The following is a 288,358-nucleotide window of genomic DNA, read 5'->3' as shown; positions in this document are numbered from 1 at the left end:
TGTGATGAGCTATCTCTTCAGTCCTTTATTCCAGTTCTCCCTGTATCATTTAGAATCCAAGTGATCTCGGGAAACTTAATGTACTCCTTTATTTATTTATTTATTTGCTTATTTATTGATTTATAAAAAGGAAACGGACAAAACCATAGGATAAGAGGGGTACAACTCCACATAATTCCCAACACCAGAACTCCATATCCCATCCCCTCCCCTGATAGCTTCCCTGTTCTTTAACCCTCTGGGAGTATGGACCCAAAGTCATTGTGGGAAGCAGAAGGTGGAAGGTCTGGCTTCTGTAACTGCTTCCCCGATGGCTAAACATGAGCATTGACAGGTCAATCCATACTCCCAGCCAGTGTCTCTCTCTTTCCCTAGTAGGGTGGGGCTCTGGGGAATCTGAGCACCAGGATATATTGGTGGGGTTGTCTGTCCAGGGAAGTCTGGTTGGCATCATGCTGGCATCTGGAACCTGGTGGCTGAAAAGAGAGTTAACATACAAAACCAAACAAATTGTTGAATAATCATGAACTTAAATGCTGGAATAGTGCAGATGAAGAGTTGGGGGGTACTCCATTTTGTAGATAGCTAGTAGGCATATTTTAGTTATATTCCATTCCAGGTGGTTCAGTTTCTCACAAAGTCCCAAAACCTAGATATAGAACAGGTCTTGTGAGACAGAGGATATGTCCACATGTATCCGTAAGTTAGGGCAAAATATATATCTGAAAGCAAAAGTACACGATAGTCTGCAGTGAGTCAGTATAAAGTTTCTAATGAAATAATATCTAACTAGACTTAGATACCCTCCTCACCTCACCTACTTCCTATTACAGTTCTTTCACTTACTCCAAAGCTAACCTTATCAAAGCAAGGACTGCAAAAGCTGAATAAGGGCAAGAGACTGGCATCCTTTTAAATAAATAAATATATATATATATATATATATATATACCCTTTTGTTGTCCTTGTTGTTTTTTATTGTTGTAGTTATTATTGTCATCATTGTTGGATAGGACAAAGAGAAATGGAGAGAGGAAGGGAAGACAGAGGGGGGAGACTTGAAAGATAGATACCTGCAGACCTGCTTCACATCCTGTGAAGTGACTCCCCTGCAGGTGGGGGATCAGGGCTTTGGAACCAGGATCCTTATGCCAGTCTTTGTACTTTGCACCACTTGTGCTTAACCTGTTGCGCTACAGCCCGACTCCCAGAGACTGGCATACTTTAATGATGACTCTTTATTCACTATCAGGCCACCCCATCAGCTGGGGCCCTATTCAGAGAGTCCTGAGATTCCCAAACAGACATGATGGGCCTAGACCTCAAACAAATCCCTCTCTCCATTGTTACAGGTCATCTCTATCAGGAACAACAAAATAGACCCCTTGTGGGCCCCCATAGGACCTTGCCCTCAACTTCGATCAACAATAGTAGAGAATGTTCCATCCTCCGAAGGGAAGATGGACAACATACTCTATGCTACACCTGAGGAAGATGGGTCCTGATATTGGGGCAGTTTGGAATGTTCCTACTCATAACCACAGAACATGAGCTCAGATCTACAGGGATGCAGAGGTCACATAGGTTCCTAAGCTGAATATGGGCCCCAGACCAGATCAAGTCGATGGGGTTTACAGTCAACAATATTTATACACCTTATTTTGATAAATATAGACAATATTTATGCCCCTTTTACAGTCAACAACTTTTATACCCTTTCCATATTAGGGAGCTTCTCTCTTCCCTGATCCAGCTTTCTGATCCTTTTCCAGCCATGACATCATCTCCCCAGACAATAACTTGGATCCACCTGTATATCAGATTTCAGGCTTAAGGAAAAACAAAAACAAAACAAACAACAACAACAAAAAAAAACTAGAATAGCCACAGGCCCTTTGGAATAAAACTAAACTATGCCTGATAGCTAATACACTTCTTCTAACATCAACTTCTCCAGAAAAAAAGAGAATTAGGAAATCTAGTTTGTAGCAGTGTTGTGACAATTATGAGAGATACAGCTTGAAAAAAAAAGTATTGCTTACAGAATCTAGTATAGCAAAAGCTTAATACAAACCATATACCAGTAGCTTCCTTTCAGATGAGGAAGGGATGAAGTTTCACCAACAAAACAGCCCTAGGGAAAAGGATGAAGTATGACTAACCCGCACCATTTCCCTTCTCATCACTGTTCAAAGTCCAGGGTTTTTTCTCTCTTTTCATCATGTAAATCAGCTCTCAGGAGAGGATGTGACTTCAGTCGTTGGCCTCCCATTGTTTGTGAGTTTACATCATCCATTCCCTCCTCTGGGGAGACTTCACATTCCAAGCTCTTTAAGTAACAATAGAATGCATGGCTTTATTTCTGGTCCAGTTTTCTGTTTGCTAGTAAGGAAAGAAGCTGGCAAGGCAGGACTCCTGCAATCCTACCCATGAATATAGCTAATCCTCCACTTCCTGTCTCTGAGTTAGCAATTTAAAGCCAAAAAGAAGTCCTGTTCACCCTCTCTTCATACAGATTAGCTCATAGCAATTTCATTCTTCACCTTCCCCATTGCCTAATTGCCTCCCTGGCTATGGAGTTTTATTTTGGTTTCATTTCTTATACTACTAGTAGTAATTCTCCATAAGAGATAAATGGGGGGGGGGGCTATTTGGCTCTTATTTATTATTCTTAAGCTTAATGTCCACAGGTTAATTAAATTGAAATGTATGCCCCCCCTGGGATGTACCAGTTCCCCAGTGGTCCAATAAGGTAATAAAACCATGGCAAAAGTGAACGCTTTATTGCATGGTACTCTATTCTCATCAGCAGGGGCATCCAAATACAAATGTAGTCAATTATTGGGTGATTCAGAACAGGTTTGCTGGGAATTTAATTATCAGAATGGTCTGTGTGGGCACTGTGTCTGCTCTGGGCAAATGAGTTGGAGCTGTGCAAGGGCCAGTGGGCTCATGTCCTGACTAAGCACATTCACCTAGAAATGACTGTTGAACAAAGAATTTTGCTCTGATTTCATCAAAGTGTCTGCCATGGCAGCAACCCCTGTCAGGGCTGTGTTTGTGTAAATCACTTCATTTTCTTTGTTTCTCCAATCTCCCTCTATTAATTCAGTCATCTAGTCAGCTTTTGGAAGAATCCTAAATCCCTTCAAATAATAAGAAAGATGTTATCAGAACCAAGCAATAATGAAGTAAATAAAGATTTGGAAGGGGAGCAAGAAGAAAGGTACAAGGTAAAAATGAGTATTCACTGAAAGCAGTCTCACACACTTTTAATTCAATTTGGAATGCCATTAATTCGGGATTCCAAATGTTCAGGCTTTTTAAATGATGCAGACCCAATGTCTTATTGAGTTGTGGCACAGAATTATTTTCAGTGTGTGTGTGTGTGTGTGTCCCTGAGTTAGCAAGGACATGCTGGGCAAATAGACAAGGTGTTATGAAGTCAATAATAATAGTAATCTATACCCGAAGTTAGCATGATGGCTATTAGCCATTGGCTGTCCTGATAGAAGTGTCACCTCTTAGGACCCTATAGCTTTTTGACTTAGCACTTCCTTTAGTAAATGAGAAATGTCATAAAAAAAATCTATCTTTCTTGCATGGGAGGATAGAAGGCATAAAGCAGAGACTAAAGGGAAAAGCTATGCAGTGACTAAGCTTATAATGAAAGCGCAGGTATAAGAGTGGAGAGGGATTTGAGGGGGAAAAAATGGAGAGATAGACCCTGCAGAGGAGGGCACAAATCTCCCTTTCCTGGAGGATGCCTGATGAACCAGTTTTGCTTTTAGCAAAGGAAAAATAACTCAGTCCACTTCCTGGGAAAAAAAGTAAATAGGTTTTAAATCCCAAGCTATTTTAGTCTGCATGAAAGATTTGTATTTCCTTTTTTCAGCAGGTATCATTTATTGAATTTATATTGCAAATTTAGTTGTAGCATTTATCTTGTAAATTTATTGGAAAAGCTCCCTGGGGAGTTCACAAGTTGTTGCATACATTAGCCTAATTTAATTTTCACCATGAAATCCACACTATATATTTTCATCATTTTTTTTAAAAAATTATTTTATTTATAAAAAGGAAATACTGACAGAACCATATGATAGGAAGGGTACAACTCCACACAATTCCCACCACCAGAACTCCATATCCCATTCCCACCCTTGATAGCTTCCCTATTCTTTAACCCTCTGGGAGTATGAACCCAAGGTCATTGTGGGATGCAGAAGGTGGAAGGTCTGGCTTCTATAATTGCTTCCCCGATGGCTAAACATGAGCATTGACAGGTCAATCCATACTCCCAGCCAGTGTCTCTCTCTTTTCCTAGTAGGGTGGGGCTCTGGGGAATCTGAGCTCCAGGATATATTGGTGGGGTTGTCTGTCCAGGGAAGTTTGGCTGGCATCATGCTAGCATCTGGAACCTGGTGGCTGAAAAGAGATTTAACATACAAAGCCAAACAAATTGTTGAATAATCATGAACCTAAATGCTGGAATAGTGCAGATGAAGAGCTGGGGTGGGGGAGGGTGTCTCTGTTTTGTAGATAGCTAGTAGGCATATTTTAGTTTTATTCCAAAGGGGCTGTGCCTATACTAGTTTTTTTTTTCTTTCTTTCTTTTTTTTTTTTTCATTTTTATAGGTGAGGAAACATATACTTTACAGAGAAATAATTTGCCCACCACTAGTAAGAGGCAGAGCTACAATTTTTGTTTGGAATACCAGGCCTTACTCTGTGTTCTGCAGCAACATCCTATTTTTACGAATAATATCTAAAAGTAGTTTTGTTGTTGTTGCTGTTTGTTTTAAGAAAGAGTTCAAGTACATAGGCTCTTTAAGAAAAGCACTATAATGTCTACTCAATTATCCTTGCCTCCTCAAAGCTCTCCAAATATTGCAGTTTGATTTGAAAGGTACAGTTTACTAAAAAATGAGCTTCACAAGACCAGCATGTGATCCATTTGGAAGACAATCTCTCTCCCAAGGTCTTGGAAATCAGCTAACAGAAGAATGAGGAAGTTGATTTAGTGGACATTTTATGTGCTCTATGTCAGGCCAGTCTGTGCTAGAAAATTCTTTGGCTATTCTGAAAATAACTCTGAGAAAGTGATCTTTCTTAGGCCTCATTTACAGGAGGAGAGTACTGGAGATGTTAGCCACAATCTCAGTTTGCAAAATTATCAAATCCTGATACAATAATGCTAGTAAAATACTAATTGTGGGAAAAAAAATATATATATATATACATATTATCTGCATCTCACACATTCACCCTTCAGTTTACCTTCTAAGAAATAAAGGCACAAAAGACAGTAAATAATTCACATTTCCCAGTAAAGTGGACAAGTATGATTGACCCCAAAGAGCACAGCGGTTAATGTGTTTTCAAAAATCACCCCTGCCACGTGCTCTGGGTGGAAAAGAAATAATGTTAAACCTCATGAGAAAACTATCACCTTCCTCCTCCACACTTCCTCCTTGCCCCCAAGAATATACCAAAGCTTAGGTGCTAACTTATCTAAAAGAGATGCCATAGAAATCAAGAGAGAGATTGGCACTACGGATGACAGCCAAGCACATTTCACAGGTCAGGCAGAATTTCTGCAGACGATTTGTTTGTTTGTTTGTTTGTTTGTTTACTTGCTTATTTATTTATTTAATGATTTGCAAGCCTGGGTAAATTGAATCACTCAGTGCTGATTATAAAGTAGGTTAGTAGGCAAACCCAGATGGTTGGCCTGTTCACCACTATAACCACTGTCTTATCTATACCCAAATATATTCATTAGGGAAATTACTCCCATTTTTTGTTTGTTTTTCTTTATTGGGGAGATTAGTGATTTACAGTCAACAGTAAAATACAGTAGTTGGTACATGTGTAACATTTTTCAGTTTTCCACATAACACTCTTAACCGCTGCCTGGATCCTCCTCCACCATCATGTCCCAGGACCTGAATGCGACCCCAGTTGGCCCTGGAATCCTTTACTTTGGTGCAATACACCAAATCCAGTCCAACTTCTGCTTTGTGTTTTCCCTTCTGTTGTTTGTTTTCAACTTCTGTAATCCAACCTAGAAGACACTGGCATTTCCTCAAATTATTCACAATTATTTAAATAAGAGAATACTAAATTTAAGTCATCACTTGTTTATGTCTGAATCTTAAATTCTTTTAAAGATTTCTGTATTAAAGAAGGAAAGAGCCTGCTCTAGCATAAACAATGCTGGAGGTTAAACTAGATATCGCATGCATGCATCCAACACTCTACCTAGTGTGCCACATTCCGGATCATGAATTTTAAACTAATTAGTGGACTCATTAAGTCTATTCTGACTTAAAAAATTTTTAAGTTGAATTTAAGAATGCTATAAGAGTGTGCAATTAAGTTATTTTATTTATTTTTTTAAATATTTATTTATTTTCCCTTTTGTTGCCCTTGTTGTTTAACATTGTTATGGTTATTGATGCTGTTGTTGTTGGATAGGACAGAGAGAAATGGAGAGATGATGGGGAAGACAGAGAAGGGGAGACCTGCAGACCTGCTTCATTGCTTATGAAGCAATTCCCCTACAGGTGAGGAAGGGGGAGGGCTGGAACCCGGATCCTCATGCCCAGTCCTTGAGCTTTGTGTCATGTGGGCTTAATCTGCTGCACCACTGCCCGACTCCCTTAAATCATTTTATTATCCAGATTCAGTTCCCCCTTTTTCTTTTATTAAGACTTATTTATAGGAGTTGGGCGGTAGCTCAGTGGGTTAAGCGCAGGTGGCGCAAAGCGCAGGGACCGGCGTAAGGATCCCGTTTCTCCCCACCTGCAGGGGAGTCGCTTCACGGGCGGTGAAGCAGGTCTGCAGGTGTCTATCTTTCTCTCCCCTCTCTCTCTGTCTTCCCCTCCTCTCTCCATTTCTCTCTGTCCTATCCAACAACAAAGCAACGTCAACAATGGCAATAATAACCGCAACGAGGCTGCAACAACTAGGGCAACAAAAAGGGGGGGAAATGGCCTCCAGGAGCGGTGGATTCATGGTGCAGGCACCAAGCCCAGCAATAACCCTGGAGGAAAAAGAAAAAAAAAATTTTAAAGACTTATTTATGTTTATGAGCTGGGATGTGGTAAGGAGAGAGAATAATCAGAGTACCACTCTGCCACTCAGCCCTAGCATATGCAATGCCAGGGATCGAACCTGGGACTACATAGATGCAAATCCTATTCCCTACTTACTAAGCCACACCCTCTTAGCACTTTATCCTCCTTCTTTTTAATTCTAGTTCCATTCAAGAATAGTGTTGATGCCTCTATCGAATCTGGGTGATAGTGTGAGTATGCCACATCACCCTCCCCTGGGTAAGTGATGGTCTTTCAAGTCATGTCAGTCCCATTCAGCCTCCTAAATAACTTGAGAGTGACCCTTACTTATCCTGCCACAGAGTCTGGTGAAATGACTAAGTAAATCTTGAAACAGAATTCAAAAGCAATCTGCTTCCTTCCTTTCCCATAACTTAGCTAGTTCCTCGGTTTTGCCTTCATATAGTGAGAATCCCTATATGTATGTACTCTCTCCTTTCAATTGTAAATGTCTCCTTTGGTGTAGGTTAAGCAGAAGCCAACCTTCTACTACATGATCTCAAGTTAACTATAATCAACTGAAAAGCAATGTTAAGACCAAGTTCTACTTTGGCTAAGGTTATTATAGATGTCTTCTTTCAAATAGCTCAGACTTTGATATCATTTCTCCCTTATATTGTTTTAGAGACTGGTGGGAGGGGTGTCACAACCGAATCACTTAATTAGCTAACAAATCTCTTAAAGATAGCCTTTTCTAACATTTGCCTTTTTGCATCCTGCATCCAAATCAATTCTGATACAAAAGCTAATAAAATGTCATGTGCAATAATAACACCAGGTTAGAGTTCCAGCTAACATTTATCATCGACCATGCTGGGAATTATGAATGAAATAAATTTTGAAATCTGTACTAGACCATGCCAATTCCTTAGTTTTATAGATTCCAAAAACTGTTTCCAAATTAGGTATTCAATTAGATTTAATGTATCTTCTAACCTGATTCAGACTCTAAGGTGCATTTTTGTAATTGGCTTCATTCATAATTTACCCTTTAGGAAATTATTGTATGAATATCAGCTGTCATAAGAATTAATGTAATAACAAGTTAGTACTATTTCTTTCAGTTTTAGGATAAAGCTACTGGCTTCCATTGGATACCAGAGGAGGGGCAGGTAGAAAGGGAACTAGTATGGTATGTACTGAATCTGCACTCTTTATCAAGCATTATGTTAGGAATTGATTAGCCTCAAAAAGACTAAGGCTTAGATGTGCTAAATATTAATATATTTCATTTAGTATACATTTCTTAAAGATTTACAGTGAACTAGGAACTGTGATAGACCACAGAGATACAAAGACTATTATGTAGTAGCAAATGGCAGATTCACGAATTACACCTAGGTCATCTATCCTTGAAGTCTAAGCCATAGCTAATTTATCAGTGGGACAACCACCAGGTCAGGATTACTTCTTCCAGCAAGAAAATGAGACCGGTTGGGGGTCGGGTGGTGGCGCAGTGGGTTAAGCGCATGTGGCACAAAGCACAGGGACTGGCGTAAGTATCCCGGTTCTATCCCCCAGCTCCCCACCTGCAGGGAAGTCGCTTCACAGGCGGTGAAGCAGGTCTACAGGTGTCTATCTTTCTCTCCCCCTCTCTATCTTCCCCTCCTCTCTCCATTTCTCCCTGTCCTATCCAACAACGAACAACATCAACAATGGCAATAATAATAACCACAACAAGGCTACAACAACAAGGGCAACAAAAAAAGGGGGGAAAATGACCTCCAGGAGCGGTGGATTCATGGTGCAGGCACCAAGCCCAGCAATAACCCTGGGGGAAAAAAAAATGGAACCGGTATAAAGACTTTTCCCATTATTTTACTTCTATTATTTTTAAATGTGATATCCCATTATGTCCAGCAGGGCAAAAGATTCTTTGAAATCTTTATAATTAGAACCATTTTAAAGATATCCTGAAGATATTTTACAATTATCAATCTTATTATTTTAATTTTCATAAAATTCTATAAATATGGAACAAATACTATCTCTTGATTTAAAAATAGAAATCTGAATGAGATTTCTTCTTCTTCCTCTCCTACTTCTTCTTCTCCTTATTCTTCCTCATTGTCTTCTTCTCTTTCTCCTCCTTCTTCTTTTTCTCCTCCTCCTCCTCCCCCTCCTCCTCTTCCACTTCCAGGGTTATTGCTGGGGCTGGTGCCAACACTACAAATCCACTGCTCCTTGTAGCCATTTTTTTTTCATTTTACTGGACAATTGAGAGAGGAGGGAGAGACAGAGAGGGAAAGAGAAAGAATTTAGTGATGTGGGCATCATAGAGCTACGACTTTCACATACTTCTTAAGTGAGAGTAGGCCAGAGAGCAATTTTTTTAATAAGCCAACAATTCCACTCCTGGGTTTTATTGCAAGGAAGTGATCCTTCAGATCTATTCGGCAACATAAGAGTTACTTGGAATTAACTGGGTTATTTAATTCTGTGATCACACATAGAAAAAATATGGTTGGTATACACTCAGGATGGTGCACAGCAGCTATAATCAAAGGATTAGATACATATATATTTGGTAAAAAAAAAAGTTGGAGAAAGAATGAGATACATAATACAATATCATTTATTAAAATTAAATTTTATGAACCACACAAAATACAAATATTTTAAGAACATACTGAATTAAAATGTATCCATAAAAATATTAACCAAGTTGAGGTTGTAGGATAAAGTCAAATACATAAATATAAATAAACATATGTAAATGTCTATATATATGGAAGAAGAAAGGTAAGGAAAGGCAGGAGCAAAAATATATTAGTTAACTAGTATTTTGATAATGTTCTATAACAAATGTTATAATTTCTGTGACATTTATATATTTTAAAGTAACATTTTATCAAGTAACATTAGTTAATAAGTTTAAGGTATACATCATTGTAATTCTTCACTTGTAAATCCAACATATGAAAACAATAAAAACTCTAGTTTCTATCACCCCCTTTATACACTACACCCATTCCTTAACTTCCTTCCCAGACTGTTTTCTGCATTTAAAAATAGCAATTATTTCTCATGCATTTGTAAGTTAACTGGAAGTTGACTGGCTCAGAGACTTAACTGCAAGTTGTACTATGGGGCCAGGTCTGTCCCATAAGTTTCTCATCCTTTTAGACAAGTTGCTACCCAGTCATGATAGACAAGAGCTCAAATGGATCAAATGAATAAGCTTAAACTTAATTATGCTAGTGCAATGGGACTGATATGTCCCATTGGCCATCTTCCCTATGAGGCTCTGTGGCATGGACCATCTTGACTCTGGGGCTCTGTAGTGTGGCCATCTTGCCTCTGGGGCCTCATCCCTTTAGACATCTAGACTATGGGTTCTGTAGCATCAGCCATCTTGTCTCTGGGTCTCCATGGCGTCAGCTATCTTGCCTCTGAGGCTCGGTGAGGTCAACCATCTTGCCTATGGGGCTGCATGGAATCAGCCATCTTGTCTTTTGGTTCCATGGTGTTGACTATCTTGCCTCTGGGGCTCCACAGTATGGTCATCTTGCATTTGTGTTCCGTGGCATGAGCCATCTTGCCTTTGGGGTTCGGTGGGGTTGGCCATCTTGCCTCTGGGTCTCTGATGCATCAGCCATCTTGCTTTTGGGCCTCCATAGCATTGACCATCTTGCCTCTTGATTCCATGGAGTCGGCCATCTTGCCTCTGGGGCTCAGTTGGGTGGGTCGTCTTGCCTTTGGGGTTCATTGGATAATTAAGTGAAATAAGTCAGAAATAAAAGGATGAATATGGGATGATCTCACTCATAGACAGAAGTAGGAAAACAAGATCAGAAGGGAAAACTCTAAGCAGAACTTGAACTAGAGTTGGCATATTATACCAAAGTAAAAGACTCTAGGGTGGGTGGATGGATAGGTGGGGTTTCAGGTCCTGGAACATGATGGCAGAGGATGACCTAGTGGAAGTTGAATTGTTATGTGGAAATCTGGAAAATGTTATGCATGTACAACTATTGTGTTTTGCTGTCAACTGTAAAGCATTAATCCCCCAATAAAGAAATTTTAAAAAAATCTATTCCCGAAGACAAATCAGAAAAATATTGAGGAAAAGATATTTGTAAAAGAAAAGTAGAATTGGTGTCTAAAATATCAAAGGAATTTTACAAACAAGCAAAAAGAGAGAGACCATTTAAGCTATATATAGTACTATATATTTTGTACATAATATGTACACTCACTAGCAATCTGACAAATGCAAACAAACTTTTAAAAATTAGGTACCCATTTACACCCACCAGGTAGTCAAAAATTAGAAAGTGCAAACAAGGATGAGAGAAAATTTCACCCCCACTGGTGATGAAATTATAAGTTGGTGCAGACATTCCTGATAGTGTTCTCTAAGTGTTTAGTGAAATAACGTATTATACACTCTCACAACTCAAAAATTCCACTCCTGGAAATATATTATAAAGAATCTGTTGAAATAGCTCAATTGAATAGTGCACTGCTTTGTCTTGTGCTTGACCTGGCTTCAAGCCCAGGCCCAACCTCAGTGAAGGAAGCTTTGGTGCTATGGTGTTTTTGATTAGACAGACAGACAGACAGACAGACAGACAGACAGACAGATAGGGATAGATTCATTGAACCACAAGGAAGCATGGTCATGGAAAATTGCTCTAAGTTTTTTTGTGGTATTAAAGCACTAGAAGAAATATGGACATCTGTGTGAGACAGTTTAGATATCCTCTAGCGTGGAAATCAATGAGTAAGATATATGTCAGATGGGGTCCAGCCAGTACCACACCTGGTTCAGTGCTCATACTACAGTGCTCAAGGACCCAGGTTCAAGCCCCTGGTCCCCACCAGCAGGAGGAAAGCTTCACAAGTGGTAAAGTAGAGCTTCAAGTATCTCTCTCTCTCCTCCCTTCTCCTCTCAATAGATTTCTCTCTGTCTCTATCCAATAATAAATAAAATTTTAAAATAAAATAAAATGTATACCAGGTAAGAAATGGAATATTTGAGTATTGGACTCTGAGCAAGAACTAGATTTATGTAGGAAAAAAACAGAGATCTCAGAAACACTCTGTTAAGTGAGAAGGAAAGAACAAGATCTGCAGCACATTACCATCTACATAATTTTGAAAAGCAAACACAAATGACAGAATCTTCTGAATAAACATTAATAAAACTAAATAAGTAGCTAGAAGATGGACTAGAAAACTCAAAAAGATTCTTGACAACATGCTAATGGGGATAAGAAACAAGGTGGAAACAAGATAAAAGGAAATAAAAAAAATAAGAATCTTGCAAGGAATATAGTGTTGGATGAATTGTCATATTGTTTACATCTAAGATAACAAACAAGCAGTAATTGGAACCAGGTGATGGTACAACTGGTTGAATGCATATGTTATAATGTTCAAGGACTGGGATTCATGCCCCTGGTCTTCGCTTTCATGAGAAAAGCAGTGTTACAGGTATCTTTCTCTCTTTCCTTCTCTACCTCCTTCTCATCTCTCTCAATTTCTCTCTGGCCCTGTTGTTCCTCTAATAGTGCTATTTCGTCAAAGAGTGCTATTATCTGAATGTATGCTTTCAAATTCTTGAAATCCAGCAGCAAAATAAGCAAACTACACTTGAAGACAATGACACTTACAGATTCCCTTAGTTAATCATTCATTTATATGCTGCCGTGGGGTAGTACTAATCTAGAGAGATGTTCTATTGGTTCTGAAACAAGTTGGCTGCAGATGAATGATTGCATGATGGCATTTGCATGGCTTAAATTGTTTTTCCTTTGTTCAGATGCAGTGACCATCATTTGAAGACTGAACTTTCTATCAAATAACTGTTTCTGACCATATAGCTAATTGCCAGAAAATATACCTGTTGAAAAATACTCCAATGCAAGTCAGGCAGTTTCAAATCTGTCTTTTTTAAAAATATGTAATTATTTTATGGGGTGGGGAGAGATAATGGTTTACTGTACAGTTGTTGACATGTGGGTATGATTTCTCATCTCCCTATGATAGGTGTCTGCAAAACACTCTTATCTCCAACTTCAGTCCTTTCCCACTAGCCTAAATAAAGACACCAAGAAGGTGAACCCTAAACAAGTAGAAAGTTCAAATTTAACATCAAGATGACATACCAAAATAATTTTGTCATCCTCTTACTCATCATAGAGAATAATTAGTGTAATGGGATCACATGGCTGTCTTTATTTAGGACATATATATGCACTACTTATTAATGAAAACAAATGGAACTGAACTGAGACTGCAGAATAGAGCTGCAATGTGCTTCTGTTTCCAAGCATGGGCAAGAGTAACTAAAGAGCCAGAGTTCTGATATGAAGTGAAGTGAGAGCCTTTTGCATCTGGTTCCACTCTATTCTGCGCTGCTTAATGTACCGGTTCCAGCTCTTTGCCACTAGACGTATATTTAGCATACTGGAAGGAAAACCAAAAGCAAGGATTTTACATAGGCGCTAATCTGATAATTACATGGGTACCCAAAAGCCAGACAGCAAGGGATAGTGAAAACAATGTAATTAAATCACTGGAGTGAGGCAAAGAAGATGGGAGAAGAGGAATCTCCCTCTAAGGACTGGATGCTGAATACATTTTATCAAAGGGGGGGGGCAGGAAAGAGAAACATGTGTTGAGGCACATTTACTTTCACAAGATGAATGGCCATTAATAATCCTTCCCCTTGACTTGGCATTCAGTTTTCATCAAGAACTCAGATTGTGATTCTAACTGAAACTGGAAGAGCAAGGGAAATGGGGTGGGGGTGTTTGGTTTTCACAGCACTTTCTAGGTTCATTTCTCCAGTTCCTGAGACTTGGGAATGGGGAGCAGAAGAGAAATATTTTAGAATGACTAAGAATGACATTCTATAAATGTCAATAGTTTCCTGCTAACTTTTATTTTATTTTATTTTTACTGTCAGTGTAGCATTCATATTCACCAAAGTCTTCCAGGGTTAAGTGATAAAGCTGCCCAAATGATGCCCCCAAGGAGTTGGCCATCATTCCCTCTCTGTCCCAGGTGGTGAGGCTAAGAGGTTAAGTGAGTTGCCCCAGGCCACATACTTCATTTCCAGGCATCAGGTGCCAAATGCGGGGATTATCTCCGCAAGTTTCTTACTCTACATAAGAAATCAATCCTTCTAGGGTAAAATGCTTCATATGGCATCTGCTGTTTATACAGCATGAGGACCACTCCTAAGGAGCATAGACCACTTGGGATGTAACACCTACCTTTACAGACACCCAACATGTGTTTACCTATGACTCACCCCCAATACACAGGACACGTGACATTTATACCACAACAAATACAGGAGGCTTTTTCAAAGAACTCACATTGGGTAGCTACTACAACTTCCAGATAACAATATAATGAACAATTTCAAGTTTCTTACTTCAAAGAAAAAGGTTCCTACATGGGAATGCAGACAAATGCTGCTCATTTTTCTCTCAAATTCTCTATTGTCTGACCATATGGTAGATGGATCTTTGAGTCTGCTCTAGCAGACTTAAATTCTATAGATCAGTGCCAAGAATGATCTGGTTTCCTGGGGGAATCTCTGGATTAGAAAAGCCTGAGGACTGAGTTGAATTCCTAGGTCTAAATCTGGCTGGAATAGAGAAAACTCCTGACTGGAACACAGACTGCTATTTAGTGAGAAAGCTGAAGTCCTTTTTTTACCCTCAAGGTACATAGTGTCACCCCTAGCCTAACTCCCACACTCCTGGCTACCACTTCCCTTAGAGCTGGGGCTGGTCAACACTCACCCACTCAAGGATCTAGGAATCTGTAATCCTTAAAGAAGTCTCTGCGTCTCATAACATCTGCAAACAGATGTAATTTTTGATTAGAGATTCTAGAGCCAGATTCTCTGAGGTTGATGCTAACTCTCCTGCTTGTTGTGTGTCCATGGGCAAGCTACCCTCAGAACTTACTTCCTCCTCTGAAAAATAAACCTCATGGTCATAGTGCCGAAATCATCAACTCACCATGAGAATCAGTTCTGTTAACACAATAGAATTGTATGAATGTTTGTCAGATACATCATCGGTACAAGTTAATGTCCTAACACTGCTGCTTTTGTTTGTCAGAGATGTAGTCCCTGCCTGCTCTCCATTACTGGAAGTTGGTTCCTTGTAGGAACCAAGAGGCTTGATCCTGACAGTTTGCCTATATTCAGCTTTTCTAGATCTACAGCTTGGAGTAGTGTCTCTCTACACTGTCATTCCATTCTTGTGGGAAGTCAGAGCCTATAGCCCCACGGTGTCCCCAAGGACAACCCTGATGTTTGCCACCTCCCAGAATGAGCACATACTTTGGATATTCTATCCCTGGGCTCCACCCTCTCATGGTGTCTGTCATCTAATGACCCTCCACGTTATCCCGTCCAGTGATGGCAAATAGGTAGCATGTTCCTGCTACATACTTCGTATCTCAGCAGCTGGACAGTTCCTGCAAAATCTTTCCAGATACCCACCCACAAGCTGGCTGGATACCTGTCTTCTCTAACTCCTTGCAGGAATTGGTGCCATACCTAAATGGGGAGTCTCCATACCCCATCAAAGAACCAGCTGCTCAATTTGACCATAAAACTTTCAAATATTTAAATATCTGTGGGGACTACATGGCTACTCGGCAATGTCTATCTAATAGTGACAACCTCAACACTCACAAGATGCTATGCTTGATTGTATCGGATCATAAGATTTAGCAGAATTGTAAAGTCAATGCCCAAGTGACTTCATAAGTTCTTCTCTTTTTCAAAGTATTCCAATGGGTGAAAAACAACAACAGATGTCAAGAATTAAATCCTTTTCTGTTCATTATTTCTTCAGGATGTCTCTACCTATGAGATAGTAGTTAAGTTCCATAAGCTGAAGAGCTTGATGAGCAAGTGAGACTTAGGGTAGCTGTAGGGAGAAAGCCTGTTAAATGAACATTTGTTTGAGAGGTGGGTGGTTTGAGCCCCTGCTCCCCACCTGCAATGGGGAGGCTTCACAAACAGTGGAGCAGATCTGCAAGTGTCTTTCTCTCCCCCTCCCTGACTCTCCCTCCTTTCTCAATTTCTCCCTGTCCCATCCAATAAAATTGGAAAAAAAAAAAAAAAAAAAGGGTCTCCAGGAGCAGTGGACTCACTGAGCCCCAGCAATAATCCTGGAGGCAAAATAAATAAATAAATAAATAAATAAATAAATAAATAAATAGTCAAGTACTCATTATGTTTCAAATCCTATAACTGCTTCACACAAATAATACAACTGAATCTTTTTGAGAAACGTATCAGCTAGATATTTACATTATATTTGCTTGTTTACAAACAAGGAAGCTGAGGCACAAAATAGGTAAATGATATAACCAAGGTTTAAAAATCTGCTTTACCTGAGATTTGAAGTTAGGTCCAAGACCAGACCTGTGTACTAAAATTTAAGAGCTAAAACTCTTCTGTGTGCTTTTTTCCTTTACCAATTGGTTTTGGTTCTTATGGCTTGAAAGTGTCTGATGATGGATGCTCCTTCTAAACATATTCAGTGACATTTACTTATAAAAACCACATGCAGGGCCGGGCAGGTAGTGCACTGGGATAAGCGCACATAGCTTGAAGCACAAGGACCAGCCTAAGGATCCTAGTTCGAGCCCCCCGGTTCCCCACATGTGGGGGGGGGGGCACTTCACAAGAGGTGAAGCAGGTCTGCATATGTCTATCTTTCTTTCCTCCTCACTGTCTTCCCCTCCTTCCTCTCAATTTCTCTCTGTCCTATCCAACAGTAACAATATCAATAATGATGATGACAACAACAACAACAAAATGGAAAAAAAAATGGCCTCCAGGAGCAGTGGCTTCATAGTGCAAGCACCAAACCCCAGCAATAACCTTGGAGGGAGAGGAAAAAAAAAAACAGCCAGCAAACACTAGGCTCACTGTCCCCAGCATACAGCAAAGTCACTGCAACCCTGGGCAGCAGAGACAGTGAGTTCCTTTCTGAGTTTAGCGATCAACCTTGGGGAAGACTGGACTTGGCCAAGCACTAGAACCCCAGTTCTTCCAGGGCACAGCAAGCCTGACCCACAAACAGAGGTGGAATGTATTTGAAATTAGTCTCAGCTGATGGTTCACTTTTGGATAAGGTAGGCTCTGAAAGGCAGTACTTGGATATTTTGAGTATACTGATGAAAATGTGAGTGAGGAGAGACCTTGGTAAAATTTCTTGGGACTGTAGGCAGGATATTAGGGGCAAAGGCTGCCCTTTCCCCACCCCGGTATCAAAGAAAACAGGCTTTAGGAAGTTGATTCTACACCTGTTCCTGTTTCCGCCTCATAAATTTGCCCCTAAGTAATCTTCAGGGAATTGGAGCAGTTGCTTTCTCTCTGGCAATAACGGGAATTCCAACTGCAGACCAATTAGAATACACCCAGAACTGCCAGTAAAATATTTCACTGACTTGACTTTATTGGTTCCATAAAGCAAGTGAAAGAAATCAGAGACCATCCAGAGCCTTGCCAAGAGGCAAGTCTTCCTATGAAGCAGACAGAACAGGAGACTCTTGAAATCAGGGTCTGCTATTTTGCCTCTAGCTATTGACATCTGTGCAGAGGGGTGTCAGGAACAACAGCTCACTTCCAGACTCCCTCATTGCTTTCCTAAATATCGGATCTGTGTTTTTGGAGGTTTCCCTGTGTTTCTGAGCCTCTGTCTCCCCATTAGAGTGTCGGGTGCTATCACTCTTTAAGCCTATCCTTGGGCTAGGTATAGTTTAATATATTGGAGAATAGGAAGACATTTTTAGAAATGTAAGGGGTTGTCTGATGTCTCCACATTGCCCCCCTTTTTTCCCTTTATTGGGGGATTAATGTTTTAATCTGACAGTGAGTAGAACAGTTTGTACATGAATAACATTTCTCAGTTTTCCACATAACAATACAACCCCCACTAGGTCCTCTATCATCCTTTGCCAGGACCTGTACTCCCCCACCCCCATCCACCCCAGAGTCTTTTACTTTGGTGTGGTTTTGTCTTTTACCAGAGTACTGCTCTGTTTATGATGTGCGTGTGAGTGTGTGGAGGGGGACTGAATCTGGGACTTTGGAGCCTCAGGCATGAGAGTCTCTTTACATAACCATTATACTATCTACCCCACCCCTTCTTGGTTGCCTTTTATCTCAGTGTTAAACAGAAGCATAAATTATCCCTGTCTCTATTGACTCCCCATTGTTGATGCGTGCATGCGTGAGCATGCGTGTGCATGTGCGTGTGTGTGTGTGTATACATGAGGATGAAAATATCCAGCTGTCTGTATCTTGTCATTCTTTCTTTGTTCTCTCTCAAGGTTTGTGTGAGAATGGAGAATGAGTAGCAAATGGAGTGCAATGTCCTTGACCAGCCCCCTCCACCTTCACCAAATGGAAGAAGGAATGTCTACCACCATCGCCTTCCCCACCCTCACTTAGGAGGAGTGATTCCATCTTTATTTGCCTGATCTTTGTCAGTGCTGAAAAGTGAAGGTCCATGTGCTTTCCTCCAATGCCCCTTTGGGGCTTTTTTGAGCCCATCCCCCATGAACCCTCTTGTGATTCCATAGAATCAGCCTAAGAGGACTGGATGTGGTTCAAAGTCAAACAGATCCTTCTCTCACCTCACTCCTACCCCTACCCCCACCCTACCACCTGTCTTTGTGCTGAATCCTATTCATTACAAACAACAATTACTGATAGTAATTAACTGCCTAGGATAACAAGGACTTTGTCTTTGCTCAACTTTACTCTAAAGGTGCTTGAGCAAATCTTACTGCATTTAAATTGAAGATTCCACTTTAGAATCCTGGAAAAGCCTTGCTACTTCCTTATCATCTGTAGAATGAATCCCCCCTCTTTATTGTGTTGGATTTTCCTCTTGGGTAGAACACAGCAGCGTGGGGAGAAAACTTGTGTTTCAGAAGACTGCCACTCTCTATAAGTTTTGACAATCCTATCCCTAGATTGCTATTATTTTATCATTTCCCTTTATAGGCTTGTCTTGGATTATAAGGCTTCTAGTGGCCTTGAAGTTGTTAATATCTAAGCAATGTAATTATCAAATGGCAAGCAGAGTGTGTAAGACGTTAGACTTTCTATTTCGACTGCTAGAGAGATTGGAATGCCATCTTACCAAAATAGTAATACCAAAAAAATCTGAAAAAACAAATTCACCACCAAACAGTTTCTACTGCTCCATTTATTTCAACTAGTGTGGTATTAATAGAACTCCTAGCAGCAGGGAGTTGGAAAATAAATGTATTCTCACTCACAAGGGAATGACTAAATGACTCACAAATGCAAAAATAAATAAACGGCTCCCTATGAAAATCTGAAACTATATTACCCTGACTGAAACAACTTAGCTTTTTAACTGTAACCTAACATATTAAATTTAATGAATTTTATTTGAGGCTATAGATAGATCGAGTGATCAATCTTCATTATCTCATTTTTTTTTTTTTACATTTCATAATACTATTTTTCTTTCTAGGAGACATTTCAGTTCATTTCCTTGAGCTTTCTTCAGTTTAATGGCTGAATATATATATATATATATATATATATATATATATATATATATATATATTCAGCCATTAAATATATATATATATATATATACATATATATATATATCCCCTTCCTCTAGAGAGAACAAGAAAAAAGTAGAGCAAAGAAAAAAGTAAGAGGGATATGTCTTTATATTATGTAGTAAAAAGAGAGAAGGAAGACACAGGGAGTGTGAGGAAGATAACAGGTAGATAAATAATGTGTGTTATAATTTGCTCTGAATGCTGTGTAAATTGTTAACAGGTGCTGCCTCCTGACACTATAAAAAGATCAACTTTTTGTCTCCTTTGTAATTTGTGAACAGGTAGGCCCCGAGGACTTGAATGAGGTCATGCCAATTAACTCACGATTTCTGCAATCAAAGTGATAATGACATCCTTAGCAACCTTCTTATCACTATGGCACCAGCCCGCTGCTATAAAAACCCTTTTCATCTACCCTGGTTCTGGGTTTGGTGGCCAAAGCTGTGATCCCAAATTTCATACACACTCAGAACTTGCACTCACCCCTGTTCCGTCTCACCCAGGGACGTAACGTTGACATCTTGCCTTAGAAGCAATCAGAGCACAATTATCACCAGTTCCAAAAGCTAAGGGTGAGAAGCTTTTCTTAAACATCACACAGATAACTCGTTGGCTGATTCTCTGGAATCATCTCCTACTAAAGGAAGCTAATCAACTTTTCTCTTTCAACTAGATCCAGTCTGATTACACTGTACATGGGTATCTCTTGTACAAACACTGCTTGTTACTGCCCTGCACCTCTGTCAGCATAGTTTTCAGGTACTTTAAAGGATGAAATTGACAGCCCAGAGGCAGCGAAACAAAACTGATCAATAGTATCTAAGAGTTCCTTCCCCAGAGTACATTTAAAACTTTTAGTTCCCCAGAGATAAACTGAAAAGGGACTGCGTAGTGGTGAACCTGGTTGAGTGCACACATGATAATGCACAAGGACCAGTGTTCGAACCCCCAGTCCCTATCTGCAGGGGGAAAGCTTCATGAGTGGTGAAGCAGGTCTGCAGGTGTCTCCCTATCTCTCTTCCTCTCTGTCTCCCTTTCCCCTCTCTATTTCTGACTGTGTCTATCCAATAAATAAATAAATATAATAATTTTTAAAAATGTTTAAAAAAAGAGATAAACTGAAAACATATAACAAACAGGAGTAAGATCACATATATTTGACAAATAACTTAGGTGGGTATTTCTATTTCAACAAAACTCTCTTAACTATAAGCATTTTATTTTGAGCCAACATTGTATTGAACCTCTCCTAATATGCCCCTTGTTAAGCTGGGCAAGTGGTGAAGGGATAGAGAAGAAAAAACTAAGATCTAAGCATATTTTTGTTTCAAGGAATGTAATATCTACCTGGGGAGATAGGCAGGGAGATATTGCAGAGACAGTGCACCAGAACTGCACATCTAAGTCCTCAGAGGACCCAGGTTCAATCCCCTAAACTACCATCTACCAGAGTTGAGCAGTACTTTCCTCTCTCTCTCTCTCTCTCCTCACCCCACTTATGTCTCTTTCTCTAATGAAAATATATAAATGTATATTTTTAAAAAATGTTTGGTTAATATAAAGGCATGGTCCAGAATGAATTGATTGATCAAAATCTATCTAGAGAGAGAATGAGAGAGGCAGATGAATAACAGTAGCAAAAATCTCTTTGGGAAGAGAAGTCTTTATAGTAGAAGATTCTTAGCGCCATAGACTTCCTTAAAAAGTATAAATGCGGCCTTGCAGACGCCTTCACCTACTTGCTGCTAGCATCCTACAGCCATGGTCAACCCCATCGTGTTCTTAGACATCGCCGTTGACTGCGAGCCCCTGGCCGCGTCTCCTTTGAGCTGTCTGCAGAAAAAGTTCCCAAGACTGCAGAAAACTTTTGCACTCTGAGCACTGGAGAGAAAGGGTTTGGTTATAAGGGTTCCTGCTGTCACAGAGTTATCCTTGGATTTATGTGCCAGGGTGGTGACTTCACATGCCATAATGGCACCGGAGGCAAGTCTATCTATGGGGAGAAATTTGAAGATGAGAATTTCATCCTGAAGCATACAGGCCCAGGCATCTTGTCAATGGCAAATGCTGGACCCAACACAAACGGTTCCCAGTTCTTCATCTGCACTGTTAAGACCGACTGGTTGGATGGCAAGCATGTAGTCTTCGGCAGAGTGAAGGAGGGCATGAACGTTGTGCAGGCCATGGAGGGTTTTGGCTCCAAGAATGGCAAGACCAGCAAGAAGATCACCATTGCTGACTGTGGACAAATCTAATTGAGTTGTTTTATTATATAAAAAAGTATAAATGGAGACAAATAACAAGAATGAATATAAGGAAAGACAAAAAAGTGGCGACAGAAGAAGGAGGAGAAGGAGAAGAAGAAGAAGAATGAAGGAACAATGAAGATAAGAAGTAACCAGAGGGGAGTTGGGCTGTAGCACAGCGGGTTAAGCGCAGGTGGCGCAAAGCACAAGGACAGGTGTGAGGATCCCAGTTTGAGCCCCCAGTTCCCCACCTGCAGAGGAATCGCTTCACAAGCGGTGAAGCAGGTCTGCAGGTGTCTATCTTTCTCTCCCCTTCTCTGTCTTCCCTCTCTTCTCTCCATTTCTCTCTGTCCTATCCAACAATGATGACAACAATAATAACTACAACAGTAAAACAACAAGGGCAACAAAAGGTAATAAATATTAAAAAATATTAAAAAAAAAAAAAAAAGAAAGAACCAGAGGCTCAAATCAGCTCAGAGGTACAAATCAGCTCACCAGGATAATAGAGAGAAGGCAATTGACTATAACTCAAGGCTTCTGCACTTATTTATCTCCTAGATAGAATATTCTTCATACCTATCTTCATAGGACTCATTTATTTTCATTTTTGTGTGAAAACTCCTATCTTGTACATGTCAGTTATTTCAGTCCCTCAACCCAGCTCCCCCCCCCCCCCACCACCCCAATTCTCACTTTATCCTTTCTTCAGCAGTGCTAACACAAGGCTGGTCCTGAACAATTTTTTTCAATAAATAGACAACATTAGTTGCAAGAGATAGAAAGCAACCATACATTGTAGCAGTCGGTGGGTGGTAGGAGAAATGGGCAACAAAGCTGTGTTCTCAGTTCGATTCCCTTAGCACCGGTGACAGTGTCAGGGAGGACTGTGACATCAGAGATGATCTGCAGAGCTGACATTATCTGTTATGTCAGCAGTTACCATATATTTCTCATTGGAGGATATCAAGTCTCCATTTTCCTAATTGATTCCAGTAACATAGACACCTGAGTGCTGTATACAGCTCACCAATTGCTGGGCAAACATTATTGAAGTGTCAATATTTGCTCTTTTTCATAGGACATCATTTTCAAAAGACTACAATTCATTCGGGAACACATCTCTTACATGTAATGCATGTAGAGTGCTGATACAAACTAAGTCTTCATTTTATTTTTCTTTATCTTTGCTCTAGTCACAGGGACAGCCTGACTTATCTGCCCCCAAGTCTGTCCATGGCACCTCCAGAAATGTTCCCATGCATCAGAGACTACTGCAGAATACCATTTCTACCTCTTCTGATGAGTCCTACAGTTCAGAAAAATAAAATCTAGACATGGTCCACTAACGGTTATAATTCTGGATCTTTTCCCTCTGGACTACATTAGATATGGGAGTTGACTTTCCTGTCTGGCCATTTGGTCTTCATTATCTTGAATTATCTTAATCTGAGCTTTACTGAGAGCTCAGACTTGGAACAGAACAAGCAGTCATTACACTGTCATGCGACTGTATTATTACAAGGCTAAGCACATACAACCCTCTTGGAACATTTCTTCCATCATGGTAAACAAATACATAATCCTTTCTTTTGTTTGTTATGTTGCCTTAGAAAGGAGGAACAGTGAATCTGGAGGCTAAGTGCTCATGAGAAGGTAATTTTTCCTATCTTTATTTCCAGATGCAAAACCAGTTGTACTCTTGCCCTTTCTCACTTGGTGAAAATTTCTATAACTTGCTTTTCCTGGAACTTGTGCCAGGAATATTACTTCTTTAAATTAGTGTGTGCAGTGGCTGGCTGTTGGCACACTTAGCTGAGTGCATACACATTTCCATGTACAAGAACCCAGGTTTGAGACCCTGCTCTGAACCTACAGGGAGGAACCTTCATAAGTAGTGAGGCAGTGCTGCAGGTATCTCTCTTTCTCTCTCTTTCTCTATCTTCTCCTCCCTTCTCAATTTCTCTTTATTATATCTAACAAAAAGAAAGAAAGAGAAAGTAAAAAAAGAAAAATAAATAGAAAAGAGAAAAGAACAAAAGATATATATAAATATATATATATATTTGCTACCAAAATAGGCAGATTTGTTGTGCAAGCACAAGCCCCAACAAATACTGATGGCAATATCTTTAAAAAAAAAAATTTAAAAGAAAAAAAATAGTTCATGCTGCCCTAGCCTTAAAAAGTCATACTGGGGGCCAAGTGCTGGCACACTTGGTTGAGCACACATACTATCATGAGAAGTCATATTTTTCAGGGTTACTTTCTTCCTACTCCAACTGGGTAAAAATTCCAGACTTGGAATGACATCAGTTGAAATCATTTTTAAATACCTAGGAGTTTAGACAATGTTTCTACCAAGATATTTGATTCTGGTGTCTCAGGCCTTTGTGTACTTCAATTCCTTGATACCTGAATTGAAGATATTAACAACTACTCCATTCCTTACAGTCACATTAGTGGTGATTAAGGTGCTTCTGAAAATGAAAATAACCTGTGATGACCCTAAAATATGATCTGGTGTGCTATGCTAGGCATTAATATTTCTGATGAGTCATCACCAGGCCGGGCCACCTAGACTTTCAGTTTACTTATAATTGTGTTTCGGATAATGCTATTCCCAGTTAGGCAGATGCTCATTGTAATTTCTGGTAATGAAATGGCTAGGGAGCCCATTCTGTGCTGGGAAGAGAGCCAGTGCCCAGCACTTTATAAGAAACAAGTGTTATGGGCTAGGACAGAGATGAAGCCAAGGTGCTCGTTGAACATTTATAGCATGTATCAGATTGAGTCTTTATCTAGTGCCCTCTCATATTTAAGACCGGTACACTTTCAAAGGGACATCCATCAGCTGGAAAGCAATTCTGCAGAAAGCAAAGACACTAACATTTTTCTTTCCCCTTTGCACCCTCTAATGTGCCAAAGAATCACTGTTGGCCTTCCATGATAGCGAAGTCATTTTCTCACCATGGTCAATAGGAGTCCGATCAATAACTTACACAACCAGCACTAATAAATAATAATGGTGCTTTTTGTTGTGTGTGTGAAAGTTATTGCAATGACTGCAGATAAGAGCTCTCTAGAGGAAAAGCAAAAAGAAACTTTCCAAAGGGTGTTGGATGATCAGATTCATCTTCTTCCAGTTTCTCTAATTTCACGGCACAAATGTGTTCATAGAAGAATGATCATGGGAATTCGGGGCAGCGCAAAGGGTTTAGCGCACGTGGTGCAAAGCGCAAGGATCAGCATAAGGATCCTGGTTCGAGCCCCCGGATCCCCACCTGCAGGGGAGTCGCTTCACAGGAGGTGAAGCAGGTCTGCAGGTGTCTATCTTTCTCTCCCCCTCCTCTCTCCATTTCTCTCTGTCCTATCCAACAACAATGACATCAATAACAACAACAACAATAACTACAATAAAAAAACAACAAGGGCAACAAAAAGGGACAATAAATAAATAAATATTTAAAAAAGAAGAAGAAGAATCACAAGACTTCAGACTTCTGGATCTTGAGGCATTCCAGCCACAACTTAAAATCCAGAGTCTCTTCAATATCTAAAGCAATTCCTCATCCAACCTTATAAATACGATGAGTTCATTTTCCTTCAAGGTTGGAATCCATCTCTGTTGAGTCTGTAGCACATCCCATTTTCCAGACTGCTTGTCAACAGGCCTTTACCCAGGTTCAGTCCATGGGAGGCACAAGAGGGCAGGAGAATGGAGGACCTGGGCTATTTCTCCCTATTTCACTAAGTGTTGAACTCAAGGATGCATACTACCCTTCTGACAACCCCTTCTTTTGTTGCCCCAGCTCCTCCCAGGTAGTTCTTGGCATCTTGTATCTGTAACCTTTCCCCTGTATTTCTTTAATCCTAAAACTGGCAGTACCTCCCTGCTACTGCTCATCTCTAAACTGTTATTCCACCATTTCCTGTTTGAGCTTCTTGACCCTTCTACCACTTGGCCTGCATAATTAGTTCCTGTATTAAATTCCTTTCATTTGAAATTCTCAAAATGATTTCTGTTTCCCTGATGGGGCCCTGGCTGTCACATCCTATCACTCTGTTCTTTTCTGAGCCTTAGCTTTGGCTTCAGCTATAGATTACATCTTTATTCCAATCTCAGATCATCTTGCTTACAGATATCATTAATAAAATAATCACAACAGCAATAATAGCATCTTTGGACATGAAGAGAACCTTGAGGACCTGTTACATGATGATGGAAAAGGACCTAAGTTGTGGGTGAGAGTATTCTGCAGAGAACTCTCATGGGGAGATGAGGGATTGTGCCCTCAACAACTGCGTTGTAAACCATTGCCTCACCAATAAAATCGATAAAAATAATAATGCATAGCTGTAGCATGTGGGATCCTTGCCAACAATACCCCAAGCCTGTTACTTATATTAGCTCATCAAATTCTCTCAAAGCATTCTGAGGCAAATCTTAGTGTCACCACCCCCATTTTATAGATGCAGAGAGTGAGGCTAAGAGAACTAAGTTACTTATGGCTGCATCTGGGATCCTTTGCAGGTCCTTGCATTTAACCCACTGTGCTACTGCCTGGCCTTGCTAAAACTCCTGGGGTTTTGTTTGTTTGTTTTTTAATAACTGCCCACAACCTGCTTCACTCAGCCTTTTTGGGTTGTTCTTTCTGCTTGGAAGCATTAGAAGGGGTACTGTCTAGCTGTGTAGGGGACAGAGAGAACAGATATCCAAAGCTGAGGGTAATTATTCATCTCCTCTGGCCACTTGCTAGGGAAGATAAGAGAGCCAACTTTTTGCTCAAGCAGGATGGGCAGCCTGGGAGCCTGCTGGTCTCTCCCTAGTGCTAGTGCGTTCCTTGTGTTCCCTGTGGGTTCCGCAGACTGTCCAAAGGGCTGGTCTTTCCTTACCTAAGGGCTAGGAGATAAGCTGCAGAGATTTCATAAAAATGAAAGAAGAAACAGGCAAACAAAAGGAGGAGGGGAATATCCTGAAAATAAAGGGGGACTGTCTGGGCTCATGATACAATCTTTCTGTGAGCTTTTTCCTCCTTCTCCTTCTCCTCCTCCTCCTCCTTCTCCTCTCTCTCTCTCCTTTTTACCTCTCAGCTTTCACAGTGATAAGCATAAGCATTTCTTTATGTCTTTCCCTTTCCATGTCTAAATATGTGGGCTGGGGTGGGGGGAGGGGATTGAAAATAAAAATCGAATCAGCCAAACATTTTACTTACCTTTGGGACTGAATGGTAAAAACAGCAGCTCACTCTCCTCTCTCTGAATCATTTCAATAGCATGTGAAATAGCCCCCCAAGAGAGGAGCTGGAGAGAGAGGGGTTAAGATTCTTGCCCCACTTTAGAACATGATTTATGGCATGGATCAAGTTCATGTTCCTCACAGAGTCTGGCTTTGAGCAAAAGCAATGACTACCTGCCAAGTATGAAGCCCGACACAGTCACACAGCATTGAAACACACCTCCTTGGCCTCTGGGAAGCAGGCTTCAGCGAGAACTTGCAAGCCACAACTGACTTTGAAGTATACAAAATGTCCCCTGTCCTTCAGCCTCAGGGTGTGTCAAAAAATCAGAAAGAGCAACCTTCTGTTTTCTAGAAGCAGCATACCCAGTGTGCGACTGACAAAATTCCATGATGTTTCCGTTTCCTCCTGCTAGATATTTACCTTTGACAGACATCCCTTTCAAGGAGGTGAGCAAGGGAGAAGAATGGGAAGCACCAGCACCGGCGGGATGGGCAACTGTGAATATCTGCTTCCCATTAAAACCAGTGCTGCCTGTTTAGCTGCCCTCTTACCTGGATTTTATTTGTTTGCTTATTTTGTTTTAAATATCAATAACAAAAAAAGGAAATATAAATGATCCTTCAAAAAAAAAAGCAACAGAATCCTGTTTGCATGTCTGTGTGGTATTCATTAAGACACCATGTTTGCAATTGACTGTGTGGAGAGGGAAGGGGGGGAAGACAGTCTTGTTTAACTTCTTGCACAAACTGGTGCGTGGAATAGGAGTCAAGCGGCCACATGGACTCAACATCTTTTCACACAGAGAGCCAACCAAAGTCTCAGTTATTTAACACTGCAGTCATAGGAGCTATGGAGAAGGCTGTTAGGCTGTTCTTACAAAAAGGGAGTGGCAGGGGGGGATTTTTAATATAACTGTGAGGATGCTGTGAAGTAAAAAAAAATGAAAAAGCAAAAACATATCCAAAGACAAAACCTACAAAACATAAGTGCTTGGTACTTTAATGGTTCTTAAAAAGACAAATAGTAGATGAAAATAGAAAACAAACAAAAATCCTGCAGAAACGCGCATGTGGGTGAAAGGATAAAGGAGAGGTGAATAAATGATGCCTTACCATGGAGGTGTTTCCTCAGCAGCAATTAGCACTTGACAGGGGAAAGCATGGGTTGACATGAAAGGACTTCTTTTTTTTTTTTTAATTTTTACTTCCTGAAGTTTGTGAATTACTAGCTTCACAGGTGACAATTATTCTGCCACCTGCAAACATGCTTCCTTACCTACTTTGACCCCTGTCAACATCAGCACTTGAAAAATACACTTCTCCCATATCCCCACTCCCAACCCCAACCCCACCCCCACCCCGACCCCCGTCCTCTGATGATCCTCTTTCTCTAAATTGCCAAGTGCAGCTTGGATGGAACTAGAGTTCTTAAGATGGGAATAGGAAGCACAAAACTGCCTTTATACCTTTGGGTTCCTGATTATTAAACCATTTTTTTCTGCTTCGTGTTTTAATGCTTTTCAGCCACCAAGTTGGAGATGCTACCATGACACCAACCTGACTTCCCTGGGCAGATGACCTCACCAATATGCCCTGGAACCCTACCTCTCCAGAGTCCTATCACACTAGGGAAAGATAGAAACAGGCTGAGGGTATGGATCCATCTGCCAATGCCCATGTCTAGCAGTGAAACAATTACAGAAACCAGACCTCTGACCTTCTGCACCCCAGAGAGCTTTGGTCCATAATCCCAGAGGGATAAAGAATAGGGAAGCTTCCAATGGAGGGGATGGGATGTGGAACTCTGGTGGTGGGAATTATGTAGAATTGTACCTCTCTTATCCCATAGTCTTGTCAGTCATTATTAAATCACTAATAAAAGAAGAAGTAGTCTTTTCAGAAATAGGTTCCCCTCTAACACCACCTGAAATGAAAATCATATCCCTCTACACTGTGACAGAAGACCCAGACAGAGGTCCAAGCCACTTGAGACCAGCAGGAATGTTCAGTCAGTTGCAAACGTCCTCAAAGTAAGCAGGACCTACAGGTCTCTGGGAAAGTGCTGGTGCTCTGGCCACAGCTCCCCACAAAGCCATAGTCTGTAGGCTACCTTCACCTCAGCATCCCTCTCCAGGGTACTTAGAATTCCTTGATGGTAGATCTATAACATTGGGTAGAACAATTTGGTGATAGTTTCACTTTGGAAATTTCTAAGAAGATGTGATTTCTCCTTAGGCTAAACATTTTTTATTAGTGACTTAGTAGCAGTTTACAAAATTATAATCTTTATGGAAGTTAGGCAGTGGTGCACCTAGCTAAGTGCACATAGTAAGTACAGGGACTGGTAAATGATCCGGGGTTTGAATCCCAGGTCCCCACCTGCAGTGGGGATGCTTCACTAGTGATGAAGCTGGTCTGATGATGTCTGTCTCTCTCTATCCCTCTCTCTATCTCCCCATCCTCTTTCAATTTCTTTCTGTCCTATCTAATAAAATGGAAAAAATGGCCGCCAGGAGCAGTGGATTCATAGTGCAGGCAACAAGCTCCAGCAGTAACCCTGGGGGAGAAAATATTATAAGCTTTCAGGAGAGTAGTTCCAAGTGTGTGTAGTATGACTTTGTAACTATTTCAGGAAAAATGTCAAGGCCAGGCATACAAAGTTCATAAGGTCATGCTTATACTCCCCTCTCATCTCTTTTCTTTCCCTAAAATGAATGTCAGCCATGCTCTCTATCTTTCAACCTTAGAAAAATAAGCCCTTCCTCCCCCCACTTCTCTCCCTCTCACCTCTCCTATGCATCTTCAAACCACAAACTATAGATCATTTCTTCCAGAAGCCCAGTGTGACCCTGCTAGACGAGGCTCCTGCATACTCTATGCCAGCAGTTTTCTGGGCCTTTAGGACACGTTACTGATGAAATCCTAGTTCCTGTTCTGGATGGAGCCCATTTTCTTGTGAGAGAAAGCAAGACCCCAGCAAACAAACACACCATTAAACATGATCATTTCAGATGTCCTTAGACTACAAGGAAAATCAAGCAGGCCCAATGAAAAAAGACAGTAGCAGGCAATGGTGCACTGGGTTAAATACACACAAAGACCATTATAAGTATGAAGTACAGGACTCCCACAAGGATCCCAGTTCAAGCCCCCAGCTCCCCAACTGTAGGGGAGTCGCTTCACAAGGGGTGAAGCAGGTCTGCAGGTGTCTAACTTTCTCTCTCTTTCTCTATCTTCCCCTCCCCTCTCAACTTCTCTCTGTATTATCCAAAAAATAAAAATAAATTTAAAAAAAGCTGCAGGAGCAGTGGATTCCTAGTGTCCTAGTGCAGGTACCAAGCCCTAGAGATAACCCAGAGGCAAAAAAAAAAAAAAAAAACCTGAATTGGAAAGTACATACTGTGGTGTCCTGAGTGGATGAAGAAGTCAAGAGACAGTGTTTGAGGTGCCCCCTCACATGTTTCTTTTGTACCTTGAACTTCCTCATCAATGGTAATATACATCTTTTTCTTAATTTCTACTTTTTAAATATTTCATTTATTTTATTTTAATGAAAGAGAGAGAGAGAGACAGAGAAAGACTCAAAGAGAGATGTCAGAGCACTGTTCAGCTCTGGTTTATGATGGTACCTAGGATTGAACTCAGGATTTTAGAGCCTCAGGCATGAAAGTCTTCCACATAACCATATGCAGTCTCCTCAACCCTGATAGTCGAAACCTAATGTGCTAAAGTCATTTCTTAATCAATATTCCCCCTGAGATTATAAATATAGGAGCGGGGTCCATCCATTGCCTAGTTTTCCTTTATTTGTTTATCACAGCACCTTGAATCCAGTGATTAATATTTGTTGGATAAATGAGCAATCAGGAGGAGATGGATTTGTGTTAGAAAGTCATTAGAGTCACCCTCAACTCACTCTATTGTCACTCTATTGTCTTTTCCAGAGCTTCTGGAAAAGGAGGCAAAGGCTGGATATTATCAAGTATCAGCAAGACCTGTGACTGATTACAGCAGGGAAGGAGATCAGAAGAAGGAAGGGGAATCTCTTTCCAGACTTTGAATGCAAGTTACAGGGCAAACAGAAAACAGCTAATTACTCACTAAAATGCATTTCCTTCTGGGTACAAAGCTAGATAACATTACCCAACTTCCTTTGTAGGGAGGTCATGGGACCAAGTTCTAGTCAATGGAATGTGAACAAAATAACACGTGCCTCTTAGGATCTGTTCTGTATAAACCTCCCACATGGAATTCCCGGCCTATTTTCCTCTTGCTATTAGTGTCAGCACCTGAGACCTATTTGGAAGGCATACATTAAAGATGGCAGAACATCTGTCTGCTTGTACCCTGAATGACAGAGGAGCCTGCCCATCCTCCATCTCTGCACTTTCTGGGGAGAGAAGTGATGTCTCTACCTTGAGCTAGTGCTTGAAATGAAAAGTCTGAGAGAAGCGATAGCTTATGTTTGGGGAGAGGAAACCCATAAACTTTATTTTCAAAGATAGAAGATGTTAAGTTTGTTATTCTCTCTTTCTTTTTATAGAACAGAGAGAAAGTGAGAGGGGGGAAGACAGAGAGGGAGAGAGAAAGATAGACACCTGCAGACCTGTTTCACTGCCTGTGAAGTGACTCCCCTACAGGTAGGGAGCCGGGGGCTCAAACCAGGATCTTTACGCCGGTCCGGTCCTTGCACTTTGTACCACATATGCATAACCCTCTGCGCTACCATCTGACTCCTTCCCTTGGAGATATCTTGAAAGAAGGTGGAAAAAGGTAAACAAACCCAAGTTTAGGACCAGGCTGGGGTGGGACGTGTAGAAAGAGGGGTCACTTGTTTACCATACTTGGTTAAAGTTGTGGGAGTAGATAAAATTGACAAAAGAGAATAAATAGAGAATAAATTATTGGGGCTGGGAAACACTAGTTATGCCCAGTAGAAAGCAAACATTACCAAGAGCAAGAACTTGAGTTCAAGCCCTGGGTCCCCTCCTAAAGAGGGGAGACTTCAGAGAAATGAAATATTTCTCTCTTCTTTCTCCATATCTATCTCCCTTCTCAATCTCTCCTTGTCTTATTAAATGAAAAAAAAAAGTGACCACCAAGAGTGATGGATTCAGTATACAGGTACCAAGCCCCAGCAATAACCCTGGTGTCAATAAAGAAAAAGATTTAATTTCAGTAAATATGAGAATAAAGGATAAATGGTCAGGATCTTTTGAAATCATTGCATTCAGTAGAGCAGGAAATATATACGACTGTAAGAGGCATTCAAGACCCAAGATTTGAGTGTCTCAGATCCTCTGAGAGACCAGGAAGCAGAGGGCTTGAGCCAGGCCTGGGAATCTCCCAGCACTTAGGCATGTGGTGCCTAATGGGGGACGGGGAGGGACAACCAGCTTGCTCACTGGTGGCATGTTAAGTACGTGAAGTCACATAATACAGGACTGTAGGAACTATAGAACTCTGGGAAAAATGTCATGGTGAAAAGGTGAAAGCTATGCCACTGATTAGATAGAATCACAAAAGAAAGATGAATCTATCTTGACTTTAAGTTTTGAGGCTATGTGGAAGCAGAGAGAACCCTCCTGAAGCTGTAAGACAAAGGAGGAAGAAAGAATGTGCAAAGTCTCTGGAGAATCTGTGAGGTATGAAGAATATGGGTTATATATGCAGTTCCGTCAACAGAGGGATATTGATGAAGAACATAACACTGTTTCAACTCCAAGAAGGACAGGAGATGTGGGGAAGGGGGGCTTCCAAGCCTAGGAGCAGGCAGCAGAAATGTGGCCCATGATGGCCAGATTCATCCTTTACAGTGCACGCATGCAAACACTACCATTACCAAAGTCTTCTCACTTCATCTGGACTCTCTTCTTGATTTATTTAGTCTGAATTGACCAACTCCATAGATTTCTCAGTCAACAAGTCATCAAACTATGTTTGGTGCCAAGGATTTTGGGGCCTGAATGGTGCTTGGGGGTCTTAAAAAGAGATAAGTTATGGGGTGGGGTAGATAGCATAATGGTTATGCAAAAAGACTCTCATGCCTGAGGCTCTGAAATCCCAGGTTCAATCCCCTGTACCACCATAAGCCAGAGCTGAACAGTGCTCTGGTAAGAAGAAAGGAAGGAAGGAAGGAAGGAGGGAGGGAGGGAGGAGAGAGAGAGAGAGAGAGAGAGAGAGAGGAAACCAGTACACTAGCTAACAGAATAGAAAAGAGCTATATTTCACACTCAGGATTGTAGGATTGTAGTACAATTAATATGGCAGCTGTTCCAGAAAACACACTGCCTTTCTTTCATTACAAACAACCAGAGATCTGGCTTTCTGGAATAGTTTATTTATTTATTTATTTATTTATCCCTAGTATAGAGCCTAAAGCACAGTAAGAACCAGCAAATGTTAGCTGCTGTCATTAACATCATTATTAACAAGTCTTCCCCCAGGGTAGTCAATGTAGATCTGTCCAACATTGGACCAAGAGGGTCACTGATTTTTTTTTTATTTAGATGTATGCAGAGAAGCATGCATACATATAGACAGCCAGACCATAGCACTGCAGCTTCCTTTAATGTGGTGAGGACCAGGCTCACTCCTGGGCTGTGCACATGGGCAAAGCAGCTTATCCAAGTGAGCTATTCCACCGGTGCTCAGTGACCATTACAGCTAAAACTCAGGATTTGCACTGAGGAGTGGGAAAATGGGAATCAGATTTCCATACACCTGTGTGCCCTGTTGATGAAGAAGTTCAAAGTCAAACTCCAACCAATTCACCAAAATAAGGTAGTGTCTGAGTGACCTTGGATGGGCAGAAGGAAACTGTTTATTACACAACCTTAAATTTGTGTTCTGTTTTTGGATTTGACTGTCTTTGGTTCCCAAGAATATATACTCTTTATAAAACTTTATCTTGTGAGAATAAATTGTAAAACTATATGTTTTAGATTAGGTGTTATTAGGCTAAATATCAGCACAAGTTCTGTGACTCAAAATGTACTATTCAAACAATTTTAAGTCCCATTTTGATATTTATTTTCTTCCTCCCTTCCTTCGTCCCTTTCTTTCTCTTTCTTACTTTCTTTCTTTCTTTCTCTTTCCCCTCTCTTTCTTTCTTTCTCTTTCTTTCTTTCTTTCTTCCTTCCTTTCTATATAGATGTCTCCAAACACCAGAAAGGATTCTGAGAGCTTTTGGCTAAAGATTACCTAGTTTCATGATTTCTCACCAGAGGAATATCCGTATCTGAGTCACTAGGGAAATATCTTATAAAACTGTGTCTGCTCACCCTGAGTCTGAATTAGGTCTGGATGTGTCCAAGTCTGCATCAGATCTGAAACACTCCAACTCCCCACTATTCCAACCCACAGACTGGGGACTGGGGGTAGGGTGGTGATACACCCAGTAAAGTGCACATGTCACCATGTATGAGGACTTGGGTTCAAGCCCCTTGTCTCCACCTGTAGGCTTTGCTTCATGATTGATGGAGCAACACTGCAGGCATCTGTCTCTTTCCTTCTCTCCCTCCTCTATTTATCTCTGTCTCTGTCTAAACAGATAGTAAATGGCCACCAGGAGCAGTGGATTCTCCATTCAGACACAAAGCACCAATGATAATCCTGGTGGCAATAAATCAAATAAAATTCCACTAATCTGGGTTCCTCATACCTGCTTACAGGCTGTATGCATTTACAGTCATATGCCCTGACCTGGAGAGCCCCAGGCAGGTGAATTTGCATGTTCTCAATATTAACAAGTGTGTCTTTTGTTTCTTCCAATCTTTATTATATCAATACCCTAAAGCAAGACTCTCACCCTATGTGGCACTTCTCACTGCATGTGCCATAGTGGTGATCTGGTTCTACCTCTCTCTTTCTTGTGAATGTATATATATATACACATATATATGTATGTATGTATTTTTTATCCATGTGCATCTAACTTCAGAAGCAATACAAGGAAAGAGAATCACACTCTGTTTCTTTCACTTCTCCCTTTCCCTCCTATCTCCTTCACAATTCCTTCTCCTTTTCCCTCTACCCCTTCTCCCTTTCCTTCTCCCTCCCCCCTCTCCTTTTTTAAAATTGCCACCAGGATTATCTCTGGGGTTTGTTGACTGCACTATGCATCCAGCACTCCTGGAAGCCACTTTTCCTGTTGTTTGTTTTCCTGTGTTTTTTTATTTGACTGGACAGAGAGAAATTGAGAGAGGAGAAGATACAGAAAGGGAGAGAGAGAAAGACACCCACAGACCTGTTTTACTGCTTGTGAAGCAACCCCCCTGCGGGTGAGGAGCTTGGGCTGGAACCCAGATCCTTAGGCATGATGGTAAGTGTGCTTGACTGGGTGCATCACTGCTTGTTTCCTTCTCCCCTCCCCTCCCTCCCTCTCCTCTCCCCTCTCCTCTCCTCTCCTCTCCTCTTCATTCTCTCTCTTTCTTTGATTTTATAAGTGCTGATTAACTAGGAAGCAAGCTTTATGAATTGAACTTTAGATCATATACCACTGGATGTGGAAACACAATCAGGGTGTTCACTGTTATTGTAGCAGCCCCTAAGTCCTATGCTTTCAGGATCCTGGAGTTCTTGCCCTCAGGTACGCCTCCTGAAATAGGGCTGGAGTCAAATGGTCAGGTTCCACACACCTCCCCACCCGGCCCCCCGCCCTGCTCCAGGCCACATAGGACACTGGGACAGCTGGCCTCTGGTGCTCCAGGAAAAAATTGAGCATTTGCTGATGTCCCTTAAACTCCTGAGGGAGAGGACAGGACACAGATGCTACCGAGAAAAAGATCGACCATGTGTCATCTTTCTGCTTCCAGAGGGTCACGGCACATTAGCATTGGTCTTGGTGCCTCTCAGAGGGACGAGGCACTCTGTCTCCAGATTTCATTCAAATTCTGGACATAATGTCTGCACATTTGACACTAAATCATAGCCTGTCTCATGAAATCAATGGTCTTGTCTTCTGTTGTTGTATAAATTTATATGCATGTATATCATCTCCCCTATCCGATTTCATTAGATTCTTAGGGCAGGAACTGTAAGCTGTCTTTGCATCCTTACCATATAGTGTATATTCACTGATTTCAAACCCAGTGAACCCCAAGTTCATGGCCCCAAATCTGATCCCTAGCTGCTAGTGCTATTAATAGGAAGTCGTGTCCAATGATGTGATTCTTCGGTTTTGTGCTTTGCTCCTAATTGTAAGAAAGATGAAGAGCACAAAAACAAACGATTGAATATGTCTCTGGTTAAGGGTGGCTCTCTGCAAATGAACATCTGGGCTTCATCCGATACTGAGGAATCTTTTATGGATATCACTGCTTCAAACTCCTACTAAAGTTTCGCTAAAATTAGAAGCACCAAGAAGAAAAACAAAAATGATAATGGAGAGCAAATGAGTTGTGTGACTTTGAATGTTTCGTATTTGAAATCCATGCTAATTTTAAACAGATAAATTAATTACTGAGGGCCTGAGGGAATAATCATCCTCGTATACAACTGTTAAAGTATAAATCGATATTGCCTGGTATAAACTGAATTAATCTACTTAAATATTATATAAGTATTTTTTTCTGGTAAATAAATCTGAGGAAGCAATACAACAGATGGGCAAAGATGTCTCTTTTTTTTCTAGCCTCCTGGGTTATCCCTGGGGCTCAGTTCTGGCACTACGAATCTACTATTCTTGGCGGCCATTATTTCCATTTTATTGGATAGGACAGAGAGAAATTGAGAGAGGAGGAAGAGACAGAGAGGGACAGAGAATGATAGATACCTGCAGACCTGTGAAGCGTCCCTCCTGCAGGTGGGGAGAGGGGTGCTCGAACCTAGGTCCTTGTGCTTCTTACTATGTGAGCTTAACCCGGTGTGTCACTGCCGGGCCCCCAGCAAAGATGTTCATGAAGGATTTTTATAAATACTAGAGAGAGTAAAAATGTCTACTAAGGAGAGATTTATTTTGGCCAATGTAACATTATGCAGCTGTCAAAAAGGCTCAGAGAAAATGAATGTTCTATTTCATCATTTATAACACACCTTTGAATAGTTTAACATCTCTAAATTTAGAATGTGCTTTAAAGTCTGCAGAGTAAGTCTGCAGCATTTTTTCCTCTGTGTAATTAGTAATCATATAACAATTTTACAATCACAGTGTGTTTCACTGAGTGAATACTGCACCTTGACATGGAAATACGGCCATCACACAATAGAGAGAAAATAAGCCTCAATTTCAATATAGTGTTTGCCTACGTAGTATTGTAAGAGTGTTGACTTTTTTCTGTGGAGGATACTTTACAATTCATGTATTACTGGGAAAAATAGATATTCTAAAAAATATATATTTTGTCTCTGTCTTTGCTTGTACTCTGAGGTCATAGCTCTGAGAAGGAGAGTTTTAGAATAGACCACAAACAAAGGCATCAGATAAACAACATGATGCCTCCCTTTCCTTAAACCACAGTCAGTAAGTAACATAGTAACAGTCTATGGTTTTTGGCTCTTGGTTATGCAGTCTTGGCATTGACTAAACTTCTATATGGCTCACATTACATTTAATTTAACAGGACTAATGGTATCTTTTGTGTGGTGAGACTAGGAGATACTATTAGGGAAATTTGCTTGGTGAGGAGAGAAAGGAGAAAGACCATGGTTATTTGAGGAGAGATGATTGCATAGTGTGTGATTCTATTCTTACAGTGGAAAATTAAAAAATAAAAATTAAAAGAGGAGAAGAAAAAAAAGAAAGAACTTAGTTTTATTATTCTTTAAAATTTATTTATTATCTTTTTTTTTATTATTGGATAGAGACAGTCAGAAGTTGAGAGTAAAGGGGGTGACAGAGAAACAGACACATGCAACACTGCTTCACCACTCGCAAAGCTTTCCCCCTGCAGGTGGGAAGCTGGGGGACTTGAACCTGGGTCCTTGTGCATTGTACCATATGCGTACAACTAAATGCAGCACCACCTGGCCCCAGAAAGAAAGGGAAAAAGGAAGGGAGGGAGGGAGGAAGGAAAGAAGGAAGGAAGGAAGGAAGGAAGGAAGGAAGGAAGGAAGGGAGGGAGGGAGGGAAGGAGAAGCCAGGCACTTAAAAGTTAATTTTGCCTTCTTCTAAGCCAACAAATACCAACATTTGGTAAAGATGTGGCCATCAGACTCCTTGTACTCTACTATACCTGCAGGATTGAACTGTGGAAACTGCTTACAAGAATTCAGAACACGAGAGCAATCAGACCAAATTATTAGGGCATTTTATTTTTTAAATATTTAATTATACTACATTATTGAAACAATCATAATTTAATGATAGCCAAGAATGATTGAAATTTATTTAATGTGTGATTTTTAAATTCCTGAGCATTGTGCTAAGTATAATGTCATTATCAATTAAATTAGCATTCCTACCACTTTTGCTTTCAATAACTTCTCAGCTGCTATTATCTGGAATTTCAGTAGCAGCTCACCAGCAAACGCTCATTGTGGCCGGCCCGTCTGTTCCCACGATTTCTTAATTAAATGAGATGACAGCTGTCCCTCCTGGTCCTCACTACCTTGCCACTCTCTTTCTTTCCAAAGTAATTTTTTTCCTAGTCTTCCTCCCCCACCCCCAGCCCCATTCCTCCCTCTCTACAGACAGGCTTAGCTCCTGGTGTGGGTCACAAATGAATCTGGAATGTCTTCTCTGATCCTCACCACGCCCACCCCAATCTGTTCCCCCTCTGTCTTCTTGATTTCAGTTCCATTTTCATTTCTCCCCTTCAAAAGCTTTTCTCACTTCTTGCCGTTTCCTATCTCTAGTCATTTCAGTTGTCTGGGGTTTCATTTCTGCTGAGATCTCATTTCTTCCTCAAATAATTCAATTATCTCTCTCTTTTTCTCCCCTTCTACCTGAAATATCAAGTATTGAAGCACAGTTCTTACATGCTATACACACACACACACACACACACACACACACACACACACACACATATATATACATATATATATTCAGCTTCATCCTGAAAACCCCATATAAACATTTCCCACACAAACATCCCTTTACTTACTTCCAAATATCTCTTCCCTAGCATATTGTCTTAATCAGAAATAGAGCCTGTTAACTTCGGAACAACTATTCTACTTTATACTAAAATACAACTCACTGGAGAATGTGTTTCTTAAGCATCATCATCTTGCAGGTATGCTTTCTACTTGGAACTTTTGAGACTCTGTTACCAATGTTTTGAAGGCTTTCCTTTTGGTGAAGGAAAAAAAAAAAATGAAGGTGGACTTTGACAAGAGAGTTAGAAAAAGAATTCAGCCCTTATTTTAGCCAGAAATGGTATATGTATCTCTGAGCTGTGTATGTAGAAGCATAAAGTGAACTGGAAAAGGCTTTAATTTCATTTCATTAATGAAAGCCTGGATAAACTAAACTTTTTGTACATCTACTGCCCAACAGGGTAGTAACTAATTACACGTGGGCTATTTAAACTCCAATACATTAAAATAAACTGAAGTCAGTAAACACGGCAGTGCTTTATCTCATTACTCACATTTCAAGTCCTCAGTAGTCTCATTGGTGAGCAGTGACTACAGTGGACTACACAAACAGACATTTTCATGTCAGCCGTAAGATCTCTTGGTAGCACTGGAATGGACTAGACAAGACTGATATTCAAAAAAAATGTTGAATTCTCTTCTAGGCATATGTCCAAAGGAAATGAAAAGAGTAATTTGAAAGTAGATACGCACTCCTATGTTTATAGCTGAATTAGTCACAGTAGCCAAAATATGAAGGCAGCCTAAGTGCTCATTAGCAGATAACTGGATACATATATTATGGGATGTACATTCAATGGAATTCTGTTCTGCAGTCCCAAAAGCAAAATTTTATCATTTAAGGCAAAAATGAATGGAAATGGAGATGATTACACTAAGTGAAATAAGTTAAGAGAGGTAAAACACAACTGCAGAATGGTTTCACTCATATGTGGGATATAGGTAACTAAAAAAAAAAAAAGTACCAAACTCTTAGATACTGTAAGAACTATGGTGGTTATGGGGACAGGACGGGGGGGGGGGGGGTGTGACTTGGTGACTCACATACACTGTTTATACGTGTGAAACTAGACCTCTGCCATCTTATAATTTTCAAAGTAATGTCAAATCATTAATAATGAAAATTACTTTTTAAAAAAAGTGTGAGGCTCAATATTCTTGTAAACTGAAAACCCCAGTGGCCTATAATTAAATTTATGTTGTCATGTTGCATTACACTATAGGAACCTGAGAGGCCACATAAAAAGGGAAACTGAATTAAATATGATTTTATATAGTTGATTGTTCATGAAAAGATGCCTTTCAGCTTACAAAGTATTTTCACATCTGTCATCATATTTGAAACTCACAACAACCCTGTATGAACATCTCTGTGTGATAGAAAAGACAGGTGTTCATATCTTCAGTTCACAGAGATGGAAACAGCAGCTCAGAGAAATCAAAACTTGTCCAAAACCACTTCTTCTTCTTCTTCTTTTTTTTTTTTTTCTAATAATAGCACTCAAGTCTCCAGTTCCAAATCCTTTGATCTTTTCATCATGCTGGAAAATACCAAGAAGATGGGCATTATTTTTCTTAATGGAAAAGGTCATGTGTTCAAAAAACATTCTAGAAGCCAGGTGTTGTGCTAAGTGCCTATGTATGTTATTTCATGTGACTTCCAAACTAAAGTCCAATCTTAAATGTACAATTGCTTTTTTATTTTTAAATTTATTTACAAAATAAAAATATCGACAAAGCCATAGGATAAGAGGGGTACAATTCCACACTATTTTCACTACCAGAATTCCATATCCTACTCCCTCCCTTGAAAGATTCTCTATTCTTTATCCCTCTGGGAGTAAGAACCCAGGATCATTATGGGGTGCAGAAGGTGGAAGGTCTGGCTTCTATAATTGCTTCTCAGCTGGACATGGGTATCGGCAGACTGATCCATACTTCCAGCCTGTCTCTCTCTTTCCCTAGTGGAGTAGGGATCTGGGGAGGTGGGGCTCCAAGACACATTGGTGGGGCTGTCTGCACAGGGAAATCAGGTTGGCATCATGGTAGCACCTACAACTTGGTGGCTAAAAAGCATTAAGATATAAAGCAAAACAATTTATTCAATAATGGAATCTAAGGATGAGAACATAGCAGATGAGATTTAGGGTCTCCATTTTGGAAAAAGCTAGTAGGGTCTATTTTAGGCATATTCAAAGGGACCCATGACTTTACTAATTTTTGCTTGAATGTGACAGCTAACATGCATGTGCGCCAATGAATGGTATTATCTAGGGAGATAATGTCAGAGCTGAAAACAGGACTAAAGAGCTGGATCAGGGAAGAGAGTAGCTTTCTTGTCCTTTTGGAAAATCTAACACCCTCTCAAATTTAGAGAGTCTAGAGCATACCGTAAGAAGAGGTAGTTGCTTTAAAATGCTTTAGTAGAGGAAGAGAGAAAATTATTTATTTACGTATAAATATTTTTTTGGTGGGGTGAAGAAGATAGTATGATGGTTATGCAAAAAGACTCTCATGCCTGAGGCTTTAGAGTCTTGGGGTCGACCTGGGACTGCAACAAGAAAGGACTAGAACAACTTCAGGAACCCACCAAATCACCAGTGAGTGCAAACACGTGTGGCTAGTGGACAGAAAGGAGCCTAGGGAGAGATTAAGTGGCTGGTAACAGTCTGGCAGTTTACCAGTTGAGACACCAGCCCCGCTCTGTTTCACCAACAAAAAGACAGCTGAAGGGAGGAGAGGACTCCCCTAAGACTTACCAAATGAAACAGCGAGTCTCCATTGCTGCTTCCCTCAGAATCTGGAGGGGGGTGGAGGGCCCTGTACTGACACCAGGGAACAGAGAACTAACCAAGAAACTCAGGAGAAGGTCTACACCTCCATGGTTTAGCAGTGGGGCTGTGAGAGTCTCTTTGCATAACCACTGGATTATCTCTGCCCCACCCTGCTTTATCTCTTGATCAGGAGTCAGTGATTAAGCTAAGAAGCTTACTTTTAGTTTAAAAGCCCTCAGGCTCCCATAACCTTCAGGGAAGAAAAAGAACAAAAGAGGCTTTTAAGCCACTGTGTTCCAACTCAGGGATTAAAATAATATTGAAACAATCGTCAATTTCCACAACTGTGAACCCTTTAATTACCTTACTTAGACACAAGTCAATCCAGGCAAGAGTGATCAGTAATTTGAAAAGTACTGAGAGAGGGACCTCATCACACACTATATAAAGTGGTTAAACCAACAAGAAGAAATACTGGAGAAATGAACCAGTACAAGAGTCCAGCTAAAAGCCCCCCCAAAGGCTGAAGCACAAAATAATGAGGTCAACATCCAAATACTAGTTAAGGAAATAGTCACAGGAGTGAGTAAAGAGTTTGAAAGAATTGTCATCAGAAAAGCAGAAACAACAAATGAGACTCTGGAAGAAAACACTAATTATCTCAAGGTTATTAGAGAGATGAAAGTTGAAATAGCTGAGCTGAGCTGAGAACAAGCTAAAACAGTATCAGAACAGGGTAACAAAATAGATGAACTCCAGAAAACGGTATAGGGGAGAGAGGATAGAATAAATGAGGCCGAAGACAGAATTGGCAAGATCAAGGACAAATTAGAGACAACTGAAAAAGAAGTAAGACATCTAGAATCTCAGGTTCAATGCCCCATACTACCATAAACTCGAGCTGAGCCATGCTCTGGCCTCTCTCTCTCTCTTTCTTTATGTCTCTTTCTCATTAAAATAAAATAATAAAATTCACTAGAAATATTTATTTATAGGGTTATGCGATGACAAACCACTTGAGCACACAGGTTACCATGCTCAAGAACCTGGGTTTGAGTCCCTGCTCCACCCTTGCAGAAGGACACTTCATGAATCATGAAGTAGGTCTGCATCTGCCCACCTGTCTATCTGTCTGTCTGTCTGTCTGTCTGTCTATCTATCTATCTATCTCTTCTTCCCCTGTCAATTTCAATCTGTCCTGTTAAACAGAATAGGAAGAAAAAAGGGGGAGTATAAAATAAAAGGAAAAAAACTAGACCCAGCGACAACTATGATGGCAATTAAAATATATATATTTATTTATTTGTTTATTATTTTATTTTATGAGTGGGAGAGATAAATCAAAGCATTGCTCTACCCTGGCATGTAAATTCTGGAAATTGAATCCAGGACCTCATCCATTCAAATCCTGTGCTCTGTCAAGTTAATCCTCTGGTCACCATAGAGAGGAATTTAGATGGTAGGTACATATTTTTATATTTTATTAAGGTAGTGTTGGTTTATAAGACAGAATATGTAAAAGGGGCACAGTTTTTCATTTCTTTTTTAAAATATTTATTTATTCCCTTTTGTTGCTCTTGTTGTAGTTATTGTTGTTATTGATGTCACTGTTGTTGATGTCGTTGTTGTTGGGTAGGACAGAGAGAAATGGAGAGAGGAGGGGAAGACAGAGAGGAAGAGAGAAAAACAGACACCTGCAGACCTGCTTCACTACCTGTGAAGCGACTTCCCTGCAGGTAGGGAACCCGGGGCTTGAACTGGGATCCTTATGCTGGTCTTTGTGCTTTGAGTCACATGCGCTTAACCCACTGCGCTACTACCTGACTCCCCGGTTTTAGATTTCTTCAAAGCATGTGTTCTTGTCCCTGATACACCACTAAAGTACAAAAATCTCTCCACCACAATTCACTGGACGACCTTCACCCATTTACCAGCCCCTGCCCCTTTCTGCATTGGTAACCTCACTTTTGCAGTCTTATTCTAGGGGAGGGATGGATGGCTACTTTGATTTTGTTGGTTTTCTTTTCTTTCTTTCTTTCTTTCTTTCTTTCTTTCTTTCTTTCTCTTTCTTTCTTTCTTTTTTTCTTTCTTTCTTTCTATTATCTTTATTTATTGGATAGAGACAGCCATAAATCGAGAGTGATGGGGAAGATAGGGAGAGAGACAGAGAGACACCTGCAGCCCTGCTTCACCACTTGTGAAGCTTTCCCTCTGCAGGTGGGAACCGGGGGCTCGAACCTGGGTCCTTGCACACTTTAATATGAGTACTTAACTAGGTGTGCCACCACCGGGCCTGGCTAGTTTTGCTTCTTTATTTCCCACATATCAGTGAGACCACCTGATACTTGTTTCTCTTTTTCTGATTTATCTCATTTAGCATGACCCACTCCATTTATGAGGAAATTCATGAGCAAGATTTTCCCATAACTTTCTTAGAGTTGCAAAGCATGTGTGTGTGTGTGTGAGAGAGAGAGAGAGAGAGAGAGAGAGAAAGAGAGAGTAACTGAATTGTTTCTTCATCTTGACTTCTGTAAATAACACTGCAATCAACATAGACATGCATGTATCTTTTTTTTATTAGTGATTTAATATTGATTTACAAAATTATGAGACAACAGGGGTATATAATTCCACACTGTTCTACCACCAGAGTTCCCTCCATTGGAAGCTGCAAGTTCTCACAGGGTCACAGATACATGTATTTATCTTTTAGGATTAGTCTTCTTGCCTTCTTTGGGTACTTTTGACAGAAATCTAGCAGAGGAATTGCTGGATCAGTTTTTAATATTTTGAGAACACTCCATGCTGTTTTTCATAAGGGACTGGGCCACTTTGAGATGTATTTTAGAATTCAAGTTCATTGGATTCATTCATGGAGAGGAAGAAAGAAACTGAAGAGCCAAGAAAGACCAATTTCCCCCTTAAGCAATGAGATGAACAGCAGTGCTCTTTGTTAAGGCAGAGTGCTTGTTGTTTAAAATGTAAGTCAGGGTATGTATGGGCAGTGGAGCACCAAGTGGAGAAGTGGTCATGTACCAAGAGCAAGGACCTGGGTTCAAGCCCCCAGTCCCCACCTGCTGGAGTAGAGGGGAAACTTCAGGTGCAATGAAGCTTTAGAGCTGGTGTCTGTCTGTCTGTCTCTCTCCTTCATCTCCCCCTCTCCTTTCAATTTCTTTTACTGTCCTTTCAAATAAAATAGAAAGAAAGCACCAATGAAAATGAAAAAAGTAAACAAATAAACACTGTAAGTCGGATAAGGGTAACCTCCATTGGAAGTTGGAAAAGTCAGGACCAATTTTTGCATAGGAAAGCATAGTAAAATGTGTCATGACTTTTCAGACAGCTTGATATTTCAGTACATCGGTGATAGCTATCTGCTGGTCTTCGAACAAAACCTGGTTCCTCACGGTGTCATGAAGGCAAGGCTGACGAGCTTTCCACCTCATAGTCCTTGCTTGTTGTGCTTTTGTCCCTGGAACTCCTTGCTCCTCTGCAGTTCTGCTGTCCTGTTCACTCTCTGTGATCCTCTCTTGTTTTCTCTCCAGAAAGTTCTCACTTAGGTTGACACAATTACATACTCTTCTTCTCTCATAGTGGCAGGTCTTAAATGATACCTCCTTAGCAAAACTTTTTCATTTTTTAAAAAAATATATTTTATTTATTATTGTGTAGAGACAGAGAGGAATTAGACAGGAGGAAGAGGTAGAGAGGGAAAGAGGCAGAGAGAAACCTGCAGCCCTGCTTTACCACTCGTGAAGCTTCCCCCCTGCAGGTGGGAACCAGGAGCTTGAACCTAGGTCATTGTGCACTGTAGTGTGTGCACTTAGCTAGGTGCACCACCTCCTGGCCCCTGAGAAACCTTTTCTTAACAATCTCTCTAAAGTATCCTACATGAACACAACTGTGCCTGTATCTACATGCCCCCTGTTAGTTTGGGGGTATTTGAAGTGCTTGTCTTGAAGCACCACATCACAATTTCAATCCACTTATTTACTTATTTGTTTATTTTCTCAAGATCCTGCCACATTTGTTTTCTGTGATCTCTTCCTGAATCTTGAATCTTACATAGTTAAGTGTTCATCAAATTTTTCTGCAATGAACAAACAACTTTAGGACTAAGTACTATTATCATCTTCACTTTGCAGCTTAGAAGATGGAGGTCTAAGTGATGACTTGCTAATAGATTACTTTTTAAATATTTATTTATTCCCTTTTGTTGCCCTTGATTTTTATTGTTGTAGCTATCATTGATGTGGTTGTTGTTGGATAGGACAGAGAGAAAAGGAGACAGGAGGGGAAAACAGAGAGGGGGAGAGAAAGATAGACACCTGCAGACCTTCTTCACCTCCTGTGAAGCAACTCCTCTGCAGTGGGGGAGCCGGGGGCTCAAACTGGGATCTTTTCTCAGACTCTAGAGATTTGTGCCACCTGCGCTTAACTAGCTACGCTACCACCTGACTCCGGACAGATAACTTATTAGCTACTAGAGCTAGAGAGTGATTTCCTCTCCCCAGCCTCACCTTTTCACTTCTCCATGTCATGGGTCTTTGCCTCTGATTTTTTGGAATTTCAGTTTGCTTTTTGAACCTCTGGCATTGGACAGTCTTTGCTTTATTCCAGTCATTAGATAAATCAAGGGGGCTGGGCGGTAGTGCAGTGGGTTAAATGCACATGGTGTGAAGCACAAGGACTGGCACAAGGATCCTAGTTTGAGCCCCCGGCTCCCCACCTACAGGGGATGTTGCTTCACAAGTGGTGAAGCAGGTCTGCAGGTGTCTATCTTTCTCTCCCTTCTCTGTCTTCCCTTCCTCTCTCCATCTCTCTCTGTCCCGTCCAACAACAATGACAGCAGCAACAACAAAAGGGGGAAAATAGCCTCCAGAAGCAGTGGATTTGTAGTGTAGGCCTGGAGCCCCAGCAATAAACCTGGAGGCAAAAAAAAAAGATAAATCAGTAAATCTTGAACGCTTTCATTCCCTTTCCACAAAACTAAAGAAAAGTCCTGAACTTGTAAATGGCCAAATACAATAATATAACTACGTTTTTACCTTTTAGATATAAACTGATGACTTTAGGAAAAAAAAAAGAAACACCTTGTGAACAACCTTCTAGAGTATTATTCAACTATGAACAGGAACAACTATTAAGTGAAGCAAATCTTCGGCATCTTATCACAGCCGGGTAGCATTTCCTTCCTAAAGTGAGGCCCAGTACACTGTGTATGGAAGAGGGAAGTCCTCTTGAAAACATGTTGCCATCTCAGCTCCATTTCTTCAGCACTTTTATGACTTTAGACGAATCACTAAGCCTTAGTAAGGTTTCAGCTTCCTCCTTCAAAGTACAAAGAAAAAAAAAAGGAAGTAGGGGTTTGGGCTTAGATACTATCTACCCTTTTGACCTCACAAGTTTATTATGAGTATTAAATGAGGTAGCATATTCAAGTTATTGGCAAACTAGTAAAACAGTAACTAAAAGGAGTATGACTATTGCCCTCATCCTATTATCACTAGTGATTACTTGGGGAGTTTTCTCTTTGTTTTGTTCCTGCAGAGCGCTAGTACTAACCATTTATGTAATCAAAATCAATCAAGTTTTATAATCCTGTAAGCAGTGTACTATTATAAGCACTACAATCTGAGCCTGATTGGTGAAAATCACTATAAAAGTGTCTCTCATAGGGAAGTGGGTGAAGGAGGAGGGAGACAATGATGCAACTGGTTAAGTACTCACATTACAGTGTGTAAGGACCCAGGTTCAAGCCATGACCCCCAACTGCAGGGGGAAAGCTTCACTAGTGGTGAAGCAGTGCCGCAGGTGTCCCCCTGTCTCTCTCCCTCTCCCCTCCCTCTCAATTTCTCTTTATCTCTATCCAATAATAAATACATAAATAAATAAAAATTTAAAAGAGTGATATGAGGTAAGTACTAAAAAGAAAAAAAGAGAGAAGTGGGGGCAGGCGAGAGTAGGCATCTGCAAATATTTTTCTGTAACACTCCTGCTTTTCCCTTTTCAAGCTTCCCCCTCTTTTCTTCACCTCTCACTGAGTGCTACTTCCCAAGATAGAAACCTTTTATAATAATAGGACGTTAGACTTGCCTAGCATTTTATTTTGAAGGAAATCCAAGTCCTTTAACAAGGAAGTATTGTTTCTTTTTTTAAGGACTGAAGAAGCTGCCCAATGAGAGGATGCTCACAGAAAGCCACATGGCAACTGAGGGACAGACCAAAGGAAAAATGCTGAATCTTCTGCTCATATCAACAAGGATCCATCAACAAAGACACTGTTCTCTCTAAACGAAAATAACCAGCACAGAACATCTAAAACCCCTTTCCTGCAGTTGTGAAGGAAAAGGAAGGAAATGAGTGGGCGCTTAATCACTGCTCCCCTCTGTGCTGAGCTTCCTGACCCTTCTTCCTCCCGGTACTCTCCAAGAATTGCAGGAAATCAGATCTCTAGTATGGAAAAAATAACACTTAGCAAAGAACATGGCAAACATTTCCACCGGGGCTCTGTTTTCTGAGAATACACTGATTTACTTTTTGGGAAGAAGTCTCTGGAGAAAGGGCATGGTTTAACCTGGCAAATAGTCCCCTTCAGGCTCACTATGGCTTCCACAATTCCGTGGGAAGGGTGTTTTCTGCATTTGCTGATGGGAGTATTGCAGGAGAGGAGAGAAAAGAATGAGGGTGTGAGGCGTGAAAGAGACTCTACTACATTGTGTTTCCTTCCCTAAACCCAAAGCAAAGGCCGTGGGTTTGAGACTTGTGATGCCTGTGAGTGTCGTGTATTTTTTTTTCCCCCTCAAGTACTGTGATTAGATTGAAATCTAGAGAACTCTTCGCAGAAATGTATAAACTCTGTTTGTGAAGATAATGACCACCACCACTGGAAGGGTATATGGCATGTGCTTTCATGTACTAACTTCATTATTTGTTAAAATGATTCTCAAGGAACTATCAGAGGTTCAGAGTCAACATGTGGACAATTCATAATTAATGTTAGGCTGGATTTCACCAAGATTTCATGCTGATCTTTAAAGATAAAAGGGTTTTGGATGTTTGGGGAAAGCTACTCCAAACTGTGTTAGAAAGATCTGACACCAGAAGATGGGAAAGTGTATCAACTTCTCTATTCAGACAAATCCGTGTTTTTCTGTAGCAGCAAAGCATTAGGGTTTCAAACTGTTTCACCAAGAGAATAAAGACCATAATCCCAATGAGGCGAGAGAGGAAGCTACATAGTATCATTATATACAGAGCTCTATAGAAAAAAAAAAAAACATTAAACAGAAAAGAAAGGTTACTTCAGAGATATTGCACTGTAGATGATACAGATTTTTCCTGAAGGTGCTTCTTGGCAAAGTAAGATTACACTTGCTCTCTGTCATTTGTTTGTCCAGAGTTACTGTTGAGCTCAGAGATGGAGGAGTATAAACACAAAACATTCTCTATGTTTGTTCTGTTTTGCTTTTTTTTTTTTTAATGTCAAAGTGAAGAGTTCTCTGAGGTCATTTGAGTTCTTTTGCTGCTTTATAATTTTGTGTCAAGCATTTCTTGAAATTATCACAGAATTTAAGAATAGGAAAATATTTATTTAATCCCAGAAGGAAAAAAAAAGTAATGTATAGCCCACCAGTTATGGGTGTGGGGAGTATAAATTAGTCCAATCTCTATTTAAGAAAATATATTGGGGTACAGCGGTAGCACAGCGGGTTAAGCACACATGGCTTGAAACACAAGGACTGGAGTAAGGATCCCGGTTAAAGCCCCCGGCTCCCCACCTGCAGGTGGGGTCGCTTTACAGGTAGTGAAGTAGGTCTTCAGGTGTCTATCTTTCTCTCCCCCTCTCTCTCTGTCTTCCCCTCTTCTCTCCATTTCTATCTGTCCTATCCAACAACAAAGCAACGTCAACAATGGCAATAATAACCGCAATGAGGCTGCAACAAAAAGGGGGAAAAATGGCCTCCAGGAGCGGTGGATTCATGGTGCAGGCACCGAGCCCAGCAATAACCCTGGAGGGAAAAAAAAAAAAGAAACCAGGGCTGGGTGGTGATGCACCTTGTTGAGCTGACATGTTACTATGCACAAGGACCCAGGTTCAGGCCCTCAGACCCCACCTGCAGGTGGAAAGCTTCACAGGTGGTGAAACAGTGCTGCACTGCTTTCTCAACCCCCACAGGCTACTCCTTCCCTATCAGTTTCTATTTCTCTCTATCCATAGCAAGCAAACAAACAAATAAATATTAGGAAAATGAACTAAAGCCTAGGGGCACAAGAGAGCTCACTATACATGTGGCCTGGGTTTGAGACCTGGCACCAAGAGCACGTGCCATGACTCTAGGGGAAGATCCAGTGTTTTGGTATCCCTTCCTATTTGTCTCTGTCTCTATCTCTTTCCAAAATAAAATGGATAAAAATGTCCCTCCAAGATTGGTGAAATCAAACATATGCAGGCCCTGGTCTCTCTCTCTCTCTCCCATACCACACACACACACACACACACACACACACACACACACACACACACAAAGCTAAGAATAGAAATACCATACTAGTAGTAATAGCACTATTTAAATAGATATTTATTATTAATATCTATTTAAATAGATATTTATCCAAAGAATATGAAAACACTAATTTGAAAAATGATATATGCACCTCTGCTCTTATAACTGCTCTATGCAATAGCCAAGACTCAGAAACAATCTAATGTCCGTTGACAAGTGAAAAGATACTGCACACATGCTTAGTAGAATACTGCTCAGTTTTATCTTGTGCAACATACTTGAAATTTGAGATGAATCAGAAATTGAAGCTAGTGGATGGTTTTTCTGATATGTTGACTATCAAATAATCAAAATGAACAAAGAACACACACCAAAAATAACCCTTTCAGTCTGTGGAAATACGATGGCTACCAGAGGTGGGGAGAAAGGAGGACAAAAAAAAAGTGGGGGGAGGTGAGTGAGTGAAGATTAGGCAAGCGTAGAGAGGTGACACCTTTCTGGAATATATATAATATCATAAACCACTGGTAAATAAATTATATGGGAAAGTGGAGCCAAGCAGTGGCTCAGCCCTTGTTGGATGCACAAGCTAAAACATTCAAGGACCTAGGTTCAAGCCGCCAGTTCACACCTGCAGGGAGGAAGCTTCATGAGCAATGAAGCAGTGCTGCATGTAGGAGTTTGTCTCTCTCCATCTCTAAGTGTTTTTTCTTTTTGTTTTATTTGACAGGACAGAGAGAAATTGAGAGGGGAAAGAAGATACAAAGGGAGAGAGACAGAGAACCTGCAGATCTGCTTCACTACTTGTGAAGCTTTCCCCCGTAGGTGAAAAGCAGGACTCAAACCCAGGTTCTTGACTGGTGAGCCACTGCATGTCTGTCTGTCTGTCTGTTTCTCTATCTATCAATCTATCCATCTATCTATATTTATTTATCTATATCTATCTATCTATCTATCTATCTACCTCTATCTCTTACTTCCCTCTAATTTCTTTGTCTCTATCAAGCAATTCTTAAAAAAAAATTTATGAGATAGAAAAAGCGAGATCCAAAAAGTCTAAGTGTCCGAGTCTAGGTCACATAGCTCACCAAAGGCAGCGTTAGAAGTAGGAAGAATGCGTCTTGGTTCACCGTCTCCTGTTGTTTGCCTATCCTCAGGCTGCCTCACACATGAATTTCTGAGGAAATGCATCTCCCAGTAATGGAAAGATGTGCTTTGTGCTCCCTCCTCCATCCCCTGGCCCTGTTGTGGCAACCTTCTTGGTTCTCCTGGGACTGTACTGAAAGATGCTCTGATCTTTTTCCCTGCCCTATTACTCTAAAAGGAAATGCAGTGCGAATGCAGATATGGATAAATGGGAGGTTTGGATTAAGTGAGTGAGCCAGCCCAAGTGGTGGAGCATTTTATAATGTATAAACACAAAACATAGAATTCTCAGCAAAATTGAAGTGTTTATTCTGAAGTGCTTGATGCCAAGATGAAGAATCACAATTCTGTGACTCTTGGGAAGGGCACCTGAATGGATTGCTTTTCCTCCATTTTTGTGGCTCACTCTCAGCTCTTTAAGGATGGATTCGGAGAGCACTGACTCTGCTCTGTCCACCTTCAACAGCAGTGGAGTCAGTCAGTGAAGAGCACTAGACCCAAGCTTGGCCGATTAAATTCTTTCCCATAAGAAACTGGAATCAGGATCCAGAGACTAAATCAGTTCCTTTGGTGAGCCAGGTGATAAGCCCTGCAGAGGCTGGAGCAAAGGAGTTATTTGAGAGCAGCTAAAGAAGATGCTATATTTTCATCTGTTCTGTCTCTACTTTTTGGTTCCTGTTCATTAATCATTTTGTCCTGCTTTATATCTTGCCACCCTTCAACCACTAAGTTGCAGACACTGTCATGAAGTCATCCTGACTTCCCTGGGCAGAAGACCTCACCAATGTGCCCTGAAACCTTACCTCTCCAGAGCCCTGCCTCACTAGGGAAAGATAGAAGCAGGCTAGGAGTATGGATTGCCCTGCCAATGCCCATGTCCAGCAGAGAAGTAATTATAGAAGCCAGAATTCCCACCTTCTGCACCCCCAAAATAGTTTTGGTCCATACTCCTGGTGGGAGGAGAAATAAGAGGGGAAGATGACCAGAGGGCTCAGAGCTCCAACTCCAATCAGTATCCAGAGAAATAATAGGAAAAAGGAAAGGATATTTGGATGTAGTAATAGGTGTATGTTTGACTTGGAAAGGATGAGAAGGTTGAACTCGCCACCAAAAAAAAAAAAAAAAAAAGCCAAGTATATACAAATATAGACAGATAGTTGTAGAAATAATAGTTAACCCATATCTGCAGCCTTAGGAGAACTACTGTAGCTTATAATGGAGAGAAAGGGAATTCAGAACTCTAGTGGTGGGAATGGTGTGAAGTTGTACCCCATACGAATAATGATGAGAAAGCAGAGAAACTGGTTTGTGGAAGGAAACAGTAGAGCAAACAGTCAAGGAACTGCAGAAATGGAACATGAGAAAGAGAACAAGACCCCCAATGACCTCTGGATTCCCTTTTTTTTTTTTTTTGCCTCCAGTGTTATTGCTGGTGCTCAGTACCTGCACTACAAATCTACTGCTTCTGGAGGCCTTTTTCCCATTTTGTTGCCCTTGTAGCTGTTATTGCTGTTGTTGTTGGATAGGACAGAGAGAAATGGAGGGAGGAGAGGAAGATAGAGAGGAAGAGAGAAAGACAGACACCTGCAGACGTGCCTCACCACTTATGAAGCGATTCCCCTGCAGGTGGGAGAGTGGGGGGGGGAGGGGGCGGGGGGGTTGAACCAGGATCCCTAAACCAGTCCTTTTTGCTTGGCGCAATGTGTGATTAACCTGCTGTGCCCAGCCCCCGGATTCCATTCTTAAGGACTGTTTTTCCCACAGCTGGTTTACATACCATCACCTTGCATCTTTATGCTAATCCCTTTGCCATCATATAGTTACAGTAACCTTTTGTTCTTTCCAAAGAGAGGTCGACTTCTGAGTTGAAGAAGCCAACAAAGCAGGGGACCAGTGGTGGGGGACCAGGGGTGGTGCACCCGATTAAGTTGAGACACTACTGTGTGGAAGGGCCAGCATAAGGACCCAGGTTTGAGCTCCCACTCCCGACCTTCAGCAGGGACATATAATGATGATGATGATGATGATGAATAAAAAATAAGCCAACAAAACAAAAGCTACATTTTGCTTTTGAAGGGGCAGGTGGATCAGCAACGGAAAAGGAGTTCAGCTTTAAGAAAGAAGGGGACCCTGCAGCACAGAATCAGGGGAGGGAAGCAGAAAGACCAAGACCTTGAGAAAGCCAGACTCAAGAGAAGCCAGGAGAGCAGAGGGGAGCTGGATGACAGGGCTTCCTTCCAGATACCCCGTTGACTGGGTGCCCAGTCAGCATTAGTTTCCACCCCCAAAAGCCAATCAGCTGCTTATGGAGGCTGCACAGGGAAGGCATCAAAGGGATTTAATAATGGCTGGCAAATGTCAAATTACACTGAATCTAGACCAAATCCCAGACATTTAAGGCTGCCTAGTCATTAACAATCAATTAGTGCGCTCGCACTGCAGTCAAAGCGTTTTGAACACCCTCTTCTTTCTGTCACAAGGAAACACTTGCTTGGCTTCTCTTTCCCCCTCAGCAGCTCAGTCAGTGAAGGAGCCTCCTAGCCCCTCTCCCTTCCCCCACCCCACCCCCACCTGCTTCCCTTTCCTCACCTGCTCCCCCAGCAGCACTTCCGAGTGTGGAAGGAAGGATAAGTAGCCTATGTGCACTAGATCCTGGAGGAAGGGGAGAGAAATCAGTCATTTTTGTCTCTCTCTTGGGAATCATGAAATCAACACGGGATAAAGCGGACGTAGAAAATCACCTCAAACATTTTCTGGTGGTGGAGGATGTGAGGGCCTTTGGATTCCTGCATATTTGAGGAGGGATGCATAGCAGTGACACCAGCAGGGCAGGCGATGCAGGCAATGGACTCACTTCACCTCTGATGCAGCAGGATCAAAACGTTTACCAGGAAACAAGACATCTCTCTGTTGACTGCTTGTATCTGCTTCATCCTTCCCTTTCCAGATTAGCTCAGACTTATGGCAAGTCCCTTCCTGTTTTCTGAGACAATCACCTCATCTCAGGGATGCTGCTGGTCAGTGAACAGCTACTCTCTGTATCCCAACACTGTCAGGAAGCATTCTCACTGTCATTTTGCAAATTACTTTTTTGCTTCTGTTTTCCCGTGCAAGGTCTTCCATGGGCCTATTTTCTGTAACTGCTTTCTCAGAATATAGGAAAACTTATACTCTGCAGCCGTGACACGGATTCCTTCCTCTCTCTGATAAAATTGGCATTGGAAGCTGTGCTTAGCCCAAAGTGCTCTGCTGACAGATAGCAGACGCTGCGGGGTGCTCCATGCTCTTACTACCATGGAATTTCTGTGGAAGTGATGGCCTTCAGTGGTGAAAAGGTGACAGTGACAAGAGAAGCAGTTTCAAAAACAAGTAGGACTGAGGCTGTGAAGGGCATCTTTGGTATTTCACATGCCAGGAACAAGGTCCAGAATGTGATTCGATATCTAAAGCAGGTGAGCCCCCGAGTTCTCTTAAGAGGCTGGTGCTGTTAGGCCCAGATTAGGGTCTTGGTTAGAAACCATCTCTACCAGGACCAGGAATTGTGAAATAAGAGCACTGGAGTCCTGGTATATGATGGTGGAAGAAGACGTTTGAGTTGCGGGGTGAGAAAACTCTATAGCCATCTGTCAAGAGAAGATGAGAAATTGCACCCACGTGTCAGCAATGGTACTTTACGTAAGTCATCAGCCCCTCAATAAAACATTTAGAGAGAAATAAAAATCCACTAGCCCCTGAGAATCTCCAACGGCTAAAGAGCTTTTCTAAGAAAAGGCCCAGGGAAGTCCCTTCCAGTACACTTTTAGGTACCGAAAGTCTCATTTTCCTGAGATATGACCTGATCAGCTGCCACCTTGAAGGGCCCCAGTGGTAACATGTGCGCTCAACCAGGTGCGCCACCACCCGGCCCCTGAGTGAATCTTTTATATAAATTTTGGAGCCTAAAGAGCACGTGGCATGAAGCATAAGGACTGGCATAAGGATCTTGGTTCGAGCCCCCGGCTCCCCACCTGCAGGGGGTCACTTCACAGGTGGTGAAGTAGGTTTGCAGGTGTCTATTTTTCTCTCCCCCTCTTTGTCTTCCCTTCCCCTCTCCATTTCTCTCTGTCCTATCTAACAATGATGACATCAGTAACAACAACAATAATAACTACAACAATAAAAAAGGGCAACAAAAGGGAATAAATAAATAAATATTAAAAAAAAAAACTCCTTCTGTTGGGAGATAATGACACTGTAAAGACACCGAAGAGGAGAGACAGGGAAGAAGGAATAGCAGGTATATTGGACCAGCTCCTGGGGACCACTCCAGAAAGAGAAGTTCAATATGGGATTGGGAGTCAGTTCCACACACTGGCATTTGCAGATACCAGGAGAGCAGAGAGACAGGAGAAGAGAAAAATACAAGACGGTAATTAGTATAAGGAATGACAACAAAAAAATAAAGATTGAGAACATAAAAGGCATTAACACTTTCTAAAACTGGTCTAAATTCAAGTCCAAAGTATTCATTGTCATCCTAAAGTGTGTATGTGTATGTGTGTGTGTGTGTGTGTGTGTGTGTGTGTGTGTGTGTGTGTGTATGTAATATTTCTTAGAAAGCATGAAGTATTCTTTTGTAACAAACTTGATACCCAGTCAACTACTTTAAGATTTCAAGTAGACATGTGTCATAGAGCCCTGCCTCCCCACATCTCTGCCCCATTAAGGAAAGAGAGAGGCAGGCTGGGAGTATGGATTGACCTGCGAACACCCATGTTCAGCGGAGAAGCAATTACAGAAGCCAGGCCTTCCAACTTCTGCACCCCATAATGACCCTGGGTCCATACTCCCAGAGGGATAAAGAATAGGAAAGCTATTAAGGGAAGGGATTGGACATGGAGCTCTGTGTGTGGGCATTGTATAGAAATGTACCCCTCCAATCCTATAGTCTCCTCAATATTTCCCTTTTATAAATAAAAATAAAAATGTATTTCAAGTAGAAATTCGTTTTTAAAAGTATTTTATTTATTTTATTTTTGAGAGAGATTCAGAGAGAAAGATACAGAGAGAGACACCAGAGCACTGCTCATCTCAGACTTATGGTGGTGTGGGGGATTGAATTTAGGAGCCTCAGGCATGACAGTCTCTTTGTATAACCATTTTGCTGTCTACCCCCACCTCAAGTAGGAATTCTTTCTCCCTTTAACTCCAGGAGCTCATTAGAGCAGGTACATAGAATTGAGCAACCCCATAACCTCAAATCATATGCTTAGAGGAATTTATACCTTACCTTTCAGAACATAATATAGGACAGGGGAAGTAGCATAGTAGTTATGGAAGACTTATGCCTGAGGCTGTGAAGTCCAAGTTCAGTTCCCTGCACTACCTTCTGCCCTAGCTGGTTAAAATCAATAAAATAAAGTTTGTTTGCTCAAGAGTAGAATATACTGTAGAGCTCCAGAAAAGACATCATGATTCCTTTGGCTCTCATGTGTTCAGAGTCCACCCTTTATTCCCCCAAGTGACTCAAGTGTATGTTCATCTTTATGAAGGTACCTTGACTTTCTACTCACAAAACCAAAACCTCAGAAGTTGTGGCTTATAAGAACTGGATAAAGCTTAGTAACCAGGGCTCTGCCATTGCTATTATAATCCCATCAGAGGCTACCCATTGACTGGTGAAGACAAATCCTGCAGGTCCAGGTTTTAGTTGTCATCCAGTAGTAACTGGGAAGTTCTCACTGGGACACATCACATAAAAGACTTTTCCAGTAACACCATCTTGCTAGCTGTGACATTTGCTATCTTATGATTCCCAATGATAGGCACACAACTTCCTTCCTCTCTGTTTATGCCTCTGGCCTCCTAAAGCCCCAACTTGGCCATGCTTTCTTCCCAATATCACCCATGTTTTTTGCACTTGAAACTTTCTCCTGCGGAACGATGAATTAAACTCACATTGAAGCACATGGGGTGAATAAAGGATAGAGAGTTACATCTTCCTTGCTGGTAATGGTTTAAAAATAGAAGGGGTTTTTAGGAAAGAAAATTAATAACAGAATGGCCAGTGCCTGGAATCTATGGAATCTAGCTGAGAAGATCTTTGGGAGATGAACTGTGTGCATCTTCTCTCTCTCTCTCTCTCTCTCTCTCTCTCTCTCTCTCTCTCTCTCTCCTCTCTTATGGGTTCCAGGAAACATAAGGGTTAGTGCAGAATTGTCCAAGTCATGCCTCACAACATGCTTGGTTTCTAGGTACTGACTATTGATTGGGGTAGGAGGGGGCCCACCTATTCAACACCTAATATTCAGAGCTCTATTTCCAGAGTAATGGTGTGGCCTGGTCGGGAGCCCATCGATCCCTGAGGGAAGCTGGTATTCCAAAGGGAGGGAAACAAATCAGAGAAGGCACACCCACCTCTCTTATGGCTGCATTATCTTCCTGTGAGACCTCCCTGTCCTTAAGTAACTTCTCAGTCATCAAAATCAGTCTTTATTACATTGTCACATGCACTTAGCTTTAGATTAAATTTGAAATCTGCTCCAAGAATCATCATATGGATTGAATAAATGAGCTATACTGAAATGGTCCTGCATGAATTTAAGAGACTCTCTAGCACTTTCTGCAGTAGTTGAAAGTAGTTTCAGTGTCACAGAAAAGTGAGCATTTTTATTAATTTTCTATTTAAATGATACTTACCTAAAGAAGTGGTTTTAAGGACTCTGGGCAAAACTAAAAACAGATATTGATGGTTATTAAAAATGGGTCTATTTAAGGAGAAATATTTAGGAAGTAATAATGCAAGAGAACTTGAGAGTTATACTTAAGTGATAAAGTTTTGGAAATACTCATTACTTACCAACAATCCTTGGTTGATTTGGGGTCAAGTGATAGACAGTAAGTATCATGATAGGCAGGTGGCAACTTCTCTGAGCCTCAGTTTACTGCAGTACAATGGTGATATTGAAGGGGATTGCCACAATGCCTTCCAATTCAAGTCGATTATAGGTTACCTTCTACTATTAATGGAGAAGAACTGGGGAAATCAAGTTAGTGCTGCCACTGGTAATAGCATGGCTAAATACACACACCTCTCTCTCTCTCTCTCTCTCTCTCTCTCTCTCTCTCATTAGTTCCTAGTTACCCAGGAGCAGTGGGGTAGATAGAAAATGTCTCAGCATTGGGAGACTTGAGGGGCCTAAGCAACGTTTTCCATTTACAGTGTCCCTTGGACGTTCACAAAGTCATATGCCCTTTTAAGCCCAGTTTCTCTATTTGTGAGGGCAAAGTGTCACGGTAGTGATGATACTCATTATTATGCAGTCTTGTTGAAGAGGTCAGATGTGACTGGCAAAAAACAATTCTACACAAACCTAAGTCTAGTTCTCCCATAAATTGGTCATAATTTTATTATTTTAAAATAGAGTATAGTGATACATTTAACTGTATTTAATAATCAGGCAGACTTTCTTAAAGGCTAGTAAGTCGAAGTCAAAGTTGAGAGTTTCTAACGGCTGAGATAACATGTTTTTAAATTTTATAATTATATTTATTATTGGATAGAGATCGAAATCGAGTGAAGAAAGTGGGAGGTAGAGAGAGAGAGAGAGAAAGAGAGACCCTTGCAGCCCTGCTTCACCACTCTTGAACTGCCCCCACCACCACAGGTGGAGACCAGTCTTTGAATCCAGGTCCTTGCACATTGTAACATGTGGGCTCAACCAGGTGCACCATCACCGGCCCACTGAGATAACATATTTAACAATGGAGGAGAGATTATGAATTGGGTCCTTGTGGATACCCCAGAAAACCATCACCTATCAGTTACTTCAGAATCTTATTACAATTAAAAGTTCTATCTCCTCTTCCAAGACTAAAATCACAAACGAAAGATGAACTAGATGTGCTAAATTATTTGCCAACTTCCCGGAGTTCTGCTTTTTCTAAAGTTCCTCTCCATTAGCCCACAATCCCCAACTGGCTATACCACCTTAGATTATTAGTCATAAGCTTTATGCACTTCACCCCCTTAGGTTATACTTTGAGCTTGAATTAGAATCATGTCTTTTCTCTTGCTCAGCTACCAAGCTCCCTTTTGTAAAATGTAGATGACAAGGAGGTGAATATAGCTGGAAGATGACACAAAAACCCTGCAACTTCCAAACAGGGAGAACTCAGCAGGGAAAGAGGAGTTCACCAAGTATTAAGTCTAGAATCATCTAGTGAAGAGTCAAGCAAACCTTGAGACAAAAGTCAGTCTTGAATTTGTTATAAAAAACAAGTGCTCAAAGGTCTGTGAAATGGGCAGTGCATTTCTAGATATACCTTCAGCAAAATCACACCTCTAAATCCAAAACTCTTATATGACCTATAATATTCACTTATGCAAACCATCTTATTTTCTCATCCTGACTACTGGACTTACTACCTTGTCCACTCGACATCTCAGCACAGTTCAGACTCTTCCCCACCTAACACATCGAATGTGATAGATACCCTTTTATCAGACTTGCTCCAGAATAATACGCTTCATTCTACAAAGGTATAGTTTTTTAAACACCAATTACTTTGATTATGAGATCTTAAATTCCTCCTCTGGCCATAGTGTTAGGGTATGATCATGTATTGAAAAGTTTTTCATCAGCTGATTTATTTGATGAGGGATCAAAGCTATTCATTATTATATTGGTTTCCTAAAGGTTAAAGCATGAAAAGAAACCTACAGTAATACAATGTCACATATGTGACAAATATGTTTATTGTTGTTTCCCGTTAGAGACCTCACTTTTCTTGGAGTAAGGGGTGCTGGGATAGTAAACAGCAGTTTGCTGCTCTGCCTTACCCCTTATTTTGATGTTCTTTCCTGGAAGTCATGTACAGCCAGTGTTCCTTTCAGTTCTGAGAAGATTCACTAGGACTTTCCTCAATCTCCTGGTGGGGTTGGAAGCTTCCTGAATTTGCCTCTCCTCCACTGTGCAGTCACCCAGTTTCTCTGCCCCTGTTCCACTCTTGTCACCCGTCGCCTCCTGTGAATGGATACTGCTTATTCTAAATGATTCCCTCTTGAATGGGGATATAAAACTCTAGTGGTGGGGACGGAGTTGCACCTGTCATCTTACACTTTTGTAAATCATCATTACATCACTAATCACAAATATTCCCTCTTACCTGTATCCTTTGCCCCTACTCCACAAACTACTTCAAGCTTGTTTCGATATGCTTCTAGTGAATACTATCCCAGAGCCGTTTTTTTCCTTCCTCTCATCAAATAAACTGCTTTCAATAAGACTCTCTTAGCCTCCCAAACAAAAGAACACCCCATAATCCACTTCCTTCTAAAATATTGCTTTTCATAACCTCCAACCATTGAAAGAAATAAACTATCTTCAGTGTTCCTTATTTGGACATTGACCTGCCTCCCTGAATCCATAAAACCCCCTGCCACCCCCCCCCCCCCACGTGCACTCACACACATACCCACCCATCAACTTCCCAAAGAAAAATGACCTAATACAATCATTCACCTTCTCTTTCTGGGGGAAAAAAAAACATCTTTCACATACAGGGACTTATTTGTGTCTGTTAAGAGTTTTTCCTTCCTGGTGAAAGAAGCTAAGGAGAAATGTAGTAAGGCATTCCAAGGCCAAACACATTCTACTGTTTATTACACATATTACATTCTTAAATAAAAATGCGTCACATAACATTTTTTGCATAGATATCTTACAATATACCAATTTAAAAAAGAATTATGAAACAGACCAGTAACAAAAATAAATTTTTCTTCATTAATAATTTTGTAACATTAACATACCACCATCATATAATACAAATAATAGTTTTAAATCTTAAGACTTTTGTACAGCAAAAAAACTTGACAAAGTAATATATTTATATATATATATATAAAAAGCTTAAAAAAAATAAAATGTCAAAAAAAGGCATAACCAAGGGCTATAAGACTGGGTACTTCTGTGATATATTATAAATACCAGAGAAGGCCTGAGAAAATGTGACGGGGGAAGTGGGGGGGGGGGAGAGAAGGGACTGGGAGTAGGTCTCTCCAAACACACTTGTTAGACACATCTGGCAAAAAGAAAATGTATAGTGCAAAAATAAATTTCTTCAAGCCAACTGTTAACGAGGATAATTGAGATTGGAAAGAAAAGTGGTGATGAGAGTCTGTGCATATGAGGAGAGGGTGGGGAGATGAGAAAGAGAGAGAAGCAAACAGGAGGGAATTTGTGGAAAGGAAGGGGAGGCTTCCAAAACATTAAACATTTATTTTTTTGCCTCTGTGTTAGCAAGGAGATCTGAGCCCTAACAGGTGTAATTTTGCTCCCTGGAATGAAGTAGAAGTGAAAGATAAGGGAATTAAACTAAGTCTGGATATCCACAGGAAATGCATGCTAGGGGACCAGAAAAAAAAAATGTTGAGAACCAGCCAATGAGCCCATAGCCATTCTGGACCTAGATCTGCAGAAATCAATCTGTCTCTGGTCCAAAAGCCTAGGGTTAAAATGTTCCCATTCCCCACCCTTTGCCCCTCCCCTCTATATGGAACTCCCAGTGTGGTTTCAATATACTGGCAATTAGAAGCATCCATTCCCCCAAAATGATATTAGGCACTGGTGGCTACTCCTCTTAAACGTCAGTAGCCTGTTTTCCTTCTGCGAAGGTACAATAGGTACAGGTGCACACACGCCCAGGCGTGTGCACACACACCACCCTCATTACTCTGACGTGGGGTCCGTTTTATGGCAGTAGACAGAAGCTGGAGTCAAAACAATTTACGATTCCAAAGCTCACAGTTGAAAAAAATCATATAAACAGTCCCCAACTGTTTGAAAAGAGCATCTTGTTTGGGATTTTTGTGAAATGATGGCCTAGGATTTCTCTCTCCATTTCTGTTATCTGTTTCCTGGAGCACTTGCACAGAAATGTGAAACACCCGGAGAATACAGTACTATATTGGAAGGATATGTGTCAGAAAGTTAATTGCAGCTTTATATTTCCCACTTCGGGGGCGGGGGCAGGGGCGGGAGGATCTATTAGGAAAACCAACAGATTTTAAGTGTGTGGAAGGCAAGAGAAAACCCTGAGGCTTCAGGCAGCTCATCAGGGGGGAATCTCACGTTTTCCAAGCACTTTCTTTCCTCTGCTACATTTTTTGATGTTCCATCACAAGTATTCCCAACAGTCCTCATTGAGGGAAGGATGCCATCAAAGAGGAGGCATTGACACCCAGACCCATCCCTCTAGTTTTTAAACTGAGATTATCACCGTGTTTACCGAAATTCAATCCAGACCAAGAATTCTAATTCTTTCCTCCTGCCCCTCCTGCAGGCCTGGCAGGTGGTCACTTCAGGGAAAGCTTCTACAGGTACATTTCAGCCAGGTCCTAGTTAATGAATTTTCTTTCACTTTGGCAAAGATCTGGGTGCAAAATTATGGCCAAGACATATTGGCCCCCACAGGATTTAAAAAAAAAAAAAAGAAAAAAGGAGTTTTTTTTTTGTAGTAAAAATGTGTTCGATCTCTTGAACTTGCTCGACCTTCTTCCTTCTCCTAAAACCAACTCATGCAAAAGAGAAGACAAGAGTACATTTGCACCATATTTCCTATTTTTCTGAGGTGAGTTCCATAAGGGAAAGCACTTTGAACTTGAACCAAGTGAAGCTAACCAAGAAGTCGTATTCTTGCCATCTGTGTTTTCTTTTAGCTTTGCCATAGAATTAAGGAGTGGGCAGAATGTTCTAAAAGTAGTGGAAGAACCACCCTTTTAAGGCCCATGTATTTCCCCTTTGATGCAGAAAGGGACATGGCTATTTCGAAAGCTTATCCCAAACTAAAGTCCTTTAACAAAATCTTCTCTGACTTTGCAAGTCAAAGAAGATTTTGAAAAGAAATAAAAGTCCTGCTAATCACACGTGAGGTTGACGGTCTTTTTACCCTGTTACAATTAGGCAAAGATGTAAAAAGGGCACAAGAGGTGCAGGAAAGGAGGAAGTGGGGTAGTTGAAGAGCTCTGCAAGGGCAGTTACACAGAGAGGAGAAGAAAATGGTCAGCATGAAGTTCATCTTGGGGTCTCCCATATTTTTATAAAACGCAGCTTTGTCATGGAATCCAAACACCTTTTTTTTTCTAGATATAACACTCATCACCACCAGACCTTAAACTGGGCCAATTAGCCCCGAGTGGGATAACAGTGGGGCAGGAAGCCAGTCAGCCACTGGGAGCAGCAAGGTTATCATTACAGGTTTCCACATCTTTGCCTTACAGCCACGTGGTAGGAGAAAGACACACAACTTGAAATGAAAGGATATTGTCAATGGCTTAGAAACATTCTTTTTCTATACATCAAACTCTGAACCCTGGATAAAGCGTGCTTGCAAGGACAACCATAAGAAATTCCATGCCAGGGTTTTCCTTTTCAATTTGGGATGCCCTGGAATGATAGGAGGTAAAAATTTAAATGAAAAAAAAAAAGTGGTTCAAAGGCCCATTCAAGCACTGTGTTAAATAACCTGTCCTCTCAAGAAGGAATTCTTTTCAGGATTTTGGGGTTTATTTCTTGGAAAGCCTGTTCACGTCAGTAGACTCATACCAACTATCTCTGCCACTTAGGAGAGGATGGGTATTTCATTACACATCTGTTTTCTCCAGTAGTTCTGACACACCACATACTCCCATTGACAGGCCAGGCCATCCTTCACAGGTACCAACTGGGCCAGAGAAGAACTGTTTCAAAGCAATACATTTAGCACCCACAAAATTTTCAGGCCAAATCAACCAGTCAACAAAATGACTCTGAAGCAAGCAAGCCCCACCATGGAGTTCACACACCTTGCTCTGAAAAAGGCCAGGGGCTTATTACAAAGGACCTCACTGATACAAAAGAGAATTACCAAACATTTCAGACACTGATGCGGACCAAAGATCCTTTGTTCTGCCACATTCAAATGAGATCTTTTTTTTTTCCTTCAAGACCACAGATGACAATAGGGAGCAAACAAGTAATGATTACTTTCTGCATTATTATTATTTTTTTTAAAACTTTCTTTTCAATAGAGTCTTGCATTGGTCAGTTCAAAAACTTAAAGTAAGGACAATAAACCCTTAAGAACAGCATTTTGAGAGGCAAGAGCAGCTCCGGTTGGGGAGAGAACAATTGCCAATCATGGCAGCCACGGCTAGGGCCATCGCTGGTGTGCGTGCGTGTGTGTATTCATACTGGAGGCCGTTATATGAAGAGAAATCAAGGAACCAAGGGAATCTGGGGTGTTTAAGGTTTTATCTAGTGCACTGACTGGAGGCGCCACAGTTTAATACAGCTGAGGTTCAAGGTCCCTCACACACCCTTCGTTCAGAAAGGATGCACCACACATTCAAATATCACCCCATGGGACACCCTGATGGACTGGCCATAAAATGCACTCAAATGCAGTTGAGGGCTACGAGATTGTCAGCAAGCAGTGCTCCAGAAATTGTTTCTAAGTCATGTCTAATTTTAAATCTTTGGAATAAAATGGATTTTTTTAAAATACCCTCCAACTAACATATACGTAATTGCCTCTGGCAAATGGGCAAATTCTGTGTGTGTGTGTGTGTGTGTGTTTGTGTGTGTGTTTGTGTGTGTATGTGTGTGTGTTAGGGTGGTTTTCTTTTGTTGCTGTTTTGGTGTAGACTGAGGAAAAAGAAAAAAAAAAAAAAACACAAAGAAAATTCTAAGGGCCAGACCTCAGAATGCCTTAAGTGTCCAACTGGCAGCTACAGCATTTGTGATAAAGAGACTCCTTTACCCTCAGATGAATAGTTTCAACATTTCAGTGAAAACAGAGGTTGCAGAAAAGCTGAAAAGAACCAAATGCCAAGAATCCTGAAGGTTACTGTCATAAATGTATTTGTGTTTCTTACATGATTATTCCCTTTAAAACATCTCAGCTTTGCATCTCAAATCGGTCTGGGTGGCATTTTTAACAGTCAAACAGTCAGAGGAGGCAGCTGGTATGAAGGAGCAGCAACCATGTGCGGACCAAATGCCATTTTTTTTTTTAGACGTTTCTTGAAGGGATGGTCCCAGAATATACAAAATATACAATCTGTCCTATTAACCACCCCGCTTGCTTGCATAGGCCATTTAATGGTCCTAAAGGCAGTCTTTGGAGTTGAGGCCAGTGGCAGCTAGCTAAGAATGCAGACAGAGACCAGGTACTGCATGTGTATGGGAGAGAAAGTAAGGAATGTCACCCCCCCCCCCTTGGAGTCAGCTTGCAGAGTTAAGGTGATACCTCTTTTGATCCTGGGTGTTTTAGGTCATGAGTCATGGTGGGCCTAGCCAAAACATTTTTTTTAATATAAAAAAGATTAAAAAAAAAGAATATGTCTCTCTCTAGAGAGACCATGAAAGAAACACTTCAATCCTTTACTTAGATGTCAACCACCCATTCCCACAATGGCAATGCAAATTGTGTGATTTAAGGAGTGAGGCAATAGCAGCTCGGTGGTATGAGAGAGGAAGATAGGAGGTTTTTGTTTTTGAAACTACTAGACTTGGGAGGCATCCTCAGTTTTCCCCACTCCTGGAACGAGTGATATTTTTGGCTTTTTTTTTTTTGTCAGGTCAGAACCCAGAGTTAGGTTAAATATGCAGCTGCCCTTTGAGACTAGCAACATCTATGATGAGACTGGTTATGGGGTAGCAGTGACACACAGCACAGGTTCGAGCACTACGAGCTGAGGTCAGAGGCCTCAAGGAGGATGAGTGAACTGTGATGTCCCATCTGATTGGCTGTTTCGAGAGCTGGACATCCAGGTGCGGAGAGAGTCCTGGAGAGGTTTAGTCCATGGAGAAAAGATAAAACATTTAAGCTTCCAAATAAGCTTTTCAAGTTTTCATTAGCAAAAAACCAAGATTAAAAAGAAAAAATCTAGCACTGGCAATAGAGTGAGGCTCAAGGGATATACTGTGATTTATCATCAAAGGACTTTATTCTCTTGGCCACTTTGCAGTCATGCTAGAAGTTTCCAGAATCCCTAGTGCATATGGTGTGCAAGAGTCAAAAAATTTAAGAAAAGAAAACTCTTCCCTTGGGGGTGAAGTCTAGAGAAATGCAGGCCAGAAAGGTGTAAGGTATTATTCCAGAGTCTGCTGCCACTAAGGCCGTTGGTATCGACTGGAAAGATCTCAAAAGTACTAAGAAGAACCAAAACCCATCAACAGTTCTGTGAGGAAGTCGGACGCACAGGAATAGTAGGACTTTTCACACACAAAGGACAGATAAACTGAGTTAATTTTGGCTACCAAACTGCAATTTGGTTTTCTAGGTCATTTTCCCCCAACTATTTAAAAAGAAACATTAGTGCTACACATATGCAACTTTTAAAATGTTGTATTCTCCTATCAAGTTGCACTGAGAAGCGAATTAAGTGAGCCCCTCGTACTGCCGTCCACCTGCAGAGACGTCACATCCATTTTCTCTGATTTCCATTGGCAACAGCGGGAAATAATTCCAATAGTGCTGAAGTAAGCAGCCAGTCTGCCTTGCTGAGTTCACCTGGTTTCCTTCTTTGTCTTCTACCATCTGGCTAGGGCAAGGCATATAGAATAGACGTATATATTTTTTAAATATAGCTGAGTGCATGACAGTATGTGTGTGTGAGTCAGTGTGTGAGTGCATGTGTGTGGGTGTACATGTGTGTGCATGTGTGTGTGTGTGTGTGTATAGAGGTCTATAAGTGAGAACTTTCTTCTGCGAGGCAATGGGCCCCCGCCTGAAGTCCAGCCCCTTGCCTCACAGCATTTCCTTCAGACAACGGGCGATGCCATGGCAACTCTGGGCTTTAGCTTTTCAGATATGTCTCTTCATATGGAGGGCAAGGTGGTCAGACCTGGAAAAACACCTAGGGGATATAAGAAAGTACATGCATGTTAGTGAGATCCTGGTAAGGAGATCCACTTTTATCACCTCTTAGAAAATAATTCAGGTGACGCACGCAGCTAAAAATGATTTCAGATTTCAGTGCTGAGCTTCACAAAGGAAGCCCAGAAAACTGATATTTTAGAGGCCTACACAGATACCCTAATACTCAAGTCAAGATTAAAAAAAAAAAGGAGAAAAGAAATACCTTTGTTTGTTAAGCCCCTTTTGTTTGAAAAGCCTGTGCTAGGCTTTTCCTCAGTATTTTTCTAGCAACCACCTCAGCAACCTACCACGATCAGTTCCCACACCCTTTTCTGCATATGTGGTAAGGAAATTGTGGTTAGGGTCATAAAGCTGGAGAGTGGCAGACACAGACTAGAACCCAGGCAGACCTGCCCATCCCCTCTTCAGAACTGTTTCTTAGTTCCCAGGATCCACCACTGTCTTCTGCAGATTGGTTGCAGGGATCATCTTCATCCCCCCGACCCCGCCACCCCTTTCCCCTCAGCAACCAGTATTCCACTGAGTGGAAACTCCTCTGTGCTCTCATATGTGTGAGACAGAACCCTACTTAGCCTGAAGACAAGACATACATGTGTATGTCTGCCAAGTGACGTACATATGCCCTGCAAAGGTCAATGAGAGTCAGTCTTGGAATAGTTGCTGAAATGTCTATTGATAGAAAAGTTTTCCTTGTATTGGGGGCTGCTAAGTTACTAAGGTTGATGCCTAGAGTTGCTGTCCTCACCTGGTTTGAAGGAGCCTATGTGAGAAACACTGGATCATAGTGTAGAAAGAGAGGGGAGAGGGCAAAGGGCAGGGGAGAGGGAGGGGAAGGGAAGAGGGAGAGGAAGGAGAAGGAGAGGGAGGGGAAGGGAAGAGGGAGAGACAGACAGACAGACAGACAGACAGAGAGAGAGACTGAATATGCTTGATGACATCTGAGAATCGGGATCCAGGCAAGCTACAGACAAATCCAATTTGAATCTGTTTAGTTACCCCAGTTAATGAATACCTGTGAAGCTTGTACTAGCCTGAATCCGGTTTCTGAGACTTATATCTAAGAAGAGTGGGGATATATATATCCCTACAACTTATAGCCTAAGGTCCTGGGCTGAACTCTCTGTGAAAGACGCACACAGAGCAGTCATTCTTAAACTCTTAGCATTTCCCTTCTATAGCTTTCTTAGGAAATTGTCCACTCTCCTACCTGAGATAAGGGTCCTGGACTCCCCTGAGGTCTAAGACACTGTCACAGTCCAGCATTCTTGTTAGGATGTTAGCAAGCTTCCCTGTTCAATGCAGGATCTTCCTGTGCTTGCTCATCCCTAAACAAACAAAAAACCCCACCCTATCCCCATCTGCCATTTGTGTTCTTTCTTTAACCAGGCAATGTTTAGGGCAGACCGAGTGGCAATGAAGCAAACCAGAACAAGGTGAAATGAGAAGCAGGGAAGGTAGGAAGAGTAGGACAGGCTGAAGAATAATAACTCTAATCAAGTCCACTTATTTCAAGTTTTGATGTGATGTGAATACTTTATTTGGATAATTCCTTAAGAGTTCCCTTTAAAGAAGACACACTTTCCTATAAAACAGTAACAAGTTTCCTTTAAAAGCAAGTATGGGGGGGCCACCGTGTTAAGTGCATATAGTGTGAAGCACAAGGATACCAGTTTACCAGTTTGAGCGCCTGGTTCCCAATCTGTGTGTGTGTGGGGGGGGGGTGTCACTTCACAAGAGGTGAAACAGGTCTGCAGGTGTCTTTCTCTCTCCTCTCTGTCTTTCCCTCCTCTCTCAATTTCTCTCTGTCCTATACAACAACAATGAGAACACCACAATGAAAAAAAAAAAAAAAAGAAAGAAAGAAAAGGCCGCCAGGCCAGGTGTAATGGATTCTGAGCAGGCACTGAGCCCCAGTGATAACCCTGGAGGAGGGGAAAAAGAAAAAGAAAAAACAACAAACAAACAAGTATTTGTTGTCAAAAGTCCACACACAGAGAAATACAGTCTTAGGAAATCTGGCATTTAACTCGCCGAAGACACACTCATAACTGACCAACCCTTATTCTCAATCCTTTTTGTTCTTCTTTCAGTCATCACAGCCTAGAAAAAAAATCCAAGCTAGGAAGTTCTGTTCACATTTGCTTTTAAAAGTCAACATCCTTACAACCCTGTGATCAAAGTATCGTTCTTTTCCCCACCACCAGATAAGCTTATTCATCAAAAAAAAAAAAAAAAAAAAAAGGTCAAAGTCAAGTAGTGGATCTCCACAGTCCATGCTCTTTGCCACATCTGCTTCCTAGAGAGCAAAAGCTGAATTTAAAGAGTTTGTGGTGGGCAGAATCTGCATTCCCCCCATCCCAATATCTTTATCTAATCATCCAAATCTGAATAAGTAGGCAAAGACGACTAAGGAGTAGATAGGACTGATTTACTTGTCATATGACTTTAGAGGAAAGACACTGTTCTGGGCTACCTGGGTTGGCCAGTGTATTCAAAGGGCCCTGAAAAATGAAGCAGGGATGCTGATGAAGTAACTCACCTGGAAGGATGCCTGCTTTTACCATAATTTTAACCTGGGTCCAAACCCAGACCCCACTGCACTGGAGGAAGCATCAGTGCTGTGGTGTTTTCCCTCTCTCCCTTTCTATTACTATCTAAAAAACAACAACAACAACAAAAAAAACCAAGGTGGGGGGAGGGGGCTGGGTGGTTGAGCACACATGTCACAATGCACAAGGGCCTGGGTTCAAGTCTCCGTTCCCCACCTGCAGGGGGGAAAATTTGTGAGTGGTGAAGCAGGGCTGTTGGTGTCTCTCTGTTTCTCTCCTTCCCTTCCCTTCCCTTCTTGATTTCTGGCTATCTATCCAATAAATAAAGTTTTTATTTTTTTTAAAAGGAACAAGAAATTGTGAGAGCTCAGCAACGAGATGGCAGGTCTCAATAACTTTAATGACAGAGAAATGAGCTCTGGAGTCAAGGACAGCGGGCAACCTCTAGAAGTTGGAGAAATAAGGAATCAGATTCCCTGAGAGTCCTCCAAAAGATTTAAATTTTCAGGTGCACCCGATTGAGTGCACATGCTTACCATGTATAAGGACCCAGGTTCAAGATCTCAGTCCCCACCTACAGGCAGAAAGCTTCACAAGCAATGAAGCAGTGCTTCTGAGCAATCTCTCTCTATATATATTTACTTCCCTTCTCACTCAATTTTCATCTCTATTCATTGATTTTTTTTTCTAAAAATAAATATTTTAATTTCTCCCCAGTGAGACTTGTTTTTGACTTCTAACCTAAAGAACTGTTAGAAAATAAATTTACAAAGATGTTACATTTGTGGCAACTGGCAATAGCAGTTACTAGAAAACTAATTCAGAAGTTTGCCTGGTCAGATTTCTAAGAAACAACATAGAAAGACAGACAGACAGGTGTACATACACACACACACACACACACACACACACACACACACACACACACACACACACACACAGAGAGAGTTCTGCCTGTCCAAAAGCAAAACACAGGAATTTGAGTTGATATAAAGTAAAGCAGAGATCTTGGCAGTGAATAAACCTCACTTTCTTTTTCCTTTCCATAGCCTACATGGAATAAATAATGAGTTAATAATGTATATGTTCCAGGCATTGAGTCTGTCTTTGCCAACTGTTTGCTCTCTGATATCTAAAAATATATTTATAAGCATCTAACTTTTAACTTTTTCAGGAAAAAGTGAAAAAAAATTAACATGGTATGAAATATAACTGTGTCACTCCTGAATCAAATCAGCATCATTTGTCCAAATTCTAGGACGTACATAATGCTGCGAATTAATCCAAGTCCCTCACCACTGGGACCTTTATTTAAATTCAATATGCTAGCAAGATATTTAGTCATAATTAATTGATACTTATTAATTCATACTGAGCTCAACACAGAAATAGTAAAAGGTAATAGATAAACTCAGCATCTAGAAATGCAGAATCAAGTGATTCTAAGGATAATATACCCCTAGAGGGTATTTATGACTATACAGCAGGCAAATGACCTTAAGTAAGAAGGCTTTTTAATGATTGAAATTTGTTAATTACAGAGAATTAGACAGACCCCTACTGTCATTTCTCTTGCTTATGAGAGAGACCTACTAAGATCAAATGAGCACTAAAGCCAACAGCAATCCTCTAAGGCAGCGAAGGGCTTGCTTGATACTGGCTAGCATTCCTGACCACCTTTCAATGGGTTGACTCAAGAGCAAAATGTCTCCTCTACACTGCCCAAGATATTGAAGGCACTCCCCTGACAGCACCCGCCTTGGTCCAGTTGAGTTGTGTAGGTGTAACAGTGGCCTGCATGTCACCTCTAGTGGAAATAAGACTTCTTTTTGCTACCACCAGCATACCTCATGCTCTCTGGGCTGGAAAACAAGACTCGTCTCTCTAGCCCTGGGCCACTCTGTGGGCTGTTCTACTTGGTGCGAATGTCAGGGAATAGCACAGCTCTCTCACTGTTTCTCCCCACCCCACACCCCTAGCCCAAACCTTGAGTCAGAGGTTGTGAAGTCCCATGACTTCAGGTCCCAGGCAGGTAAAATAAGAGGATCATGGGCTGAGTACAAGAAGCTCACAGGATTCTCGGTCTGCATGATTCCACTTTCAAGAATGTATGGGTGCAAGGCTGGCACATGGGAACTGATGGTGTGCTTCATGTTGAGAAAACCCTAGGGAACAGTGGCAACTGGGAGGGAGGTGATCACAAGACTATCCTAAAGAGGTATTGATAAGTACTCAGTAACAGGGAAGACAGTCACTTGGAAACACAAGCTTGGTGTTACCAGATCTTCGGTCTTTTTCAAAGTAAAAAAGATAGACATTTCATGGCTTCTAACAATTTCAAATGCTAGAAAGATAGCAGCAACCCTGGGCCTGGGTGGTGGTGCACCTGGTTGAGTACACATGCTACAGTTTATAAGGACCCAGGTTTAAGCTCCTGGCCCCAACCTGCAGGGGGGAAGCTTTGCAAGCAGTGAAGCAGTGCTACAGGTATCTTTCTGTTTCCCTCACTCTCAATCTTTTTATTCCCTCTCAATTTCTTCCTGTCTCTATCTAATAAATAACGTATTTTTGAAAAGAAAAATAAGCCAGCAGCAATCTATGCATATAAATCTACCTTAAAGACAAACGCATGGGCTGAACTTAGTATTGTATTAAAGAAAGACTTCAATCCGAGCTTAATTTAATCCTAAATTAAGTAGTCTGCTCACTCAAATTGCAAGTGGAAAGTTTCTCCATTCTTTCCCTTCTTCCTTCCTTCCTCCTTCCTTCCTTCCTTCCCTTCCCTTTCCTTCCTTCCTTCCTTCCTTCCTTCCTTCCTTCCTTCCTTCCTTCCTTCCTTCCTTCCTTCCTTCCTTCCTTCCTTCCTTCCTTTTTCCCCTTCAAGGTTATTGCTGGGGCTTGGTGCCTGCACCACTAATCCACTGCTCCTGGAGGCTATTTTTCCCTTTTGTTGCCCTTTTTATCATTGTTGTGATTATTATTGTTGTTGTTATTAATGTCATTGTTGTTGGACAGGACAGAGAGAAATGGAGAGAGGAGGGGAACACAGAGAGGAGGAAAGACAGACACCTGCAGACCTGCTTCACTGCTTGTGAAGCAACACCCCTTGCAGGTGGGGAGCTGGGGGCTCGAGTCGGGATCCTTACGCTGGTCCTTGGGCTTCGCACCCCGTGCACTTAACCTGCTGCACTACCGCCTGACCCCCAGCAGGTGTTAAGTTTCTTAAACGGATACACATCCTGGTACCAGTAGGATTCAGTATTCTGCTGGGGACTATAGATACCCACTGTTTGTGAAGGTAAAAGTCTTCCACGGAATGCCAACTGCTCAATCACTCCAGGCATTCCTTTCATCTGCTTTGGGGCCATTCTAATTCCCCAAGTCACTTCCAAGACTTGCTGCATTCTTAGTACAATCCTTGGAACTGAACTGCAAGGTGCTGCCTGACATGAAACACTAGTGACAGTTCAACCCTTCATTTCTGACATCATGGAAAATGCCCTGACTACTGGCTAAATAACACCCCCCCAGACTCTAGGCCACAGAATTTGCACCATCTATCTGTCCAGAAAATATCTAACTCCAGAAAGCAGTGCATTTTCACAAAGACTAACGAAATTACCCATCTCTGACATCTAACTAAGGCAAAAGACTAACGAAATTACCCATCTCTGACATCTCCCCCACTTCAATAGCTAATTTGCCCGAAGTTGTTCTCCATGTCAATCACAGAAGTGGTCAGATTTAATTCTAATATATCAGGTGTCAAGAAGCTGTAAATTCCTCCATGTATCAGCTGGTAGGAAGAAAGACTCTGTCTCGCATTTTCCCTGCCAGAACTCTTGACCCATTTCCAAACTAGAAGGTGGTACACACTATACAAGTTCAATAGCAGTCTCACCATCCTCCCAGGGCAGGTGACCTCTTTTTTTTTTCCTCCAGAGTTATTGCTGGGGCTCAGTGCCTACACTACAAATCCTCTGCTCCTGGAGGCCATTTTCCCCTTTTGTTGCCCTTGTTGTTTACTATTTTTAAAATTATTGTTATTGTTGTCATCGCTGTCATTATTGTTGGATAAGACAGAGAGAAATCCAGAGACGAAGGGAAGACAGAGAGGGGGAGAGAAAGATAGGCACCTGGAGACCTGCTTCACCACTTGTGAAGTGACCCTCCTGCAGGTGGAGAGCTGGGGGCTCAAACTGGGATCCTTAAGCCGGTCCTTGTGCTTTGCACCATGTGTATTTAACCCACTGCGCTACCTCCCGACCCTGGGGCAGGTGTCTTCTATTTGTACCTATTACCACCATACTTCAACAAGTCCCAAAGAATTCACATATGTATCTTTTCTTTCCTTCCAATGGCTTTACTGTGGATATAGTCCCCAACTCTGTAGCTTCCTTATTAGCAGTCAGGGCTGGGAAAGAAATGAACCAGGGGAACCTGAGATGAGAGGGTAGATGCCCAGTAGGAAGGATCACAATTGAAGTATCATTTGTAGAAAAGTTGTGGATTCATAAAAATTCAGGGGCACTTTGAGGTATTGGGAAAGTTAAAAACAGCTCAAGCTCTGAAAGTGGCAAAGCACTCCAAAAAAATAAGGGACAATAGCTCCATCATGTCTATTTCCTCTATCCTGGGGTGGGAGGCTATCTCTGGGTGCCAGGAGGCCTAGGGTCTTTATTTAGTTCTTCAAGAATGAAGATAAGAGGAAAATAGCCTCTTCAGGAAGAAGGAAGAAAAGCAGGAATGCTCCTATACAAGCATCTTAAAGGAGCACTAAGCCAACTGGTCAACCAAGAGACTAGGGAATGCCTTGCCCTGCTCTGCAAACAAACAAGCACAACTGCAGAGGAAGGCTGGTCCAGGGACTGAGTGAGGGAGGCAGGATGTGAAAGCCATTGCATTTCCTCCCATGGAGAGCCAGGCCTCTGTGGATATCCTGCACACCCCTCCTGCCATCCTGTGAGTGGCTGGCCCAGCTGGGGTACCCTGAGGCTTTCAGGCCTTTTATCATATTAGGAGCATTTTTCTCATCATAACTGAGACCTTTAGTATTGCATTAAAAAGATGGTTAATTTTCTTAAGCTTCCTTTTAAACACATAAATAGGCTTAGAAGGAGAACATGCTCAGATGCAAGCCCATTATTTGATTAGGTCTAAACCTAATCCTGGCTTCACCTTGGCCTGCGGAGTCTCCATTTTGGGGTTTATTGGTTGATAATGCCAGGGCTGTCAAATACTATTACTTGGGTACTATCTGTTGCTATGTGTTCTTTCTTCCACTATCAAATGCGGAAGGTTTGCGATTGAATTACAGGATGAGTTATTTATTAAAGCCATGACTTCTTTTAGACCTCTGTACTATTTTCAAATAAAAAAAATGACTCAGCCCCCCCCCAAAGAATGGGTACTTTCTTCTGTTAATTCATTTCTAGTAACGCATCAGAGGAAAGTCTTATTTTACATATTTTATATCTTCTTCTTTTCGTCAATCAGCCTTTCTATTCTCTCACCTTAATAAGGACCCTGGAAAATGGTATTGATGCTAATGGATAGATCAGAAGAAGACGCTACAGGTATCCATTCTCTAAACTATGAACTTCCACATCTACTAAGGTGATCTGTTACACCATCTTCTTGAAGGCAGAACTGTGTCTCATTGACACCCAATGACTAATATGGTTTATGGCACTAAAATGCTGTTGCACACACACTTGTATAACCGAACCAAGAATCCATATCATCTCTCGACTATATGTAAGACCACTCTTACCGCACTTTTTTTTTCTCTCAAAATCAGTATGTAAAAGGCACTCCCAGGTCCCAACCTCTGTGAGAGAGACTTATTATAAATTGGAGAGCATAGGTCAACCCAACCTCCAACCCACTTCCCCATCTCCCAGTCCCATCCCGACAGCTTCTAAATCTCTTTACCTGTCGCAGTGGTTGCATTTAAAGGGCTTTGCACCTGTGTGTTTCCTGTAGTGCCTCGTGAGCTCATCGCTTCGTGCAAAACGCCACTCACACCCTTCCCATGAGCACTTATAAGGCTTCTCACCTGCAAGAAGAGATGAAATGAGCATAGTCAGCAAGAGAATAAAATGGCCACGCACTTGAACAGGCTGTGCTACCCGTCTGGCAGTTAGGCTTGCTAAAGAGCTCTAGGAACCATCCTCTTTGACTTGGTATTTGTTTATCTATTGGGTATATATGTTCTCCCTAACTGCTGTCCCAGAGTCACAGTTTCACATTTCCCCAAGATAGGTATCAGCACACCAATGCCAAAATGCCATGTCTTCTCCACTGTAGGGCACTGGGTGTCAATCCTCTTATAATTTTCTTCTTCAGACCCACTTGAGAATCTATATTTTTCTTTCATGGTATGTCATGAGTTTTTTTTTTTTAGTTCCCTTGTCTCTTTATTTGGACTTTTTTCTTTTTTTTTTTTTTTGTAACCTTCAAAAGTGGTTTCACCAGCTCCTCAAATCAGGAGCTGTATTTTTCAGTTCCCAAAGCCAAAGTGTTTCCTTCGGCTAGTGACAGATCAATTTTTATTTATTCTCTCTTCCCTGGAGCACTATGACCCCCACAACCCAAGCAGAAAGGAAACATGCTATTTTCATCCGAACCACAAATGCTTCTATTTTTCTCCAGAACCTACAGTAATTTACCATTTCAGCCTTTTAAAGTCTTCTCCCTCCCTTCCCCTCGTACTACAAATCATAGGTAGCTGACTGACAGGGCAAGCAGCGAATGTCTCTCAGAATCACTGCTCCTTCGAGTGAGTGAGTGAGTGAGTGAGTGAGAGTGGATGGACAACCAAGAGAAGAGGCAACAAACTTGAGAGTCAGGCAACACCGACTCGCTAGTTACTGGCATTTAGGTAAAATACAGGCCCCAAAGTCCTTTTTTGGAAGCCCACACCTAACTTCCTAACTCCACAAGCATTCCTATGAGAGAGTTGCACACGTTATTGCAAAAAATATTTTTAGAGTCGATTTGTAAAGCAAGGTTTTAGCCACAGTGAAGCTGCCTATAAGCACGAAATCTGAGATCTTGTGCTCGTGACCTTTTCACACAGTAAATACAGATGGAGGGATACGGAAGAGAAAGTACATGACTTTTCCTTAGACTTTTTCTTTTTTTGTAGCCCATCAACGTCTGCCACCAAACATGACAAATATTGACTGTTCCAAGCGTAGGGTGGACTGCTTCTAATTGAGAAGAAAATTAATCTCCAAAACCCAATGAAATCATGAGAGTTGCCGAGACCATAACTGAGAGGCAGATTAACACAATGGTGATGAATTCTGGGGCCAGCATTGCTGGGGTTGGCCTTGTCTCTATCTAACCTTGAGCGACTTAATAAACTTCTCTGTGTCTCTGATTTCTTCGACATAGTAACAGTTATGCATTCTAAAGAGTTTGAAGAGGATAAATAAATATGTCCATATTCTATATTCATTAGAATAGTGGTTGCACATATATAAAACTCATGAGATTGGTAAACAGAAACTACCAACTCCCAAATTTTAGAAAATGCAGGTGCCAATGTACTATGGATGCTCCATTATTAGCCTTCCTCTTCCTCCCCCTCCTCCTCCTCTTTCTTCTCCTTCTTCGCTTCCTTCTCCTTTTTCTTCTCTTCCTTCTCTTTCCCCTATCCCTTCCCCTTCTTCTTTTTTACAGATAAACCATCATCAGGCAGAGCTTAGGAGACCCACTTACCACCTTTATCCTTCCCTTTAAACCTGACTACAAAGAGCCCACTGCCCTTTATTTGTATCACCTAGAATCGAACTAAACATGATTGAACATTTTACTTCATTAAATCGGAGCCCCAGTGAGCCACTGCTCTGTAAGACCCATAGAGAAGAGACATGAGAGGCACAGGCATTTCTCTTCAAGGGAACCAGTGGCCATGAAGGAAGGCTGGAAGCACAGGAGGGAATTTACTCAGTTTTGGAAACTGGGGGGAAAATATCACTGAGAAATGTTAAAAGTTCACCCTTTCAGTTCGTAAAGCCAACATTTTAGAAATGTGCGCCCACTGAGAGAAGCCACTGCAGTGGAAGTGGCAGGCCACCTTTGGAGACAGGGCACCTGGGATAGTTCTGCATTCATTACAGATACCAGATCTCAAGAGCTGTTTTGTTTTGTTTCTTTCTTCTGTCTAGTGTGTGTGGGGTTGTGGGGGGGGGTGTGAGGAGCTTCTCCTGTTACTGGCATTATAAACAAACTGGTGTGTATAAAGCACATTTGCTGAGCCTAGCACCAATACAAACTCTTTTTCTTCATCCCTTGTTACTACCTGTGTGCTCAAAAGCAACTGAGAAGACAGTTTTCCTGGCTGTCAGTAAAAGTTCTCAGAGTTCAGTATCAAAGAAAGAACTCACCAGGTAGGGTACAGCCCAGGGTTGAACCCTGGGACCACACGGGGTGTATTATGATGGCAGTCTGGTGCTGTGGTGTTTCTGTCTCTATCACTCTCTACCTATCTGATGGAAAATGAAGGCTTGAAGAGACAAAACAGCGCATGGGAAAGACCCTGAATGACTACAACAACAAAAACAGCAACAGAAATTAAGAGCTTAGCTTTCAGACAGTTACATCGGGGCTCATTCTGCGCAACCTCGCTACTGGGGAAAAAGAGGTTATTTGAGCTTTAAATATTTCCTCAGTATACTGAAAGAGGCAGGACCAGAAAAATGGCATGGTCTTTCATTTTGCTCTGAGTGAGCATGACATTGAGGGAGAAATAAAGAGACCCCAGTCTTAAAACAGTGTGTGGGCATCATTAACACAGTGCTATTGATTACCCATAAGGCTCTAGTATGTCAGGAAAATCTGGTACCAACAAAATGGAGAATGGCATACCAAAGGCTTCAGAAATTCAAAATTCGCTCCACCCACCCCCCCAGGCCTTTCATGCAAGTAAAACTGGGAGTGGGGGTGGGGTTGTGGAACCTTGGGGGCAGACCCCAGATGCACCAAGACATATGAAAGTCCCATCAATTCTACAGCAATGAGCAGAGACATCCAGTTCCCAAAATCAATCCCACAATCGAACTGACCCGTCCATCATAAAACAACCACATTCTGAAGGACACAGGAAGGACAGAGACAAAATGAAAGAGATTAAAGTGGAAGATGTTTTTATTTTACCCTTTTACACTGTTTGCTTTTTCCTTGTTGAACTGTTTACTTGCTTGATTTTATTTTGACAAATAATTTCAAGGATTTAGTTACTTCCCAGCAAGATATTTAATTCGTTAAATATCTTGGAGATATTTAACTCGTTTCTAGCACAAAGCAACTATCCTATTCAGTAGCTATTTCTGTAAAATTCTTGTGTCTGGGTCCCTTTTGCCACTGCACAGAGTTACAAAGGCATTCTACCCGGCTGTTTGCTGATGGCAGGGAGAGGCCTCACAAAATAAGCCTGTGTACCACATCAGCTTACAGTCATTAATCAACTTATTTCTCCAGCATCTGATGATTTGACCTATACAATGCTATTGCTGCAAATACTCACGTGTGAGAAATTTAATAGAACCAAGAAAGAATTCAAGTGAAGAAGCAGGACCTAGGGGTCAGATCTGGTGGCTCACTGGGTAGAGGGCACAGGTGTGAGGAACCAAGTTCAAGTCCCTGGTCCCCACCTACAGGAGAGAAGTTTCACTAACATTGTTACAGGTTTTTCCCTTCTTTGTTTCGTCCTCCATCTCTTTTTAACACTAACTCTCACAAAGAAAGGAAAAGGAGGCCACTGGGAACAGTGGGGCCATGGAACCTGGTGGCAAAATAATTAAATAAAGGAGGAGGAGAAGAGGAAGAAGAAGGAGAGGGATAGAAGAAGCAATAGTAGCAGCAGCACCTAAAACGAGCAGAATTAGGAAGTTAGAGGAACGGGAAAAATGTAACAAATTTAAGAATACGTCTTCTTGCACATGTGCCATTTTATCTCTTCAGGCCTTTTCAGGATACGTCTACCTTATAGGCTCAGGGATAAGTGATGCCAGGCTGGCCTCCCATCAACTTTCATAAAGCAATTTCTCCTCATGAGGCAGGTCAGTAGAATTCTTCCAACCGTATGTTACACAGTCAAGGTCACATCCCTCCATACACCAGCACTCATTGCTGTGATCTTGGGGGTGGGAACCATCTATTTCCACAATGTGTTCCTTGTCATCCTAACAGCCTGCTTGAAGATTTCTGCTCATTTTAGAAAAGATTTGGGTCTCTTTCTCTCTTTTTTTTTTTTTAGTTTGAGATATTCAATCAATTTTCCCCTCTCATATTAATTAAATAGTGATTTATATGGCTACAGATTGATAGGAGTGTACATAACGCCATTCCCACCACCAAAAGACTGTGTCCCATCCCCTCCTTCCCCCACCCCTCATGCTTTTATATAAGAAAAGAGAGGTTTTTTTTCTTTCTGAGAGAAAGGAGAAAGAAAAAGAGAAAGAGAAAGGAAGGAAGGAAAGAGATAAAAGAAGAAAGAAAGAAAGAAAGAAAGAAAGAGAAAAAGGCAGCTTACTTGTTGCTGGAGCAGGCTTAAGGCAAAACCAGCTCATGTTCCTCATTGTGCCCTCTCTTTCACCATCCCTGTTCTCCTTCTTCCACACCAGGTAACTATTTCTGGGTATAAGAGAGAAGACGGTATTCCCTTGCACAGCACCACACTATGTGGTATCTAGAATAGTGCCCGCAATTCAGCCCTGTGCATCTCAAGAATGAGCCGACATGTTCAGAAGAGGTGCAGCAGAGACTGGCAGAGAAGGGGGCGTAAGGCACGGGGACTGAGGTGTACGCATGTGGGAATGAAGGCAGGCAAATCGCAAAGAGGAGGGACAAAGACGCACTACAGGAAGACTCTTCAGGAAAATGATCAAAAATGATTTTCCATCTTGAAATTATGCCCAGGTGAGTGGTTTCTCTAATCGGGTGTCCACAGATGTATTGTCATATGAAAATTCTTGAGGAGTTAAGGATGCTTAAAAAACAGACTGGTGGAGCCAGACAGTGGCGCACCTGGTTGACACACATGTTGCAATGTTCAAGGACCCTGGTTCAAGCCCTGAGTCCTCACCTGCTGAGGGAACCTTCCTGAGTCGTGAAGCAATGCTGCAGGTGTCTCCCTATCTCCTCTCCCCTCTAAATTTCTCTGTCTTTATCCAGTAAAAGTAGATAAATAAATAAATATAAATTTCAAAAAAAAAAAAAAAGAAGAAGACAAGAAGAAAGAAACAGGGCTGGCTTTTAACATAGTTGAACCACAGCAAAAATTCCCATTCTCCCACAGAATGGCCTCTGGCATGGAATGCTGTCTAAACCACTGTGACCTTTTTCTCATTTTCCTAATGGAATTTCTACATCACGATCATCAAATCTGACTGCACAGAAAACACTATCATGATTTTTTAACACATACCTCCAATACTGGTAGATTTTTTCACGTATCAGATAAATGTATTAATAAATAAATAGAACAGATGAATGTTCTATGTTGAAATTTAAAATAATAAGTCTCAATTAAAGATAACTGGAAGTTACAAATAGTTATTCCTGTACTCAAATAGGCTGGGGAAGCCCTCTCCTTTAGAGACTGTTGCCCTGGCTCTGACCTCACTGGATCTCATTGCTTTCACCCATAGCTTCTAGAACAATTAAAGCAATTCTTTGAAAATATCAATCAGACCAAGTCTGTCCCCAAGAGGAGACTTTAATCTCTATATTTCCATACAATTAGGTTGACAGCCCCTGGATTCTATTTTATACAGCTGAAAATACTACTTGGAAAGGGTGCTACTGGCTTCATCAGACAGCCAAAGAAGTTCATGACTCCGAAATAGTTACAGAGAAACAAAAGTGGAAATGCTTCAATGGATATATGTGTGTGTGTGTGTGTGTGTGTGTATGTGTGTGTGTGTATATATATATCCAAAGACCTCTTATATATTATATATACATATATAATATGTATATATGTGTACATACATATACACATATACTTATTATTGACAACAGGGTTTCACTGGGACTCATACCAGCACTATGAATCCACCACTCCCAGCGACACTTTTCCCTTTTCTTTTTTTTACTTTCTAATCTATTTGATAGGATAGAGAAATTAAGAGGGGAGAAGGAGACAGAAAGGGAGAGAGAAACATAGAAACCTGAAGACATGCTTCACTACTCATGAACTTATCCTCCCTGCAAGTGGGGAATGGAGGCTCGAACCAGGGTGTTTGCACATGGTAATGTGTGCCCTCAACTGGGTGTGTGACACAGCCCAACCCCTTCAGTGACTTATTACTTAGAATAAAACTCAAAAACCTGGGGCCAGGTGGTGGCACACCTGGTAGAGTGCATGCATTACAGTAGTGCATAAGGACCTGGGTTCAAGCCCTTAGTCCCCATACCTGAAGGGGAAGTTTCACAAGTAGTGAAACAGTTCTGCAGATGTCTTTATTCCTCTCTGTTTCTCTCCCTTCGCTCTCAATTTCTCTCTGTCCCTATTCAAAATAAATAAAAATAAATTTTATCCTTTTTTTAAAAAGCCTCTAACACAAATATTACTGAGTCTGCGTGGTCTAGCCCTGGATTACCTTTCTGATGTTGGGTCCTGCTTCTCCTCACACCCATGCCCTGCCTCATGTGCTCCCACCTGCAGCCTTTGCACTTGCTGTACCATCTATCTGAACTCTCTGGGCCAGGCAGTGGTGCACCTGGTTAAGCGCACACATTACAGTGCACAAGGACCCGGGTTCAAACCTTTGGTCCCCACCTGCAGGAGGAAAGCTTCACAAGTGGTGCAGCAGAGCTACAGGTGTCTCTCTGTCTCTCTCCCTCTCTATCTCCCCTCCCTTCTCAGTTTCTCTCTGGCTCTATCCAATAATAAGTAAATAAATAGGGAGTCGGGTGGTAGTGCAGCAGGTTAAGCGCAGGTGGCACAAAGTGCAAGGACCGTCGTAAGGACCCCGGTTCGAGCCTCTGGCTCCCCACCTGCACAGGAGTCGCTTCACAAGCGGTGGAGCAGGTCTGCAGGTGTCTGTCTTTCTCTCCCCCTCTCTGTCTTCCCCTCCTTTTTCCATTTCTCTCTGTCCTATCCAACAACGATGACATCAATCACAACAATAATAGTAGCTACAACAAGGGCAACAAAAGGGAATAAATAAACATTTTTAAAAAATAAGTAAATAAACATATTAAAATAAAACTCTGGCTCTCTGATTTCCTTCTACCCCTGCTCAAATGTCTCCTGCTCCTTGGAAAAGACTATCCTTTCCAAAATAGATTCTGTCATCTTCTCCACATTACTTAACTCCTTGGAATTATACTGTGTCTTATTGGTGTGAATTATCATTTGTTCCCCTAGTAAGGCCTAAGCTTCATGCTGGTAGCAGGGCCTGGCTCAGTCCTATGCAACACCTATGATGAAGAAAACAGGCGAATTTGTAACAAAGACTCAAGTGCACACAAAGGGGCAGGACAGCCCATTTGATTCCAGTCCCTCCCTATCCATCAGACTAGCTTTTTGCTTGCATACTGAAACATCTGGCTCCTCCTCCGGGACAGGAAGTAAAATGTAGACTTCCATAATGGATTAAGTATTCCTTCATCAACAAAGATCACTTCCACTGTTTTCTATTTCCCTATGTACCAGAGCCTTAAAAAAAGGACTTTCCTGAAAATCTTCCTGTAATCTTAATCTTACACTGGGGACCCTACAGTCTCCAGAGCAACATCCTCCCTGGGAAACCAGGTGCGTCATTTTAAGGAACTTGTTTGTAAAGGTTCTCACTCTAGATGTGTTTGTGGGAACATAAGTGATATGTCAAAGGTATTGCACTAGACTATAAATGTGCCTTGAAGCTAGAGATAGAAGTACGAAATATGAGTCTGTATCTGACTCTCACATACAGAATTTAAAAGTCCTCTGAAAATAAAGACTGCTTGATGCATTTTTCCCCATTTATCTCCAGATTTAAAATTCTTAATCCAATTTGTAAGGGAACAAGAACTCTGACATACCTGAATTTCTGCTAAAACCAATTTTATTATTATTATTATTATTAAATATTATTATTATTATAATCATCATCATTTTAACGTGGCTACGGATTTCTATTACCTGGGAATGTCCCAGTCCTAGACCTGGATTGGGAACTTGAAATTTTACAGACTAGGCAATGGAAAGGCACAATGGAGAGAAGGAACAATAGTTGCTAATGGTTCCCACGTCCAAAGAGTATATCTTGAAGAGAACAGCAAAAAGCCACCAATTGTTCTCACATTACACTAAGCATCACTAAAGAATTTCAGCCACCTGGGATATAAAGACACTGAGAGAGAGAAAATGTCACTATACTTTTTTAACACTGGAAAAAGAGTAACCAGTAAACATCACTTAAGAGCTGGCAATCCTTTCTCAAAGCATATGTGGCAGAAATAAAAAAAAAATACCCACTATTAGCTCTGCTTTGGGAAATACATTCAGTTCCTCTTAGGTTTCACTTGAGGCCTCAAAATGCTTTCTTTTTCCAAGAATGTTCAATTAGGCGATTCATGGAAAAGGAGACAATCCCAAAATTTCTAAAGGCATGTGTAACTACTCCATAAAGCAAAATGTGTACTCAAACATTTTGATCCATGTTGACTGTTTCATCCGTTCACTACATGTTCACTCCAAAGGTCCGTTCAGTGCTAGAACCTGAGTTACTAAATTAACATGAAACCAGTCACTTTACAGAAACTGAAACTCTTAACTATTATTTTCATCCTTAAAGTAGTAACCTAGGTTAGGTTAAATTAATTGGTTATTTAAATAATCCAAACCATAAATTTTTTTTTCTTCCACACTGCTCAGCTCTTGGTGCTCAGCTTATGGTGGTGCGGGGTAACTTGGGACCTCGGGGCCTAAGGCATAAGTCCTTTATATTACCATTATGCAGTTTCCCAGCCCTTACTTATTTTTAAATTTTTATTTATAAAATGGAAATGTTGACAAGACCATAGGATGAGAGGGGTACAATTCCACGCAATTCCTCCCACCAGAACTCCATATTCAATCCCCTCCCCAGATAGCTTTCCTCTTCTTTATCCCTCTGGGAGTATGGACCCAAGATCATTATGGGTACAGAAGGTGGGAGGTCCAGCTTCTGTAATGGCTTCCCCATTGACCATGGGCATTGGCAGCTCCTCAATCCATACTCCCAGCTTATTTCTCTCCTTCAAACCTTAAATCTTACCCTCAGTGAGGGCTATCTCCTATTTCAGAAAATGGAGAGAAGAAAGGACTTTGACATAACTATACAACTTCTGGAAAATTACTGTCCAATAAAGTAGCCATATGATTACAAGCACTTACAGTGTCATCAGGGTGTTTTAGAACTAAACTTCTTATCTAATTTTAATAAGCACAAAGCATTACAGAGAATTACATACTCTTGATAGGGCTTCATCTAATTTTAACCATCAAAAGACTTAGATGTGCCTTAAGTTTATAATAAATATTGGTTTTCAGCTATAGCATAAAAGAATGTAACATGCATGTTAAAATGATTTTATATTAATTTTATCTTAAATTATATTATGGGTATGACTAAGGTAAAATACAATACTAAAATCAACTTACCTGCTTCTAGTACTACTACTATTTTAGTCAAAACCTTGAGTATGTCTAATTTCACTACTCTAGTGGTCATTTTTTTTCATTCAGAGAGAAACAGAGAAAGAAAGAAGAGAGACACCACAGCCCTCCCAGTGGTGACACCCTGAGACTCAAACCTGGACTGTTCGCATGGGAAGACACACGCCCTACCTATGGAGACCTCTCTCCTTGGCCTACTTATTTTATTTTACCGTGGTTATTAGAAAATTTAAATTAGACATATAGCTTGCAGACCTTTCTATTTTCAATAGCACTGGTTTAAAACATATGTGGATGGGGCAAAGAGACAGCATACCCGGTAGAGAACACCTTCTGTCATGTGCAAGGACCCTCTCTGGATTTGTTTCTGTTTGAAATGAAAATGAAAAAGTCTACCAAGTACAGTGGAATCATGCAGGCATGATATCCTTGTGGCCAGATAGATAGATAAATAAATAGGAATAAAATGTATGTGGATATAGAGATGTGGAATTGTTCCCTTGCAATTTTTCAGTATTATAAATCAGTGACAAATAATATCATTACTGAAAAATAAATTTAAAAACATTAAAAGTCAGAAAATATGTGGAAACCCCATCACTCATGGTTTATCTTTCCTACAGTTTTTCCTATGTCCAGACAAAAACAAACTTTGCTACAACCTTGCCTTGCAAATTTATAAACTAATGTGCCTAACTTCCAAAAACACTTTGCCTGTGTCCACAGAGTAGGTAAAATCAAATACTGAGACTTCTTTCTAAGTCCATTTCACTGATGGCAAAAATATAGGCTCTTTGATATGACCAATCAACACTAATTGAAATGCTTCTTGATAAACAGAAAAGCCAACTATTGATGTAGACTCCTAAGGAGTCTCTAGAACCTTCAGGATGGGCATTCTAAGGGAACTAAGTGTCAACGAAACTAAATCAGAGCTCAAAGAGAAAGAAGTGGATGAATCAATAGTCATCAAAAAGTCTGGTTTTCTAGTTTTTCTTTCTCACGTAATAGCAATGTGACCTTGCAGAGTTAGTTCACTTCACTGTCAGAACTTGTTCTGTGTAGGAAGGTACTGAAAGAAGAAACCTGTCCTGCTTCCTTTGGAATTATGAAAACCTACTATGTGAAAGTGACTGGGTAGCTACAAAGTCTAAAGTGAATGGGAGGTGTTAAGTGACGGTGACATCGAAGGGGAGTTTGCAGACTTTGAGGATTCCTGAAAAGGCTGTGGGAACAAAACCTTTCTGAAAACTTTTCAAAGCAATGAAATAAGGGCTTACACATCACAATGAATCCCTTCCTGAGCCACTTTGCATTGGTAAGCATGGCCAGAAAATAGAGATTTTGGGGGCCATAGTCCTACTTTGATGGGGGTCAGGGAGCCAAGACATACATAATTAATTGCACAGTTTCTGAGCCATTTTGTTTCACTCAGAATGAGTGACAGAGAGGGAGATCAAGAAAACTACACTATGGGAGTTGGGCGGTAGTGTAGCGGGTTAAGCGCACATGCACAAAGCACAAGGACCGGCTCAAAGATCCCGGTTCAAGCCCCCAGTTCCCCACCTGCAGGGGAGTCGCTTCACAGGCAGTGAAGCAGGTCTGCAGGTTTCTATCTTCTCTCCCCCTCTCTGTCTCCCCTCCTCTCTCCATTTTGCTCTGTCCTATCCAACAAGGAGGACATCAATAACAACAATAATAATTACAGCAATAAAACAAGGGCAACAAAAGGGAAAATAAATATTAAAAAAAAAGAAAACTACATTATGCAAATTTATTTAAAATTCACTTGTAGGACAGTTTTTCCACTTCCTAGTAAATACATTACTCTAGAAGATAAGTTCCTAGAGTCAATTTGATGTATTTGGGGATGGATCTAATTATTAAAATATGAATTTAAGTCTAATGGCCAATGTTTGGTTTTCACCTTGAAATGAAAAGATTCTGTAGTGACCACACATAGGGACATGTTATACCTATTGCAAAGGCCACACATACAAACAGCCAACAACTTACAACAATGACAAGAACTATTAATTTTTAAATCACTTTAAAAGGTTTTTTTTAATTGTTTTATAATTATCTTTATTGTATAGAGACAGTCAGAAATCAAGAGGATGGGGGTAGACAGAGAGGGAGAAAGAGAGGCAGAAACCTGCAGTACTGTTTCATCATTCGCAAAGCTTTATGCCTACAGGTGAGGACAGGGAGCTTGGACCTGGGTCCTTGCACGTTGTAATGTGTGCTCAAGCAGGTGTGGTATCACCCACCCTCACGTTAAAAGTGTTTTTAAGAAAGGAAAGACGCCCAGACACCCGGAAGTAGTAATAGGTGTAGGTGTGACTTAGAATGGAAGGCAGGACCATTAAAACATTGAAAAATAGAGAGAGACAGACAGATATTTATAGAATCAGCCTGTATCGGTGACCTTGGAAAATGACTGCAGTTTCCAATGGAGGGAATGCAACACAGAACCCTGGTGGCGGGAAATGCATGGAATTATATCCCTATCAGCTTACAATTTTGTAAATTAGTATTAAGTCACTAACAAAAAAGTTTTTTAAGAATGAAATAAAGTCATTTCAGCTCTAAACAACATATGTTAAGCTTATTTAACATGAAAAGAATCAACAAGTACTCCTCAAAGTGTTGCTATTTTTAATGCAAAAGTATGCCCTTTAGAAGTAAAAAAAAAAAAAAGAAAAAAGAAAAAAAAAGCACAGGAACTGAGCTCTTTTTGTTTCCTAAAATTTTGCCAAATATAAGCCTGAATTGTTTAGTTCTAGCATGCAAAAGTTAGTTTTCTAGGGACTTGGGTGGTAGCGCAGCCGGTTAAGCGCACGTGGCACAAATCACAAGGGGCGTAAGGAGCCGGGTTAGAGCCCCCGGCTCCCCATCTGCAGGGGAGTCGCTTCACAGGCGGTGAAGCAGGTCTGCAGGTGTCTATTTCTCTCCCTCTCTCTGTCTTCCCCTCCTCTCTCCATTTCTCTCTGTCCTATCCAACAACGACAACAACAACTACCACAGTAAAGCAACAAGGGCAACAAAAGGAAATAAATAAATAAAATTGAAAAAAACACAAAAACTTTTTTAAAAAGTTAGTTTTCTGCTACAGTCAGGATACATATGAGATAGACCAATGGTATAGATACATCACAGGAACAAACAAAAGAAATACTCAGATCTGATGCCCTGGCATCCTGAATGTATCCTGGTTAAGTATATCAATATTTTATATGGAAATCTTTCCCCAAATTAAAAAAAAAGCAAGAATATAACTTCATCCTTCAAGAAGCCCCAACGGGGCAATTTACATGCGAGTAGGTAATAGAGTGCAGTGCCCTCCTCTGGACCAGCTGCTATCAATACTATGTTGAATAGATATGGATCCAGTTCTTTTGAGACTTTTATTTTGAGAGCAAATATTAAACCAGTCAAGACTTATAACATCAATTTGTCTACATAATTCTTTTACAAGATGATCAAACATTTCTTTTTCAGAAATTCAATTTCACCATCACCTACAATCACCCAAATATGTATCTTAACTAAGTAGGATATAAAAAAAAAAAGAGGAATTCAAAGGAAACTTTTAGCTTCTTATTTTGACAGACAATACCTAAGGCAGACGTTCTTCACCTGTCATTTGCTAGCTACTTGGAAAAGATGTTCACAGTGTTATCTTACTTATTTCTCTACCCTTTACATCCCTCCATTCCTTTAATGATAGTTTCTAATCTTCCTACATACCTCGGCAATCCTTCTCAGTCTGTTTACTGGAATGTCTTCTACTCAGAATGTATCTAAGGGCCAGGTAGTGGCACACTGGGTAGAATGCATGGTACAATGTGCAAGGACCCAGTTCAAGCCCTCAGCTCCGTGTGTGTGTGTGTGTGTGTGTGTGTGTGTGTGTGTGTGTGTGTGTGTGTGTGTGTGTGTGTGTGTGTGTTTGTGTGTGTGTGTAAGCTCCATGAGTGGTGAAGCTCCATGAGTGGTGAAGCAGTGCTACAAGTGGCTCTCTTTCTTCCTCCTTCTCTGTCTCCTCCTTTCCTCTCAGTTTCTGTCTGTATGTAAAATAAATAAACGAAATGTTGAAAAAAATGGGTATCTTCTGCTTGTCACCCCACCTCCTCCACAGGTTAGATTCCAATCTGAATTTTCACTCTGTGACCATTTCCTGTAGACGTTATGCCATGATCCACTGTCCTGCCTTTCCCCATAGAAAAGACAATAAGTACTACACAGACGTGCTTTTCAGTCCATTTTAGTTATATAATTCAATAAGTACTAAGCTTCTGATGTGTGTCCAAACGTGGGGCTAGATGTGTTCTTACTTGCCCCTGGGTCCTCACCTCCCATGTCCGGCACAGATATGAGCACATTATGTACATTAAGTATGTTGCTTGCTTAATTAATAGGCGAGTGATCAATCAAAACGGAGCAGTACAAAAAGCTCTGTTGCCTCTTTCCCTTCCAGGTTCATAAACTCTAACATGCATTATCTCTGAACTACCTCATCTTTGTCCACGGGTGAGCAGGCAAAGTCAAATCATCAGACTTCTGATCTAATTCACTGATGGGGAAAATACAGCCACTTCATTGTGATAGACTGGATTCAGCCAACATTAATTACTGGTTCTAATACGTACAGTACTGAGCAATACCACAGCTAAAAGGCAAGGATCTAGGCACTCAAGCCTGCAGGTGAGGAAGCCCTGAGCATGTATCTGGACAACACCTGGCCAGATGTGATTGATAAAAGTGTGCAGAATCCCTAAAGGTTATTAGGGTATGCTTCCCACAGCAGATAAGCCCTAACTTAAAAAGCCATCCAGGGCAAAGACAGTGGGCATTTCAGAGGGGACGGATGGCACGTGCAAAGAAAGGCCCAGAGATAAGAGGCGGTGGTCTGCTGTAGCTCAGGGAAGAGTAAGTACATGACCTCTCAGGAATGGACTGAAGAGATGGTAATAGTCAAATCGTGAGAGGCCTTGGGAACAAACCCTTCTCTCAGGAGACTGCCTGCCTGCAGGTCAGAGCCTTCACGTGTGCCTGTCAGTATCCCCAGAGCCTAGTCCAACATGTATGGCAACAGTGCTTTAAAAAGCATGTTCTCAAGGAAGTTGATTCTATTTCAGCTCTGGCAGAGCTGTATACTCTCTTTCCCCCTCTGTTCCTCTCTTATAAATTCGTTTAGAAGAGTCTTATGAAACATTGTTTACTTGCTGTATTACACCTCATAAGGCCAACCATTCCTTTAAACGATAGAGACTAGGTTTATTCATCACAGAATTTCTAAGCTTAAGAGCACTGGAAATATGTCAAGGACCCTCAATTAATTTTAAAACATACATATACATTCCCAGTCATTCTTTAAGCCCTCCTCTAAACACTGTAACCTAGATCCCCTTACACCTTCTTTCTGCTATTCTATAAAAGAAAAACTGGAAAAGCACAATGATTAAAGACACCCAGAGAAGCTGCATAAGCATACACACACACAGACCTTCCCCCCAAATCTTCAAATAGCAGTACACACATATTGGAACCACATATGTGAAGATAGCCCCATATAATCTGTCAGCCTGTGGACCTCAAACCTCAAACAGAATCAATTGTGTCTATGCTGAGCCTATAGCTACAATATACCTTCTCTTCATCCCCCTAAATTTTCATTATGAGATAAACATAGCAATACAATTTGAATTCACATTGAGGAAGAGGGACACATGCAAGAGTATTAAGATGTGTCTGATCTGACACTATTCCCACATTACAATAATCTCATAAAATGCAAAGTGCACATTCAGTATCCAGTCAGCACTTTCACTGTCCCACAAGAAACTAGTTCTCAGACATGTATTTTGATTTTTTGCAACATTCCCAAAACTGGAATGCACCAAGATTTTTCCTTGCTGTACTACACATTTAGAATTTCAAAACTTAAATACTTCATGTTAAAATGTCTGCATTGCAGGAATAAAAACAACAACTATGATTAAGATGAATGACAGCAGCAAGGGCTATCTGTCCTCTTAAGAGTCATTCTCCCCGTTTTTATCATAAAATGTCCTCTGCTGGGGTTGGGTGGTTAGCGCACATGATGCAAAGCGCAAGGACCCGCGTAAGGATCCCGGTTCGAGCCCCCGGCCCCCCGCCTGCAGGGGAGTCGCTTCACAGGTGGTGAAGCAGGTCTGCAGGTATCTTATCTTTCTCTCCCCTCTCTCTGTCTTCCCCTCCTCTCTCCATTTCTCTCTGTCCTATCCAACAACAACGACATCATCAACAACACTACTACAACTATATATATAAAAAAGGGCAACATAAGGGAAAATAAATAAATTTAAAAAACAAATGTCCCCTGCACGTTTAGTTAGGCTCCTTACTACACTGAATACAGACTATTTCTCAGCTCTTCTGCAGCTGTGTGTCGACATATGACTAAGTTCTGACTGATGAGATGTGAAGGGAAGTGACAAGTGCAACTTCAAGCTGTACTTTTAAAGGTTGATACAGCCCCTCTTCTTCTCACTTCCACAACAGCCACATGGAAACGAAGCTTTCTAGAAAGCAGGCCTCCTGATAGTTATTGTGGATTGTGTGGATCTGGACAATTCCTTAAGGGTTAGGACTCCAACAACAGAGAACCTACTAAAAAAAAGAAGAGGAATCAGAGGATGGGATGATGTCTCAGAGCCCAGCTGCCTGAATTTCCCAATTTCTGTTTTTTTTTTTTTTTAATTTTACAAGGAAAAATAATCTTACATTATCTTTAAGCCACTGTGAATATGGGTCTCTGCCACAGACAGTTCAATTTCTGTTCTGATTAATTCAGAGCACAGCAAGAATGAGTGAATTAGCCCAAACATGTAACATAAACATTATTCCACATTGCAATCTCATCTGTTTTATTGGGAAAGACTGTCAGAGCTCCTGGAAAAAGAGTGTTAGACATCACATGTGCAAGTACAGTTTAATGGGAAATACAGACAACTCAAAATCAGAAGGCCTGGGTCCTGGGCCCAGTTTTTACAACTTATTATGTGGTTATCAGGATAAATAAATGCATTTGAAATTCACTTCCCTCTGATGCAAGATGGGACTAATTGCCATCTACAGCGATGATCTCACAGAATAACTGTGAAGTAGGAAGAGAGATGACATCTTATATGTAAGCAAAAGAGCTAAAATTTTCTTAGTAAACTTCCTTCTTTTAGCTTATCAACATCTAGTAATGAGATACACACCTTCCTGATGAATGAAGAGTTTACATCCTATTTCTAGTTAAAATGGTTAGAAATTAACACAGTGGGGCCACGAACCAACTACCTTAAGGGTTCATCTTTCATTTAAAGATCATAGATAACATCCCAACCCTGATTTGCTAAATATTCCATCTATTGTAAAACAAAAGAGATTAGATTAAACAGTAGAACCCAATAAATACCACTACAGAAAAATAAGGCCCACACACCATTAAAATATAGTGCAGATTTCATTCAGTCTCAGTCAGTCCATCCATTAAAGTCGGGTTCTTTCTGCCATGGATGGCAGGTTCAAACCCTATTAAGATGTCTATATTTTCCTTCCTTACATCACAGAAAATTATGAGACAAAATGTCATATACAAACAAACTGGACAATAGATTATCATTGTTCCAGGGAATACATCATGACAGCTGACCCTGAGCCAAAACTTGTGGCCTAAATTCACCCATCTTCAACTGATAGTCCAGTTTTACAACTCTTGGGAATACAGACTATTGGCTAATATTCCTTGAACTCTTCTTATGTGCTGGGCAGTACAGGATACTAAGTGCTATTTTTCATATACCTCTCCTAAGATCTTCTCAATAGTACAGGCTATTCCATAGATGAGCAAACTGGTGGTCAGAGTAATGAAGCCATTTATCAAATTTTCTGGCTTTTAAGTGGTACAGTCAAGATTAAAACCAGGTAGTCACATCTTGACATGCTTGATCATTGCAGTGATCACTGTTTCTCACACTGCTGCTTAGTTAAATATCAACAGTTAGAATAAATGTTTCCTTTCCATTTGGAAATGCTTCATGATAAATCTGTCAACTGGAAAGATCAGACCTACTAACATCTGGATGCACATAGATAAGAGTTGTTCTTTTTATTATTATTTCAATGACTAAACAAAAGATATCATCTTCTGAGACTAGAAGTAAAGGATGTGAGTTAAAAACTCTCGTCGCTCTCCAGGGTCTCACGTCTGGTTCATAGAACAGTACTACTCGCTCACTATACAATCTCTCTGTAGTACGGGAAGTTATCTTCCCAGAAGAGAATAATACTGCATACCAAATTCAAGTTTTCACATAGCATTCCATCAAGTTCCTTGGAAAACATCTGTGTCATCTGACACAGTTCTAGATAAACCAAATATGGAAACTGGCAAGGCAGATAGGAAAGTAGACTTCATTCCTAACCTATAACTCTGGCTGTCTACAAGTCCTGCAGGCAAAGGGAAGAAGGAAGATGGCTTAGTGTCAGATTATTTCCTCAATTTTCTGAGCAAGTATGAAGTCCTTGCTCACGTAATGTCCCACCTTTGGCCCTGAATCTTGACAAGGACAAACTGTGCTGTGTGTCCCAAAGAGAATCAGGCAGGGGCCAGACTGTAAGAGCTTAATGCCCTGCTTAGTCCAACCCAGTAGCCAGTAGGTACATGTGGCTCTGAAACCCTTGAATCCATGCCAGATTTCAAAACCCAGAAGGGAAATAATAAAAATGTGAAGTAGTTTGTTAGCAATGGTTTTTATGGGTAGCTGGTTGAAAAAAGTTTGACTAAGTTAAATAAAACGTGATATGTAAATAAACTGAGCAGTAGCAATAAGTATTTCACAAATAAATCGGTGGGACTGGGTGGTGGTACAAACCTAGTTGAACGCCTATGTCACAATGTGCAAGGACCTGGGCTTAAGCCCCTAGTCCCCTTGGTGCAGATGTATATTTTTTTAAATTATTATTTTTATTTATTGGATAGAGACAACCAGAAGTCAAGAGGGTAAGAGGAGAAAGGGAGAGGAAAAGTGAGGCACCTGCAGCCCTGTTTCACATCTCACAAAGCTTTCCCCCTTCAGGTAGAGACTGGGGGGCTTGAACCCGGGGTCCTTGATATTGTAACATGTGCGCTCAACCAGGTCAACCAGATGTCTTTTTCTCTCCCTCTCTATCGCCCCCTTTCCATTTGATTCTTCCCTGACTCTACCCAATAAACAAACAAGTAAATAAAATGTCAAATATGTAAAGCTTCTAGAACATTTAAAATGATACACGTATCTCACATCCTATTCCCAAATGGACAACATTCTTAGACACTTTGAATTTTGGCCCAAGAATAATGGCAACTATTGTGAGATTTTAAGAAGAGGTCTAACATGATAAAATGCAATTTTTCAAAAATATCACAAAATGAAAACTAGGCTACAGAGAGGGAGGAAAGAGTTAGCTGATATGAAGAGACCCACCTGTAAGTTCTCTAAGAGTCTGGGAGAGAGAAGACAGTGGCTGGAACATGGATGGCATTGCTTTTAGCAGTGGAGATGATGTGACATGAACAAATACAAAATATGGCTAGGAAGTAGTGCCAACAAGATAAAGAAATCGACCAGATCAAGGAAAGAAAGACCAATGTGTGTCTATCAGGGATATCTCTCATGGTCCAGCACACCCATCCCTTCTAGCAATTATGCATCAAGGTAACAATGGTCCATCAAATTATCCCGAGTCACAGTAATCAGCTGGCATGAAGTTTCCCCGCAAGAGGTACAAATCAGGGATGCTCTGGGTGCTTAGGAGCTAGTGCATGCTGCTCCAAAGTGCTCTCCTTCTGAAGAGCTCCCAGAACAAGTAATGACATTCTGCCCAGACAAAAACACTCTGGAAAGCTGTAGGAAACGTTGATGGTAACTGCTATTATGACCAGGAAATAGGCTGAGAATGGAGCAAAAGGAACGTGCTACAGTGGCAGCAGGATGGGATATTTGCTCCTTTGCCCCCTTCCGGGCTTCTGTCCTAGCAAGTCCCAGCAGCAGACAGCAGAGGCTTGGGAGGCAGGTCTGGACTTCCAGAGCAGCTGGATCACGTATTAGCAGGGTAGCCCTGGGTGCCTCTAGGCCACTCTTTTCTCCTCCTGGAGGGGGGAACCCACTACCTACCCGGGGATGATGTAGGGCAAAGACAAAGATTTGACACCAGCACACTGCAAAGGGGATGTCAAAGACCAGCCTACCCCACCTGTTTTTCTCTTCTGCACCAGCTCAGTATCCAGCCCCAAGAGAGGGAGGTCGTTGTGCAGAAACTGTCGAACCGGTCAAAAGCACCACAGGTTTCAAGGAAGGTTTGGGTGCTAACCATAGAGAGGACCGAAGGGCCAGCCAAGGCTGCTGGGACACAGGCGGAGAGTACACTGCTTGCAGGGCAAGCATTATCATGAATAATGATAGCAATAATTAAAGCTTATCAGAATCAATGAACAAAGGATGCCTTTGACATAGCAGTCATTTTGGGGGGTGGGGAGGTGGTGGAAGAGGTTAGAAGTTCCTTCTCCGCCCCCCTTTTTCTCTCAGTCACTGCTTCTTCCAATGAGCTCATCTTCAAAGGCCTCCTTGTCAATCGGGGTAAATTAGCTAGCGTCTCCTCTGTGCCGAGCAGGAGCCGTAAATCACAAATACGAGTGTGCGTAAAATTATATAGCATGGGCCCAGTGTAATAATAAACACATTTATATTTTATAACTGCTGTTTGCTCCACATTCATGCTTCCTCACTGCCTGAGCCCTGGGGACTCCCTAAAAGACCCCCTGCCCCCCACACCCAGCACCCGTGCTCAACAGACTAGCTTTGTGTGTAGCTTCCGCACCTCACACTGCTCTCTGCCAAATGCCGGCCAGGCGGCTCCTCTTTGTGCTGCTGTGGGCAAGAGATCCTGGCCACTCAGGACTTTCTGTGCAGCACAGCGCCGACACAAATGAGCAGGTGACCTTTCAAACCACATCCAAACGGGCTGTTGACCCAGAGACCTCAAAACTTCAGCGGTTTCACTGTCTAAATCACCCAAGTGAAAAGACCCATGTTTGCACAATGTGATTGTGTTTACACAAAGATTTAACGCCTCAACAGAGCAAAAGCTGTTCAGTTCATTTTAATTATTGCTTCATTTTCACAACAGATTAAAAAAAAAAAAACATGTTTTAACAGTGAACTCCTGGTAATGGATCCCATAAGCTTTGCGCCTGCAGTCCCTGAAATGACAGTATGAAGCATGTATGAAAGGGCTTAGCTGAGAGGACTCTTCCCATTCCCTGCCTCTGCTGACTAGACATTCTCTAAGGAAAAGATGGGTACCAAGGAAACTCCAAGATCTCATTGTGTGTGAGAGAAAAAGACACGGGGGGTGGGGGGAGTAATAGATGGCGTTCTAAAAGCTGAGTGGAAAATTCTTAGCAAGCCAAAGGCGAATGTGAAATGGGGGTGGGAGTCCTGACAATTAACAATTTATTAAGATTATTTCTTTGGCAGGGAGAATGAATAAAGGCTGGGAGTGAACCTGAAAATACAAAGACGTGCAGGAGCACAGAATCAACAAAGAAAAACCAACTGGCAAACAATCCTTCAAAAGACCCTCAGGGGTCATGGGTGCTATTCCTTCTACCTTCCAGAAAGGTGTCACGTGGCGTTAAAATCTGTCCTTTCTTCAGATCTCAGGAGACAATGCAAGTGCACATGGCTCAGAGGCTCCTGTAGATCCTTTGGCAGACTGCTAGAAAGCATCTATTCTTCTCCACCATGTGCTCCTGTGAATACAGAGGAGACACGCCGCACGCAGCAGCAGAATCTTAACTTGACTTTGGGACTTTTGCCCATGAGAAGATTCATAATTCCAGAAGTGACTATATTTTGTTTTTTTTTTAAAAAATATTTAACACATTCATAAAAACTCCAAAAAGGGGGGGGGTTAAAAGTATTATCTTTAACTCCACATGTTAACAAATAAAAATAAGACCACAAAAATTATTTGTTCAAAATCACATAGAAATGGCCTGCACAACCAAGACAGATGCTTGCAATTTATACACAAGACCTAGTGATTTGTCCCATCCTCCCTCCCTTTCTCTGAGGCAACTCCATTTTTCCAGGTTAATAATAAAAGAGGACCCCTAGAAGTGTGTTTTCTTTTAAGGAGTCAGGGAAAAGTTTGGTCCACAAATTTCTAGGATATGTTAGTGAACTAGGACTGAGATATTTCAAGGATCAGTGTCCTGCATCTTCAAACTCAGGATTACTTTCTTAAGACAGGGAAAAAGAAGCCAAGATCAATGATTCTTGGTTCTCATAAAATAGACTACAGGAATAATACAAATCATTCAGTGCTCTTACCTATTCTGGATTTGTGTGGACTGTATAATAATTTACATGTCACCCAGGACATATGTGAGATACGCAGGGCAACAATTACTCTTATTTGCCAAATCATAACATGACTAAATTCATCTACAGCCTGTTTTAACTTAGATACCCACCCACACACCACTCCCCCACCACCACCCCCCACAAAGGAAAGAATCTCTAAAGGAAAAATAGAGTGTGTTAAATAGTCTGTGCTCTCCAGTTCAGCAGAAGACTGAAAAAAAGATAATCTCTAAGCCTCGGTTTTCTCGTCTGAAAAATAGAAATCAAAGGAATATCTACGCCACAGGTGAGAGTTAATGAAACGGGGTATGAGAAAACACTTGGTAAGCTACCGAGATCAATACAAATGAGATTATTATTGCTTACTTACTTGGAGAAAGCAATAATGCGGGGGGGGGGGGGGGGGGCGTCACTCCCAGGCTTGGTAATAACCAAGCGCCTGCTCATTTCTATGTGTGATCTGAGTTGGAATGCCTCAGCCTACCCTTTCCTTAGCCCATCTGCTCTGGGGAGCCATCTAAATCACCACTGCATCTTCAGGTCATCAAGATCAATATCACTAATCCCCCACTGACCTAAAACTAAGGTCCTATGACACTGTGATCCAAAACATGACACTTACCGTGACCCCAGGAGGCCAGCTCACCAATCGCCATCTCTCCAAGTGGCAAAGGATAAGCTAATCTGTGTGAAAGACACAGATGTCACATCCTCCCTGCAGCCCCATTCACGTGGATGAGGGGATAATGTCAGCAGTATTATCTCTAAACAGCAAGGACAATGCCACACAATTATAATAGCATATTGTCCATTGTATTTGGGGATGATACGCCTGATGATGTTATTCTCTGTGCATGTGAATGTAGCTGAAAGGGCCAATGCATAATTCACATCTCCTGACAAAATGCAGGTAGAAAGAACAAATCCATTAGATGATGCCATTTAAATCCTTTTACCTGGGATAGCACCTTTCCCCCTGAAACATCAAAATGCTTCCTAGCACTTTTCTCATGGTGCTGGCATGAATGGGAAGAGTGGATGACAGGACAGGAAATGTATCCAACCAACACATTCCGGTGCCATATGGTTTTTCCAATAAAGGTTCTGCCTCCTCCTGCAAACATCTAGTCTTATTTTTATATTAACTGTTGACCTTCTTTTCGATAACAACGGAAGAGCTCTTGGAATTCAGTGAGAGAACAGGTAGAGAATGATCCTTAGTGCCCAGTCAGCTCAGCCCATTCCCTGGCTAACAGCCTCCCTCCCGCACACTCGTTTGGCAGTGCATGTGCTTCAAACTCCAGTCTCAGCAAAATCTCAAATTATTCCAGGTCAGGAGTCCTCCGCAAGATGGGAGGTAGTGCTGCTTATGAAGGGCTGTGATCATGAATGTTAAATCTAGAAAGCTAAGCGTGGAACAGAGGAGGAAAAGATTTCCCTCACAGGGAGGGTGGCAGACGAGGATGGGGACAAGGTGGTATGTGTATATGCGGACAGAAATAACATCTCATGCAATATTTATATTCAATCCATTTTTAAAGTTCATATTAAAAGAAGAAGGAGGAGGAGGAGGAGGCGGGGAGGAGAAGGAAGAGGGTAGCATGACCTGGCCAACAATCTTGAGAGTGTAAGGAAATAATCTGCAAGTAGTTCAGAAGGGCCCAAAGGGAAGCTACATTCGGCAGCTAAGGTGAAGTTAGAACAGGGTTTCTCAACATGAGCACTGTTGATCTCTGGGGCCTGAGGATTCTCATTATGAGAATGTCCTGTGCATTACAGCAATTTTAGCAGCAACCCTGCCCTCCACTTACCAGATGCCAGTAGAAACCCACAGACAAGATGTGACAACTTCCAATCTCTCCAGATATTGCTACATGTTCCCCCGCGGGGGCAAAATCAGCCCAAGATGGGAATCACTACATTAGGCAACAAATGATCTCACATTTGGGGAGAACAGGTTAGGCTAAAAGGTTTGCTCTCATACATAATGGTCTCTTTAGCCACTGAGAGGAGGCCCCAACACCCCTCCGGAACAGACGGGTGATTTTCATGTTCTTGTCGGAACCTCATTATCCTCTCAAGTTCTTGAAGGGTCAGGGGAGGCCTGCTGGAGTGGACCAGCTCCTGCGGTGAGCGAGCGGGCAGCCATGTGAGAGTGTGAGTACAAGGTATCCAACAGAAGGGTTGGGGGTGCCAAATCTAGCTATGCCCCTCAAGCACAGAACTGGATCCGGCTCACAAAAGGGGCACCTTTTTCCAATTCACACAAAGACACGATCTAGGTCAACAGCAGCCCTGCTTGATAGCTTGCAGTCACCAGGTTCCTCTTCTCCTGGTGCGCACACTAATTTGCCTCATGTAAGAGGAAGTAGCTTTGTGTGGGCAAGAGAATTCTCAAAGCAGGTGTCTGTAACGAAAGAGAATCAAAAGGCAGGAGCAGCTGGCTAGAGTATCTCCTTTCCTCAACCCCCAAAGCACGTCTGTGCTCCCACTATTGCTTTAAACATGGAGTCATCCAGAGAAGAACGACCTGCCCTCACAGAAGAGCATTACACTTCATCAATGGGGAATGGATTTCTTTTCCCCCTGGGCTGAGCCATACCTATTCTCGCCATCAAAGACCCTGCTTTTCCTAAGGTCTTGCCAGAGACAACATGCAGGAATATAACCATAACACCTAGTAGATGGGTGGAGAGGAGTAGGCAAGCACCAGGAACTTGTGTTCCATCGGGTTACACTTGCTAGTCTAACAGTCAAATGCACACCCTTCCAAAGTCAGAGTAGAAAACACGTCAATTGATGAAGAAATATCCTGAATTCTGACAACTTCTTAGACTGAAGTGACTAAGTTCTTTTTTTTTTTAAATCTTATATTTATTTGCCTCCAGGTTATCGCTGGGGCTCAGTGCCTGCACTACTGAATCCACTGCTCCTGGAGGCCATCTTTTTTTTTTTCCCATTGTTGTTGTTGCTGTTATTGTTGCTGTTGGATAGGACAGAGAGAAACTGAGAGAGGAGGGCTGAACTGGGGGCTCAAACCAGGATCCTTGAGTTTCATTCATACCATGTTCACTTAATCTGGTGCACTACCTCCTGGTCCCCTATTACGTTTATGTATTTATTTATTTGATAGAGACAGCCAAGAATTGAGAAGAAGGGGTGATAGAGAAGGAGAGACACAGAGAGACATCTGCAACACTGCTTCACCACTCCTGAAGCTGTCTTCCTACAGGTGGGGACTGGGGGCTTAAACCTGGGCCAGTGTGCATTGTAACATGTGCGCTCAACCAGGTACACCACCATTCGGCCTGATGACTAAGTTTTTTAATGGACTTCTGGGGGGCTGGCAGTAGTGCAGCAGGTTAAGTGGTGCGAGGTGCAGGGACCAGCATTAATGATCCTGGTTCGAGCCCCTGTCTCTCCACCTTCAGGGGAGTTGCTTCACAAGCGGTGAAGCAGGTCTGCAGGTGTCTCTCTTTCTCTTCCCCTGTCTTCCCTCTTGTCTCCACTTCTCTCTGTCCTATCCAACAACAACAGCAGCAATGGAAAAAATGATAAAAACAACAACAAAAAAGCAACAACAAGGGCAACGAAATGGGGAAAATGGCCTCCAGGAGCAGTGGATTCGTAGTGAAGGCACCAAGCCCCAGCAATAACCTCAGAGGCATAAAAGAAAGGAAGGAAGGAAGGGAAGGAGGGAGGGAGGAAGGAAGGAAGGAAGGAGAAAGAGAGAAAGAAAGAAAAAAGAAAAGAAAAGAACAAGACTTCTAAGTGATGGGGATCAGGTGGTGAAGCACCTGGTCGAGTGCACATGTTACAATGCGCATGGACCCAGGTTTCAACTTCTGGTCCCACCTGAAGGGGGAAAGCTTCATGAGTGGTGAAGCAGGGCTGCAGGTGTCTTTCTGTCTCTCTGCCTCTCCACTCCCGATTTCTGACAGTCTCTATCCAATAAATAAAGACGAGAAATTATTTTAAAATTAAAAAAATAGACTTCTGAGTGATTAGCGACTGAGTCTCTTAACAGAAATATAGAAATAATACTATGTCTGCTCTGTAGCTCTCCTCTGATGGTGTTTCTTTTGTAGTTTGAATGTTACTTTTATCTGGTTTCCAGTGATCTGAGGAACAGTGCAATATCTTGTTCATCATCCTAGGCTAGTTCGAAGTTTTCCACCTATTCTAAGGATGCCTGAAGCAGAAATGATTCCAAGGAACTTGTTCTGCTCCTAGTAAGGCAGGGCTTACTGCTCAGAATAGAGCTCCTCCTGCTTCACTTGCAGCAGAGGATGCTAGAGCTCATTAGTATGGGAAACCAGTAGCAGCCATTAGCGTCAAGTAAGAGTTGCCATTGCTAACTATTTCTGTGCACAGTCACACAACATGCTCCGAGTTTTCTCAATAAAACAGCTCCTTCCCAGGGGGATGTGGTTGCCTCTTCAAGGGGCCCCGATTTACATCCGCTTTCTCAGCCATTTAAAGTGAATCCTCCTTAAAGCATCACTTCACTTCTGAAGAATCTTCCTCCCCACACTTGCAGTGAGACTTTTTAAAGCAATGAAATGGAAACCTCTACTTAGATAGAAGATGACAACTATATGGAATGTAATTACATATTTTTTTAAGTTACAGACATGATTTCTGGTTTACTTTGCACCACATTTGTTTGCCATAAGAAGCTAAAGTGTGCAAAACACGCGTGTTTCCATGTAAATGCAATGTCTCGTCGAAAAGTACTTGAGATATGTACTGTGCACATCAAAGGCGTAAAACCACAGTGAGAATGTTAAGGGTCTAGAAGCGTCCCTTGACTTCTTAATGAATAAGACAGGAGGGAAAACCCCACAATTGCTTTGTAGTTCCTTTTATTTCTTGCTTTATATTTTGTGTGATATCAGGAAACATGGCTGCAAAAAGAGTTTGGCTCATTTAAGAGCTAACGTAGCACTATCTTTAGGATGTTAAAGATGCTGCCTTGTTATTAGCATAGTGATCTTAATGTTTGCACTGCCTTGTTATTAGCATAGTGATCTTAATGTTTGCACAAATTCTATCAGTACCTATATCAAATATATATGTAATAATCTAACAGTTTCTTCTTAAGAAGACCAAATCCATCATTTAAATGATGTCTCCAAATGTCTTCTTTTAAACTCCATTCATAAAGCATGCAGAGAAAAGAAAGTCTTCAGGATTCTAATGTGTTTTCATAGCTAAAGGATTTAGTCGAGAAAGCAGGAAGAGGGGACGCAGGTGCTAGACATTGTGTAGAATTTGCACTTACGCTCCATTAATTGCCAGCCTATCTCCCTTTCGCTTTTTCCTTCCCTCCCCCCCCCCCCACTAAATCCCTCTGGAAAACAGCAGAGCAGCAGGCCCAGACTGGTACCCAGCAGCAACACCAGGAGCAGAAGTAGCCAATTAGCCTCCAGAATACAAAGAGGGGAGAAAAATGATGCAGTTACCTAGCAACCGTAAAGAGCAGAAACAGCTGTGTAGCAGGCCCAGGCTGGTACCCAGGCAGAGACAGGACAGCCAATTAGCACACTGTATTTAATGCTGATGTGGTTTCCTAGTAACAGGCTGTACAAGTCTGTCTGTTGCATTTCCCCTATCCTCGCATTTTCCTCAACCATGCACAGTATTACTATTTGCCCTAATTACTGTTTCTCCACTGCTTCAAGCAGCCATTATTTTGTCCCCAGAGAAACTGGAAGAACTCAGAAAAATATCTTCTGTAATGACAGTATTTAGTTTCAAATTCAGATTAGCTGTAAGTCTTGAGACACTAAACAACAACAAAGAATAAAAAAAAACAACAACAGCAAATTGCCTCCTCGTCTAGATTTATCAATGGTCTACAGTATCTACCTTTCCTACATGCTACTATTTACATGTAGATGAAGCAAAATACATTTAATAATGCACACAGTCATTTTGCCATACACTGTCTTTTCAAAGAGGCTGAATCCTCTCGGTACTTGAATTTATTCCTATTGATTTTCTGACATTCTCTCCTGAACACTAGGAACATAAAATGTCTTATTGCCTATATCAGAGAAGGGAGATGTATCTTTTGTTACTCTTTTTAAAATACCAATACTGGCTTCAACAGGCTATGACCAATTGAGAATTCAATATGAAGAATCATTACTTTCTTTCTACAGCAGGACTTGAGGTGTGGCTTATTGTAAGAGGATTCAAACACCATGCTAAAAGTTTATAATCACAGCAATGAATTCTAGTAAGGTGACATTAAACCACATGAATACATAAAAGTGAAGACAGAATGTCTGAACATGGCCACTCCAAAGAATTCCCAAATGCATCCTGTTGCTCTGATATGCCAGAATATGTACCAAAGTCAACCTTTTCCTTGGGTCCTGATTCACTAGGGCACAGGCTACATAATTCAATATGTTCCGTGAACATACAATTTTTCTGGCCTTTCATTTAGCACTGGCCTCAGTATTAGAACAACCCATGATCCTTCTTGCAACACATTCCTGATAAAACATCATGGCTCTAGGGGAAGACATTAAACACCATAACACCCCTAACTATGCAACAGTCTCCCCAGTTAGTTTCCTAATATGAATAGAAAGGTCTTTCTCAGCTGAGGCTTCTTTCCTGGAACAAAAAGTCTAGTAGCATTTATAGTCTGGAGTTCACCTCCTGGAATGGCTGAGACGATACTATTCCAGCAAACTTGAGAATTTTTAAAATTTTACATTGTCCTCCTGAAAAAACAGTATGCACAATACTGTTTTATTACCCTGGATTCCAGAAATCAAATGCCAATAATATTAATTGAAAGAGAATATATTCTGAAATATAACCTAAATCTTATGATACAAGATAAATAGTATATAATGTAGCAGTTTTGAACTTTAAATTCATTTTACTTCACAAATAAAATAAAAGGAATCTAACCTGAATGCAGGTAACTCTTAAAGGGAAGAAAGGCTGAGACAGAGGGCAAAACAAAAATAAAAATTGATGGGCATCAACCAAGTAGTCCTGGTTTAGGACAAAGCTAGACATAGGGATTAGTAATGTCCAAGCGTCCTACCCCTGAAAGTTCCATATACCACTCCTAGTACAATTTTCCATCCTCCAACTTCCATAAGCACAGACAATGAAGGAGAAGGTAAGGTGAACAGAAATAATGTGACAGATCACAAGAAGCTTTTTTCTAACTAAATTCTTAAATAATTTAAGTGGTTTGACCTCCATTACATAAGCTAGCCAAGTCTAATGCAGGTGACTGAACATGGAAACTGCCAAAATGGGGGGAGGGAGATCCATCTACCACTGTTTGATCAAAAAAGCAGCACACTAAAAAGTCACTTATTTTTTATTACCTTGATTATCTTGTCTCTATCAACAATTAATGAGTGTCATATCAACATACCAGTTTCAAAAGTGTTCAAAAGAAATTACTTGGGAAACCGGGTACCAGGAGAGGGAACTGGAAATGCTGCTTCAGTTTCCAAAGTTTGTCGGTAGCGCAGAGGGTTAAGTGCACGTGGTGCAAAGAGCTAGGACTGGTGTAAGGATCCCTGTTGGAGCCCCCAGCTCCCCACCTGCAGGGGAGTCACTTCACAAGTGGCGAAGCAGGTCTGCAGGTGTCTATCTTTCTCTCCCCCTCTCTGTCTTCCCCTGCCATTTCTGTCCTATGCAACAATGACAACAATAATAACTACAACAATGAAACAACAAGGGCAACAAAAGGGAATAAATAAATATTTAAAAAATACTAACAATCTCTCATAATTGAAGATCAAATTAAATTTTTAAAAAGCCAGTGAAAGATTACAGTGTTTGACGCTTTAATGGATGTGTAATTCACCAGAGCATATTGCTACCAGATCCTTTCTGATGTAAGAGAGATAAATGGAGAACTCTGAAGGCAGGAAGTGATTCAGTACAGAAGAGCACTAGGTATTAATAAGGCTCACAGGTGGGGCATGAAGGAACTGAGGTTTCTGGAAACAGGTTTTCCCAGGGTCATCCAGTTCATCTCCTTTAAGGTGAGACCAGAGAAACGTCCTGGTCTGCTTCACTGTGTACCTGAGGAGTCTAGCATTCCCGCTGAATCTCATTTCCTCATCAGACCCTAACTTCCTTAATATGAAAAGTTTCCTCCATCGTTTTCTAAGATTTCAGTTATAATTTCTATGAATTTCAAACTGAATGTCTTTTCCATGAAAGAATTAACATTGAACAAATATTTCCTCTCTATCCCTACATTTTAACTAAAGCTAAAAAAAAAAAAGAGTGACGTTTTGATGCTGTTGTTACACATAACTATTTCTTCCCCTCAAGCAGTCTCTCCATTGTTGATTATCATTTCAAGTTCAAGGGACATGAGATCTTTGCCTACCACCAATTAATTCTTAACAGCATCATCTTAGCCTGAAACTTTACAAGGTTTCATATAACTTGCCTCAAACTTCCAAATATATACAGAATAATAATTACTTGTCATTAGGGCCATTAACGTTCTTATAACAGAAACAGATTCTGCTTATTATTTATTTAGTAGAGGGACATTTTTTTTTAATGCACACCTGGCCTTTCCAATAGCATCCCTTCATCTGCAAACTTCACATGCTCTTCCTTTTCTCTATCAGAGAGAACAGACTTACTCTTCAAATCTCAGAATTTATTTATTTATTTATTTTTTATTGTTGTAGTGATTATTACTGTTGTCGTTGTTGGATAGGACAGAGAGAAATGGAGAGAGGAGGGGAAGACAGAGAGGAGGAGAGAAAGATAGACACCTGCAGACTTGCTTCACCACCTGTGAAGCGACTCCCCTGCAGGTGGGGAGCCGGGGTTCGAACCGGGATCCTTATGCCGGTCCTTGTGCTTTGCGCCACCTGCGCTTAACCCGCTGCGCTACAGCCCGACTCCCAAATCTCAGAATTTATAAGACTTCAGTACTTCGGACACAGGTGATGGCACAGCTGGTTAAGTGCTCACACTGCAGTGCACAAGGACCCAGGTTCAAGCCCCTGGTCCCTACCTGTAAAGAGAAAGCTTCACAAATGGTGAAGCAGGGCTGCAGGTGTCACTCTGTCTCTCTCACCCCCTCCCCCTCAATTTTTCCCTTTTAGAAACCACACTTGCTCATTTTTCCTTTCCTCCTGCCTCTCATACCCTCCACCCTCAATACATTCTATATTCTTTTGAGATCAGGCTGTTAACATAATCAATTTTATCACGAAACCACATTTCAAATTTTTTTGCATGAAAAGCAGGTCCTCAGAAATGGGGGAAACATCAGTTTCTAGTACAGTGGATGTTCAATAAGTATTGTTTAGGATACAAAAAACACTTATCGATTTTATGGTTTGTTTTTTTTTTTGCCTTTCCCCTTCATTCTTATTTTAACATGTTTATTTACTTTGTAACTGCCAATTATCCATTAAGAGGATATCTGGAATAGGCACCCCACAAAGCCTACATCTATCATTATAATACAATGATAAAATAAGTGTGCTTGCTGTGTGTAAGCTGAGTTTAAGCTTTTCTGCCCAATATATGTCTACAGAAATGCATCTTCATAAACGTTCAGCCTGAGCAGACTGCTAAATTGTCCTGTGGAGAAGCCTGAAGATTCTCCTGAATCATAAAATGCTTCCATCACTTGGTTATTTCCCATCACTCTATTGTACACCCCTTCTTTTCAAACTCCTTCTCTTCATCCCCTAGAATCTGCTAAATCCAAACTATCAAACCATCCTATTAAACTCTCCCCACCTTGTGCAATGAACAGTTAACCCTTGTTCGCGTTCCCACCCCATAATCGGGCTTTGATGAGTTTCTGCTTCAATACATGGGTAAACTTCATTAGAGGCCATGTGTCTCGGCATATTAAAGGCCCTTTAATGTCTTAAAATTGCTCCCATTTCAGTTTCCATTGTGTAAATTCAAAGAACTCTTATCTGTGGCACAGAGGAGGTTGAAAGTGGTGGATGGGCCCCCCTACAGTTCCAAACTAAGGTATTTAATTTTATCCTGCTGGTATGCCTGACCTTGAATTAGGGCTTCTATTTATACAAATTAGTGTATTATCACATTGGCATCATTTAAAGAGATAATTATTGCAAACTGCTTCAATAAACATCCTGTCCAGAGATAGAAAAGCCACTTTTTTTTTTTTTTAATCTCTGAATTCTGCTGCTTCTGACCACTGACAGGAGCTCCTATTCTAAGGCTCATCTAAGGCTCAGTTTTCCTTCCTTCTCCTGACAACCCTTCCTTTCTCTCTGTCAGTCACCACACTTGGAATCTACACACACTCACTTACCCACTTGGACAAAGTCAGTAAGAAACAAGATGGTCTATAACATAAGATACAAGCCTAAAGGACAAGAGACGTGGGTCAAATTTAAATTCTGTCAATGGAAATGGAACTAAGGCACACATATATCAGCCCTCACTTCCTCTATGTATGACAAGGCTTGTCTTTTTTTTCTTTTTACTGTGACTTTTACAATAAATCCTCTCTTAAAGCTTAAAAAAAAGGCTTAATGGCCATAATAACTACAATAATAATGGTCATACAAATAGAAGACAATTCCATTGTCATTTCCTTATTCTGGTTCTTAGTTCCTTGATGAGGCAATATGCTTAAGGACCATCTCAACTATCATCTAGCTAGAAGTCTCTGAAAGTAGTTTTGACTGTCAATTTGCACTTAGGAAAAATAAGTTTCTCATTTCCTCTTAATGGGTTATTAGGAAACATATCTACTTGGCTGTTTTTCCCTCCCATCAGCACAGAAGAGTTCCCATTAGAGCAATACTGCTTGGATGAGATCTTGCCCCAGTCACCTAGGAGCTGTGTGATACTGTAAAAGTTGTTTGACTTCTCTGAGGATCATATTTCTCTGTCAGATAAAATAACACCCATGTCTACTATAATATTAGTTGACTAGACTAATGCCAGGTTTAAATATTCTTAAAAGACTTTGAGTAATGCATAGGAACATGGGAAATGCTGTTTAAATACTGACTGAATAAAAAAATATATATGTATTTCAACCTTTATTAAAATGTGCTCCTACAGAGTAAACTGCATACGTGTACTGACTTTCACCTAAAGAGCATCACTTTTTGTCTTTTTTTTTTTTTTAATTGTCTTTATTTATCTATTGGATAGAGACAGTCAGAAATTGAGAGGGAAGGGGGTGATAGAGGGGAGAGAGGCAGAGAGAAACCTGCCACACTGCTTCACCACTTGCAAAGCTTTCCCCCTGCAGGTGGAGACTGGAGGCTTGAACCTGGGTCCTTGTGCACTGTAACATGTGCCCTCAACCAGTTGCGCCACCATCCGCTCCCCCCGCCCCCATGTGTCCTTTAGAGCAAAGTCTAAATAAAGTTTTCATCACCACCATGAACCAGGTGCAAGCAACCCACTCATAGACAAACCTTTTTAAGCAGCACACCAGTGAACATGGCTTCCCTTCTCCCTCCACTGTAACCAACAGCCAAAGATTTCATTGTTGGCCTTTGTCCTGACGCTACCAACATGACTCATTCTTAATGGCATAAATATGGGCATGCTTTTATATGGATTTGCACAGCAGAAGAGTCTCCCCCACTTAACACAAAGTACCATCTCAATCACAAGACTGTCTTCTCAGAAGTGATCAAGAAAAAAAAAAAAACCAAAAAAACGTAGACAACAGTTTTTCTCTTTTGCTAGAAACTACAAACATTCTAACACTGAAAAGAAGCAAAATAAAGCAATCTTTTAAAAACCAAAAGGGAAGTTATCCCTCCCATCAAACAGAAGCATTATTTAGCTGAGTTCAAGAAAATAAGTAAAGTTATGATCATAATCTTTAATTTATTGAGAAAGAGAAATGTACTATACAAAGACCAGAAAACAGTAGAAAGGGCTGTCATGACTTGGCTGCTAAAGGACATCTTAACACTCATGCCAGTACTAAGTGCTCTTCCCAATGAATCAACCATATGTCCATCTTATCTGCTTCCTTTCACCAAGATCTTTTCACCAGATACTTCCACAGTCCTCCCTTTGTCCCAGTTCCTGCCTCATCTTCTTCTCCCCGCAGTCTGGTTCATCCATCCCGAAATTTACCTTAAGCAACCGATAATTTTGCCCTAGCTACCAACATGAACATCTGCTATCTTAAAAAAAAAAAAAAATCACCTCATTGCCTAACATCCTCCAGGGCAGAAAGTTTGAAAGATTCAGCATCCTAAAAACAAATCCACAGAAGGGTGGTGGTGGTGTCTCTTTTCCAGCTCAGTAAATTCTAGCTATATAAAGACTGAATGAAAAAACACTTAAAAAAATTTTCTATGGGGGCTGGGTGGTGGCGCACATGTCACAATGCTCAAGGACCTGCGTTCAAGTCCCTAGTCCCCACCTGCGAGTGGTGAAGCATGTGGCAGGTGTCTGTCTCTTTCCCTTCTCTATTTCCCCCTACCCTCTCGATTTCTGGCTGTCTCTATCCAATAAAAAAATAGATATAAAAAAATTAAAATTCTTCAATGCAAGTAAATTCATGCCACTAACAATGTATCATTGTCTTTGCTAAGCACAGACAGAAGTCCACACGTTTATTTCTGTAACAGTGTCTCCTTTATAATATACTACCATATAGAAGAGATAGACTATGTATATAAAATTGGAGAAAACAAAATGTCAACATTCTTCTTTCACTAGGACGATTCTTCTATTTTTTTTTCTGTCCACAAATATTTTTCCATCTGAAAGATAATAAAGTACTACCACTGAAATAATATGAACCATGTTTTAATGTAACAGCTTCCTTGAATCCAAGCAGAGCTGATGTTTGTAAACTTCATTTTGGTGCCTGGAGAGCAGCTCTGCCCATGCCACTCACAGGATAGCTGTCTCTTCTCCAACCTGCATTTCCACTGCCATATACCTTTGCCCTCAGCTTTTACTAGTCCATTTACTTCGTATGTTTGCACTTAATTTGATTCCATCCTTCATACTTTTTTCATTTTACTTAGTTCATCCACACCACATAAATTATCACTTTTGTTTTCAATTCCCCATGTGCCCCATTCACACCAATTCCAAATAAATACGTATGATTCTTATGCACTTAGTCCAAATTAATTCACATTCCCCCTCCCCATCCTCCATTCCCATCCCCCCTGACCCCTGCTCTTTTTTCTCTTTCTGGGAACACTTTTCCTTCCGGCTTGTCTCTGTGGAGGATCTGATAGGCTTCTGGAGGATACGGGGTGACTGCTTTCTATGTAACATGGACAATGCTTGTATGTCCAGCTTCACTCTCTACAATGGACACTTATAATCATATCCACACTGAAAGTATAGAAATGAGAAAGAGGAAAAAAGCTTCTTGATTTTGAGTGGCACTTAACTTTTACTAACTGGCTTGTTTCTACCTTTATTTTGCGTTTTTTTTTTTTTTTTGTTGTTGTTGTTGTTTGTTTTCCTCCAGGGTTCTCCCTGGGGCTCTGTGCCTGCACTATGAATCCACTGCCATTTTTCCCATTTTGTTGCCCTTTTTTGTTGTTATTATTGTTGTCACTGCTGCTGTTGTTGTTGGATAGGACAGACAGAAATGGAGAGAGGAGGGGAAGACAGAGAGGGGTAGAGAAAGACAGACACCTGCAGACCTGCTTCATCGCCTGTGAAGTGACCACTTTGTAGGTGGGGAGCCAGAGGCTGGAACCAAGATCCTTACACTGGTCCTTGCACTTCTCACCACATGCACTTAACCCACTGCGCTATGGCCCAACCCACCGTTTTAGTTTTTCATTACCAATCAGTAGCAGCAAAAGTACTAATTACAACCTCCCCCACTACTGCCCTTAATGAACTCTTAGGTTCTGCCAAGTATTTTGCATATACTTGCTCAACCTTCAAAACAATCTAGAAGGTAGACACAATTACCCCTATTTTTCAGGTGCAGAAACTGACACTTGGGGAAGATAAGAGGCTTATCTAGGAAGTGGTATAGCCAGCTTCAAACTGTGTCTACCATACTACAAAGAACTGCTCTTAAGCACTCTATAATATTGCCTTTTCCAATAGTGTACGGTATCTCGCCAAGCAAATTCCCTTGAGGAGAAGTCTTTCCATTTCAAGTCGCCATAAGGCAAGCAGTTGCATGAAGCTCCTGGAGAACATAATGAGCTAGCCAGTGATAATCACTCTGAGTTCAAGATGCCCCCAAACAATGCACCCCATAATGTATCAACCCTGACTTATCTTTCGGACATCTCTGTGGGGAAGAGGGGGAAGGGAAAGGAGGATTCTGTGCTTAAGCAGAGCCGTCCAGCTTCCATTCTAACCTCTCTCAGTATCAATGATAGAGAAACGTGTCCATAGTCAGGACTCCACAGTCCCAACAAAACTCCATATTCTTCTCCCATTCTGTTCTTTCTAGTTTCAGGGCAGGAGATTGGGGGTGGAGGCTGTGGTGTGGTAGGTGAAGATAAGACAGAAGTCTGCAGCACTGTAATGTCTTACCAGTCACTGATTTTAGAAAGAAAGATTTCTGAATAAAATTAATTCCCAAGACAGTATCAGAGAGAAAAAGAGTTGACAATAGCAGCGCACATTAGCCTCGGTATATGTGGAGTAGAAACCCTAAACCCTAACTCTGAGAGGATACTGTAACCAGGACTCTGTACCTGAGTTATGTTAGGAGACCTTCCCATGAACCAAGCAAAAGCCACATGGGAAATTAAGTTCAAAATTAGAGCAGCACATGCCTAAGACCTGTGCTGTACAGAAGCAATATCAGTACTCATATTCCCATGGGAATCACTTTTGAGGCTTGAAATGGTTTTTTTTTTTTAAGTCATATATCATGCATCTTATGTCAGGAAAGTTCTTCTGAAACACACAAAGTCATTTCATGGACACCCCTCACACATACCACCACCACCATCAAAATACCACAGTCAAGATGAAGTATAAGAGCCAGTTAGTGCGCTGGGAAGATAGACTGGTGGTTATGAAAAAAAAAAATTGTTATGCCTGGGGCTTTATGGTCCCAAGTTCAATCCACAACACCAACATAAGCCATAGCTGAGCAGCATTCCGGTGCTTGCCTGCCTCTCTCTCCTTCCTCCATATGTGTGTGTATGTGTAATGTATACATTTTGATTTGTGTCTGTACATTTGTACATATATGAATAGATAGGTATATATCTTATCTCTCACTTAAATAAATTTTTATTTATTTTTTATTCCCTTTTGTCGCCCTTGTTGTTTTATTGTTGTAGTTATTATTGTTATTGTTGTTGGACAGACGGAGAGAAATGGAGAGAGGAGGGGAAGACAGAGAGGAGAAGAGAAAGACAGACACCTGCAGACCTGCTTCACCGCCTGTGAAGCGACTCCCCTGCAGGTGGGGAGCCTGGGGCTCGAATCAGGATCCTTATGCTGGGGTCCTAGTGCTTTGTGCCACGTGCGCTTAACCTGCTGCGCGGTACCCCAAACTGCGGCACCAAACATCAAGAAGGCAAGCAGTGAGTCTTAAAAGAACTCTTGCCAGATGGTTCTCCTAGCTCAGATATCCATCCACCCATTTCTCTCTGACAACACTCTGGGTGTTTTTTGTTTGTTTGTTTGTGTTTGGTTTTGTTTTTGTTAGGTGGGAGTTATCACCAGGGCTTCACCGCTTCAGGATGGCTGTTTTAAATAGAAAGGAAAAGAGAAAATGTGGTAGGGACCAGGTTCTAACCTGGGTCATGCATATGGCAAAGCATCACACTAGCTCTAGGAGCTATTTTGTCGGCAGCCCTCTGACAACTCTCACTCTGCGTTCTCCTTGCTTGGCTTGCCTGTGCAAGCAGTATGCAAAAACCACAGAGCAAACACTCTGCTGGGGACTCATGTAGAAACTGCCAGTGACAGTAATTGCTCCTAGGATACAACACCAAGAAGAGACACCAACCCCCAGCTTCCACCTCAAAGCAGAGAACCAAGACCAGTTCTGAGGGCAATGCCAGTTTCATTCTTCTCTTCTGGAAAGCCTATTCCTCCCAGCTAGCCCTCGGCTTCCAAGAGTATGATTGCTAGGCATCACCACAGCAATCTTGAGTGAAATATACAGTCCCCATCAGTGCCCACCCGCCTTTACCACACACATAGCAATGTAGTCACTTTAGCAACTTCTCAGTAACAAGCTCATTAAAAAGCAATTCTGCCATCTCTCCATAAAGCACGCGCCAGAGAACAATGCAAAAGAGGAGATGCCAATTAATTATAGAATGATCACATCTAATGAACTCTGAAACCCTCCTGCTGTTGGTGACTTTGATGAAAAATCAGGGATGCTGGGAAAAGAGTGAATGGGGACACTCGGGCTACCTTGTTTAACCGGGAATCCTTTCAACTATACCTCCACATACTAGCATTGATCCAAACTGCAGAGCTACACTCATGAAACAATGAGAAGTGTCAGGAAAGAGGCATGTCTCACATACGGCTGTGATCACACTCCCAGAATCCCTGTTTAGTGATCTCCAGCAAGGTTTGGGTCTATGCCGTGGTTGCCATTGAGTCAGAAAGGATGTCACAGGCAGCTAGCGGCAAACTTATGTCCCTTGATCTGGCATCTGGAGCTTCTAAAGTTAACAAGTGAGTCACTCTGCATCCCCATCCCTGGCACCCTTCCTGCCCCTCCATCACCTCCTCATCAACACAGATGCAGCTCTGGGGGAGCAGGGAGAAGAAGCCTGTCCCGCTTCAAGGCTAAAGGGGGAAAAGGAAAAAGAAGCCACGTGCGGCCAACTTGTACCACTACCTGTGTGAGTTCTCTGGTGGGCCTTTAAGTGGGAGCTTTTTGTATAAACTTTCCGGCACCCGTTAAACTGGCAGCGGTGAACCCTCTTCTTGTTTTCGGGGCATGTGTCACCCCCTCCTTGTTCACTGTCGCTCTGTCCACTCTTAACTGCCCCAGCTGTCGCCACGGCTGCTGCTGCGGTTGCCACCCCTCCCACCTTTACTGAGCTGAGTGTAGCCTTCTTGGCCACCAGTTTCAACGTCACTGTGCCATCCACAGCTGAGAGAGTCTGGGAGGTTTTGACCAGATGGCGGCTGAGCTCAGGGGATGATGGGGGTGTTAATGAGGTCACTGCGTTGAGCTGGGCCTGGTTGACGGCTGTGTAGCTGTCTAGAGAAGAGCTGGTTGGCTGGAGGCTGAGGCAGGTCTCAGATAGCAACTTGTCCCGAGAGAGCAAAATGTCCACTGCTGAGCTCTTCTCGCAGATGGCTGCTTCCACAGGGAGCAGCAGGGGGTCTAGGCGCCGGAAGCTTTCCTCAATGCACGGGGGAGGAGAGGCGTGGAGAAAACAGTCCAAATCCTCACCAAAGGTCTCCGAGATCCTCCTGGGCTCTGTCTGTAGGTAGCGTTCCAATTCAAGGCATGTCTGTAGAGGGCAAGGAGGGAGGGAAAGAAACAGCCATCAGAGGCAAAGAACACAGTAAGGTCATAAATTGACAGGCAGCGGAGGAAGTTACTGAAAAGTACAGAAAATGGTTTCATGTCTGGTGTCTGAAATGCTTTTGCTGAAAGTCCTGACCTTGTTATTTACCCAGGATACTTCTGAAGGGGTCTTAGAGGTTGCATCATCTAAGTTCAGTTACTGTGGTTGAGGGGGAACTAGAAGTCCAGAAGGACAATCTGACATTAACAGGCTCCCAGAGAATATTCAGTGTCAGAAAGACTAGCCCCACAATCTAATGCAGCGAGATGCCCCCAACTACACCTAGGAGCTCCCATGTAAGCCACAAATAAATAGAATCAGGCAAGGTCTTCATGCGGAGTATGTAGTGTACATGACTCTCCACAGGCTGATCTGATTTTCCAAAATACACATGAGGAAAATCACAAAATGGCTCAATCTGACAATATACTCTGCAGAAAAAACAATTTCAACCCAGACTAAGAGATGATCTCAACTACAATGAACTTAAGAGTAAACCCTGCCATGAGCAGAGATTCCTTAACCAGCAGCAGTACCTACTGCCCTAAGGAATACTTATTATATTTACTGATGCGCAAGACAAAAGTTCTGGTGCTTACAGCAAATTATCCCAAATAGATTTACTACTACAGGCTTTGTGGCAAGGAGGGTACACCCACTATAATGGGTTTGAGTCTCTGACTATATATATGATCAAAATACACTTAAACACAGTTACTGGACTAGTAAAAGATAATCTATTTCAGTGCAAAGTTTTTACCTGGTGTAGAAATAGAGAAAAAGAAATGAAAAATTCAGTTTAAAAATTCTTCACTCATGTTCTTCATACATCTTTGTAGATAGTAGAAAAAGATTTCATGACAAAAAAAAAGTGCAGTTATTTGGGATTATATTCTACAAGTGCTCCTTATTTAAAATTTTTAACTTTTCTAGAAACTTGTATAACTTGCTCTAACTTCTGAGCTTCAGTCAAGAAACACTGATGGCAAATATAAATTGTTACTAGCTTCTAATTTACTGCCTTCATAGAGCTTCTATATTTTCAGTCAATGTTCTCATGTGAGGCTTTTATTCTGCTAAGAATATATTTTAATGAGGTGTCTAGTCTTGTATCTGTCAAGAGTTTTATTTTGATGACATTTCAGAACATTTTTTAAAAATCATTCTCTGGTCCTTTTTGCAGCCATGGCATCATCTCCCCAGACAATAACTTGGGTCCACCTGCATATCTGATGTCAGGCTCAGGAAAAAAAACCACTACTAGTATAATCATGGACCCTTTGGAATATACCTAAAATAGGCCTACGAACTATCTAAAAAACAGAGATCTCCATCTGCACTAATCCAGTCTTTAGGTTCATCATTAGTCAATAACTTGTTTGGCTTTATATGTTAACTCTTCTTTCAGCCACCAGGTTCCAGATGCTAGCATAATGCCAACCGGACTTCCCTGGGCAGACGACCCCACCAATGTGTCCTGGAGCCCTGCTTCTCCAGAACCCTGCCCCACTAGGGCAAGAGAGAGACAGGCTGGGAGTATAGATCGACCTGCCACACCCATGTTCAGTGGGGATGCAATTACAGAAGCCAGACCTTCCACCTTCTGCACCCCATAATGACCCTGGGTCCATACTCCCAGAGGGATAAGAATAGGAAAGCTATCAGGGGAGGGGATGGGATACGGAGTTCTGGTGGTGGGAATTCTGTGGAGTTGTATCCCTCTTAACCTATGGTTCTTGTCAATGTTTCATTTTTATAAATAAAAATTATAAAAAAGAAACATTGATAGCAAATATAAACTGTTACTAGCTTCTAATTTACTGCCTTCATAGAACTTCTATACTTTCAGTCAATGTTCTCATCTGAGGCTTTTATTCTGCTAAGAATATATTTTAATGAGGTATCTAGTCTTGTTGTATCTGTCAAGGGCTTTATTTTGGTGACATTTCAGAACATTTTTTAAAAATCATTCCTGGGTAAAATGGCACTACTGAATAAGAAAACCAAATTTTAAAATTATGAATCACTTTTGAATTTCACTGTTGATTTTTAGTATAAACTAATAAATGGTTCCAATCTTCATTCAGTATTCATGTAACAAGTGTTCATTCAACTATGGTGTTCACAGCAAGGTGCAAGCCTTTCTATGTGTTAGCAGGGAAGGTAGAGTAATAGAGCCAAGTGACATGCAGATTTGGAAAGCAATATAACATTAAGTAAATAGTACAGAGGAAATATATTCTTAGGAAAAGAGAAGACAATAGATTCTTACTCAGAAATGTAACAGTAAAAATCAAAGATTACTTATTGGAAAAATAAGCTTTAGTTCTATTTTACTTATTGATTAAATAGTAGCATTAGCTAAGTAGACTCCCATCATGTTATATTAGGAAAAAATACTATCATCTTCTGAGGCCTAGAAATCTGTATTATTCTTACTTGCCTCTTTCTGATTTTGTTAAATTTTTCCCCTTTCCCCATCTCACTGGTAGAAATTATTAGTTGCTTATCGCCAATACTGAAATTTTCTATATTGGCTTCAATAAACTCATATTTGAGTTACAATATCTTACCCATTTAAGCCTCCTCTTTCCTTTTTAGACCTTACGCTACCAAGTACCACACCTGACACTAAGTAAATAAGGTCTATGAGGCAAAGATAAAATGAATTTTGTGCTATCACTTTAATCATTCAATCTCCTCCACTCTTCAAAAGCCATCTGCTGACATCTGGTCCTGGACCATGCTGAGAGCAGCGATCTTAGAAATGATCACCAACACACGTCTTCAGACATACAACTGCAATGCTTCTTTAGCTTTGTCCAAAGGGCAGAATGAGATCTTTGAGACTCAGATAAGTTGCAGTTAAAAATTAGCTGACTCATGGGTTATACAATGTCCTTGAGGCAGTTCCCTGCTTCACACACAAGAATTACTTCACATACCCCATCTATGGTGACTGTGGGTGGAGCTTTAGTATGTCACATCTTCTTGTATGCCTTCTACTGAAATGTTTGGAAGTTACTAAGGAATTGTGGTTACTACGATGATCTCATCACATTCTAAGTTCTCAGATGCCTATGATGTTTTAATTGGAATTTGAGACATCAGTATTTACTTGTACTCTTCAATAAACATAAAGATATACAAGTATGCATACAGTGAGCATATGCACACATGAGTATACATACATACATCTCCCAGCTCTAACTAGACAGATATTCTATCAGCAAAGTCACCCCAGGATCACTGAGTACATGTAGGTAGCACAGAAACCTTGGTTTCTAAGTATCATCTAGTACAAGGACTCTGGGTACTGTGGAGGAATAACCAATTCCAAGGTCAAGGCAAAAAGTAAAATGAAAGATGAGCCTAGAATATCTTGTGATGCCAGAAGTAAAGAAATGCTCACAAAGTGATAACAATGTCAAAAAGTCAATTCAAAGGAGTTCTCAATGGCCAAGCCTGGACAATTTGTGTCACAAAGCTGAATGACAGTAATGGATTCCAAATTATTAAATAAGATTAACGCCTATTAATCCATAATTATATAGATAAGATGGTACAGTACATGAACAAATGAAGATTAGCTCCTTACAATAAGATCCTAAATAATAAATATAGAAAGAATGATGGAAACAGAGAACTGGCACTTGGCAAACAACAAACTAAAAACTACAAGAAAGGCTCAATGGGTGCCAAAACTAGGAGATGAAAGAGGGACCAGGTGGTGGTGCACCTGGTTGAGTGCACATGCTATAATGCGCAAGGATCCAGGTTCGAGCCCCCGGTCCCCACATGCAGGGGGAAAGCTTCATGAGTGGCAAAGCAGGGCTACAGGTGTCTTTCTCTCTTTCTATTTCCCCCTACCCTCTCGGTTTCTGGTTGTCTGTATCCAATAAATAAATAAAGATTATTTTTTAAAAAACTAGGAGATGAAAGTATAATGAAAAATAACGGAGTCGGGCTGTGGCGCAGCGGGTTAAGCGCAGGTGGCGCTAAGCACAAGGACCGGCAAAAGGATCCCGGTTCGAACCCCGGCTCCCCACCTGCAGGGGAGTCGCTTCACAAGCGGTGAAGCAGGTCTGCAGGTGTCTATCTTTCTCTCCTCCTCTCTTTCTTCCCCTCCGCTCTCCATTTCTCTCTGTCCTATCCAACAATGACAACAACAATAATAACTACAACAATAAAACAACAAGGGCAACAAAAGGGAATAAATAAATTAAATAAATATTTAAAAAAGGGAAAATAAATAAATATTTTTAAAAGAAAAATAAGATGGCTGTCCAGTTTCAAAGTAACTTCCTAGAAGGTAACTGGAAATCACAAAGTTAAAAGTACTGATTTTGGGAGTCGGGCGGTAGCACAGTGGGTTAAGTGCACGTGGCGCAAAGCACAAGGACCGGCGTAAGGATCCCGGTTCGAGACCCCGACTCCCCACCTGCAGGGGAGTCGCTTCATAAGCAGTGAAGCAGGTCTGCAGGTGTCTATCTTTCTTCCCCTCCTCTCTCCATTTCTCTCTGTCCTATCCAACAACACCAACAACAATCACCACAACAATAAAATAACTAGGGCAACAAAAGGAAATAAATATATTTTTTTAAAGTACTAATTTTACAGTGGAGAGACCTGGCATGCGCCACTTTCACAGAGTTAGAGTAATGGTACATAGTAGTGGCAGGCACTGCTGATGCTTTCAGCTGAAAAGGACACATTTTTCTACATTATTCCTGCCCAAAATATAAAGCCTCAATGTACACATGAGAAAACATGAAACCAGCCCAAAGTGAGTGAGGGTCATTCAACAGACTTATTAGCCAGTAAACTTGAACAGTGTCAAGGTCATAGAGCACAAAGGAACACTGAGAAGCTATCTTGACTAGGGAACTCAAAGGAGGTATAACAAAAATGGATACTAACTTGGATCCTGAATGAAATGAAGGACACCAGTGGGAAAACGATATTACTCAACGGATATAGATTAGTTCACTGGTATCGAGTCAGTGTTAATATTCTGTTTCTGATCAGTGTATTACGGCTCTGCACCATTAGGAATGGCGAGGCAAGGTGTATGTGTGAACTCTATCTACTATTTTTGCAACTTTTTAAAAAAGTTTTTAAAAAATATTTATTTATTCCCTTTGTTATCCTTGTTTTTTATTATTGTAGTTGTCATCGTTGTTGTTGGATAGGACAGAGAGAAATGGAGAGAGGAGAGGAAGACAGAGGGGGAGAGAAAGATAGACACTTGCAGACCTGCTTCACCATTTGTGAAGCGACCCGTCTGCAGGTTGGGAACCAGGAGCTCGAACTGGGATCCTTACACCAGTCCTTGTGCTTTGCGCTATTTTTGCACCTTTTCTGTAAGCTTAAATAATATTGGAAGGAAGGACGGAGGGAGGGAAGAGAGGGAAAGGGAGGACTCATCAGTAGACTAGATTATACCTCTGATAGAATCCAAATGTCTGTATACCACAACCACAGACTTACTCTGTCCCAATGACATTCTAACCAGCAAGCTCTAAATTGTAGTTGTCAGATGACAATTTAATGAGATAAATTATACCTGTCTCAAACTTCACCTGGGAGAAATGGGGTTTCCCTCAGCTCGGTCTAACAATGCAGTTTAAAGCATGAGTCATCGGATCAAGCTCTACTCTGGCAAAATAAAAATCCATTACATTCAACAACGGGAAGGAATGAATGCTCAAGGCGAAGTGCTTTTCTTCTGTGAATCACAAATGATTTGGGGTGAGAATCTCTGCTACCTCAACACTGAAATATATAGTTTCTTCTCCCAGTTTCCTAATAAGGACTACCTGAAATTGGTTTGGAAATGATCTCCCTGAAATCACTATTAATGCTTTCTATATTCTGTTGATAGCCTTTTAACTCTGACGACCCAACTTCAAGTTACCAACACCATGATAAGCCAGGGCTGAGCTGTGCTCTGCTCTCTCTCTGTCTCACTCTCCTTCTCTCTCCCCCTCCCCCTCTCCCTCTCCCTCTCCCTCTCCCTCTCTCTCTCTTTCTGTGTCTGACTTCCTCCTTATCTCTCTAAGCAAATAAAATATATTTTTAAAGTGATAATCCAAGACCTTATTTAAAAATTCAAATAGTGGTGCAGTGGATAAAGCACTGGACTCTCAGGCATGAAGCCCCAAGTCCAAGTTCCAGCATCACAAGTGGCAGAGTAATGCTCTGGCTCTCCTCTCCTCTCTCATAAATCAATCAATCAATAAAGAATTCTTTTTTAAAAAATCCAAGTATTCCAGCCATTCTTACAAGTTTTATGATAGGTTCCAAAACAGAAGTGAGTTTTTTTTTTTCTTCAATACTGCTCTACGATTGGGAAATTTCCACTATTTTTTTAACTTTTAAAATTGTCTTACTATTACTATTATTATTATCAACAGCATCTTCATCCCATCAATGTTACCACTGGGGCATGATGCCTGCATGATGCTAGTGTTCCTGGCAGCCATTTTTCCACCTTTACTTTCTTCTTGATAGAGGGTACGAAACAGAGTGAGATGGTGGGTGGCACATAGGGCAAGAGAGAGAGACACACAGGAGAACGAGGAGAGACATTTACAGTCTTACTCCACCACTCATGAAGTTCCTTCTCTACAAGCTGTAGTTATTTTCATGGTACCAAGAAGTATGTAAGGAATCTAGTCATATGTGGACATAACAATGTTAAAGTTACCAAATGCATTTCACTCAGGCTGTCCTTATCTCATCATGAATTGCATAAAACTTGTCAGTCAGGATTACAAACCCGTCCCATCACTGTTGACATTTTTTCTACATTCCTGCCTTAAAAGTTATCCTTTCGGGGGTCAGGTGGTAGCACAGTGGATTAAGTGCACATGGTGCAAAGCTCGGACTGGTGTAAGGATCTCGGTTCGAGGCCCCAGCTCCCCACCTGTAGGGAGGTCGCTTCATGAGTGTTGAAGCAGGTCTGCAGGTGTCTGTCTTTCTCTCCTCCTCTCTCCATTTCTCTCTGTCCTATCCAACAACAATGACATCATCAACAACAATAATAATAACCATAACAATGATAAAACAACAAGGGCAACAAAAGGGAAAAAAATAGCCTCCAGGAGCAGTGGATCCGTAGTGCAGGCACTGAGCCCCAGCAATAACCCTGGAGGCCAAAAAAAAAAGTTTTCCTTTCTTTTTTTCCTCCTCTCTACCTTTCCTCATGTTCATATGCTTAACAGCTACTAGTTTATTAAGTACATAATTTCCCCTTTACTCCTACTTTGGCATTCTTTCATTCAAAGTTAAACATAAAGCCTATCACTTTTAAGAAGACTGGTCTAGAAAAAACAATGGAGTCAAGAAAATATTCTGATTGCTAAGTCTGTTGAAAGACACTCCTCCTTAATCTAGGACAACTAAACAGTATCTCTAAATGAATCTCAAGAGTTCACAGATTGGTGGTTTACTAAGATTATAACCTCTTTAAGAGTAATGATGATATTACTTTTGTCACCTGGGTTTAGAAATAGTAAAAATAATAATTTAAACCTACTTAAACACCTACCTCTCTTGTCTCAGATGGCAGAGATGTCTAAATGTTTGAAGGGGTGCAAAGTTGTAAGAGTTTCAAGTTGTTGAAATAACAAGCTAGATATGACAATACAATTTTTATCTATCACCCCCACTGTAACTACTGCCATGTTTGGTTGGTACAGACTCAACTGCAGGCACTTCAATATGAAAGTTTTTACCAAGTGTGTGTGTGTGTGTGTGTGTGTGTGTGTGTGTGTGTGTGTGTGTACATTTCTAGTTCCAGAGCACTAGAAAGGTAACTCACTGTGCTTGCATGCCATGCATGTGAACCAGGTTCAAGCTCCAGGCACACCACGTGGGAGTACTATAGTTCTGGGGGGAGTTTTGGTACTGTGCTGTGTGCTGTCTCTCGCTCTTCCTCTTTCTTTCTCTGTCTCTCTCCTTCTATCTTGAAAAGGCAACCCACAGTGGTGAAATCATGTGCATCAAGCCCAGCAATAACAAAAACATAGAATTATAGTTTCTATTTCAATTGGAACATAAGACAAAGACATTGTTCTGGTATTTTCATCATTGTCAATAACTATGTCATTCTGAGTGATTAACTGGAGTGACTAGGTCCAGGTAGAGCTAGTGAGTGAATAAAGAGAAGAAGGCATATTTTGTTAATGATTATTTGGTATGATACAGAATCAAAGAGATAATAAAGTATCACCTACTAGGATTGGCAGATAGCCCACCTAGTACAGTACATGTCTACATTTGCAACCCAATACCATATTGCGTGGCACTGAGGCAACTCTATGGATGTGGAGCAAAGTACTGTATCTCTTATGTCTGCCTCCCCTTTGATCCTCCATAAAACAAAAACAAAACAAAACAAAAAAAAGAATGAATGAAAAATTGAACCAGAGAGATCATTCAGCAGTACTGCATATTCATGAAGTTCCTGGGTTCATTCTCTGACTTTGTATTAGAAAAAAAAAAGGTACTTGCTATAGCCTGTGTTTATGATCAATTATGAGTCATTTGTACTCCCTCTAGCCTGTTATCCTAATTGCAGTGATTTCACCTATTTCATTCTCTTAAAGGACGCAAATGTTCAACGTGTAAGAGATAAAAACGAGTGAGGGGATGATTACAAATAGCAAAATATGTGGAATATCATACTTTGACACGATGGTGACAATAACGACCATGATGATGACGGTAATCCTCTCAGCCAAGAAAGGGTGAACTTTGGTTCCCAGAAAGAATGTGCATCCAGGTAATATACTCACTGGTGAACTGTGCTTAGCAGCCCATGGGAGTCCCTTCCTGACATTTATTATGTGTGGTTTTGTCACGTGGTATTAACCATGGTGCCAGAGTCCCCAAAGAGTCTGAAGTACAGAAACAGGGAGACAAATCCCTTACCTTTCTCTTGGGAGTACCCCAAACCTTAATTACATTTTGTACATTGAAATCTTCACATACATCCCAGAATGGAAACACAAAGTGACACAAAGCAAACCACTTATTGTAGGGCACTGTGGGCTTCTTTTTTAAAAAAAGTCACCATCTAGAATACTCAGTCCTTTCCACAGTACACTAGACATACTTGTACTTTTTAGCAAAAAAAAAAAAAAAATGTTTTTTATTCCTCTGACTCCTGAAAAACACTAGACGGTTTCAGAGATTGACACTTACGGGAACTTCCTAATTTTTCCCATTCTAAAGCTGAGATGATGCAATGTTGATGACATATTTCTAGTCTTTTGAAATTAGGTCACCTCCAAAAGATGGGAAAAGAAGTAGAAGGCATGGTTAGAGAGTTTGCCACTATTTTTTTTCCTCAGGGATTAGAGGAGTGGACAGAGTACCAAGATTAATAGGTGCAAGAAGACTAAGGAAAATCATTAGACATCAAGCTCTTAAACCTTGTTCCCCATCACCCTGAATTTCATCATCCCAAAGCAAGTAGAGAAGAGAATACTAATATTGAACCTACTTTAGGGGCATGGACCAGGTACCAAAAAAAAAAAAAAAAGTCAACCTTGCAGACAGGACCTAGAAAGTGATTCTATGCAGATTTTAAGCAAATATTAACATTTTCTACACTTGCACAGATAAAAAATATTAAGGTGGAAGGCTAGAAAAGAATAAATTTTGTTTAAAACGTGGGTAGGCAAGTGAAATTTCTTATTGTATTTTTTAGCTATTCTGTTAAAGAAAAAAAAAGTCACATCAATAGCACACCCCAGAGGTTCGACAGTATTATATATTACTCTCGGAACTGCTGAACTCCACAAAATCTCCAGATACTGTAACCATGTCAGAGAGCGTTCCTTCTCACTGTTTCTCACATCAACTGTTGATGAAACTAAAGCTAAATTAAACATTCCTCTCTAGTAATTTGTGAAGTCTGAGAGAAAATTAATTTAATTTTAAACAAACGGAAACTTTAAGAAATGTCTATGGAAACTTCCTTATTAGTCTGTCACCTCCCCCATTTTCAACATATAAAGAAAATATTTGTATATTTTGACTTGAGGAGGCGGGGAAAGGAGATAAAAGGAAAGGGCTGAAGAGAGGGGGATTTTTTTTTAAATAAGCAGACTTAAATACCCTTTTCATCTTCCAAAGATTTTTTTAAACTACAGTGCATAAAAGAATACCCCCCCAACAAAAAAACCTCGAATTTGAATTAAATGCTAATTGAGGTGTTTTTTTTTTCAGTCTTTAATTTTTTTTTTCTGGGGTCCAGAAAAAAGCTACCGAGGCCCCCACAGCTTCAACGTTTTGGAAGAGTCCTTCCCCCACTCTATACTGTTTATGATCTACAAAATCAACATTGTCCCCAAGGGACAAAATGATCCATAGATTGAGCTGCCTGCCTATCTGGGTTCACTGTTGTTTTTTCCAGATGTTTCTTGTCAGAACACATTGAACTTAAGTCTAGTGATCATTCTCATCTTTGCCCACAATGCTGTACTTACTCTCCTTCAGCTCTAAAGAAGAGCAGCTCCTATTATCTGGCCACTGGATTGCAGCTCAATTCCCATGCCTGAGTCCTCAAGAGCCATCACCGCTCAGACACAACCTGATGCCATGTGGTGCCTGCAACTGCTCTCATCTCATCCCCCAGTCAGATCTCTAGCTGACCCACACTGGTGAAAATCCCATTTGCTACTTTAGAGCTTAAGTGTAAATTTTATTAGATGCCCCTGCTTCACTCACTCCAATTTTATAGTCAAAATGAAATTCATGCCTAAGTAGTTAATAAAAAGAAATCCTCCCACACTAGAGCAAAGACCAAGATCAAGGCTGCAAGTGAGTGTCAGAAAGAAAGAAAGAAAGAAAGAAAGAAAGAAAGAAAGAAAGAAAGAAAGAAAGAAAGAAGAGGGAGAAAGAAAGGAATGCAGGGGCTCCCCGCCTTCAAGTGTTGAAGCAGGTCTGCAGGTGTCTTTCTCTTCTCCTCTCTCTTTCCCTCTTCTCTCCATTTCATCTGTCCTATCCAACAGTGACGTCAACAACAATAATAAAAAGCCACAACAAGGATGGGAAAACAAGGACAACAAAAGGGGGGGGGGGGGGAAGGGGATTTGTGGTGTAGGCACCCAGCCCTAGCAATAACCCTGGAGACCAAAAAAAAAAAAAAATGCAGATGAAATGCTCTACAAGAAAAAAAAAAAACTCATCAGGGTGTGTGACAGTGTCAACCAGTCCTTGCTCGTAATGTGGGGCGCATGATCCCAGCGCTTCATGGGAGCCAAGGACTTGAGGAGAAGGCCTCCTTTCTGAGGAGTGATGGCTTCCCAAGAACAACAATGGTCCTGACAGTTGTTCAGCATCACCATTCATTTTTCCATAAAAACCAGGGGCTTTTTTTTTTTCTTTTTGTGATGGGCATTTGTGTCAGGCAGAGCCTGATGCTTCAGAAACCTGTAATTATTCTTGGCTCCCCACCCCCCACAGTCTCTGCACCTGTGTCATTTCAAGGCACCAGCTGGCCACGTCTTGCCTCTTGCCTCTGAAGAGAGTGGGGTGGGGTGGGCAGGGGATTCTTCATGGAAATCCTAAGCTGCTACTACTTACCTCTTCTTCTAAAAGGCAAAAACAATACAAAAATTCTAACTCACTGGTCTCAGCTCCCCCCCCCCCCCCATGGGTCTAGCCAAAGGAAACAAGTATTAGCTGGCTCTAGAGTCTTCATTCAAAGCAAAATTGCTAGGGGAAAAAAAAGTAACAGGGAGAGATCTGTCTGACAAGGGGTTATTAATCCTGTTTTACAACCCGCTTTCACTCACCCCCACCCGCTCCCTTAACTTTGCACACAGGCTCCCAAACTCCCTGGGCCCCTCAGCACTGAGTGGCCAAGAAGGGAACATACCGAACCCATTACATCATCTCCCCTTCCTCTCCCAAATCACTTGCACAGGCTGACTCAGGCTACTGGGACTTTTTTCTTTCTTTTTTTAAGCAAACACATTTCATTGACTCTCTTCTGGAACACTCTTACATCCTTCTCAGCTGGGATAATTAAATACACGTCTCTAGCCTCTCCACAAAAATCCATACCAAAAAAATGCATATAATTAATTTTGTTCCATGTCAAGCTGCACACATGTACACTGTATAGATACTTTTTTTTTGTCCTCTCTGTCTCCAAGCTTGCATATCCCCAGAACAACAGGCTCTAATCCCAGTAGGGCCCTCACTGGCACATGTAATTTAGTGGTCAGTGATCACAGAGGTTATTTTCAAAACTGAAAGAGCTTTCAGGAACTGGAACTTCCATTGTGGAACTCTTTAGAGACAATGCAGAGGTGCTGAGAGAACTGTGTTTTGTCAAACTGAGTAAGAAGGCAGCCAAAAACACAATGAAACCAAGTCCTAAGCTGCTTTTCCTGCTTTGGATGATAGTACCTTACTTAATTTGAGGAACTCAGAACCAATATCCCAAAATATTTAAGGTGTTTGAGTGGGTGTAACACTGCACTTCCCAGCCCAACCCAGCTAAGAAAACAGAATATAGCAAAACAGAAGAGGTTCAGAATTATGACTGTCAAGCCACACTATTCTGGCCTAAAGTCAGTTTACACTACCTACTAACTCACATCACCCTAGGGCAAGTTACTAAACCCTTCTGTACCTCAGTTTCTCCATCTGTAAAAGAGGACAGTTGACCATATATGGAATTTCAATCCCTGGATATGTGGCAAGTGCCTACAATAAGGCCTGAAAGAAGCACTATGTCTGTTGTAGCTCTATATAACTAGTGGTCTTTCTATTATGGTTCTAGGGTAACAACAAATATAGACAAATGAAGGGCATGAAAAGAGAAAATTAAAAAAAAAAAAAAAAACTTACCAAAGTAAAGCTATGGAGAAGGGACCATTAAGTAAGCAGAGGATTGAGTGAGTTACCTCACTGGGATCTGTTTTCTCATCTCCCAAGTGAATGGTTGGGTTTCATGGAGCCAGTGATGCCATGAAATAAAAAGAAGTCAAGACTGGAAAGCAAGGATGGTTCATTCACAACAGCTCAACGGAAATGAAACAAAGTTCTATGGCCCATCTGGATGGTAAAAGGAAGGAGACAAGAGAACCGACAGGAAAGTGCTCTTGGACCTACCTCTGCTTGGAAACCCCCATGGCTTTGACTGTAAGTCAAAGACACATCTGTACAAGTATACAGACTGCATCTCATCCGAGTCATATGACTGCAGATAGACTGCAAGTATTTGATTCACCATAAATATCAACCTCTTCAGCTTTTACATGTAAATTTCACTAAAATATGGGCTCTTCAAAGACAAGCATATATTGATGGCCAGGCTCAAGTATTTGTGGAATGCATATATCGATGGATGGAAAGGTAGATGGATGGATAGACAGAACAACTCCCGAATAATCCAATCAAAAGTGAACAGTGATGATAACCCTGGATAGGCAGAGACTCAGAAGGGTGGTAAATGCCCAACATTCCACTTTCTTCACCAAAAGAACACCCGGAAAACGTGTTTATGCCAATGTCAATATTTCCTACAGAATTCATCAATATTTTAAGACTTAATGATGTGTGGCAATTTATTCTCTTCATTTCATCAATACTGTTCATTTGAAAACAATGTTATATATACAAAATGAATACATTTTAATATTCCAAACTAAAAGATGGGTTTAGCTCATAAAATCTCAGAGGGCAGTCCTCATAGTATATACTTATGTAAAAAAGTAACAGAGGGGAGTCAGATGGCAGTGCTGCGGGTTAAGCACAGGTGGTACACAGCACAAGGAATGGCATAAGGATCCTGGTTTGAGCCCCCAGCTCCCCACCTGCAGGGGAGTCACTTCACGGACGTGAAGCAGGTCTGCAGGTGTCTATCTTTCTGTCCCCCTCTCTTTCTTCCCCTCCTCTCTCCATTTCTCTCTGTCCTATCCAACAATGACGACATCAATAACAACAACAATAATAGCTACAACAATAATTTTAAAAAGGACAACCAAAGGGAATAAAAAAAAAAAAGAAACAGAAACTCAACTGTCTCCCTTCTGCCACTTTCGTATTTTCTCCCCTCTCTTCTAAAAACCACCAAGAAGAGAAATGATAACAATGATAACAACAAAGAAACAAGATGCTATGTATTATTCTTGTCATTCGGGATTCACAGCCCAAGGCCTAATTTTTTCAGACAGAAAAATAGAAACAGAGGAAAGGGGATACAGGAAGAGAGGGAAAGACCCCCATAGTATGGAGACTTCCCACAGTGCAGTAAGTAACAAGTTCAAACCTAGATCACACACCTTGCAAAGCAGGAACCCTCCCGGGTGACCTATCTCACAGGCTTTCAACTCTCATTTTTAATTGAGGAAAAAGTACCTGGCTTGTGAGTCAAGTATGACACCCGCCTCTGCTATACCATCTCTCTCCTCCCCACTTAATCTTGAACAGGGAGTTACTTCTTTTGCTACAAAATGAGTGAGTCACATTCTCAATGAACCCATCCAACTCAAACTCAAAGGCATGCTAACACTTTTATTTCTATGCAAGGGCAAATCATACTCTAGGTGATCTGATCGTGCTTTATTCATCTCACCCTCCTCCCAGTCATACAAAAACACCAGACCTGGGAACATGATGGCAGAGGAGGATCTAATGTGGGTTGAACTGTTATGTGGAAAACTGGGAAATATTATGCATGTACAAACTATGGTATTTTACTGTCAACTGTCAATCATTAACCCCCCCCATAAAGAAAAAAAATAAAACACCATGCCTCTCTCAGTCATAGTGAATGCTGCTCATACCCCAGAATGCAGACTCCCCAAGTCAATGAATATGTTATTTTTTATCTATTATGCTTTAGCTTAACTGTTACCTGTTCAGAAGGTGATTCTTGATATTACTAAAGTAGCCCAAGAGCTCTCTTCTCACACCACATACTATTTTATTTGATTTTTAATACTTACCAAGTTTATCATGAAAAGATCTCGACTATATTCTCATTTCCATGACTACTGTCTGTATCTTTTCCTACTTAAATGGAAATTTCAGACTAGCAGAGACTTTGTCTTTTATAACAAGTCCCTAGCACAAGGCTTGGAAAACATAGTAGTTAAATGAAGTAGTGGAGCCATTACTCAATTCTGGAATGCCAAGAAAGACACCACCTGGTCTCTCCACCAGGAAACAAAACAAAACAAAACAAAAAAACTACCTTCTTAGAGCAGGAGATTCTACCAAGGCACCTTCTGACTCAGACTCCTCAGATGGGGTAATGAGAATGGAATTTGTCAAGACATAGAGACCAGTATGGGTCGTCATACCTGCCCATTTCAAGCAGATGCTAAAAGGCCATTTCTTCTCTGCAGTCTGTATTGCATCATGTGTTCTGATTGTTGTTCAGATGAATAAAACCCACCTCTCTCCTGGCTTCTGCACCAGGTGCTTGTTAACAGGTATCCTGAGGGAATAGCTTAAAGATAAATGCTCAACCCACTCTGTGTCATTCACTCCCATTTCTTTCACCTAAAATGATTTCCTTTTAAGAAAGGTAGCACATGTCACAGATGTCTGAAGCACTTGAGGAGGGAGGTTATCAGTTTGGTCCTCAACTTTGGCATCTCTACAGCCCTTAAAATAAAAAGTATTCACATCTAGCAGTCACCAAAGGTGTGTGTGTGTGTGTGTGTGTGTGTGTGTGTGTGTGTGTGTCCATCCTTGGTAGTTACACACTCCACTCACGTGGGTGAGATCCTTGGAAATTCTTGTTTTGGCCCATTATAGTGACTTTCCCTAAATTCCTAAACACATAAGTATTTCACTCCTCCGATTCCTTCTAAGAATTTTACATACAAAGATCTCCCTACTGAGAGTTTCTATTTATTCCAGGATCATTATTTCAAATATAGAGCCCTCAAATACTGAACCTGGAAGTTATCCAAAATCCAATTATGAGGGTATGGTGTTTGAACTAGGCAAGAACTAAGGGTGAAAATAAGCTGTATGGGAGCTTTTTACTATGTGTGTTTTTTTTCTTTTTCTTTTTTTTTTTTTTTTGTGTGTGTATTTGCCCACATGCTCCTGACAATAACTTTGATTTCTTTTTAATGTACTTCCAATTTCTTTTTCTGAACCTGTTGTCGTTGTCAGAATCACAAAACCATTCCCTTTCTCATTTATTATGTTAGGCAAAAGGAATCTTTCACATGTTGGCTGGAAAAAGAGGATGTAAGAGAAAAAGCAAGACAAGGCTTTCCATCATGTGAAATTGTGTTTAACCCATTTCCGAACCACATGGCAATGTTGCACATTTCAAATTAACCATTCAACCCAATTTGACAGGGAAGAATCAAGTGCTGAGACCCTGAAGTTTGGCTTCCAGCAGCCCTGGCACCTCACTTAACCTTAGGTGGCTCAGTTGATAGAGGATGACATGCATTTTCAGGCACACCAGACTCTATTGAAGAAACGACACTAATTTGAATCATCACTGCTATCCCCTCGCCCCTTTGTTCCTGTCTGAACCAATTTCCACACAGTCTCAAAGAAATCATCAGCCCATGCAAAGGGGAAATCCCAGTGGAACAAGAACCACATTAGCAGCATAAGGGGGAAATCTAATTTCCAATCCAGTTGCTTTGTTATTTCAAACTCCAAGGAAGGTTGCTACATACGCACAACATAAATTCAGTTTTAAAAGACCACCATGGTTTAAAATTAATAATAATAATCATCTCTCAAGGGGGGGGGAAGGTGCTTCTTTTACAAATCTCCATTGATAATAAAGTGCAACTTCACCAGAGTGTATGGGTGGTCTTCGTCTTTGAGGTCTCAATCATCTCAGCCAGAAAAATACTGTAGAACAGCATATATTCACTGTAACTAAAGCACACGTTACTTAATAGTTTAGTGCGGACGAATTCTCAGCCTAAGCCAATATCTACAATAAGAGTTCTTAAACAACATGTTGACACAGACTTCACTGAGATGTATCTTAGTGGATCAAAGTAAGGATTATTTTGGGGGATGACAAGAATGTCAATTCAATTTCCTAGTCACTACCTGCTAGAATAAAATTCCTGACAAGATACCAGTGTGAATACATCATTAATTAACCTGGACTATGTACCGGAACACTGATGCTAATAAAACTACCCTATAAAGAAAACATGTTTTCTCTATTGAGAACCCTGGAATGTGGGGCCTAGCCGAGTCACTGCCTTAATGAAGAAGATATTTTGATGCTGTGTCTGTATCGACAATTGTCAGGAAATTTAATCATGTTTGACTTGATCTTCAATAACCTGAGTTTTCAAGTGTGCTTTTGGAAAAAGAAAGCAACACCAACTAGAGGATTAACCATGAGAATGGAAGGATGACTTTTTTTTAGCTTCTTTATTGGAGGATTAATGTTTTACAGTCAACAGTAAATTTAATAGTTTGTACATGCATAACATTTCCCACTTTTCCACATAACAATACAATCCCCACTAGGTCCTCTGCCATCATGTTCCAGGACCTGAACTCTCCCCTCTACCCACCCCAGTCTTTTACTTTAGTGCAATACACCAACTCCAGACCAAGTTCTGTGTAGCGTTTTCTCTTCTGATCTTGTTTTTCAACTTCTGCCTATGAGTGAGATCAACCCATATTCAGGAAGGATCACTTTTGTTCAGGTAGTGGATGTTTATCTGTACTCTTCTTAAAGGCACATACTGAGCTCTAAACTTACAACTGACTAAATTAATGGTCCACAGACAGCTTTTATTCTCTCTAGAAAATAAGCTAACTGAATCAGGAAGAAAGTCACAGCTATGGTAACTAGGTGAAACTGGGCACTTTTCCAATCTAATCTATTTGAATTACCATATTTTTTAAACAGATAATTCTTTTGTAAGCAAAATAAAGCACCTAAAATATTTATCAGTATATATAGAATCTCAGAATCCTCACGAGCCTATCTAATCAGCAAAGATTAAAATTCCTGTACTACTTATGAGTATTGGTTTCTGTAGTTATATGATTAAAAAGGAAAAAAGAAATAAAGAAAGAAAGAAAGATAGATAGAAAGAAAGAAAGGCAGGCTTCTTAGCTAATAATCAAGTTTCTTCTAATCCAACTTTGGACCTTCCTCCAAGATGTCCAAACAGCTTGACAATTCAACATCATTCTAACAAATGATAAACTCCCACTACCACTCCCACTCTCACCCCTGCAGTAACCTTAATTAAATAAGAATTCCTCATACATGTTCAGGTTCTTCCCAAACTGGAAGTACAGCACCCAAATTCCAAAGTTCATTTTACAGTGTCACCTTTTGTTAGTAGAGTTCAGTTTTCTCTGGGCATCCCATATTTTAGTTTGATTGTTAAAAGTAAACAGGACTTCAGACTCCCCAACCAGTCAGTATCAAGTGTAATCACTGAGACTGACACAAACTGAATTAGCCGATTTTTAAGATCTGAGCTGACATAATGATAAATACAACATACAGTTCATAGGATTGATGTGAAATATATGAAAATTAGATGAGGCACTTTGTTAAAGAGGAAATTTGTACTTGTTATCCGGCATCTCTTTAAAATTTCCTAATTTTAAGGATCTTTGCAAGGATCCCAGTTGAGCCCCCGGCTCCCCACCTGCAGGGTGATCGCTTCACAAGTAGTGAAGCAGATTTGCAGGTATCTCTCTTTCTCTCTCCCTCTCTGTTTCCCCCTCCCCTCTGATTTTCTCTCCATCCTATCAAATAAAATAAGAAAAAAATTGGCTGCTGGGAGCAGTGCATTATTAGTGCCAGCATGGAGCCCCCAGCACTGAGCCCCGGTGATAATTCTGGTGAGAAAGAGAGGAAAGAAAGAAAGAAAGAAAGAAAGAAAGAAAGAAAGAAAGAAAGAAAGAAATTGAGTTTACAGAATACAGAAGGAATAGAAACAGTAAGAGAAAAAAGAAAAATGCAACAACGAAAAGTAGCTTTCATTTCTGTTATAAAAATCCTGTTTCATTATTATTTTTTTTTTTTAATTTATTATAGTTTTATTAAACATCTAATTAAGGGAAACCATCAAACTCTGGAGGCATCAAACAAAGGGAAAACTGACTCTTGTCCTTACATGGTACTGAAGCATTAATTTTAAAGTAAAACTGTCTATAATCATCTGGTAATCACAAGACAAAAATGGATGAAAATCATTGTAATTCAGAAAAGTATGGTGGTGGGAGACCATCTTTATTTTTTAACAGTCAGGTAATTTAGCATATTTTTGAGACAGAGTATCCAATCAATTTTGGATATCAAAATGCACTAACTTTAGGACTGAATTTAATTAGTTATACAAAATCAAAGACAAGGTGCTCTCCTGGAGAGAACACAGACTGGAGTAGAAACACTTTTATTATCTCCTCCTCCAAAATTAACTGTGTGACTTTCCTCAACTGCCCCTTTCATTGATCATCATGAAGATAGTGGAATTTCATGCTCTGATCCTTCTGCTTACAGCATCATCCTGTCTCTAGGTATGCCAATTTCAGTCTCTGAACTGTAATTTCTGTCCAGTCACTCAGACTAATTCCCATGGTGCAATGCCTCATGATTATCCTTGAGATACTAGGAGTAAATGGGTGTTGTTGTTACAAATGACTTCTAGAAGTAGTTAAAAATGTCCTTCCTGATTCACACACTCAAATACAACACAGAGAGGTCAATAGTACAATAATACAAATTAGTAAAAATGGTCGAGACATGACAGTGAAAATGACAGAGTGTACCAAACAATTCCAGAGTTTTCTATGGAATTTCTTATTAACAGAGAGACTCAGCTGGGAGATACCATGAATAACACTTCATTAGTCTTCTGCTCAGCTACTCTTGCCAGTAACAATCAACTACAATCTCTGCTCTTGAGAAGACTCTTGACACTAGAATGAGAAATCTACAGAGATGGCACCAGGATATACACGCAGAAAGAGTTAAGAGTGGGGCCAGGCGCTGCTGCACCTGATTGAGCACACGATACAATGGTCAAGGACCTGGGTTCAAGCTCCCGGTCCCCACCTGCAAGAGGAAAGCTTTGTAAATGGTGAAGCAGTGTTGCAGGTGTCTCTTTGTCTCTCTGTCTCTCTCCCTGTCTAACATTCCTTTCCCTCTCTATTCCTGGCTGTATCTATCCAACAAATAAAGATAATACTGAAGAGGTAAGAGCGATGAAAAATCGACAAGGTCCTGGAGTTCTGATGCCAAGTTTAAAAGTTTCTTAGATTTAAGCACAGCATTTACTCTAAGCAGTAGCTAGTCACTACTATTTTTCCTTCTTTTTTAAAATTAATTTAATTTATTTATTTTCCCTTGTTTACTTGTTGTTTTTTATTATCGTTGTAGTTACTGTCGTTGTTGGATAGGACAGAGAGAAATGGAGAGAGGAGGGCAAGACAGAGAGGGGGAGAGAAAGACAGACACCTGCAGACCTGCTTCGCCACCTATGAGGTGACTCCCCTGCAGGTGGTGAGCCGGGGGCTCGAACCAGGATTCTTAGTTGATAGCTTTAAAATCCTAACTAGCAGCTACTATCAGCTCTCCTTAGATAGTATTCTTTGGGAGGCAGGGTCAGACTGCAGATTTGTATTCCTATGACAACAATCCTGTAAATCAACAGTAAAGTGATTTAAAAAAAAAAAAACTATCAAATCAAGCACAGAATCAAATTCAGCACTGAGTTTCCTGTCAGTCAAGATAGGTAGATAAATAAATAACTAAATAAAAATTGAATTAGGAAATTCTAAAAGAAACATGAGCTTCTCAGTGACAAGGTGATAGCTGTAAACATAAAAGGTTAAAAAAAAAAGAAAGGAAAGTAAGAAAGCATGTGGAAGTGGAAGAGAATAAGAAGCAACAAAAAGAGATATTAAAAAAATACTCTTAAAAAAGGGGGGGGGGAATAACATTCCCGCAATAAAAACTTGTGTTTTGCTGGTGAGAGGACCAAAGGTTCAGAACCTGGGCATGTTTTTCTTCTTTGTAACCTCTCTCTGCTGATGTTTTTCTGGCTTTCTAAGCAAAAAGGAAACCTCACCCATTCCTGTAGACTTGCATTTATGACCACATTCTCCTGGCCAGTGATCCCCTGTGGCACCTTGAGGTACTTCTCAAGGGTAGAGAGTCACACAGTTGGATCTGGTTAGGAAGCTGCTGCTGCTACCACTCAGGCTGTGAGTTCAGTGAGGGCTCCAGGGCAGAGCTAACTCATTAAGGACAATATGTGCAGGCACATTTGACCTTTGGAAATCTAGCACTGGTAGGGAAGTTTCATATTCATCAAAACAAAAGCTGGAGGAAGCACAGTGAGTGCTGGGCCCATCCCCCACTTGTCCCCATCCCCCCCCCCCCCCATGATGGAGAGGCTCACAAAATCAATAGAGCAGCATTATTAACTCTGCAATGACACAAGAGAGGGCTTCACTCTCTTCCTTGGTAGAGAGCAAAGACAGGGAGAGGCAAGTTAGCTACACGGGAAGGGATACTTCACTAAAGTCTTAACTCTGGGGTGGCCATCTCTGTGAGAGCTCAACAGATGAAGCAGTGCGGATAACCTCCAGTGCAAATCCTGCCCCGGGTCCATCATACAAACATGACACCTTCATCTACAGTAACACATTTTAAACCATTCCCCCACTGTTAATTTTTCAACTCTTATACCATTGATAAGACCTAGTGCTATTACTATTGATCTTGGAAACCAAACCACCAAGTCCTCCCCCTATTTCTTCTGATTTGCTAGGACTCCTACCCAACTGGGTCACCACTTCCCTCTGCTGGATCAGATGACCCATTCCACTGGCTCTTAGCACCATGCCAGCATCACCACCAAATCTCATGCACACCCAGTGAGCAGTTGATTTCACTTTTCTCCTTCCATAAAGACATGCCTCAGTCTCACCCATGTTCTGCCACCAACCTTCAATACTGACAGCAACTATCACTGCAGGATTGCAAATTGGCAGGTGTTAAAGGTAAATAAAATGAGTTTTCAGATATATCGTAATCTTAAAATCTTTCCTTCCATCATTCATATTAAGCAAATATCTTTTCTTTGTAATGTCAGTGTTCTCTTCAGCTTCTCTGATTCTGGCATTTTATTCTAGTTAGAAGGTTAAGCACCCCTTGTCGCAAATCAAACTTGCATCAATTCAATCCATTTTCTGTTAAAGAAACATCGCTCTTCCCAGAATTTTATTTTTCTTTTAGCCACACATCAAACCTGATTCAGGCAATGTGTTCTGATAAATGTGTCTATTTTGTTCACATTGTTCAACACAGGACAATGGCAACTCACCTATCATTTTAGGAACAGAATGCTCGTGACATTAATATTTTTAAGAACTGCCAACACTCATAACCATAAGCTACCTGCAGCTTTTATTTTTCAAACAGACTTTATTAGAAAGCATAGTATGAAAACATCTCATTAAGACTTTAACTGACACAGCTGAAATCTCTTGCCTGCTATGCTTTGATCTGTGACATGGAAAAAGACCCACTATCTTTTCCTCTTTTACCTCCCTTTTTTTTCTCATATGGGAGAAACAATTAAAAGAAAATTTGAGGTTCCAAAAGAGTTTTAAGCCATAATACATTTACTTAAGGTGAGCAATATATATACATATGTATATTGAATATGGAATGTGACAATACCTTTGCTTAGCAAGAGTAAGGTTTTAATTACGTACAGACAAAAGAAGGGAAGCTATAAACCTAAGAAGACCAGTAATAGATGAAATACATATGTCTAAAGGCTGTAAGTATTCTCAACCCCAAATATCTACTCCATTTTATATTCTCTTTAGAAGCAACTGTAAACTTGCAGGAAATTAAAGAAAAAAAAATTTAGAACAGTTTGGGGAATTATAGAGAAGAGCTGTGAGATGAATAGGAAAGGTCATCAAGTTTCAGATGTGACTGGGAAAGTCACTAGAGAATGTCCCCTCCTGTCACCCACCTTGTTCTTTCCCTTACAGCCAAAGCACACTGCACATCTGCATATGCCTTTATTCATCTATTTACCTAAGCTTCATCAAGGCCAGGGCAATTGTCCGTTTGAGTCATTATTGCATCCTCAACATCTAGTACAGTGATTGGCACATTGAAAGTCCTCTAAAGAAAAAAAACCAACTGAAAGGAAGTGGGAAAGAAAGGGAAAAGTTAAGTGTTGGAAGTAAGAAAAGAATGAGGAGTGTGGGGAGTCAGGTGGTAGCGCAGCAGGTTAAGCGCATGTGGCGTGAAGCGCAAGGACTGGTGTAAGGATCCTGGTTCAAGCCCCTGGCTCCCCACCTGCAGGGGAGTCGCTTCACAAGCGGTGAAGCAGGTCTGCAGGTGTCTCTCTTTCTCTCCCCCTGTCTTCCCCTCCTCTCTCCATTTCTCTCATCCTATCCCACAACAACAACAATAATGGCTACAACAATAAAACAATAAGGGCAACAAAAAGGGATAAATAAATATTTTTAAAAAAGAATGAGGAGTGTGACATCACCAAGATGCCAACACAAATTGGTCCTGACTTGGCTCCCCCTCTTGAGCAGACTAATTAACAATAATTCACGTATAAGACAGCAGTGAGAAAATAATAAAGAGTGAAGTCAGAAACGGCACTGGAGAGAAATGAGATACAGATTCAAAACTGGTCTTTCACTACTTCTCAGTAATGTCAATAGTTTACTGCAAATGACTGTGATGGGTCCAATGTCTTCATCCCTGGTTGATGGATGACGTACTTCAATCTGCAAAAAAACAGGTGATTCCAGGGACTAAGAGTGAGCTCATACCAGATGTGATGTGGCTAACATGGAGAGGTACACAAGTTTAGGGAAAAATAATTCCCAACAGTCAGTACTTTCAACAGGATTATGTTGTTCTCATCCCTCCATCTACAACACTCCTCATTAAGTCAGTCTCCCCAGTCAGTACTTATGATCTCCCTTTTTTTTAATATATATTTTTTTATTTCTTTGGACTGAAATCAAGAGGAAAAAAGGAGACAGGAGAGCAAGAGAGACGCCTGAAGTGCTGCTTCACTACTACTGAAGCTTTCCCCTTGGAAGTGAGGACCAGGGACTTGGGCCTGGGTGCTTGCATATTGTGACATGTGCAGTCACCTGCCTGTGCCATTGCCTAGCACACGCTAAGCATGGTCTTTCCATTTTTTACTTGACCATGAGGTTGAGAGAATGCAAGACAGACTAGAGCAAAACACATTCTGGAGTCACTTGTACTCTGTTCTTTAAAAAAAAAAAAAAAAAAAAAATTTGAGGTCCTGAGTTCAATCCCCGGCAGCACATGTACCACAGTGATGTCTGGTTCTTTCTCTCATTCCTCCTATCTTTTTCATTAATAAATGAATAAAATAAAAAAAGAGAAAAAAAAGATTTGCTGTGACCAGGTGGTGGCACCCTTGATTGAATGCATACATTAGCATATGCAAGGTCGCAGGTTCAAGCCCCCAACCCTTACCTGCAGGTAGGAAGCTTCACAAGTGGCACAGCAATGCTACAAGTGTCTTTCTTCCTCTCCCTATCCCTTTCTAGCTCTCTTTCCCCTTTCAATTTTTCTCTATCCTGTCAAACAAAATCAATAAATATTTTTACAGTGTTTTAAGGAAATACTCATTGATCAGCATGAGAGAAGATCTGAGAATCTTCTCAGATCTTCTGTGGGATACGACTCATGCTTCTAAGCCCAGAGATCTAGCTGCGGCACCACTCCCAGGCCACAGTGCACGCTTGACCTCTTCCCTGGATCAGAGCAGAGCCCTGGCTAGGCTGGCCTTCTCTGGAATGTGGCATAGTGCTCCCTCCTCCTCAGTCCTGATTCTGGGCAGAAAGCTTTCTCCTTGTTCTGTCTCCCCAAGGACCTCTACTCCCAGAAGTAAATATCTCCCAGGATATCCTGGGAATAAAGCTTTCAGAATTCCTCTCAGTCCCTTCACTCACTGTCACCCAAGAGAAGAAGTGATTCGTGCATGAGTGATACTGGAAGAAACCCAGGAGTGTGAAAACAAACAGCACAGAGCTGGATCCTGGGAGTAGGAAAGGAGCTCTCCTCAGTCCCCTGCCTTGGAGGAAGCACAGTGGGGCTGGGGCCGGGGCCCGGTAAGTCACAGGGACTCCTACAGACCAGTTGTTCTGTGGAATGTATACTTTCCCACTAATGGGCCAGACCATAAATCAGTAGAGCTTAGGGATGTGGTAGCTACCGAGTGGCGGAAAAGTCTGCACTGCCGCATGAGTCTAAATCTAGATTCATGGAGGATAAACCTATGTGTCTGGTTCTTGCATTTTCTCAAATAGGTGAGGGAGGGACAAAAGAGGGTTGAGTTACTGGCCCCACTAAACAAATAGCAATTATATGAAAACTAGAGACCAATAATAACAATCCCAGAAGTTTAGAATATATATGTATGTGCATGCTTGTATATATACATGAAAGCCTTTAATTGGCCCATCATTTCATCATGTGAAGTGCTCTAAATAATCAACATACATAAAGACCAGTGGGGGGTGGGAGTGGGTGGGAGGGATGGGTCACAGTCTTTTGGTGGTGGGAATGGTGTTTATGTACACTCCTAGTAAAATGTAGTCATATAAATCACTAGTTAATTAATACAAGAGGGGGAAGATTAATTGTATGTCTCAAAGTTTTTCAAAAACACAAACTGAATCTCTTCAATATATAGGCTGTGTAACTGATATGCAGACTCTCTCAAAAGCCTAGACCAAATAGATCAGAAGCAACCAATGGCACAGCTATATACAAGATACTGGGTACTGTACAGCAAACCCTGACAAAAGGACTTTTCAAAGTTAACCCAATTACCAAATAATGTGATGATAACATTAACTATCGATTGTCTTTTTGAACCCTAAGACAGCAGGAACCTCACATCTCCACTATAGAGAGCCTCTACTTCCCCCAGTCCTGGAACCATTGGATAGGGCCCACTTTCCAGTATGCCTCTCCCAATCCATATCAAATAATATTGCATCTGCTGATCACAACCTAACCAACGCAATGACTGCCACCTCAGCATGCTTCACTTCAGACTGTGTCCAGAGACTTCACGTGTGGAATGACAACCCTTCAGCTTCATTGCTCGGGTGAGACCTTTCCTTTCATGGTATACTCTGGTTCCATCTCAGGTGGTTCACTTTCTAGCGAAGTCCCAAAACCTAGATATACACTAGTTTCTGTGAGAGAGAGCATATGTTCACACATATCCGTAAACTACTGCAAAATATATACCTGAAAGCAGAAGTACACTAGAGTTTGCAGTGAGTACCCCCCTAACACTTCCTCTCCACTATTCCAAGCTTTGGGTCCATGATTGCTCAACAATTTGTTTGGTTTCGTATGTTAACTCTCTTTTCAGCCACCAGGTTCCAGATGTCATCAGGATGCCGGCCAGGCTTCCCTGGACTGAAGACCCCACCAATGTGTCCTGGAGCTCCTCTTCCCCAGAGACCCACCCTACTAGGGAAAGAGAGAGGCAGACTGGGAGTATGGACCGACCAGTCAACGCCCATATTCAGCGGGGAAGCAATTACAGAAGCCAGACCTTCCACCTTCTGCAACCCTCAATGACCCTGGGTCCATGCTCCCAGAGGGATAGAGAATGGGAAAGCTATCAGGGAAGGGGGTGGGATATGGAGATTGGGTGGTGGGAATTGTGTGGAATTGTACCCCTCCTACCCTATGGTTTTGTTAATTAATCCTTTCTTAAATGAAATAAATAAATAAATAAAAAGAATAAAATCACCATTTTTCAATAAATCTGTTGGTAGTGAACTTTGAAATGCTATCTCCTGATCAGAAGCATGTTATATTTTCTTTTCTCAATAGTTGAGGGAGTTTCTCCTCTAAGAAATCAAAACTAGGGAGTTGGGCGGTAGTATAGCTATTTAAGCACAGGTGGTGCAAAGCTCAAGGACCGGTGTAAGAATCCCGGTTCGAGCCCCCAGCTCTTCACCTGCAGAGGAGTTGCTTCACAGGTAGTGAAGCAGGTCTGCAGGTGTCTGTCTTTCTCTCCCCTTCTCTATCTTCCCCTCCTCTCTCCATTTCTCTCTGTCCCATCCAACAACAACGACATCAACAACAAAAAACCAACAAGGGCAACAAAAGGGAATAAAAATAAAAATAAAAATAAACAAAAAAGAAATCAAAACTAAACTTTAAAAAAATGAACATAAATATTTAATTTAGCTGAAAAATATATGACTGTCAGGTTGGGGAATAGGTCCGATTCGTGATCTCAGGCATTTCACGGCCACACTTCTCTGCAAATTACGTTGATGGCAGAAGCCCAGCTGCATACTCAAGTGTTCCGTCACATTCCTGACCCCTGAGTCAAATTTCTCATGTGGGAGGTTGGGCCAAAGATACGTCCTGTAAAAGCCCTACAAAAGTGCTTGAAAGGCTGACCTTCCTCACCTTCTCAATCTCCATCTCTACTTCCTTTTGAAAGCTAGAGGCTTAGCACTCAGGAGACAGTGAAGCAGTAATGCACCAGACTTGCATGCCAGAGCCCCTCAAGGGGCTCAGTACCTGGCACCACCATAGTCCAGAGCTGACCAAGGCTCTTCTCTCTAATGAAGGACTCTTTTTAAAACTTTTTTCATTATTACCTTTATTTACTTATTGGATAGAGACAGCCAGGTACCAAGAAGGAAGGGGGAGATAGAGAGGGTGAGAGACAGAAGAGACACCTGCAGCCCAACTTCACCACTTGTGAAGATTATTCCCTGCAGCTGGGGACCCGGGGCTTGACCCAGGTCCTTCTGCACTGTAACATGTGCACTCAACCAGGCCCCTGAGAGAATCTTTTATATAAAGTTTGGAACCTTAAGCACATGTGACACGAAGGGCAAGGACCAGCATAAGGATCCCAGTTTGAGCCCCGGCTCCCCACCTGCAGAGGAGTCACTTCACAGGCGGTGAAGCAGGTCTGCAGCTGTCTCTCTTTCTCTCCCCCTCTCTGTCTTCCCCTCCTCTCTCCATTTCTCTCTGTCCTATCCAACAATGATGACATCAACAACAAGAACAATAATTACAACAACAGTAAAACAACAAGGGCAACAAAAGTGAACATCGAAAAAAAAAGTTTGGAGCCAGAGCAAAATGGTTGTTGTGAGCAAAAAGGATTCCATCTGACATACCTGGAGTGAGAGAAGAACCTGTTTGTGATCTGACCCAGGCAGACAGATCAGAGAGGACATGCCAAACCATCACACAGACAGCTTCCCAGAGCCACTGGAGATGCAGTCCACTGTGTTCCCTTCAATACACACAGTATCTTTAGTTTGAGTGTTATTTTAAAAAAAAAAAATCCAGGGAACTTGAAATAAGTATTCAGAATTCTGGCTTCTTTGGAAAAAACTGGAAGAATAGATCTGACAGTAAGCTTTGCACTTCTCCCCAGTAGTACTCAACTAGAGTTGATGTTCTCTGGGCTGCCCACAGTCTCCGCCACTCTCCACTGTCTCACGCTCTGCCTTCCTCACTGGCATCACCGGCTCTTCCCAGTGACCATCTCTGTACTGCCTGCTCTGATTTCTTCTTTGCCAATGTCTGCTTTGGGGCAGCGGTTATTTATACTCACCCATTCTCTAAAGTTCTTGGCACCACTGATACATGACACAAAATTACCCAGTCATCACCCATACCCTCTAATGTCCTTCCTTTGTTCAAGTCCACAAGAATAAAGGAGTCTCTCCCTATACTCAACTCTTTGTTCTACCTGATGCATATAGTCTTCTTGTAATGTGTAGGGGCTAATAAATCGTCTTTTCCCTGACGCCACTCACTTATGTGCACTTCTAGGTCTATTCAAGAAATTGTTGGCCTTTCCTTTTTAAGATGGGATTTCAGTAACTTTCTAGGAAGAAAAAATTTTTAAATATGTTAAAAGGAACACCCCACTCAGAAGTGCCGTCACTATCTCCCTCCCTCCGTCTTCTAGATGAGCTGGCCACTGTCCTAGGTCCAGAAGGGCTGTCAGATCACCTCCAAGAAAGAAACTACTGGGTCCCTGACCCAGGTGTACCCACATCTGCTCTACCAGTAGGGTGATTAACGGTCCGAGCAAGAGCTGGTCACCACCACACACTTGTGCTCACACACAGCTTAGTGGCAGTGCCATCCACTGTGGCAAGTTCATTCCTGTGATGGTCACTGATGACAGAACAGATGGAGAAGGCTTCTCATTGACAGAGATACAGATGTCATGTCCAGGTGAGGCAGTGTGAGAATCTATCTTTAGAGCTGGTACAGAGTCAGGGAGGGCCACAAGTCTGAGAGATCACACATGCCTCTCCTGTAGGACCAATTCCCATGTGGCATAAATGAGTCTGCCCCCGGACATCAGGCTGAGGGATCCTGGCAAGTCTAGCTCTTGTGCCCACATAAGTCCCCATCTTTTCATCTACCATGTGATGTTTCATGACCATAACAAAATATTTTAACGGTGCTGAATTTATCTGAACTTTAAGTCAGTTATTTTATATTTATCTAGATGTTTTGGCATATGAAGCATTGAGACTAAGTTTACTTTTTTTCAAATTTGTTTATAAGCTAACACACATGGGCACCGGGTGGTGGGTGGCACAATGAGTTAAATGCGCATGGCACAAAGCACAAGGACCAGCTCAGGGATCCCAGTTTGAGCCCCAGGCTTCCCACCAGCCAGGGGGGTTGCTTCATGGCGGTGAAGCATGTCTGCAGATGTCTATCTTTCTCTCCCTCTATGTCTTTCCCTCCTCTCTCAATTTCTCTCTGTCCTATCCAACAATGACAACAATAACAACAACAACAATGATAAGGGCAATAAAAGGGAAAAAAATGCCTTCAGGAGCAGTAGATTCATAGTACAGGCACCAAGCCCCCGCAATAACCCTATAGGCAAAAAAAATAATAATAATAAAATGAAAAACAACCAGCTAACACACACACAGTCTGATGTCTCCATACAACTATAGACCTTTTTCAAATGTCCTTAACTAAAGCTCAAGTAACAGTCCCATTTGAACAAGTCAGAATCATCTACATTCCTGCTCAGATGACTGAATAGAAAAAACAAGAAGGAATGATGCCAACGAAAAGTACTAGTTTGAGACTTGAGACAAAAGCCTCCCATACTACAGAATAGAAAACAATAACAGTGTAAAGCATGTGACAGTTCACAAAGCACTTTCACATTCATGTATCATTTGATTATAACAATCCTATTATTATAATCCTACACTGCCTATAGGAAAATGCAGCGCAGCAATTTTCTCTGGCTTATACTTACAAAAATCAGGACTAAATTTCAGGTTTTCTGACTCCAAATCTATTGAATTTATCTACCATACCAGTATTTCTCACTTCTCACTCAACTTCAGTTCTCTTCCACTGTGATGCATTTTTTTCCAAACCAGCATTCCATCTGCACAAACATTTCCCAATTATTTTCATTTGGAATTACCTCACAAAAGTATTATGTATCATTGTTGCATATACTGAAAAATATTTTTCTTCTATCAGCAACAACAGCAAGAACATAAGATTAAGAACAATAAAGCCAAAATGATGGCTACAGATCTGGGTCAGAGGAGAAAGAGAAGAGAAGGAAGGAAAGGAAGGAAGAAAGAGGGGAGAAAGAGGAAAAAGAGGGAGAAAGGGGAAAAGAGAAGGAGGAAGAAGAGGAAAGAAACGATAGAAAGAAAAAGCAAGAAGAAAGATGATCTTACTTTATGGGAATGTTAAAGATATGCTAAATGAAAAAAAAAAAAAAAGAGGAGGAGGAGGAAGACAGAAGGGAAAACACTAAGCAGAACTTGGACTGGGTTTGGTGTATTGCACCAAAGTAAAAGACTCTGGGGTGGTGGGGAGGGCTCAGGTCCTGGGACATGATGGCAGAGGAGGACCTAGTGGGGTTGTATTGTTATGTGGAAAACTGGAAAATGGTATGTATGTACAAACTATTGTATTTACTGTCGACTGTAAACCATTAATCCTCCAATAAAGAAATTAATATATATATATACATACATATGTATATGTATATATATATATATATTAAACAAAGTTGATACTCCTCGAATGACATTTGAAGAATTAAGAAAGAAAAAAAGAGAATGAAAGAAAGAGAACTGGAAAAGGAGTAATATTGGCTCCCTATGTGTTCTTTAACTTACGTGTTATTCTGTTGTTATTTAACTTCATGTTCAAGAAACCTGAGGAGTACAGTCCACCCTTTGAGAAGCACTGCCCTAGGCCATTCTGCACCACTCACTGTGCTAACATTCATTTAAAGTATTGAAATGAGGCTCACAATTCTTGAATGGTCAATACAGGCTTAGCCTTAAATAAGGGATCAGTGGGATGCATTGGATCAACCTTCTCGTGGTGCATCCTGTGAATACCCATTCATTGGGGAAACTGAGGATCCTTCCTAGCATACTGAATCCACATGGATCCCAGTCACTTTCAAAGCCAGCAACAAGCAGCTCCTGACAGCTTTCAACCTGACGCTGTTGACTGGCTACGGAAGAAGGGCAAACGCTAGAAGAAGAAGGGATCAGTAAAGCTCAGGCAGGCTAACTGCAAACTCAGAGGGAACGGAAGGGCTGTGAGTAGATGTGGACTGGTCCTCAATGAATCTGTAAAATCCTAGTTCCGACGAATAGGAAGCATTAAAAAAGGAGATCATGATTAGAATAGAAGGAGAAAAAAAAAAAGAGGCAGGCACAATTTGGGCAAGAGACAAATGGTTTGCACTTTGCTTCTCTTCCCTAAGAAAACTGCAAGGACATTTCACGTTCACAGAAAGCCTGCCTTTTCCGACTCACCATTCTTTTTCCTCCTCTTCTGCAATATATATTTTTTTCAGAAAATTTCCATAGTAGCTAAATCATACAGGAAGGCAAAGTTATTAGTTTAAAAATATTTTTAATTAATATATGTGTCAGCAACATAATGACCCACGGTCTTCACTTAACACTCAGAATGTGTTGTTCTATAAAGTACAAACGTAATTTAGATTGAAGAAAAGAGAAAGGACCACCCAACATCAGGTAATTCAAAGTAATGGCTTTTTTTTCTAAAAAGGAAAAGAATGACCCCGAGAATCACCATCAGGTCAAGCTAAGAGATCTCCTTAGATCTCCTTAATGTAAGAGAACCAATAGGAACAGAGTATTTTTTTTAAATACCCCTAATGTAGAATAGCATCCTGAAAGCATTAGTAAAATGAAGGCCGAGTGCCTTGCTGGAAGTATTTGAGTGCTAAGGGTAGGAAGAAAGCAAATGACTTGATTCTCAGGAAAGTAATTTATTAACAAGCCTTGGAGTTCTTCACACAAAAAAAGCATCACTTCCTCAGTGACACAATTAATACAGAATTCACTTCCACTAAACAAACAAACAAACAAACAAACAAACATCTAAAACAGTTAAGCAGGGATCTGATACAACAGGTATATATGCCAGACTAAGAAATCTCGGGCCTGACTACAAGCTCCTAGTCTACAAAAAGGAATTTTTCGCCACCAGGATGCTGGCCAGGCTTCCCTGGATTGAAGACCCCACCAATGTGTCCTGGAGCTCAGCTTCCCCAGAGACACACCTTACTAGGGAAAGAAAGAGGCAGACTGGGAGTATGGATCGACCAGTCAACGCCCATGTTCAGCGGGGAAGCAATTACAGAAGCCAGACCTTCTACCTTCTGCAACCCTCAACGACCCTGGGTCCATGCTCCCAGAGGGCTAGAGAATGGGAAAGCTATCATGGGAGGGGGTGGGTTATGGGGATTGGGTGGTGGGAATTGTGTGGAGTTGTACCCCTCCTACCTTATGTTTTTGTTCATTTATCCTTTCTTAATAAAAAATTTTTTAAAAAAGGAATTTTCCTTTTTTATAGATATAATTTTTTATTTATAAAAAGGAAACACGGACAAAAAGGATAGGAGGGGTACAACACCATATAATTCCTACTATCAGAACTCCGCATCCTCTCCCCTCCCCTGATAGTTTTCCTATTCTTTATCCCACTTACCAGTTAAGCCGGGGGTGTGGGGGGGGGGGGAGGGCGGAGGGTGTCACACAAAAACCATGACAATAGCAATTGTTTATTAGCAGGGTTCTGACCAAAGAAACTTTCTGCTTCCTATTGTCCCATTTTGCTTCCACTTAGACCAAGAGGCTACAGGCTCAGGAAACCTTAGTCAATTTCCAAATTGGAAAATGTTGCAAATACCAGTGAGGAATAAACATGCTCTGGAGCAACTGCTCAGCCCAGGCAGGGAGAGGGCTAAACCAGATGGTCTTTTCCATCCCAGATTTCCATGATCTACAACAGAACCTGGACGACTAGGAGAAATTGAGATGCAATTTGAAAGCAGATTTATAAAACAGAATCCCAAACAAAGACATTCAACATGACAGGAAATAAAAAAAAAATCTAAAAAGATAAGAGCGGGGGGTGGGGGCAGGTGGTGTTGCATGTACATGGTTGGAAGCACAAACACCAGCGCACGGTTCGAGCCCCTGGCTCCCCACCTGCAGGGAGGGAAAGGTCGCTTCACAAGCAATGAAGCAGGTCTACAGGAGTCTCTTTCTCTTCCTCTCTCTATTTTCCCCTTCTCAATTTCTCTCTGTCTTATCCAAAAATCAAAAAAAAAAAAAAAAAAAAAGGCCACAGGAGCAATGGATTCACAGTACAGGTACCAAGCCCCAGCAAAAACCCTGGAGGCAATATCTATATGCATATCTATATATATATATAAATTATAAATACATAAAAGTGGATACTGGGTGAGACAACATTGGAAAAATAAAGGTTATCCCCAAACTTATGTAACATTTTGGAGGGGAAGATGCTGTTCAGGAGATGACATACATGCTCACTAAGCCAGAGATCAGAAATGAAGCCAGGCAGAAACAGTGGGGTCAAGGTGAATGGAAGAATCTCTGAGCTAACAGCACTAAAATTAAAAAGAAATTCAAAATATATATGTTGGCCAAATAAAACAGCTCTTCAAAACAGTTCATTCTAAAAGCTATTTGTACTCTATACTAATCTAACTGTCCCTAGTTCTACATATACATATGAGGAAACTAAAGACCAGAAAAATCAAGCCATTTGATGATACATACAAAATAGCATGTCGGGGCTGGATGGTGGCACACCTAGTTGAGCGCACATGTTACAATGCGCAAGGACCCAGGTTTGAGCCCCTAGTCCCCACCTGCAGGGGGAAAGCTTTACAACTGGTGAAACAGTGCTGCTGCAGGTGTTTCTGTCTCTTGCCCTCACTATCACCCTTCCTCTCGATTCCTGTCGGTCTCTAGCCAATAAATAAATAAAAACAATTAGTAAAATCAAATAGCAGGTGTCTATAGCTGAACCAAAGTATTATACAGCATAGAGAATGAACTGGAAATGTCCTTTCAAAGCACCCCTCCTGCCAAGCAGCGGGACTTTCCTCCTCTGGTTTCTATGTCACTAAGAAAACACAAATACACACTCCTCAGTAGGGGGAGGTTCTGTATCCACACCAGGCTGGCATCTCTGAAATAAATCTCTCCATAGGTGCTGGGCTAAAACCTTCCATATGAGGAAATCATCTTCGTGTTTTATAGCGGCGTATACACGAGTCTCTCCTCTCCTCCATAACACTCCCAACACCAACAACCACATCAAATTATTGCTTTTCAGAGGCCAATTCAAAAACGTCCTACTTTATCACGGAAAGAATATTCCTTGTGTGTGTGAGTGCTTCCATTATGTCTTATTTGAAAGGAGGGAAATGAAATAAAAATCCTATCCAACATATTTATAGATCTCATAAAACCTGATTCACTCTCATAAGCTGCTGTAAGCTCAGTCATCAGGTAAAGCAGAAATGGCAGTACTGTATTATGTTATATATCCCTAATTCTAACTCTTGAAAAAAAAAACAATAACTGCAGGCTGGAAAAACTTAAAGGAAGTAAGTCAAGCAGAAGTAAGCCGGGAAAAAAAAAAAGGAAGAACTGGTTGGAGATCTGCATGAATGGGCCAAGCAAATCCCTAATGTGTGAATCTAGGTGAAGTTTCCGGGAGCACTCGAAATTGCTAGTGCTACTCCAATTCTAAGTACATGAGACTTAATAAGCACTCCCTCTAAGATATGGACACGGGATACCCTATCTGCTGCCAGCATTTTTCCTTTGCCCTATCTTCATCATTCATTCTCTCTTAGATGCACTAATCACTGGAAAAGAAATCTTAGCAAGACCACTGACATGGTGTAAGGGAAAAACAATTGTGCCACTTTGCACTGTCGTTGAGAAGAAGAAGGATGGATAAGAATGTAAAGAAGAGAGCATTTGTTGAGTGGATACCATATGCCAGATGGTGGACCAGAGAGCCAACACGCCTGTCCTTACTTAGGCATCATTAACTCCATGCCGCAGATGATGGAATGAGCCCCAGGGATACAAAGTGAGGTTCTCAAGGCCTAAGTTCTGCCTGATTTTAAAGCCTCCATGTGTTTGTTCTATAACACTGTGATCTCAAAGAGACAGAGCACAGTCCAATCCTTTATTTTTTAAATTTTTTAAATTATCTTTATTTATTCATTGGATAGAGACAGCCAGAAATCAAGAAGGAAGGGAGAGATAGAGAGGGTGAGAAACAGAGAGACACCTGCAGCACTACTTCATCACTTGCAAAGCTTCCCTCCTGCAGGTGGGAACTGGGGTTCTTGTGTACTGTAACATGTGATTTCAACCACATGCGTCATCACCTGGCCCCTGAGTTTTACAGAAGAAAAAGTATGGCCCAGAAAGAAGACAGTCTGTTGAAATCTATTTAGATCCACTGTGGCCAAGTTATGAACTTTGGTTTCTTCCTTGGTGTCTCCCAACTTCTATCAGTGTAAAACAGACAACCTGGTTCTGGATCCTGGTTCAACCACTTCCAAGTGTTGTGACTTCAGGAAGCCATATAAAACCTCTAACTAACCTCAGTGTCTCCATCTGTAAAATGGGAACAAGCAAACTATGTATCTTCGGGGTGTTTTGTGAGGATTAAATGAAATGCTGCCTAATGGTGCCCAAAAATGATCCCCTTGGGGAAGCATCTGACATACACTAGATCTTCTTATGATGCTTGGAAGAAATGCCATGTGTTAAGAGAGAAGAAAAGTATGTTCCGCCGGTTTTTTGAAATTCATCTGCTCTGCAGCTGCAGCATGAGAACTTGCTTAATCTTCCTCTGACCCAATTTTCTCACCTCTAAATGGGAAATTCTGTAACATCTGCCTGCTTCCTAGTTACAGAAAGAATGTGTCAGTGACAAAGAGATCATGAGGAATGCACCCCATACCTATAAGACAAAGGCTCCATACAGATGTAAGACTCTTTTACTATTTTATTATTACGGTTTTATTATTTTGGATAAAGTCAGAAAGAAATTCAAAGGGAAGGAAGAGACAGAGAAGAAGGGTGGGAAGGAGGGATCTGCAGCACTGTTTCACTGCTTGTGAAACTTCCCTCCTGCAGGTGGAGAGTGGGGGCTTGAACCTGGGTCCTTCAGTGCTCTAACGGATGCATTCAACTAGGTGTACCACCACCTGGGCCCAGATGTTAGACTCTTGGAAGCAAGCACAGGAATGCTTATCACAGCATCTTTTGGTCCACAGTAAAGAAAGTGAGAACCTTGACAGAAAGAGAAAGAGGTAAATGCATAGGCAATGGCTGTAACAGCCTTGGAAGGCGTAAGTGAAGCCAGCAACTCGATCTGACAGGGAATAACACCTAAAGTCGCTTATGAGAGAAATCATTTCTATACAGGGGCTGCCTCACAGAAGACCTCCTTTCCCACCACCAACAGGGACTATGCTCTATTACCAGGGCCTATGGTGACTGCATGAACAAATGTTAGAATCTCCAAAGATGGGGGGTAGTCTATTTCCTCTCTTTTGTATGCTGAGAAAATGTGCTGCTTCTCCAAAAATAAGATCCATCACTAAGGCCACTCTGGCCACTCCACTGAATCCCTGCCCCTGAGCTGGGAAGGTGAGCGGAGGGCAGGGGCAGGGGCAGGCAGCACTCCCTTGCAGAGCAATTGCTCCTGGGCTAATTGCCGTTTTCACAGCTGGGTTGAGCTTTCCAAAAGGCATTCTTCCACCCTAAACTCTAAGCTCCTCTCATGATGTTCCCTCTTGCCAGCCATGCCCCCATCAAAGACAGTTTTGTAGATGAAAGGATGCAGCTACAGTACATACATTTTTGCAAACATCACAGTTTGAAAAAAAAAAAAAAAGAGAGATGTTTCTAAGGCTTCTTTGTGAAAATCACCACATGCTCACAGTCCTTACCGCAAGAGCTGAGCCTTCTGTGGCTGGGCCGGCAGCCTCCTTGCCTGAATGTCCTCAGTGGCAATTCTTCCACAGTTTATTTTTGCTCCTCTTACTAGAAGCATGCACCCTTTGAAACTCTTTGTAAACAGAATCGACTTCCAAGCAGTGAGGTCAGAAATAAATATGGAGAACTGCTACTAATGCCTATCTGGCACCATTTGACAGATGTGCATGCAAGCATCCCTCCGTCTGAAACCGCAAAGCAGGCTGAGGTAAGTGGGGGGAAAAAAAAGCCAAGGGCCTACCGAATGATTTATTTGAAGCATGGCATGGTTGCAGTATGATGCCTAACACCCAACACCGCAACAGTACCAGAAAGAGAATTTGACCAGGTTAAGCAAACCTCTAATGGGTCATAGGAAATAGGAGTCAAGTGAGGCTGCATTAGACAGCTAAGGACAAGGAAAACCAAGACCAGAATGAACCAAAGCTTGGCCCGTCAGTATTAAGCAATGAGCTGGATGGAAGACATCTGCCAGTACCACGTGTATGATCATACACCTGTCACATGTACGTTCCAAGTTACACAAGAAATGAAACATGTTCATATGAAGATGTAGTTGGTACCAGCAACTACTGGGGGGTTGGAAAAGTCATGACATATTTTGCTATGCAAAAAAATGACTTTTCTGACAACCCAATATAGTGTAACTGTTGTTGGCCTTCTGTAGATTCAAAGCTTTGGTTGCATATTGAAATAAACTATGAGATTTCAAAAAAAAAAAAAGGATACTTGGGTTCCACGCAAAAGGATTTAACTAGCCCACCAGGTAAATTAACTGAGATTTAATCATTATTGATAGTCAAACCTTAAGTGACACTCACATCATATTTTCCCAAACACCAAGCGTTAGCACCAAGTACATGCAAAGTTCTCTAAGAAACTAAAGGGTTATAATATTAAAAGTTTATCATGAAAATCATAGCTAGGACATCAGCTCTGCTCTAAGCTAGACAGCCTAACTGCCAAAATTAAACAACAGAGGAAAAAAATAAAAGAAAAAAAGTTATGTATAGCACAATATGGAAGTACAAAGTTTTACACATAAGGACGGAAATAGGACAAAGAAGGAGTTTTCTTTCTTTCTTTCTTTTTTTTTTTTTTACCTTTTTGCTTATTTTGAAATGGAACAGGAAGATAGAAAGGGACATCTGCTGCACTGTTTCACCACTCATGAAGCTTCCCCCCTGCAGGTGGGAACTGGGGCCTTGCACTAAGGTCCCTCCACACTATAATGCATGACTCAACCAGGTGTACCAGCACTCAGCCCCCAGAGTGGGACTTTTCTAGAAGAAATAGCAGTGATCTAGAAGTTAATGGATGGGATGAATTTAGACAAAGAGAAGCAGAGGAGGAAGGAAGGAAGAAGCAAAAGACTAACGGAAATGACATGCATAATAAAGACAGAAGCAGGAAAAGCACAGTCATCCCATTTGGGATGACATTTACTATACATGAAAGAGAGGAAACTTGTGACTATTTCCTAGGCCCCGTCTTGGAACATAATGATTTTGTAGAAATTTGGCCTCAACCTATGCGTCACAGGGGTCACTGACATTTAGAAAAACAGTGATGAAAGGAGGAAGTCCATGCAAAGGAGCAAGCACAGAAGGAGCAGAGAACTGAAGACTATGCTGAAACCCTACAGGAACTAAGTCAATGGAATAGTTCAAGGATTTGATTGAAGTGAAAGAGAGAAATCAAAGATGAGTGGAATTTCAAACCTAGATCATTAGAAGCAAAACAATGTCAACAAACAGGGAAAGGAAAAAAAAAAGATGAGTTTTATGACTGTTATAAAAGTTAGGATGTCCATAACATACCTACAAACACAAGCCAGTTGGTACCAACACCAGCCAGTTGGGTCTGGCCAGAGTAAGCAAGCTATGTTCTTCCTTCCCCAAAAGGCACAGAGTGATTAAAGAGGACTCTATATTCTTACCTTTAGGTTCCTGATTATTAAACAATTTGCCCTGTTTTATATCTTAATGCTTTTCAGTCACCAAGTCCCTGGGCAGATGACTTCACCAATGTGTCCTAGAAACCCACCTCCCCAGAATCCTACCCCACGAGGGAAAGATAGAGACAGGCTGGGAGTATGGATCCACCTGCCAATGCCCATGTCCAGAGGAGAAGCAAAAAACAGAAGCCAGACCTTCCACCTTCTGCACCTCATTAAAAAAAAATTCTGGGGAGTCGGGCAGTAGCGCAGCAGGTTAAGCACACGTGGCGAAAGCGCAAGGACCTGCGTAAGGATACTGGTTCCAGCCCCCGGCTCCCCACCTGCAGGGGAGTCACTTCATAGGCGGTGAAGCAGGTCTGCAGGTGTCTGTCTTTCTCTCCCCCTCTCCATCTTCCCCTCCTCTCTCCATTTCTCTCTGTCCTATCTAACAATGATATCAATAACAACAACAATTAAAAAAAGGGGCAACAAAAGGGAAAAAAATTTCAGAAAAAAAATTCTGTTCTGGGGGCTGGGCAGTAGTAGCACAGTGGGTTAAGCACACATGGCATGAAGCGCAAGGACTGGCCTAAGGATCTTGGTTCGAGCCTCTGGCTCCCTACTTGCAGGGGGGTCGCTTCACAAACAGTAAAGTAGGTCTGCAGGTGTCTGTCTTTCTCTACCCCATTTTCCCCTCTTCTCTTGATTTCTCTCTGTCCTATCCAACAGCAACAACAATAATAATAGCAACAAGGGCAACAAAAAAAAGTGGGGAAATGGCCTCCAGGAGCAGTGGATTCGTAGTGCAAGAACCAAGCCCCACTGATAACCCTGGAGGAAAAAAAAAATCTGGTCCATACTCCCAGAGAGATAAAGGATAGGGAACCTTCTAATGGAGAAGATGGGATATGGAACACTGGTGGTGGGAAGTGTATGGAATTGTACCCCCCTCCTCCTCCACAGTTTTGTCAGTCATTATTAAATCACTAATAAAAAAATGAAGTAAACATTTAAAGAGTGAGAGGGAGAGAGAGAGAGAGAGAGAGAGAAAGGGCTGTTGTGTCTTCTTGTACTCAAAAAGTCAAAATTCAAAAATTCTCGGTAGGGAGCAGCACCTTAAGATTTATAAAAGAGTGGTTTCTAAAAGTCCCAATTAGGACTCTCTCAGTTCAAAACTGTGGAGCTGAAACCCGGAGATATCTGGAGTTGGATATACAGATCAGAGCTCTGAGGAAACAAAGAAGTCCCCATTTGGGAAGAACATTTTGCTTTTTGGGGGTCTTACATGGGATCTATAAAATAAGTTCCAAAATAGAATGCCCACTATCCTAACTACCAGAGACTGAGAGCAGGTGGGGGTGGCCAACAGAGACCAGTGAGCAAAGGAGTTAACAGGCACCCCAAGTTTCCTTTTTTCACTCGGCATTGTATAGTCAGGTCTGCTTCATTCTCTAGCCCCAAAAGCACATTAAAAAAAACAAAAAACTTTACATAGGGAGAATTCCTTCCCAACTGTTCACTACAATATGTAGTATCTTTTGTGTTTAAATTTATAAAACATTATAACCTCAGTACCCATCCAGTTCTCTCAGGAATTCTAAAAACACGTCAAAAAAGATTTTCCTGAGTTGGCACATGGTTGTTATTAGAGTTTCATGCAGTCCCTGCACTGGCAAGGTGTCAGAGACAAAGCGTCAATTTCACATGAATGCTTTCTATACAAAACTCTAGTCCCCTCACCCACCTAGCTACCTTCCCTATCAGCTATAGCTTAATGACCCCTGCTTCCTCCCATCCATTTGCATAGTTAAGAGAAAGTGCTTTTCTTTTTTTTTTCTTTCAAGACTACAGATATAATTGAGGGCTTTTTTTTTTATTAAGCACAGGTTACCACATATTAGAAGTAGGAAATGAAACTCTTAAATTACACACATAAATCTTCTCCAAGATACTCCACAGCTATGTTTAAGGCCCAGATGATTTGAAAATTCCTCTAAGGCCATACCACCCTGAACACACTCAGTCTCCTCTGATCTCAAAATCCCATTTACTCATACAAGTAAGAAGAGGATTTCCTTGACTTTTCTTAACAGAGATAATGGAGAAAAGAATAAGAAACAACTAAAAGTCTTTCATGGTCATGTGATGAAAAGCAAGTAAATGGGTCTGGGCATTCAAAGAATGACAGCCCCTGAAGTCATCTTCAGTAGTTCACAAGTGAGTGACATTGGTGGGTTCAGAGCCTCATTTAGCTTCAGCAATCACTTGACCCAATCCTAATGGTGAGAGCCGATGAAACCAAGACCATTTCAACCTTGGAAATTCTAAGATTCTATGCTTCTAGCTTTGGTACCAGGTCTGGGACCTGACTTTCAACATGACCCTCAGGAAATGTCAATAACCCCATATTCAGAAATAGATATAGCATATGGCTGTCTATCAATTATTTTAATTACCTCTAATCATTTCTGAGTGACACAGTCATAGATGCTGTTTCCTGGCCATTATGGACATGGGTGTTCACAATGTCCACTCATCCTCAAAATGTCACCAGGCCCCAAAGTGTCATTACCAAAGTGCACAGTAGAATTCACCAATCTCAGGCATGCTTTATAACAAGGTTGTGGCAAAATTAGGTATAGACTCATATTCAAACACTCAGAAGACAATGGATATCTACACAACTTCAGTTACAATTCTGAATTACTTCTTTTTGAACATACTCTCTCTTACAAAAAAATCAAGTTCATAGAGGGTGGATCTCTATCCAATTCAAGGTTGCATTACCCCATCTGTATTCTGCACATGACTAAAGACTGAAGGATTTACCATGAAATGTTTTCCATACTTTAAAGGAAAAAATAAATAATAAATAAACCCACAATGTCTATAACTCTAGTAGTTGGATCAGAAATGGTATCACCAAGAAATAAAAAGTCATTCACACCTCCAGTGGGCTGATACTGGACCCACATTCCCAGGCTGCTGTTTACGCTCGGCGTAACAGCCTGTGGTAGGAAGGGCAGTTGAGAGTGGCTGTGGTGGAGAGTACAATGAACACTCAGCAGGATCAAGCTCTCTGGATCACACCAAAAATATCAAGTAATAAAAATGTAAAGGACTCATGGCAGTTATTGCTATGTGAAAATTAATGCTCGGTTTCTACATTAGCAGCAGAAAATAAAGATAGAAAAGGGGGGGACAGGTGGTGGCACAGCTGGTTAAGTGGACACATTACACTGCACAAGGATGTGGGTTCAAGCCCCTAGCCCCACTTGCAGGGGAAAAGCTTCATGAGTAGTGAAGTAGGGCTGCAGGTGTCTCTCTCTGTCTCTCTCCCTATCTTCTCCTCCCCTCTCAATTTCTTTCTGTCTTTATCCAATAATAAATAAATAAAAATATTTAAAAAATAAAGATAGAAAAGGCAGAAGAACAAGATTATGACCAAGTTAGGGTAAAAAAAATGCATTTCTTGGAGTGAGGAATTTGTACACTAAATGGAATAAGGATGGTTTCTTATGTAGATGTTCTGAAATGTCCTTACGACCTAACTGGGGGGGGGTGTTTCTTAAATGTTCTGATGTTATATGTAACATGAATGAGAGGATTTTCTATACTTGTCCCACCAACTTTAACATCATTAGTTGGCCTGGAGTTTCCTGATCACTGTACTTGATAAGACCTGGCAATTTGGGTTAAAAGGTCTCCACCTATTTATGCTAGGCAAGCACCTCTAAACAGGCCTATTTAGGAAAAGAAAGGTATTTATCTGAGCAGGCTCCACCTTTCACCCTTCTGGTTCAACTGAGGAGCTGTCCTAAACTTTCAGCAAATCTCAATTCCAACACATATGCTAACTGACACACTGAATGAACCAGAATCTCAGAGGCATTCAACTCCCCAGTTGAAGGGTGAGCAGAGAAAGTAAGGCAGTACCACCAACCGGAAAAACATGGTACACTGACCAGCACATCACATCAGGTGTCCACAGCTAGCCTACCGAAAATGAGCCAGCTGGGTCTGGGCAAAGTAAGCTATGTCCTTCTTTCCTTTAACAGACACACAGTCTGATTAAAGAGGACTGTTGTGCCTTCTTGTACTCGAAAAGTCAAAATTCAGAAATTCTCGGTAGGGAACAGAATCTTAAGATTTCTAACAGTGGTTTCTAAAAGTCCCAATTAAGACTCTCTCAAAGCTATTTTCATTTAAGTGGTGAGGCAAATACCCCCCACTAGCATTTATATTTAGAGCCATCTGGGAGTGAGGAAGAGCCCACATATGAACACTGAAGGTCTCTGACATACTCGTACATAAATCATGTCAGGATGAAGCTGTCACAGTGCATATTCAATTCTGCACTTTAAATAGGCTGGACCCCAACATAACACCCTCCTTGGAGTGGGGTGGGAGTTTCTCAAGGAACAAAGAAGTCACTACTTCCTTTTAAATCACACACACACACACACACACACACACACACACACACACACACACACACACACACCAGATATAGCAAAAATACCTGCATTGTAATATTCACCCACAGTAAAATACCAAACTGCAAACAGGTAGGCTGGTAGTACTTAGGCGCTCTTCAATCTAGACAAAGACGAATCAATTAAAAACAATCTAGTAAGGTGTCTCTTAAAGAAAGGCAAAGCGTGACTGATCACAATCACACGTGCTTTCATTTGTAAAGCAACATTTCTTCAGTGACTGCCTCGATATCAAGAAAACCTAGACAAGGGCAAGGCTGCATTTTCTTCTCATCTATCAAGACACTATTTCAGATTTGAAGAAAAAAAAAAGATGTATGGTAACTGAAGAAAGAGCACACAAATCACATACCAAAAGTAAATAAATAAACGAACAAATAAATAAATAAGAGTCAGCTATTTTATCCTTTTAGTGTGGTTAGCAAGGCTCCTTTGTGTCTAAAATTTCCCTGGGTGGTGCTGTTGCCAAAAAATTCTAATTCACGACAAGGTTTCATACAAATTTGGGACAGAGGTGAACCTGCAGATGCAGGGCCCCTTCAGTTTGCTTTGTCTTTCTGGCTGAGGCAGCACCTGGCCAACTCGGGCCTGAAGAAGGCAGAGCAAAGGCAAGATCACCACATGGAGGAAGAGGCGAAGCACATCTCACATCCAATCCCAGCTGTGTGTCATGAGGCTGTTCTTGGAAGGCAACCATTTCTGTCAGCAGCCCCCTAGAGATGCCTCATACCAAAGGGGCTTGTAAAAAGTGTTTCTGGGTGCCTGAAAGCAAGATGAAATTGCAGCATTATGGAGATGCTTGAGTCCTCCTAGTAGCCAAGTATGCCATTAGTTTAAAACAATAAGGGAGTGGCAGAGGAGTGAGGAATGTTCTATGATTTATTTATTTGTTTCCAGTAGCAGTGGAAAATTTTCTCTGAGCAAAAGGGAAGCCTGAAACTGACCCCATCTGCCAATTATGAATCAGCATTAACAACAAGCATAACTCCATAAGTTTTCTCATAAACACACCATACTTTTCAGTGGCATGAAGCAAAGCTAAGTGCAAATAAGATTTAGAACATCCACAGCAGCAATCATAAAATACCACACTAAGAATACACCCAAAAATCTAACCATCTTTTGTAGCTTCCTCAAGAAAAATAGCCCAAGGGTGTTAAAGCCAATCCTTATTTCTTTCCCTGGTGGGTTTAAGGGGGGGGGGAATCATTGTTTCTTTTGGCAACAAAACTCATGAATGGGTCTTCCTTTAGCCATCATTAAGTGGTACTCCATAAGCTACTCCAGCTTCTGTCTTTCCTCTGACTTTTTCTGACTTTTGCTCCGACAGCTCTTGGAAATTTTCCTGCAAGTTTTCAAAGAGCTGAAGGCTAGTAGCCTTAAGAGTTGTGCGTCAGCTAAATTCCATAAAATAATAGACTACATAAGCACAGTGTAATTTACAGTTATATGACAAGCAGAGATGATGTTACTTGTGCCAAGTGCTTAAGTATGCAGTCAGAGCCCAGGAACGAAGAGTTGTTAATGTAGGATGTCCATCTGGATTTTAAAATCATACCGGCAATGATTTTCAGATTCAGAATTGTACATGGCTAAAGCACCACTGCCTGAAAATCCAGTGTCAAAATGATGACCCTCATGGCAGAAGTGCTGACACAGGCTCACTGACTATTAAATGGGTGAATTATCCCAGAAGACAAGTTTCAAATAAAATCTCCCAATAGTTTATTCTCGGTTTTCAAGTGCACAGATGTTCTCTGGTTCATTATCTAAACTGCTTCTTTCCCCCCTTACGAACCAAATATTGGATATTGGATACATAGATATTGGAATCTATGTATTTCCTTCATCTCAAGGCAGGTACACTGTTCCTTTCAAGAAGAACATCTAATAATTATCTCTTATTTGACCTCTAAAATCTGATTACCCCTGAGCATCGGGAAACTTCCTCCTACCCAGGGTTCCTTGGAACAACCTTCTTGAGCTATTCTCTGAAAATAAGTCTTACATCAACAATCCCCCCAAGGAACAGCAGGGGTGGGGGGGGGGAGAAAGGCTGGAATATGAACTTAAGAGTTACCATCACCTTTTTCCAGAGTAGAGCAGAGCAGAGCAGAGCAGAGCAGAGCAGAGCAGAAGGCTCTATGGACAGCTATCTTATTTCAGTGTTCTTTCCCACAAGTTATGCATGGATCAGTACAGGCCATCAGTACATCACTGAAATTACTCGCAAAAGGGTTTTTAACTGAAGGTGGTGAGCAGTTGAAGAGGGTTAAAGGAATAAAGGGGTGAGGGGGGGAGAGGACTGGAAATACCTTTACTGGAAATGGATTGCAACTAAACTAAAGGTTCCCTGAAGGAAATAAGGAGAGATGGGAGAAGTCTTCCCTAGGAAACAATAGATCTAACACCTCCCCTAATTAGCAGACCAATGACTTTTCTTTTCTGATCTAGACTCTCTCCAGAATGGTTTAACTAAATCTAGAAAAGCAGGTTTCCCCTGAAAAGGCTTCAAGCAATCATACCCCCAGCCCCAGCCCCACCCCCAGCATCACCACCACCAAAGCAGGCTTTACTACTGTGAAAACTTGAATCAAAACAAAGTTGTGTGATTCATCAGGAGGGAATGTTGTAACAAATAATGCCAACTTCCCTCCCTGGAACACTGCTTAACAGTCACAAACAAGGGCTGCATGGGCAGGCTGACTAAATCAACAGATTCCCTTCCCTAACCTGTCTAGACAGTTGTTAATACGCAACTAATTCAACACCAGTGGACTGACAGTGTGAAATGAATGCTAAGTCAGAAAAATGAAATTCCGGCAACATTTCGGTTTAACTAGCACACATGCAAAATAAAAGAAGGGGGGAATCTAGAGAAAGTCTTCATGAGCTAATCTTGTTAAGAATGAAGGGAAAGGCTGCATTGAAGAAGTGCCTTCTGCTGAAAACATGTGAACCGTATGTGCGTTTAGACAAAGTCAAGGGTACCTGCCAGCATCTTCAGAAGGAATACATGTGTGGATAGACAGACAGACACCCTATCCAATAACTCAATACCTGCAGGAAAACTAATCAGGAGAGAGGAGCAACTAGCTGACAATAGAATAATCAGAGGATCACTTTTGCCATGGGGTTCCTTACACCAAAAGTCCAGTCCCACTCACTAAAGCAAGCAACTGTTACATCTCAGCATCAAGCTGGCAAATTCTGCTTTGGATCCTGGCAGAGGAAATGCAGCCCCGTTCATTAGCCTTAACAAGCTGCTGTCACTGAGCGACAAAGTTGCATGGGCAGCCACACACCAAGCCCGCTCAGCCCTCCCCAAGGGCAAGCAGTTAGCTCCAAGACAACTATCTAAGTCCACACTTTGGATGTGGATCCAAATCCAGACCATCTTCTGCTGCTTCTTCTTTTTATTGGACTTTTCAGGGTACACACTGCAGAACTATTCCAAGAAAAGCCGCAACACCTGCCCCCCTGCACACCCCCCCCACCTCTATCTTTCCTGCAGGATATCCCTCAGCAGCTTCTAACCCAGGCAGAGCCAACCACCATTCCTGAGGAGGAGGCAGATCTAGCACTTCCCATTGACCAGCACTTTATCCCACTTCACAAAGCCCCAGTGAACTTGTCACCAGACCCACGAAGCCCTCCCTAGGGCACCTAACCAACTTGGTTGGCTTCGCCGCCTTTCAGCATCCTAGGAGTTTCTTAACTAGTCCTCTAAGACAAAGTCAGGGGCATGGAGACACACATACCCCTTTGTCAGAGGCTGTGCTGTCTGACCAGAGATGGACACCAAACAAACAAGCACACACACACACACACACACACACACACACACACACACACACACACACAATGGGAGAGACAAGGACACTCTAGAGGGTGTTTTTCTTTCTGAAGATACTGCCCTGGGGAAACCTACAGTGCACGTTCAGCTTGAGATAGATTCATCTCCCTGTCCTCCTCCTTGGAGACATGCATCAGTATCTTTTGTCACTGGGATCCGCTCCCTTCTGCTCACCTTCTAATGTCCAAATCAAGTTCCTATATATTCTATATTAACACTGGCTTCTTCTTCTAGCGTTTTGACTGGGAAAACGCTCCGCTTCCTATGCCCCCCCCCCCATCTCATGGCCCTCAGCACCCGCTGAGATAAACCTGACTTAAGGTGCCATGCAGGTGGGGCTTCTCTAAAGAGGGATGCAGTCTTCTGCCAGCCCCCCTCCCACATATCTATCCACCCGGCCCCTCCGAAGCCCAGAAGTTAAGGCTGGTGTCTGCTGGGGGCCAGTGAGCCCGACAACGTATGTGCAACGATGTGTGTTGGTGACTGAACCCCGGACCCAGGCAGCTCGGTCCGGCTGCTCCGCTCCGAATACTAGGAGGGCTACAAGGTGGGTGGAGAGGGAGGAGCGGATGCGTGTTTCCGAACACATTTTAAGCAACAGTCAAAAATAAAATAAAATAAAATATAAAACAGCCAACAAACAAAAATTCACCCCCCCCCCCAAGCCCACACCAACGCAGCCCCTGCATCTCCGCCGCCGCCGCCACACGATTTACACAAGTAATTTAAATCATTCACCTGCTGCCAGGTCTCCTCCAGGGATGGCAAAGCTGAGAAGTAGCCGGTGTCGTGGACGAGTTGTAGCTCCTGGAATATACTATAACTAGCCAACACGTCCATGCTGCTGCTGCCGGGCAAAGCGGGAGGAGAAACCCTCCCCTGAACACAGTTGGGTCTGTTTGTTTGTCAGTCTGTCTGGCTCACCCCCCAAGAAGGCAGACATCCAGTGGCCCTTTTGTTTTTGTTTTGTTTCAGTCAACTAAAAAGGGTAAAAAAAAAAAAAATCAATGCGGGAGAGAGGGAAGAGAGGAGGTGAGAGAACCGAGAGTGAGTGGGGTGGATGGAGAGGCATCCGGCGTGTACAGTGCAGACGGCTGCCAGCGAAGGGGCACTTCTCCACGAGCAGCGATTCCCTGCCAGGGTTCTAATCACTCCAGCTCGTGGATCAGGAAGGGGGATGCAAACTCACTGACACCGAACTGCCATCTATTTCTGCAGCGCTGTTCGCTCCTAATGCAATCTTTGCTCTTTATTTTGGGAGGCTGCATTTTTTTTTCTCTCGCGATCGCTTCTCTCTCCCCCCCAGCCCCCAACCTTCTCTTCCTCCCCGCCCCCTACCCCATCCTTGCTAGTTTGTAGTCTCTCCCCCCTCGGCTCCCTCCTCCCTCCCCCTGGCTTCTTTTCTCCTCCTCCTCCTCCTCTGGCTCTTCCCCCTCCCCAAACTCCCTCCCTCCGCCCGGTTCTGCGCGCAGCCGTGGGATCTCGGAGGAGGACGGCCATTAGGCCGCGTGTGACCATGTAAGGTAAACAGGGGGCTCATGAAGTCACTGAGGACCAATGGGGAAGGCGGAATGGGGACTGGGGCGGGGCTTGGCTCCGGCAGCCAGCTAGGATTGGCCCACCACGGATCTCCCTGCTGCCTTACAAGGCGGTGCGAAGCGAGCTATTTTTAGAGGGCTATATAAGGGGGCTGAGGCGGCCGCCGCGCAGCCTGGGAGTGCTTGCGCTGGGACGGGGAGGGTCGCGCCACACTCGCGGCGGCTCCCGGGACGCCGAGGCCACCCTGCTCAGGCCGCAGGCCGGCCTCCGACCCTCGCTTCGGTGCCTGATTGACTCCCTGGCGTCCGGAGTCTGTGCTCGGAGGGAAAGGGATCGCTGTCGCCGTTCTGGCTCTGACGCGACCGGTCAGGATGTGAAAGTCCAGAACGCAGGGTTAGGATGCCTCCTGGAGGAGGAGCTGGGCTGGAGGGCCCCGACCGGCCGTCGGGGGAGGAAAGACTGACACTTCCCATCTCGCCTCTCCCTTCTCGGGACAGGGGCGGGGAACTGCAAAGAGAGGTTCTCACAACTGAAAAATAAAACAAAAGAAAAGACACCAAAGCCCCTCCACCAACTAACTGCCCACAGGTTGCACAGCTGAAGCGCCAGAGGAGGAAGGGGTACACAATAGCTAATAGAACAAAGGCGAGAGGCGGCGAGAAGCAGCCTGCGCAAGCCCCGCCCCGCGAAGACCACGCCCCACCTAGGGCCGCCCCTGCAGACTCCGCCCCTTTAAGCGCCGCCTCCTGTAGGTCCCGCCCCGCCCCGAGAGCGACCCCGAGGTGCAGCCCCGCCTCCCTCCCGCTTCCCTTGACCCACAGCGAGGGACCCAGCGGGAAGTCAGGCTCCCTCCCTGTTAGATTTGAGGTTGTGGCTTTAAAGCAAACTAGTGGGAACTCAGAATTGGGGGGGCTGGCGAGAGACTGGGGGATAGGGGGTGGGGGTGGGAATGTGCTTAACCATGGGATTCACCTTGAGACTTCAGAGGGGATGTCCCTCCAACCTGCGGCTTGGGCTCTGGAGCTGGTTTGTAGAGACAAGTTCTAACTCAGGTGCAAAATGCAGTGTTAGGGACTGACCACTTGTTAGTTTGACCTTAAATGGTTAGCATGGCCCAGGCTTCTCGAAAGGGAAAAAAAAAAAAAAGCATTGTGGGCTGAACTTCCACTTGTGGAGTGATTGCAGAATTTGGTATTCAGAGAAGCTTCATTGTACCCATAATGGGAGAAATGTTCCCCTTAATAGACATTCTCAGTTTTTCCTCCTTCTGACTGTGTGGGACTCCATATCACAATATTTTAAAGATTGTATTGTATAAGGAGCGCAACTTGAAATTCAGTGTTAGGGGAAATTAAACAGGAGTTACCAGGAATGAGGAAACACTAGTTTGTTTGCCTTTTGATATCTGGCTTTTTGTTGGTCAAGTGTGCATTCCCATCCTATGAACATGATTGGTGCATTTGCTATAATCTATAGACATGCAGTGTGCAAACATCTTGGCACATTTATTGTGTCTACTCAATAGTTGGACATATCATACCTGAAACCTGAGTTCATCTCAAACATTCATAAAATGTTACAAAGGTGCTCTGGGGTGTGTACATATGTCTTTTCTCTCTTTTAAAAAATATTTTATTAATTGATTTATTGGATCCAGAGCAAAGTTAATAATGAAAGGAGTAATAGAGACACAGAGAGAAAGAACCCTGCTGTACTGCTTCATCACTCATGAAAGGTTCCCCCTGCCAGTGGGGGAACTTGAACCTGGGTCCTTGTACTTTATAACATGTGTGCTTAACCTCTTGCATTACCACCTGACCCCTTTCTCTGTTCTTTAAAAATGAAAATTACACACAGGTAAGTTATCAGTATAGTTAGATACATGCTGACACCTATTTGAATGGCAGCTCTGAATCTTGGAAAAGCTGTTAGGGACCTTCTCAGAAGTGGAAAACCACTTAGAGTCATTACATCCCAAATGATGCATTAACTTGACCACTGTAATCATTGGTGTTGGTGTTGGCACTTATGAATTTGAACAAATTGCTAGCCCAGGCCTCTGCCCACCCATCTGAGAAACAGGACTATAAGAATCTGCTTTGCAGGGTTGTTTGTTATGAAGAGTCAAAATAACTTTGTAACTCACTGCAAATGTTATTTCTTGAATGCTAGGTGTTTGCCATCATTATCACCTTACTTTAGCTAAGTAAACTAAATATCTAATAATAACCATGGTGGGAACATACCAGCATCTTAAAGAAAAGGAAGTAGCAATCTCTTCCTCATTTATAATCAAGTCTCCCCTGCTTTTTCTGGACATGCTGTACTTATTGCAAAGGGAGGAGCAGCAGAAGGGAGGTTCCGGAGTAGGCCTTTGAGAAGAACTGGGTATAAAAGTTCAGAAGCAATAGCCTGCAGTGAGTAGACTTAGATTCAGTAAATGTAGCAAACAAGTAGAAAGACCTAAAAAAAAAGACACCATAAAGTACTTCATCAGACATTTACTACTTAGGCCTATATACCATCCTCTTCTACCCCCTACTTCACTTCCATCAATCACTTTAAGCCTAAACTCAGCAGATAAAAGAAGGACTACAAAATCTGGATAAAGGCAAGAGATTGGAAAACTTCATTAAGGACCTTTATGGTCACTACCAGGCCACCCCATCATCTGGGGCTCTAGTCAGGGAATTCTTGGATTCATGCATAGACATGATGGATCTAGCACATCCCTCTCTCCACCACAACTGGTAATTTCTATCAGGAACATCACCGTAAGCCCTCTTGTGGGCTTCTGTAGGACCTTGCCTTCAGTGTAGAGCAGCAATGGTAGGTACTGCCCCACTCTCTGAAGGGAGGCTGGGTCAAAATACTCTGCCACTTGAGGAAGACTGGTCCTGAAATGAGTGCAGCCTAGAATATTCCTAGCAGTGACCATGGATTGTGAGCTCAGACGACAGGGACGCACAGGTTACACAGGCTCCAGTGCTTTAGATGAATAGACATGGACCCTAGGTCAGATCAGCGGGGTTTACAGTTAACGATATTTCTATACTTTGCTCATATTTGGGAGCTAATCCAGCTTTCTGGGCCTATTCTCAACTCTGACACCATCTTCCCAAACTATGCTTTTAGTCCACTTGCATGCTAGCTATTGGGCTCAGGCAAAATTTACTGAAGTCATGGGCCCATATATAAAATAGCCTCCCTAGCTTCTTCTCCCATGAAGACCCCTAGTTTCATCTGCTTCATTCCTACCTTTGGGTTCCTATTTATTAAATAATTTGTCCTGTTTTATATCTTACTGCCTTTCAGTCACCGAGTTGCAGACACTACCATGACACCATCCTGACTTCTCTGGGCAGACAACCTCACTAATATGTCCTGGAACCTCCCCTCTCTAGAACCCTACCCCACTAGGGAAAGACAGAAACGGGCTGGGGGTATGGATCAACTTGCCAACATCCATCTTTGGTGGAGGAACAATGACAGAAGCATTCACCTTCTGTACCCCATAAAGGATTTTGGTCCATACTCCCAGAGGGATAAAGAATAGGGAAGTTGCCAGTGGATGGGATAGGACACAGAACTCTGGTGGTGAAACCTGTATGGAATTATACCCGTATTATCTCACAATTGTGTTAATTATTATTAAATTACTAATAAAAACAAAAAAAGAGTTCATGAGCAATAGGGAAAGAAAAATAAAACTTAGATAGAGGAAAGTTAAAAGGCTAAAGCTAGCAAGGTAGCCAGCCTAGATAGTGTGCCTGTTTTGTCATGCAGGCATCCCAGATCCTAGCAAGTCCCTGGTATGCTGAAGGAAGCTTTGATTTTGATGCTCCCTTTCCCCCAACCCTTCTCTTAAAATTTCATCCCAGAGTGAGTGGTGAAACTCGATGTAGATAAAGACGATAGATGATAGAGAGATGACTGATCAAATTCACACATCTAGGAATCAGTTGAGCAATGGTTTAACTCCAGGTGAATTTTCTATCTAAAACAGCTTTGCAGGGGATTCTCTGCAAGTGATGGGATGGGTTTTCTTCATTTCACATCAACATTTGTTTATCCAATGCTACCATTAGCCATCCAACTTACAGAAAAACACAACTAAAACTTGAAGACCTCATCATGTCTTTTTTCAGAGCTTTATAGAATATTTTATAATTAATTCTGAGTTATGCAATAGGGACCCCTAAAAGCACTTTTTATTTTTAAAGTTTTTGTGAATGGTTTAACATTGATTTACACAGTTATAAGACTATAGGATTATAATCCCACACCAGAGTTCTGTGCCCCCATTTCCTCCACTGGAAACTGCATTAGCTCATTAGTTCTCCCAAGATCACAGATATGGGTTGAGTATTATTTCTACAACTCTCTACCTATATTTACTTATATTTGCCCCTTTATTATTTTTTTTTCCTATGATCCTTCCTTCTCCTGCTTTCTGAGTCATACCTACTACTTCTTAGTGTCCTTCCTTCTTCTTTGTATTTTTTTTTTTCCTTTTCTCTCTCTGGATCCTGATGGATCAGAGCCTTCTGGTCATTTTCTCCTAACATTTACCCCTCTGAGAATATGAACCAAAATTCTTTATGGAGTACAGACAGTGGCAGATCTGGTTTCTGTAATTGCTTCTCCGCTAGACATGAGCATTGAATAAAAGCACATTTTTAATATTAGTCAGACTTAGTTACTTCTTATAGCCAACGACCCTAATCTAAAAGTGCAAAATAACAAATTAACATCACAAAGAAACTTTGACAGTCAAACAAACAAACAAAAATAAATAGCATTACTACAACTACAGCATCTAGAATACTATCTCTGTGCCTGATAATTTCACACATGTTCACTTGTGATCTTCACCACAGCCTTATGAGGTATCTTTACTTGGAGGAGAGTTATTATCACTCTGTTTTCATAGGCAAAGATACCAAAGTTCAGAAAGGGCATGTAATCTGCTAATATTGTGTGTCTCTTACATAACAAAAGCCGATTCAAATAAAACCTTACTCCATGTTGATTCCAAGTATAGACTTTGAATCAACATCCTATACTGCAAGTATAGACTTTGAATCAACATCCTATACTGCATTCTTCATAAGATACTAATGCCATTTTTTCATAATATCATTCTTTGGACTTGATCCCATAAGAAACAAATAATAAGGACCCGGGTGGTAGCGCAGTGGCTTAAGTGCACATGGTGTGAAACACACAGACCAGCGTAAGGATCCCAGTTAGAAACCCCAGCTCCCCACCTGCAGAGGGGTCGCTTCACAGGCGGTGAAACAGGTCTGCAGGTGTCAATCTTTCTCTCCCCATCTCTGTCTTCCCCTTCTCTCTCCATTTCTCTCTGTCCTATCCAACAACAACAACAGCAGAAATATCAACAATAAGAATAATAACAACAAGGGCAATAAAAATGTGAAAAAAAAATGGCCTCCAGGAGCATGGTGCAGACACTGAGCCCCAGCAATAACCCTGGAGGAAAACAATATATATAATAAATACATATATTTGAGAAATAATATCTTATGAAAATAGTGGAAAAATGATAAAATAAGTATAATCAAAGAATTTCATTGCTACCACTAGAAATACTGTAATTCATTAATACAGAAAGATTTTATTATCCCAACGTGGTCTACACTAGTAAAACTTTAAAATAAACTTACTAAAACAGGAAGCGAATATCAGAATCATTAGTGAAGAAAAGTTTGCAGGGGACTAAATAATAAAACATCATTAAATACATTATTAAAATTCTATTCTATACTGAGCACAATTTATGCCATATATGCAATCGTGTGATAATTACAGAACGAATAAATAATAAATCAAGAAGGTGACAGTTGGATTAATTTTTTTCTATAAAGAGTGAGCACCTTATAACATGCTTTATTTTTATGTTTAACTTCTACAGCATAATCAAAAGGAGTGTTATTTTTGTAAAAAAAAAAAAACTTTTTTGATGGGTTCATCAACTTTCCCATCGGTCTCAATTAATCTTTAGTCAAAGTACAATCTTCTTAAGCAACACTTTGTCTTCATCTCTTTCTTTTACCTTCATCTTCCTATTTAATTCTACAGATACACTCTTCCCACTTGCTTTACTTATCTCCACTGATATCTTGAAACCTTAAAACTTTTTGTGTGATTTGCAATTTCAGTTTGCAATAGAATGGAATGTATTTGTGTATCTTCATGTTCACTACCTACTAAGCGAGTCTAGTGTGTAGAAGAGATGTTTTAATGGGTTGGAATGGGTTGGGGTGGGAGAGCTAACTGTTAAGTGGTTGTATCGTTGATAAATATTTTCATGTACTAATGTCCTTTACTTCCTTCACAATCTTCAATGGAGAAAATATGAACATAGGGAGCAGGTTATTTCATAGAGAATTAGAGTGTCCCAGAGATAGAAACTGATATGCTATGATTTGAATGCAGAATAACATGTATGTGGTTATATATATATGGCATTCATAGAATATGCTGGTTACAACCTAAAGGAACTCCATGGTCTTTGGCGGTTATTTATTGTCAGTACAAAGACATTTCAGTGTTTTCCTTGTGAGATTAGATACCAGGGCTTTGACTTGTTGTGTGTGTTAAGACTGAGGCTGACGTGTAAGGTTTCTGGTCCCAATGGACTAAAGCAAATAGATTTTTTATTTTGGTAAGTTAACCAAAAAGTCTTGGCAGTCCTCTCCAGAAAGAATCCTAATCTTGTCATTGACTTTTCATAATTCTGTAGGCATGTTATAGTTTAATAAGTTCATTTCTAAATGAAATGTCAAAGTTAATCCTAAACTTTGAATATTATAATTCAGTGGGTCATATAAAAAGGACAGGGAATAGGGGGGTACTCTGACTCAGGTAGTCTGTTGCTTAACAAAAATGGGATATTCTATAATGGTAATGGTGAGGAATTCACAAATTTAACAAAAGTCTACTGTCAGAAACATCTTGCCCTGATCTTAGGATGCTGGATATTTCCTGTCATTATGACCTATAGTATGTAAGTCCTATTATGACCTGTATATATGTAAGTCCTAATAAGACTACTACTTACCATCACATTTCCAGCTTGAACTACCAGCATTTGAATGTGCTGTCATCTAATGAAGAACAAAATCATCTAATTTCAACCACTCATTCAACATATATTATGCAAAACAGTCAGTCATTCAACATGTATTTAGCAAAGTGTATAGGTTGAAAATAGAATGGTAAACACCAATGCATTAACAATGTCAGATAGTAGTACTACATCTCAGAAGTTAGAAAGGGTATTCAGTGTGTCTAGGCCAACCTTCAAAAGTCCACTGCTTCCCTCTCCAACATTCTTCCTAGGAGATGCCCTGCTGTTCCAATGATGGGGAAATCCCAGCAGGCACTGTGTTAACTGCTATGACTGAGTCTACTGTGTCATTTTCTCCATCAACCAATAACATCACAAGCTATTCAGAAGGTTCTGAACAAAGATTTTTGAGAAAGAGGCCAGGAGGAAATAAGAAAAAGAAATCTAATGAAAAAAAAAAAAATTTGAATAGAAAGACCAAGACAGTTGTGAAACTAGTGAGCAACTGAATTGTTAATGATTGAGGAATTACGGCTCTTTGCAATGTGTGAGGCAGTTGGTAGGATTGTGTTATGTTTTGTTTGGGAGCATTTTTTAAAATTATTATTATTGTGACATGTTGAATATAGGACAGCATTGCTATTAACATATTAAATATCATTGTCAATGTTTTATTTATTATTTTTCTTTTAAACTCACCATTTCCAGAGGGTTTTGCACACCGTTAATGGGATTTAACAGCAGAATGCATCTCAGATTGTGTAATGGAAATCAATGGGAGAATAAGATTGATTTGATAGAAAGTCTCTGCACTGCAAAGTTTGCTGACAGTGACCATTCCTTTAAGTGAGGGATACCTATTCCACAAGTGCCCAATGATGAGTTTTTATGTGTATGATAGATCTGGGTAGTTGGGAAGATTAATAATGTCAGCATGAGTTTTTTTGCTGATGGGTTCCTCATTTGAATTCCACTGGCTTTTCCTTACCAGAAGGATGCTTATCTGAATGGTTGGAAGAGGCTGCTGAGTCACAGTTTTCAATACTGGATGCTAAGTCTTCTCTGGAGTTATGTAAGGCAGATGCTCTCATCTTCCCCCTTTACAGTCCTAATTGGTGGGGCCAGGGGTAGGCTGGGGAGAAAGGTCCCATGTCCACTTCAGAATGTGCAAACCGTTCCCAGCTCTCATCTTCCCTTACTGCTTTGCAGTGCTCAGAGATCACTGTAAGGCAACGTGGTCCCACTTGACACAGGATCATTTTGTTTAGGCCTCTTCCAGGCAGGGCCTCACATCTGACATATTCTACTACCTACATGGTTCCACTGTGGTCGTGACTAGGAACACCAGGAAAATCCCATTTGATGAAATCCAAAGGTATACAACTCAGAGAGTCTCTCCATCTAACTTGTTTAAATGCGAAATTCTACCTAACTCTGTCAGTGCCCAAAGCAACCCGTTCATTGCTTTTCTACTTTATTAGTTCTTGTTTTGTGTGGGATGCCTATGTTCACCTGTGCGGATTATTTCTGTCCATTCCACATGTTCATGGGAATTGTTGTTCTTTGAGAAAGTAAGTTCCTAGAACATTCTACTAATTAGTCATCCTATATGGAACCCAATTATTTGTTATGGAATGTGTACATATTATTTTTAAAAGCAAGTTAAAGATCATTCAAATTGGAGCTGAGTGGTGACACACCTGGTAGGACATGCATATATATTCACACACAAAGACTCAGGGACAAGCCCTTGGTCCCCCACCTCCAGGGGTAAGATTCACAGTGCTGCAAGTTGGCATCTCTCCTCCTCACTGTGTGTCTCTCTTTCTCTCTAATATCTGTCTTTCACCCTCAGTTAAAGAAAAATAAAAAAAAATAGCTTCAGGGAAATGATGATAGAGTTGTGCAGGCACACCCCCACCCCCGTAATAACCTTGGTGAAAAAAAAAATTGAAAATTTATTAGAAAATCCAAGAGTGGTATTCCTCTTTCTTCAGTGTTCTTTGGACATGGTATTGCTTGTGCTAGCTTCTGGTAAGCTGGCCTAAGCAAGAGGAAGTTAGGTTCTCTCAAATAATGTGAAATATGGTTGGAAGAAAACAGAATTTCTGAAGACCCCAACAAAAAAAATCTCTGTAATTGTCTGGATCTACCTGCCAACGCCCATGTCCACTGGAGAAGCAATTATAGAAACCAGACTTTCCATCTTGTGCACCCCATAATGATCTTGGGCCCATACTCCCAGAGGGCTAAAGAATAGGGAAGCTTCCAATGGATGGGGTGGGATGGAGAATTCTGGTGGTGAGAACCGTGTGGAATTGTACCCCTCTTATCCATTGCACTTGTCATTCATTATTAAAAAAAAAAACTCTGAATTTAAAATGACCAAAATCTGCAGAAGGTATGCGATACCTTGTCAAGAAAAAGAACAAGAAAAAGCCCATTTTATATAGTTATTTAGAGGTCATGCTTTTTTTTTTTAAAAAAAAAAAAAGATCCTTTCCAGTCTATCAGGAAACAGGCGGTGTTATATTTTGTCACATTTTTAGAGAAACTGTAATCTTGAATATTGTAACATCTTACAAGTGATGAAATAACAGACTTTTCTCAGAACAAGTAACACTAGCCAAAGGGAAGCTGGGGAACAAAGGTGTGTTAAATTCTAGTTTCTTTTGTCCTGGAGAAAAGGATTTCCTGATACTAAATGATCTTTAAAGATCTCTTAGACAAAATAAAAAGATCCACTTCAATGGTCTGAAAGTACAGGTGTTCAGCAACCTTAATTTCCCCTTTCTGATTTGCCTTTTACCAATGCAGACTTTTGATTTATAGTTTCATCTTGTGCTAGACTTGCTTATATGAGATTGCCTTTGTAAACATATAGTATTGATTTTTATTTATTTAAGTCATTGTTTATTGTTGCCTTTTCTTCCTGAGAGAATGTATGAAGAGAGACAATAAAACACAGGAACAATAACACAGAAAACTATTATCAGCATATAAAAGACTGAAGAACCAAAGAAAAAGGAAAGAAGGAATATTATAGGATCCACTTAGACCTGTGTCTCCCCTTAAACACTGAGAAAATTCTGTTGTTATTTGTAAATCATTTCCTTACAAAATTGACTCATATGGGATTGAGAAGATAGCATAGTGGTTATGCAAAAAGACTTTCATCCTGAGGCTCTGAGGTCCCAGGTTCAATCCCTCATACCACTGTGGGCCAAAGACCACTGAATCCTACCTCTGTAAACTTACTGTTTTTTAAACTGAAAAAACTCATCTTTTTTTCTTTCCAGTTCTGGTGGGACTGTTAAGATTTATCCTCATTTCAAGTAATGATTTCAGTTACCAACAATTATTGCGCATCTATTCTGTCAAATACTGGGCCGGGGTTGGGGGTGGGTAGTCTCTAAGGGTGAATGAGACTGCTTCTTGTCCCACTGGAGTTGACTTGTTAACTGCAGAGAAATGCAGCCAGAAAATCAATGAGAGTAATATGGCAGACCACATTATTTGGACAGATGCATTTTATGTAAAAACAACCAACTGCTAGGAAAATATGTATATGGACATAAACATTCATGAGATGACAAGATAATAAAGAATTATTGGACTGAAATCTAAGTGACAGCAAGATTCAACATTGCTTCTGGCAGTGAGCAACAGCCTTAAACTCAGCATTTCAGCTCTGGCCATATAATAGAAAGAGCTTTAAAAAGTGATTGAGTGATGTGATAGACAAACTGGTCTTGGATGAGCCCTCCCTCTGAGAACAATTAGAAAAGTTAGATCAAAAAAGTGAAATTATATGATGAATTACTGAAGAAGTAACAATGCTACAAGAACTCACCAAGTCTAGTTCTTAGACAGAAAGGAAGATTAGGGGTCTGATGGTAACACACCTGATAGAGTGTACACATTGCTATGTGTCAGGACCCTGGTTCAAGACCCTAGTCACTATTTGCAAGCAATGAAACAATGCTGCAGGTGTTTCTCTTTCTCTCATTCCTTCTTCTCTCCATATCTCTCCATCCCTCCCTATTTCTCTTTCTATTAAAATAAAGAATGGAAAAGGGGGAAAAAAAGAGGAAAGAAATGAAGGAAGGAAGGGAGGGAGGGAGGGAGGGAGGAAGGAAGGAAGGAAGGAAGGAAGGAAGGAAGGAAGGAAGGAAAGGGGAGAAAGGGAAAAAGGAGTGGTGGAAATTGTTATATAGGTATAAGTTCCCAATGATGAAAGAAGAGAGGAAGATTTTATTCATAGATTTTCTTTCAATTTGAGAGCTAATCTCTGCCCTAATCCAGATTCCTAGCCATATTCTCAACTTTGACACCACCTTTCCATACAATATTTTTTGTCTACGTCCATGTTAGCTATCAAACTCAAGCAAAAACTACAAAAGTCACAGACTCCTAGGAACATACCTAAAATAGACTTCCAAGCTTCTTTCTACCCTGGGATTACTATTCTCATCTGCTCTATTCCTATTTTTTGATTCCTTTTTATTGATCATTTTGTCCTGCTTCATATATCATCAGCTTTTAGACACCAAGTTGCCAATGCTATCATGATTCCATCCTGACTTCCCTGAGCAGAGGACCTCACCAATATGTCCCAGAACCTCACCTCTTCAAAATCCCTACCTTATTAAATGGTGCATAATTATACCCCTGTTATCTTATAATTTTGTAAATCAATATTAAGTCTCTAATAAGATTTTTTAAATTAATTTTTGATAACTGATAGAACAGGCAAAATTAATGACGCTATAAAAGATCTGTGAAGCAAAATAACAACAAAATGGTTGTGTGACAATGTCTGTTCATGGCAGTTTTTATGATTGTGGTCCCAGTAGACTACATGCAGTAGACTATATTATCTTGGTTTGCGTAATTATGCCCTATGAACTTGCACAAGAATGAAATTACCTAATGTCATATTTCTCAGAACATATTCAGTTAAGACACCTATGACAGCATAGAACATGGCACACAACTTGGGGGTCAACAAAATAGCCCACTTGCAGTACACAGACTTGCTATGTGCATGACCCAGGTTTGAACCTGGCCACCACATTGGAGGAAGTTTTGTTGCTATAGTTCCTCCGTCTCTCTCTCTCTCTCCTAAAGATGACCAAAAATAAGTAAATATTTTTTACAAAAGAAAATATTTTCAACTCATGCGCAATACCTGTCCAAATAGAACACACACTGTGCCATGTAAATCTCAGAAAATGGCAAGCAATGAAACAATCCAAAATTGATTATCCAACCACAAAGGAATTAGGCAAGAAATCAATAATCAAAATATTATTTTAAACCTTGTGCCTATAAAGTCTGTAAGTTTATGACAATGTACCATAAAACATAAATATATAAATATAGATATATGATAAAACAAATATAGTAAAATCTTAGAGGTAGAATGTAGATGATGAATGTGTGTTAGTTTGCTGGAAAGTTCTTTCAGTTTTGCTATTCATTTGGAAATGTTTGCAATAAATTGGTGGAAAAAATATGAACCCAGAGTCACAGAGCAGAGAGGGGGAAAAAAGAAGAGAAGAGAAAGAGCAACAAAACAGCATATTATTTTTTGACAAGGATTTGTGGCCATGTCAGTTCTAGTATCAAAATTCTTTGTATCTTTTTCACTGCACAACTTTATCTCCAAAATATTGTTTCAGGTTTTTTAGCTGTGTCTGGAGGAGAGCTAGCTGTCATAGTGCTCTAAGAACAAACCCTCAGGGCTGGGCAGTAGCACTTTGGGTTAAGAGCACAGAGTGCCAAGCACAAAAACTAAGGTAAGGATACTGGTTTGAGCCCCCAGCTCCTCACCTGCAGGGGGGTCACTTCACAAGCAGTGAAGCAGGCCTACAGGTGTCTATATTTTTTCTTCTCCTCTCTGTCTTTCCCTCCTCTCTCGATTTCTTTCTGTCCTATCCAACAACAACAACAGCAACAATGAAAAGAAGATCCTGCCAGGAGCAGTGTGGGTTCTTAGTGCAAGCATGAAGCCCCATCATTAACCCTGGGGGCAAAAATAAATAAATAAATAAATAAATAAATAAATAAATAAAATAACCCTTTCTGTAGAAATTTCTCTTCTTTCTGTATTTGCTTCTGGAATCCCCAAATCCTAATGCTTTGATTGGAATATGTTCAGTGATGTGCATACCTGCCTGATCTGTCTTGTAGATAGAGATGGCTGAAAGCTCAGTTCTGGTCAATAAGATGTAAATGGAAAAGTTATGGGATGTATTGGTTGGCTAGGGATGCGATAACAGAGCACCATAAATCGGTTGGCTTCAAGTACAGCAATGTATTGTCCCAGATTGTGGAGGCTAGAAAATGGAATCAAGGTATTGACAAGCTCGGTTCCTTTCATAGGATGTGAGAAAGGGTCTGTTCCAGACCCCTTATTTTAGCTTGTAGATGGATATATTCTGTTCACACAGAATTCTCCCTGTATGCTTATGCCCTAATTTTCCCCTTTCATGATGACACCAGTTTTACTAGTCCACTCTAATAATCCTATTAGAACTTGATTGCCTCTGTAAAGGTTTTAATTGCCAACAAGGTCATATTTTGAGTACTAGGACTTAGCACTTCAATACATCATGCATGATGGGGTAGGGAGGAGGGAGTCACAAATCAGCCCATAACATGGGGAGAGTAAAGTTTCTGGGCAAGTCTTTGTTTTCCTTATTAAAATGATAGTCCTGCCTTCCTCTCACTTCACTCCTCAATTCTGTCTTGTATACCACCTGAGTAGCCCGAGCCGCTTTCTGAGACAGCAAAGGAAAGAACCAAAGAATTAAAGAGCTGAATCAGGATTTGGACCTGATTCACTCTGGATCTCCTGTTTCATGAGAGAAGTGAACCTTTTCCTAGGTGTCTTTACAATGGGGAATTCTGCTACCTATAGCCAAAAAACAAAACAAAAACACAACAACAACAACAAAAACCTTCTTGTATATTATCATTCTGAAGAAAACAAACAAACAAAAAAGCCCTGACTTCAACTCTACCAAATAGCATTAATCAATCCAAGTTTAAGATGTTAATTATTCCTTAACAATACTCTTAGCCTGCATGTTAGCTATAGGGCTCAGGCAAAAAAAAAAAAAAGTAAAGTCATGGACCCCTTAGAATATATCTAAAATAGACTTCCTAGCTTCTTTCAATATGAAGACCCCAAAATTTAATCTGCTATACTCTTACCCTTAGGTTCCTGATTATTAAGCAGTCTGTTCGGCTTTACATCTTAATCTTTTCAGCCACCAAGTTGCACTTCCTATTTCAGATGCTACCATGAAGCCAACAGGATTTCTCTGGGCTGAAGACCTCACCAATGTGTCCTGGAGCCTCACCTCCCTAGAGCCCTGACCTAGTAGGGAAAAACAGAAACAGGCTGGGAGTGTGGATCAACCTGTCTATGTCCATGTCCAGTGGAGAAGCAATTACAGAAGCCAGACCTTCCACCTTCTGCAACCCATAAAAAACTTTGGTCCATACTCCCAGAGGGGTAAAGAGTAGGGAAACTTCTAATAGAGTGGAGGGGATATGGAACTCTGGTGGTGGGAATTGAACTGTATGGAACTATAACCCTCTGATCCCACAATTTTGCCATAATTATTAAATCACTAATAAAAATGTTAGTTATTAGCAGACTATATTTACAAACTATTTAGTCAGAATTTTTTGAATGCATTGTGTGCTGAATGCACCATACCTCCACAGACCATTTTGAAAAACAATGTCTAAGAAAAATATGTATGTTGGTCCCTGTCCACCAACTGCCATCAAGCTCCCTTTTGTTGCTAGTCCTCAGAGGTAAACAGTAACTCCCAGCCTCCAGTACTGTTTCTTGAAAAATCCATAAAAATAGACTTGGATGGCCTTCCTTCCTGTTTATACCAAAGTGCTTGGGTGTAAGAGGATGAGGTTATGACTTGTTACCCTCGACGGAGGAAATTTTAGCAAGTCCCTCTTTGTACTTCTTTGATGACTGAACATGAGATCATTCTTATAGTTAAAATTTATGGTCTTGAATACACCTCCGTTCCCTCTCACGTGTCAGGTCCTGTAATGATCTCTTTCAGAATTCTCTGAGAAGTCAAGAGAGTCTGACAGTATTGGCTGTTATGTCTCCATATTCTCAGAGTGACAAGAAGCTTTTGGAGAAGGACAAGACAAGAGCTGCCAAGAGGTAGCCAGGATGTCTCCAGAGCAGCACAGGGACTCAGGTGAGGCAGGAGAAACACCTCTGGAATAAAACTGGAGGAGGCTGTTGCTCCCAGAGCTTTGCAGGATAGGGTCAACACAGGCAGGACAGTCAGGGTGAGGGTCTTCTAATGTTCCTCACGAGCACTTCCTGCCTTACCCTCCTCCTAACCCTGCCCCATGGAAGAAGGCTCTCTAATGGACACCACTATTCCCTTCAATTCATTTCAGTTGCTATATACAATGGCTGCTTCCCGGTTTTAACCTGAATGTTTTATTAATAACAGTTGAACAGCTTAAAAAAACTATTTTTTTATTTTTACCACCAGGTTAGAGGGAGAGAAGGAGGGAAGGGGAGAAAGAGAGAGAGAGAGAGAGGGGGGGGGGGAGAGGGAGAGGGAGAGGGGAGAGAGAGAGGAGAGAGAGAGGGAAGAGAGAGAGAGAGATTCTTTTTTTTTTATTTTCTTTTACATTCTTTTTTTTTTTTAAATTTTTTATTTAAGAAAGGATTAGTGAACAAAAGCATAAGGTAGGAGGGGTACAACTCCACACAATTCCCAACACCCAATCCCCATAACCCACCCCCTCCCATGGTTCCCATTCTCTATCCCCCTGGGAGCATGGACCCAGGGTCGTTGAGGGTTGCAGAAGGTAGAAGGTCTGGCTTCTGTAATTGCTTCCCTGCTGAACAAGGGCGTTGACTGGTCGGTCCATACCCCCAGTCTGCCTCTCTCTTTCCCTAGTAGGGTGTGACTCTGGGGAAGCTGAGCTCCAGGACACATTGGTGGGGTCTTCAATCCAGGGAAGCCTAGCCAGCATCCTGGTGGCATCTGGAACCTGGTGATTGAAAAGAGAGTTAACATATGAAGCCAAACAATTTGTTGAGCAATCATGGATCCCAAGCTTGGAATAGTGGAGAGGAAGTGTTAGGGAGGTACTCACTGCAAACTCTAGTGTAGTCCTGCTTTCAGGTATATATTTTATAGTTTATGGATACGTGTGCACATAAGCTGAGAGAGAGATTCTTGCAGCACTGCTTCACCGCTTATGAAACTTTCCCTCCTGAAAGTGGGCACCAGCGGCTTGAACCCAGATCTGTGCAATGGTAATGTGTGTACTCAACAGGTAAACCCCACCCAACCCTGGCAGCTATGTTGTTGATCATAAACCTACTAAGAACACAGTGCCAAGGAAAGTGAATTTTCTTTCCTGCATACACAGGCATTTCATTTTCATGATACCTCTAAATCTAGATGAGTACCTACCTACTCAAAAAAAATGAATTGGACTTTTACATATAAGATGTGGAATCCTAAGAAATTTGGCAGCCATGGTCAGGGAGAAAACCCAGTGACTGAGTACACGCCATGCATATCTGAAGCCCTGGACTTGCTCTCTCCAGAGCAGTGCCCCAAGTCTTGGCTCTAGATAATAACAAGAAATACAGGACAGCAGTTGGGAAGATAGCATGACTGGCCAAGTCTTAGACATGAAGAGTCAAGGCTCCTAGTACCACTCCTGGCTCCTTATGTGCCAGCATATACTCTGCCTTCTCTCTTCCTTCCCCTTCCTCTCATGTTGCATACTAAATAAATTTATTTTTAATTAAAAAAATATTTATTTATTCCCTTTTGTTGTCCTTGTTGTTTTATTGTTGTATTTATACTTGTTGTTGTTATTGATGTCATCGTTGTTGGATAGGACAGAGAGAAATGGAGAGAGGAGGGGAAGACAGAGATGGGGAGAGAAAGATAAACACCTGCAGACCTGCTTCACCGCCTGTGTAGCGACTCTCTTACAGGGGGCTTGAACTGGGATCCTTACGCTGGTGCTTGTGAATACATTTATTTTTAAAAAAGAAATACCACTTTTTTTTCTTTTTTATTTAATAAAGGATTAATTAACAAAACCATAGGGTAGGAGGGGTACAACTCCACACAATTCCCACCACCCAATCTCCATATCCCACCCCCTCCCCTGATAGCTTTCCCATTCTCTATCCCTCTGAGAGCGTGGACCCAGGGTCATTGTGGGTTGCAGAAGGTAGAAGGTCTGGCTTCTGTAATTGCTTCCCCACTGAACATGGGCGTTGACTGGTCGGTCCATACTCCCAGTCTGCCTCTCTCTTTTTTTTGGGTCACTGGGGAAGTGGAGCTCCAGGACACATTGGTGGGGTCTTCAGTTCAGGGAAGCCTGGCCGGCATCCTGATGACATCTGGAACCTGGTGACTGAAAAGAGAGTTAACATACAAAGCCAAACAAATTGTTGAGCAATCATGGACTCAAAGCTTGGAATAGTGGAGAGGAAGTGTTAGGGGGGTACTCACTGCAAACTCTAGTGTACTTCTGCTTTCAGGTATATATTTTGCAGTAGTTTATGGATACATGTGAACATATGCTCTCTCTCACAGAAACTAGTGTATATCTAGGTTTTGGGACTTTGTTAGAAAGTGAACCACCTGAGATGAAATTAGAGTATACTATGAAAGGAAAGGTCTCACCCGAGTAATGAAGCTGAAGGGTTGTCATTCCACACGTGAAGTCTCTGGACACAGTCTGAAGCGAAGCATGTTGAGGTGGCAATCGTTGCGTTGATTAGGTTGTGATCGGCAGATGCAATATTATTTGATATGGATTGGGAGAGGCATACGGGAAAGTGGGCCCTATCCAAGGGTTCCAGGACTGGGGGAAGTAGAGGCTCTACAGTGGAGATGTGAGGTTCCTGCTGTCTTAGGGTTCCAAAAGACAATCGATAGTTAATGTTATCATCACATTATTTGGTAATTGGGTTAACTTTGAAAAGTCCTTTTGTTAGGGTTTGCTGTACAGTACCCAGTATCTTGTATATAGCTGTGCTATTGGTTGATTCTGATCTACTTGGTCTAGGCTTTTGAGAGAGTCTGCATATCAATTACACAGCCTATATATTGAAAAGATTCAGTTTGTGTTTTGAAAAACTTCGAGACATACAATTAATTTTCCACCTCTCGTATTAATTAACTAGTGATTTATATGACTACATTTTACTAGGAGTGTATATAAACACCATTCCCACCACCAAAAGACTGTGACCCATCCCTCCCACCCACTCCCAGCCCCCTCTGGCCCAGGAAGCTGCATGTCTACCCCTCACCACAGGGTTTTTACTTTGGTGCCCTACTTACAATTTGGTCAGGTCCTGCTTTTAGTTTCCCTTTCAGATCTTCTTCCTCAACTTCTGTTGATGAGTGGGATCATCCCATACTCATCTTTATCTTTCTGACTTAGCTGACTTAACATAATTCCTTCTAGCTTCATCCAAGATGGGTCAGAGAAGGTGGGTTCATTGTTCTTGATAGCTGCATAGTATTCCATTGTGTATATATACCACAGCTTTCTCAGCCACTCATCTGTTGTTGGGCACCTGGGTTGCTTCCAGGTTTTAGCTGTTATGAAGTGTGCTGCTATGAACATAGGAGTACACACCTCTTTTTGGTTGGGTGTTATGGAGTCCTTGGGGTATAACCCCAGGAGAGGAATTACTGGATCATATGGAAGGTCCATATCTAGCCTTCTGAGAGTTTTCCAGACTGCTCTCCACAGAGGCTGGACCAATTTACATTCCCACCAGCAATGTCAAAGGGTTCCTCTGTCCCCACAACCTCCCCAGCATTTGTTGCTGCTGTCCTTTTTGATGTATGCCATTCTTACAGGAGTGAGGTGGTATCTTACTGTTGTCTTAATTTGCATTTCTCTGACAGTCAGTGACCTAGAGCAGTTTTTCATATGTTTGTTAGCCTTTTGGATCTCCTCTGGGGTGAATGTTTTGTTCATATCCTCCGCCCATTTTTGAATGGGGTCATTTGCTTTTTTGGTGCTAAGTTTGCTGAGCTCTTTATATATTTTGGTGATTAGTTTCTTGTCTGATGTATGGCATGTGAAGATCTTCTCCCATTCTGTGAGGCTTGAACTGGGATCCTTACGCTGGTGCTTGTGAATAAATTTATTTTTTAAAAAGAAATTCCACTTTTTTTGTTTTTTAAAAAATTATCTTTATTTATCATTGGATAGAAACAGCCAGAATTTGAGAGGAAAGGGGGAGATAGAGAGGGAGAAAGACAGAGACACACCTTCAGCTCTGCTTCACCACTTGTGAAGTTTTTCCCCTGCAGATGGGACCAAGGGCTTGGACCAGGGTCCTTGCACATTGTAACGTGCTCTCAACCAGATGCACCACCATCTATCCCCTAAGAAACTCCACATTATAGATGGGTCCAAGAATGAGTAAAATGACTGTCCTCAGCCCACAGAAGCTAGGGCCACTCAAACAGGAATCTGTCTTACTCCACCCCTGCACTTACTACCCCAACTTCAAACCTCAAAATTCCTGCTTTCTAAAAAACAAATAGTATTCCCTTGATCACTGCAAATTCAACCTCTTTATCACCTGGTCAGATTTTTTCAAATGACTAAATTATTATTATTGTTTTTTTTTCTTCACTTCCTGCTTGAAAAAGATCATTGAGTTTGAGAGTAGATCAGTATGTCAAATTTTCTCAAAACATTCTTGAAAGCCATTGTTTTTTTTTTCTTTTTTCTTCTTTTTTTTTTTTTTACTGAAATGTCTAGAAGGCAGAGCTAAATGGGGTCACCAGGTAAGAAAGCAGGCCAGCTTCACACACTTATTGAGTATGAGCAAGGAGAAAATGGAAAGGAAAAAGAAATCTTATTAGGTTTTGTAGGTCAAGGGAATTCCTTTCTAGCCTGAATTTTTAAACCTTCTGAATTTTAATTGAAAGTATTTCTCCAGGGTATTTACTTTTAACATGACTGTGCACTCTAATATATATTCATATATATGTATATATATATATTCCCTAGCCATCTTAGAAAAATATTACGAATTCCAGAAAGACATGACTGCATTAGGGGGAAGAATTCGATGTTGTGGACAGTAATTGTGGAATTTCTGGCAAATCCAAAGGCTCCTGGACTTCTATTGAGCATCACCGCTGGGAAAAACCCAGTATGATGCATAACTGTATACTCCCACCTAGGAGTCACCATTAATTCTTAAAAGAAGTGAGCAATATTCCTTTTAAGATTTATGACCAGCCTCACAGGAAACTATCGCCTCTAATTCAACAGTAAAAGGTTGGTTTTAGCCTTTTCTGGGGACTATTGTTTGAAAAGTATAACACTTGATGAACAAAGCTCAAGACATCCTGTTTTCCTTTTTTGGCCTGGTGTACAATATATTGCTTATTCTTTTTAAAAATATATATTTATTTATTCCCTTCTGTTGCCCTTGTTTTATCGTTGTAGTTATTGTTGTTGATGTCATTGTTGTTGGATAGGACAGAGAGAAATGGAGAGCGGAGGGAAAGACAGAGAGGGGGAGAGAAAGATAGACACCTGCAGACCTGTTTCACTGCCTGTGAAGTGACCCTCTGCAGGTGGGGAACTGGGGGCTCAGCCGGGATCCTTATGCCTGTCCTTGTGCTTTGCGCCACCTGCACTTAACCCGCTGTGCTACCGCCCGACTCCCTGCTTATTCTTTTTATAGTGCAAATGTAATCCAACGGATTAAAATTCTCGTTTTTTCCTTTATAACAAATGCAAAATCAAGTAAGTAGTAGATATTGCCACCCTTTTCTTAATTCGTGTGTATAATTTTACCCAAATAAATGGTTTATATTTTCTCCTGCACATTAGTTGGTCAGATTTTCCTTTAAAAAATATTTTTGTTTGTTTATCATGAGATAGAGACAGAGGGAAACTGAGAGGGGGAAAGGCAATAGACAGGGAGGGAGTCAAAGAGACACCTGCAGCCCTGCTTCACCATTCGCAAAGCTTTTCCCCTGCAGGTGGGGACTGGGGGCTTGAACCTTGGTTCTTGAGCACTGTAATGTGAGCTCTTAATCTAGTGTGCCACCGCCTGGTCCTTCAGATTTTTTCTAACTACAGCTACAACTATTACTATCACTATCAGTAATAATTGTAGATTATAACGATCTACTTATTTAAATAGAACTTTTTAATCCTTCTGACTCAATATGTTTTTACTTTGTGTCTTTTCATCTTTACTATGTCTCTAAAAAGAAGACTGATTGTTGCTTCTGATTGGCAGCTGAAAAAATCATCACACCAAAAAGCAAGGTGATAAGATGTGAGGACACACACATACACAGAAAGAAAGAGTGAGTCCTTCCACTCCCTTCTTATATTCAGATTATCTAGCTCTGGTTAAAGGTAAAAAATTAAATGCAGTGATCCTTCAGAAAGAATTTTCAGTTGGAAGAGTGCTTCACACAGTAGACATTTGGAATATTGTCAAAACTGGCCCACCTGAGCCAGCCCATTAACTACACAACTGTTTAAGCACTCCTAGTAGTATTCTTATGATCCTGTGACTAAACCTTGACTGTCTCACCCACCTCTTCTTCAAATTTTCCTAGCACTTTGCCTATGAAGAATCGCTTTAGACCCTCCTTGGAAATATACTTCCCCAGAGTACTTCACAGTGTTTGTGATAGTATCCTTGCTTGGCACAGTGCTGCCTGGCTGTGGGGGTCAAGAGACACCAAACTTGAAGCTGGTTTTAGCTGCAAATACAGGATACACAATCTGTCTGTTCTCCAGCCATGCGTTCTGATCCACTGCCTCCGGTAGAGGTACCTCGTTTCCTCAGGTTGCTGCTTGATTCACGGGAGTCTACTTTCCTTCCTCTATCCAACTCTGCTCTGTTCTGCAAGTCACAGGGATCTTTGTAATTATAGGAAGCTCAGAGATCATGGTATTTGGACATGACCCTGATCTCCATTGCCAGTGCTTAGAATACACAATGATCCAACCTAGCCATGTGGCCGGGGTGGACAAGGGAGGGCAGTCATCCACTACCTGCAACCCGTGAGCCAGTTAACCTCCAGCCTTAGCACTGCAAGGATAGCAGGGAAATGAATCAACTGAACTCTCAGACTATATGGGTTCTGATTCTAGCCTAGGCCTGTTCTTTGCCTCAGCATTCACATTCAGACCTCATGTTTGTCTTGATAATGACTATACATCAGAGAATACATTCCCTGTTTTCAGATGTAATGCATCATTGCACAGTTCTTTTTTATGTTTTTCTTTATTGGGGATTAGTGGTTTACAGTCGACAGTAAAATACAGTAGTTGGTACATGTGTAATGTTTCTCAGTTTTCCAAATAACAATCTAACCCCCCACCTAAGTCCTCCTCTGCCATCATGTTCCAGGACCTGAACCTCCTCCATGCCCACTCCAGAGTGTTTTTTACTTTGGTGCAATACACCAACTCCATTCCAAGTTCTGCTTAGTGTTTTCCCTTCTGATCTTCTTTTTTAACTTTTGTCTATGATCATCCCAGATTCAGCCTTTTGTTTCGGACTTATCTTACTTGACATGACTCCCTTAAACTCCATTCAGGACGAGGTAAAGAAGGTGAATTCACTATTTTTAATAGCTGAGTAGTAGTCCATTGCGTATATAGACCACAACTTACTCAGCCACTCATCTGTTGTTGGACACTTGGGTTGCTTCAAGGTTTTGGCTATTACAAATAATTAGCACAATTTTTGACTTTTGGGCTTGTGTTGCCAGATGTGGTAACCTTGTCCCATCTTTCCTCTGAGTGTCCCCTCCTGGACACTGGAGTCACAGTTCATAAACTTCAGGATGGAGGTGATCTGACCTTATCTCCAGGAAGGAATCCTGGCCCATCAGTATTTCACATTTCCCTGGGTTACAGGGATGATTCAGAAGTAGATCACTAACCAGGATGAGTCTCAGGTCTTTCCTGGAAGCTACCTGCACAGACTTGCTCGAGTTCAGTGAGTTGAGTGATGGGTGTTGGCAGGCTAGGAATCAAAAGGCACTGAGCAAGAGTCTAAGAACAGCCACCACATGAGCCACAGAATGATCCACCCTTAGAGGAAGAAATGAAGCAAAACCAAAAATGGATCCCAGGAACCTTCAGGACTGATTCATACTGAAGCTGAATCTATTCCTGTATTTGCAGTAGTAAAACCCCCTTTTTTGGCATGAGCCAGTTTGAGTTGTGCACTTTCTCACAATTTCAGTATGTAACTCATTATGAGGACAAGCAAAATAGTTCCCTTGGATAGTGAGTTGCTTTGCCATGTGTAAGACCGTGGTTTGAGCCTGCCCCACTCCCTACATACATACTGAAGGAAGCTTCAGAGCTGTGATCACTTCCTCAGTCTCTCTCTGCTTCTCTGTCTCTAAAAAAAACAAAATAAAACAAAAGCAAACAAAACCTCACCAACTGGCAAAATATCTCATATTTTCTCACTGTCTAAATCTACATAAAATGGACTGAATTAATACCCAGCATTCTTGAGAGCAGCAAATACAGAATCCATCATCCACAGAAGAGTTTCTAGAGCATAAACAGAAATATGAAAGCATAAAAGATTACTGCTTTACCATAAAGGCAACCTCCTCTTGCTATTGTCTCCCTTCAATCATGATATTTAAAATCTGATTCCTGTGAAGAAACTGCAAATTGATCTCTGAAAGAAGGTCTAGCACTTTACAGGTTATTTAGCTGGATGTTTGCCTTACTCCACTTGGAACTGAGCTCTGTAAAAGATAAAAGCAAGTGAAAAAACTCTCATTCTAAACTCCTACCATTCCCTATCCCCCATCTCTAGTTACAGACTTCTAGCTAGTACTACCCTAGTGTCCACTTATTTCTTTTTATTTTCTTTATCTTTCTTCCTCCCCACCCCCCCTTTTTTGCCTCCAGGGTTATTGATGGGGCTTGGTGCTTGTACTATTTAACCACTGTTCTTGAGGCCATTATTTCCATTTTTAAAAAAAAAAAATTAGGACAGAGAGCAATCAAGAGAGGAGGGGAAGACAGAAAGGGGAAGATAAAGACAGATACCTGCAGATCTGCTTCACCACCACCACCACCACCCCGCAGATGGGGAGCCAGGGGCTCTAACTGGGGTCCCTACGCAGGTCCTCACACTTTGTACTATGTGCACTTAACCTGGTGCACCAGCCCTCCCTTCTTTCCTTCTTTCCTTCCTCCCTTCCTTCCTTCCTTCCTTCCTTCCTTCCTTCCTTCCTTCCTTCCTTTTCCTTCCTTCCTTTCTTCCTTCCTTCCTCTCTCCCTCCCTCCCTCCCTGCCTTCCTCCAGGGTGATTGCGGGGGCTCAGTGCCTGCACTACAAATCCACTGCTCCTGGTGGCCTATTTTTTCCCCACTTTTTTTTTCTGCCTCCAAGGTTATTGCTGGGGCTCAGTGCCTATGTGCACTTAACCTGGTGCACCAACCCTCCCTTCTTTCTTTCTTTCTTTCTTTCTTTCTTTCTTTCTTTCTTTCTTTCTTTCTTTCTTTCCTTCCTTCCTTCGAACCCACTCCTCTTGGAGGCCATTTCCCCCTTTTTTTGTTGCCCTTGTTTATCGTTGTTGGATAGGACAGAGAAAAATCAAGAGAGGAGGGGAAGACAGAAAGGCAGAGGGAAAGACAGACACCTGCAGACCTGCTTCACCACCTGTGAAGTAACCCTCCTGCAGGTGAGAAGCAGTGGCTGGAAGCCAGATTCTTGTGTGGGTCCTTGCTCTTAATATTCTGTGCACTTAACCTGTATCTACTTGTTTCTGGCAATATTGTCATAATTTAGTCTTCACTGTGTTGTACACAGGTCAAGAAAGAAACACAATAGGAGTTTAGATTTCATTGGAGTGTTATTAATTATACATTTGCTCCATGACCCACAAACTTAGCAACTCAATACAGCAATAAATAGTTGCTATTTCCTTTAGTTTCCATCGTGCAAGATGTAAGAGTGACTTGGCTGGGTATTTTGGATTCAGAGCCACGTCTCTCATGAAGTTAGCGTGAATGGGTTGGTTGAGACTCTAGTCATCTAAAAGGCCAACTGGAGCTGGAAATTTTCTTTCAGTGTAGTTCATCCACATGGCTAGCAAATCCGCTCTTACTGTTGGTAAGAGAGAGCATTCATGCCACATAGCCCTCATCTCCATGGAATGGCTGAGTATCCTCAGAACATAGCAATAAACTTTAGAACAAATGATCTAAGACAGCAAGGAAAAAAAAGAGAGACAATGTCTTTTATGACTAAGCCTCAGAAGGCATGTCTTATCATTTCCACAGTGTTCTTTTACTTACAGAGATCAGCCTTATCTAGTGTGTCAAGGAGTATATAAGGGCATTAAAAACCAAGAGGTAGTAATCATACAGTTCACCCTTTGGGTAGACTACCAAAGTTAGGAGCCATGAAAACTATAATTTGCATATTCAGTTTTGAATGTTATGTAATGTTAGAGTGGAGTGAATAATATAAAGTTAGATTTAGGAGCTGTGGTCCAAAGAAGAGGGATGTACTACAAGTCATTAGTACAAAGTAGATAATTGAAGACAAGGGAGTGAATATCACCTAGAAAGAATAAGAATGGAGCAGGCAGTGACACTCCTGGTTAAGCATACACATTACAGTGAACAAGGACCTGGGTTCAAACCTCTGGCCCCCACCTGCAGGAGGAAAGCTTCATAAATAGTGAAGCAGGGCTGCAGGTGTCTCTTCCCCTCTCTGTCTCCTCCTCCCTTCTCAATTTCTCTTTGTCTCTATCCAGTAATAAATATAAAAAAAACAGTGAGGGGCTCAGCAGTGGAGCAGCAGATTAAGCGCACATGGCGTAAAGCCCAAAGACCATGTGAGGATGCCAGTTTGAGCCCCCAGATCCCCACCTGCAGGGTGGTCACTTCACAGGTGGTGAAGCAGGTCTGCAGGCATCTTTCTCTCCCCCTCTCTGTCTTCCCCTCCTCTCTCCATTTCTCTCTGTCCTTGTTGTCTATCAACAACAAGGGCAACAAAATGGGAAAAATGGCCTCCAGGAGCAGTGGATTCGTAGTGCAGGCACCAAGCCCCTGGAAGCAAAAAAAAAGGTTTCAACTTGAAAGTGAAATGGGACTAGAGATATAGTGGATGGGACTAGAGATATAGTGGATTGGTAAACGTACAGGACTTGCAAGCCTGAGGTCACAGAGGGGGAGCTGGGGGAGAGAAACACAGACACCTGCAGACCTGCTTCACTGCTTGTGATCTGATCCTCCCCTGCTGCAGGTGGGGAGCCAGGGGGCTTCCAACCGGGATCCTTACTCAGGGCCTTGTGCTTCAAGCCATGTGCACTTAACCAGCATGCGCTACCCCCCGCCCCCCCACCCCCACCTTTTTAAATCTTTATATCTAGTCACGTAGTTCCTCAAATTCTGTCCTTACCATTAAAAGAATGTTTATTATTATCTGAGATATCAGGCTTGGTTATCAATGCAAAATTACTCTTATGTTCTCCTCCCATCTCTTGAAACTGTAATGATAATGTATTCTCCACAATGTTGATGCTTGCTTCTTGACTCTCTAAGCAACCTCTGTGGTCCGTGACAACAACCATGACATTATAGTTTATAACAATTGTTTCAAGCTTAGGGGTTTTGTTTGGTTTGTTAGTGTTACAGCCATCCAGAATTGTGAGAATAAAGCATCTGAAAACATACCTTTAATACACATAACAAGCTAGTCATCAGATGCTGTGCTTAGTTTGTTTGCTTTGTCTTGAAAAGCCTTCAGGTTAGATCTGTGTAGCCAAGCTGTCTGTTTGTTAGGGCTGCTTTAGTCAGTCTATGATCTATTTATCCTGCACCTGACTAAATATATTTGCTTTGACCTATTTCATAGATAGCTGTTTGCTGTTTACTGTCTAGGGAGGAAAGTGCCTGGTCAGCCAAGGAACATATTGCAAATGTTAGCAAGAGAATCTGGATGACAGCTTAGCAAACCAATTGAATTTTTACCCCCTTTTCTATATTCCGAAGAGTGCAAGTTCAAGTCCCTTCAAGTGGAATTGAATCAGGAGGGAAATAAACCAAATTTATGTTAATGCATAAATCAAATTCTTGCCATGAAAATGAAACCTACAAATAGGATTAAAACTTGCACTCTTGAATAATTTATAATAGTAATTGACAGTACTAATGTGCCCAATTTTCTTTTCTCTCCTTCTCTCATTACAGAAAAGGCAGAGGGAACAGTACATTCATTTCTGGAACATAGCCACCTCAGGCATGGAAAGCAACAAACTTTATTTAACAGCTACACAATATCTTTATTCACAATAGTGTATAAAGATAGCCCAGGAGAAACAATGGCACTGTCCAGTGTGAATTTAGCTGTAGTTTGGATGGGGGTGGGCAGTTGTCACTGTGGGGAGTGGGGAGTGCTACTATTTGATAGTAAATTATGTTCTTGCTACCCCCAAACCCAAATTAGCAGGTTGAAATCCTAACTTCTAGTGTCTCCGTGTGACTTTATTTGGACATAAGATCTTTAAAGTGGTCAGTTGAGAGTTGATAAGAAGTTAACTGGGCTTATCCTATATGGATGGTATTTCCTATATATCTCCTGATAGTATATCCCTATTTAAAAGAAGCAGAGATTAGAGTGTAGACACACATAAAGGGATGAACAGATGGAGAACGGGAGAGAAGACAGCTGTTTGCAAGCCCAGGAGAGCATCTCGAGAAGAATGGAGCCCTGCAGACACCTTGACCTCAGACCTTGAGCTTCCAGAACTGTGAAAAAATTAATTTCTATTGTTGAAGCCACCCACTTTGCAGTATTTTGTACGACAGCCAGAGCAAATGAATACAGCTATGATGTTAGGCATAAATAGCTCACCTGCCTGGATTTATTAGGTGATTATCTCCCTGAATCCCAGAAACACAGACTTTATTACTAGGTAGGTGTTTCTTTCCACTTTTGCCCTCGTCAGCCTTCTACTGCAGAGTCTCACCTCAGTTCACTCCTGGGCTTAGTTATTGTTTTTAATCCATCTATTACAATCTAAAGTAGCTCCAACAATAAGCAGTGAGAGAACCACCTTTCTTTCAGCACGTGCACACACGCATGCAAACCCACTTTCTGTGTTAATAACTAATAAATATTCTAGTAAGTGTTCTAATGGCCAACAAGAGGCAAATTCCTAGCAAGCTGAGGTACTCTTGTAAATGAGCTACATGGGAGAAATTCAGAGTCCATTTATGTTCCTCCCCTTCAGTCATATATTAAGATAGAAACTTAATGTGGATCTGTCAGGTAGAGCAAAAAAGCCTTTCTTAGATAATTTTTTTCTGCCTCTTAACTTCATTCAGAATATGTATTTGGGAGAATGCCCACAAACATGAATTAAACACAGGAAAGGGAGACCATTAACATATGAACTAAAATATTTACTATAAAACCATTTTTAATTGGAATTTAATTTCTCCAGTTCATGCATAATGCTTGTGGATTGTTGCTCCTTAGGGCAATGGTGTTCTCCCTGGACCTCCCAACTTCACTGGAAGGGAGAGAGGGTTCAAAAAGAGAGCAAGCAGAGTCTCAGTCTACAAATGGGAGAGGAAAGGATGGAGACAGACCTGCTGATCCACCAGTTAATGCAGGAACCTCTAAGTCAAGACCTGGCACTCATCTTTATTTATTTATTGCCTTTTGTTGCTCTTTTTTTTATTGTTGTAGTTATTATTGTTGTTGTTAATGTCGTTGTTATTGGATAGGACAGAGAGAAATGGAGAGAGGAGAGGAAGACAGAGAGGGGGAGAGAAAGATAGACACCTACAGTCCTGATTCACCGCCTGTGTATCGACTCCCTTTCAGGTGGGGAGCTGCACAGGGGGCTCGAACTGGGATCCTTATGTCAGTTCTTAGGCTTTGCGCCATAGCCACGTGTGTTACCGCCCGACTCCTGCTTTCAGAGAATCTTAAGTATGCATCTTCAAGTATACCTTTTTAATTCATTTCTTTGTTAATGAAGCATTTGTACTACTGCACCAAGATATTATGCACGTCATGAAGCAAACAGAGGTGATTTTTTTTTTTTTTAGAAATGACTCAAAATGAGCTTTGGGGGCCCCAGCCCTTTGGACTAGCTTGTGTCTCCCATATATAAACCCAGCTTTAGAAAATATCTCGAGTGCTGTGGGTGTGGGTGTGGGTGTGGGCGTGGTGAGGAGTGGGTGTATCCTTGGACTTCCTTCAACATCTGTCTCATCATTTTGCCTCTTTCCAAGCTTAAAAGAAAAAAAAGGGGGGTGGAGCCAAGATGATGACTTGGAAGCAGCTGCTGGCATGACCTCGGACAACAACTGCTGGAAAGGGTAGGCATACGTGGCCTTCAGCAGGATGGTGAATAAAGGGTAACTCCCATTCACTGTTGCAGCAAAATCAATAAAATACCTAGGGATAAAACTGACCAAAAAAGTGAAAGACTTGTATACTGAAAACTATGAGTCACTATTCAAGGAAATAGAAACTGATACCAAGAAATGGAAAGGCATCCCATTCTCATGGATTGGAAGAATAAATATCATAAAAATGAATATTCTCCCCAGAGCCATATATAAATTTAGTGTAATACCCATCAAAGTTCCACCAAGCTTCTTTAAGAGAATGGAACAAAAACTACAATCATTTATCTGGAACCAGAAAACACCTAGAATTGCCAAAACCATCTTGAGGAAAACAAACAGAAATGGAGGCATCACACTCCCAGATCTCAAACTATATTATAAGGCCATCATCATCAAAACAGCCTGGTACTGGAACAAAAATAGGCACACAGACCAGTGGAACAGAATTGAAAGCCCAGAACTAAACCCCCACACCTATGGACATCTAATCTTTGATAAGGGGGCCCAAAGTATTAAATGGAAGAAGGAGGCTCTCTTCAATAAATGGTGCTGGGAAAACTGGATTGAAACATACAGAAGAATGAAATTAAACCACCTTATCGCACTAGAATCAAAAATCAACTCCAAATGGATCAAGGACCTGAAACTATCAAATACTTAGAGGAAAACATTGGTGGAACACTTTCACACCTAAACCTCAAGGAAATCTTTAATGATACAAACCCAATTACAGGGAAGACTAAAGCAGAAACAAACCAATGGGAATATATCAAATTGAAAAGTTTCTGCACAGCCAAAGAAATTATCACACAAACAAAGAGACCCCTCACAGAATGGGAGAAGATCTTCACATGCCATACATCAGACAAGAGACTAATCACTAATGTACAAAGGGCTCAGCAAACTTAGCACCAAAAAAGCGAATGACCCCAACCAAAAATGGGCAAAGGATATGAACAAGACATTCACTTCAGAGGAGATCCAAAAGGCTAACAGACATATGAAAAATTGCTCCAGGTCACTGATTGTCAGAGAAATGCAAATTAAGGCAACAATGAGATACCACCTCACTCCTATGAGAATGGCATACATCCAAAAGGACAGCAGCAACAAATGCTGGAGAGGCTGTGGGGACAGAGGAACCCTTCTGCACTGCTAGTGGGAATGTAAATTGCTCCAGCCTCTGTGGAGAGCAATCTGGAGAACTCTCACAAGGCTAGACATGGACCTGCCATATGACCCAGTAGTTCCTCTCCTGGGTACCCCAAGGACTCCATAACACCTAACCAAAAAGATACGTGTACACCTATGTTCATAGCAGATCAATTCGTAATAGCTAAAACCTGGAAGCAACCCAGGTACCCAACAACAGTAGAGTGGCTGAGAAAGCTGTGGTATATATACACAATGGAATACTATGCAGCTACTAAGAACAATGAACCCACATTCTCTGACCCATCTTGGATGGAGCTAGAAGGCATTATGTTAAGTGAACTAGGTCAGAAAGATAAAGATGAGTATGGGATGATCTCACTCATTAACAGAAGTTGAGAAAGAAGAACAGAAAGGGAAACTAAAAGCAGGATCTGACTAAATCTAGAGTAGTGCACCAAAGTAAAAACCCTGTGGTGAGGAGGAGGGTGGACATTTGGCTTCCGGGGGGGGGGGGTGGTGGTGAGTGGGTGGGATGGGACACAGTCTTTTGGTGGTGGGAATGGTGTCTATGTACAATCCTATTAAATTGTAGTCATATAAATCACGATTTAATTAATATGAAAGGGGAAAATTGATTGTATGGCTTGAACTTTTTAAAACACAGACTGAGCTTTTTTTAATACATAGGCTGAGTCTTCGATATGTTGACTCTCTCAAAAGACTAGACCAGGGAGAACAGAAGCAAACGGTGGCACAGCTATATACAAGATGTTGGGTATTATACAGCAAATCCTAACAAAGAGACTTTTCAAAGTTAACCCAATTACCAAATAATGTGATGATAACAATAACTATCCATTGTCTTCTTCAACCCTAAACCAGCAAGAACCTCACATTTCCACTCAGAGCCTATATTTCCCCCAATCCTGGAACCTTAGGGTGGGGCGCACTTTCCTGCATGCTTTTCTCAATTCATATCAAATAATATTGTATCCGCTGACCACAACCTAACCAACGCAATGAGTGCCACCTCAGCATGCTTCACTTCAGACTGTCCAGAGACATCAGGTGTGGAATGACAACCCTTCAGCTTCATTATTCAGGTGAGACCGTTCCTTTCATAATATTCTCTAATTCCATTCCAGGTGGTTCACTTCCTAACAAAGTCCCAAAACCTAGATACAGACCAGGTTCCCTGAGATAAAGCATATGTTCACACATATCCACAAACTAGGGCAAAATATATACCTGAAAGCAAAAGTACACAATAGTCTGCAGTGAGTACCCCCAACACTTCATCTGCACTTTTCCAGCCTTTAGGTCCATAATTGTTCAATGATTTGTTTGGCTTTGTATGTTAACTCTCTTTTCAACCACCAGGTTCCAGATGCCAGCATAATGCCGACCAGACTTCCCTGGACAGGCGACCCCACCAGTGTGTCCTGGAGCTGCACTTCCCCAGAGACCCACCCTTCTAGGGAAAGAGAGAGGCAGGCTGGGAGTATGGATTGACCTGTCAATGCCCAGGTTCAGCGAGGAAACAATTACAGAAGCCAGACCTTCCACCTTCTGCAATCCACAATGACCTTGGGTCCATACTCCCAGAGGGATAAAGAATAGGAAGGCTATCAGGGGAGGGTATAGGATATAGAGATCTGGTGGTGGGAATTGTGTGGAGTTGTAACCCTCCTATCCTACAGTTTTGTTAATGTCTCCTTTTTAAAATAAATTTAAAAAATGTGCATGTGTGTGGTGTGTGTGGTTGGGGAGTAGGGGTGGCACAATGGGTAGAACACTGGACTTGCAAGTATTGGGTCCTGAATTTGGTCCCTGCCATTGTATTTGCTAGTCATGCTCTCATTCTGTCTCTTTTCAATCAATAAAAACAGTCTTTAAAATGATTCTTATGTACAAAGAACCAATGCAATGCTTATACTCAGGGTCACTTTGTTATCTTTCTAGAAACTGCCTGAGGATTGTACATTAAACACAACCATATGAGTGCCTTTTCTTGCCATCGAGCTAAATAGTAACTGTGACCATAAAATATTCACTTCGAGGTACGATGAGATATTGCACTTCAACATCACAGTAGGAGGGAACAATGGAGTGATCAGATTGGGGTGAGCATTGATTTATTCTGAACTTTCTCTGTACCTCCTTGCAAACAAACAGAGAACTGTGGGATACATACACTAAGATAAAGATCTAGTCTCTCCAACAGATCTTTGTACTTATTTGATAGACTGAGTAACTCCTCCTGCTTCACTTATATTAAACGAGTTCAATTAAAAATCAGTCCTCACCATTATAGACAGTAAATATAGTATAACACAGTCTTTTATATTTCTTGGCAGAGCCAGTGTCTCACTTGTGTGTGATCTCACTGTTTTGTGAACACTTTCACTTTTCAGCTAGAGAAACAGGGAGAAAGGTCAGAGACACTACAGCCCTGGAGTTTTCTCTGGTAGTTTTTCCCATGTGGTACTGGTTCTCTGGACCACATGCATGGGAAGGCTCATACCTTACCCAATAAGGGGTCTCTTCAGCCCAATACAACCCAGTTTTAGAGAGATGAATTATATATCCATATTCTTTTTTTTTAAGATTTTTAAAAATTTATTTATTGATGAGAAAGATAGAAGGAGAGAAAGAACCAGACATCACGCTGGTACATGTGCTGCTGGGGCTTGAACTCAGGACCTCACGCTTGAGAGTTCAGCGCGTTATCCACTGTGCCACCTCCCGGACCACAATATATCCATATTCTTTATGCAGATATCACCTGAGCAATGGATGATGCCCCTTGGGCGGTGGGACTTAGTGTGGCTTTTCTTTGCTCCTCTTGTTTTGTTTTTCTGCCTGCCTTTCCTCTTCCTTAACACTCAAAATACCTTTATAATATCAAGTGTGTTGCATGTAAAATATACTTTTCCTTTAAAAGCAGTACCAGATATTCACATCTAAGTGAATAAATAAATAAGACTGAAAAAACTTTGAAAAGGGATAGCCTGAGGCCCTGCCCAATTGGAGACTGGCTGTCTGTCTCCACCTTCTCCTGTTATGTGTAAGTGACCAATGGTGGGGGTCAGGCAATAGCACAGCAGATTAAGCACACATGGCACCAAGCACAAGGACCAGTAAAGATCCTGGTTGGAGCCCCCAGCTCCCCACCTGCAGGGGAGTCACCTCACAGGCAGTGAAGCAGGTCTACAGGGGTCTTTCTCTTCCCCTCTCTGCCTTCCTCTCCTCTCTCCATTTCTCTCTGTCCTATCCAATGATGCCATCAATAACAACAATAATAATCATAAAAACAAGGGTAACAAAAGGGGAAAAAAAATTTAAAAAGTGACCAATGGTGCCCCCATCTACCAGGTAACTGGTTAGGCACTGCCTCAGTCAGCAAATCAGTTTTTTTTTCTTTGTATTTAGCAGAATTATTCATGAAAGTCCCCAAATAATAGAAGCACAGAGTTTTCAAGCTGGATTCTATTTCTTATTTTTAATTTTTTCCTTTATTGGGGGCTTAATGTTTTACATCTGACAGTGTATACAATAGTTTCGACATGCATAACATTTCTCAGTTTTCCACAGAATAATATAACCCCCACTAGGTCCTCTGTCTTCCTTTTCCAGCTGGATTCTATTTCAAGAATCATCTACTAAGGTACTCTCCATCCACACTTGCCAGCTGAAGAAGTCATAGCCCAGAAAGGTGCAGCATCTTGTTCAATGTCACCAGCATGTTAGAGATGGAGTCTGGACTGTGTTTGTAACCAACTTCTTCTGGCTTCAAGCTTAACAGCAGCAACTCTTGACTCTCTGCTCCATACACCCTTATGCTTATTGTTTTGTTTGCCTTAGCTTAATACTTCCATGTATGGCTTTATTATTGTTGCAAGGTTAGGGTGAGCAGTCCCGAATCATCTGTGGTAAGAAATCGAGGAATAAATATTTATATTGCAAAGACCAAGACAGCTTTCCAAACCAGGGTTGTTTTCTTTTTTTTTTTTTTTTCCTCCTCCAGGGTTATTGCTGGGCTCGGTGCCTGCACCATGAATCCACCGCTCCTGGAGGCCATTTCCCCCCCTCCTTTTGTTGCCCTTGTTGTAGCATAGTTGTGGTTATTATTATTGCCCTTGTTGACGCAATTCGTTGTTGGATAGGACAGAGAGAAATGGAGAGAGGAGGGGAAGACAGAGAAGGGGAGAGAAAGATAGACACCTGCAGACCTGCTTCACTGCCTGTGAAGCGACTCCCCTGCAGGTGGGGAGCCGGGGGCTCGAACCGGGATCCTTACGCCGGTCCCTGCGCTTTGCGCCACATGCGCTTAACCCACTGCGCCACCGCCCGACCCCCCCGGGTTGTTTTCTAAAGAGGGTGGCATGTCATAAGCCTGGAACTCACTGCTTCGTGGTCACAGAATCATCTTCTGTATCCCTGGGATCATAAAGACTGAGCTACATACTGTGCATAATTATAGACTTCCTTAATAACTGGAAACTCTCTGAAAATTATTTTTAATAGGGTCTAGGCAGTTTCAGACCTGGTAGAGTGCACATTGTACCAGGCACAAAGACCCAGCTTCCAGCCCCCACCCCTCCCCATTTGCAGGGGGGAAGCTTCACTAGTGGTAAAAGTACTTCTGCAGGTGTTTCTCTCTCCCATTCTCTCTCTCCCTACAATCTCTCTCTTTCCCATCAAATTAAATATATATTTAAAAATAAAAAGACCTTTAAATTAATTTATTATTTACAGAAATAGAGTAATAGTCATATGTGGTGCTGGGGTGGAAACTGCTGCCTTGCTCTTGTCCACTGAGCCAACTCCCTGGCTGTTTAAATGTGATTTTTGATGTTTCTGCACTTTAAAAATTAGAGACAATTTATGTACCTATTCAATCATTTGGTTGATAACTGTGAAGAAATCACCAATGAGGAAGATAGAAATCTGCTCTTTCAGCACTTCTTATTTATTTCTTTACCTCTCTATAAAAATTTTATTGGGAGTTTTTGGGTTCACAGTACAATTGTTGACACCTGGGTACAACACTGATAACTTTATAGCAAAGTGAAATCATAAGGAAGAAATAACCTCTTACATTAACATTTGATAGATTCACAGTTCTGTTGCCTGTCTCCACTTTTTTGTTTGAAAAACTATACCTAAACTGGTGCATTGTATACTGTCTGAGACCATTCACCGCCTGTTGGGAATGGTGGCCAGTTTTAGAACAATCTGCCTTTAACTTACTGGTCTTGAAAGCTAGGCTGTCAATCATTGTTAGAAAGGAGTAGGGTAGGGAGTCGGGCGGTGGCCCAGTGGGTTAAGCGCACGTGGCGCAGAGCGCAGGGACCAGCGTAAGGATCCCGGTTCGAGACCCCAGCTCCCCACCTGCAGGGGAGTCGCTTCACGGGCGGTAAAGCAGGTCTGCAGGTGTCTATCTTTCTTTCCCCTCTCTCTCTGTCTTCCCCTCCTCTCTCCATTTCTCTCTCTGTCCTATCCAACAACAAAGCAACGTCAACAATGGCAATAATAACCGCAACGAGGCTGCAACATCTAGGGCAACAAAAAGGGGGGGGGGAATGGCCTCCAGGAGCGGTGGATTCAAGGTGCAGGCACCGAGCCCAGCAATAACCCTGGAGGAAAAAAAAAAAAAAAAGAAAGGAGTAGGGTAAATTTGGTGCCGACACATCTATCAGATGCAAGTCAAGAAAAGTAACTTCTCTGCTTTTGCTAGGATTAAATTTAATGCAGATTCTCATAATCAAACACAGGACAGTACACTTAGTTGTTCATGTACTAAAGGTGGGTGGGTAAATGTTTACATACTAGGTCAATCAGAAAAAAATAAGTGTCACACTGCAAAGCAAAACTTTTTAGACCATAAGAATTATATTCAAAATAGTTTAGTATCAGTTTTACCTTATAAATTAATATAGAGATGTGTTTATCATCTTGTTAGAAAAATAAAAATCTAGTATATAAATAAATGTGTATTGATTTAATCTTTACAATAAGATCAATGGTCAAATTAATAATTAGTTGTCAAACAAAAATTAAAGGTTTATAGTTCAGTTTATATTTATAGTCCTAATAGAACCTCATGGTATAGCAGTGAGGAATTAGCTTAATTTAAAGCAATTATGTAGGAGTTAGCTAACAAAATTAGACTGACATTATACACACTTGTCTTTTCATAAGAACCACAGCAATCAAATCAAATTAAATTTGAAGGAATGCACTAAAATACTCACTGCTCAAAGGTGATCAACAGATCTTCCTTAAGTACCTAGCTGTGATAATTAGGGGGCGATGTTTGATTTGCCCATAAAACTCATTATTTCTTTTTCTATTTCTGGAATTCATTTATCTCACTTACCTGTGACCTGTTTGATATGGATCTGGGTCAGTTTTAAATTAAAGAGTATGCATTTTGTGGTAATGAGAAGTCCACAAAAGGATTATGGATATAAATAAAGTGCAGGTATTCCCTAAATTACAAATATCCATCCATATGGGCAGAACCTTGGAGAGTAAGAAAAAAAAAGTATGACCAGTTTTTCCAACTGCAGAGCCTACAAAATTAAACAGATAACATAAATGAGTAGAGTCACTTTTAAGAAGGAGGAAGCCACTATGCATAACATCAAATTATTGCAATGTAGAGTCAAGGAACAGCAAATTCATATGATTACATATGGTTACATATCTCTGAGTACTTAAAACACTGGACCTGCCAGTTCAAAATTTTAAAAAGCACTGCACACAAAAATCCACACAAAAGAGTCTTCTGTCAGTTATATACATAGTCAATGTACAACTCATGATATTCAAGAGGAGTAGTTCTCTAGACTTTATTTTTTTAAAATGCATAAACTGCCAAGGAAAATAGTTCAACTGATAAAAACATAGGACTTGCAAGCCGGAGATTCCCAGTTTAATCCCTAGCATATGGTAGTGTGATATCTTTCTCCCTCTCTCTCTCGATTTAAAAATTAAAATTAATATTTAGAAAAAAACCAAAATGTGGAAACTCAGTCTGTTCCTCTTCTAAACAAGTTTCCAGAGTACAGCATAACTAATCTGTGATTGGTAAAACAGAGATTTATGTTAATAGAACATAAATGACATGTTGGCTCACACTGTCACCATATTAATATTTTCTGTCTTCTGTCATGTTAATGGCAGCTAGCTATAGTTCACAGTAGCCACAAAGGGAAGCATTATACCCCCATTCCCCCCTGGTCTGTCCTGGAAGTGATCATTTTCAGCCTGTCTTTTAGTAGTTTGGGTTTGTCTCTACCACCTGTAGACTCAATAGTTAACTGACATCTTTTTTGTCAAGATGACTTTATTTTTAAAAAGTTGTCTATAATAATGTTTATTATACTTATTAAGAAATTAGAATTTAATAAGAAATTATTAAGAAATGTTTTGGCTTATAAAATATTACAATTTGACATCAATTATAGTTCTGTTGTTACTCTGTACACTGTGTTACCTTTGTGTTAATTGGGTTGCCTCAATCTTATTTTCCCCAAATGCACTGATATTTTTGACATGACTTTTACAGAGCACAATTGGTTTCCAGTGTTCTTTCTTCTTTCAGGAATGCATATGTTACACTGTAGTGGAAATGTTACTCCTTATGGAGATAGATAGAAGATTTCAAGTTGGATGTGATCACTAAGTAATTTAAATCACTAAACCACCATTTTGATATGTGTGATTGAGTTTCTGGTCAAGGACAAGATCAAGACATTGCAGTTCTTATAACTAGTGAGGGGACACTTCCTGGTTTGAAAAGTTACTCTCTTATTGTTTCCTCCCTGTAGTGGTAGAGGAAGAACAGAAGGAGGAACAAAAAAGAGAGAAAAAAGGGGAGCTTCAGGGATGGGCACTGATACACCTGGTAGAGTGTACATGTTACCATGCACAAGGATCCAAGTTCAATTCCCCAGTCCCCACCTGCAGGGGGCACCTTCATAAGCAATAAAGCAGTGCTGCAGATGTCTCTCTTTCTCTCTTGTTCTGCATCTCCCCTGCTCCTCTCAATTTCTTTCTATCCTAACAAATAAAAAAAAATGGCTGTGGTGAGTAGTGGATGTATCAGGTAGGCAGCAAGCTCCAGCAGTAAACCTGGAAGCAATTAATGATGGTGATGATGATGGAATAATGGGTCACATCTATGCTCCTCTCCCATGATAAAGTCAGAAGGTGCATTGGGCAGGGGCAGATAGCATAATGGTTATGCAAAGAGACTCCCATCATTGAGTTTCCAAGTTTTGCTACAGGGAGAGAAATGACAGTTGTCCCAGACCTATTTTTTTATTTTTTATTTATAAAAAGGAAACATTGACTAAACCATAGGATAAGAGGGATACAACTCCACACAATTCCCACCACCAGAACTCTGTATCCCATCCCCTCCTCCTTGTGTTAGAGTAAGGAATTTGGAGCTGAGTAACAATTAGCAAGAGGAAATAGTTACTCAGAAGTGTAATATGATGGTCTCTGTACTTGAAGACAGTCAAATTCCCAGCTGTATTACTTTATTACTTATTCATCACAGTCTAGAATGAGTTGGACAGATGCAAATTAAAATAATAATAATTTTTTTAAAGCTGTTGCTATATATTTGGCATCTATCTATTTGCCTCATCTACTCATCTGTCTATCTATCATCTGTCTATCTTTCCAGTAGAAAGAGAGAGAGCTAAAGGTAGGTACAGACTCAAGGGACATTGTGAGAGTTTCTAGGGAGGAATTTGAGTAACTGTTCATCCCAGATTACTCCAATTTGAAAATGGAGACTTCAGTCTAATAGCCAATACTGTTGTCTTTTTTGAGTTATTTCAGAGAGAAGTCACTAAGAAAAGAGCAATTTCCATACTGAATGAGACCCTTGGGTCCTTCTACTCAGTGTACCACAGACCATAGTGCCCCATGATCCCCTGTAAGTGCCTGCACATTCTTTAGGAGTCCAGATGTGGGGTCAGAGGATTTCCCAGTATCTGTATATATAGCCTTGACCCCAGAATCCTGGAGGCATGGGCAATATCAGTACAGGAAGGTATGACTTAAGGGCAAAATCACACACTAGTGATAAATCCTCATTGCAAACAACACAAGACTCTTAGTAATATCTCTCTCTGTGTTGAGCGATATCCACTCAAGAAAGAAATAAAGACCAGATACTATTTTTGCTTTATTTAACTTTGAGTATGTGGGAAGGTTGCCCCTCACTAAAATCACTATCACATCTTATTGTTTACTTTCAACATTTTATCAAGAACTCAAATCATCTGGGAAACTTCCTATAGTTACTCCTAAACCTGATACTTTTTTACCCCAAGATTCCAAAGTTTATAATCTACTTCAAGAACCAGAAAGATCTGCAAACTTTAAACATTTAAATATTAATAAATGAGGCTGTAAATGAAATAACTATTTACCACAAAAGGCCCCTATAAATAGATATTGTTAGTGCTATACAAGATGCAGTAACCACTTACCTATCCAAGAATATATCTACTGTTCTGTATGTGACACAACTGTGTATTAATTTAGTACTTCCTGCTATTTGTTTTATAATTATATTCTTTAATCATTTTCTGAGTGCATCTGCCTAACTATATTGCAAATTCCCTGGGGGCACAAGCCTTCTGTTTTAATTTCTTGTGTCATTCTACAGTCTCCACTGTTATTTCTTGCTACACAGTGAGCATTCAATAAATGTCCTTCCCATTGGATCAAGTTGTTAAGTCAGAAAAGAAGTCAAAGGTTTATAGTTAGGTCTAAATCTTTTGTGACTGGAGAAAAGAAGGAAACAGGCAGGTATTTCAGCTTTAAAATGGCATGGGAAATTTGTTTTTTTTTTCTCTGTAGCAATTCGAGTAGATGATATTGGATTTATCATGTAGCAGGGATCATGGAAGCGCAATACAAAACCCAGATGACAGTATGAAATGTATTTTGTGTGTATTCACAAAATTCCACAGAATCAATCACCGTCCCTTTGACCGAGTTAATATGAACTCCAGTGGCAGTAACCCATGGACCTCTAATAGAATTCACCGATGGGAAATAGTAACAGTTCCTGTGGAAGCATTACCTCCGCTGCCAACTGTGATCTATGGATGACAGCTTCCCAGAAAAACACATTGACACAATAGGCTGTAATGGCTCAGATGGGGCCTTTATGTGATATCGGGCCAGTGATCCGCAGACAATGTCTCGCTGGGAGGTTTCTCAATTGCCTTCACCAAAGCATTTCCTCATGCTCTCAGGGCTGGTCCAGGTACTTTCTGGAGCACAGGGATGCCTGCATGTGCTCTAAGGTTATAGAAGCTACAAGGCATCTCCATTACACTAATGAGACACTGCAAGGCCAGTGAGAAAATGAAGAATAGCTACAGATGGAAGATTTTCTCCAATTTGCAATGATGTAGGTGGGGATGTGTTTGCTTATAAAATGTAATTAAGCTTCAACACTCAGATTTGGGCTTTAATTCTGGTCAAGCTCTGATAACCAGTTTGAACGCTGCTTTGTCCACGCTTAGAAGTCCTGCAAATCCTGGGCCAGTGGATCAGTCTATCAACAAACATTTGGTAAATATGCTCATTTTGTGTAATCAAAGACATTGGTATAGAGGTAGAAAAGTTACTCTCAAGGAGCTTTGAATCAAGCTCAAACAATGAAATTGACTCACATTAACCCATATCTCTGGCTAAATTTCTAGACTGGCCTTTTCTATATTCTGGGTTCTTTGGTGATTATGTATTCCAAGTGCCTAGTGAATATCTGTACTTCACACACTATTGCTTTAATTCTATGACATAGTAGGCACATGACTTGGAACTGAGCAATAAATAAAGATAGGTAGTATATGCCAGTGAAAAGAGTGGGCTAACCAGAAGATACTAAAAAGACCCAGGCATCGTACTCTGGAGAAAATCAAGGTGTATGGGAAGGAACATTCAGGGTAAGGAAAGAGATAGGAAATCATCAACATTTACAAATACTAAGGTACCCCAGACACATCACATTACCTCATTTTTCTTTAACAAGAGTCCTATAAAGTAGCAATTAATGTCATCATTGTACTCATGAAGAAATAACAACACAAAAATGTTTCCCGTCAGATAGCCTAGGTCAAATGGTTGAGCCAAGATTCAAACCCAAATCAGTTTGCTCCAAATTCCATGCTTATTCCACTCTACTATCCGAACTCCAAGATACTACTTTCATCACTGTCTCTCCTACCCCACTGAGTGAATAGTCTTATTCAAAGTGACCCTAAATTCTGGACTGTTGGGAAAGGGAAACCAAAAACAAGATGGCAAAAGTGAAGAGCAAGCACAACAGATTATCTTTTGCCAATCTGCAAAGCTAACACCAGGGTTAGTGTCCTGTCAGGATGTCTGAGTCTAATATGGCAACCATTGATCATTATGAGTGATTAGTGCAAAACATTTAGGATAAGACATAGTTTTAAAATGGCCCTGAAATGTCTTTAATGGAACCCTGAAACATATGGACAATAACTATTATTTTTGAAAGGAATAATGTCAAATCTGAACAAAGATTTAAGGTAAGAGGAACACAATTTGAATGGTAATCATTGCTGGGAGAAATTTATACTGAGGAAAAAAGACCACTTTTTCATCAAACACATTGTATAAATTTTTAAACCCTAAGATTGTTAGGAAACAAGTCAAGATTTTATGTAAATCCTAAAATACATACTACAACTGACCTGTGCTTACATATAAAGCTATAAAAGATATAGATTTTATTTGTTGTATGTATACTTGAGATGAAATAACTATTCTTCTAGCTACTCCAGTCCATCTCTGATGTCTAACTCTTCAGATATAAGTGCCTATAACAATTTGGTGTATAACTAGATTTTCCTCTCCATGGGCAGCATGAAATATATTTGAGATAGGACTGTTTTACAAAATTTAATTATATGTATTACTCTGCAGCTTTTTTGGGGGGAGTATGTAATATACCAAGGGCAGCTTTTCTACACTTGATCTTAGCTAAAAGGCCAAGAAGCAATGACAGCTTTTCTTATTAATACACAGAGAACTATTTTGCTTCTTTTTTCAATAAGTGATGAAGTTCTCTGTGTAGAATCCATTATAATTGCAAATTTTGTGGAGATATATTATTAACTTAAATAAAATTACCATGATTTCATGGGAAGAAAAAAAAATAACTGCTTTCATTTCAAAATTGGTGTTACATTTCAACCAGGAGTAAAGGGCAAGGCTGGAGATATTGGAGGGTTTCCTCAACCAGTTTGGGCAGAAGTACATTTATAAGCTAAGAAAGAAGAAAAATTGTTAGTTTTTTTTTTTTTTTATCAGAGCACTGCACAGCTCTGGTTTATGGTGATGTAGGGGACTGAAACTGAACCTGACTCAGGCAAGAACATGTCTTTGCATAACCATTATGCTATCTACCTCTGCAGGAGGAGAAATTTTAATTTATTTTTAATTTCTTTATTGAGGGATTAGTGGTTTACAGTCAGCAGTAAAATATAATAGTTTGCACATATATAACATTTCTGAATTTTCCACATTTCCATTCAACCCCCACTAGGTCCTCCTCTGCCATCATGTTTCAGGACCTGACACCTTCCCCCACCCCAGTCTTTTACTTTGGTGCAATACACCAACTCCAGTTCAAGTTCTGCTTAATGTTTTCCCTTCTGTCCTTGTTTTTCAACTTGTCTATGAGTGAGATCATCCCATATTCATCCTTCTCTTTCTGACTTATCTCACTTAACATGATTCTTTCAAGCTCCATCCATGAAGAACTGAAAAAGGTGAAATCACCATTAAATTTTTTAAAAATTTATTTAAGAAAGAAGACATTAACAAAACCATAGGATAGGAGGGTTACAACTCCACACAATTCCCACCACCAGATCTCAATATCCCATCCCCTCCCCTGATAGCTTTCCCACTCTCTATCCCTCTGGGAGTATGGACCCAGGGTCCTTGTGGGTTGCAGAAGGTGGAAGGTCTGGCTTCTGTAATTGCTTCCCCGCTGAACATGGGCATTGACTGGTCGGTCCATACTCCCAGTCTGCCTCTCTCTTTCCCTAGTAGGGTGGGTCTCTGGGGAAGCGGAGCTCCAGGACACATTGGTGGGGTCATCTGTCCAGGGAAGTCTGGTAGGCATTATGCTGGCATCTGGAACCTGGTTGAAAAGAGTTAACATACAAAGCCAAACAAAGTGTTGAACAATCATGGACCTAAAGGCTGGAAGAGTGCAGATGAAGTGTTGGGGGGGGGGGGGTACTCTCTGCAGACTCTTGTGTACTTCTGCTTTCAGGTATATATTTTTCCCTGGTTTATGGACACGTGTGAACATATGCTCTATCTCAGGGGAGCTGGTCTATATCTAGGTTTGGGGACTTTACTGGGGAGTGGACCACCTGGAATGGAATTAGAGAATACTATGAAAGGAAAGGTCTCACCCGAGGAAATCACCATTTGTAATAGCTGAGTAGTGTTTCATTGTGTATATAGACCACAACTTACTCAGTCACTCATTTGTTGTTAGACACCTGGATTGCTTTCAGCTTTTGGCTACTACAAATTGTGCTGCTATGAACATAGGTATGTGCTGCTATGAACACAGATCTTTTTGGATGGTGTGTTTGGTTCCTTAAGATATATCCTCAGGAGAGAAATTGCAAGGTCATAGGGTAAGTCTATTTCTAGCCTTCTCAGAGTTTTCCAGACTGCTCTCCACAGGGGTTGGACCAATTTGCATTCCCACCAGCAGTGCAGGAGGGTTCCTTTGTCCCCACAACTTCTCTGTCATTTGTTGCTGCTACCTTTTCTGATGTATGACATTCTCACAGGAGTGAAGTGGTATCACGTTGTTGTCTTTATTTGCATTTCTCTGACAATCAAAGACTTGGAGCCTTTTTTCATATATTTGTTGATCTCTGGGCTCTCTTCTGTGGTAAATATCCTCTCCCCATTTTTGTATGGGGTTATTGGTTTCTTGTTGCTGAATTTGGTGAGCTCTTCATATATTTGATTACTAGCTTCTTGTCTGATGTATGGCATATAAAGGTCTTTTCTCATTCTGTAAGGGGTGCCTTTTTTTGGGGTATTGGTTTCTTTTGTTGTGCAGAAGATTTTTAAAAAATATTTATTTATTTATTTATTCCCTTTTGTTGACCTTGTTTTATTGTTGTAGTTATTGTTGTTGATGTAGTCGTTGTTGGATAGGACAGAGAGAAATGGAGAAAGGAGGGGAAAACAGAGAAGGGGAGAGAAAGACACCTGCAGACCTGCTTCACCACTTGTGAAGTGACTCCCCTGAAGGTGGGGAGCCAGGGGCTCGAACTGGGATCCTTACACTGGTCCTTGTGCTTTGCGCCACCTGCGCTTAACCCACTGCACTACCAACCAACTTCTGCAGACTTTTTAATTTATTGTAGTCCCATTGGTTTATTTTTGTTTTAGTCTTCTTTGTAATTGGGTTTGTATCATTGAAGATGTCTTTAAAATTTAGATGGAAAAGAGTTCTGTCAAGATTTTCCTCTAAGTATTTGATAGTCTGGTCTAACATTTAAGTCCTTGATCAATCTGGAGTTTACTTTTGAAATTTTTATGATAGAAGTTTGTATTACATTTGAAGTAAAAAGATATTTGTCTGTGAAGCATACGCTAATTTTTCCCACCAAAGTTATCCCTAGGGGTTGGTGCCTACACCACTTCATCATTCTTGGCAGCTATTTTGAGGGGTTGTACAGGGATAGAGATGGAGCGGGAAAGAGAGACAGAGAATAGAGTAGCTACCTACAGAACTGCTTCACAGGTTACGAAGCTTGCCCTGATGGTAGGGACCTGAGGCTTGAGCCCTAGTCTTTGCTTTTGATAATGTGTGCTCTCTAATAAATAAGCTTTGGCCAAGACCCAAAGTATAGGTCCACATTTATGTGAGATAACAAAAGAATGCCTCCTGGAGAGCAACTTATTTTACATGTCATCTCTTGGAACAGAAAACCCAATCTAGATGAGAACAAAAAGCAAAATGGAGACCAAAAAGGTTAGGCCCAGTATTGTTTTGAGAAGACTTTCAGACCTGTATTGTGAGAGGAAACAAGGAATAAAAGGCTGGGGGGGAGGGGATCTCTTTTCTTTTCTTTTTACATTTTTATTAGTGACTTAATATAGATTTACAAAATTATAAGATAACAGGGGTATAATTCTGCATTGTTCCCACCACCAAAGTTCTGTATCCCTATTCCCTCCATTGGAAGCTATAGTAGTTTTATGGTTGCAGGTATGGGTTGATTGTTATTTCTACAGCTACCTGTCCATATTTATATATATTTGCCCATTTTCCCCCTATGATCCTGCCTTCCCTTGCTTTCTACGTCAAACCTAAACCTATTACTACTTGTGAATGTCTTTCCTTTTATCCTCTTCTCTTTCTGGGTCGTGATGGAGTTGGAGTGTAGATCCCTTTTGTCATCTTCCCCCATCATGTCTCCCCCACTAGGAATATGGACCAAATCAGGGATATGGACCAAAATATTTTATGGGATGCAGAAGGTGGGAGGTCTGGCTTTTGTAACAGCTTCTTCACTGGACATGGGTGTTGACAGGTTGAATCATACCCCCAGCCTGTTTTTGTCTTTCCCTAGTGGGGCAGGACTATGGAGAGGTGAGATTCTAGGACACATGAGTGAAGTCATCTGCCTAGGAAAGTTCACCCAAATTTTCTTCCATAACAGAGAGTTTGCAATGCTTTGATGTCTTAAACACTGCTACCATAAATATCAATATGCATATTTGCACACATATATGAATATTGAAATTTAAAGATGCACCCATTTAGGTAATTTGGTGTCCTTTTAGCAAATTAATGTCAGATAGTTTATCTGTGCTTGCTTTACAGAAACATATACATATATATATATATATATATTTGATATCATTTAATATAACCTGCAATGTGGTACTTTGCAATTAGAATAGCACATTTGGTGCGGTTCTTGATCAAACATTGCATTTGTAGCTTTATGGCAATTTATTTGTAGAATAATAGCAAGCACCTATTGCAGATAAAATAAGGGATATCTATCATAACAGGTTTAAAAAGCCTAAAAATGGGAAGTTAGTGAAGACTGGAACAATTAAAGAAAGCTTCTTGAAAGAGCTGGGACTTAAGCTATGTCTCGAAACAAAGGATTTGAAAAAAACTTACAGAATGAGGAGCAATCTATGTGAAGCTGAGTCAGTACCATGGACAGAACAGATATGTCTGGAAAAGCACACTAAGAGGAGTAGTGAGAAAAGGGGAGGAGAAGCAAAGTAAGGTTTTTGAAAAACAGGTCATAAGATCTATGAACTGTCAAAACAGGAAGTCAGGCCCAATGGATCTCCCAAGTTTGGGACAACATTTAACAAAGCTTACAGCTATATTAAGTAGGACTTGTAGAGGAAAGAATGAGGTATTAGGCCAGCAGTATAGATCCAGGTCCTAGGCTAGTCTGGTCCACAAATAAGAAGAGAACAGTAAAGTGAGACATTCTGTAGAAAGACTCAGAATTACTCACAATCATGACTATTATCTACTTTGTTGAGATTATTCTGTACCAGACCCTGGACTAAGTGTTCTAGTTATTATCATTTCACTTAATCCTCCTTATGACAACACTTTGTATGTGCATGGTAACTAAACTAGTAGCTAGTACATTCTGAGAAAGATTAAATGACTTGCCAAGGCCAAAAAAATGATAAGTAATGGAGTTGGGATCCCAACCCAAATTTAAAGTCAGGACCAGGGCTGAAATGTATATTTCTTTAACACTCATTGTTGTATTATCTCACAGGTTCAAAAAGGCCATAGTCCTTCCAGGACAAATTATAAAAAGGCAGTATTTCAAAAACTGAATTCAGTACAATCACCTCTGAGATAGTTCCACCTAGTCTTGTGAAGTCTTTGAAAAGTAACATAACCTGAATTCTAATATTAACTTTGTAAACTTACAGAGTTATTACACGCAGTGTCACTTGATTTCTTAGAATGTCATTCTCTTGATTCACAATGAAGTAGAGGAGATACTAGAAAACTAACTCTTAAATACTAGGGTGATTTGTTTTTGGTATTTTGATGCCAAATAACTTATCTAATACAATCTTAATCTGATTTGATTCCAAAGACTGGATATAATATCTTACAATTCCCTTAAAATTCATTAACTTAGTAAGATGTAGCTTAAATATTTCCAGAATATTTGCTATATGCCAGACTCGGATCTAGATGTTACAGGTATATAAAGGAACAAACTATTTTATTAAATTAAATACTTCATTTATTTTAACAAGAGAGAACACTGACATATTGTGCTGCCGAATATTGAACCCAGGACTTCTGTGACCTTAGACATGAAAGTCTGGTGTACAAACAGCAGTGATAACCCTTTCCCCTTCGGTTTTACCTTGTAGTAAAATGATAACTAATTTCCAAAGAGTCTGTGGGTGTTCTTAGGTGTGCTTTAATCTTCACTAGTTTAATTTTTGCATCAACTGATCTAAGGTATTTCTTTATAATAATGAAGCACAATGAGAATATATACTTTCCCACAAGATTATAGAGCCACATAGAACAGTAAGCGTTTAAACTCAGGTAGTCAGGCTCTAGCATCACAACACAAGCTTGGTGGTTGACTCAGTAATCATTGCAGCCTGTTCCCTCAGGAAATACTTCATTGCCTGTGGATGGAGTCAGTACTTGGGCAAAGCCAAAATGAAAACCATGCAGAAAAGCTACAAGATGTTGTGATTTGTCCTTTGGGATTCCTAAACTACATTTGAATCTACAATTTGATGCATGTAGGTCAGTGGATCACTAATTTCTGTGAACTTTGGTTTCCTCTTCTACAACTTAGGAATAAATAATGCCTATTCCATAGGGTTGTCACATGGTATAGAACAATGTCACTTGTCACAAAAAGAGTAATAATAAGTACTCACATTACTTTAAGAGTATGTCCTCACACTTTGGATACTGGAAAAGTATAGAAACAGACTATATCTTGACATCTGCCATCTGACCACCTATGCTAAAGAATTCTCCAGAATCTAAGGTATGTTAATTCAAAACTGTAGGCATTTGAACATAAGAGAGCAATTTTATAGAAGAGTAAATTCTTGCCAAAGCGTCATATAAACATTATTATCACCAGAAACAAGGCTGGAGCTATGCAAAATCACAAAATAGCCTAGAACTATTGATACTTCCTTGACTACGTATATAGACTATTAAAAGACATTTTCTATTTCTGTGTACCATTGCTTGTATGATGATATTCATCACCTCAGATTGGATGTGTTGGCACAAGAACAGGCCCATAACAGTGATTAGCAGGACTATTTAACACTTTAATTGATTCCTTGAGACACTTCTGACATTAGGTCATTGGGGTTTTTTTTGTTTGTTTTGGCCTTCAAGGTTATTGCTGGGTGTTGGGGCTTAGTGCCTGCACCATGAATCCACTGCTCCTGGAGGCTATACTTTTCCCCTTTTGTTGCCTTTGTTGTTTTATCGTTGTGGTTATTTTTATTGTGTCATTATTGATGTCGTTGTTGGATAGGACAGAGAGAAATGGGGGGAGGAGAGGAAGACAGAGAGGGGAAAAGAAAGATAGACACCTGCAGACCTGCTTCACCACCTGTGAAGCGACTCCACTGCAGGTGGTGAGCCAGGGGCTCAAACTGAGATCCTTCCACTGGTTTTGCCCTTTGTGCCATGTGCACTTAAACCGCTGTACTACTACCCTGGCTCTCATGAGGTCATTGTTTTAATTTCCTGGTGGCTAGCCCAGATGCAGAGTCCAATGACTGGGATAAGACATATAATCCATTTGGGACAGTAAAAAGTGAAGAGAAATAGGAACTATACTGTCTAGCCCCATTTTTCTAAACGTAAGACCACTTTCTACTCCCAAGAATGGTGCCTATATCAAATAGGTAACCATGCAGGCTCATGGAGCTGCAACTTCAGAACATGACAAAATTCAGCTTCAACCTGCATGGAAACAGATAATAAATGAGATATATTTACAGCTTCTCATGCTAGAATTACACAATGGAAGACAGAATCTAAGTCACAACCATGACTGCAATTCATCTAAGCCTTGTAATTTAGTTGTTAGTCAGATTCTGAGCTAAAAGACTAGAGGTTGAATCTGTATTTTCCTTCTTACTAACTGGGAAAATCACTTCAGCAAATTACTTCCCCGAGATTCAGTTTTCATATCTGTCAAAGTAGGGAAAAAAATTTTTTTTCCTTAACCTCCTTGAGCATTTATGAGAACCAAATGATACAATACATGTCAACTCATTAACTTGGAGGCTAACAGGAGCTTGGAGTTGTTCACAAATTTATTTCAAGGTATGTTGTACATATTATTTCTCATATTTAAAAAAAATTTTTTTAAATACAATAGTTTGTACATGCATAACGTTTTCCAGTTTTCCATGTAACAATACAACCCCCATTTCTCATCTTTTAATAACTCCTTAGGAAAAAAAAAGGTGCTAACTCCATTGTGTAACTAAAACAATGCAGGTTCAGATCAGTCATGTGACTTACACCAAATTAAATAGGTTTTATGTGGCAGAATCAGGTCATTTTGATCCTAGAATTCAGGTGTTCTGTACTACTGCATTTACCTCTCAGATTCAGTCTGGTCTCCTCATGTCACTATCCTGACTGATGTGTTAATGTAACTACTTCCTAAGTCAGTTTCCCTAGATGGCCAGCAACTAGGATAATAACCCAGCAACTAGGATAATACTCTTGCAAGACTATCCAGTGAGACAAACCCATGCCAACATGGACATGTTTACAAAATGTTTTTCACCACAGAAACTGGCCTTTCTGACAGGCATATTTTAAGAGGAGACAAAGAGGCTTACTTTCTAAGTGCTTGATCCTGCATCTCATAACCAAAGGAGAAGAGCAGCATCATTTATTTATTTATTTATTTATTTATTTATTTATTTATTTATTTATTTTTATTGGCCCATAACCTTTCAGTTATATGAGTCTGGCATGAAATGACAGCTGTTAACACAGCAGGCCACCTCTTGGCATTCTAGTGATGGCTATATTAACGCCAACACAGGCCCAGACCTGTCATAAGCCTTTCGTGAATCAAAGTGCCACTAATTTTCCCCTTATAAAGACCACAAGATGGTGCCCAGGCTGTGCCTTTCAATTTGTATTGTTCTTCCAGACAGCAGCAAGATCATGAATTTTAAATGCCTACCGTGATTTGGTCCTATAACTGCACCATGGGCCCAATGCCATTATTGAGAAAATAGTGCAAAGTAAGTGTAATAGTATTTTTACAGGGAAATCTACTTACAATAAATCCTGAGAACTAAGAATAAATTCAGTTAAGGATCCTCATTAAATACTAATTCCCTCTCCTTCCCAGCTCCCACTGCACTGACTTCTCCCTCCTGAAGATTCTATCAGTTGGGTCTTACAGGACCCAGCATCAAATTAAAACCGCAGACTCATGGCCTTCCACAGATGTGGAGAGACAGTGAGGAGAAGATAGAAGAAAGACTTTGAGGCCAGCCTTCACTCTGGCTTTGCTAAGAATTCAGTCTGTCTTTCCAAACCAAGATATCCTCCTTTATTTCATAACTGATGTTCCCACACTTCTTCTAAACATCTGAACTTGAAGCAGTCAAACTAGAACTCCCCCCTTATCCTCATGTTGCCATGCGCACCAAGTCATCTGGCATATGGATACGTCCTTATACCTATTGTAAGTGTCAAACTGAGCAGTAGCATCTTCTGCTAAAAAACTCAAACTAGATCCTTAGAACCCGCAACAAATGACAAACACCCAGGTCTCTCATTCTCACTTTTACTCTCAGGCGCTAAGTTACTTTCCTATTCTAGCACCTACCTTCATTAAATTACTGTTTACTGGTCAGCTCATTCTTTTCCCTTTCTTTTTTTGTTTAAGTATAGTTACTTATTTATTATTGGATAGAGACAGAGAGAAATTGAAAGGGGAGAGGGAGAGAGAGAGAGAAACAGTGAGACACCTGCAGCCCTGCTTCACCACTCATGAAGCTATACCCCTGCAGGTGGGGGACCACGGGCTTGAACCTGGGTCCCACACACTGTGAGTGTCTAACAGGTGCACCACTGGTTGATGCCTCTTTTCCCTTTCCATGTCCACAAACCTAATGTTTTATTTAAATCCATGATCCTTCACAGATATTTTCTCGATGCTTCAACTTGTCTCTTTTTCCACTGAACCTTGTAGATGATTCCTACTTCCCATGCCACGTGTTTTACAAATTATATATCACCAAGCTTGTACTCTTTCTTTCAGGTACTTATGTTCTATTTTGTAAATAAATGAAGATGCCCTTCAGTTTCAAGCCAAGGGATCACATAAGAGGAGAAGTTGTCTTAATACATTATGTATTTTTCTTTTTAGCAACAAAATCCTTTAGAGTGTTGCCCAAAATATGCATCTTGCATGAAAACTAGATAATATTTTAGAAGAAAGTTGTCTTAAACTGTGTAAGCCTGATTGAGAAAGGGTTGAGCTATTTCCAATGCCCTCTATGCTGACTTGGTGGTAGCTGAGAAGAAGCCAGTGGTGAATGATTCCAACAGAGGCCCTGCTGGAGTGCGGAAGAGGCTTGTTTTCTGACAACCATGGCATCATAGTCAATGGGTAGAGAGAAAATCCTGATCTCATAGGGCAGAGACCAAGAAGTCACAGTCTGTCACACATGCCGAGCGATCAAAGAGAGAATTCCATCTAGATGACATCTATGGGTCACTCATAATATTCCTGTTTCTGATGAACTGCCATTTCAACAAAACTTTTGTGATACAGACAACGTAACATAATGAATTAGAGCTAAGCAAGGTTGCAGTGTGTGAATGGGTTCGATTTTATTTTTTAAATATTTTATATCTTTCTTTACTGAATAGAGACAGAGAGAACTTAAGAGGGAAAAGGGGAGGTAAGGAGGGATAGAGACTGAAGGACACCTGCATCCCTGCTTTACTGCTCATGAAGCTTCCTCCTGTAGGTGAGGACAAGGGTCTTGGACATGGGGTCCTTGTGCATTATAATATATGCTCTCAACTGAGTTTGCCCCTGCCTGGCCCCCTAATTTGGAATTCTCCCACAATGACTTTGGGTCTTGGTTGGAATTAACAGGACTTTTTATTCTAAAGCTGAATGTTCATATCAATACCTCTTCTTCCTCCTAATGACAAGTTTTAGGAAATATATCTCAGAAGTTATCTTGAAACCTGTCAGGACAGTTCACCTGGGAAGGACATGCCTTGCCAAGTGCAGACGCATACTGAAGTCAGTCTCTCTTTCCACTGGTAGATATGGTGTCTTTCCATTTCTCTGTCTCTCTGTCCCTGTTTTTTTTCTTTCTGTCTGAAAAAGCTGACCATGAACCAGAGGTGAAGCCTAAATAGAGGCATAGCAGTAATGCATTAGCTATAGCACATGTGTTACCATGAGGACCCTGGTTCAAGCCTCCGATCCCCACCGGCAGAGGGACACTTCACAAGCAATGAAGCAGGGTTGCAGGTACCTTCCTTCCTTCCTTTCTTTCTTTCTTTCTTTCTTTCTTTCTTTCTTTCTTTCTTTCTTTCTCTCTTTCTTCCTTCCTTCCTTTCTTTCTTTCTTTCTTTCTTTCTTTCTTTCTTCCTTTCTCTCTTTCTTCCTTCCTTTCTTTTTTTCTCTTTCTCCCTTTTGCCTCTCAACTGAACTCTGTATCTACTCAAAAAAAGAAAAGAGAAAAGAGAGACTGAGATTGAAAGAGAAGATAAATGGTCTCCAGCAGCTGTGGGTTTGTTCCACAGTTATCAGGTCTCAATAATAACTCTGGTGGCAATAGAATAATTAAACTAATGTTAAAATTAATTATTAAAAGTGGCACAAGAAGAAGAGGAGATCATGCTATCCTAGCTTTAGTCTGCAGATTATATATGTGAGTAACTATGGCCATGATGAATCCTATAATTACATGTCTATCCAAGCTTGCAGGGGACAGCATTACTGGCAAGCATCAATGTCCCTGCACACCGGAGCTCTATTCATTCATCTGATTCTCATTCCCTCCTGTATCCAACTCTCTAGGCAGGAGGCTATTGCAAATTAGAAGTTCTGGAGTGTTTCCTGAGTAGAAAGTACACACTCACAAAAGTATACACTCTGTGGAGATAGTAGGCAAGTGATCTTGAGTCCTACTGCCAGAACCTCTTTTATAATTTCTCCTCTTAGTCATTCTTTCACAATGACCAACTCAAGTGAGGACCACAGCACAGGGAGAGATAGGAGAGTAGGCAAAGGAGAAACTACCCACATTCACCAGTTTCTCTCCTTTGGTTACTTTCCTGAGCAAATTGGGCCATCTCATCTATGACCTCACCTTTGGAACCAGGCACCATACAGAACTGTTTAGAAAGTCATGACCTCCTAGAGATTTGTCATCTACATTTGTTTTTCTCCAAGTTTCATGGGTCCAAAGGGGACAGTCTTCATTGGAAAGTAAGCCTTATTATTTGAGACTTGCTTTCCCCCAAGTATTGGTCTTTCAGAACATAGCTACATGTCACCTCTAAATCCTTTGGGACTTGAATATTCTGACAGATAAGTAGATTTTCATACTTGAACCTACTGAAAGGCAAGTTAGAGGGAATAGAATGTAGCTAGGCGGGGAAAAGGAGCAGTTTTCTGTTAATGTTTGTGAAGGTTTTTATTTGACTGCTACTAAATACTAATGAGTGTAATCTGCCAAAATCCCTGTGCACTGAGTTGAAAATATATGTGTCGGTACCGAGATTTCCTGTTATACTGTAGATAATTCATTGTGTGATGTGATCAACTTATACTATAATAATGGTACTTATATATCACACTTTGAAGATGCTTTTAATTGACTTAATGTGAATATTATTGCCATCGTTTATTATAGAGAAGTATCTTGTAGTAATTGAAATACAATATGATGTCATTAATCATCTCGAATACAAAATGTTAACTTTATACTGGTCACACTGTATTAAATGCTCTTCTAACCATAAAGCAATTTGATCTGCCAGTCTGTTAAAGGCTGACGTTTAATATTTAGGGTAACCAGTACCGGGAACACATTTCTTTACTAAACATCTCAATAGCTGACTTTAACTGAACTAAGTTTTGTTGTTTGATTAAGTCTTCCAGTGTTCTAGTTTATTGATAAAATGATATTTTGAATCCTTCTAAATTGACCCTGAAAATTAGTTAACTGCTACATCTACATTTTTTTTCCAATATTTAACACACTAGTAATGAAAATAGAGGAAGTGCTACTGTCAGATCAAATAAGTCACAGACAATGAGATCGAGGGAAGATTACAGATCTCTGCCCATCCATCATCCTGGTGTCTATTGTTCTAAAAGCCTATTTGTTAGCAAGTAGTGACTGACATTTTAGAGGTCATATCTGGGGGAGGACAGGGGGAGCTCATGTGGTTTTTTTTTACACAGTAAAAATATTTGATTATAAAAATCATGTATACCATATAGACCATGGGTGTAGGTAGGAAAAAGCTTTCTCTTATGTCTTTGGGTTGAGTACTGCACAAAGAGAGATTGCTGTTTAGTTTTGGATATAATATCTACACCCAAATATAAGAAATAAATGCTACCTCTAACTTTAATTCATTCTTTATGTCAGAAAATATTTCTTAAGCATATAACAATTTACATTATAATTCAACTTTAAGAAGCTACTTTATTCCAGTCATGCATAAAATATGTGTAAAAATAACTCACTGGGTAGGATTTTACATTTAAAAATTTTAGTACTATAATTCCATTTTTGTTGTAAGTCTTTTTTTGGTGTGGATTAGAGAAGTAATGCATGCTCATTATAGATAATCTTCAAAATACAAAGAAAAATTAAATCACCCATAATACCTCAAGGCAATATTTTCAAAGGCCCATGAAACCATTTCAAATGGCACAGAAATGATTTAGACACCCATTGAAGACTTTTGCCTTTTTATTTGAAATAAACTATTAAGCAGTTTAGGACCCTTTGCCTGTTGGGTAACAGAATGGCTCTATGTCATTTCAAATTTCACTTTTGTCAGTAATACTACTCTACATAGGCACATTTATTTTTAACCACTTTGCAAAGAGATTAAAATGAAAATGTATGAAGAGCCCCAGAAGGTAGTCTGCTTTGAAAAGCTGTTTACTTGCCTAAGGCCTGATTTGGGAGGACAGAGGTCAAGGATGAGTCACAAGAAAACCCCAGGGGTTGTCCATTCAGTTGTGCTCAATACTCTTTCATCTCTTTCTGTTTTTGTTGACACCAGCTGTGTCTACCTTAATCCTCCCTGTGAGTTTACATCTTTTTTCTTAATAACCTATAAGCAAACTATAGAAGGGGGGCACGTGCTGACTATAAGGTGATGTTTGGGGAGAAAATGAGGAGAAGAAAAAGAAAAGAAGGACAATAGGTAGCAAATTCTTTTTTTAAAATAAAATGCTAGAAAAAACCAACAATATACTGGACAAAAGACTTGATTTGAGTCTGAGAGCATCCGTGTGTTTAAACATAAGCCCCACTATCTGAAATAAAGGCATGATAAAACATTGTATTTCTTACAAGAATCTACAATGCTCCCCACAATTTTTTTTGTAAGTGTAATCTCAGTAACACGTGATTAATAATGTTAAAGTCTTTCACGACTAAACATTAATGTTAGATATGGTTAGCCTCACTGATTATGTAGAATGGTGGTATTTTGCATGTATATTTCCAACAAATAACTGCATAAGACATCTTAAGCAACTCTTCTTTAAACTTAAAAGGAGGGGTGAAGTGATATTTTAATGAGTTTCTGAATCTTTCAGTGTGTGGAGAGCAGGAAAGGGGCAGTAGAAAGAAAACAAACTCAGTGCAGTTGGTCAAATGTCTTAGTCAACAAGAAAATGAGAATGCATTGACCTCTCAAGAGAGGAGCGGGGAGAGAGACAGAGAGAGAGTAAGTGAGAGAGAGAGAGAGAGAGGAAGTATGAAGACAATAGACATCTTGATAATAAGTCATGACCAGCTCTCTAGCAAATCCAATTAAGAAAATATTACTTGCTTGAAGAGACTGGCCTGCTCATTGATAGACAATGCTCCATCGTGGTGGTTTCATCTGCAAAAGGCACCAGGGGTTAAGATTTATAGAAAAAGTCATGTTGATGCTGTAGACTGTAAGGAAAAACAGAGCAACAAAAGCAAAGACAAAGAATACCCTACATAATGCCTAATGAAGTTTCAGCAATACTATTTCATTTTTCTTGCAGAGGAAAAAAACAAAAACCCTGATATGATATAAGCCACCAAAGTGGGGGGGGTGGGTGGGTGTGAGGAAGGGTCCTCACTCCAGAGAGACAGGAGACCAGCCTGAAAGTGATGGGTAAGGTGGAGATGCTGAGTGCCCTGCAGTAACCCGTGGCAACAGCCATTCCCAGAACAGCTGTCAAGTGGTGACTTAAATAGATGACCCTAGTGCTGGGTTTGTTTTTTATTTGGTTGCTTTTTTTTTTTTAACCCTGATCTATGACTTTGAACACTAAGGGACTCTCTGTTTTGGAAAAAATAAGTGGGAAAAATATTTTAGGTTTTAGAAAGCACCTTTTCTTAAATACCCAAGGGAAACAATTTCACTTTTAGGGTTGTTAAAGAGCTGGTTAATATATTACCCCTAAAAGCTCCAATTCTAAAATTTAGTACACGTCTGGTGCAAGTACTATCATTCTAATCAGTGCTTTCTGCTAGCTTTAAGAATATAGTGCTACAAACATCATTTCTCCCACCCAATCCTGGTCTAGCAGGGGTACAGTACCTGGGCCTGAGCCCTAATTCCTCCACCACCAATGACTGTTTACCTCAAATCAACTATGGACTGGCTCCACACCTCAGTCTGTATGTACATCTGAAAAGTGAGGGTAATAAAGGGCTCTATTTCCTAACTACGCCATGAGTTAAAAGAATTAGCACAAGTAAAGTACTTAGCGGTATGCTTAGCACATGAGTAATGTCCAGTAATAGTTAAATGGTTAGTACTGCCATATATATTTTTAAAGTTTTTATTTTTAATTTATTTTCCCTTTTGTTGCCCTGGTTGTTTTTCATTGTTGTTGTAGTTATTGTTGTTGTTATTGATGTTGTTGTTGTTAGGACAGAGAGAAATGGAGAGAGGAGGGGAAGACAGAAGGGGGAGAGAAAGACAGACATCTTCAGACCTTCTTCACTGCTTGTGAAGCGACTCCCCTGCAGGTGGGGAGCCAGGGGCTCAAACCAGTATCCTTTCGCTGGTTCTTGTGCTTCGCGCCACGTGTGTTTAACCCGCCGGCTACTGCCCGACTCCCAGTACTGCCATATTCTAACAACTGCGAAATGCCGTTGACTGGACAGTACACCATTATTTCATATGAAACTCAGAAAGAAAACTTGATGTCAACAAACTATAATGCAATGCTTTCTTTTTTTTTCATTTTGTATTTTTTAAGAAATACTTTTAAACATATCAGTTATGTACTGTATGATAGATCACTCCTGTGCCTACATTAAATGGGAAACATAAGTTAAATAAATAACTTTAATGCAGTCCTAAAACTTTTTAGCCTTACAGCTTGATTCTACTGAATTTCCTTTTGAATTATTGAAGCTCTGGGCCAAGACCACCAGGGAATACTGCTGATCATACAGAACTGGGTTTATTATACTTGCTGAGCCTGGGAAAGACTCTCAGCAGTATTTCAAAAGGAGAATCTGGGAAGAGTAGTTGTAAGGTTCAGGGAAGTCTGTGGGAAGTCAAAGGGGAGTCTGAGGCAGAAGATAGTTAAGTGAGGCTTGGCAGAGATGGGTCAGAATTTGTAATGTGATGATTTGCTGGAGTCAGTGTTCTTATCTTATACCATAACATTCTGAACAAGTTCTTCTCAAAATGATGTAAACTTAGTGTGCATATCATGGTTTGGTCAGCTTTTCCAATCACCCTGCAGTTCTGAAAGCTGTGGCTTCTGGTTTATTGCTGACTGACTGTTATCCATGCCCATGAATTTCCACCCAGTGTCCTACTCTGCATCATTAAGAGTATCAGTGATCATTGTTTCTTGCTGCTGCCAGGATTTTCTTGACAGCAACTGATCCCCATTCTGAAAGTTCCCATGCCCACATGTAGTATTGACAGACACATCAGAACTGTTGCTGGGCTGGTGGTGATTTTGATAAGACTCTTGATCTTTCTTTTTTTTTTTTTTTTTTGTCTTTTTCCTCCTCCAGGGTTATTGCTGGGCTCGGTGCCTGCACCATGAATCCACCGCTCCTGGAGGCCATTTTTCCCCCCTTTTGTTGCCCTTGTTGTAGCTTCGTTATGGTTATTATTATTGCCCTTGATGCAATTCGTTGTTGGATAGGACAGAGAGAGAAATGGAGAGAGGAGGGGAAGACAGAGAAGGGGAGAGAAAGATAGACACCTGCAGACAAGCTTCACCGCCTGTGAAGCGACGCTCCTGCAGGTGGGGAGCCGGGGGCTCGAACCGGGATCCTTACGCCGGTCCCTGCGCTTTGCGCCACATGCGCTTAACCCAGTGCGCCACCGCCCGACCCCCGACTCTTGACCTTACTATCTAGAGAACCCCCAAGATTCCACCAAAACACTACTGGAAATAATTATTAAATTCAGTAAAGTACCAGATACAATATCTATACATATAAGTCTATGTTATTTCTATATGTAAAGAAGGGATCAAAGGACAGGGAAATAAATGACCCAATCCTATTTACTCAATCAAAAGTAAAAAGATAAACTATCTTGGGGTGGATCTCACAAAGGACGCGAAGGATGTTTACAGGGAAACCTACAAGACATTGTTAAAACATACAGAGACTAACACAGAAATGGGAGAACTTTCCCTGTTCCTGGATTGGAAAAATAAACATTATTAAGCTGGCCGTTGTACTAAAAGCAATCTACATTTTCAGTGCAATCCCTATCAAGATTTGAGCAGCACTTTTCAAGAAAATTGAACAACCTGTTCAAAATTTTTTGTGGATGTGAAGCATAAGGAACAGCCCAAAAGGTCCAGTGGTGCAATCAGTTAGCACGTGGTACTTATACAGGAACAGCCCAAGAATCCTGGTGCAAGCCTCCAGCTCCCCACCTGTGTGTGTGTGGGGGTGCTTCCCAAGTGGTGAAGCAGGTCTGCAGTTGTCTATCTTCCTCTCCCCATCTCTATCTTCCCTTCCTCTCTCAATTTATCTCTGTCCTATTCAACAATAACAACAGCAGCAGCAAGAACAAGAATAAGAGCAACAACAACAATGAGAAAAACAAGATGGCCAGCAGGAGCAGTGGATTAGTACTGCAGGCACTGAGCCCCAGCGATTACACTGGAGGAAAAAAAAAGGTGTGTGGAAATACAAAAAATCCTCAGTCAAAGCACTTCTGAGAAAAAAAAAAAAAAAAGGAAAAGTATGAAGATACCAAGATACCCAACTTCAGTGCTTGATACAAAGCAACAGTAATCAAAACAGTATGATACTTGAATAAAAATGGATATTTGGGTCACTGGAGCAGAATTGACAGTCCAGAAAGGAGTGCACATATATATAACCACCTAATATATGACAAAGGGACCAAGACAATTCAGTGGAGTGAAGAAGATTCCATCAACAAATAGGCTGGGAAAATTGGCCAGGCACAAGTGAAGCCAGACAACCACTTAACACAATACACCAAAATCAAATCAAAATGGATCAAAGACCTGTATATTAGACGAAAAAAACTCAAATTTATAGAAGAATATGTCACTGACACCCTTCAGGAATTTTAAGTTGAAGATGTATTTGAAAACCCTACTCTGTGGCATGAGAAATGAAAACAGGACTAAATATGGAACTACATGAAAGAAAAAAAACTTCTACACACTGAAAGCAAATTACACAAGGAGAACTAGGCAACAGAATAAATGGAAGAAGATACTTGCACTGACAAAGGAATGATGTCAAACATCTGTTCAGAACTGATACAGATCTACAAAAGAAAAAAAAAGTAACCTAATAAAAAAAGTGTACCAAAAAACTAAAACATGCAATTAACTAAAGAAGAAATACACATCTTATAGATATGTGAGGAAATACTCCACTTAATTTATCACTAGAGAAATACAAATTAAAACTACACTGAGATTCCATCTTATACCTGTGAGAATGGCCTACATAAGCAAGCCAGGAAATGACATGTGTTGGTGAGGTTGTACAGAAAAAAATACTCTGAGGTTGTACAGAAAAAAAATACTCTGCTACATTGCTACATTATCATGGAGGGGAGGACTGTACATTTATACTGTACTTTTATACTCCCACTGTAGAAACAGCCAATTGTTGCAAATAGTGAAAAGATGTACTTAAAAAGCTGCAGCACACACACAAAAAACTACCTCTCCTCCTGTAGACAGGCAAGCTTATACCTTCTGTAGCCTAGAGGGAAGTTTCTATTGCTTGTCTTGCCAAATCTTAATAATTGTAGGAAGAATTTTGTTTCCTCAGCTTAAGAATTCACAGCTTTTCAGCTGAAGAGATGTCATCTGACAAAAGTAATGCAAATCAAGTAGACTAGTAATGACCAGTGTGCTTTGTCCATGGAATTGCTACACAGTGGACGAAGAGGGTCAGTCAAAGGCATATGCTTTATCTAGAACACTGTTCTGTTATAACTATCCCAGTAGAATTAAAACTGAAACTGAGCATAATGGTGGCTCCTGAGAAGATACTTTGAGAAGCAATCAATCCATCAGAGTCCTGACTTTTGGATTCTCTATAATTTCTAAGAAGCAGGAAAGGAGAGAGAGAGAGAGAGAGAGAGAGAGAGAGAGAGAGAGAGAGGGAGGGAGAGGTGTGGAGAGAGAAAGGGAGAGAGATGAGAGAGGTGCATATCTATTTGTGTGTTGGGTGGGGATGTCAATATTATGATTTCCTCTAAATGAGTACCCAAAGTGTCAGGCTAATAGATAATGACTACATCACCTTCTGACTAGAAAGGGACAAGAAAGAAATCCCATGTTACCAGGGCACATGCAGTGAATAGACTTTGGGGATCCAGCCCTTCGCTGTGTTTGGTAGAAATTCAAATTATAATCATACTGTCAGAAATGTGTAAAGAAACCTAAGAGTGGTCCAACTTCTCTATGACTATTTTTATGCTTTTTCAAGACATGAAAAATCTGGCTTTCTCCTATTTTACTGTAACAAAAGAAATGGGAGCTACCCTGCATTGCTAGTGTCCTGAGCATATGCTTTGTCTGTCTGCTGGGTAGCAGCATGGTTTGCTTCTGGACCAGAAAATACTCTCAGCTTTAGGCTGTGCAGAATGAAGACATTCAAATAAAATTGTGAACTTGTATTTTTAAATGATCATTTGTAAGCGACCCACCACCACCACCACCAACACCTATTTCCTAACTCAGTAACTAATAGATTGTTTCTCACAGTCTAGTTCAATTTTTTTTTCACTGCAGATTATTCACCCTGTTGGGTTTCTTTATCTGAAATTATCCTGGGGAATCTTTGTATTTGAAGCACAAAATGATATGAAAAGTCAAGTTTTAAAAAAAAAAGCAGCAAATCTAAAAGCCAAAGGCAGGTTTTGGAAGTAAGAAAATCATTCCTTGAACTCTCCAGGAGTTGATAAAAGAGACAGCCACAAATTGCAACAAAGGCAGAGATATACTCTGCTGTGAAAGCCAGCCAGAAACACTGGAAGTGTTTCATTATTTATTTCATTAATTCTGTGATAGCAATCTCTACTGACAAGATTTGCAAATCTAATCATTTATTAATGAGACGCGTCTAGTGGATTGTGTTCAAGATTGTCCTTCAGTTCCAACCCTTTCATAGCTGAAGGCCTTTGCTAGTGGCCAGCCAGCTTGCTCTCTTGCCATAATATGACATTGGGATTTCCAAAGTCCTCTTCAGGGACTCGCCTCGCTGAGCTCTCAATGCTTATTCAAAGATGGCTGCCATACACAGCTAGCTCTGAGGACCAACATGACGGTCCTCTCTCAGTATTAATGTACCAGACAGTTTCTTCTACTTGCGGGGAAAAAAAAAAAAAAAAAAGAACAACTCTTTGAGAATCACAATGTGGTGTGTGTGGTTTTAAGAGTTGGTACTGATAGAATGAATCATGCAGGCTGCATTTGCATTGTTCCTACTCACATCAATGCAGAGGTTTAACCTGACTGTAGACTTAAGACACTGATGTTTCCTAGAAATTTCACCATGGTTTCAGATATTTCCAAAATCTCAGACTGTTTCCTTGGCAACTGTCAAAGCTTTATCTCCTATGAACCATTTTGGAATGATTCATCAGTATACAGAAAAGCACCAGCCACCCAACATACAGCCTTCCGAAAGATTTCCTGAAAAGCCATCCCTGCCCTGAGATATTTCACAGGCACTCTTGTTGATATTTCACAGAGCACAGCTAAAAGATTAAAAAAAGAAAGAAAAAAAAAAACATAATAAAACCCCGTAACTGTGTGTATGGGGAACAACAGCGTTTATGGAGATAATGAAATGCAGAAATGAAAACCCCTCGGCTAAGCCCCTTTAGATGTGCCTAAGCTCTGTTCATTAATCTGTGATAATTAGACTTATTTGCAGAGGTTAACAGCAGTGGCACATGGTAATTAAGCACTCTTTCTCTACCAAAGGGATCAAAAAATCCTTCTCACGTGACACATGTCCAGTCTTAAGGACACTTTTTGCTTGCTTTAAAAGTCAGAGTTCAGGTTTCCTACAAGAGAAATAAATTGTATTCTATTTTTAAAATTTATTTATTTATTACTGGAGAGAGACAGAGAGAAATTGAGAGGGAAGGGGGAGATAGAGAGGGAGAGAAACAGAGAGATACCTGTAGTCCTTCTTCACCACTCGTGAAGCTTTTCCCCTGCAGATGGGGACAAGAGGCTTGAAATTGTATCCTTGTGCATTGTAATGTGTGTGCTTAGCCAGGTACACCACTACCTGGCCCCATAAATGGTATTTTATACAGTCATGACAAGCTGCTTTTGAAAAAAAATATTTTAATTTATGAGAAAGATAGGAGGAGAGAGAGAGAGAACATCAGACATCACTCTGGTACATGTGCTACCAGGAACTGAACTCAAGATCTCATGCTTGAGAGTTCAGTGCTTTATCCACTACACTGTCTCCCAGACCATGAAGATGCTTTTCTATAATGGCGTCAACATCAAAATTTTTTACATGATTTTTCAGAAGAGAGTTACCCGAGGTTAGAATCATTGTCTCTCTGTAATTGTCTATATGAACACAAATAAGTTGCCAAATAGCTTTGCCTCAAGTTTTATCCCCACCTGTAAAGTGGAGATAAAAAAAAATACCTTCTTCCGAAAGTTGATGGTATGGTTGAATGCTGATGACAATGACAGAAACTTAGATTCATTAGATATTTCCAATACATCAAGTACTATTATAAGTGCTGCCCATGTGCAAATTCAAACTCATCTTCAGATGAGGACATTAGACCATAAGAAATTAAGTAGAAGTATCTATGACCAACTATTGAGAAAAACAATTTAATCATTTTAAGGCATCTGAGCTCTTTGTCAGCAAAATTTCCTTAAATGAGCATGTATTCACTGGCTTTGAAAAATAGTGTCCCCTTTCTCCTCTGGAATAAGAATAGCATTTATGTATTGAAATGACTTTATGTTGACAAATGTTATATAGACTTGGGCTGGGTATACTGGCATCATACTATCAATGAAAGAATCCATTAATACAGAATTGCTAGAATGCAGAAAAGAGATGTTCCACTTCTCCCCAGTTTTAGTGATGGCACTACAAGAGAAGATCTATTCAGAGCCCTTAGGATCATGCGTTGTGCATACTAGGTGCTCAACAAACAGCAGCTCTGCTCAGTAACATTATTACTCAGGAAAATGTAAACCAAAAACATAAGGAGATACCCCTCACATCTCTTGGGATATCTACTAACAAAAAGATAGGAAATAACAAAGACTGATGATTCTGTGTAGAAAAGGGAACTCTTTTTTTTTTTTTTCCCCCTCCAGGGTTATTGCTGGGCTCAGTGTCTGCACCATGAATCCACCGCTCCTGGAGGCCATTTCCCCCCCCTTTGTTGTCCTTGTTGTTGTAGCCTCATTGTGGTTATTATTATTACCATTGTTGATGTTGTTCGTTGTTGGATAGGATAGAGAGAAATGGAGAGAGCAGGGAAAGACAGAGAGGGGGAGAGAAAGATAGACACCTGCAGACCTGCTTCACCACCTGTGAAGCGACTTCCCTGTAGGTGGGGAGCAGGGGGCTCGAAACGAGATTCTTAAGCTGTCCTTGAACTTTGTGCCACGTGTGCTTAACCCACTGTCATCACCTGACCCCCGAAAAGGGAACTCTTAAACACTGTTGGTGGGATTAGAAATTGCTACAACTACCCTGGAAAACAGTATCAAACTCCTTAAGAGATTAAAAATAGAACCATCTTATCATCTAACGATTCCATTTCTGGATATGTTTATATTAAAGAAACAAAATCACTATCTCAAGATGGTGTCTATATATCCATGTTAACTGTAGCATTATTCACAGTAGGCACAGGATAGAAACAATCCAAGTGCCAATCAGTGGGTGAATAGAAAAATTCACTGAGGTATTGATACACAATAAAAAATGATTTAGCCTCTTTTGAAAGAGAATCATTGACATATGCAACTACATGGATGAAACTGGAGGGCATTATGCTAAGTGAAAAATGATAGGACAGATAAAGACAAACACTATATGTTATTACAGATATATAGAGTGTGAAAAAAGAAAAGAAAAAATATAGACTCATAGAAAAAGACAGAATAGACAGGTAGTTTCTTTTTTAACTTTTTTTCCTTAATTTTTAAATATGTATTTATTTATTTTCCCTTTTGTTGCCTTTGTTGTTTATCATTGTTGTTGTTATTGCTGTTGTCATTGTTGCATAGGACAGACAGAAATGGAGAGGAGGGGAAGACAGAGAGGAGGAGAGAAAGATAGATACCTATAGACCTACTTTACCGCCTGTGAAGTGACTCCCCTGCAGTTGGGGAGCTGGGGCTCAAACCGGGATCCTTATGCTGGTCCTTGCACTTTGCGCCACATGCGCTTAACCCACTGCTCTACTGCCTGACTCGCAGACAGGTAGTTTCAAAGGTTAGGAGTAGTGGAGAATGGGCAAGAAAAATCTGATGCAAAGGTAAAAGCTTTCAGCTATATGATAATCATGGCCTGAAGATCTGGTGTATAAAATGGTAATTAGACTTAATATTACTGTATTGTGTAATGGAAACTTACTGAGAGTAGAACTTAAGGTTCTCACACACACAAAAATAATGTGAATGTGTTAATTAACTTGATGAGGGGAGTCCCTTCACAATGTCTATGTGTATATCAAATTATTGACTTTTACACTTTAAAATGTACTTGTCAATTCCACCTCAATAAACTGAAGGGGAGAGAGGAAAGAGGAAAAAGGGTAGGAGAAGGACAGATGGGAAGGGAGAGAGGAGAGAGAGGACAGACAGGGAAGCTCTCTAATAAAAGTTTCCAAGTTTTCCAGCCCTCAAGTCCTAGGTAGTGAAGTTTATAAGGCTTCAGAACTTAAGAAAGACAGAGGAAGTCATGGCTCTATTTTAGGATGTTGACAGCCCCCATAAGAAAATAATAATAGATTTATAGCTAAAGGGTCTGTTTTAAACTCATATTAGAGGCTTGCCCCACATTCACTATCCTTGCTCTTTATTCATGTGGCTGAAGACACGCTCATGTTTTTCATAGCCGGTCTAGAATAAGGGTCTCAGCAGAAAAATGAAAGCCCAAAGCCTTAACTTGGCTCCTTTTCCACACACAGCTGGTACATTCATTAGCAGTTCCTGACTCCTCTCTCCCTGCACTAGTGTGTAAATGGGCAGCATGGCACTTGTTTTTGCAAATCCCCGCCTCCCCCCCCCCCCCCCCCCCCCCCCCCCCCGGCTTTTGAAAGACAAGCATCAACAAAGAAAGAAAATCCCTTGTAGCTCTAAGGAAAGAAGTAAAGGAGCTCCAAGGAATGATGTAGAAAGTTCCACCGGTCCTTATCATATGGGAAATCAGTTCTGCACCTTCCTGTGGCTTATGAGATCTGAAGGAGGTCTCTGATCTACTCTTGGTTTGCACATACTTCATTGCTGTCATCTGACCCCATTTTCTCCTGCAAGATCAACTTTATATAGCTTGTGGGTGCTGACACTTTTATAGAAAAGAGGGCCCTGCTGAAACCAACATAGACCTAACTTCTTCAGTTTTTGTGGGGGTGGGGTGAAAGGAAGTTGAGTAATTTTCAAAATATGCAACACATGGTATATTTTGATGAGGTTTTCTGTTCATTCAGTGAAAGAAGACACACACTTTAACCTAGTAATTATTCAAGAGGAGGCCTTGTTATGTCACCATTCTGTGGTACTGAATAAACTCAATGACAGAACTTTCTAAAACACATTTACAAATCTCTTCAGAGTGTCAAATCTCTTGCACATACAGGATTCTTTCTATTTTCCTTTCATTAACTGAACCAGAAAGAACGAGAGTTCTAGCATTTAATATCTCTCAAAACCAGTGTCTCTTTCCCAAGTCTTTTACTTAAGGGCTCCTTTCCCACCTATTTTATGAAGGTACAGCTGATGGTGCAACCAAGAAATGTCCATACCCTGAGCCTCACAGATAAGATCTTCATAATCTGTCCCAACAAACAATTATTAAATAGTTGTTCATCTTGAGTTTGAACTATGATGAAGATTGAAAAAGATAGAAAAAAGATTCCTCTTGTTCAAGTAAATTAATTAGTTGGATTTGTCTGAGAAGACAGAAGGGAAGAAGCCAGGCTGTGTCCCATATTAATAACTCACTTGGGAGAAGCCAGATTGGATCCAAAGCAAAAGCTGGGGGTGGGGTTGGAGCACAGATACCATGCCACAGTGTAAGAGAAGTAGCTTGGTTTTTCCTCTTTTGTACTCACTCCATAACCCCTACATACACAAACACACATCCTCATCCCTGACATGGAAATGATGTCATCTTTCTTTTTGATTCACCAACCAGACTACATTAATCCCCTGCAGTGTGAGGGCCAGCAGGAGACTGCTTAAGGGACTTGGTGCCTGTGAATAAATGATGATCCAGTGGTTAGGGGCAGCAGCCTAGATTCATTCAGGATGCATTAAAGCAATTAGCTGGGAGAGGAGGAGAGCACAATTTTCAGTCCCCAAGCAGAACCAGACCTTACTTGGAACAGGGTGAGGAGCTAACAGCGGAGGGCTGGTAGGAGCCACTTAGCAAAATGGCTGCACATGAAAGGAGTGCGGAATCTCACCCCCACCCCACACCCACCCCGGTCTTGTTTGATACTCATGCCATTGATTAGGGTGTGGGGGATCATTTCAGCATTATGGGAGGTATGAAACTAATTACTTGAGCAAATCTGTGCACTGGAACCCGCCTCTTCATAGCTGATTCTAAACCACCCAGTACACATCAGCATTTCAGTTTGCTTAGGCTCAGTATTTTTAAAAATCCAGGAGGGTGTAAGAATGGCATACATCATAAAGGACAGCAGCAACAAATGCTGGAGAGGTTGTGGGGACAGAGGAACCCTTTTACATTGCTGGTGGGAATGTAAATTGGTACAGCCTCTGTGGAGAGCAGTCTAGAAAACTCTCACAAGGCTAGATATGGACCTTCCATATGATCCAGTAATTCCTCTCCTGGGGTTATACCCCAAGGACTCCATAACACCCAACCAAAAAGAGGTGTGTACTCCTATGTTCATAGTAGCACAATTCATAATAGCTAAAACCTGGAAGCAACCCAGGTGCCCAACAACAGATGAGTGGCTGAGAAAGCTGTGGTATATATACACGATGGAATACTATGCAGCTATCAAGAACAATGAACCCACCTTCGTTGACCCATCTTGGACAGAGCTAGAGGAATTATGTTAAGTGAGCTAAGTCAGAAAGATAAAGATGAGTATGGGATGATCCCACTCATCAACAGAAGTTGAGGAAGAAGATCTGAAAGGGAAACTAAAAGCAGGACCTGACCAAATTGTAAGTAGGGCACCAAAGTAAAAACCCTGTGGTGAGGGGTAGACATGCAGCTTCCTGGGCCAGTGGGGGGTGGGGGTGGGTGGGAGGGATGGGTCACAGTCTTTTGGTGGTGGGAATGGTGTTTATGTACACTCCTAGTAAAATGTAGTCATATAAATCACTAGTTAATATGAGAGGTGGAAAATTAATTGTATGTCTCCAAGTTTTTTAAAACACAGACTGAGTCTTTTTAATATATAGGCTGTGTAATTGATATGCAGACTCTCTCAAAAGCCTAGACCAAGTAGATCAGAATCAACCAATAGCACAGCTATATACAAGATACTGGGTACTGTACAGCAAACCCTAACAAAAGGACTTTTCAAAGTTAACCCAATTACCAAATAATGTGATGATAACATTAACTATCGATTGTCTTTTTGAACCCTAAGACAGCAGGAACCTCACATCTCCACTATAGAGCCTCTACTTCCCCCAGTCCTGGAACCCTTGGATAGGGCCCACTTTCCCAAATGCCTCTCCCAATCCATATCAAATAATATTGCATCTGTTGATCACAACCTAATCAATGCAACGATTGCCACCTCAAAATGCTTCACTTCAGACTGTGTCCAGAGACTTCACGTGTGGAACGACAACCCTTCAGTTTCATTACTCAGGTGAGACCTTTCCTTTCATAGTATACTCTAATTTCATCTCAGGTGGTTCACTTTCTAACAAAGTCCCAAAACCTAGATATACACCAGTTTCTGTGAGAGAGAGCATATGTTCACACATATCCATAAACTACTGCAAAATATATACCTGAAAGCAGAAGTACACTAGAGTTTGCAGTGAATACCCCCCTAATACTTCCTCTCCACTATTCCAAGCTTTGGGTCCATGATTGCCCAACAATTTGTTTGGCTTTGTATGTTAACTCTCTTTTCAGTCACCAGGTTCCAGATGTCATCAGGATGCCGGCCAGGCTTCCCTGGACTGAAGACCCCACCAATATGTCCTGGAGCTCTGCTTCCCCAGAGACCCACCCTACTAGGGAAAGAGAGAGGCAGACTGGGAGTATGGACTGACCAGTCAATGCCCATGTTCAGCGGGGAAGCAATTACAGAAGCCAGACCTTCTACCTTCTGCAACCCACAATGACCCTGGGTCCATGCTCCCAGAGGGATAGAGAGTGGGAAAGCTATCAGGGGAGGAGGTGGGATATGGAGATTGGGTGGTGGGAATTGTGTGGAGTTGTACCCCTCCTACCCTATGGTTTTGTAAATTTATCCTTTCTTAAATTAAAAAAAAATCCAAGAGGGGAAAAGTTGATACATCTGAAAATATATAACTTATTAGAGTAGAAGATCAACTTTCCTCTTCAACCAACAACGTACTCTTTGGTTTGCTTGAGTCCCCACCACGCCTATTACCTTACTTGTAACTCACTTCCCTCATTGCCATCTACCTGTGCCCATGGAGGTATCAGAACTTTTGAGCTCTGCTTTAGATGCCTTTTAGGTCAAACTATAGAAGAATGTTCACGCACGGACACTGCTCAATGCCTGATCTCTTTTTATGTGGGGATTTCACATAAATGTACCCATAAGTTTTCTCAAGGCTTCCACATTCACAGACACAGAGGGGCTGCTCTGGAATCCATACACTCAGCTCCCCCACCAGGTCAGCAGGAGAACAAAGGGGCTTCTCTGAATGTGATTTTTACATTCAGTGACAACTGTAGGCTTGGGCAGCCAGGATGCCCACTGCAGAAGAACAGTCAGAAATGTCACAAGCTAAACAAAATGCCAGCCAAAGCAGTCTCAGTGATCCAGGAAGCACTTGGCATAATTCTGTGATGCCTCGTTCACAGAGCACCATGATGTGAGAAATAGCCCCTCACAGGCACAAGAACTGCCTCGCCAAGGTCCACTGAGGCAATTTCTCTGAACAGGCGCAGTTCCCATCTCATGACATTTCTTGTGAATTTACAAAATTTAGTCTTGCTTTTCTTTCTTTCTCTCTTCTTTCTTTCTCTCCCCTTCCCCCCTTTTTTCTTTTTCTTTTCTTTTCTTTCTCTTTTTTTGTTCAGAAGAATTTCCCAGTGAAATGTGATTTAAAGACAAAAAGAAAGAGTGCCAATGGCCTAAGGAAACCAAAGTGGGTATCTTCTGCCAAATCTCTTCCTCTCTAGGATCCACTTCTAAACCCACAGATGCAGATGCTTTTCTCACTTCTGCCTTGTAATCTCCTTTCTTCTCCTGCCCAGTCTCTTAGTCCAAATGGGAATAAAGTGCTAATGGGTTGTTCCCTCCTGCTCTCAGCTGGGCCACATTTCCGTGCTCCTAAAAGGCATCTTCCAGACTGCCATTGGCACAAGAGTCCTGGGTTAGCAACCCCTCTGCTTGAAACTAGAGGCATGTTTTTAAAAGATGGCTGGAAAACCTGTGTGACTACAGTGTCCCAAAAGACATGATAGCAGGCTGTAGGGGAAAAAAAAGTATCTGGTACAAGGTCAGAAAATGAATAATTCAAACTTTCCTCACATGCTGAATTAACCTTGACTTATTTCATGCTTCCCCGCCCCCACCACACTGACTTTTGCTTCTCTCCGAGCTGAAACTGGTTGGAATCATTCAGGTGTGCATTTTAATCCCTCTAGGAAACTTCTTCTGCTCTATTTGGAACACAGAAAGTGAGAGCAACTGGATAAACTTGGGTTCACTGCCCTGCACTCAGGGGAAGGGATGTCATACGGAGGCCCACAGTGAGGGGGTCCTTTGAGGCATCAGCCACACCTCTGGGAGATCACCAGATGTCCTTCCATTAATATGGATGGCCAGAGGTTAAGGCAACTTGGGATTTGGAAACAGCCCTCTTTTTCTACTTCTACTTCCACAGCACTCCTTTTGCTTTCATGATGTGTCTTTGCAATTTTCTTACTCGCATTACTTCCAACACCAGCAGCAGCAATAGTCTCCTTTTATCCCCCCCCCCCCCCCCAAAAAGAGTGAACAACCTCTTTCTCTGAACTTGATTCTCGGAAGGCAAGCACAAGAGGGCACGCCTACCTGCTTTCAAGTCACGTGTCCCAGGACTATTACTGAAAACGTGTTTTTTTTATCTTCTGCATACCCCAAGCACAAAGCTACGCAGAGAAGCAAGGTCCATGGAAGCTCAATTTTCACCCAAGCTGTCTTCACAGGCCTTCCTCCCCAAGGAGCCTGGCAGGAAGTGTGGAGGCTGGAAGAGGCACGTGAGCACGTGTGCAGGGCTGGGGGAAAGGAGAATTAAGTGCCACTGTGAGCGCAGCATGTTTCCATGATCTTAACCTCCAAGAAATAGGGTGCGCCTAAAAAGGCACTGCCATTGAAAGAAGATGCTCGACTCCAGGGCAAATAGAAAAATCTGGGGTTTGCCTTAGGAGACTTGTTCTTGCCTTTTGAAGTACTTTGCACCAGAAACTTCCCCTAGGTTGTGCAGTAGAATCTTGTGCAATGAACACAAATGAACAGGCTCTTTCCCTATGCAGTCCAACTTGGCAGCCGCTAGCCACAAATGAGATGAACACTGGAATTGTGGAACTGAAGCACTGCATTTCAGCTTCATTGATGGTATTATTATTATTATTGTTGTTGTTGTTGTTATTTTACGAGAGCACTAATCAACTCTGGCTTACACATTGGTGCAGAGGATTGAACCTGGGACTTCAGAGTTTCAGGCATAAGAGTCTCTTTGCATAACCATCTGTCCCCACCAGTTTCACTTTATGTAAATTAATTTAAGTGTATATATCCACATTCTACTCTGATGACTATTTTTTTTAATTGTCTTTTTTTTTCTTCTTTAATTATTTATTTTAAGTTTCACCAGGGTTGTCACTAGGGCTCCCTAAACCAGCCTGAAGTGTATTTAGCTTTCTTCAAACAACTTCTTCTGTGTCACCAACACTGAGGGAGAAAATAAAGTTTTGCTGTTGCTACTGAATCATGTTTGATAAGCCTCCCTCCCTGCAGGAGGAGGGGGGCATATATTACGCATAAAAAGGATCCAGAGCTAGAAATTGGAGGTATTTCTGAACTGAAATGGTCTAAAATTTCCTGTGAGAAAGAATGAGAATTTCAAGGACTGACCAAATCCTGCAGAAAGAGGTACACTCCTCCACCACCACCCCATCCCCTTTGCTGACTATAGCTAGAGTTCCTGGCTTTAGTATAAACCAGGAGGGTATTGAGGACAACGCTTTTCTCTGCTTTGACTTGCCAGTTATTAAGAATTTTTTTAGAAGGCGATATTGCTTACTGTTATAGCCTCATCTCTGAGGTAGAGGTTGCCTTAGTTCCCAGTCCCACAAATGTAGCTACTGGCTGTTAACCACCTGGCCTGCTGCAGAGAGAGAGAGAGAGAAAGATTGAGATTGATTCTCAGCTTCTCTTGGCTTCTGGAATCATCGCTTGGTGTAGTTTCCCAAGGAGTGGAGAGGGTGGGTAGAAGGAGGCAGTGACCATCACACAGGCGATGCTTCACAGTATGTGTCTGACCCTGCCCAGCAGCCGACTTCAGTTCCTCCTGGCCCCTTGCTGGCTGTTCACTTTCTACACCAATGGGCTTTGAGGTGACAAGTTCAATCCCCAGTTCTGTCAGACCTGCATTTTCTTCCCTGACCTACTTTCCTCACTCTGCAGTGTTGGAACAATGCCTTGCTCTGTTCCCCGCTCAGACCCATCCATTGCCTGAGCTGGTGCAGAAGCCCAGGCCGTTGCCAGTCTTTTCGCCTTCACTCTGACAAGTGTTGATGGGAAAGGAAAAAAAGAGAGAAGCTAACAAAATATAAAAAAATGATCTTCTCGTAAGACAAAGTTCAGCTTTCCCACAGATGCCCAGATTCCAGCAGGACGTTGTCGTGGATAAGGAAAAATATCCAAGTTCAGTTTTCCACATAACAGTTCCACTCTCTAGGTCCTCCTCTGCCATCATGGTCTGGGATCTGAACCCTCCCCCAACCCCAGAGTCTTTTAAGTTGGTGCAATACACTAAAGTGTTTCCTTCTTTTCACTCCAAAATCATCTTAAAAGCACAGGTATACCCTGACCACACAGTACTGAGCTCAGTAGCTCGCTGCCACCCACTGTCTCACTATATAGAAGTCTCTTAAACACTTGATTAAAAAATATCCACGGACTAAACCATTTTCCCACTATATTCACCCAAGACTTCTCCTGGGACACAATGCCTGTGTCTAGGCATCCATGTATTTCCTCGTCCCTGTGGTGATTGTTAACATGCCTCCAAGAATTCAAATCTACGTCCTTGCCCTCCCCCTCCCATTTCCTCTTCCTCTTTCTCTTCCTCCTCTTGTTTCTTTTTCTTCTCTTTTCTTCTTCCTCTTCTTTCTAGTCTTACTTCTGCCCCTTATGAATCTGACTGATGTTCCTTATACCTCCATTGACATTAAGACCATCTCTTTTCCCGATTAACCTCCCTAAATTATTAGAATCACTGTTGCCTGCATGCAACAGCTGGATCCTTTCATTTTGTCATCTCCAGTGAGGCTTGGTTTTGAGTGTATTGTAAATCAGCCTGCACTGATGGACTGACAATGTGACAATGTTTTTAAGCTGCTCATGCTCCTTTCACTATGTCATTATAGGGTTTTTTTTTTTTTTTTTGGTTTTTCAGACATTTTAATTTGTGCTTAATTACGCTCACTCCCAGAGGCTCCTTAAAAGCAAATGACACAATTTTAAAAAAATCAAATAAATAATACACATGAGGCCTGCTAAGATTTTATAGAGGCCTGTCTGGTTAAAATGAAAAACCTGACGCAAAGGTCTGAGGAACAGGAGCTTCAGACAATTGTCACCTTTCCCTCTGCCACCCCTAGTTCCTCAAGGAAAGTCTTCAAAGACTGAGAAGACAGAGCCTTTATCAACCCTGTATCCTCACCTCTCCTTTCAGCTGGGATGGAAGCTGGTAAATCTGATCAGTTTCTTTAATGGGAGAATAGCTGTGACTTACTTTCCTTCTGAAGGAAGCAACATGGAGTCCCTTTTACTGTTTTGGGGAAAGGGAGACTAAACCCCGTCACTGTTCCTGGAGATTGCTATAACAAAATAGCACAGACGGGGTGGCTTAAACAATAAACATTTATTTTTCATGATTCCATAGGCTCAGAAGTCAAGGATGCTAGCAGATCTGGTATCTGGTAAGAATCTTATTCCTGCCTTGCAGATGGCAGTTGACTCATTATATCATGGCCTTCCCTTAATACTTACTTGCATCTAGTGGTAAGGAAGCTTTTGTGTCTGTCCTTCCTTGGTTAAGGGCATTTTCCCTTCATAAGGGCACTATCCACTTAACTTCATGTGACCCTAATTATTCCCAAAAGGTTGCAAACATTATCCAAATAACATCTCATTGGGAAATTAGGTGTTCAGCATGTTAATCTGGGTGTAGTGGCACATTCAGTTCACAGCAGACTATTCTGTTGCTTAGTGATGACAGGAATAAGTATGAGATAAACATTGCACTATCTTTTCTTTGTTTAAAATTTATTTATGGATACATGTGAAAATAATGCTCTATCTCACGGGACCTGGTCTATATCTAGGTTTTGGGACTTCGTTAGGAAGTGAATGTCCTGGAATGGAGTTAGAGAATACTATGAAAGGGAAGGTCTCACCTGAGTAATGAGGCTGAAGGGTTGACATTCCGTGCCTGAGTCTCTGGACACAGTCTGAAGTGAAGCATACCAAGGTGGTACTCGTTGTGTTAATTAGGTTGGGATCAGCAGATGCAGAATCATTTGGTATGAATTGAGAGAAGCATGCAGGAAAGTGAGCCCCATTTAGGTTCCAGGACTGGGGGAAATATAGGCTCTATAGGAAGCGGGAGATTCCTGCTGTCTTAGGGTTTAAGAAGGCAGTAGACAGTTATTGCTATAATCACATTACTTGGCACTTGGCTTAACTTTGAAAAGTCCCGTTGTTAGGATTTGCTGCATCATACACAACATCACCATAATTTATGTCCTTTGACATTATTTGTATATAGCTGTGCCATTGGTTTCTTCTGTTCTCCCTGGTCTAAGCTTTTAAGAGTGTCAACATGTCAAAGACTCAGCCTATGTATTAAAAAGGCTCAGTCTATGCTTTAAAAAGTTTGAGATGGGGAGTCGGGCTGTAGCGCAGTGGGTTAAGCGCAGGTGGCGCAAAGCACAAGGACCGGCATAAGGATCCCGGTTCGAACCCCGGCTCCCCACCTGCAGGGGAGTCGCTTCACAGGCGGTGAAGCAGGTCTGCAGGTGTCTATCTTTCTCTCCTCCTCTCTGTCTTCCCCTCCTCTCTCCATTTCTCTCTGTCCTATCCAACAACGATGACAACAATAATAACTACAACAATAAAACAACAAGGGCAACAAAAGGGAATAAATAAATAAAATAAAATATTTTTAAAAATTTTTAAAAATGTTTGAGACATTCAATCAATTTTCCCCTCTCATATTAGTTAGTGATTTATATAACTACAAATTAATAGGAGTGTACATAAACACCATTCCCACCACCAAAAGTCTGTGTCCCATCCCCACCCCTATGAAGCCGAACATTCACCCTCACCCTCAGCCCAGGGTTTTGACTTTGGTGCCCTATCTTTTCTAAGACAATCTGGGATCTTTCACCTGGTGGTGGATATTCCTGGTTTTGCCTGCTCAGAACTTAGTCATCCTTCTTCTACACTAATGTCTGCTATGATTGTTGCGAACAATGGTAGAATTATCAGTTAAGATTCATCACCCTGGGGTCGGGCGGTGGCGCAGTGGGTTAAGCGCATGTGGCGCAAAGCGCAGGGACCGGAGTAAGGATTCCGGTTCGAGCCCCCGGCTCCCCACCTGCAGGGGAGTCGCTTCACGGGTGGTGAAGCAGGTCTGCAGGTGTCTATCTTTCTCTCCCCTTCTCTGTCTTCCCCTCCTCTCTCCATTTCTCTCTGTCCTATCCAACAACGAATTGCGTCAACAAGGGCAATAATAATAACCATAACGAAGCTACAACAAGGGCAATAAAAGGGGGAAAAAATGGCCTCCAGGAGCGGTGGATTCATGGTGCAGGCACCGAGCCCAGCAATAACCCTGGAGGAGGAAAAAAAAAAAAAAAAAGATTCATCACCCTATTTAGTCAAGAGATTAAACTATGGCAAGTCAACCAGATTCTCATGAAAATTGTAATTTTGATCAGAACAAGGACATGAATTGAAAGTGACCACTAATGTTACTTTCCTAAAAAGATTATGACTTCTTGCTACCTAAGTTCTCTGGTTCTACTACTGTCTGGTACTCAGTCTCCAGGGCTTTTTTTTTTTTTTTTTTTTTTACTTTTTCTAAGTGACTATTGCATACCTTCTAACTAATTCCTTTCTCTGAGACTAGGTGGTGGCACACCTGGTTAGGCATACACACTGTAGTGCAAAGGACCTGGGCTCAAGCCCCTGGTCTCCACCTGCGGGGAAAACTCCATGATTGGTGAAGTAGAGATGCAGATGTTTCTCTATCTTTCTCCCTCTCTTTCTTGCCGGAGAACCTCCAACATTATGTCTTTCTCCCTCTCTATCTCCCCCTCACTTCTCAATTTCTCTGTCTCTATCCAATAATAAATAAAACAACAAAATAAAAATTAATTCATTTTCCTCAGGAGTTATCAAGTTAATATCTATAAAAATGAGAAAACTCTTATAGATTTTTTAATTTAAAATTTTTTTAAAAACTTTATTTATTTATTTTCCCTTTTGTTGCCCTTGTTGAAGTTGTAGTTTTTTTTTTTTAAGAAATGAAGTCATAAGTTGAACACCTTCTCACCACTGAGGCTCAGAATATGTTAATTTCATAATCCTCTACTAATACTGATGGCTGGTGTGAAACATGTTCCAAACAATTGCAAACAAACAAAACAAAAAAATTAAAGGAAAATTAAAAAAATCAGCCCATCTCTGGACCACCTCTCTTGCTCCCCCTCCTTTCTGTGGTCTGTCCCACAATTCTCATGTAGCAAACAGAAATGGCAGTTACCGAGGCTAAAGGAAAAAGAGCCTTAAAAAAAAAAATCCTGTCTTAAAAGCCATGAATGAAATAGAGGAGGCTATGTTCATTGTACCTGACTCACATGATTACTATGGGTCAGCCATCAATATGTAGATAGAAAGAAAATAATTGGCATAAGCTCCTTGAAATTTCTGCCTATGGCCTCCCCAAGGAGGCCTTGGGGAGATTCAGATAGCATTTGAGCAGCTAGGGCTCTGTAATGAGAACTGACATTCTAGTGTGTAGTACAAAAGACACTTCCCTCCTGGAACCATGAAAAGTACTTTCATCAGCCAAAAAGTTGCTGGTATAAAGAAAGGGGGAGGGAGATTGGATAACATAATCCCCTCATCTATTGTTTCTCCAGCATTGCTATACCCAGCTCCTCCACACTGTAACAAGCCCCTGTGGCACCAACTCTGCCTACCTCATTAATGCCACTTGCTCATGCCATGCCAGGAGACCCAGCTGATTAACAGGAAACCCTGAGTTGAAGGTTGCCTGGGTTTCAAGTTGCTTCTGCTCTCAATTCACACTCCATGTGTTGGGCACTCCTGCCTTCCCTCAAATCACTCCTTGAGTCTGGAAAGTGGCAAATGGGCTTTGAATTGTCTCTGGCTCCCACTGGCTGGTCAGCCCCCAGGGTGCCTGTGGAATATTTGATTAGTTGTAAACTCAAAACAACCATCACAAAGAAAGATAAAAGGTTAAAACCACAAGCAAGACACCCCGGAGTGAATTGCCTGAAAGATTGGAAAAGGTAAGCTGAGAAAATACTCAGACCCTCTAAGAGAAGCTAAAGATAAAACAGGCCAGTTTCGTGCCCAAGGCAGAATATTAAAAATTGAGCAGATTCCATTCTGGGAAGTGTATTGTGAGGTGAAGTCTCTGGCTCCATGCTCTGCTGTCCACTCTCATTCTCTATGGAATCTGGTTTTACCTCCTGGGAAGCTGTGCTTCCCATTGTCCCTTCCCTTCTGCTTAAAGCAGACTCTCTCTCTCATGAGTGTGGTTACCAGTGTCATCAGCAGTTGTTATTTTCAGAGCAATAATCATAGAAAGCCTTATGGAAGCATCTGGTGCCAAAGGCTCTGAGTATATAAACTGGTCCCTTTTTTTAGACAAATGGCCAGACACCTTTTTTTAACATCTTTTCAGAAAATGAAGTCTCCAAAATGACCAATGCTTTCTCTCTCTCTCTCTCTCTCTCCCCCTGTTTCTATCTCTCTCTTTTTAAGGGCAACTGCTAGCAGTTTACAGATCCATGGAGAGGCTTAAGACTAGCCTCTTGTCCTCATTCAGGACATCTCTGAAAAACCCATTACAACTCCAGAATGCTTTATTGAAAAATGGCAGAAAATTATTGTTGCTGTATTGTAGCTCAATGTCTTTCTCTGTTCAGCCTTACTTAATTTATTACCTAAACTATGTGTTCCTAAGAGCATACTCACCTCCAATAAACCTACTGCATTTATTAAATTCTTTTTATTATGTCTTATTTTTATTTATATATAAAAAGAAGACACTGACAAAACTGTAGGATAAGAGAGGTACAACTCCACACAATTCCTATCATCGGAACTCTGTATCCCATAACCTCCCTTGATAGCTTTCTTATTCTTTAACCCTCTGGGAGTATGGACCCAAGGTTATTGTGGGATGCAGAAGGTGGAAGGTCTGGCTTCTATAATTGCTTTCCCGTTGAACAATTGCTTCTCTCAGTTCATACCAAATGATATCGCATCTGCTGATCCCAACCTAATCAATGCAACGAGTATCACCTCGGTATGCTTCACTTCAGACTATGTCCAGAGACATCAGGCATGGAATGTCAGCCCTTCAGCCTCATTACTCAGGTGAGACCTTTCCTTTCATAGGATTCTCTAATTCCATTCCAGATGGTTCCCCGCTGAACATGGACATTGACAAGTCGATCCATACTCCCAGCCTGTCTCTCTCTTTCCTTAATGGAGCGGGGTTCTGGGGAATCAGAGCTCCAGGATATATTGGTGAGGTTGTCTGTCCAGGGAAGTCTGGTTGGCATAATGCTAGCATCTGGAATCTGGTGGCTGAAAAGAGAGTTAACATATAAAGCCAAACAAGTTGTTGACTAATCATGAAACTAAAGGCTGGAGTAATGCAGATGAAGAGTTGGGCGGGGGTGGGGGGGTGGGGGGGGCGGTGGTCTCCATTTTGTAGATAGCTAGTAGGAATATTTTAGTTATATTCCAAATGGCCTATAGCTATACTAGTTTTTTTTTTTCTTTTTTTCCCCCCTGAGCCTGAAATCTGATATGCAGGTGGATCCTAGTTATTGTCTGGGGAGATGATGTCATGGCTAGAAAAAGGACCAGAAAGCTGGATCATGGAAGAAAGTCGCTCCCAAATATGAGAAAGGTGTATAAATATTGTTGATTGTAAACCCCATTGATTTGATGTGATCTGGGACCCATATTCAGCTTAGGAGCCTATGTGACCTCTGCATCCCTATAGATCTGAGCTTACATTCTGTGGTCATGAGTAGGAATGTTCCAAGCTGCCCCAATACCAGGATCCATCTCTCTCAGGTGTGTAGCATAGAGTATGTTGTCCAACCTCCCTTCAGAGGATGGAACATTCACTACCCTTATTGATCCAAGTTGAGAGCAGAGTCCTATGGGGGCCCACAAAGGGGTCTGTTTTGTTGTTCCTGATATAGATGAATGGCAACAATGGAGAGAGGGATTTATTCCTAACAAAGTCCCAAAACCTAGATATAGACCAGGTCCCGTGAAATAGGGCATATATTCACATGTATCCATAAATTAGGGCAAAATATATACCTGAAAGCAAAAGTACACAATAGTTTGCAGTGATTCAGTATGAAGTTCATAATGAAATACTGTCTACTTAGACATAGATACCCTCCTCACCTATTACCTATTATAATTCCCTCATTCACTCCCAAGCTATCCTTATCAAAACAAGGACTGCAAAAGCTAAATAAGGACAAGAGACTTGCATACTTTAAGGATAACTCTTTAGTCACTATCAAGCCACCCCATCAGTTGGGGCACTATTTGGGGAGTCCTGAGATTCCCAAACAGACATGATGGGCCTAGACCTCACTAGGTTCTCAAGCATGAGGTCCTGAGTTCAGCCCCTGGCAGTACCACATGCACCAGAGTGATGTCTGGTTCTCTCTCTCTCTCTCTCTCTCTCCCTCCCTCCCTCCCTCCCTCCCTCCCTCCCTCCCTCCCTCCCTTTTTCTCTCTCCTCCTACCTCTCTAATTAATAAACAAAATATTTTTAAAGAAATTCTCTCTGTGATTTTACTAAGAAAACATCAAGTAGTCTTGCCTGGGGCCTTCTCAGTAGTTGGGGTTCCATATACACACACGAGTCAGAGGGAGGAAGCAACACATTAGAAAGGACAAAACTCTGGTGCCAGAGTAGCCATGGAACTCTGAAACATAATGAATTAGGAACCATAAAAAGAAAACACCTTCTTGGAAGGGACAAATGGATGGCAAGTAAAAGCATCAAAATGCAATGATGTCACAAATGGGCGCGTTCAAAAGCTAGCCAAGAGAAACCATCCAATTGTATCCTGGTATCACTTTTCGTGTAAAGCCCAGCTAATAAAGGAACACAGTAGGCCATCCTGCCAAGAGTGGTATAGAAACAACACAGAGAATTCCTAATAAAAGGCCAAGGAAATCGGCAAGGAAAAAGCAGCTAAGAATACATGGACTCACAGAAAGAAGCATTAAACTAACATCATGCCTCTGGCTTATCTCCTCTGCACACTGAGCTCTCTGAGGCTTCCAGCAGAGCACCGTGAAGGCTGACACAGAAAGAGTTTGACTCATCACATATCTAGCATGACAGGGAAAGCTGAAGAAGAGGCTCTGAGACATGGATTCTACCTATTGCTACCTGTCAATCACAATACTAAAGTTTGCAGTTATTATCTGCAGACAGGGTCATCAAACTTTAGGATGGTGATTTTTTTTTTAAACAAAACCTTAGGATAGGAGGGGTACAATTCCACACAGTTCCCACCACCAGGTCTCCATATCCCATCCCCTCCCCTGATAGCTTTCCCATTCTCTATCCCTCTGGGAGTATGGACCCAGGGTCATTGTGGGAGTATGGTGATTTAAACTACTCTGGCAAGATGAAGAAAAGGGAACTGGTAATGAGTTGGGGTAAGTCTTCAAAGATAACGAGCTATATAATATAATAGTTTCCATGTCAAATTTCACCCCCAATGTGTTAAATAATTTTGCTTCATTCTTGAAATTATTTTTCTCAGATTCTTCCTCAATTTAAAAGATCTCACTCATCCCTTAAAGTTCCTTTGCTTATTTCACAAGGATCTGTTGAGTACTTAATATATGCCAAGTTCTAGTCTTGGTGGCAAAGATAAAAAAAAAAAAAGAGAGAGAGAGAAGGGTCAGTGGAGAGACAAACATAAAAATGAAAAGCTAATATTCCAAAAAGAAGATGTTTGCAAGAATTAGTTGCCTAAAATATAAAACATATTAATTTCCTTTAGTTCATATTAAGTTTTATGTAATTTAAATCATCTTTACATAGAAGTTCTTACATAAGGAAATAGACTTTATTAGAAATCATATCCTATAAGTTGTGAGTTCTGATATATATATATATATATGAGTATTGGTATTGTCAGAGTATTCACAATGCTTTAGCAGGGCTAGCAGAATAGCTCACTTGGATAGTGTGATGCTAGGTTCTTTGCCGTGTGTGAGCTCAGTCCCCACTACACTGAAGGAAACTTTGGTGCTGTGGTCTCTTTTCCCCTTTCTCTGATTCTTCATCTCTAATATGAATATATACATATACATATACATATACATATACATATACATATACATATACATATACATATACATATACATATACATATACATATACATATACATATACATATACATATACATATACATATACATATACATATACATATACATATACATATACATATACATATACATGCATTGACTAAGACCAGGGAAATAGCTCAGTGTTGAGCACAGAACCTTTAATTTTTTTTTATTTTGTTTTTATTTTTCCTTTATTGGGGGGATTAACAGTTTACAGTCTGTGGTGACACAACATGCCAGTAACCATGGACAGAAACCCCGACACAGTGTTGATGTCAGCCTTGGCGACAGAGTGTGCAGTGGTCTGCGCAGGTGCTTGGGGGACTGTGGGTGGATCCAGACCGTGTTGGTGTGCAAAGCATTGTGGGTAGGATGAATAGACTTAAAAGGACAGCTAGCTGGAACTCTCATTCTTTGGCTGCAGCTTCTTCTCCTGGTCAGAAGCACCTCGGCGGAGGTGCTCCAGGCATCCATCTGCCATGTCTACTTCTCCTGGGAACTGAACATGTGTTACTCTGCTAGCTGGTAAACTTTTAGACCCCTTTACGGCCATGAGCAACCTTTACCAGAGCTAATAATTGTTTATCTTACGGGACTAAACTTTTGATTACTATACTCAAACTTTATGGACCTAGCATACTCTTAACCCTTGATGTTAAGTGGTTATTTTGCCTTTTATCTGTTTCACCCTAATAAACTTGTATTGTTTAAACCAGTTCCCAGCTCCCGCAGTGAATCCTTTCACACACCGCAAGCAGCTAGCAGCCCCCAACCTCCAAACCCCTTTCTTAAGTTAAATAACAACAGTCTACAGTAAAATACAGTAGTTGGTGCATGTGTAACATTTCTCAATTTTCCACATAAAACTCTAATCCCCTACCTACATCTTTGTCTGCCATCATGGTCCAGGACCTGAACACTCCTTTCCCACACCCCACACCCACTATCTCAGAGTCCTTTGCTTCAGTGCAGTACACCAAATCCAAGGGCTTGCCATCTTGATGCTCCAGCTTTGTTCCCCGGTACCACAAATGCTAGAGTTTAATGGTGCTTTCTGCTCGATCATAACAGTAAACAACTATATCCTTCCTTTCAAAAATAGCAATGCAGAATTACAATCACTGCTTCCTTCACCCTTCTGCTTTCTGGACACCAGTCAACATTAGAATCTACCAATGTCTGCAACCCATTTCTTTGTTTTAATTTTATTTTTCTTTTAGTGATTTCATGATGATCAACAAGATTGTGGGCTAAAGGGGGCATTATTCCATACAAGTCCCACCACCAGAGTTCTGTATCCCATCCCCTTCGTTGGACGTGTCCCTATTCTTTATCCCTCTGGGGGGTTTCATTGGATCGACCTTCTCGTGGTGCATCCCGTGAGTACCCATTCATTGGGGAAACTGACGATCCTTCCTAGCCAACTGAATCCACATGGATCCCAGTCACTTTCAAAGCCAGTAACAAGCAGCTCCTGACAGCTTTCAACCTGACGCTGTTGACTGGCTACGGAAGAAGGGCAAACGCTAGAAGAAGAAGAATCCCCCTGGGAGCATGGACCAAACATCTCTATGGGGTGCAGAAGATGGGAGGTCTGGCTTCTGTAATTGCTTCTCCACTAGACATGGACATTGACAGGTTGATCCATACTCCTAACCTGTTTCGATCCTTCCCTAGTGCGGCTCTGGAGAGGTGGTGGAACTTATTTCTAAGGAGCACTGGAAACATGTTAGAGACAGACTGGCAAAAAGGGAAGGGGAAAGATTAGGAGATAAAGAATGAGAAAATTACCAAGATGTTGTAAAATAATACTAATAGGATATATAGAGCAAATGGCATCTGAGAATGAAGTAAAGAGAGAGTTTGTGTGTCTGGGTAATAGGACCTATAGGACCCCAGCACTAAGGTAGTGGCAATAGAGGCACTTAGAGCAAAGGCCATTTACTTGACCTCAACATGCTCAGATTTCAGTCTGATCTTGGCACCACTCCTAGAATACTGAATCTACACCCCTTTTAAAGTCATGCTCTTTAGAATCCTGTTTGAACTCACAGATCTGGATTGTTGGCTTGGCTCTCTTCAGGATTTTTCAAGTCTTGCACAGCTTCCAGGATATCATAGCTCTTGCCCGATGAGGATAGCCATGTGTGACTGGTCTCCCGGATGAGCCAACCCTGGTGGCCCTGTGAGTGCAGTGACTGGGACACTGGGAAGGCATTTATAAATAGGCACACAGAAATGGCAGCACTTACAAAACCTGGAAAGAAGTCTGAATGTGGTAGCAACTAAAGCTAGGCCAGGCCCTTGCCTTTGGCTGTTGTTTGTGTCAACTGACTTGCAAAGGGACTGAGGGCACCTTGAGGGGCTCCATGATTTCTGTGTACCACAAAGATTCAAACATGGGGTCATGAGTTAGCACAGCTGTGAGAGAACTGGACTTTGAAGCATGAGGTCCCTGGTTTGATTCCCAGCACTTGATACTCTGGTTCCTCTCTGTATATCTACCAGAAATAAATAAATAAATAAATAAATAAATAAATAAAGAAAGAAAGAAAGAAAGAAAGAAAGAAAGAAAGAAAGCAAGCTCTGGGAGGTGGTGCAGTGGTAAAGCTTTGGACTCTGAAGCATGAGGTCCCGAGTTTGATCCCCAGCAGCACATGTGCCAGAGTGATGCCTGGTTCTTTCTCCTCCTATCTTTCTCATAAATAAATAAAATATTTAAAAATAACTAAATAAATCTGCTTTAAAAAGTAATTATAGGGTGGGACTGATAGCATAATGGTTATGCAAACAGACTGTCATTATCTGAGGCTCCCAGGTCCCAGGTTCAACCCCCTACACAACATCAAAAGCCAGAGCTGATCAGTGCTCTGAGGAAAAAAACAGAAAGAAAGAAAGAAAGAAAGAAAGAAAGAAAGAAAGAAAGAAAAGAAAAAGAAAAAAACTAAATGTGAACATGTCTTTTGGAGTGGGAAAGGAGAGAGAAATAGAGGCTCCTCAGTCATCTGCAGGGAGGGGAGACAGGGCTGTAGAGTAAGGTCCTACTATAAAGGAAAAATCTGGGAGAGTGATCAGACTCACCAATGGGCCCTAAAGATCTGAGGGAAGATTCTGGCACTTGTTGGTGACAGATATTCCAGTGCTCTTAAGTTAGTTATACCAGTGGTGTATACCAGAGGGTAAAGATAGAATGAGTGAAATGAAGGATGGTCTTGGGGCTCAAGCAAACCTGCAGTGGGATCCATCCTGGGTGAGCATAGTACCAGGGGATAAGGACACTTCTGTCTCCTCTTCCTCCTCCTCCACCACCTTCTCCCTCCTCTGCTGTTACTGCTTCTGCTTCTTCTGCTCCTTGTTCTCCTCCTTCTCCTTCTCTTTCTTCTTCTCCTCCTCCTCCTTCTTCACCTCCTTCTCTTCCTGTTTTGATAAAGGCTTCTTAGTTGTTAAGATCTGCATGACTGAAAAGGAGTGGTGGATGTTGTGTCATCAAGAGTAGCCATGAACTCTGCAGGCAAGAATGCAGGGTCGATTCAGAAGCCCTCTAAGGTAACACTTGAGGACTCTTCAGAGGAAAAGACATTTATTTCATGGAACCTGAGATGTGAATACCAAATATAATGAGACCTCTGTCTTGCTCACCTATGGGTGAAATTCAGGTGATTCTTGGCTCTCCCAGACTAGTCTAGTCCCTCTCTAAGGCATCAAGAAATATCTGATCTAGTAGAAATAGACCTGATACCCTCTCTCTGCCCTGGCCATCAGAAGGGAGTAACGTAGACACCTTCAAGAACCTATAGCCTTGTTACAGAGAAGTGGATTCTTCCCATGCAGAGAAATAGAAAACTATAACCACCGTATCCACACTGGACTGTCCACTCTGTCAGGAAAGCCACGTCTACTATCAAAACCTTCCTTGCTCTAACAAACATAAGAGGAAGCCTTCATGCTCCACAAGATTCCAAAATGAGCTTTGTCATCTGACCCAGTCACACTGCCTTAATTGTACTTTACCACCTTCAGCCAAAGAGGATGACACATTGAGTCCAACCAGAACGACCTTTTCATGTTTCTAATCATCCCAGATGTGTGTCTTGTTCCTTCCCTAGCCCTTCAAGCTGACAATGTGTTTCCTTCTGTGGCAAAACTTGGGCAAGTCCTGCCGCCTGGGGCAGAGAGCTGTGACTCACTAGGAGAGGTTCTGAGAACACCTCCCTCCCCCATGCATGTCCCAGCAGCCTGGCGGCATTCGACTCTGAACCAATGGAGTTCTTCACTAGTGACTGTACCTGCAGGAATGTGTCTGCGGGAAGCACAAAAAAATGTTAAATGCAGTGAGATGGAGTCATTCATTTTTGTTTTCTCTCTATGCTGAGTTCCAAGAGGGCCCTGAAGGCTGGCAGACTACAAAAGTTAGTAGGCACAGAGACCTGAATCTTACTGCTGAGCCATTTCAATCTGTTTTAGATCGGATTTTCTCGGGGTATAGAGAGCAGCAAGACTCCCGGTGGAGAGAGCTCATGTAGCTATGGCCTGGAAGTCTTTTCTTAATATATGAAATTTAGAACGAGTTTGAATATTTTATGCTAGAGAAGGCAGGTTGCTGAGTGAAGTAGATGGGAAGAGGAAGAATTTTGTTCAAGTGATTCCCAAGGACATTGAATTGATCTAAGTTTCTGTCAGGCTGAATCGCTACATCCACTCACCTGTCTGGAATCAATAAGTTCAAGTCAAACATAGTCATCTGCATCAGAGTGTGGAGGAGGAACTCTTGTAACTGAACTGCAGCTGGAAAGAAGAGAAAAAACTTGGGCATGGAACGGGGACAACAGAAATTTTCATCACTAAGTGAAGGACATAGGCAAGTAGTTAATTCCTGCAGTTAGGATCTATCTATCAAATGACTGATCCATCTCTCAGAGTGCATCAGGGTTTTCTACCTGTCCAATTCCACAGCTTTCAGAAAATTCCTTTTGTTTATCTATATAATTTTAAAATAATTCACTTGATCCACGTGTCTGCTTTGCCCTGTGCTTAACTCAAGTTCAAGCCCAGCCCCCATCACACTGAAAGAAGCTTTGGAGCTATGGTTGGTCTCTCTCTCTCTATTTGAAAAGGTCAAACCAGAGTGATGACACCTTGGAGATGACCAAAGATATTAAGACAGAGAATGACAGAGAGACAGAGAGAGAGGAGAAACGCTATAGTACCTTCCATGCATGGGGTTCCCATGTGGTATCAGAGCTTCTGACCTGAGTCCCTGTCCATGAAAAATGCACCTTCTACCAGGTGAGCTACCTCTTGACCCTTTCAATTAACTTCTAGATTCTATGACAAGTTTCAGATAACTAGGTGTCATGAGTAACTATTAAAGACTCGGGACAGTTTGTGCACTTATTTTTTATTGGTGATTTAACAATGATTAACAAGATATTGGGATAAAAGGGGTACAATTCCACATAATTCTCATCACCAGAGTTCCACATCCCATCCCCTCCATTGGAAGCTTCCCTATTCTTTATCCCTCTGGGAGTATGGACAAAAGATCTTTATGGGGTGCAGAAGGTGGGAGGTCTGATTTCTGTAATTGCTTCTCCACTGGACATGGGCATTGACAGGTTGATCACACCCCTAGCCTGTTTCTATCTTTCTCTAGTGGCATAGGGCTCTGGAGAGGTGGGGTTCCAAAACTCACTGTTGAGGTTTTCTGTCCAGGGAAGTCAAGTTGGTTGTTGTGGTAGCATCTGCAACCATGGTGGCTGAAAAGCATTAAGATATAAAGTAGAGCAAATTGTTTAGTAATCAAGAACCTAAAGGTAAGACTATAGCAGATGAGATGTGGGGTCTTCATGTTGGAAGAAGCTAGAAAGTCTATTTTAGTTCTATTTCAAGGGGCTGATGACTTTACTAGTTTATTATGCACTTTTTAAAAACAAATAAGAACTTATCTGTCAGAAGAAACGTTGTCCTTTTTGCTTTAGTCTGAATTTCTCAGTATGCAGAGTATGCAGATGTACTGGCATTTGAGGAAGGCAGGGACAAGACGGAGCATGCGGTTTTCATCACTTTTTAAGGAGTTCTTTCAAAACACCCATGTCAAGGCCTTTTTCTTTTGAATCATTTGAGTTCTATTCCAAAAAGAGAAAAAGATGTATTTGGATTTAACACTGTTTTTCACCAGATGCCTTTAAGTTGGGAGTTGTCCAGTCCCAGTCTTGCTGCCAGCTGCTTTCTGGGACGAGTTTACCCAATTCAGCCCTGAAGGAATTAGATGCTTGTCCAAAAGGAGCATCAAGGAGAACCAGGAAACACCATAGGTCCTGTGGTCCTCATTGGACACAGAGGACTCTGTGTAAGCATGCAGATAGCAGTGCACCCAGGGATCAATTCCTGACACTTTCTGGTCACCAAAGATCTACCACAAAGGGCATGCTGAACCTTGCAGCAACTTCTCTGTGTGGACTGGTGGACTGTCTTCAGCACTTGGGCCTCATAATGCTCTTGATCTTCATCAGAAATGGGGAGTGTGGCACTGAGCAGTTAACCCTAATTGTCATCTTCAGTATAACAGGTTGATGGCAAAACAGTCCCCAGTTCTTTACTTCCCTCTATCCATGTTTTATCAACATGACTTTGCATTTCCTCCTTAAGTGGAAGGTATTTTACCACCCTTTAATCTTTTTTTTTAAGAATTTTTATTTGTTTATTTATGAGAAAGATAGGAGGAGAGAAAGAAGTAGCCATCACTCTGGTACATGTGCTGCCGAGGATCGAACTCAGGACCTCATGCTTAAGAGTCTAGTGCCTTAGCCACTGCACCACCTCCTGGACCACCCACCCTTGAATCTTGCCTGACTTTATGACTCATTCTAAACCAACAGAACATGGTACAAGTGATGGGATTCCAAGCCTAAGCTTTTAAAAAATATATTTTATTTATTGACTAAATAAAATAGAGACAGAGAGAAATTGAGAGGAAAAGGGAAGACAGAGAGGGAGAGAGAGGGGCCAGGTGGTGGCATACGTTGTTGAGCACACATGTTACAATACTCAGGGAGTTCGATTTGAGTCCCCGCCCCGTCCTCACCTATAGGAGGAAAGCTTTGTGAGTGGTGAAGCAGTGTTGCAGGTGTCTCCCATCTCTTTCCTTATCACCCCCTTCCTTCTCAACTTCGGTCTTTATCCAATAAATAAATAAAAATAATAAAAATAGATAAGTAGATACAGATTTTTTTTAAAAGAGGAGGAGTCAGAGACAGCTGCAGCATTGTTTCACTGCTCATGAAGCTTTGCCCCTGGAGGCTGGGACTCTGGGTCCTTGTACATTATAACATGTATGCTCAGCCAGGTGTGCCACCATCCAGCCCACTAGTTCCAAGCTTCATACTCAACAGGATTGAATACTTCTACTTTTTCCCTTGGACCCCATGATTGTCACATAAACGAACTTACACTGTTAGACACATGGCCCTTTTTGCTTGTCACCCTTACTGACAGTCAAACAACAAACTTATATTGAGGCCTTTCCTTAACCAGACAGTCCCTGAGCAACATGCCAGTTGATCACAGATGCATAAGTAAACCAAGGTAAGGTCAACCAATCCTGGTCCAGATCAGTAAAACTCACCAACTGTCTTGTGAGCAGTAATAAATGCCCCCTTGCTTTGCATTGCATCACGTTACATTATATTACGTTCCCTTACTGAGTAACTTGTTACACAGTAATAGCAAACTGACATGCTAACACAAGGAAAATGACACAATATGACAAGATGGTATAATATTAACTTTCAGATTCTCTCATAATGTATTTCATAGATGTTGATGAGCAAACAAATAAGAGCATCAAATAGTAGTAAACAATATACAGACCATTTAAAACCTAAGTTTGTGGTCACTTTTGTGACCAGGGAAACCTCAGTGAAGAGATACTGGCATTGAGATCTGAAAGTTAGGGTAGAGTGAGCCATGTGAATATGAGAAAAAATCTCAGAGGAAAGAATAAGGACAGGGGCCAGGCTGTGGCACACCCAGTTAAGTGCACATATCACTGAGACCAAAGACCCGGGTTTGAGCCCCGGCTCCCCATCTGCAGGGGGTCTGAGTGGTGAAGCAGGTGTGCAGGTGTCTGTCTCTCCCTCTTTCTATCTCCCCATCCTCTCTTAATTTCTGTCTATCCTATGTAATAAAGAAAATAGAAGGAAAAAGGGGGGGGGGGAGAAATGGCTGCCATAATTGGTGGGTCTGGGTGCTCTAGCACCAAGCTCCAGCAATAACCCTGGAGGCAATAAAAAAGGGGGAGAATAAGCATATAAATGCTGACATGGTAATATTGATGTCTAGACTCTGGTTCTAGAGCTCATTGGTCAGGAAGGAAGGTCAAGGCAGCCTCAGGAACATTTTGACTTACATGCACTAATCAAGTTATCACTTTTAAAACAATAGAATAACACATTCTGATTATATTTGAGTAAATTATTTTTAATTATATATATATATATATATATATATATATATATATATATATATGTTAGTGATTTAATAATGACTAACAAGGTTGTAAGGTAGCAGGGGTACAATTCCACACAGTTCTCACTACTAGAGATGTATTTCCCATCCCCTCCACTGGAAACTTCCTTATTCTTTATCCTTCTGTGGGAGTATGGACCAAAATTCTTTATGGGGTGCAGAAGGTGGGAGTTCTGACTTTTGTAATAGTTTCTCCTCTGGACAAGTTTCACTTTTATATGAACTTCACTTTGGGGCTGGGTGGTGGTACACCCATTTGAGCATATACATTATCATGTACAAAGATGCAGGTTCAAGCCCCTGGCTCCCACCTGTAGAGGGGGAAGCTTCATTAGCAGTGAAGCAATGCTGTAAGTGTCTGTCTTTCTCTTTCCCTCTCTATTTTTCCTCCTCTTGCAAATTCTCTCTGTTCTATCAAGAAATAAAAAAGAGTTAGAGAAAACATAACTTCACCTTTAATTATTAGAGTTTTTTTTTCCTCTCAATTTTTAAAGGCTTCGGTGATTATTTTGGACATGACCTGTCACTATTCTGCTAACATTTAATGAATGCAACTCGAATTTGCTTGGCTTGTGAAAGGAAATTGTCACAGAAGCAAAATCAGATCTAAGCTAAAGTCAAGGCACATATTAAATACTATGCTTCTCAGCCAAGTACACACCCCTCCACCTCCTCTGACAGTCTTCTGGTTGTGTGCAGACACTTAATAAATGCTCTGGATGAAGGTCCCTCTGTCTTGAAAGGAAATTAGATTGTTCTGACAATATCTCCTTCTCACTAGACTGGTAGTGATTATCCGGCTGCTTGTGATCCTCTCGGTGTCTGCAAATTAGTTGTTTAATGTGCTGCATTCGTGACTGTCCACATGCCCAGGGTCAACAGTCACAAACAATTCCTGTTGTAGGTGACATGTTTGTTCTTGGTCTTTGGACATTTCATGATCACACACACTTTGTTTCAAATGATTTTCTAAGCTCTTTGTTTATTGCTTTGCATTTAATGGGTATTAAGCATGTGAGGACCAGCATTGGGCTAATAATTATTTTAGAAAACCCTGGTAAGCAAGACAAGGCAGATTTGAATCCTTATGGAGCATAAAATCTAGTGGTTATAATTTCAGGTTGTAGTTAGGACTGTAAAAAAAGCAAAATGGCTCACTAGTGGAGAATAAATAAGAAAGTTTCTTTGGGTAGAAAGAATTTCAGCTGGAATCTGACGAGTAAAAGAGGGGAAGAGAGCCAAATCAAGTAGACAGAGAAAGGCAATGAATACAGAGGTCTGGGGGTGGAAGGGGGCGAGAAGGACCTTCATTTGGTTTTGGGAAGTGGAAGAAGATTTAGGGCAGCGAATCAAATGAGGTGGGGGTAGCCATGTTATCAGGAGTCTTATAGGTAAGGTGATCATATATCCCAGTTTCCAGGAGTAGTCCTGTCTTAGACCTTTGTCCCCATGCAATGATTGATAGACTCCCCTCGCACTCTCAAAAGTATCTTGGTTTGCATGATAAATTTTGCGGTCACCCTACTTAAAGGGCATGTCAAAGAGTTGGGATTGTATAATACACAGGATGGGGAATCACTGAAGGGTATCAAATAGGTGTGTGACAGAAGTGGATTTATGCTTCCAGACAGTGCTGCCTGTTGTCTCAAGGGAGCAAGGATGGAAGTAGGGAGAGGGAGTTAAAGGTTGGTATAGTGGCACAAGGAAAAGCAGATGGTCAATTTCTGAGCAGCTTTTTTAGAGTATATCTTTTTTTATTATTTGTTTTTCCCCCTTTTGTTGCTCTTGTTTTTTTATTGTTGTTGTAGTTATTATTATTGTTGTTGTTATTGATGTCATCATTGTTGGATAGGACAAAGAGAAATAGGACAAAGAGAAATGGAGAGAGGATGGGGAAGACAGAGAAGGGGAGAAGAAAATATACCTGCAGATCTGCTTCTCCTTCTGTCAAGTGACTTCTCTGCAGGTGGGGAGCCAGGGGCTTGAACTAGAACCCTTACACTGGTCCTTGCATTTTGTGCCACGTGCACTTAACACGCTGCACTACTGCCCTACCCCCCTTTTAGAGTATATCTTATGGGGAATCATATTAAACCATTTTCATCCTTTTCATGTCCTCATGATGGCTCCAGTAGATTAGACACCAGGGTGCTCTGCTCTGGGAGACTCAATCTCCATCTCTCTCTCTCTCTCCCTCGCTTTATGTGGCTCACAACTGAGTGCCTGCCTAGGAACTCCCTGATTCTAGTGTGTGTCTCTCCTTGGATGCAGGTCACATCTAAATGGTTGGTTGAGACTAGAGAAGCCAAGACCCCACCTCCTTCTGCCAATTCCATTCGCGTTTAAAGGGACCATCTAAGCTCCAGAGAGCTAGGTAGGACCCACAGAGGGAGGTCTCTGTTGCACTTGAAACACAGCCCAGTTTCTCTCTTGCCATAGCTTACTATCCTCACCCCAGCCCAACACACAAGGGATGTTCCCTAGAGGTGCCCCCCCACAGATACACACCCCATCACCTTGTCACAAATCTACACTGTTGTTGCCATGGAGCCTGACCTACACTTCCAGTGTTCACACAGCTTCCCATTCAAGTGCTTCTTTGTTGTTGTCTGTCATGGTGTCTCCATAGCTCATCCAGAGAAAGAATTTCCCCTGGTAATTGTCTTCTAGATGCATAAAAGGCCTTTGCCTATTGTCTTTTAGGTCCTTTGTAATTGAATCGCCTAGTGTGTTTTGACCTGGATAGTTTCATCAGTAAATGGTTGTGTTGGTTCGCTATACTGATTCTCTGGAAGCTGGCACTCTTCCTGTTTTAGATGGCATTCCAGTGGCTATTTCACATCTTGTGAAACAACTCTTCTTTTAAACACCTTGATTTGCTAAATTTAGTTTCTTTTCTTTCTTTCTTTCTTTTTTTCTTCCTTTCTTTCTTCCTTTGGAGTTTGAATTATTTCTTTAGAAAAAATAGATATCCTTTAAATCCTTTATTTATCTTTATTCTTGAGCTAATTCCTACTATTGCTACAGAATAAATTGAAATTTATTGAAATAAATTATAATAGGACCCCATTCTTTATAATTCATCACTTAGAATGCAGAATATCATGGATTAAATCAAGTTCTTCTGAACATTATAATCAATAAAAGATGAGTATTGGGTCATTATAATGTAATAGATGAAATAACTACTGATTTTTTTCCAAAGAAGGTACAGAGTCTTCAGACCTTCACAAACATCTGAGTGGTAGATGTACATGTAGGTGATGGTAATGAGACCAGGAAAGAGGGAAAGAATGCCCTCCCACTGAGAACTGGTTGTTTCTGTGTATCCTCATGACGTCGTCTAGCCACAGGAAGTCTCTCTGATCCCACATCTGTTCATAGTTAAGGGTCTGTGAGTAGAGGAAAAGAATTTCTGCATAGATGTGCATATTTAATCACATTCATTCAAGAAACACTTACGTTTTGGGGAGACAGCATAATAGTTATGCAAAAGGCTTTTATGCCTGAGGCTTTGAGGCCTCAGGTTCAATTCCCAGCACCACCCTATGCCAGAGCTCAGTGGTGTTCTGGTCTTTCTCTCTGTGTCTTTCTCTGTGTGTCTCTCTCATTAAAGCAAACAAAACATTTTTTAAAAGAAGTATTCACGAACTCTTACTATGATGCCATATCCACTGTGTAGCACTGTGTAGGGCATAGAGCATCTCAGCAAGCCATTTATGTCCTTTATAGTCTACCTCCCCAGCAATCAATTTAAAATGTGCCTCTTGGTCCCAAATATCACAAAAATACAATAAAAAGATCCCAGATATTTTTCTTTTGATAATTTTCCATCGTTCATTAAAATTCATAGTATCTTCTATTTTAAGTGATTCATACTGAGAGAACCTTCTGTTATCTGAATCTATAATTTTTCAAATAATTTTTCCAGCTATCGAAAGATTAGGTTTTAAAAGGAAGTCTTCCTGGTTGGTGTCTGGTGGTGACATGCCTGACGGGAAAAACACAACACCCAAGTTCAAAGACCCAAGTTTAAAGTAACTACAAGTTTTCTTGACTGTACTCTAAGATCTCTCCAACATCTGTTGATTTCTTACCATCTCTGTGGCCATCATGGTGGTCCAGATCATCAGCATCTTTCACTAGGATAATTAGAATAGCCTCCTAAAATGGTCTTCCTTGATGACCTCTTGATGCTTTTACTGCTATGCAGATAGAAAGCTTCATGAGTGGTAGAACAATGTTACAGGTGTCTCTCTTTCTCTCTGTCTTTCTATTTCCCTCTGTCTCACTCTCTATCAGAAGAAAAAAATGGCCATAATGAGCATAGAAGTCATTTTGCTGGCACCAAATTCCAGTGACAAACCTAATCACAAAAGAAAAAAAAGTGTCTTCTCTAGTTGAACCTAATACTTTAAAAAAAAAAACTTTTAAAATACATTACATTGTAGTCATTATCACATGCATATAATTTCATTATGCACCAAGCCCCCACAGTTTTCTTCCACCCTTCCCTGCCCTCCTGCTCCCCCCACAGTTCCTTGCTTTGATGCAATACACCATTCCCAACTCATGTTTCACTTTGTTTTCTTCCTCCCTTGAACCTAATACTTTTAAATTGTGAGTCTACTGACCTCCAGCTTGTATCACCGTAGAAAGTTTATGGGTACCAGCTAGAATTATAGTTTTTTAATTTACAAACTTTTAGATAAGTTCCTCACCTGTCAAATGAGAATAACAACTAACTTGAAGGATTTTATGTGTCAAAATGAATCATGGTGGCAAAGGTATGAAGCATGGCTAATATACCAGATACATTCTAACTGTAGGTTCCTTTCAGTTTTCTTGCCCAGGAATTCTTGATTCATTCATTTGACAAGTAAGCACTGATGTTTAAAGTGTGCAAAGCTTTGCTTCAGGCCTCCAGACACAAACCAAACAATAAGATAATGTATCAAGCATTGTACAGCTTCCATTGTAGTAGAAGGAAGAGACTGTGAGTGAATGAAAAGATAAAAGGCAGTGATAAATGCTAGCATAAAGCTAATCAGCATATGATAGGAAATAAATGGAGTAGAAAGTTTGCTTTCTGTTGAGCAATCAGAGAGGAGTTTTCTGGGAAAGAAAAAATTCAAGCTGAGCCCTAAGTAGTAAACATTTAAGGTAATACAAAAGACGTTTATAGAAAAGGGTATATCTAATGAATCTTTGAAAGCAAGAGTGGGCTTGAAGGATCTTATATGGAGAGTGGGATACAAATAAGTCAGCATAAGCTCAATTTTGAAAAATTAGTGGAAGAGTAGTGGATAGGTTCCCAACCACTGGTCAAAGTAAAGAGCTCCTCAAAGTGATGAGGGACCTGGGGAGAGCATAAAGCAAACAGGAGAGGAGACTTGATTCACATGATTCTGAACTATCATCAAAAGGGTAGGTTCAGGCCTGAATTCACCTATATAAAAGAATAGGGAAGTGGATCAGAAATCACAACCCAACCATATATTGTCTGTAGGAATCCCACCTAACTCAACAAGACGAACACAGACTCAAAGTGAAAGGATGAAAACTATCATACAAAGTAATGGAACATAAAAAAGGGCAGAACAGCTATTCTAATATCTGACAAGATAGACCTTAAGATAAATAAAATAAAAAAGGTATGGATGGACATTATGGAATGCTCAGAGGATCGGTCAATCAAGAGGATTTAACGATTATCAAAATCTGGGAGTCGGGCTGTAGCGCAGCGGGTTAAGCGCAGGTGGCGCAAAGCACAAGGACCGGCATAAGGATCCCGGTTCGAACCCCGGCTCCTCACCTGCAGGGGAGTCGCTTCACAGGCGGTGAAGCAGGTCTGCAGGTGTCTATCTTTCTCTCCTCCTCTTTGTCTTCCCCTCCTCTCTCCATTTCTCTCTGTCCTATCCAACAACGACAACAACATTAATAACTACAACAATAAAACAACAAGGGCAACAAAAGGGAATAAATAAATAAAATAAATATTTAAAAAAAAAAATCTATGTACCCAATGAGAGGCCATCTAAATACATCAAACATCTACTGAAATAACTACAGCAGTATATTAACAGCAACACAGTAATAGCTGGGAGTTTCAGCACCCCACTGTCTCAACCTGACAGATCATCCAGGCAGAAAATCAATAAAGAAACAAAGGATCTAAGTGAAGAGATAAATAAACTAAAACTACTGGACATTTTCAGAATCATTCACCCCAAGAAACTGGGATACACATTCTATTCAAGTCTACATGGGTCATTCTCAAGGATAGACCATATGTTAGGCCACAAAGACAGCATCAGCAAATTCAAGAGCATTGAAATAATCTCAAGCATCTTTTCAGACCACAGTGGAATTAAATGAACTCTTATCAACAAAGAAAAATTAGTAAAAGTCCCCAAAATGTGGAAGCTCAGCAATACACTACTTAACAACTACTGGGTCAAAGAGGAAATAAAGGAAGAAATCAAAGTGTTTTGAGAGTTCAATGAAAATGAATATATAAGCTATCAAAATATTTGGGATACAGCTAAGCCAGTACTGAAAGGAAAGTTCATAGCCATACAAGCACACATTAAGAAACAAGAAAAAGCTTAAGTAAACAACCTTATTGCACACCTTAAAGACTTAGAAGAAGAATAACAAAGGAACCCTAAAACAACTAGAAGGACTGAAATAACTGAAGTCAGAAGGGCAGGTTTAGAGCATCAAGAAAATATCAAGGATGGCTGTTTTAGGAGGCTATTTGGATCATCCAAGTGAAAGATGCTGGTGGTCTGAACCACCGTGATGGTCACAGAGATGGTGAAATGAACAGATGCTGGAGAAATCTTACATTAAAAGGCAATAGAGCTTGTAGTTAATTTTAATGTAGAAGATAACACAGATGATCAGTGAGGATTCTAAAGGTCTGACTTGTGCCAAGAAGGAGCCATAGACTGAAACAGAGGAAACAAAGGAATGAGCATACTTATGGGAGAAAAATCAAGATTATGGGAGTCAGGTGGTAGCGCAGCGGGTTACGTGCAGTTGGCACAAAGCACAAGGACTGGCATAAGGATCCCAGTTAGAACCTTCGGCTCTTCACCTGCGGGGGAGTCACTTCACAAGCAGTGAAGCAAGTCTGCAGGTATCTATCTTTCTCTCCCCCTCTGTCTTCTCCTCCTCTCTCCATTTCTCTCTGTCCTACCCAACAGAGACAACATCAATAACTACAACAATAAAACAACAAGGACAACAAAAGGGAATAAAATAAATAAATAAATATTTTTTAAAAAAGAAAAATCAAGATTTCAATTCTGGACATTAAAACTTAGATTCCTCTTATGTATTCAAGTGAGTATGACAAGGATATAATATGTAATTAGATAGGTTATGTAAATTTCAGGGTAGGAATCAGGGCTAAATATAAATTTGACAAGTATTAGTTTATGATGGTATTTAAGTCATGGACAAAGGATCACAAAAGAGTGACTATAGTGACTATAGTGGGCAGGGTGGCCTCGGGGGGTGGAGGGGTGGAAACCATAGTACAGATACTAAGGCAAACTAACACTTAACAGTCCAGCAGAGAATATAAAGAAGAAAGGTCAGAGAGAGCTCTGAAACCCAATAACACTGGGACCCTAAACATTTATCACCACAGATCTTTGCTTTTAATGCCATTGCTGAAAGGGAAAAGAATCTTGGAAACACCAGACAAATTGTTAGAGGGATGGGGAAAAAAGGAAAGACACTCAGAAGTAGTAATAGGTACAGATGTGATGTAGAAAGGAGGTGAAAGCAGAACTGTAAAAGTAAATAAAAATTTGAGAAAATATAGATAGATAGATAGACAGACAGAGACATCTTTCTGACCTTAGGAGAATTACTGCAGTTTCCACTAGAGGAAGATGGGGACACAGAACGCTGCTGGTGGGGATGATGTGGAATTATACTTCTATTATTTTATAACTGTAAATCACTATTAAATGAATAATATTTTTTCTAAAAAAAAAAAAGAAGGAAGTTCAGTCTAGAAAAACTAAAAAACAGGAGTGTATTAAGCAGTGAGTGTGTGATTCACAGTTTTTACAGTCATTTGCTTGCTTCACAGATATCCCTTTATCAGCAAACCATCAGAGCCCATTCACTGACCTGTCACCTCAAAAGCCAGAATAGTATTTACATCTCAAATATATCAGTGTTATGAGTTGAGTTACATCAACAAAATAAGTCATATTGGAATTTTAACTTCCTAGTACCTTGGAATGTGACGTAATTTGAAGGTAGAATATATACAAAAGTAGAGGAATAACAAAGGAGACCACCTGGGACCACAACAAGACAGGACTAGAACCCACCAAATCACCAGTGAGTGCAAACAAGTATGGCCTGTGGACAGAGAGGAGCCTAGGGAGATATTAAGTGGCTGGTAACAGTCTGGCAGTTTACCAGTTGAGACACCACCTCCAGTCTGTTTCACCAACAAAAAGATGGCTGAAGGGAGGAGAGGACTCCCCTAAGACTCACTAAATGCAACTGTGAATCTCCATTGTTACTGCCCTTAGAATCTGGGGGGTGGGAGAGGTTGTGTTGACACCAGGAGACAGAGAACTAACCAAGAAACTCATGAAAAGATCTATACCTCAGTGGCCTAGTGGTGGGGCTGTGTGAGTCTCTTTGCATAACTGGATTATCTCTGATCCACCCTGCTTTATCTCTTGGTCATGAGTCAGTGATTAAGCTAAGAAGCCTACTTTTAGTTTAAAAGCCCTTGGGCTCCTATAACCTACAGGGAAGAAAAAGAACAAAAGAAGCTTTTAAGCCTCTTAAGTCTTTTAAGCTCCAACTCAAGGATTAAAATAATATTGAAATAACTGTCAATTTCCACAACTGTGAACCCTTTAATTACCTTACTGAGACACAAGTCAATTCAGGCAAGAGTGAGCAGTAATTTGAAAAGTACTGAGAGAGGGACCTCATAACATACTATATAAAATGGTTAAACCAACAAGAAATATTGGAGAAATGAACCAGGACAAGAGTCCAGCTAAAAGCCTGCCAAATGTTGAAGCACAAAATAATGAGGTCAATATCCAAACACTAGTCAAGGAAATAATCACAGGAGTGAGTAAAGAATTTGAAAGAATTGTCATCAGAAATGCAGAAACAACCAATGAGACTCTGGAAGAAAAAATTAATTATCTCATGGTTATTAGAGAGCTGAAAGCTGAAATAGCTGAGCTAAGAACACAAGTAGCTGAAAAAGCTAAAACAGTATCAGAACAGGGTAACAAAAATGAACTCCAGAAAACAGTAGAGGGGAGAAGAGAATCAATGAGGCTGAAGAAAGAATTACCAAGATCGAGGACAAATTAGAGACAACTAGAAAAGAAGTAAGAGATCTCAAAAAGAGATTAAGAGATACTGAAAACAACAGAGACCTATGGGATGACTTCAAAAGAAATAATATACACATTATTGGCTTACAAGAGGAAGAAATAGAGGGAGGGGAAGAAAGCATTCTTCTGGACATAATAGCTGATAACATCTCTAATCTAGACAACATACAAGACATAAAAGTTCAAGAAGACCAGAGGGTCCCAAACAGAATTAACCCAGACTTCAAGACAAGAAGACACATCATATTTAGAACAGAAAGAAATAAGGATAAAGAAAGGATCCTGAAGGCTGCAAGAGAAAAAACAAAGAGTCACCTACAGAGGAAAACCCATAAGATGAGCAGCAGACTACTACACACAAGCACTACAGGCCAGAAGAGAATGGCAAGATATCTATTGAGTGGTCAATGAAAAAGACTTCCAACCAAGATTACTGTATCCTGCTACACTGTCATTCAGACTAGATGGAGGCATAAAAACCTTCTCAGACAAGCAACAGTGAAAGAATCAGCTATCACCAAGTCTGCCCTGAAAGAAGTTCTGAAAGGTCTATAAACAGTCATACCACAATAAATATGCCATATCTCAGAACACTCTAAAACTCTACAAGAATGGCATTAAAATATCTTCAATGTTTGATATCAATGTATATCAATGGCCTGAATTCATCTATTAAAAGGCACAGAGTAGGAAGATGGATCAGAAAACATAACCCAACAATATGCTGTCTACAATAAACCCACCTAACTCAACAAGACAAACACAGACTCAAAGTAAAAGGGTGGAAAACTATCATACAAGCCAATGGCCCACAAAAAAGGGCAGGAACAGCTATTCTAATATCTGACATGACAGGCTTTAAAATAAATAAAATGAAAAAAGATAGGGATGAGGGAGTCGGGCGGTAGCACACCAGGTTAAGCGCACATGGCTCAAGGTGCATGAACTGGTGTAAGGATCCCAGTTCAAGCCCCTGGCTCCCCAGCTGTAGGGGAGTCTGCTTTAAAAGCAGTGAAGCAGGTCTGCAGGTGTCTATCTTTCTCTCCCCTTCTCTGTCTTCCTCTCCTTTCACCATTTATCTCTGTTCTATCCAACAACAATGACATTAATAACTACAACAACAACAAAAAAAAATGAAGGGAAAAAAAAAAGATAGTGATGGACATTACTTAGTGCTCAGAGGGGGAGTCGGGTGGTGGTGCAGCGGGTTAAGCGCACATGGTGCAAATCGCCAGGACCTGCGTAAGAATCCCAGTTCCAGCCCCACCTGCAGGGGAGTCGCTTCACAAGCAGTGAAGCAGGTCTGCAGGTGTCTGTCTTTCTCTCCTCCTCTCTGTCTCCCCCTCCTCTCTCCATTTCTCTCTGTCCTATCCAACAACAACGACATTAATAACCACAACAATGTTAAACAACAAGGGCAACAAAAAGGAAAATAAATAAATAAATAATGCTCAGAGGATCACTCAATCAAGAGGACTTAACAATTATTAACATCGATGCACCTGCCATGGCCAGTGCGCCGCTATGTTCCATCGCTGGGGAGCCAGAGATGACCCGAACTGCCCCTGTGGCTACAGACAGACTATGACCCACATAGTCAATGACTGCCACCTCTCCAGATTCAAAGGAGGTCTCGAAACTTTACATCTGGCTCAACCTGACGCTGTTGACTGGCTACGGAAGAAGGGCAAACGCTAGAAGAAGAAGAAGAAGCCATCTAAATACATCAAACATCTACTGAAAGAACTATATACAGAAAGAGCTATATATTGCTATACATTGCTATATACAGCAATATATTAACAACAACACAGTCATAGTAGGGGACTTCAACACCCCATTCTCTCAACTTGACAGATCATCCAGGCAGAAAAATCCATAAAAACATGAGGGAGCTAAATGAGGAGATAGATAAACTAGAACTATTAGACATTTTCAGAATCATTCATCTCAAGAAACTGAAATACACATTTTACTCAAGTCCACATGGGTCATTCTCAAGGACAGACCATATGTTAGGCCACAAAGAGAGCATCAGCAAATTCAAGAGCATTGAAATCATCCCAAGCATCTTCTCAGACCACAGTAGAATGAAACTAACACTTAACAATCAACAAAAGATTATTAAGAGTCCCAACATGTGGAAGCTCAACAGTATACTACCTAACAGGCTACTGGGTCAAAGAGGAAATAAAGGAAGAAATCAAAGAGTTTTGAGAGTTCAATGAAAATGAAGATATAAGCTATCAAAATATTTGGGACACAGCTAAGGCAGTACTGAGAGGGAAGATCATAGCCATATAAACACACATTAGGAAACAAGAAAAAGCACAAATAAACAACCTGATTGCATATCTTAAAGACCTAGCAGAAGAAGAACAAAGGAACCCTAAAGCAGCCAGAAGGACAGAAATAACTAAAGTTAGGGCAGAAATAAATAACATTGAAAATAAGAAAAACATATAAAAAATCAATGAGAGTAAATGTTGGTTCTTTGAAAGAGTGAACAAAATCGACAAACCTTTAGCCAGACTCACAAAACAAAAAAGGGAGAAGACCCAAATAAATGAGATCATAAATGAAAGAGGAGATATCACGACAGACACCACAGAAATTAAGCATATCATGTGAGGCTTCTATGACACCAAGCTGGAGAACCTGGAATAAATGGACTATTTCCTACATACCTACAAACTTCCAAAATTAAATAAAGAGGAACTAGATAACATGAACAGGCCCATCACAGCTAATGAAATTGAAACAGTTATCAAAGACCTTCCCAACAATAAAATTCCTAGAACAGATGGTTTTACAAATGAATTTTTAAAAAAAACTTTAAAGAAGAAGTAATACATGTACTTTTAAAAGTCTTCCAGAAGATTGAAGACACTGGAATACTCCTTTCCAGCTTCTATGAAGCCATCATCACTTTGATACCAAAAGCAGACAGGGATACAAACAAAAAAGAGAACTACAGACCAATATCTCTGATGAACATAGATGTTAAATATTGAACAAAATTCTAGCCAACTAGATACAGCAGTATATTAAAAAGATTGTTCATCATGACCATGTGGGGTTTATCCCAGGCATGCAAGGTTGTTTTAATATACATATACCCATCATCGTGATCCACCACATCAGTAAAAGCAAGACCAAAAACCACATGGTCATATCAATAGATGCAGAAAAAGCCTGTTAGAAAAGACAACATCCCTTTAGGATCAAAACACTACAAAAAATGAGAATATATGGAAAATTCCTAAAGATAGTCTAGTCTATATATAGCAAACCTATAGCAACATCATACTCAATGGTGAAAAACTGGAAGCATTTCCCCTCAGATCAGGTACTAGACAGGGCTGCTCACTATCACCATTACAATTCAACATAGTGTTGGAAGTTCTAGCAATAGCAATCAGGCAGGAGCAAGGAATTAAGGGGATACAGATTGGAAGGGAAAAAAACAAATTCTCCCTGTTTGCAGATGACATGATAGTATACATAGAAAAACCTAAGGAATCTAGCAAGAAGCTTTTGGAAATCATCAGGCAATACACTAAGGTGTCAGGCTACAATCTTAACATTCAAAAGTCAGTGGCATTTCTCTATATACACACTAAGTTAGAAGAAGTTGAAATCCAGAAATCAATTCCTTTTACTTTAGCAACAAAAACTATAAATACCTAGGAATAAATCTAACCAAAGAAGTGAAAGACTTGTATACTGAAAATTATGAGTCACTACTCAAGGAAATTGAAAAAGACAAGAAGAAATGGAAAGATATTACATGTTCATGGGTTGGAAGAATTAACATCATCAAAATGAATATACTACCCAGAGCCATATACAAATTTAATGCTATACCTATTCAGATCCCAAGCACATTTTTAGGAGAATAGAACAAATGCTACAGATATTTACTGGAACCAGAAAGACCTAGAATTGCCAAAACAATCCTGAGAAGAAAGAACAGAACTGGAGGTATCACACTCCCAGATGTCAAATTGTTTTATAGGGCCATTGTGATCAAAATTGCTTGGTACTGGAACATGAATAGTCATACTTACCAGTGGAATAGAATTGAGAGCACAGAAGTTAGCCCCCATACCTATGGACATCTAATCTTTGACAAAGGTGCCCAGACTATTAAATGGGGAAAGCAGAGTCTCTTCTACAAATGGTGTTGGAAAAAAATGGGTTGAAACATGCAGAACAATGAAACTGAACCACTGTATTTCACCAAATACAAAATTAAATTCCAAGTGGTCAAGCACTTGGATATTAGGCCTGAAACTATCAGATACTTAGAGGAAAATATTGGCAGAACTATTTTTAGAATAAATTTTAAAGACATCTTCAATGAAAAAATCCAATTACAAAGAAGACTAAGGCAAGCATAAACCTATGGGACTACATACAATTAAAAAGCTTCTGCACAGCAAAAGAAATCACTACCCATACCAAGAGACCCCTCACAGAATGGGAGAAGAGCTTTACATGTCATACATCAGACAAGAAGCTAATAACAAAATATATAAAGAGCTTGCCAAACTCAACCACAAGAAAACAAATAACAGAAATGGGGAGAGGACATGGACAGAATATTCACCATAGAAGAGATCCAAAAGGCCGAGAAAAACATGAAAAAAATGCTCCAAGTCTTAAATTGTCAGAGAAATGCAAATAAAGGCAATGATGAGATACCACTTTACTCCTGTGAGAATGTCATACATCAGAAAAGGTAACAGCAGCAAATACTGGAGAATTGTGGGGTCAAAGGAACCTTCCTTTTCTGCTGGTGGGAATGTAAGTTGGTCTAATCTCTGTGGAGAAAAGTCTGGAGAACTCTCAGAAGGCTAGAAATGGACCTACCTCGTGATCCTGCAATTCCTTTCCTGGAGATACATCCTAAGGAATCCAACACACCCATCCAAAAAGATCTGTGTACATATAATTCCTTAGCAGCACAATTTGTTATAGCCAAAACCTGGAAGCAACCCAGGTGTCCAACAACAGATGAGCGGCTGAGCAAGTTGTGGTATATATACACAATGGAGTACTACTCAGCTATTAAAAATGGTGACGTCACTGTTTTCAGTCCATCTTGGATGCACTTTGAAAAATTCATGTTAAGTGAAATCAGAAAAAGAAGGATGAATATGTGATGATCTCACTCAGGCAGAAGTTGAAAAACATGATCAAAAGAGAAAACACAAGTAGAACCTGAACTGGAATTGGCATGTTGTACCAAAGTAAAAGACTCTGTGATGGGTGGAGGGGAGAATATAGGTTCAAAAGGGATGATAGAGGACCTAGTGGGTGGGGGTGGTATTGTTATATGGAAAATTGGGAAATGTTATGCATGTACAAACTATTATATTTACTGTCAAATGTAAAACATTAATTCCCCAAGTAAAATAAAAGAATACATACAAAAGTAGTGGAGTTCAAATGAGGCCATTTAGGTAGGTCCTAATCCACTGTGATTATTACTCTTGATGATTAGGAGAAAAAGACCACAGGGACATATGCTCAGAAATAACACTATGTGAAATTGAAGGACGAGATTGATATTGGGATGATGTAGCAGAAACCAGGAAATGACAAAGACTGCCAGCTAACCACTAGATGTTAGGAGAGATGCACTAAATAGATTCTCTTCCCAATATCATAACCCTCAGAAAGAACCAACATCTTGACTTCAGACTTCTGATTTCCAGAACCATGAGCAATTAATTTCTTTAAAGCCATCCAGTTTGTGGTATACTAATTAAGTCCTCTTAACATTGTCAATAGGTTCTAGAGAAAAGAGTCTTTAAGTCAAAGGATTTATAAGAAAAGCATGTCCTTGAATAATGTCACTTCATTTAGTGTGGCCTGGGATTGTTTCTTTCTAATCGCCACTATAATAAACCAACTTTGAACAAAGTGATGGTTATTTGAGAACCTGCTATAATTGCTAGGCAGAATGCTAGAAGGGCAAGCACAGGTCTCTCCTAGCTGGGGTCTCCTTTTTTCATGAATAAAGGGCGAAAATAGATTTCTGGGACAGTGTTTGCCACTGTGGACACCTCCAGGGTTTTTGTAGGTGGTGTCTGAAAATAGAACTTTGCTGCCAGTGTTTGTGAAAACAGCTGGAAAAAAATCACACAAGGTTCTTTCAGGGAGTGAATTGATGCTACAGGAATCCTCCTTTTTCCAACAAGTGGAGGAGAGAATTTTTTTCAGAGAATTAATAAGGAAATACAACAAGAGGGAGGAAAAAAAAAAGCTGAGTGCATGTATTTGATACAAAGGTTGGGCGTGGAGCAGGAGTTGGATGGGGAGAGCCTTCCAGAAGGGGAAGCACTGCCCATGTAACATTCAGTTCTAAGAAGTCGCCAGCACAAAGGGAGGTACAGCTGTTTTCTACCTTGTTTGTCCAAATGCAAGATGACTTGTTTTGATCATGTTCCCACTTTGAAAGGCTCCTTTTTTCACTTGATTTCTATTCCTACCAAGTACTTAACTTTGTTTCTCTCTTTAGCCTAAGTTTATAAAGTTCAAAAGAAAATAATGATTTTTTTTTAACTTTCAAACATTTCTAAAGCCCCCTGAAGTTGCCATAGTTTCACTGCTTTTGCTCATAACAGGAATAGAGATCCACAAACGTGTTCAGTTACATGGGGAGGGGTAGCTATTATTAGGATCCATAGAAGCTAGAAGAGAAGCTTCCAATTGGAGACAAGAACTTAAGGAATAAAAAATAGACCCTACCAGGACCGGGTAGTGGCACACCTGGTTGAATGCTCATAGTAGAGTGTTCAGTGAATGACCTGGGTTCGAGGCCTGGTCTCCAACTGCAGGGTGAAAGCTTTGTGAGCTATAAAGCAGCATGCTGCAGGTTTATCGCTCATACTTCCTTCTCTCTGTCCTATCCAACAACAACAACATCAATAATAATAATAACCACAACAAAGATAAAACAACAAGGACGACAAAAAAAGGGAGGGGGGAAATAGCCTCCAGGAGCAGAGGATTCCTGGTGCAGCTGCCAAGCCCCAGAAATAACCCTGGAGGCAAAAAAAAAAAAAAAAAAGAAAGAAAGAAAGAAAGAAAGAAAGAAAGAAAGAAAGCAAAGAAGTGAAGACAGAGCCTTATAAATGAATAAAAATGGAGTCAACTTCCACATGAGGTCAGCCACCTTTGGCCGAATGGTCCATCTGCTTCTCTGGTGCTTGCCTTTTCATTTTCCTGATTAAATGTTTAAAATATTGGGGGAGCAAGGGCCCTAGGAATAATACTTAGGTAGAGTGAGGAGAGTAAAAATTCTTTAACAATGGAATAAAAAAACACTCATCTGACTATTAGAAATTAAAAAAAAAAAGCGGAAGTCATGATATATACTCAATGGTGTACTACTTGCAGTTAGAAAAAAGTCTACATTGTGTCCTTTGGGACAAAGTAGATGGAACTGTCAGTGATTATGCTTAATGAAGTACAAGTTCACTAAGGATATAAAGGATAACTACAAGATGATTTCATTCATATGTGGAATATAGGGAATTGAAACACATGAACTTGAAAAAAATGTATATATACTTATAGTCAACCTACATCTGTGACCTTGGGAGGAATAGGGTGGTTATTGTTAAGAGGAGAATGGAGACACAGAATTTTGGTGGTAGGAATGGTGTGGAATTATACCCCTGCTATCTTATAATCTTGTAAATCACTATTATATCACTGATAAACTTTAAAAGTTAAATAAAAAAAGAGTAGACCTTGCTTACAGAGTGTGCCAGGTGCACAGGAACTATCCTGTGTTAAACCATTTGTTCCTCTCATCGACCTTACTAGGTAAATACTATATCCATGCCCATCTTACAAATGAAGAAACTAAGGTCATAAGACATAAAATGTCTTGGTCAGGGTAACTCAAAAAATGGCAAGCTAGGGTTTGAAGTCAGATGGGCAGCTTCAAAAAAGGACTGATTTCCCTCCTTCACAAACCCCAATACTTTTTTCCCTGTTGTTCTTTATCACCCCCACTCTTTCCCCTTCATCTCTGTCTCTAGGCATTTCTGTTACCTTCTTTATGTGTCTAGTCTATCCTCATCCCGTTGATAGTTTCCTCTTCCTGTTAGCTTTGTGTTGACTTTCTACACAGTTGTGCCTTCTACCTGTTACCAATTTTATTCCTATTTACTTACTAATCCCTGCTTCCTGGCACTATTACCCAAGACATGACCCATTATGCCTTCTTGAGTCTTCCATTGGTCACTACCTCATGTTATTTCTGAGGTCCAAATCCCAGTGAGCAAGACCCAATTGGATCAGTCCATGAGGTGCTCCCCCTTCCCAACTGCCTGAGGCTACACATTGAGTCATGAGGAATCTGTGTGATGACCTCATGCAGGGCCAGGCCCAGGGAAACCCCCTTGGGATGCTGCCTTGGAAGCACTGGTATCACCTTTGTTTTGTTGGAGAAAATGTCCAATGATCAGTGTTGTCACAGATAAGCCTGTAAATCCAATCTCTTTATCCTTTTATGGCCTGTGCTTGTGCATACATGGCCCCTGGTGTCACCATGCTCATGCACACTGTGAATCCCTGGGTGATGGGAATGGCTGATTACTAGTGAATAAATGAGAATCCTGCCTGGCTCCCTAACAGGAGACAAATGGGCTGAAATTGCAAGGCATATCAGATCAAAGGGAACCCAGGCATTAAAAGGAGGCAATAGACAGAGCTGAAACCCAGTAGATACTTGTCTCCTCAGTAAGCCACTGTCCTCTGTGTGTGTTGGAGGGATAGAAGTGGGAAACCAAGAGAGAAAGACTGTCTGAGTAAAGAGAGAAGAGGAATTTAGCACAGGTCAGGTGCAGCAGCTAATACCTGAATTATAAAGAGATCCTGATTTTTTTGGGGGGTGGGGGGGAGATGGGGAGAAAAAGGAGAAGATTTCGGATCACATGGAAGCTGGGCTTATGGAGCCAGACTAAGACAACTTGCTTGGGGCATATACAGTTTCTCTAACAGGCATTCACAGTCCATAAACACTGAATGAGGCTCTGTGACATATATATATATATATATATATATATATATATATATATATATATATATTAGCTTACCTGCATATAAAAAAAAGTAAAAACAAGTCTGATAGCAAATGCTCTCTTTTTTTTAAGAAAACTGACTCCATTCCCCCTAAAGGTACTTAAATGATACATTTAAATATGATTCCACATAATCACTTAACAGATACGTCAAGATTTGTTATGGTGCAAGACAGATGTCAGAATCTTGGTTTATCCCAGCCTTCCACCTCTTACAAGGTTACACAGCCCCCTTCTATAAATTTTACACTCTTTATTTGATGCACCAGATTGACTGAAAACAGGTTGTTCATATACTTGGAGAACAAAAATATTTTTCATGTTAAAAATAGAATTACAGGCGGCACAGAGACAGACATTTAGACAAAGGATAGAACAAATCTTACATCCTGATAGTTAATCCATTTTTCAGTACTTCCAGAAACACCACAGAAGTGATACAACTGCTAAATTAGAATTTGTGGAACTACTATAATGTGTTGATGATTAACCTTGTCAACTTGTTTTTTAAATAACCCTCATCCTTTATGCTGTTGTAGTAAAGGGTCCCCTTCTCCAGTGCAGGAAGTCCAGAATAAAAGTGGGTTGTTGCCATGGCAACAAAATACAAGGCAGAGAACTCCAGGGAAGGGGGAGGTCTCTACACCCAAGGACATAGCCACAAGAAAGCCCCAGGCCCCAAATGGTGGCAGCCAAGAGAAGTAACTTGCCATGACTTCCGCACTGCCAGATGGCCTGTTGTTGACATAGGATTCTCCCCAACTGCTAATTATTTGCATAATTCAGGATCATTCATTCAAAAGAAAATAATTTACTTAAGCATGTATTGATACACTTACTACATAGCTTTATTTTTTTAGAGCAGCATAGCATTCAAAACTTTCACGTAGCTCTGTCTTTACATATAGAAGGTGCTTAAGAAGTGTGCATTTAACTGTTTACTAGTCCTTTAGAGCCAGGTATTGCTCAAGACACAAGATGAAAAAGACAAATTCTCTCTTATCCGAGGCCTCACTATCCACTGGGCAGACAAGTGTATGTTAAGATCCGCATAAATTTAAGCAGCAGTTTAAAGCTACATTCAACTTTGCATAGTACGACAGGGTGGGGAGGAAGGTGTGCAGGGAAGAGCACAAAAGACATGCGTACCTCACAGAAGAAATCTAGGAAACTGGAAAAGGGGACAGGCAGGGCTTGTGCTCCCTGAACCCAGTGCTGAAGACGAACAAGGATCTGTGGGTGCTCCTGGTTTGTTTTAATCTGCTGGCTCTGAGGTGGCTCTGGCAGTGAGGACAGCAAAAACAGAGACCCAAAGGTCAACAGTCACACTGTCCAGGGAAAGCAAATGCAGCTCGCTCTTGCCCAACAAGAAAAGCTGGGATCACTGAAACATTAACAGCCCAAATTATATCTTCTGGACAAGGAAGGCACCAATGTCATAAAAACCTGCTTTCTGAAAGGCTTCTTAGCAGTGGTGTGGAGAATTGCTTAGCAGACAACATTGGATTCAACAGTGCAAATTCCAAGTTTGCTTCAGACTTCCAGGCAAGAGATAATGAGAGCGTGAGTGAGGAGGAGCATTAGGCATTGGGGGGGGGGGGGGGGCTGGGTCCCAGGAATATTCCATGAGCAGAATCAATCACATGGCTTCTCAGCCTGACTTACCTCCCCAAGTCTCCAATCCCCCCCTTTATCCCTATTTTTTAAATTTTTATTTATTCATTATTGGATAGAGACAGAAAATTTAAGAGAGGGAGATAGACAGGGAAAGAGGCAGAGAGACACCTGCAGCCTTGTTTCACCATTCATGCAGCTTTCCCCCTGCAAGTAGGAACCAGGGGCTTGAACCTGGCTCCTTGGTCACTGTAATGTCTGCCTTTAATTATACGCGCCACCCCCCCAGGCCCTCCGATCCCCTCTCCATCCTAATTTTAATAAGAAGAAAAACTTGGGCAAGGAAGGATATGACTGTCAGTCACTAAAGCTCCTATAACAGTACATAGCCTACACATTCATTGAATGACTGTCTGATCATAGTCACTTTAAACCTGATTAACTGAATTGATGGACAGGCAAAAATATTTTTTTCTTGGATCTACTCCCATACACTGTTTCCCATCATGATTAGTCATGTGGGTCAGGAAGAGAAAGTCGATCTTTAGAAAGATTCTATCAGTGCCAACTCGGAGTGGCAGGCAAAACAAAACTGAGAACACTTCCCATTGAGATAGGATCATTCTCTGAGGCTTCCCTGGTTTCACAGTGAATATTAATTTTTAGAGCATTCCTATAAAGTAGACAAGTGGCAAAGGGGGTTGGCTCCCTTTCAGGGGGTGGGGGAAATCTCCTAACACTTAGAGAGATGCACTGACTTGCCAGAAGCAAGGCTAGTTGGAGGCAAGCCTAACCCTAAAGCCATCCTAATGAGGTTATTCAATCTTACACAGCCTGTTCAAATCTCATCAGCCAAGAGGAAGCAAACATTATCTGTAATTTTCCAGATAATTCCTGTAAATGAAGAAGGGGAAAAAAAGAATGCATAAATAAATAAATAAATAAAACATCCCTCTCCTCCCAATTGTTTGGAATAGATGCAACACAGGAAGACTTGCAGTTTTTTTTTTTTTTTCTAATCAACTCCCAAACTCAAATCCTTCCATTTCATTTCATGAATTTTATTTATTTGAAATCTGCATGTGCCTGGGATAGCTCAGTTATTTCACTTAAAAAGGAAAGCTCTCTATATTTCCCCTAGTCTTGGAACCTCTAGGGTGGGGGGTCACTTTCCTGCATGCTTCTCTCAATTCATACCAAATGATATTGCATCTGCCGATCCCAACCTAAGGAGTACCACCTCAGCATGCTTCACGTCAGACTGTGTCCAGAGACGTCAGGCATGGAATGTCAACCCTTCGCCCTCGTTACTCGGGTGAGACATTTCCTTTCATAGTATTCTCTAACTCCATTTCAGGTGGTTCACTTCCTAACAAAGTCCCAAAACCTAGATATAGACCAAGTCCCATAAGATAAAGCATATGGGGAGTTGGGTGGTGGTGCAGTGGGTTAAGCGCAAGTGGCATGAAATGCAAGGACTGGCGTAAGTATCCCGGTTCAAGCCCCCAGCTCCCCACCTGCAGGGGAGTCACTTCACAAGCGGTGAAGCAAGTCTGCAGGTGTCTATCTTTCTCTCCCCCTCTCTGTCTTCCCCTTCTCTCTCCACTTCTCTCTGTCCTATCTAGCAACAATGACAATAATAAGTACAACAACAATCAAAACAACAAGGGCAACAAAAGGGAAAATAAATAAATAAAATTAAAAAAAATTAGAGCATATGTTCACATGTATCTATAAATTAAGGCAAAATATATACCTGAAAGCAAAAGTACACAATAATCTGCAGCGATTCAGTATGAAGTTCATAATGAAATATTGTCTACTAGGATATAGATACCCGCCTCACCTACTTCCCATTACAGTTCTCTCACTCACTCCAAAGCTAACCTCATCAAAGCAAGGACTGCAAAAGCTGAATAAGGGCAAGAGACTGGCATACTTTAATGATGACTCTTTAGTCACTATCAGGCCACCGCATCAGCTGGGGCCCTATTCAGGGAGTCCTGAGATTCCCAAACAGACATGATGGGCCTAGACCTCGAATAAATCCCTCTCTCCATTGTTAACTTTTATCTATATCAGGAACAACACAACAGATCCCTTTGTGGGCCCCCGTAGAACCTTACCCTCAATTTGGATCAACAATGGTAGAGAATGCTCCATTCTCCAAAGGGAGGATGGGCAACATACTCTATGCTACACCTGAGGGAGATGGGTCCTGATATTGGGGCAGTTTGAAACATTCCTACTCATGACCATAAAATATGAGCTTGGAACTACAGGGATGCAGAGGTCACATAGGCTCCTAAGCTGAATATGGGACCCAGCTCAGATCAAATTGATGGGGTTTGCAATCAACAATATTTGTACACCTTTCCCATATTTGGGAGCGACTCTCTTCCCTGATCTAGCTTTCTGGTCCTTCTGCCAGCCATGACATCATCTCTCCAGACAATAATTAGGATCCACCTGCATAACAAATTTCAGGCTCAGGCAAAAAACCAAACAAACAAACAAACAAACAAACAAAAAAACACACTAGTATAGCCACAGGCCCTTTGGAATATAACTAAAATATGCCTACTAACTATCTACAAAATGGAGACAACCCCCTCCCCCAGCTCTTCACCAGCACTATTCCAGCCTTTAGGTCCATGATTGCTCAACAATTTGGCTTTGTATGTTAGCTCTCTTTTCAGCCACCAGATTCCAGATGCTAGCAGGATGCCAACTTCCCTGGACAGACAACCCCACCAATGTGACCTAGAGCTCTGCTTTCCCAGAGCCCTTCTCCAATAGGGAAAGAGAGAGACAGGCTGGGAGTATGGATCGACCTGTCAACACCCATGTTCAGCGGGGAAGCAATTACAGAAGCCATACCTTCAACCTTCTGCATCCCACAATGACCTTGGGTCCATGCTCCCAGAGGGTTAAAGTATAGGAAAGCTATCAGGGGAGGGGATGGGATACAGAGTTCTGGTGGTAGGACTTGTATGAAGTTGTACCCCTCTTATCCTGTCATTTAGTTAATGTTTCCTTTTTATAAATAAAAAATTAAAAAAAAAAAAAAGGAAGGCTCTGCCTGCATTAGGAGAATGACCTCAGTCAACTTCTTTGTGTAGTGAAGAGAGAAGTGGGCACCGTGCTGTATCTGGGCTGGAGGAGTGAAGGCCTTCTCTGTGGCCTGAGATGCCTGCACTCCCACTGGGGCTAGGATCAGTGTGGAGGGACCCCTCCCCCCCCCGCCCCCCCCCCCCCGCCCCATGCTGGAGTTCAGCACTAGCACCCTTCCATCTCCGCTGTAACTCTGGAGTTCATCTTCACTCATTGTACCTCTAACCAGGCATGGAACAGATATGACCTGCTTTGTCTCAGTTATGCGTCAGAGAACAAGAAATGTAGGGCTTATGCTAACAGTTGGAAAAAATGACTCAGTTATTACTAAAGGGCAAGTCCTGGTCTTGGATATATATATTGCAGTGATGAAGCAAAGAAATGACTGAATTCCCTCCTTTTTTTTTTTTTTTTTTGCCAAAGCACATGTCCCAGTTCTTTGTCTGATTCTAGTCCTGTTATCTGCCACATTTCTTTTGTCTCTCTTACCCACCTACTCATTTCTTACTTCCCTTCTCTTCTCTTCTCTTCTCTTCTCTTCTCTTCTCTTCTCTTCTCTTCTCTTCTCTTCTCTTCTTCCTCTCTCTCTCTCTCTCTCTCTCTCTCTCTCTCGTCATATGCTCTGAAGTACTATGAGCACTGTGGGTTACAGTGTGGTCTATGGGCAGCTGTTCAGGCAACAGAAGGAGCCCTTCCCTGGAGACATGCAATGAGTCAACAAGGGGACCCCTTGCCTTTTTTCCCCCGGAAAGCATAGACAAAAACTGCGGACCTTGACATGGTGAGCAGAAGCAGCTCCTATGGCCTGCAGACTGTCCTGGGACTCTCAGCAATCAGAAAAACCAAGAACAAAAGATACTGGCCAGGCCACCCTGTTCCTCAACCCAGTCTGCTTAAGACATGCTGCCACACTGCATGAGGTCCATTCACTTCTGCATACACACTTCTCCCTTCCAGGAGAACCCCTTTATCTTTATGCCTAAACAATTAGATATGATTTCTCCAAATGTAACAGCAGTCAGGAAACACTATCCAAATAATCAGCTTTAAGCAGGAGGAAAGAAAAGGAGGGAGGAGGGAGAAGAGTGGGGGAAGGAAGGCAGAGGCTCCAGTCTTTGTTTCTCTCCCATCTGGCTGGGAGCCAGAGGCAAAGATCGAAGAGACCTATCCTTTGTCCACTGATCTGACAGTCATCCTGTGTTCCCACTCGGCAGAATCAAAGAGGGATGCAGTCACACATTCATACCCATCCTTCAAACAGTTACGGAGGAATCTCAGTCTTCCCTTGCCGGGCAGAAGCATGATTTCTGTGTAGCATTTTGGTTTTCAAGGTCATGATAAAATTAAGAGTTCCACTTTCCCTGCGATAGTCTGTCATTGTTAGCACTCTTCCTAATTCTCCCAGGAGAGCCCAAGCATGTGCTCTGTGGCTTTAAAGGAAAAGAGAATCCTTCTCAGGCTCTTCCTATCAAATCTACTTAGGTTTTAGCATGTAAAGTTCCCGTCCATAAATAATTCAAAAGACATGAAGAAGATTTTCTTCATTCTCTATCTATCCCCTGCACAAAACACCAGCCTGCCCCCGACCCCCCCCCCCCACACTCCCTACACTACCAGTCCTTCCTGGCTTATAACAAATGCTAATTTAATCAACTGGCAGTAGATTGTAGTGGTTGCTGACTCATGCCAGACACAGCCTCTGTGGACTTCACAGAGCTTTGCCATGTCATGTGGAAATGAATAATAATAATAATAATAATAATAATAATAATAATAAATGTAGTGCAGGCCTTGAGCTGTGCTCCTTCCTTCCTTCCCTCCTTCCCTTCTTTCTCCTGTTTTTTTTTTCCTTTTTTTTTTTTCTCCTTTGTTTCCTGGTCTTCCTATTTCCTTTCCAGAAAGAATTCCTTCTAAGCTTTCTGCCTGCTGTACTTTTGAGAAAGTCACGTCATGGTCCTGCTGTGTGCAAGTTGAATGACCTCCCTCTGTCCTGAACAACTATGCCAACACTAGGAGTTTCCTGGACTCCTGAAGGCTTCTCTTTAGATAAAGCGTCAAGGGGAAGGGAGGGCTTTGAGGAAGAGTGGGAAGAGCCGGCCCTTGTTACCCAGCTTGGGAAAACACATGAGAGGGCCACTCTTGGATGGAAGCAGATTGAAAAGATGGACTAGCATCTTCATCAGCAAGCCACCCAGGCAGCAGTTGTGGAGGTTCTTGGCTTCCTGCAGATGTCTTTGTATGGAGGGTTGAGGGGAGAAATTTCCCTAGAGATAAGGCTGGAGCAGCAGGTAGAGGACTGGGTAGGGAAAGGACAGGAAGAAAGAAATGCCTCCAAACAAAATATTTGTGGTGAGCAAAGGTCCTATTTCTTTATCCTGTTGCTCTTTTATTTTAACTGTAAATATTTATCTTATAAAGAAGCATGCTCCATCCCCACCCCCAGAAAGATGCCTTTAAACTTAACTCCCTAGCACGCTCATCCAAATCCTCTCTAAGCACTAATGACTGCCGGGAGGAAATGGAAGGTCATTTCCCCTCTTGTCTTCAGATGCCCAGAGAGCATTTATAGTGCTCCATCCTGCCCATTATTTTGTTTGTTTTCATCTCCTGGCTGCTCGTATAGTGCTCAGCTGGTAGCATTAGGCCTTCTGCAGCTAGGCAGGGGCTAGTGGATGGCACAGTCACAGCTAACGTGGTGGAAATTTTCACACAGTAGGTCTGACTGCATAGGCTTGGGTACTAAGAAAATGGAACAGGTTGGACAGGTGGTTCAACTAGCAGTGCATTGGACTTACATGGACTTAGAAGCCTTCCCACCCACATTCCTTCTTTCACGAGAGACAGTAAGACAAGGGGGACATATGTGACAATGTCCACCTTGTAGGTGAGAAGATAGAGGCCAAGAGAGGCATGATGGCTTACCTGAGACCACATCTGAGGTCAAGTAGAGGCCCTGGGATGTTAAGGGCCACCATTTTCCCTTCTCACTTGGCTCTCTTTCTCTCTATCACCACTTATCTATGTGACTGACCTTCTTACCTCAGTGTCTTCTTCCCTTTTCTCTCAGCTTTTGATGGTCCTATGGGAGAAATTCCTGGCTCAATCCCCAGAAATGCAGGTACTAGACTAGTACTCTGACTTGCTCTCCCTGACTTCCTGTCTCATGTGAAGTTCTACCTTCCCTGTGTAACAAATAAAATGCATCTTTAAAAAAAGAAAATGGAGCCACAGCAAAGCATCAGGAACTCTCATTCATCTGGTCACCAGGTGCCACCACAGTGAAGACCATCCATCCACACTATCCTTTTAGTCTTGAATATTTTCCTGTTTTATTTTGTTTTTGTTTTCATTGCCACCAGGATTATTGTTGGGGCTCTGTGCCAACACTATGAATCTACCATTACCAGCAGCCATTTTTTCTTTCCTCCTCCCCCTACCTTTTATTAGATAAGACAGAGAAATTGAGAGAGGGTGGTAAGATAGAGAGAGAAAGGAAAAAAGAGAGATACCTATAGACCTGCTTCACCACTCATGAAGTGGACCCCCTGCAGGTGGGAAGCCAGGGCTCAAATCCCTGTCTTTGTGTTTGTAATATGTGTGCTTAATTGGTGCATCACCCCAGTCTTGAATGTCCTAAGTGCTGGTTTATGATTAACTGTACCTACTCCCTGAATGGATTATAAACTCCTCTTGGTCATAGAGTCACAAAGTTAAGAAGGGGGTCTTAATGAGCAAATTCAAATTTCAGGATTGGCTGAAAGCATACTTTTTTTTCCAAGTAAGATCCCCCCTTGCTGTGGCCCCTGTTATTTCTAATCCCTACACTCTGGTTCATTCCTTCTGTGGTCATTTCTCCAGCATGACAGCAATGTCTCAGTAGCTCTGGGGTCTTTTCTGGATGTCTGTGTGGATATGTGCTCACATACACTCGTTCATCATCTCAACCCAACTGCATTATTTTATGCCCTTATTTCTGGAAGGCCCCCTGCTGATTAACAGGACCTCTTAATGCCTGAAGTTCATTAGTCTCAGAACTGCCTAATCACCTTCCTCCAGGAAGCCCCTAAAGGGGAACATATAGGAGACCCTCTTCTCCTCCATCCCTTAATCCCAGCACAATATTCTGTAATTTCTAATTCACTACTTTACAATACTGGGGTCACCAGGGAACTAAATCCTGCCTGAGTGGGGGAGGCTCCAGTGCCCAGCACACAGCAGCCTAAGTGGGTTACTGCCAAGAATGGAAGGCGTGGTTCACTTTGTCCTTATTTGACCAGAATGCTCTTCATGGAATGTTGCCTCACTGCCTGGGCTGTAAACTCCTGGGGCGGTCGTAAATAAACTCAAGGCCTGGTATGGCTTCTTGGCTAAACATTTGTACAGTAACTCAAATGAGGCAGCAGATATAAGTCAAGAGGGAGAAATAAGCTGAGGAAGGGAGGGGGCACATTGTGGGGAGCTTAAGTTTCTCAAGCCTGCGAGATGGAGCTTTAGCGGGAGATGGTCTGTTGAATCTCCAGGGACAGAATGCAAGCCTTCCTTCCCATGCTGCATCACCTGCCAGAGCCATTTGCAAAGCAGTTTGTAAGAGCAGCAGCTAACTGAGTGGGCGGCTTGTCCATCCTCCACACAGGAGGCTGACCAGGATCTTGCCTGGTGTTGAGCAGAGTGATCATACAGGCATTAAATAGTTTACCTGTTTTGAACAGTTGCGATTTAGAACAGGGCTGTCTTCAAGCTGAAAACTTAAAATTGTAGGAATAGCATTACGTTAGATTCTGAAAGGTTAAGCTGATTAAAAATATGAAGAGATAATTATATTTTAATTCCAGTGATTATGACTGTGTATTTGGGAATCAGTGGCTCACCAGATTCGTACAGGCCTGCCAGTGACAGGGTGTAAACCTCTTAAGTATACTTCCTTTTCCCCACTGTGGATGATGGGGAGGAAGAGCTGCTTCCAACTGCTATGTGCTGCCCTCCCAGGGCCAGAAAAAAAAGTCTTCCATATGTAGTAGTGAATGGAGAGATTCCTGCCTTAATTCAGTCACAATAAAACTCAGGGCTGCCTGGAAATTGTGGTTCTCCATTTTCAATCTATCTCCTTCTGTTCCTTCTTATTTACTTTAGTTTTCCAGAGCTACCATGAACTAAATACCACAGAAAAAGGACTTGCTTTTCATTTATTTATTTATTCCCTTTTGTTAACCTTTTTTTATTGTTGTAGTTATCACTGTCATCGTTGTTGGACAGGACAGAGAGAATGGAGAGAGGAGGGGAAGACAGAGAGGGGAAGAGAAAGATAGACACTTGCAGACTCACTTCACCGCTTGTGAAGTGACTCCCCTGCAGGTGGGGAGCCAGGGGCTCAAACCAGGATCTTTATGCCGGTCCTTGTGTTTGCTGTACCTGCGCTACCACCCGACTCCCTAGGGACTTGTTTTCCTTATAGTTCCAGAGTCCAGAACTCCAAGATCAAGATGGTAGCAGAGATGTTTACTTGAGGGCTTTGAGAAGTCTGTTTCCTCATGTGGTCTTCCCTGTTTCCTAATCCCATTTTATAATACCTGGCACAGTGGATTAAGGCCCTCACAAATGATGTCAATTTACCTTAATGATCCTTTCAAAGACCCTATTTCTTTTTGTGTTTAGTCATTGTCTTCTTCTTTCTCCCTTCCTTCCTCTCTTATCCAGAGCACTGTTAAACTCTGGCTTATGGTGGGGCAGGGGATTGAACCTAGATCCTCAGAACCTCAGGGATGAGAGTCTTTTTGCATAACCATTATGCTGCCTGCCTTTCTTGCCCTCAAAGGCCCAATTTCCAAATGCACTAACCTGGGGACCCTAGGAGCTAGAACTTCAGCATATGACATTTAGGAGACCACAGTTCAGTCTATAAAAGCAACTATGATTTTTTTGTTACATATATAACTATATAATTGTATGTGCTCCATGTGTATGAAATATCTGTAACCACATAAACACATACATACATATGTGTAACCATACGTCAGCCACGACTACCTAAGTGTTTTGATAAGCACCAATACTGCTGCCCACACAGTCAAGCTAGGGATCTGTACCTGTGTCCGCTAGTCCCACCCTCATACTTTCCATCATCAGATTAATAATTTCAAAGTTTTTCAGGTCGTAGTAGCACAATGAGAGTTGTATGTGTATATCCCTTTATGTATGTTAGTAAGGTGTTCTTATTTCATCCCATTGTTGCATTTGAAAAGGTGAAGTTCAAGGACAACTGTTGTTGTCCTTCACTAGTCCATCACCATCTTGCCTTCTATTTCTCCATTCCTGCCATCAACTCTCTCATTCCTGTAGACTATCCCTTTGCAGGGAGGAGGCTTCTGCCTGGCTGCCTCCTCTGTATCACATCTGAGTACTCTATTTTGGTCACACAATGAGGCTCCTCTTATTTTTTTAACATACACTAGGACTCAGTGCTTGACCAAGGCAGGTTGCAGGAAATTTTGAAGTGCAAATTCTGTTCTATGTTGTTTTGCCATCAGGACACCACCTGATCCTGATCGAAAGTCACTTCAAGGGGCCCTGTCCTGATGATCACAGCAGATACCTGTTTCATTGAGAGCTCCTTGCTAGGGAAACACCCACCATTCAGCCAGCCTGGCTCCAGCACAGGAATACTGGGTCCTCCCAGGCAATAAATTTTGATCTCATAATCAGACAAACATAATCAGAAGTGAATGACAAACAACAAAATGCTCCTGTGATTTGGGGGAGGTTTTCTTTTCTTTCCTCCTATTGATTGGATAGATACAGAGAGAGATCTAAAAGGAAAAGGGAGATAGAGAATGAGAGAGAGAAAAAGAGAGAGAGAGAGAGAGACCTGCAGCACTGCTTCTTGAACCTGGATTCTTGCACATTGTAGCATGTACATTGGAATGGATGTGCCACCACCCAGTCCCAGACCTTTTTTATTTTTTTAAAGCTTCAAAATTTTCCTGTTTAAACAATTTTCAGTGCTGGAGTGTTAGTGTGTAGGACTTCCATACCTGAAGCTTTAGAAGCCCTAGATTTAGTTCCTAATAACACCAGATGTTAAAGCAATGCTCTGGTCTCGGTCTCTCTCTCTCTCTCTCATTCTAAATAAGTAAATAATGCATCTTTAAAATTTTTCTACCCCTAAGCTCATATTGTGTGTCTGTGTGTGAGAGAGCACATGTGTACATGTATGCACAATATGGGTTTAGAATCTTCCCCTCAGCCTGTCCTGGAAACATAACAAACTTGATATTTCATTCCATATGCCCACTGAATTCTAGGCATGTACACTGGCTAAGTTTTACAAGCATTTTCTGGTAAATTAAGTCAGAATTGGATATTGATGTTGATATATATTCAAGATGACAAGAGAATCTGATAGTAAGAAAGGAGGAAGGAAGAACGCTCACATTAACTTCTGCCTGGCTCATAATTCAAGCCTACATTTCAGAGATTTAAACATATTATAATAAGAACATCTTAATTGACTAAGATTCTGAGCCAAAGAGTCTAACCCCATTGAATTAATACCATTTGCTAATCCACTGTGTACAGGACACCAAGCCGTACACTGGGTGGTAGTTAAATATGAGCATCTTTATATAGAACAAAAAGACACAAACACATTAAACCATAATTAATGACAGAACACAGGAAAAGACATTCAGTTTTGACTGCATAGGACAGAGTCAGTGCCACTGGGCTTCAAAATAAGGAATAACCAGCGTATACAACCCATATATGTGACCTTGGGAAAACTACTACAGTTTCCAGTGGAGCAAATGGGGACAGAGAATTCTGGTCTGTGGTAGGAACAGTGTGAAATTATACTCTTATTAGCTCATAATTTTGTAAATTAATATAAATCACTAATGAAAAATAAAATTTGTGTCAGAGGTGAGTGCCCTAGGATAGGGTACACTGGGCCACCTGCCAATGCCCATGTTAAGTGAAGAAGCAATTATAGAAACCAGAATTTCCACCTTCTGTACCTCAAAAAAATTTTTTGGTCCACACCCCCAGAAGGGGAGAAATGATAGAGGAAGGTGGCCAGAGGGTTTTGTACCATTCCACCAGTATCCAACGTGTTTGTCACCAGGAATCTTGTTTTTATACCATCAATGAAATGGAAGCAAATCTGGAAAACACCAGAAGAAACCAGGCACTGTTTCTCTTTTCTGAGAGAGAAGAGAGAAAGAGAAAAAAAAAGGAAAGATACTCAGAAGTAGTAATAGGTGTAAGGGTGCCATAGAAAGGAAGTGAAGGCAGGACCATTGGAAACTGGGAAAATGTAGATAGATAGGTAGGTAGATAGATAGATAGATAGATAGATAGAATAGAGATAGAGATAGAATATAGATAGAGGTAGAGATAGAATAGAGATAGAGATAGAATAGAGATAGAGATAGAATAGAGATAGAGATAGAATAGAGATAGAGATAGAATAGAGATAGAGATAGAGATAGAGATAGAGATAGAGATAGAATAGAGATAGAGATAGAATAGAGATAGAGATAGAATCAGGTCTACAGTCATACCATCCTGAACACGCCAGATCAGTGACCTTGGGAGAACTACTGCACTTTCCAATGGAGGGAATGGGGACACAGAATTCTAGTGGTGAGAGCCATATGGAGCTATACTCCTATTATCTTACAATTTTGCAAATCAATATTAATCACTAAT

At 41.1% G+C, this 288,358-nt stretch overlaps 1 protein-coding gene, 2 long non-coding RNA genes and 1 pseudogene across 5 annotated transcripts; 3 read left to right on the top strand and 1 right to left on the bottom strand.

Moving 5' to 3' along the window:
• The first annotated feature begins 21,482 nt into the window (after window positions 1–21,482).
• On the top strand, window positions 21,483–21,989 carry LOC103110978 (peptidyl-prolyl cis-trans isomerase A-like; annotated as a pseudogene).
• A 45,045-nt stretch (window positions 21,990–67,034) lies between these two features.
• On the bottom strand, window positions 67,035–164,755 carry KLF7 (KLF transcription factor 7). Of its 3 annotated transcripts, XM_060194056.1 has the most exons (5): window positions 164,178–164,755; window positions 143,918–144,036; window positions 115,030–115,657; window positions 76,068–76,191; window positions 67,035–67,561 (listed from the first exon to the last, which is right to left on the bottom strand). In XM_060194056.1, exons 2-5 carry the CDS (start codon window positions 143,975–143,977, stop codon window positions 67,510–67,512), a joined length of 864 nt encoding a protein of 287 aa, XP_060050039.1. In that variant the 5' UTR covers window positions 143,978–144,036; window positions 164,178–164,755; the 3' UTR covers window positions 67,035–67,509. The 3 variants fall into 3 exon arrangements, with proteins under 3 accessions (XP_060050039.1, XP_060050038.1, XP_007520250.1); XM_060194055.1 differs by lacking the exon at window positions 143,918–144,036 and having other exon boundaries at window positions 164,178–164,742; XM_007520188.3 differs by lacking the exon at window positions 143,918–144,036 and having other exon boundaries at window positions 115,033–115,657; window positions 164,178–164,732.
• Window positions 164,756–164,842: 87 nt separating this feature from the next.
• Window positions 164,843–179,688, top strand: LOC132539396 (uncharacterized). Its single transcript, XR_009550654.1, has 3 exons — window positions 164,843–164,962; window positions 177,756–177,872; window positions 179,299–179,688. It is a non-coding gene; the product is annotated as an uncharacterized LOC132539396 (long non-coding RNA).
• LOC132539397 (uncharacterized) lies at window positions 164,971–165,668 on the top strand. Its single transcript, XR_009550655.1, has 2 exons — window positions 164,971–165,371; window positions 165,567–165,668. It is a non-coding gene; the product is annotated as an uncharacterized LOC132539397 (long non-coding RNA).
• Window positions 179,689–288,358: the final 108,670 nt, after the last annotated feature.

The sequence above is a fragment of the Erinaceus europaeus genome, chromosome 7 (genome assembly GCF_950295315.1).
Source record: "Erinaceus europaeus chromosome 7, mEriEur2.1, whole genome shotgun sequence".
Lineage (NCBI taxonomy): Eukaryota > Metazoa > Chordata > Mammalia > Eulipotyphla > Erinaceidae > Erinaceus > Erinaceus europaeus.
This window is presented reverse-complemented; position numbering and strand designations above follow the sequence as displayed.

Coding starts and splice junctions, on each gene's coding strand:
- KLF7 (XM_060194055.1), bottom strand. CDS start 164,279: ATGGACGTGTTGGCTAGTTATAGTATATTCCAGGAGCTACAACTCGTC. Junction 76,192..115,029: donor CCAGAGAACTCACACAGGTA/GTGGTACAAGTT, acceptor CTCTTCTTGCAG/GTGAGAAGCCTTATAAGTGC. Junction 67,562..76,067: donor AAATGCAACCACTGCGACAG/GTAAAGAGATTT, acceptor TATATCCCCTAG/GTGTTTTTCCAGGTCTGACC.